The sequence below is a fragment of the Cyprinus carpio genome, chromosome B13 (genome assembly GCF_018340385.1).
Source record: "Cyprinus carpio isolate SPL01 chromosome B13, ASM1834038v1, whole genome shotgun sequence".
Taxonomy (NCBI): Eukaryota; Metazoa; Chordata; class Actinopteri; order Cypriniformes; family Cyprinidae; genus Cyprinus; species Cyprinus carpio.
In genome coordinates, this window is record NC_056609.1 from 9,068,155 (window position 1) to 9,283,154 (window position 215,000).

Genomic DNA, 215,000 nt, shown 5'->3' on the forward strand with positions numbered 1-215,000 from the left:
TCACTCTTCAAACCAACTGTAGTACAACAATACATATTTAATAATCTAAAAAAAAAATAAACATAAAAAATAAGACAATAGAACATATAAAAATAAACAAAATACAAATGCTTTTATCCAAAGTGACTTACAAATGAGGACAATAGAAGCAATCAAAATAAACAAAAGAGCAATGATATGCAAGTGCTGTAACAAGTAAGGATCACTCATTGGCCCAATGATGAATCCAGTGGTGTAGGTGAAGATCATTTACATATAGGAAGACTGTGCACTCTTATTACTCGCATATGACTTTTACCAACAAAAAGTGTCTTAGAAAATTTAAATCAATATATTGTTTTCTGTAAGTCACAAAACAACATGATTTTCACATCATTTAGAAAAAAAAAATTCTAGGCTACAAGCTCCAGTTCTCAAAAGTCCCGGGAATCCATTTTCTGTATGTGTTTTTATTGCTTATTCAAGTTGATTTAACATTTTTAGTTTTTTCACTAACCACGCATAACATTTTTTTTCTCAAAAATAACAATCCTGTACATACATGCTGTCACCTTCTTATAGCCCAGTTTGTGCTGATTACAGTGAGATTAGACTTGCACATCTCCCGGCCCCAAAAATACCTGAGACTCCAGATGGGTTAACTGGTATTGTAGCGCTGTGTTTTAATCTGACTCCACTTTTCAAGTGAATGTGTTTGTAAATTAGTACTAGATTAGATTATAGATATAGAAATTAGATATATAGTCATAATTTTTTGTGACGAAAGCAACAATAATAATACCACTCACTGTAGTTCTTCCCAGTTTACAGTTGGATCCTCCAGTAGAGCAGAAAGCAGCTTCACTCCTGAATCTCCTGGTTTATTATAGCTCAGATTCAGTTCTGTCCAGGTGTGAGGGGTTTGATCTTAGAGCTGAAATCAGAGCAGCACAGACTTCCTCTCCAATACTGCAGTTATACAGCCTGCGAGAGAGAAAGAGTGGTGGGTGTGAAAAACAGCTAAAATCAATAATTATAGTCATGTGTTTATAAATGTTTGTTATTGAAACAATGTAACACTATGCATCTCCATCTCTTCAATAAAAATATGTTATGCTTTGGAAAAGTCTGTTTCCTTTATAAAGTGATGGATTATTCTATTTAATGATTTATTCAGTCAAATACTATGTGCATCTCTAATGAATACTCACACAAATTCAGTGACATTGTATTCATCCTGACATTTATTTATTTCATTCAGTTGTTGATTCATGTCTTAATACTGATAGCCTGTGTTCTATATAAATAATGATTTTTGCTCCTTTAGATTCAAACACATTCTCTAAACTCCTACTGCAAACCGTAACAAGGGAAAAATGCAACAGATTTATGCTAACACTAGTTTGACTTAGGATTTAATTCTCTAGGACTTGAGAAGTGATTATTAAAAGGGGAATCTGTCCTGCTCATGTGACAGTGGAATGGATGATTAGTAGAGTGATGAAATGAACCACTCATGACGTGCATATGTACCTGTGGTATTTTAATGCCTTTCTTAACATATAAATATGTGTGTAATATTTTAGTCATAGTGTCATTCTTTAAAGTGACTCCTGGCCAGTAGTTAATAAACATTCAGGAAAAGAGTGACTCGAGACTCGCATTGTGGTTAGTTTACAATGGGGCTAAAAGAGGACTCATGTAAAAAGGGTTAATTTAAAATGATTACAGACTTATGTAGCAAATGAGCATCAAAAATTGTGGCAGAATATACTTTGAGACAAGTCTTGTTAATGTTTCCGTTTTATTCAAAGGTATAATTATGTGTAGGTTAGGTTAGGTTAGGTTAGGTATTAGGTTAGGTATACTTTATGTCCCAATGGGAAATTTGTTTTAGGCTCACGAATACAACCACTGCATTGACAAAAATATAAAACAAACCATAACATAATAATAGAGAAGAAGAAGGAAAAAAAACCCTTACACAATACCAAAACCTTAGAATAATAATTTCTACTTGATTTTATGTTTTTTAATAACTTAACAGCTGAAGGAATGAATGAGTTCTTGAAACGGTTTAATCTACAGCTAGGCATTCGTAATCTTCTCCCCGATGGCAACAATTCAAACTCAGAATACAGGGTATGTGTTGTATCATACAGAATCTTATTTGCCTCCCTCAGTATAGATCTTTCATATAGGGTCTGGAGATAAATAGGTTCTGTTCTGCCCATGAATCTTCATGGCCGTTTTAATAAGACGTGCCAAGCCTAGATTTCAGATGTACTGATAAATTACTGTACCAAAGATGTAGTCCGTATCTGATCACATTCTCCAATACAGCCTGGTAAAACATCCATCATAATCTACTACTGACACCCGTAAAGTCTGAGCCTTCTCAAAAAACTACATTCTTTGTTGTAGCCAAGTGCACAAAAGTATCTTAATATGAACTGCCATATTAGAGAAAAACCAATGTAAACCCCAAGATATTTATTATGAGGACACTTGTGTGACAGGAAGCTCATGACTATATATTGGGGCTATGGTTTCGGATTGACTTGGGATCAAATATCATCTATTCAGTTTGCTTCACATTTACAATCAGGTAGTTGGCATTACACCACCTTAGGAAACTGATTAATTCCAGAGCAAGTAACGACGAATGTCTTGATCTTTATATGAATATGCTCCAGAATCGCCAGTCTCATCACTAACTTTCACAATATAGTTTGTTAATATTATTCTCAACACAAACTGTGCAATCTCGAGGAGTGGACACCCCCCTTGCGGGGCTCCTGTACTCCTATCCTGTAAGGTCCGGAAATCTTCTGATTAACCGTCCCCTGTTGTGTTCTCATTCGTTCGAAAAGCCCCCTCCCCATTACTCTTACACAGGCTCCTCACATCCATCTCTTTCAATGTTATCCAGTAGTACAATCGGATTGCACACGTTTAAACCCTCTGAAGTCGAATATAGTACCGCCGTTATAAGAGTATGCGGCCTTTTCTCCGGATACGCCGGAAAGAATTCCAATTCCACTTTCAGTTTTTGATCGTACCCGCTAAGCGCAATATACATCCATCGCATCCGTAAAAAGGGTCTCCTTTTTTTGTTAAACAGCCCTCCTCACAACCACCAAACTTTGTTGCCAATTTATAAAGGTATGAAACTGTAACTCCATGAAACTCACTCACACCACGAGACAGGAGAGGGGCATCTTCCTCATTACCATACAGCTGAAATGTCCTATTTTGCCCCCGCCTGACAACAACGTATTCTATGATAAGTAATGCCATGATGAACACCCACGCGCTGTTCCGTTTTTCACATCTCCCTTCTTCATCTTTCTAATGCGACCACGCGCCCCACGCCGAACACGCTATTGCGATATCTCAATGTTTCACTGCAGCTGCGCCGGGCGTGGAATACGCCCAACACCACCCAGCGACAGCGCAGCCGAGCTTTTTCGTTCAAGTTTTTTTATTTTATTGTAATGTTTGTTCTGCGAGTATGAGAGGAAATAAAGACATAATTCACCCCCAAAAAGATGTGATGTGGTTGCGGGATTGAGATTGGATATATTTCCTGCAGGAAAAAAAAGCATGACGCACTTTATTCACCAGGAGATCCTAAACATGCGTAAAGCTCTCTTTTATTCTATTTATATACTATGTTAGCTAGTTGTCTACATAAAGTGTACACATTGTACTAGTTAGACCTTTCCAAGGACTTTTTTCCAAAAAATAATCCTGGATTAAATGTATAATCAAGTGAAATATTATGAAGTTTCACTAACAATATAACACTCTTATACTCATTAAACGCTTGATGTAAATAATATAAATTGAACCACTACAAGTTCAACTGTAAAACAAACTGTAACAAACCAATGTGTTCTGTGTCAATCTTATCCATTCTAAACAACCTGAAAAAAACATATTCTCAGCTCTTTTTAACATGAATAATTAATAACAATAATAATGATAATAATAACAATAAATATTTTTTTTGTAGAAAATAAGATTGTTAAAAAGGATTTCTGAAGGATTGTGTGACTCGGAGTAATGATGCCTAAAAATTCAGTTGAAACAGACAGCTTTGATTTGTTCCTAATAAACTGTTGTAACTGCACTCACAAGTGAAATTAAATTATGTTGTGGGATAATTAAATATATTCTAAATAAACTACAAACAATAAAAATTAGATTACTCTTATTTTGTCCTCACGTTCTTGTCTTGTAATCATCCCTCTCAGGGACACAAGCTGACGGTAAAGGTCTATTATGCGCTCATTATGCAGGCCTTTGTCTTCTCAGGTGTGAATCACAATGATATTCATGATAGTTGACACCTACTCGCATATGACTTTTACCAACAAAAAGTGTCTTCAAAAATTTAAATCAATATATGTTTCCTGTTTAAGAGAGTAAAGGAAAGAAAAATTCTAGGATACAAGCTCCAGTTCTCAAAAGTCCCGGGAACCCAATGTTCTGTATGTGTTTATTGCCTTTTCAAGTGATTTAACATTTTAGTTTTTCACTAACCACGCATAACATTTTTCTCAAAAACACAATCAGTGTACCATACATGTGCTCACATATTATTATAGCCCAGTTTTGTGCTGATTACAGTGAGATTAGACTTTAGCATTTAGATATTTATAAGAAACTGAAAAAAGCACAAATGTCAGGGCATGACAAAGCTTATCCAGGCCCCAAAAATACCCTTAGACCTCAGAGGGTTAAAAGCTGAACTAAAATTAATAAAAAGTTCTTGTGTTGCATATGCTTTTAGAGTGGTCCGATGTTTAGGCTACTAGATGGGTGTAACTTCCTACTGCATCATTCCTTACTTCTGCCCTGTCTGTAGAATTAATATCTAGCACATGAGCATAGAGAGAGTTGGTGACTGCATAGGACGCCAGTTGTGAGCGAGAGAAGACACGTTTTCAGTGCGCACTTTCTCCCGGGCGAGAGCAGCGTGTATCTGAGCAAGCGCATCTGGTTTTTTGTGACAGAGCAAAAGAAATCTGCGGTGCGTGCGGACAGATTCGCGCTCCGGCATAAATTTTCATGTGCTTTTCGCGTACATATATGCGCTCTCGCGGCTGTTCCTGCCACGGCATAACACATTGTAGTACGCAGCCTGCGGACGGAGTAGGCCTACGTGTGAACCTGTATAATGTATAACAAATGTTATTTCAACACCTGAGGACACCACTACACTAATGAGCTCTATGAACCAATGTCTGGCAAAAAAGCGAAAAAAAAAGTCCCTGGACACAGGATTTATTTATTTTATATTTTGCCATAAAGTCTAGAACTTTTGTAACACCTTACTATAGTGATTATTTTGACTTATGTTCGGTTCTAGAGACGTTACAACTTTGCTAAAGCTTCTTGTATTGGTTTCTTTCGGAAATATGTTTCAAATTCAATCCTGAATGCATTCATGACTATAAAGAATATCTGTGTGTGTCAAAATGTTGATTAAAATCGAAATTGTTGCCAAAATTGATCAAGGAAAATCGCGGGCTAGGTTTTTTTTTTTCTCCATATGCGTCACAGCCCTAGTTTCATTCAATAAATACAGTGTAAACAATCTAGCTTCTGAGTACTAAGTTATTAACCCAACAATAGCGGTGGCAGATAATTTTTTGCAGTGGGGCCTCCTCAACATATGTTTTTGGTTTCCGTGTTGGGGAGCGCGAGCTTTGAAAAAGGTTGGGAAACACTGTGTGGGAAGACGTCACGTGAGTGCATGCGTTGCACAGATATGGGTGTGTTTTTGTTTGTTTTTTGTAAAGTGAGATGCATACTCGATGTAATATCAGATCAATCTTAATCAAACAAGTACGATATCATTAGACTACATCTAACGCACAACCCTACAGCACTGGCCCGATCGGGCAACGTGACCGTTCCATCTACTGTCGCGAGCATCATTCACACTAGCCTCGGGCAATCAGGCAGGTCCTTATTAATTGAGCCCTGGAAGGGCCCCTAATGAGTAAAGCCAGGGGCCCCTTATAGTTCTTAATGCTGCCCTGCTCGTGCAGGTGTTCTCTAACCTCATCAGGCATTATAGGAGAACATTTAGAGCTGGTTAAACTGGCAAATGTAGGTTTCAAAAAGTATTGAATAAAAGGGGGGCCATTAATTGTGGCCAATGTGTATTAGAGAGAAAAACATTTATTTCATAATGATATTTCCCCCCATTTTAAATTCTTATTATCCAATGAAATTATAAAAATAAAATTAAATAAAAGACCAAAGATTTTGTTTAAATAAAAGACCAAAAGGATTAAAATACAGATGAATTTTCACAGCCTTTTTGATCATATTTACCAAGGGGACCAATATTTTGGCCACGACTGTATTTGTATAACCACAGTTTTACTACAAATACACGTTTCTAACTACAATAACCATAATTTTTTTTTAATGTACCATGGTTAATTTCATAAGGAGCAGGGGGGGGGGGGGGGGTGGTTATAGGGTAAAAATTAATCGACCATTCATTTTTAAACCCATGTAGGCAAGTTTTTCAAATTAATCTGAATGGAATGAATCTAAATGAGTCTTTGATTAAGATAATTGCTAAATTTGAGTGAGATTAATAAAAAATCCACAATTCGCTGGAAGTGTGTATCTCGGGGTTTGTTATAGTTTGCGTAATCAAGGTAATGAACACAGTAAATCACGCTCGGACATTCAGGCCTTGCATTTCGAGATGAATCACCGTAATACTCGCAATCTTGACGCCCATGAAGCAAATCTTTTGGCAATTGACTCCGAGCATCACATGTTCTTAACTCATCCCCCATTGCCTCACTGTTTCAGTTTTGCGCGTGTGCTTTACAGCGTCGGTATTTTATGAGAGTTTGCCTCAAGATGAAAGGTAAAGTGATACGATATAAAACCATTTTAAATAACTTGTTACAAGAACACTAACATTACAAGTTGTCAAGGTGTAATATTTTTAAAGTTATGTTCTAGCCTGACATTGTTTCAAGCGTTTGTCACGCTTCAGCTTGCCCGTGCTGCGCGCGCTGATCTTCTGAGAGATTTACCTCACCGACAATGGTTAGTAGCCGTACATAAACACATTGAAGTAACATGTTTATTCGACGCATAAACTATGTCATATAATCTCTTCCGAACTGTATTTCTAGCCCCGGTGCTGTTTCAAGATGTTGTTCCTGCTTCAGATGCATTCGTCAGCGCGCGATGGTGGACAGTCGTTGAGTGTTTCCAGAGAGCGATTTTCATATGCTATGTCAGAGAAAGTAAGAGGAGAATTTACAAGAAACTTTTAAATAATCTATTTACCAAAACATAACATTAAGTGTTTTAGTGTATATATTTGAGTGGGTTTATATTGTAAAATTAGTCTAACGTTAGCTTATCTTGGTAAGCTGTTAACGTTAACTGGTACTTAGCAACTACTACGTAAATTTTAAAAATTTTTAAAAAATGTTACCTATTAGTAAAATGTACATGTGTATTAATTAATGTTAGTTAAACTAGTGTGCTTTAGTTGTTAACATATTCCCATTGACAACTCTGCAGACATTCCTCCCTGAACTGTTTTCAGAGGCTCCAAACTTTGGATTCACTGAGAAGCCTTGGCAGGAGAAATGGTGCGTCTTAGCACCATAATTTGTTAATATATCATAATTTCCAAAGGCTATCAGCGTCAATTTCACTCCTTTTGTTCAGTGTTCTAGTTTAAGTGTATATTTACATTAATTTATATATTGCCACTTTCCGTCACCTCCATTCACCAGAGGACAGCAGACCCAATATCTTCAATTATCACTCAGTTTTGTGTTGTGGCCACTTCATCATAGATAGCGTAGCTAACTCCTGGGAACATGATAAAATCGTCAGTGGGCATGAGATCGCGTCTTGTCGTGGTAAGACGAGGCATACTTTATAGTTGTGGCCTCGAGATCCTATGTTAAGGGGAGACCAATATCCATTTCTCGTGGCCACGACTTCTTAAGTTGACGGAACAACATATTTTCTCATGGCCAAGAGTTTCCATGAGTTTAATCGCGTGACCATAAGAAACCGGTGGGTTTATCAGAGACGGATTTATTAATAGTTATTTTGAATTAAGAATTTATAATGTTAATTATTATAGAAAATGATAAACATTATTAAATTATTATATTAACCATAGGGCTAGGCTTCAGACTGTATCGCGCATGATGTAGACAGCATTCAAAAGAAGTTGATCATGAATGAATGTTACATAAAGCACATAAAATAAAATAGGCCTACAAGAAAAAATTTTATCCATCCCCCCTCAGTCTTGTAAGTCCATGAAATGATCATCTTTTGTCCATAATATTGGTATACTATTAATATTATTATGGGTTATATTTATGCACTTCATTGTTATGTATATGATTTTTTCCCGTTCATTTCGATCTCTTTATCCTAATGTTCTGAAAGGTTTTGTAAATAATAGCCTACTGTAAATGCTTGACATGCCAGTAAAAAGCTTTGATTATGCTATATGACTAATTTAATTTTTACTGTGAGTGGCGTTTAAAGGTTAAATTTAACATATTTCGGCCAATTAATAAACTATAATTATAAATACCTATAGTGTTTCATTGATGAATGAAATTCATTCGCTCCGTTTCTGAGTTTCATTTGTAAATGAAAAACAGCACGCTAAGTCATCATCACATACCAGTGTAAATACAATCATAAGTCAAAACTTTATTGACAATTGTCAGGCGTTTACGTTTTTTGCACTTTCTTATGCATTAGCATAATTATGCATACTAGCCATAATTATACAGAACGTTAAGATTTTACTGTTAAAAATTGCTGTAAAAAAAACCTAAAAGCATTTTCTGACAGTAACATCCTGTTTTTTTTTCATTTTTACAACAGTACAAAAAAAAAAAATTTGGTTAATATTTGTTGTTTTCTACGAAATAGGCTGCTGCAGTATGTGAAGTAACAGCGCTCAGACCTGGACAATCAGAGACTGTGTTTCAAATCACACCCTACACCAGGCATGGGCAAACTCAGTGCGGGGAGGGCCGGAGCCCTGCAGATTTTAGCTCCAACCCTGACCAACACACACCTGAACACTCCTAATCAGTGTCTTCAGTATTCCTAGAAGGCAGGAGGTGGGACTTTCAAGTCACAAGCAAGTCTTCAAGTCATATCCCAAGTCCTCAAAAAAGTTTATGAGATAATTAAGTGACTAATTAAATGATGATTGTGCCCTTAGTTGATGAAAATATACCAAAAGGATATATTTTATTTAACAGAAATCACTTTTCAAAAACTACAACGAAAAGGTGTTGTGGAAAAAGTTATTTCAGAGTCACTCAGATGAGAAATGCACAAGAGTCAGAGAGATGTTTCTTTAGTCTATGTTTATTATAACATGCGCATGGTACTTCCTTGGTGTCACCACAGCAGAGAGTTAACGTTCAGCATCATTTCACAAACATTATATTCCATCTCTATATGGCATCCCCACCCTCTGCACGTACATTCGTGTCCAGAAATAATCTCTTTTCGCAGAATCGTGGCCATTTTATGTTTAATGTTCCCTAATTCGTAGAATCAGTGATTGACTCTATTTGGTCTTCTGAGCAGAGTGTCCTATTGGGGCTGTCTGTCAATCTCAAAGAAGGTGAGGCAGGAAACCACAAGAGGATAAACATTCATAGTCATAGTACCAGACAACATGGAGTAAATACAATGCTGCTAGTGAAACACATGACATTTGTACTAAGGACAAATGACTCATTTTTGCCATGGCTTGCTAAGCAGGGTTTTTATCATTCTCTCACTTGTCGTGATCTTTCAATTCACTCATGGTTAGAACAAAACAGCTATTGTGAATTACTGTAAGTGAGGGCTGTCGGCCTTAAAGCGTTTCTTGCGAATAGAAAACATTTGATATATTGTACACATACTGCACACAGAAAATGATTATATTTTATTTTCCCTAACACAGGGTTCAGGGATATTACAAATATCAACGAATGGGACGAGACCTGGTTGAGCTGCACTAGGCAGCGAGTGTTAGCACTATGTCGGAGACACGCTAGTTTTCCCAAGGCAGACGAACTTAGAGTGGTTACAATCATCCGGGTTTAAAATCGCACTCAAACTGTTTTGATTTTGACGCAATGTTTACACTGAGGCTTGCAGGTGGCTATGGTAAGGGGCATGACATTTCCCGACCAGGGCGCCGAGTGAGTGGTGCCAATCACAACACCAACTGGCCCAGCTAACCAATCACAGCACACACACTGGCCCAGCTAACCAATCACAGCACATTTCGTATTTCAGAATGCGGGCCTTGTTCATTTGATACAGGAATTATTTGAGCCGTTCATGCCAGAAGGCCAGACCTGGGGTGGCTGAGACGTGTGTAATAATGTAAAAGATGTGAATTTTTTATAACAACCTAGTAGTGAGAGCCTGTTTTAGTACACCCCCAAAACAAAAATCAAGTCTTGGTTGTAAAAGGACCACACTAGGACCCCTTTAATAAGAAAATATTTAAACGCATGACAAAAAAATTCAAACTGGTTAGTAATTGTGTGAAGTTGGTGAGGGGCTTTTGTGGTAGTTGTTTAATCTATAGATTGTGAAAAGATCTGTGATGCGAGTTTAACTGTGTCTTCTATTTAATTTCAAGTTGGCAACTTTTATACTTAAACGCCTTATTAGGACGGGAAGTTGGTTCTTAGAGCGGTAAGTTACAGGAAGTGATTTCAATATTATAGGGGGTAACGTCTTTTGTTGATGCGGAGTTGACGTCCGAATGCCAGGACGTCTAGGGTGTTGTTCTCTCACCACCCGCCTACTAAAATCACGGAACCGAATCAAGAAGGTAGCGCACTACTACCTCTGTTTCTTTGTGAATCAACAAAACATGCGTGTCGTTGTGTGTCATGTCCGATTGCACATATCTGAATCCACCATCTCTGGAGTTTAGGAACAGGAGACGCCGAAATCGAATGTACAAAAAATTTCAGTGCTTTAAACCCTTTTTTGATAACTCCTGCAACCACCGCTAAGTGTACTGTTGAACTGTGGTACTTCGGTGTACTGTGCATACCATATTTATTTTTGAAATCGTAAGGTAGCTTATTTCCAGTCCGTTTTTGCAGCTGATAGAGACCACTGCCAAGTCTACGTTCACTCTCACCAAACAGCATCTATTTCAAAAGGAATAACTACTTCATAACTGCTCACAAGCAACTGGGAGCATAAAAAAGAAAAGAAAGCATGCAAATATTCGAAAAATGGGTCTTTATTATGGCAGCAGCAGGGTATGCAATACAGTTTTAATGTGTGGTATAAATGTATATATAGGCTACTAACTATATCGCGTATAATCATATACAACTATAGTGCGTCTTTTTAAACAGGAGATTTAAATAATCAAATAATAGGATTATATATTATAAAAGATGCTTGGAATAAATAAGAATACATTTTACATAGTAAGTATTTTAATACATTTTACACAATAATTAGAATACATCTGGTAAAATAAAATTCATTTTATTTAAAGCAGAAACATTATGTGACTGGTCACGTGAGCAGCGCGTTCTCAGGTTCGTAACACACTTCTCCTCTGTGAACAGATCGCCATCCGAATCCATGAGTTTTATCACTGAGTTAATATGTACATTTATTTTTATACAGACGTCCACATGAGAAACAATTACCGTCCGAATTGGGCTTATGGCTGTGGCTGAAGTCAAGTAGTAGTTCTTGTCTTTCTCTTTTCTTCAAGTGATTCTGCTGTTAACAGCAGGTGTTCATCACTAAAGCTCACTCAGCACTTAATTAATCACATAATTATCTCAGTTTTAACACTGCTTCATTGTTATTTTAACACTCTTTTAGAGTGGGACCATTTATGCTCCAAGCAGTGTTAATATAACACTCAGGATTTTACTGTGTAACTTTTACTCAAAACCTTATAGTTACTGAGATGTGAAGAGACTCACTGTAGTTTCTCCAGTTTACAGTGTGGATCCTTCAGTAGAGCAGAGAGCAGCTTCACTCCTGAGTCTCCTGGATTATTAAAGCTCAGATTCAGTTCTGTCAGGTGTGAAGGGTTTGATCTTAGAGCTGAAATCAGAGCAGCACAGCCCTTCCTCCCTAGTACTGCAGTTATACAGCCTGCAGAGAAAGAAAGAAAAAAAACAGCTAAATTAATCATTAATAGCCATGTGTTATAAAGGTTTGTTATTGAAACAATGTAAGACTTTTCATCTCCATCTCTTCAATAAAAATATGTCTTATTTAAAAAGTGGTGTTGTCCTTTATAAAGTGTGATGGATATTCTACTTATGATTTATCATTCAAATACTGTGTGCATCTCTAATGAATACTCACACAAATCTCAATGACATTGTATTTATCCTGACATTTGTTTCTTTCATTCAGTGTCGAGTCATGTTTAATGATAGCCTGTGTTTTATATAACATGATATTTTTGTTCCTTTAGATTCACAACACATTCCTACATTCCTACAACTCCTACTGCAAACTGCAAAACAAGAGGAAAAATACCACCATGTTTATGCTAACACTAATTTGTCTTATGATTTAGGTCTCTAGACTTGAGAAGTGATTAATAAAGGAGAATCTATCGGCTCAGTAACAGAGGGATGGATGATTAGTAGAGCTATGAACTGAACCAATCATGAAGTGCACATATAACCTTGGTGTTTTAAATGCATTTTGTCTCTCTCACCAATCAAAACCTTCGATGGATAGATAAAAAGGGCCAAAGTCAGCTCATTTATGGCTAGCCATTTTAGCATTTAAAACTTGGTTTTGACTATCTATAAATATAAATTCAGATAGTCACAATTGTAATTCCAAATATCTATATTGCAATTATGACTCGTCGTAATTGGAATTAAGATATCTACAATGTGATTTGCTAGTCATGACTAGTGACTAGTCATAATATAGTCATAATATGCATTGAAGATATCTACAAATTCATTTTGACTAGTCATAATACTGTAGGGGAATTTACAGTTAAAACCCAAGGACCAGATATGATGAATGAAGACCAGGAGTCAGAGATGCGTTCAATTAAAGAAAAATTTACTGAAGAACATGGTTTGCAGTTTCATCAGCAGAAGTCAGCTTCAGTACTCTCGATGGAGTTCGTAGGCCACTCTGCGTACAACTCAAAATCACTAACAATTATACTCTTGACAGAGAACTAATTGTGTCAATGCATAAGTCAGCAAAATTCTGATTGGTTCCAAAACCTAGATAAATTTAGACAGTTTCCACATACAGACGTAAACGATTCAAACTTATCTTCTGACAACTATTTTGGTGACAAGTGATCCGAGTCAGACGCATGCATCTCTCCAAAGACGTATATCTGATACTCTGGACATTGGCAGGTTAAACGTTTGTCCTGGGACTGTCTGAGCTTCTCCCTGTACAGACATATACTAACACACATACGCAGAAAACATATCAGAACTTCAAAGGCCGTCTAGCCCTAGCTAGAATTTTATCAGTATGGTTTTGTTACACACACACTATGAAGTCATCATCTTAGAGAGTAGAAGCACAGCATAAAGCAGGATTTCTTTAATATCTCATAAGCGCACATAAGTTTACACATTTTACTCTTGCCATAACTTGATTAATAGTCAAACAAGAAATAATGTAATAATATAATTAATATCAATATGAAGGATATAGCAACTCGGCATCCACTCCTTCAATACACATTCCAGATATCTACAATGCTATTACAACTAGTCATAATCTTCCATTGACTTCCATTGAAAAATATTTTCAGATATCTCCAAATTAGTTTTTGACTAGTCGTAATCCCAGTTCAAGATATCTTTAAATTTGATTTGACTAGTCAAAATACAATTTAAGGTATCTTTAATTAAAAAATTTTAAAGATATCCAAATACATTTGTAGATATCTTCAATTCATTTATGACTAGTCAAATTACAGTTGTAAATATCTTGAATTGGAATTTTTGACTAGGCAAATCATATTTAAAGATAACTTGAATTGGAATTATGACTAGTCAAAACCCATTTAATGATATCTGCAATTAAATTATGGATATCCCAATCAGATTTTTGACTAGGAAAAACTATATTTAGAGATATATGCATTTAGCTTTGTGACTAGGCGTAATTACAATGTAGATATCTGGAATAAACAATTTGACTAGTCAAAATATGGTTGTAGATATCTACAATGTGCATGAAAATACACCTTTGTTGAGCCCCACCTTAAATATTTTATTTAACCAATCGTACCTTGGAAACTGTTGTCATCTGCTATTTTGTCTTAAGAGTTGTATAATAAAGGTCCTTCGTCTTTGAGTGATTTTAAACTGTTTTATACAGAAGTAATTCAAAAGTATGGAAATAAAAATGTAGCTGGAGCATATGTAAAAGTGGTAGCCTATACAGAGAGGACTTAAATAGGCTTTTGTCCTGTTTTATATCGTAATGTTTATTCACAAATGAACACATGTATAAGCCTCATGTCAGCTGTTGCAACATTTAATATAATGTTTAAAAGATCAGAGTGTCTATTTACACTAAGTGCAATTAGCCCGCCTTGTTTATGCTATCCCCCACCAACGTGTGATTAGGACAGTCAAGACTGAAAAATGAAGCTGAATCAGCGTCATTTTCAGTGGAGTAGTGGTTAAAGCATGTGCTTTTTGATGCGACCAACCGACTAACATTTTTTCTCCCTTTTCAAATCTCATATCGTATCGGAAAGACATTTAATGTCAATAAAAATTAAGGAAATAATTACAACGTTGAAAATAAATATTGGCTAGGATTAGGGTAGGTGTAGGGAGGGCTTTTTTGTCCTAATAAGGTGGCATCCATTTAAAATGTTGAATTAAAATTATAATTCTTACTAATTACATTATCAATACTTAATTTAAAATAATTAACTAAAAAACCTATCAGTGTTGGGTAAGTTACTTTCAAAAAGTAATTAATTACTATTACTAATTACATTATCAATATTGTATTTAAATTACTTTACTAATTACTCTGTCTGAAAAGTAACTTAGTTACTCAATAAGTAACTTAATTATTCAAATTGCTAATTAGGCCACATCTTAACTGCATCTGCCCGTCCACGGGCCAATGGCGTGTCTAGGCGTGGCTGTGAATTTAATAACTATCATAAACTATATATCATTTGAAAGCTAAAACACCATAGACTGTATAATAATATGGACGTAGTGTCCGTGATGTCACTCAGTCCTGAAGAGTGGTTTTGAAGCTCAAAGTGTGCAGAGTGGGCCATCGCCATCTTGGCAGCGCGTCACCGTGCGACTCTCCCGGATAATCGAAAATGGGCAAAAATTGTGGAGCTGATTGCTGAAGCCATGCCCACCTAGCTCGACGGCAGTGTCAGCAGCGGCAAGCCCCCTGTCACTCACGTGGCCACACCCTTAATTATGCAGAACTTTAAGGCTTAATATAATTTAAACGGATGAGTTATAAAAAATTCACACCCCTCACAGTTGTCATGAAGGGTAAAATTAGCTATATAGACCAAAATCATTTCTCTGAACCAGGCTGTAAACATGTTTTTTCTGCTGTAAAGTTGGGCATTTTAACATGGGGAGTCTATGGGACTGACTCCCTTCTGCAGCCAGCCTCAAGCGGCCAGTCGATGAATTGCTGCTTTAGTCACTTCCTTATTGGCTTCATGAGAGAAAGTGGGAGGTTGCCGCTTGTAAAAAACTCAATATCCATGTTCTGAGCTTGTTGTTTAAATCAATACACCAGAGAGGAAAGGGTTAACATAAATGCTGAAGGACCGGTCATTTAAAACATGTACAAAGTGCACGGCAGTACTAACGTTTCATCACCTATAGTTCTGGTCAGCTCGGACTATTCCAAGAAACACCAACACACATTTCAAGGTAAGGGTTCACTCTTCAAAATGCATCCCACTTTTTAATCCAAAACGACGAAAAAATAGGGGAAAAAATGAAAGATCCTCCTTTGTTTACATGAGCGATTCGAGTTATAGTTGTCAATAGCGTCTATTTTCAAAGAAATATCGATTCTAATTCGCATTCCAGCTTTTGTTTCCAATACATACAGACGGTTGGTCTGGGAACCGCCCCGTCACCTGATGTGAATTTAGCCCATGGGGGAAAACATTGCCTTGGCACCAATTGAAATAACACGGGACAATCATGTCGAAGAGTTGCTGTGTCTTTTCTCTACTCCGCCAATAAACTAACAAATTAGAAAGTGGCATGCATATATAATTAGCCTTATCATTCTACCTTACGCAAAAACTATGTAGCCTAGTGTCAAACCTAAACTCACATGAAAACACGTCTGCTAAGAGGTGTAGTCTACGTGATATGAATTCATAATACCCACACAAAAAAGAATAGGCCAAGGATTTCCATATACCCACTTAAAAAAGCATGAGGATACGTAACAACTTCGTTTTGTGTCAGAACTTTCACACTTTCATTCATAAATTCACCCCGTCTGTGTTTGCGAAGCGGCACGGATCGAATCGCAGAATCCAGTCAAACATGGAGCTTGCTATATAAAGCTGAACGTCACGGAATTTGGCTATTTTTGAATGAATAAATCTAAAGTAGGGCTGTACAATGAACCTATGGAGTAGTTCCGAGGTCTACACTCAATACAGACTGCAGTCTGTGAGTTAGGGATAACTGTCTGTCAGCACAGACCCGCTGCAACTTTGTACTACTGATCACCGTTTTAACAAAAGGATTCATAGTTTGGAGTGAAACATACGTACAATAAGTGACAAGGTTTTATAGAGTTTATAGTATGCAAACATATACGAAAGTTGATTGAGTTATAGGCTAATGTCCCCGCTACAGCTACTGCGATGTCTTACCTGGAGATTCAACCAGATAACAAAATATGTCTGGAAACGACACCTCCAGCCATTTGGTTGGGTCATTGACCCAGTTTTTTTAATTAAATAAGGGCAATCATAAGCTATTGCAGTTAATTTTGCAATGTACTGTTGCTGGTCGGCAGGCGTCAATGACCCGCAATACGACATTTTTGTCATTCAAATGGACCATGCCCCCAACTATGACTAAGCTGAGTGCCGAGTGCATGAATAGAATGGTCTCTTCCGAGCAAAATGAACCCTCCCTCGTCTCTCTCCTTCAATAACAGGACGATGTTAGTATAACCCAGAACAGGCCAGGAGTCACTCACTGGTTTAGCGAGGTGCCAATCACCGCACCTCAGTTTTGGCTGTTGTAAGCTAGCTAGCCAATGCCTAGCCAGCAAAGTTTTGATGGATGGAAGTGTTAGCCAACCACAAGGATGGTTTACAGTGATAGACAGTATGCACAGTAACCAATCAAGTGTGAAAAACATAATCCGAGCGCAACGATCGCGAGTCTTTGTGCGCTCTCGCCTTTATGCCCCGGGGTGTTCAGAGCGGCGCCGCAGCGCTACACGGGTATTTATCAGTGAGAGGATTTTCTCCAAAGCATATATCTGAATCTCTCAAGCAGCAAAGAACATCGACTTTAGAAGAGTTTTTTGTGGTGTTTGATCGTGTTTTGGAGGACGTGATGAGAAGCAGCGGCGAAGAGCAGCAAGAAAGACCCAGAGAGATGCATGCAGCCAGGGATAGCATTAGCACGTAAGTTTCAACGCCGTTCTCTTGAATGCTTATATATGTTTATCATGTGTTTTGCAGCTTTTGATTCATGTTAGCTGTTTTAGACTATAAAAATGACAACAGAGAGGGAAAATATGAGGGTCCTCTACATGATTTATTTATGCATGTTTGTGCGTGTGTATGGTATAGTGTTGAGTATGTTTGTGGTGTTATTGAGTGAGTGTGTGTGTATGTACGAGCATTGAGTATGTATGTTTATGAGTGTGTGTATACAACATGTAAACAGTGTTGCGAGTTTGATTTGTTTTGTTTACACACTCTTTCTCCCTTTCCTGTGTTTCAGTGACTTTGGTGTCCAGTTGGTCAGAGAACAAACCTTTTTAGTGACTGCCTTGAGTGTCTTCCTACACTGTAAATACTGTAGTTGCTTTTAGTTTTTTCAGTAATTTGATATTCATAATAATTAGCAGAGAAAAAAAATGTACAATTACAAAAATGTAAAATAAATAAAAAATTGTATTTTGCATGTTTTGTGTTCATTTAGCTCTAAAATGATCACTGATCAAATCTGTTTTCATTATTAGAATTGTTCAAAATAAATAGTTTAGTTAAAATGTTCAAATGTTGTTCTGAATAGTTTTGTGTTTGTGTGTGGTTTTATGGGTAGATGAGTTCTGAATTGATATTACATATGTAGTGTATGTAGTATGCAGTGTCATATGGCCAGTCTCTCTAAATAGCCTTTTTGAAAGGATTCCTAGACTTTTTCTTGAAATAAAAGATCCAAATGACTTTTCCAAAGCTTTTCTTTAAATAAAATACCATAAAGATGTACTTTCTGCAAGTTTTTACCTAAAAAATTTTTTATTTCGGCTTTTATTTCAAGAAAAGTTAAGGCGTCCTTTCAAAAATGCCCCAAATTTTTGCCCCAAAAACATGACCAAATGAGTCAACACTACAAATGAGTCAGGAATAGTTTTTCTTGTGTGTTATGGTTGGCAGAGCAGTTCTGAACTGATGTACATATATGTATTATGTAGTTTTGCCTCATTTGGTCATTTGGTTACCAGGGTGTCCATTTGGAGTTTCCAAATGGCTTTTTTGAAAGGACGCCTAGACTTTTTTAAAAAATAAAATCTTACAGAAAACTACATTTTTGGGAGTAGTACAGCTTCAAATTTTGAATCAAAATATGGTCAGACATTCAGCTTTATGTTTATGGTATTTTCAGGCCTTTGGCATCAAAGTCTCATCCTTTTTTCCCTTAGTGAATTTCATTCAAAGATATTCATGAGTCACTTCAATGTACATTTTACCCTGTTTTACTCTGTTGCTATACTAATTTTGAGTTATTATGACTCCAGAGTAATAAAGGTTTAAGTGTCTAATTTCAGACAATAACAGATTTATAAATTTAGACCATAGGGTTCAAAAGCTACAGACATTTTTATTTGGGCATGTCGTTTTTCAGAAAATGCTCAAAAATAGGGGCGCAGATAGGGGCGCAGGTTAAGAGAATCCCTATAAACCTTAATAGAAATTAAACTCTTTATTCTTTAAATTTGAGTCAAAACATAGAATAGTTTTTTTAGCCTTTTAGCTTTAAAAACAACTGTAATACTTTATAAATACTTTTTTGTAAAAAAAAAAAAGTAACCCTCTTTGGTTAACAATAGAAATACTCTGAATAATAACATATCTGAATAACAAAAAAGCTTAAAGAAAAGTTTTACCAAGTTGGTATAACATTTCAGTTTGGCAAGATGTTCAGGAAAATGCCCAAACTAGTAAAATCTGTACAGGTTTATGTAAAAAATAACACGTTAACTAATGTAGGTAAGTATAAATTACATAAATTATCTTCTTTGCTGAATAAGGCAGTGTCAGCTCGGGCTGTTTTTCTGAAGTAAATTCCTCATAGCAGGACTATGAAAATTAGATGAATCTTGATATTTTTTTTTTTTGTAATCTATTTTTGTATCTAGATGAGCTCAGGTTGTTTGCACACGCAGGTGATGGCATATTATGAGCTCATATATGGAAAAAAGACTGCTATTTTCAAAGTTTCATATGGATTACATAATCAGAGAATATTTATTTTCAATTTGAATTCATTTATTTAAAAGTAGACACTTAAAGCTCAGGATATGGGAAAGACTGTACCTCGCTTTAGTTTCATACGCATTACATAATCAGAGAATATTAGTGTTTGATTTGAATTCATTCATTTAAAAGTAGACACAAGCTTTCTATAGACCATATTTCACATGTCTCTGTGCCAAATATTTCGCTGAGTTTGTGATGTGTAGACAGTTGCTTATGGAGAAATAGACGGCAGAAATTGCCACCGTTGGTTTTGGTTTTATTTTGCAAAAGCATCATTTTTGTTGTTTTTGTCAGTGTACACAAATAAAAGTAGGCCCTTTTTAGGTTCGATTGATTTTAGTCTTACCTGTATCTGAGTATTTAAGGTTTCTCTGTGAATCAGGAAAAACTAAAAAATGAACACGCTGGCGTGCAGAAGGTTAACAGACGCTGCATTCAATTTTATCTTCAGACAGTAAAATTAGATTTCCACAACACTCAATATTGATTTTAGAACGTTGAAATGATTTACTGTAGTGTAACGCAAATACTTTATAATTAACTATAAATTAATTTACCTACAAAATGAGGCAGTAATCCCTTACTTTACTTTTTCAAGGGATAAGTAAATTTATAATTACAGTTTTTACAACTATTTACACTATTTGAAATAACGTAGTATAAATACCAGAAAACCTTTGCTATTTTAACATAGTGTACATAGAAATACTACTGTATAGCTATTTGCACGCTAAGTTTTTTAAATAGCATATTGTTAAAAAATACTATTTTTCCACTTAGAAGTAAATCAGGATACATTGCTATTTGCACTTAGTGTAATTATAGTCTATTGCTAAGAAAATATGCGATTTTGCACTTAGTGTAAATAGAATCGAATTGCTATTTACACTAGTGCAAAGTACACGCTGACTAAAAGAATACATTTGGCACTCATCACTGACACAGCAGAATAATCATCATCATGGATCTCTTGCTATAATACATACTACAATACTCCCACCTTGTGGCCTATTTCCTATGGAAGCTTGTTTCCCACCACTAAATTAATAAATAATAAATAAATAGCAAATTTTATCTCAGTTATTTACAATTTATAACTCGCATTGCTTTATATCCTCGTAATTCTGAGAAAAAAGTCAAAATGAATGGTAAGATAAAAAGCTGCAATTTACCTTTATTTTTCATTCCATGCGTGCGAAAAAAGCTACCATAATGACACAAGTGGAACCTGAATTCATACACAATGTAATGTAACCGACTAATAAACTGTCAGTAATGCCAGATAACTTTATTATGAGCTTTATTATAAACTTTTATTATAAACTGCCAGATTAACAAGTTATTAATATGGTAATCTTTTCTAAACATCAGCCTTCACCTTTTTTTTGACTGCACTCTGATCTATTTTTCATGTAGTGTGTGTGTGTTTTTTTGTTGTTTTGTTTGGTTTTGTTTGTGTTTGTTGTCGTTTTGTTTTGTTTGTTTGGGTTTTTTGTTTTTTGTTTGTTTTTGGTGTAATTCCATTGTTTTTTCATTATGTTCTAAATATATATATAAAAATAAAATTCAGACACTGCAGTTTTGTGGGTTTCTTGCCTTTATTGAACATTACCAACAGCATTTTGGTCCGTCGAAACAAGCTGCCATAATGACCACAATGTGAACCTGACAAGTCATACACACAGTGTAATGTAAACTACTTATAAATGGTCATCACTGTCAGTTAAACTTTCATTAAATTGTAATCTTAATTGTAAATATTCCATCTGAAGAGCACTTTTATCCAAGTAAGCTTTCTCTCCGTGACAACAAAAGCAGACTTTTTATTATGTTTTTAGCGCGTTTAGTAGAGTAGACGGGGGGGGAAGAATGGTCTGAGTAAATTTATTCTGACGTCACACATCAGGCAATTCGACTAGGAGCAATTGCAAGTTCAGATATCTTAATACTATAGATTGTGTTGACTAGTCAAACTGAATTAGAGATATCTCTAATTACATTTGTGGATGTTATGACGCATTTATTGAAGAATATCTTATAAAAAGTAATTACAGATATCTGAAATGGAGTTTTCACTAGTCATAAAGGTATTTAGAGATATCTCAATTCCAATTTCTTACTAGTGCCATTATAATGGCAGATATCTCGTAATTGGTCATTGTGACTATGCCATTCATAATTATGACTATCTGATTAACAATTGTGACTATCTGAAATTATATTTATTGGACTCGTCAAACCAAGTTTTTTAAATTCTAATATGGCTTGTGATAGCTCATTCAGGTTTGAAAACATGGATCCAGAGAGACATGAAGGAAGAGGTCGCGGACACTAGAGAGAAGGAGAGAAGGAATAGGGAGTGGAGGCGAGAAATTAAGGAGTAGGAGGAGGAGAAAGAGGAAGAGGTCCATATATATATATATCTATCTATATAAATATATATATATATATAATATATCTATATAGCATTATATATATATATATAAGGCAAATGCAAGGCAAGGCCATTTATTTAATATACCACATTTCGTACACATGGTAATCAACAAGAGTGTCTTTACATAAAAGAAAGTAAAATAATCATGAAATTTTTTTTTTTAAAAAAATAAAACAAGCAATTTTAAAACTTTGAAAATGATTTAAAAATTGGCATTTAAATTGTATTTAAAACAGTTTTAAAAATAGAAAATGATTTTTTACATCTAAATACAGTGAATACGTAAAAATACAGTGCATCATTTCGGACAATCGCACATAGTGCTCATTCAATATACTGCACAGTTAAGAGATGAAGTTTTGAGTCTAGATTGAAATGTGACTAATGTTTTTAGCACATCTGATCTCTTCTGGAAGCTGATTCCAGGCTGGCGGGCGGCATAGTAACTAAAGGCGGACTCCCCTTGTTTTGTGTGAACCCTTGGTATTGTCTAACTGACTCTCGATCCTAATGATCTGAGTGGTCTGTTAGGTTTATATCCGTGAACATATCTGCAATATATTTTGGTCCTAGATCTTGAGTGATTTTATAAAATGAGTAAAAGTACTTTAAAAATCAATCCTAAATGTAACTGGAAGCCAGTGTACGGACCTGAGGGACTGGTGTGATATGCTCTATTTTCTGGTTCTAGTCAAAATGAAGTCTGGCAGTACGACATTCGGGATGAGCTGCAGCTGTCTAATGGGCTTCTTGTGAAGGCCGAAGAGGAGAACCATTACAATAGTCCCACCCTTGCTGGATGATAAAGGCATTAACAACAAGTTTCTTCATCCAAAGTCTTGACTGGAACAAAACATCTATTCTTTCTTGCAATGTTTTTTTTTTAGATGATAATATGCTGATTTCGTTTACTGCTTTGACATGATTACTGAAAACTAAGGTCTGTCTCCAGAATCACACCAAGATTACTGACCTTGATTTTTAGTTGTTTGACCCCTAGAGTCAAGTATGCATTCACCTTGAAAACTTCATCTTTTGTTTCCAAATGCAATGACTTCAGTTTTTTTCTCTTGTTTAACCTGAAGAAAGTTCTGGCACATCCAACTATTAATTTCATCAATACATTTGCAGACGGAGTCAATGGGGCTGTAGTTTATTTGGCGATAAGGCTAGGTAAATCTGTGTATCATCACCATAGCCTGTGATAGGCATTTGGGTCTTTCTCATTATTTGACTTAGTGGGAGCATATACAGGCTAAACAAAAGTGGGTTGCAAGAATTGAGCCTTGTGAGACTCCGCATGTCATGGATGTCCACTTAGACTTATGCTCTCCTAGCCTCACATAAGCAGCCCCTCCCTTCAAGTATGACCTGAACCATTTGAGTACCATCCCAGAAAGCCCAACCCCAGTCTCTCTAGAAGTATGTTGTGATCTACATGTCAAATTCAGCACTGAGATCTAGTAGTACCACACTGATATTTTGCCAGAATCAGAATTTAAATTAATATCATTTATTATCTTAATGAGTGCTGTCTCTGTGCTGTGATGCGGTCTGAAACCAGATTCAAAATTGTCCAGGTAGTATCCATTTGAGTTGAAAGTGATTAAAAACAGTGTTTGGGATTTAAAAGGTGAGGCTTTTCTATAATTTCTGCCTCAAAAAAGGAAGATTAGATATTGGTCCTTTTAAATTGCTCAAAATGGTGACGATCAAGATGCTCTCTATTTTTCAGGAGGGGCTATAACCGCCTGCAGTTTTTTCAGGGAGTTTGGATATGTCCCCAGAAAGAAGTACTTAGGCGACCACCACTTAACTAAGAGATCTGCGTCTAAACTTCCGTAAGCACACTTTTGAAAAAATAAGTGGGAAAACTGTCGAAGCATAGCAGGTTGACAATTTTAGGTGCATCATGATTTCTTCCAAAATTTTGCTCATCAGTCGCTTCAAAATTAGACAAAAATCTTTTTGAGTATTGCGTTTAAATCTGTCTGACCTCTGCAGTACTTGAGAATTTGCTAATCTCCTTCCTGATATTGATGATCTTCATTGAAAAGCAGGAAGGCAACTCATAGATGCATTTGCTGAATTTCAAGTTTCATCTTCCGCCACATCCCGCTAGGCTTTTCTGCATTGTCTATTCATACACTGTACTGCTGTTGATCTTCTCCAAACTGATTTCTGTCTGTTTGTTTTCTTACTGACTATTAGAAGGAGCAATATCATCAATAACATTCTTAACTTTTGAGTTAAAGGAATCAAGGAGAATATCAACAGAGTCTGCAGAAATGCTTTGTGTTAAAGATATAGCCTCCATAAACCGCACACTAGTGTTCTCGTTTACGCATCTCCCTTCTGACAGAGACAGATCTAGATTCAGTGGTAGCAGAGATCAATATATCAAAGAAAATACAGAAGTGATCAGATAGTGCTACGTCCCTTAATAACAATGGATGAAATGTTTAGACCCCTACTGATGATTAAATCTAAAGTGTGTCCACCTTTGGTGTGTGGGTCCATGCACATGCTGAATCAGGTCAAAAGTGTTTAGAACCATTATCATTTCCTTTGTATTTTTTGTTTTCTGAATTATCTATGTGAATATTAAAATCCCCTGCAATAGCAAAACAGTCAAACTCTGAGGAAATCATTGATAACATTTCTGTGACCTATTCAACAAAGGCTGGAGAGTATTTTGGAGGCCAGTAATTAATGATATACAGAATGCATGGAGCACCTTTCAGCACAATCCCTAGATATTCAAAAGTCAAGTACTGACCAAATGACACTTGCTTACATTGATAGACATCTTCAAATAGAGCAGCTACACCTCCACCTCGCCTAACAGTCCTGCAGACACTCATGAAAGTAAAGTTAGGAGGGGCTGCTTCAGTGAGGACTGTTGCACTGCAGCTGTCTTCTAGCCATGTTTCGTTTAGAAAACATAAAATCCAGATTGTTTGTGGTTATAAAGTCATTGATTAGAAATGATTTATTTTTTTTAGTGATGCAAATGTTTTACAAATGCTTACAGCAGATGGAGGGTTTTGGGCCCTGGCATTGTGGCAGTGGTCAAGAGAGCTCTTACAGGTGCAGGGCCCACATGCTTTGGTGGTTTTCGGGGGCCCGCCATTTTTTTAGGGTTGATATCTGAGGGCTTGCAGCGAATGAGTGGGAGAGTTTGGTCCCAACATACACCAATTTCCTCCATTTTCTGTGAAAAGCACAGAAGTGGAGATGCTGGAAGAGGGATAGTGTGTCCGGTGAGCGGGGCTGTGTCCTCTGGTGTTTTCCGGTGACTGTGATAATGTTGTCCTGGCTTCCCTGGCTGTTTTCCCAGAAAGTTTGTTCTTGGGTGCTGATCTTGTAGCTGTTTTTGATACATCACAGTCTGTCTGTGAGGAGCTCTGTGGGCAGGGCTCAAACAAGATACCCCGTGTCCATCCGCAGCAGGCTTGTTGTTGGCTGCATGGTGTTATCAGTGTCCTTGTGGGATTGTTAACCACTTGATGACTCGGACCTGGTGTGTGTGTGTGCTGATTAGATTGACACACTCTGCTGAAGGATAGGAAGGGAATAAGTAGATCCCAATGTCCTTACTGCACTCTAGCACCAAGTTTGTTTGGGTAGAGGCCCATCCACCTTTAAACAGTTGTCTATGCCCCAGAAAAGATTGAAGTTCTCAATGAAAGTCATTCCTTTTATATTGCAAGATCTTTGTAGCCATGTGTTCATGCCCAAGCAACTGTAATAAAAACACATATTTGTTCCCCTTGCTGGGAGTGGTGCACTGATGAACACTGAACTTTGAGATCTTTTGAAGTGTTTTTCAAAGAGTTTCACTGAAGTCCTTCTTAAGGATTTCTGACTGCTCTTTCCAAATATCATTCTTCCCCACATGGGATGATGATTTCGATTTGCAGTATTGTGCTTCATCAGAATGTTCTGAAGTTTCCTTGTTCACATCAGAGACCGTTGCTTGAGAGAAGGCAGCATGTTGTTTGTAAGTCCTGCTACTGATGTTTCCTGATAATAGAGTCCCCCACTATCAGTCCTGGGCTCGGCTGCGTTCGGGAGCTGAATGCTGCTGTCTGCTCAACCTTGAAGCGCTTGTTAGTAGCGGTGTTAGCTGCTGGCTGATCCCGATACATGTTTAATCACATTTGGGGATTCCTCACCCGCATTCATTATGCTTCAAATCCGTTCTCAAGATGTTATGGGGGTGGTAGAATACCAGTATCACAGTCCTTGTTCAAAGCTAGTCGAATCTGGGGTAGAGGCTTGCTACGGCAGCAATACGAGAAACTCGTGACAATCTGATGTCTCGTTTCCTTTGGGTCTCGCTCCCTGTTTGTGCCATCGATTAGTGTGCCGAATCAGTTTCGTCTTGTTTTCGCTACACTTGGTTTAAACTGTTGAGATTCAGAAGATTCATGATGGACGGGCACCGGCTGTATGCTGAGAGGGTCCATGACGACGGCCTGCTGAGTGTTCCCCCTGTTTTGGAATTCCAGCAAGCAACTTTTGTTTCAACGAACCACAATCCTTTGTAGAAAGTTTGCAGCAGTTCATGCAACAAGTATATTCAACAGGAGGCATTTTCTCTCTCTCATTCTGTTTAAATGTAGGCAGTTGTGTTTCCCTGTCTCCGGAATGTAAGCTGCTGGCAGTGGGAGGCAAAATCTTCTTTTTTGTAGTATTATTCCAGTCCCAAAGAGTTTTTTAGTTTTAGTGTTTGTGTGGCCAAAAATCTGTTGTTTGAGCACTGTGCTGATCTGCTGAAGGAAAAAAATCTTAGAAAAATCAGAGAAAAATACAGAAATAAGAAGCAAAGCGCAGAGCAGTAAGCTAGAACGTCCGAACGGTAGTGAAACCGGAAGCAACCAGACATATATGATATGTATTTTATTATATTATTTTTTATTTAATATATTTTTAATATTAATTATACATTTCCTAGTGTTTTTAATTAATTTTTATATTTATTCAAAATAATAACTAAAGGCAGTAAGGCAGTAACAATTTGAACAATATTTTGGAAACAATTTAAAATAATGTTTCATTCGTTAACCCTCTGGAGTCGATACCCTCTGGAGCCTGATAACCCCAAAAAGAACTTAAATTACACTTTCAGTTTTGGATCGTACAGATAGAGCATTACATCAATCGAATCTGTAAAGGGTCTACTTTTATTTGTATCCACACATAATAACAACAAAACTTTGTGCATTTATAAAATAAAGAAAACATACAATGTGCCTGTCTGCATCCTTGGTCTAGCGGTGATCTTCATTTCGAAACACGTCATTAAAATGAACTGTAACTCAGTGAATACTCAACACAGAGACATGAAAGATATATCTATAGAAAGCTTGACATGTCTACTTTTAAAACTAAGCAATCGTCTGAGGTAAGAGAAAAAGTATCAAGTAAGCTGTAAATATCACTGACAATAAAATGTGCTATGTTTTAATTGTGTTCTTTTTTTTTTTCCTATAAATTACTAAAAGCAGAAAAAAAGCACAAAGTCAGGGCATGTCCAAAACTTCTCCAGCCCCCAAAAACCCCTCAGACCCCAAAGGGTTTAACATCCATAGTCAACTACTTTAGTTAACATGAACTAAGAATAATAAATGCTGTATAAGTAGGCACTTGTTTAATCTGAGTTAATATTAATTTCAACTTTTACTAATGGCACTATTAAAATCAAAAGTTTGTGTTTGTTAACATTAGTTTATGCACTATGAACTCAGATGAAAAAAACATTTAACAACAGTATTTGTATTAATTGAATGTAAACAAAAGATTAATAAAACACTGTAATAAATCGTTCATTGTTTGTTCATGTTAGTTAACAACACTAAATGTCACCTTATTGTAAAATGTTACCAATTATTTTTTTTTTTATTTGTGAAATGGTGTTCAGCTGTTTCTTTTTAAGTCAACTTTATTTTGGGGTCAGTGTCATACAAGCTCTATAAACACTGCCACAGACAGGAAGATATATCTTTCATTTCATCATGCTGAATGCTCACTAAAAACTGATGCAGTCTCACGTTTTCAGACCATCTAAAGTTTTTACTTTGACGTGACACAAAGTAGTGGTATCTAAGCGGGAGAGTTTGTTTACTTTATATTTAGTCACTAAGCCCATCATTTTCTTCATTCAGGCCAAGAGCTCAGACAAAAAAAAGAGGCGCGGGATTTATCACATGCAACCAACTCACATTCAATCATAACCGCTCATATCCAATCATATCGCGATGGAGGCCTTGCCCTCCACTCACCGGTGTCTTTCCCCATCCATTCTCAATTAACAACCCCGTAAATTCAAGGCAGCTAAGGGGTCCTCTCTTCTTGAAAGTCTATGGGCTGAAGGAAGGCAAGCCTCCGCTGTTTCAACTACTTTACCTGCGGTGTCGCTGTTAGACAGTGTTACTTTATAAAAATGATTTTTTATACTTTTTATACTTTTAATGCCAGATTTAGTAATATTTTCGATTTATTTTGTAATATTGATTATTTTTGTCATCCACTTTTTGAGGAGTACACTGCCTCTCTTGCTTCCTCAGATGGAATGCCTCCTGATATACATTGTACTGTAACTGTTTGCACTATACTGCCTGTAATAAAAAGAACATGCTTCAAATTGGCCTCACATAAAAATATAATTTTCTGTATGTGGTTATAGTTACAGTAATCATTACTTCAATTTTTGTAGGACACAGAAAGGGAGCTGGTAAACATGGTCAATGGCAACAATGTAATCCGCCTGCCAAGAAATTCAAAGGAGAGTGATTGAAGACCATCACCAATTTAGAGGGATAAATTGCCATCAGCCTCTCCACAATTGATTGCATCCCCTGAAAGGCACCAGGTTTCTGGCTGAAATAGGCATACCATGTGCCTTTTAAAAGAATTTTGACAGAGTCAAAGACCAACCTCTGGGATATTTTAAGGTTTGAGTTTTTGTACTGTAAATTGTATGAAGTATTGTGTATTGTCACCGTACAACTGTAAGCTACAAAATAAATACGTGGTGGTCTGCCATTTTTGTACATGCTTTTGAACTGTGTTTCAGGTAGTCATACTCTACTGTGTTTAATGTGTTTTGCAGAGAATCTTTGAGACTGAAGGACGGCCTGCTCCCCTGAGATTATCTTTGTAGATGAGGCTGGTTTTAACTTGACCAAACCAAAAGAAGAGAAGGGTGAGGAACATAATTAGCCATCGGGCTATTGTGAATGACCCTGGCCAACGAGGAGGGAATGTCACTATGTGTGCGGCCATCAGCCAACGAGGGTACTACTTCCACCACCATGCCATTCTTGGACCTTATAACACTATGCTCCTCCTTGGTTTCCTTGATGGTCTAAGAGAGCATTTGTTTCCCAGCTTGACCAGAGGGAGCCTTGCTACATTGTTGTTTGGGATAACATCAGCTTCCATCGCTTTGCTGTGGTTCGACTGGTTTACCAATAACCAAAAGTTTTCAGACATCTTTGTGCCTGCATACTCTCCCCTTTCCCTTTCCTGATAGATGAGGTTTTTTTCAGCTTGGTGGTGGAAAGTGTAAAGTGACTGAGAACCTTACATCCGTGTTCACCTTCTCCAGAACATGGAAGAAGCCCTGCGTGAATATTTCAGCTGATGCGTTGCCAGAGTAAGATCAGGCATGGAAGAGGGGTTTTAACCCCCACTGCCTGGCCAGGGCCAATTTTAGCCTGCGAGGTTCTTTGGCCAGGATGCTGGGGCAGAATAATTATTTTTGTTGATGTCTGCTGTATTGTACTGAATTCTACAGTACATTAAATTAAGAAAATAAAATGTGTGAATGCATACATTTGTTGTGCCTTTTGTTGTTGTTCATCATGTGAAGTTGGGGACCACAAGCAAATAAACTTATTACCGGGTTTTTGTAGTATTGTTTTGAATGTTTGAATATATCTCATCATTGTGTAGGACTGTGTTGTAGTGTGTGTTTTTGAGGGTTTGTGTGTCATGTCTAAATTTGTTTTGAGTGGAGAACTTCATTTTGACCTGAATATAGGACATTTGGGGAATTGAGTTAGAAGTTATGGATTTGTGTTTAGAGTTTTGGAAAAGGCATAATTTCAAGAAATGTGATTAAGCAATCGAGAAAACACTGTGTTTATAATGTTTGATCTTCAAGCAGTGTAAGAATATTTTTTTTAAGAAAATGTTCTGTATTTAGTAAATGCATTCTGCAATGTACTCAGTTAAACAAAAGTAAATCATTTTATTTTATTTATTTATTTATTTTAAGGGTTTTGAACTGAGACTGAGAGGGAAACAAACAAAACCACTGCTACAGAAACATATTTGTGTAACTGTACTTTTTACTCGAAACCTTATAGTTACTGAGATGTGAAGAGACTCACTGTAGTTTCTCCAGTTTACAGTGTGGATCCTCCAGTAGAGCAGAGAGCAGCTTCACTCCTGAGTCTCCTGGTTTATTATAGCTCAGATTCAGTTCTGTCAGGTGTGAGGGGTTTGATCTCAAAGCTGAAATCAGAGCAGCACAGCCTTCCTCTCCAATACTGCAGTCCAACAGCCTGAGAAAGAGAAAAAGAGAAAAACAGCTAAAATCAATAATTAATAGTCATGTGTTATAAGGTTTGTTATTGAAACAATATAAAAAAAAAAAAAAAAACTATTCATCTCCATCTCTTCAGTAATAATGTGTCAGATTTTGAAAAGTGGGTTTCCTTTTAAAGTGATGGATATTCTATTTAATGGTTTATCAGTCAAATACTGTGTGCATCTCTAATGAATACTCACACACAAAACTCAATGACATTGTATTCATCCAGACATTTCTTTCTTTCATTCAGTTGTTGATTCATGTCTTAATGATAGCCTGTGTTTTAAATAACAAAATTATTCATTTTGGATCCTTTAAGATTCACAACACATTCCTACAGCTCCTACTGCAAACCGTAACAAGAGGAAAATGCAACAGATTTATGCTACACTAGTTTGTCTTATGATTTAGTTCTCTAGACTAGACTCCAGAGAAGTGTTTAATAAAGGGGAATCTATCTGCTCAGTAACAGAGGGATGGATTATTAGTAGAGCAATGAATTGAACTAATCATAAAGTTCACATGTAACCTTGGTATTTTAATGTATTTCTTAACATATAAATTTGTGTGTAATATTTTATTCATAGTGTTGTTCTGCTGTGTTTAAAGTGACTCCTGGCCAGTAGCTTTATAAACATTCAGGCAAAGAGTGACTCGAGACTCTCATGTGGTAGTTTTACAATGAGGCTAAAAGAGGACTCATGTAAAAGGCTAATTTAAAATTATTACAGACTTACGTAGCAAATGAGCATAAAAAAATTACAGAATATACTTTGAGACAAAGGTCTTGATAATGTTTTCAGTTTTATTCAAGTTTAATTACATAACAGTTTTTTCAATAACTGAAGAATATAAAAAGTACGGTATTTGGGGTAAAAAAGCATCCCTATACTGTTAGCTAATGTGATAATTAGCTGTCTGACTTTCCATCTGCTGACATGACATGGTTAATGTAGACAACAGCATTTATTAAGTTCATTATTGGCCACCTTAGAGATAATCACCACATATTTTAATGAAATAAATATGTTAAAATACAGTCAAACCAAAAAAGTTATTCATACACCAGATATAATTTTGATATTTTTAATAGTGGGTGCAGGAAATATAGTTCATAAATGTAAGTGAGGATAGCAAAATAAAGTGGAACTGTGACATATTAAACCAAAAAATTCTTCATACAATGGACTACCATTAAAATTTGGTATCAGAAATTATTCAGATAGTTTTGACCTGACCATGTTTTGCTTAAATGATTTTTCTTTAATTGCTAATGTGACCTTTTTTACACCACAGACTGAACAAAATTAAGCATTGCTTGGTAATTGGTTGACCTAAATTAGTATTATCTAATTGTGTACTTAAATTTAACATCCATTACATACCTTTCTATTAAAGTTATCTGACATTATCAAGATGAGTTTGTTCTGACAGTTTAACTCTGAATTCTTCTCATATTTTATTACCATTTTCTAAACTATAGCAAATAAATTGATATAATGTGAGAAATGTTGAAGGTGTCTGAATAAATTTTGAAATGACTATAATCACTCACAAAATAAAAAATATAAAAATAAGATTAAATATTATATTTATTGAGACTACTGTAAAGCCATATTAAGTTATAATGGGATCTTCAAGCAGTGTAAGGATCTTTTTTTCTGTATTTTTGTAAACACATTCTGCAATGTACTCAGAATGTGTTTTACAAGTAAATTATTATTATTATTATTTTATTTTTTTTAAGGAGTTTGAACTGAAGGCAACAAAGAAAACCATGGCTTATGGAAAACACATTTGTGTAATTTTACCTTTTACTCAAAACCTTATAGTTACTGAGATGTGAAGAGACTCACTTAAGTTTCTTCAGTTTACAGCGTGGATCCTCCAGTAGAGCAGAGAGTAGCTTCACTCCTGAATCTCCTGGTTTATTACAGCTCAGATTCAGTTCTGTCAGGTGTAAGGGGTTTGATCTCAAAGCTGAAATCAGAGCAGCACAGCCTTTCTGTGTGATATAACAGCAGGAAAGACTGGAGAGAAAAATACAGAAAAACTAAAGATGAGTTAAATTCATTCACCGTTTATCACAGACCCATGAATGAGGTGTCAAATCGACCAGCTCACTGAGGAGAGGATGCTTTATCTTTCTAAGCGATCGGACACTACGATGTTCACACAGCCGAAGAAAAAAGCAATCCTATCAAAATTAAAAAGGTGGAATGTTCATGAATTTGAATCTCGACTGTCACTGACCAAGAGGGCACCAGTGTTCCTGGTCATTTTGAAAAAACAATACATACAAAATTTTCATTTAAGGTCTTTTTCATAATATAGCTGATTTTTTTTTTTTTAACCCTCTGAAGTCGATTAACGCGTATATGCGTTTTGGGGTATTTTCTCCTGATGACCCCGAAAATAACTTAAATTAAACTTTCAGTTTTGATCGTACAGATAAGAGCAATACATCAATCGAATCTGTAAAGGGTCTACATTTTTTTGTATACAGACATAATAACAACAAAACTTTGTGCACTTATAAAATAAGATAACAAACAAGGAGTGCTGTCTGCAGCCTTTGTCTGCGCTTATCTTCATTTACAAACGCGTCATTAAAATGAACTGTAACTCAGTGAATACTCAACACAGAGACATGAGAGAGATACAGTAGGTAGACATACAAAATGGGTAATACCCGCCGCCGCAGGGCCCGCGGCGTTAACTGCAAGTCAGTCGCGTGTTAAAATCATTCGCTATACTACCGCCAGGTGGTGCAAAGGGACGGATTGCGAACTGAATGTAATTTTAAAATGAAAGGAAGACGTTAAAAACAATAACATTATAATATACATTATAACATCCTTAAAAGCCATTAAAAAATAGGTATAGTCTTAGGCTACAGTCTACTCATCAAAAATTTAAAGAAAGACCTTTACACAAAGGCTCTTATGCATGCTATTGTTATCAAACAATCATTACACACACACATACATACATACAAACATACATATATATATATATATATATATATATAATATATATATATATATATATATATATATATATATATATATATATATATATATATGGATTAAAAGCTAAATGTTTTCATTTCGGTTCATTCTTAAAAAAAAAAAAAAAAAAAAATTATAATAATCTTCAGGTTCCATTTGCAGAGCGAATTAGAACGGTCCAGCATTTACAAATAATTCTTATTCACTCTGTTATTATTCTTGACTTTTCAAATTGCTAACACTTTGCATTTTTGAATTATGCCTTTACTGTGTGACCAAAAATTGTGAATTGTGACTTTGATCGCGCTGGTGCCCTCATGCTTACATATTTATTGGAAACAGCAGTCGTTTCACCGAGCCATGCGGCGCGAGCAGCGGTCCACTTTGGCATATTTTTGCTCATTATGGATTTTTTTTTCCATCGATACTGAAACACGTGTGAAATCCAAAGCTTGTTTTACCTAATGAATAAGAGTTTAGCTTCAAATGGGCAACATGTTTGGATTTGTCCAGAATGAGAGAGATAAGCCCAACCTTACCTTATGTATCGCTTTAAATTGTTTTTAAATTATTATTATTTTATTTTTTTGTTGTTTATAAGCCTATATTATACTGCAATTATATTTATCCATTAGAAAATATATATTTGTAATTCTTGTTCTGTTCTGATAAATTTGTTGAATTTAAAGGATTTGTTGTAAAGTGAAGGGAACTAAAAATATCCTGTAGGTACATTAGCCTAGCATTATTAGGCCTGTCGTTATTATTTCTGAATGTAATAAAATGCAACTCTCACAAACTTAATTTATTTTTTTAGCGTGTTTTTCCGTGTATGTTTTTATCCAGCTTTACATCTCCATTGCATCTGAAAATGACTTTGTGCATCACATTCACTCCGCGCGCTCAATCTGCCTCTCGCGTTGTTCAGCTGTGGACGATTTCAAAATGTTTCATATAAAGGTTGCTGTAACATTTTATACAGTAATTGTTCATTTAAAAAAGAAAAAAGAAAAAAAAATCAAAATATATTGTTAGTTTTATGCTAACATGCAATCAATTCTTCGGATACTATATAAGATACAAATTCATTTAGGCTATTTAACATGCACTCTGACATTTTACCCGTTTCAACTTATAAACTCCTTGAGATTTTAAAGTCAGTTTAATAGAGTATTGAATTCAAGTTGAATCTAGTATAAAAAAGGTTTTAATTGCTTAAATTATTTCTATGCATTAATAAGTTAGCATGACTTTTGCATCATAGCATTTTTTACGAACTGTATTCGTTTTCTGAAACCAAGCACCCACTTTTTTCTTTTTCTAAATCTAATAAATCGCTCGCATATCTCCTACAACCTACAAATAAGGGCTAATAGAGGTTCTTTCTTTTATTTTTTATAATGTTTATTCTTGAAGAAAATAAGTATTTATTCTTTAATAAAATAAGGGACAGAATTAGGGACGATCCAAATATTTGTAATGTACAATAATATAGGCCTATATCTGCCTGCAGTTAAAAAGTTTATATTTGTTTTGATTCACCCATTTATGTAGGATACAATTATTCTAAAAATAAAAATAAATAATGTCAAAAAAACGCCATCGGCCTGAATAAATTTTAACCATTATAGAACTGGGGTAGTAATTTAGGACGTGAAAATACAGTGAAATTACAAATGGCATGGGATTTTAAAGTATGACAACTGAAGGTCAATGAAACGTTTCTATGATGCATTTTTTTAAACAATGGCACTTAAAGTTTTCAACTAAAATATTATTTCAACCATATAGCCTGTGAATAAATAAAATGCATACTTTTCAATTAAAGAACACTGAGACTGCATAGGTTGCTTCTGGTGTTTGGATTTGTACTTCAATATAATGAGCTCCTAGTTTAAGAATAGCCTACTCTTTTCTTTTTTTTTTTTTTATCTCTATTTAACAGCATTAGCTCAATGAAATACGTCTTCCTTCAGGTAGACTGAATGTTTTCCCGCCTTGCTAAATGTTGGGCTCATGATCAGTAAGTTGTATTCGCTCAAACTGATTTAGTAAAATCAAACCGCGGACGGTGAAGCAGGCTGCTGTTAGCGAGAGAAGCGCGCTGTGAAGCGGGAGCAGCTGAAGGAGGATTCCGCTTGGTCTTAAAGCCTGCCTCAAACGCCTACGTTCACAAAAAACAATGATTTTCGCAGAAAATAATGATTAATTATCAATTGATAATTTGTTATTATTTTGGTCTAGTGAAAATAATAATATGGGCTGCGAGAAAATAATGAATAAAAAGAGTAGGGGTGCTGTGAGTGCAGGCATGTTTCAACACAGTAACATGACAACACCGTTCCTCGCAGCCAAAAAACAGACCGAATTTCGTTCAGCTGGGGGGTAGTTCTGTATAGCCTGTGGGGGTCGAGATAAAGTGTGTGAATTTCTTGCTCTTTCATATGGACAGTGCCTTATGAGGGTATCAAACTTGCAGAACAGGTTTTAGGACAACTTTAAAGAAAGGTTTGATCCACTTCAAATGTTGACTACTGTATAACGCAATAAAGTTTATTATATATAACTTAATTTCAGAGGAAGTGCCTTAACTCAAAATAAATAAATAAATAATAAATAAATAAATAAAATAAAACAAAAAGATCCAAACTGTTGCATTAGGGCTGGGCGATAGGCCTTATGGCCTAAAAAAAATCCCTGATTTTTTTCACAAAAAAATCCATTTTACGATTTAAATCGATTTTTTTTGCCTCCCTACTTAAAACCAATATTCAAATGACAAAGAAATTGTTCAAGACAAGTTTTATTATAATTCTTTATCATTTACCAGTCAAATTTATAATTGAGTCAAGACGATTAAAAAAAGCAGTAACGTTATTACCTTAATGCTGGAAAGACCTTTATTTTATTTATTTATTTATTTTTTAATACTAGCCCATCATGCAATCATACAATTTCCGCACTCGCTCCGTGGATAAAGTTGAAATGTTATTTTCATACTGTAGCCTATAAAAATAAAATAAAATAAATAAATAAATAAATAAATAAAATAACAGGACAGTTTCAAAGGGGATTAGGCTATTGTGTGCAAACTTCCTATCAAACGCCAAACTAATAACATTGTCAGCATTAAAAGGTATAATTGCTGCTTTCTGCTCTGCAAATTTTGTTTGTATTGAAAATAACAGTACATATCCGTCAGTTATTTTATCTACAGATCGATGCATTTATATATATTTGCATTATATTTGCATTTATTATAGTCTTCTGATCAGAGAGATTATGTGTATCAAGATATAGCTAAATATGTTTATCATGTGAATTATTGCTAAATATGCAGTTATATTACGGGCTGTTGGCATGAATTGTACTCGTGATGGAGCAGGGCTGGAGCGAGTGAAAACCACGACGCTCCGACTTTTAAAAAATCCGCTCCTCGCTCCAGTCAGAATAACACCGCACTGCTCATACTCCGCTCGGCAGCGAGTCTCAAACGCACGGGGAGGGTGAAGCCCAATCACAACTACGAGCCCTGAGTGGAGCATCGCCCGTTTTATTTTATTGTGTCCATAAAATATTTTTTTTTAGAGTGTGAAATATACATTTTCACAGAATGTAGCCTATTCATAAACAATAGGCCTATTTTAAACCATCTCTTTAAGTTTTTCTAAATCCCAAATAGAGTCCAGACATCAGTAAAGTATCCGTCTATTAACATGTTTAATAGGTGACAAAAAAACACCAGAGTTTTGGGAGACATTATATTTTGTAGACTTTATGTGATTTAAAATGCACAAACCAGAAGCACAATATCTGCAGAGAAGGGTTGGCCATTCTCAAAACATAAAATATCAATTTTATTTAAATTTTCATTTTTGTGTTTCAGAGGGAAAATCATTGTTAAGGCATCTCTCCGTTACAGACCGTTCTGAAAGAAGAATTTATACAAACGCGTATAAAATGCTTTAAAAAACTTTAACAGAGATGTCTAGAGGCTATTTAATAGATCTGCCTCCCACGTAAGATTTTTCTAGTTATTAGTCGGTCATTTGTCATTATTCAACTAATCGCAGGTTTATATTAAATTTACATCTATAAATCCATAATGAGCCTTAATATATTCCGCGCTCAAGAACATGCATTAAGTTTGCCACAAAGCACAGGCAGAAGTAGCCTAATAATAGTGAAAAAGGAGACATTTTAATTATTTATTAATAAACAAATGTTTTCTTGTCGGCTGCAAGATGAAATTCACAGTGCTGAATCTCTCCACATGAAGGCGGCTTTAGAGAGAAATTAAACCTTCACAGATTACATAATGCTTTCGTTTTGAATTGATTCGTTTAAAAGACATTTAAAGCTTTCTGTAGATATATTTCTCATGTATGTGAGACACCCAGATTTTCAGTTATTTCATTATTAGGGAAAAAATCACGTGATCGAGAGGGCGCCTCCCTGTCAAGTGCATTAATAAATTTTGCACAAACACTTGAATATGAATAATAATTCACATTTTGCATATGCATTACAAAGTAAATATTTTTTTTACATGCAATTATTCAAAATAAAACCAAACAAGATTTGTAATTAAGATAAAATGTAGACAAATAAGAATAAATGCTGCACGTGCACTCAGCATCATGCGCGACGAGCAAATCTTGCACTCTGACATTTTACAGAATATTGTACAAACCTGCATTTAAATGCGGCTGCAATTTATTTCATTTATTTATTTATTTATTTATTTTTACTTTACTTTAATTATATGAAAGCAAGTAAAGAAGACTCCATTTAAAATCACTTAAGTTGTCAATTAATGAAGCTCTTTTTTACATCGTGTGTATTTTGTTGATTATAATGACTTGAGTTTAATCATGAGGACGTTTTATTAATCAGTCCATTCTTTAGAGTTTCAGTGATTTAGCTAAATCGTGCAGGTTTAATTTATTCGTTTCTTGTTTTAATTAGGCCTAAATAATGGGAGCGAAATTATACAGTCCCTCACGTTTTACTAAAAAATAAAGAAAATAATTTATAAAACATGCAAGCCTAGCTCACAATAGGCTACCACTCTTAATACTCCGATGCAAAGTAAACCACAATTTCTTTTGAATAATATAACACACAATTCATATTATATAAATAATACTGCACACTATTTAAAATGTGTCAAATCTAAAATATGGTGTAGAGAAAATATAAGCACAGGCTCATAGCCTTGACATTTATCCTGCTTGAATTCGTTCTAAGAAACGCACATATCTTCATAAGGACTTAACTTTCATCTGTGAATATTAAATATTTTAACTAGCCTAAAGTGTTTTCCTTTCATTTTCCCCAACAGCAGTCAAATATAACAAAACGGTGAGGCAAAGCTGACGTCTATTTACGAAAATGTGCTTTGATGCGCTTGTTCGAAAAACTTGTGATTAAAGCGCCACTCAGCGGTCAAAAGCTGCAAATGCACTTTGCAGACGCCGCGGCGGCGGTACGAGCGGCGGTAGAAGCAACGTTTTGGATGGCCACCTACTGTATCTATAGAAAGCCTGACATGTCTACTTTTAAACTAAACAAGTGCTGCCGAAAACAAATATTCTGTGATAAAGTAATCCATATGAAAACAACTCGATGTCCATTTTTCACGTCTCCCTTCATTATCTTCTAATGCGACCACGCCCCCGCGCCGAGTGCGCTATTGAGATTCTAATGTTTCACTGAAGCGTGCGGCTTGAATACACCCACACAACAGAAGACAATGCAGCGAGATTGTTCTTCAAGTTTTTTTATTTTACTGTTTGCTTCGCGATGAGAGGAATAAGACATAATTCACCCCAAAAAGATGTGATGTGGTTGAGGATTTGAGATTTGGATTTCCTCAGAAAAAAAGAAAATGAAGCACGTTATTCAGCAGAGATCATAACCATGAGTAAGTCTCTTTTTATTTATTTATATACTTGTACTATTTTTCACATAACGTGTAAACATTTTACTAGTTAGACTTTTTTCAAAAGACTTTTTCCAAACTATAATTCCTGACTAAATGTATAATCAAGTGAAATATTATGAAGTTTCAATAACAATATACACTACTATACCATTCAAAAGCTTGATGTAAATAATATAAATGTACCAATAAATGTAACTGTAACAAATATAAGAAACAATGCTGTTCTTTCAATTTATCCCCCCTAAAAAACCTGAAAAAAATATTATCAGCTCTTTTCAACATTATTATTATTATTATTATTAATAATAATAATAATACCAATAAATGTTTTTTTTTGTAGAGAATAAGATTGTTAAAAGGATTTCTGAAGGATTGTGTGACTGGAGTAATGATGCAAAAAATTCAGTTTGAAAGTCAGCTTTGATTGTTCCTAATAAACTGTTTATCTGCACTCGCAAGTGAATATTAAATTATGTTGTGGGATAATTAAATATATTCTAAATAAACTACAAACATAAAATTATGTACATTTATTTTGTCCTCACATTCTTTCTTGAAATTCATCCCTCTCAGTGACACAGCTGACTGAATGGCTCATTATGCAGCTCATTATGCAGGCCTTTGTCTTCTCAGGTGTGAATTCATGATAGTTGACGCCTACTCGCATATGACTTTTACCAACAAAAAGTGTCTTAGAAAATTTAAATCAATATATTGTTTTCTGTAAGTGAGTGAACAAGATGATTTTCACATCATTTAGAAAGAAAAATTCTAGGCTACAAGCTCCAGTTCTCAAAAAGTCCTGGGAACCAATGTTCTGTATGTGTTTTATTGCCTTATTCAAGAGATTTAAAATTTTTAGTTTTTCACTAACCACGCATAACATTTTTTTTCTCAAAAACACAATCATGTACATACATGTTGCTCACATATTATTATAGCCCAGTTTGTGCTGATTACAGTGAGATTAGACTTTAGCCATTTGGATATTTATAAGAATCTGAAAAAAGCACAAATGTCAGGGCATGACAAAACTTCTCCAGGCCCCAACAATACCCTTAGACTCCAGAGGGTTAAACATGCCAAGTGGGGACCTGAAGCTCTGAGTGACGTATCCCTATCCAACAGGGGACCTCCATAGACTGCAATGCAACTATGTGTGGAAACACAAGGGCAATAGTACTAAGCATTTCTTCACAATCTAACTTTATTTAACTGCAACTCTAAACTTTGAAACATTTACACATTATCACAATTGTGGTTAATGTGTAAATATATATATACAGTTAAACCAAAAACTATTAAGACAAAATGTGCAGTGCACAATAGTTCATTTATGTAAGGGAAGATAGCAAAATAAAGTTAACTGTGACATATTATAACCAAAAATTCTTCATAGATTGGACTACCAGTAAAACTGATCAAAATTTGGGACCAAAAATTATTCAGACATGTGACCTGACCATGTTTTTGCTTAAAGCCTGGGACACACCAAAACCGACGTCAACCAACTAGCGGCAACGAAAGCCGAATGTATTGTCGACTCGCGTCGGCTGCGTCTGGGCCTGTCTGGGCCAAAAAGCTGCACTTGAACACACCAAACAGACAACAACCGACTGCAAACTAGAACTTGCGTTCTGCACGAGAGGATATACCTTTCCATACCTGTAGGTGGAAGTAGTTTGTATTGTCGTTCCAAAAAGGGAAACCGGAAACTAGTACTGCACACAAACAAACCGTAAACAAAGCACCGTTTGCGTACCATTTTCACAGTACAATTTCACAAACCACAGAGGGATTCACTTGTGAAAATATGTCTGATAATCTGCAAAAGGCACTGGCATTGTCAGCACTTGGTCTTGCTATTGTAGAAGAAGAAAAGAGGAATAGGAGGCGTAAAATTTGGAGAAACCGCACTAAATGGGTGAAATCTTGGATACTACAGCGACAAGCTCAAGGGGTTTTCCCAAACCTTTGTCAAGAGCTAGAGATAGATGAAACCTCCGATTTAAAAAAAAAATTCTGTCCAGTTCCACATGTTGAAGGAACTCATCGGTCAGATCATCCAAAGGCAAAACACAAACTACCGTAACTGTATCTCCGTCGGTGAATGCCTCATGATTACACTGCGAGTCTTGGCAACAGCTATGCAAGCTAAAAGCAATATAACACCTTTTCCTTTGTTTATACTACCCATTTTAAGTTTAAGGTAGGTGTACTTTAATTTTTTTTAGTAATGTGTTTGAGCTAGCTTGAAATTAAAAAGTGATTGATTGACACTGGAAAATGTGGTGAAACCATTGTAAGGGAAACAGGTCAATTTAGCTCAAAGGGAATCATTTAAGATTTTAAAGGGAATTTGAACAGAATCACTGTTTCATCAACACGGCTGATCACTGAAACGGCCAGCGATTCACTGAACGAGCCGAAAACACTATTAATTAGCACAGAAACAAAAACACAAATTATTGTGAAAACACTACTAATTAGCACAGTAACAAGATCAGCAGTTTAAGACATTAATTAACTTGTGAGCACAAAACACAAGATACTTCTCTTTTCAATATGAATGAGCCTTTATTAGATAAATCTAAAGACATATAAACTAATCTAACACATAAGCACACGCACTCACACATTCACACAAGTTGCAGGAAGATAGAAAGTTAGGGAAGAATGAGTTTAAGAGAATGAAAATGTGAAATCCCAAGTTTACAGCAATACGTGAAATTGCATAGACATGAACAACCATCAATCACTTAATTAACCCTTTGCATTGAGTTCATCAATTAGGTTAAAATTATATTAGATAACACCAGTACAGATCAGAGTCTGGAGGTACGTTACTTGTGATGCCTGTGTAATGGGGTTCCCTTTTGTTGTCGCTGAAAAGGGGGTTTCCCGAGGTTGCTGATTGGCTGGAAGTTCAGTAGTCGTTGAAGTGACGTCTTGGGAAGCCCGTGGTTGGGTGTAGGCTAAAGATGCGGAGTTGTGGGCTGGTTGAAGTTTCAGACGGGCACACGAGGTCAGACTCGGAGACATGGCATTACAAAACTTAACTCAGAACACGAAACTCTCAAACGGAAAAGAAAAGAAACTAAAGTAAAAAAAATAGAAGTAAAGTTTGACGAGACTAGGTGGTGTTTCTTCTCATCGTGGCTAAGTAGCAGCAGGCGTGCACGCCGAAGCACGCTGGAACGGCGCTCGAAGAACGCTAAAAGTGATGACAAAGCATGACTAAAAGCAGGCTAAAAGCAGGCATGACTGATAGCAAAAGCTAAACGCAAGCTCAAAGCTAAAAGCAAAATTTGATGGTGTCCTGAGTATTTAAACTGGCCTTTTGGCCACACCTCAAATGTTGTCTTGACCAATTAGATATTGTCTTTTCCTCGGGGTGTTGCATTGTTTGTCCCACCCATTCATAAATCATATGTTATCTTATCAAGCACGTGGTCCGAATTTTCCCGCTCTTGCAGGGTATAATTTGGACATGATTCCTATAACAAGAATGATACATTTGACAAATAACTGATGGTCAGAAACATTTCAAGCAAGCAGATTGAAACACATATATACTAAACATGAATATGAATCCTTAAGCTATCCAATAGTTATTAAAAGACATACACAATAAGTGATTATAAACATAAAAGTCAAATGTGTGGGTTACATAAATGATATGGAGTTAAGCAATGGACTGATATCCATTTAGAAGTCTTATTTGAGTTCATTTTGGTGCATATATGCATTGGAAGGCATTCTCTGTGCTATTCTGGGGAGTAAGGATATGTCCTGTGAAGACCCGAGAGGTTAACAGGTCTCCTTAGGAATTTCAGTCTGGTTTTCCTTTGAGGTGGGGGAAGTCAATCCAAAGAGCTTGTGATCATGATTACTATCATGGGTTTACATGTGATGGTTACGCTGTGCATCTCTTTGATTACTTGCCCCAAATTTGACGATCTCTTCTTCAAATTGAAATTGTCAATAATTGTTCTAATGGTGTTAATGTTGAAAGCTCTTCTGTGAAAGAGCTGATTGGTTATCTAGCTTAAGACTGTGGTGCTAGGAGTTGATTTACAACATCCTGCCTTTCTGTGGAATTCGGCTCATGTTTCAACCAGGCTCCCGATCGAATCTTTAATTTGTCTGGTTCAGGCCTCATACGCTACACCATACAGTATATATAACTGTTATGTGCTTTCTATTATTTACAGGGGAAAGCATCAGGAGCCTTTCATACCTGTTCTGAGTGGGGGTATCAACCATTCAGCAATTCATTCCTGAAACCTGTTCTGCAATCTATCAGGTTTAAAAAGATAAATACCTCAAGTTATGTGTGTAATATCTGTTTATATATCTATGTAATTTTTTTAAAGATATTTTCATTTTATGAATCCTGTAGCTGACATGAAAGAAGCCAACATGTGTTCTTGGATTAATTATTATTATTTTTATTTTTTTTCAGTGCCCAGACACAGTGGAACAGTGGCAGCTATTAGCACATGGATTTGAGACTCAGTGGAACTTCCCAAACTGCCTGGGTGTTCTGGACGGAAAACACATCTACATTCGTACACCTCCTGCATCGGGATCAACATTTTACAATTACAAGCATTCATTTTCAGTAGTTCTAATGGCATTGGTTGACAGCAGTTACAGGTTCCTGTATGTAGATGTTGGGTGCAATGGACGGATTTCTGATAGCGGAGTGTTTGGGGGGTGCTCACTGCAGAATGCCCTAGAAAATAGAACTGTCAACATCCCTGCCCCTGCACCACTTCCTGGTTCTGACCAGCTAGCTCCTTATTGTATTGTGGCAGATGAGGCATTTCTCTTGAAGGAGTATCTCATGAAGCCATATCCAAACCGCAGACTATAAGTTCAGCAACGGATCTTCAATTAGAGACTTTCAAGAGCTCAGAGGGTGGTAGAAAACGCTTTTGGTATCCTTGCAAATCGTTTTAGAGTCTTTCTAAACACCATTAACATTCAGGATACTGCCAAAGTGGAGGACATTGTTTTAGTTTGCTGTGCTCTGCACAGCTTTCTGCGGACAGAATGCGGTGCTATACATGGAAGGAATCGACCAGGAAGGGCCAGATCATGACACTGTTCCAGGAAGATGGAGACAAGATCCAGACTTACTGCAGGCCCCCCTGCCAAACACCACCAATACAACAACAAGAGCCAAGCGGAGCAGGGACGAACTATGCCAGTACTTTATTTCAGAAATTGGTGCAGTGCCTTTCCAGTGGAGCAAAATATAGCTAGTGTGTATATGTATACAAAGAGTAAATGAGTAGATATTGTACACTGACATACTTTTTTACAGTACTAGACCTTGTTTTTTTTCAAATTGTTCTTGTTCTTTTTAAAAAAAAAAAAAAAAGGTATTCTTTACCCAGTCTTCTATCGCAGGGGTTTTCAAACTGTGGGTCGTGACCCACTTGTGGGTCGCAGAATGGAGCAAGGTGGGACCCACAGTCACTTGGCTGCAGCTAAATGTGCGTTTAAATGACACACACACTCACACAGTTCAGTCTAGGGCTGCACGATATAGCCTACCAATATTAATTAGGAATTGCAATATCCTTAGTGTGATTTTCGAATTGCAATTAAGTCCGCGATTTAAAACATTTGGCAAGCACACACATACACAAAATGCTATGTATTATGCACAAGCGAACAAAGCAAAATGAATAAATCCTGCTAAAGAAATAATAGCTCAAAAGAATTCTTACCTGATATAACAAGCTTGTTTTCGATCTCACGCCACGAGTTTGCTATCGCCACTCGGTTTGCATATCGTTTTTCGGTGATGTCGTACAGAGCTGGCCTCTCCTGAATCAAGCTGATCAGTTCATCTTCAACTGCCTCGTTCCACATGGCCATGTCGTTTGCAAATATTTAATAAGAAATGTGATGAAATGACAGCCGGCTTCTTTGTGGTCCCTCTTGACTTTGCCGTTTGCTTGGTTTGCCACTTTCATTTTTTTTTCTTTGATTCGCTAGCTGAACCGTAGCTTAACAGCCAATCAGAGTGCGCTCTCTCGCCGATGGCCCGATGCTAATTCAACATGCTGAATCGGTCCGACGTGAGCCCGATGAGAGCCGACAAGAGCCGACGAGTGGAACACACCAAACAAACTAGCCCGACCGTGGCCTCGCTGTCGCCCCGCCGATAGCAAACGGCCGATAATCGGCTTGGTGTGTCCTGGGCTTAAGTGCTATCTGACATTATCAAGATGAATTTGTTCTGACACAGTTTAACTCTGAGTTTTCGTCATATTTTATTACCATTTTCTGATTAGCGAATAAACTGTGATAATGTGTGAAGTGGTGAAGGTGTCTGAATAAATTTTGTTTTGGCTGTGTATATACAGAGTTTCCCATTCATTAACTAGACTGTATATGATTTATCAAGTCTGTTGCTGCTTGTTTCAAAGTGAAGCACGCACATTGCGCAGCGCACGTGATCAGCTCGTGATCCGTTGTTTTCCGCTTCTCAGAGCAGCTCCATTCACAGTAAATGCAGTGAACTCCATTACTGAATGCGCTAAATTGAGTGTGTTTGGGAATGCAATGGCCACCAGTTCCCTTTCAGTCGGTCACTCTCGACGCTACGTCGGTGACCGACGAAAATGGGATATCGCTTCAATAGACCAATCTACTTCGAGTGTAAACTAAATGAGCCAATGCACATTGGCATGCAATTATTGCATCCAGCTACCGCTGATCACAGCGTGAGTATAATAAGGCAGCAGGTGCAATGGATACCAGCTTTTCGCTTTGGAGCCGAGCGTTAGTATCGTTCTGCTCAACTGTGTCTGCTGTGAACTACGAGTTCAGCACGCTCTCGGAAGCTTCGTGTGTAGGCGAGACGGCGCTTCAGCGGTGGTCATTCTAGCGTCGAGTGGATTGCACACTTCAGGCTGCACTACCCCCTGTCGTGTTGCAAGCGGCTAATTCCCCTGTGCGCCTCAGCACTAAAAGAGCATTTCCTAAAGAGCAAATTTCTCTAAAAGAGTTTCATGGGTGCGTCTTTGTAAAGACGACGGATCGTCCTTATAAGGATGCCGTTTCACCCGTGCGTTTCACGGTGCGGTCATTACCTGGCAACGGGTGATGGTCACGATCGCTGCCTCACGTGTCTGGGCAAACACGCTGATGTAGCTTTCATGGATGATTCATCTTCTCTCTGCGGGAAGATGACCATCTCGGAGCTGTGAACCAGGCTCCGCTTCCTTCAAAAAAGGGGGCGGAGTCCCGTTGCCGCTGCCGCGATCTGGGGCTCGTTCTGGCGGCCGACAGACGAAAACCATTTCCAGCAGTAGCACGGGCGGTTTGAGGATTATAGTGGTGGCAAACCCCGCGCAGGGAACCAACCCTCTGGGGACCATCACTCCTCTTGCATCTCCAATCCAGAGGAGTAACCCACGGAACGCACTGGGCCCTCTTCAAAGAGCGTACCAGTGGTATCCAGTGGGCCTCCCCCTGACCAGATGTCGATCTCAGCATCGGAGGGAGAGCTGTCAGATGAAGATTCAGCTGTGCTGCTGCCCTCTGGGATGGTGGCAAAGCCTGAATTGGATCCGGAGATGACAGCTATGCTTTCCCGGGCCGCCGAGAGGGTAGGGCTTGAGTGGAAATCTCCACCGCGTCCCGAGCCCTCGAGGCAGGATGATTGGTTTCTCAAGGTGGTGCGCGCTGGTTTTCAGCGCCCCACCCTGGTGCCTTTCTTCCCGGAAGTGCATGACGAGCTCACCAGGTCGTGGATGGCTCCTTTTACTGCCAGAAACTGGCTGGTAGGCTCCTCCTCCCTCACCACCCTCGACGGCAGTGCAGCGAAGGGGTATTCGGTGATTCCCCCAGTGGGGGCGGGGCGGTAGCGATGCAAGTGTGTCCTAAGTCTGCCTCCTGCTGGCGGGGAGACCCGGTGCTTCCTTCCCGGGCCTATAGGCATTCGTCTGGTCTAACCGGCGGTGCGTATGTGGCTTGCGGGGAAGCTGCTTTTTCCTTACATGCTGTGGCGTTACTGCAGGTGCACCAGGCCGAGGCACTGAAGGACCTGCATTAGGGTGGTCACGATCCAGAAGTTCTGAAAGAACTCAGAACCGCCACTGGCCTTGCGCTCCGAGCGACGAAGGTCACCGTGCATTCTCTGGGTCGTGCAATGTCCACGCTTGTGGTCCAGGAGCGTCATCTCTGGCTGAGTCTGGTTGATGATGAGGGACGCCGACAAAGATCAGTTCCTTAATGCCTGTGTCCCAGACCGGCCTCTTCGGTGACGTGGTCGAGAACCTGCCCCAGCAGTTCTTGGCTGCACGGGAGCAGACTGAGGCAGTCCAACCTTCTGACAGCCAGGCAGCTGCTGCCTCCACCCGTCCGCCGGTTGCAACGCCCCAGCCTGCTCGTCGCCGAGGGCGGCCCCCTGCGTCCACCCGCTCCCGCGCCACCGCATCCGCAGCAGCCTCCAGCAAGTGGCGCCGTAGAGCTGAGAAAAGAAACCCCTCCCCACCCATCCTGGCCCCCGTCAAACCTGGCGGTGAGCGGAAGAGCAAGAGGCCCCGGGACGGGCGACCCAGAGAGAGGTAGCCACTTTCTGGGGGATGGTGAACGCACCTCTCCCTCCCCTGGAGGAGGGCCAGGGGAGAATCTGGAAATCTCGACGAGAGAGCGGTTTTCTCTGTCTCTGGGTCCCAGGAGGGCACGGAGAGTTGCGGACGGCCAAACACCGGACCTCACTCATCCTCCTCCTTCGCCAGATGGCAGCAGCGGGCGGTTCGAGAGCGTCAACAAAGGCCCTACTCACGCACCCTCTGCCAACCCCTGGAACCAGGTGAGCTCTGCACCCCACACTCGCACCACACACAGGCCTGCTCACAAGCCGCCCGAGTTGGGTCCCTGGTTTCCACCTCGCTGCCCCACTGCGGGTACGGCTGTGGTTCTGCTGGTCCCGCTTGTACGGTTTCTAAGCACCTGGTCAGCGCTACCCAGCCCGTCTCGTTGGCTCCTGCGGACCATCAGCCTCAGCTATGCGATTCAGTTCGCCCGGCGTCCCCCCCAAGTCCAGCGGTATCCGCTTCACTACAGTGAAAGCGTCTGATGCCCCTGTTCTGCAGGTAGAGATCACAGTCCTAACTACTGGTGAAGGATGCGACAGAGCCGGTCCCTCTAGCCGATATGAGGGCGGGGTTCTACAGCCCTTACTTCATTGTACCCAAAAAAAGGCGGTGGGTTTATGACTGATCTTGGATCTGCGAGTTTTGAACCGGGCCCTTCATCGGCTACCGTTCAAGATGTTGACGCAGAAACGCATCTTCGGGTGCGTCCGTCCCCGAGATTGGTTTGCAGCGATCGACCTGAAGGACGCGTACTTTCATGTGTCGATCCTTCCGCACCGCAGACCTTTTCTGTGGTTTGCGTTCGAAGGACGGGCATATCAGTACAAGGTCCTGCCCTTCTGGCTGTCCCTGTCTCCCCCGTGTCTTCACGAAAGTCGCGGAGGTGGCTCTTGTTCCCCTCAGAGAGCAGGATGTTCGCATTCTCAACTATCTAGACGATTGGCTGATACTAGCACAATCTCGGGATCAGTTGTGCGAGCACAGGGACCTGGTGCTCCGGCACCTCAGCCTGTTGGGCCTTCGGGTCAACTGGGGAAAGAGCAAACTCTCGCAAACGCAGAGGATCTCTTTTCTCGGTATGGAGTTGGATTAGAGGCTCCTGGGGCATATGGCAGCTGCAACGGCACTCACACCGCTCGGACTGTTACATATGAGACCGCTCCAGCACTGGCTTTATGGCCGAGTCCCGAGGTGGGCGTGGAAGCGCGGCACTCACCGGGTCCAAGTTACACCGGCCTGTCGCCAAACCCTAACCCCGTGGTCAGATCTTGCGTTTCTCAGGGCAGGGGTGCCCCTAGAGCAGATCTCCAGGCATGCTGTGGTTTACACGGATGCCTCCACCACCGGCTGGGGGGGCCACATGCAACGGGCATGCAGTCTCAGGGGTTTGGACGGCCCGCAGCTGCAGTGGCACATCAATTGCCTAGAGTTGTTAGCAGTGCACCTTGCCTTGAAGTGTATGAGGCAATACTTACGAGGCAAGCATGTGCTGGTCCGAACGGACAACACGGCGACCGTTGCGTACATCAACCGACAAGGTGGTCTGCGCTCCCGTCGCATGTCACAACTCGCCCGCCACCTCCTCCTTTGGAGTCGGAAGGCTCTGAGGTCACTTCGTGCTGTCCACATTCCGGGCCTGCTCAACCGTACAGCCGACGAGCTGTCTCGAGCAATGCTCCCGGGAGAATGGCGACTCCATCCCCTGACTGTCCAGCTGATTTGGAGATGGTTCGGAGCCGCTCAGGTAGACCTGTTTGTTTCTCCAGAGACCTCTCACTGCCAGTTGTTCTACTCCCTGACCGAGGGAACTCTCAGCAGGGATGCACTGACACACAGCTGGCCGCAGGGTCTACGCAAATATGGGTTTCCTCCAGTGAGCCTTCTCGCACAGACACTGTGCAAAGTCCGGGAGGACGAGGAGCAAGTCTTGCTAGTGGCGCCGTATTGGCCCACGCGGACCTGGTTCCCCGAACTAGTGCTCCTCGCGACAGCCCCTCCTTGGCCGATTCCTCTGAGGAAGGATCTACTGACTCAGAGACGGGGCACCATTTGGCACCCGCGTCCAGACCTTTGGAAACTCCATGTCTGGTCCCTGGATGGGACGCGGGGGTTCTAGGTGACCTACCCCAGGAGGTAGTGAACACCATCACTTCGGCAAGAGCACCGTCTATGAGACACGCTTACGCCTTGAAGTGGAACCTGTTCGTCGAGTGGTGTTCTTCTCGCCGAGAATACCCCCGAAGATGCCCAATTGCGGTTTGTGCTTTCCTTTTTTTTTGCAGCAAGGGCTGGAGCGAAGGCTGTCTCCCTCCACCCTCAAAGTCCAGGTTGCCGCTATTGCTGCGTACCATGACCCCGTGAATGGGAAGTCTTTAGGTAAGCATGACCTCGTCATCAGGTTCCTTAGAGGTGCCAGGAGGTTAAATCCCTTCCCGGCCCCCACCATACCCTCTTGGGACCTGACTCTGGTGCTGAAATCACTACAGCAGGGCCCATTCGAAGCCTTTGCATTCAGTCGAGCCAAAGTTTCTTTCATTGAAAACTCTGCTCCTGCTTGCACTGGCCTCCATCAAGAGGGTAGGGGACCTGAACACATTTCGGTCGAAGATTCGTGCCTAGAGTTAGGCCCGGCTGACTCCCAGGTAATCCTGAGGCCCCGGCCCGGCTACGTGCCCAAAGGTTCCCACTACACCCTTCAAAGACCAAGTGGTGAACCTGCAAGCGCTGCCCCTGGAGGAGGCAGACCCAGCCCTGGCTGTCCCATCCAAGCATTGAGATGCTATGTAGACCGGACACAAAGCTTCAGGACCTCAGATCAGCTCTTTGTTTGTTACGGAGGCCGGCAGAAGGGGAATGCTGTCTCTAAGCAGAGGATGGCCCACTGGATTGTGGATGCCATTGCCCTGGCTTATCAGGCACAGGGTGTGCCCTGCCCATTCAGGTTGCAAGCTCACTCAACTAGAAGTGTTGCATCCTCCTGGGCGCTGGCTCGTGGTACCTCGCTGACAGATATTTGTAGAGTTGTGGGCTGGGCGACCCCTAACACATTTGCTGGGTTCTATAGCCTTCGTGTAGAGCCGGTATCCTCCTGTGTTCTCACCTCAAACGGGTAGTGGCACCGAGAGGCCCCGGTTAGTGTCGGCTTGCTAAAACTGCTCCAGAGTGTCCGTACTGTAGACCCTGTTGAGATCCTCCATCACCCTAGGCAGCTGGACGCGGCGGAACGTCCGGCGCCAGGCCTTCATGATGAATCCGTGAGAACCATGGAAGGCTGGGTTCCATATTGAGACCTAAGCGGTACTCGTATGCGTATAGTCCACATTATAGCCTTAGAGCCCGTGTTTCCCCGGCAGACTTCTGCCTTTCCAAGAGGGTTTGAATCACCTCAAATTTCTCCATATACACCTAAACGGATGCTATATGTGTATTTGCTCCCGAGACCTCCTTCGGGAAGGAAGGGGCCTCCGCAGCGTCCCTGTTCCAAGTGGAACGGGTACGTTTTCCCAGTGTTATCCAGTCTCACCCAGTGAGGTAGTGCTTTGACAATGGTTAGTGGAACTACTTGTTCCGAGCCCCGGCCTACACCTAATAGGGGCGCAGGCGGCTCGCACAGGGCACTGGAAGGGGCAGCACCCATGGCGCTTTTGGTAGGGATCCCATTTTCGTCGGTCACCGACGTGGCGTCGAGAGTGACCGACTGAAAGGGAACGTCTCGGTTACGTATGGTAACCCTCGTTCCCTGAAGGAGGGAACGGAGAAACCACGTCCCATCGCCATGGTTGCTGTACCGTTTAGTTTACACTCGAAGTAGATTGGTCTATCGAAGCGATATCCCATTTTAGTCCGTCACCGACGTGGCATCTCATTTACCTCCCACATTCAACTATGCATACCATACACATCCAAAAACTTATGTATAATTTTCACATTTGCATAATTTTTTAACATTTCAGTGGGGAAATGTTTATTAATTTAATGAAATACTGTAATGTTGTAAACCTGTTTTCACAGAAGCTGGAGTTTTCTGCCATAATAAAAGTTAAACTGAAGTTTCCACCAAAATAAAAGCTCAAGGGTTTATCTCTTGCAAGCATGGCCTAAAATTAACAGACGCACAGAGAAAATACTGTACAGGCACAGCAAGCTCACTGTTCGGAAGAAAAATATAAATATTGGGGTGAGGGTTTATATGAATGTATTTCTGAAGGGAACTGACTTCACAACAGTTCCCTTCAGAAATACATTGCTCATCCATAAAGTGAAAGTGAAAGTCGTGACATTTGCCAAGTATGGTAACCCATACTCGGAATTGGTGCTCTGCATTTAACCCATCCAAGTGCACACACACAGCAGTGAGAAGTAAACACACCATGAACACCCGGAGCAATGGGCAGCTATATATCCAGTGCCCGGGGAGCAACGGGGTTCAGTGTCTTGCTCAAGGGCACTTCAGCCATGGGTATTGAGGGTGTAATTCCCCCCCACCTACCACTCTTGCCAGCACCGAGACTCGAATCTGCGACCTTCTGGTTACAAGTTCAATTCTCTAACCATTAGGCCACATAAGCGCTACCAGAGAGTGAATTTGCGTTCTCATTCAGCGTTTTTGTTTCATTCAGGTTTTATCTTTGTATCTTTGTTTGTGTCATGATTAAAATGCAGTTGTTGGTTCTAATTTCAAATGGCTTTTTTTTAAATTAAGTATGCTTAGTTGTTGTAGTACTTGCAAAAACAGTTTCATGGCAAGGAAAAATATTTATGGCAGGTAAAGTCACCTGCTACCAGTAAGTTTTAGGCCCTGCTTGCAAGTGTAGAAATTAGGACAAAAGTATCGTAATTTCCCTACAGTAGAGTAAGGTAAAATAATATACCTAAAAATATTTCATTAAAAAAAAATGTTCACAGTGCAATTGTTTAACAATATATGGTTATTACTGTCATATGAATAATAATATACAATTATTATTTTGGAATGCATAATACTTATGCATACTGCATTCCAACATTTGGAATGCATACTACTTATCATCAGTAATCGATGTCGTTGAGTTCCTTGTGAACCAGCTACCTTTTAGAGTTGACCATGATGCTTTTGATTGTATGGCTGGAGATGGATGCAGATTATTTTTGTCCTTATTTGAATATACTTTGAGGAAAGATGCTGTGTTGGCCAAGATAGTGCAGACTATCCCACACAATGCTAGGTATACTAGCCATGACATTCAAAACAGTTTTATAGAGATTATGAGTACTTTGGTCATGGAGCACATAATGAAAGAGGATGGCGAGTCATTTTATATGATAAAAGTGGATGGAACTCGAGACCCGACAGGAAGAGAGAATATTTCGATACTTGTGCTTTTTGTGAATGAACTGAACGAGCCAACTGAACGTCTTCTGACAGTTGCCAACGCTGACCAGGGAGACGCAGAAAAACTGACTGACATGATCATTGAAGAACTAACAAAAACAGGACTGAGTTCTGGGAAAATCATCAGCCAGGTATATGAGGGCGCCTCCCTGATGTAAACAGGTAAACATGGAGGAGTGCAAAAACGTCTCCAACAAAAATTGCACAGAGATATACCCTATGTCCACTGTTTCAACCACCAATTACATTTGGTGTTCACCCATGCTTTGGCAGCAGAGCAGGCCTTGGTGGACTTTTTCACTATGTGTAACATGCCCTACAAATTCTGCAGAAAGCCTACCGTTGCCATTCTCTACAAGGAAGAGACATTGAAGCACCTCCTAGACCAACACTTCACTGGTCATTTTGACATGGTCTCCATTATTCTAAGATCATTTGATGACCTATCCACACTGCTCCGAGAAATCAACAGCAGCCCAGCCTATGGAGCAGATGTACGACTTGAAGCAGCAGGTTTACTGCGGGCCATGTCTGAACCCAGCTTTAGGTTAATTGCCGAGATGGGGCACAAAATCTTACTGAATCTCGACCCCCCTAATCTGATGCTACATGCAGAAGACATGGATCTGTTAACAGGTGTGCAACTTGTAAATTCAGCATGTACATGTATTGAAAATCTCCGTTCTGAGATTGAATTTGTGACACTCTTGAAGCGTTGCAAGGATGCAACAATGGAGCCTGTGCCAAATAAGAGACGACGCACACTAAACACATCCATCGCTATGTATGCAGTTGAGAAAATAATTATATATGAAGATCTCAGCAACAAAACAGAGCTACACAGGATGTATTTCAATTGTATCAATGCAGTTTGTGGGGGAATGAAGGAACGCTTTGGGGAACGCAATTGTGTGCCGATGGATGGGCTCAAATCTCTGGACCCAGAAGATTCTACTTTTTTGAATGTGTCCAAAGTGAAACCTTTTCTGGACCTTACTAATACACCAATTGTGGAATCTGAATAGACAATGGCTCACCAATTCCTAAGCATGCAAATGAAGGACTCTTTTCCAGCCGACGGGGGTAAATGGACAATGGAAAAAAGTTTAACAACACTTTCAGAAACCTCTCGAAGCAATGCCAATGTGATGACGGCACTCAAACATGCTTTGACCTTTGGTGCAAGCACGGCACTCCGTGAGAACTCTTTTTCCACATTAAAGAACATCCTTACAGAGCATCACCTTAGCATGCTTCATCGACGCAAGGCCAATTTAATTAAGTTGGCATTTGAAAAGGACCTAACCAAAAAGTTCCGGGAGGAGTGGAAAGGACATTGTTTTAAGAAGTTTCCACTCTGTTGCACAATGTCGCCTACCGCTCTACTAATGTGATGAGTAGGCTAAGACTATTTTATTTTAAGCAGGTCCTTGTCTAGACATAGTGAAATAAATGAAATAAAACATATGATATGGTTATATACAAGTATAAGAGTAGACCTAGTTTTATATTATTTTTTATTATTATTTGTTTAAACTTGTTGGAGTGGTGAGTTGCTTTATAGTTGATTATTTTATAAAGTCCCTGCCTTTTAAAAGACAAAATGTAACACAAAGATATAGGCTGTAACAATGAATACATAAAAAGTGTCAGGGCTTGACATTGTGACAATTGTGTTGTATGTAATTAATTATGAAGCAATATTCTCATCAGAGATGAGATATTTAAATATGCATATCTGTGATATTTTTACCTTTATAAAGGGCATTTTCCCTTTATCTTTTTAAATATATGCTTCATCTTTCTTTTTAAATTCTTAATTTTGATCTATAAATTAAATTAGAATAAGACACTATAGGGCTGTTACGAATAAAATGTAATAATTTACACTAAATAATTTACTTTAAATAATGCTATGAGATTGTTTTAAATATTTTTTGAACATACAAATAAGAAATGTTGGAAAGAATGATACTTTTAAACAAACTGCCAGTAGGTGGTGGCAGGTGATAAGCGGTCTTATTAAGCAAGTCATTGAGGCATTCATTCAAACGATCCGCTCAAATTGGCTGATTCATCAAGAATGAGGCAGTTGCTTATGAATGGGTCATTGAATCTTTGATCTAACCAATTCATTCAAAACGCTGAATCATTCAGTAATGAAAACACGGTTGAGTGTTGCTGTGAGACTGACTCGTTATGGTTTTGTTGTGATCTTTGATCGCTGCTGAAACAACAAAAACGGTCAATATTGTGTCTAAAATGTAAGTGACTTAATATTAATTACTTGTTTAGTGAACTGTCATATGAAATCAGTGTCACATTTTCAATCGTGATGGTATTCAACACTCTTAGTCATGTGATGTTGCTTAACTGTATCATGTTATAAAAACTCAACATTTTTAATTTTTACCGCAGTATGTTAACTGAGTTTAACTCACTTTGTTAACACACTGTTAACTTACTTTGTGTTTGCTGCACTCATATGTTTTGATTTCTCCTCGAGAGAGGCAGTGCAGCTTTGTTAGCGGCATTACATTATGCACTATCAATCGCCATATAGACTAAATGATGCAGAATCATTATCGCGTTTTGGTGATTGTTATTGACAATTTAATCAGGCTAGGCTACTTGTCCGTTCAGGCAAGTAAAATTCTCTATCTCTTGGCCTTTTAAAAAAATCTACTTGTCCCGGATAAGCGGACAAGCGTTGATGTTGAGCCCTGCGACGTGTGTTTAGACTGCTTCAGTAGGCTAGGTCCAATCTTTACGACTCCTCTTTTGTATTGCGTCAATGGAGTGGTACGTCAATTCTTCCTGTTTTTTTTTTTTTTTTTTTCATTTAATTCATAATTAATGATATTATGCATTGCAATGAGGTTGATCTCATTTGTGCCCCCCTGAAAAAAATGAAATGCCCTTCCGTGAATTTGTGTCTGATGCCGGGTCTGAATACCGGTTTGTTTTAACTAAGATATTTGATTATTCTGGACATCCTATACTTTCAATTATTCATTCATCAGGGACTCAATGTCACATTTGAGTCTCACGCTGACCGGAGGTCATGAATCTCATGATCACAAACTCGCCAGTCTGAACTTATTCAGAGAGTGCAAGGTTAACCTTTAACTTTAAGTCTACTGCCTGCTCAGAACAAAAAGTGTAGTTTGTTAGGTCAATTCAATCCAACTTGCTAAGTCAGTGATAGACATAAATCAAAAGGTCTCTGATGACGTCCATGAGCCTTTAGTCTGTTATGTCCTGGAAACAGATTTGAGGAAACACCAGCCTCCACATGATCTACTAATCATATTGATTTCTGAAGAGTTCAGAATAAATCAAATATAACATTTTATTTGTCAGGTAAAAGTGTATCATGCCGATTAAATAATTAACCTATTAACCTGCACCTGGACACCCATGCACTGAACTCTCTTTGTTTGCACGTGTCAATGTTTACGAATAGATTAAATGAAACGGGACAAAATTAATCTTGACAAACTATATATCATTATAAAGATCTAAGCCTCAAGCATCGACGACAGATCACTGTTTTTCAATGGAAAGCTTATAAAGAATGTATTTGCTACATTTGTGTAAGCAGTACACATCAAAACATGAAGAATGAAAACGCAGTACATACCAGATTCATCGTAATAACGAGTCATAAACACATCCACAGCTGTAAATCCCAGTTTAGTTAGGAAGGTAAGGGTCCACTGAATGAAATCTCATAGAGCATGTTTAGTCCAACGGAGCAATAACATTGTAATATTGATGATAATTCCTTTGTTCACGTTTCAGTTCTTCAGGGACAGTATTGTTTGTGTCCATTATGGAATAACTCACGCTCAGAAACTGTATCTTGGTAGTAAAAAACAGCATGGCTTTGTAGCCTACAGTGTCACAAACAGAATGTGATGATCCACTAAAAAAAGTGGAAGATAGGCGGAAGATTGTTTGAATGTTGTTTGAATTCTGGCTTGTGACGCGCACTGTGACGCACTTGTCATCTGATGAAGGCGTAACTTAGCGATCTGCTTTTTCTTTATTTTTCAACATATTTCTTATATGTGTGAATGTGTTTTATGGGGAATGTGGCTGTATCTGCAGGATTACCATCTGTTTGAGCGCAAAAATCAGCACGTTATTACTGTGTAATCACAGCTATCAATGTGAACTCCGTCTATTTGAATAGTGTGATTATTGATTTTATGGCACATCTGTATGATTACCATCTCTATAACTGGCCATCAGCACCTCAGTATGTGATAATTGACTATATGAGAAGAAATCATTGTAATTGCTGCATTTCTAGCAAACTCAGGATGTACTGCAATTGGCATACATAGTTAAAACTTTTTAATATTTTCTTATTTTTCTTACTCAAATTATTCTTATTGTATTTTTCTAGTGCTCAAATAAATCACTTATATGATGTCTAAGTTTCTGACTATCGTTTTATAATTGAAAAACTATGCAGTGGTATGTTTAACCCTCTGAGGTCTAAAGGGGTTTTGGGGGCCTGGAGAAGTTTTGACATGCCCTGATTTTTGTGCTTTTTTCAGTTGCTTATAAACATATACATGGCTAAAGTCTGAAAACACTGTATTCAGTACAAACTGGGCTACAATAATATGTAAATAGCGTGTATGTACATGATTGTGTTTTTGAGAAAGCAACGTTTATGCGTGGTTAGTGAAAAACTACAATTTTGAAGTCACTGAAATAAGGTCATAAAACACATACAGAACCTTTGTTCACAAGACTGTCAAACCTGGAGCTTGTAGCCTAGAATTTTTGCTTCAAAATGATGTGAAAATCATTTGTTTACTTACTCACAGAAAACAATAGATTGATTTTAATTTTCTAAGACACTTTTTGTTTCAAAAGGGCATATGCGAGTGGGCGTCAACTATCATGAATATTTGTGTGATTCACACCTGAGAAGACAAAGGTCCGCATAATGAACTGCATAATGAGCCTTTCAGTCAGGTGTGTGACCAAGAGGGGAGTTACAAGAGAGAATGTTAGGACAAAATAAATGTATATATTTTTATGTTTGTAGTTTATTTAGAATATACTTAATTATCCCACAAAATAACTTGAGATTCACTTGCGAGTACAGTTAAACAGTTTATTAGGAACAATCAAAGCTGACTTTCAAAGCTGAATTTTTAGCATTCATTACTCCAGTCACACGATCCTTCAGAAATCCTTATAATATTCAGTTCTACTCAAAAAAAAAAAAAAATACTTAATATTAATAATAATTATTAAAATAGAAAAGAGCTGAGAATATTTTTCATTTTTCATTTTTTTCATTTATCGTATTAATTGTTTTTATTTATCATCACGTGTGTGCTAAATAAAAGCTTAAATTTCTATATATACTGACACCAAGCTTTTGAATGGTATAGTGTATATTGTTACACTTGGAGTAAGACTGGAGTAATGATGCTGAAAATTTAGCTTTGATCACAGGAATAAATTAGGGACACTGTACAAATTGTAAATAAAAACAGAATGCAATTATGTGGAAGTTTCAAATTTCAATATTTTATTCAGAATACAACATAGATGGCATATCAAATGTATACACTGAGAAAATGTATCATTTTAAGGGAAAAATAAGTTGATTTTAAATTTCATGGCATCAACACAAAAAGTTGGGACAAGGCCATGTTTACCACTGTGTGGCATCCCCTCATCTTTTTATAACAGTCTGCAAACGTCTGGGGACTGAGGAGACAAGTTGCTCAGGTTTAGGAATGTTGTTCCATTCTTGTCTAATACAGGCTTCTAGTTGCTCAACTGTCTTAGGTCTTCTTTGTCACATCTTCCTCTTTATGATGCGCCAAATGTTTTCTATGGGTGAAAGATCTGGACTGCAGGCTGGCCATTTCAGTACCCGGATCCTTCTTCTACGCAGCCATGATGTTGTAATTGATGCAGTATGTGTCTGGCATTGTCATGTTGGAAAATGCAAGGTCTTCCCTGAAAGAGACGACGTCTGGATAGGAGCATATGTTGTTCTAGAACTTGGATATACCTTTCAGCATTGATGGTGCCTTTCCAGATGTGTAAGCTGCCCATGCCACACGCACTCATGCAACCCCATACCATCAGAGATGCAGGCTTCTGAACTGAGCACTGATAACAACTTGGGTTGTCCTTGTCCTCTTTAGTCCGGATGACATGGCGTCCTAGTTTTCCAAAAAGAACTTCAAATTTTGATTCGTCTGACCACAGAACAGTTTTCCACTTTTCCACAGTCCATTTTAAATGAGCCTTGGCCCAGAGAAAATGCCTAAGCTTCTGGATCATGTTTAGATATGGCTTCTTTTGACTTATAGAGTTTTAGCCGGCAACGGCGAATGGCACGGTGGATTGTGTTCACCAACAATGTTTTCTGGAAGTATTCCTGAGCCCATGTTGTGATTTCCTCTGAATCTTTGGATGATATTATGCACTGTAGATGATGATAACTTAAAACTCTTTGCAATTTTTCTCTGAGAAACTCCTTTCTGATATTGCTCCACTATTTTTCACAGAAGCATTGGGGAAATTGGTGATCCTCTGCCCATCTTGACTTCTGAGAGACACTGCCGCTCCAAATTGGTCCCCCGGCTGTTCCTTATATGTACATTTAACTTTTCCGGCCTCTTACTGCTACCTGTCCCAACTTTTTTGGAATGTGTAGCTCTCATGAAATCCAAAATGAGCCAATATTTGGCATGACATTTCAAAATGTCTCACTGTCAACATTTGATATGTTATCTATATTCTCTTTGGAATACAATATAAGTTTATGAGATTTGTAAATTATTCCATTCCTTTATTACTCAAAATTTGTAATGTGTCCCAACTTTTTTGGAATCGGATTTGTTTATATATATATATATTTTTATATATATATATATATATATATATATATATATATATATATATATATATATATATATATATATATATATATATAAAAGACTTACTCATGTTTATGATCTCTGCTGGATAAAGCGCTTCATTCTTTTTGCTGAGGAAATCCAAAACTCAAATCCTGTGGTAATCCTCAGCGCATCTTCTTGGGGTGAATTATGTCTTATTCCTCTCAGCGCAAAGCAACAGTAAAAGAAAAAAAAAAAGAAAAACGAACAGTCTCGCTGCTTTGTTTTCTGTGGTATGGCCGTTTACTTGCACGTGAGCTTCATGTGGAACATTTTAATGTAAATAGCACGTTCAGCGTGTGAGCTTGGTCGCATTAGATATAATGAAGGGAGACGTGAAAGACGGACATTGCGTTGTTTTCATATGGATTACTTTATCACAGAATATTTGTTTTTTCGGTAGCACTTGCTGAGTTTAAAAGTAGACATGTCAAGCTTTCTATAGATATATCTCTCATGTCTCTGTTGAGTATTTGCTGAGTTACAGTTCATTTTAATGACGCGTTTCTAAATGAAGATCACGCAGACCAAGGCGGCAGACAGCGCACCTTGTTTCTTTTCTTTATGTTATAAATGCACAAAGTTTTTTGATATTATGTGTGTATACCAATAAAAGTAGACCCTTTACAGATTCGATTGATGTATTGCTCTTATCTGCACGATCAAAACTGAAAGTGTAATTTAAGTTCTTTTCGGGGTTATTAGGAGAAGATTTCTTAACACGCGTATACGCGTGAATCGACTCCAGAGGGTTAATGCCTAAAATAGTTTGCAGAACCCTTCAATACAGTTGGAAAATATTTTTTTATATTTTGGGGGGGCAGGGGGACTAGACATAGTATCAGTAAAAATGGTTGCAGGAATTTCATTTTTCATGGTATCTTCTTCAGATTTGAAATAGAAATTCATGAGACATGTGACTTTCAACCCATTACTTTTCTAGATTGCTCCAGGACTGATTTCATGTATTTTTTATATAAAATAAAAAAATTCAGTGTGGTACAATTTTTTTCAAGGCACTTCCGCATCTATAACTTTTTATATTTTTGAGCATTATCAACTCTGGTTGATAAAAAATGAAAGCCCAAAGGGTCTTCTTTCCAAAGACACCAAAATTATGTGTGTAACACACTGAAGTAAGGAACTGTTGCAATTTTAAGTTAGGTAGGGCACTTTGAGCTTTGAGTCCCACAAAGGGGGGTCTGGTTAACAGGTTAAACAAATAGAATCCAATAAAGAGATAATAAATACATAATATCAATTGCTCAAAGATGTATCTAAGAGTGACAGGTGCGTTCAGCACATTGAGTATAATCATTGTATTTGATCATTTACATTTTGATTTACATTTACATTTAAAACAATCATTCAGCCCAAAATAAAAATGTTCATAATTTACTTCCCTGCATGTTGTTCCTAACCTGTATGACCTTCTTTCTTCTGTGAAATACAAGAGATCATATTTTCGATTTACTTGGCAAAGTTTTGGTATCATTGCCTTCCACTGTGTGGACAAAAAACATTTCTCAAAATATCTTATCTTATGTTCCACAGAAGAAAGTCACACTGATTTGAAATGACTTAAAAATAAGTAAAGTTACAACAGAATATTAATTTTGGGGTGAACTATCCTTTTAACATGAATTTTTTTTGTTTGACAGTATTTTCACACAGATTTTGTTTAATAATATAATAACACTCACTGTAGTTTCTCCAGTTTACAGTGTGGATCTTCCAGTAGAGCAGAGAGTAGCTTCACTCCTGAGTCTCCTGGTTTATTACAGCTCAGATTCAGTTCTGTCAGATGTGAGGGGTTTGATCTCAGAGCTGAAATCAGAGCAGCACAGCCTCCCTCTCCAATACTGCAGCCCCACAGCCTGCAAAGAGAAAGAGAAAAACAGCTAAAATTTTCAACTAAAACAAATTAACAACAAACATCTCCAACTCAAAAAAAAAAACACCATACTTGATTTGATTTGATATGATTTGTGTGTTTTCCTAAAGTGTGTTTTCCTTTATAAAGTGATGGATATGATTTATCAGTCAAATACTGTGTGCATACTCATACAAATCTCAGTGACATCGTATTTATCCTGAAATTTCTTTCTTTCATTCAGTTGTCAATTCATGTCCTAATGATAGCCTGTGTTTAATATAACATGTTATTTTTGTTCCTTTAGATCCACAACACATTCCTACAACTCATACTGCAAACCGTAACAAGGAAAATGCAACAAATTTATGCTAACACTAGTTTGTCTTATGATTTAGTTCTCTAGACTTAAAAAAGTGATTAATAAAGGGGAATCTATCTGCTCAGTAACAGAGGGATGGATGATTAGAAGAGCTATGAATTGAACTAATCATAAAGTTCACATGTAACCATGGTATTTTAATGCATTTCTTAACATATAAATATGGTTCCTGGAGGAACCATTATAGTCTTTGCAGTTCATGCAGGAACTCATGGGATCCTTGAAGCACTTTGTTTCCAGTTCTGAGGTTCTGGAGTCACCCTTTCATTACACTGAGACCTCAAAGTGCTCCGGAGGTTCCTGGAGGAACTCAAATAAAAAAAAGGGTTATTGTAAGATCTGTTAACATTAAAATGGTTCCTGGAAGATCTTACTTGTAAAAGCCAGCATCTGGAAGAACCCAGAGATTCATGTGACAAAAATGATATATGACTGATTATTAGTAGTAGTAGTAGTAGTATTAATATTTACTTTATCGGAATGTGATGGAACATAATGACTTTTATGGCAATTGCCATGTGAAAACAAAAAACCTGTATGATTAGAAAAGACTAAATGGTTTTAAAAATTGTCACACTTGTTCTGTTCACAGTCAGAATTGGCCGTCATAACTAAATAAATAAATAAATAAAATAAAAATAACAAAAGGACATACAAAATCTACAAATCAGCCACAGTATATCTAACTAAAATTCTAAAATTATTTCTGAAAATACTGTTCTCGGCAATAGGAAATATATACATATACGGTCATATAGGCATCCAGTGGCTACACCATGTTATTACAAATTATTTTATTTATTCATTTCCTCCAGATTGCACTTTTATCTTAAATAAGTTTGTTGTATAACTAAAATACTGCAATAACTAAAATTAGTTTTACTGAAATATTTGTTAAAAAAATTTGAAGGTGGATAGTTTACCCTGAAACTTTAAAGCAAACATTAAAAATATTATTGAACTAAATATTAATTTAATTAAAAATACGCTAATTATAACAATCAGTACAAGAGCAATATTTAGGATTTTTTATTTCCCTAATGAAATGTTTAAATTATTCAGAAATAATTGTTTAGCTGTCGCCAAGAAGAAAATGCATGAGGGTTGGTGTCCTCACGCTCCTGCTGTTTGCTCGTGCGCGTGCGTGCAAGAGAGATCTCAAATACAAAGAAAGTAACGGCTCCTTTCCTCAAAGAGTAAAGGCTCCAAAATAAATACACAGATTTATTATTTGTACACTATTTGACACATTTAACAATGTTTTTATTTTAAAATGTTTGTTTAAACCGCTAATTTAATAGCCGCGATACTATGGTCACAAACAATAATTTTTAGTCAGCTTAACTCATGTTCACTTTAAGTCATTGTAACTCTCTTACGTTTCTGAACTAATTGTTGTCATTTACATTTGTTAAATAGTTACACATCCATATTTCATGAATAATATAGCAAGCTATTAGCCTATTTTTTCATTTACACATACATAAAACTGGTTTGTATAATTTTCTCTCCTCAGAACATCCAGTATACATGAGTTCTCTTAAAATATATAAGTATTTATTTATTTGACATTGAAATAACTGAAATAGTGTTTCAGTTTGGCCTAATCCAAAATTATATATAAATCCAGTCCTGTATACACTGTTACACTGAACTGAATGAAACTTTATTATTTTTATTTTTTTTTTAATTATCCATGTATTCTTTTTTTATTATTATTCAACAGTTAATAAAGAAATGTGTTCTGCATATGTTTCATGAATATGAAAAATTTGAGGCAGTGGACAGTTGCTGATGTCTGTTGCTGGCTGACAAAAAAAGAAAAAAAAAAGCCTACCCCATCTTTTGAAGGTGTGTAAAGAAGTGAACAATTGCAGAGACACATCAGAAACCCTTCTAAAACATTCAATTATTTATAGTTTATTAACAGCTCCCCCCCATCCAATTTTAATATATTCTGAGAAATCCTAGCCTTTCCCTACCTGTTACATAATGATCCTGCTGTGCTGGTGTCACAGATCGGCCAGGCTTAGCCACCTCCCAATCACAGTGAACACCCTCACCTGAGTTCTGATCACACATACCTGGAACGGATATGCAATCAGCCTCAGCGCACATTCATAAGCACACGCCTCACAGCACTCAAGTGTCAATCTCGTTCTTACAAGGTGGAATCACTCTCTCTCTCTGATATCTGTGAGATACATTGAAAGACTTACCTCTGTTGCACTTACCTCCTGTGTTTCCTCCAGTTTGTTCTCCTGTGTCCTCCCTAGTTATCAGCTCTGTGGATTCCCAGTTCATTCATCGTCTGAGGTGTGTGCAGTCCTCTCCAGTGCAATCTCCATTCCACGATCTCCTGGAATACCAGTAACGGTGTTACTCTCCTCATCTTCCCTAAAAACTGATACTTTGAATCTATTACTCACCTCCCAGTACCATTTGACCCTCTTCCTAAATAAACAACACTTGTGTTTTTCTAACCCTCTGTGTGAGACTCCTTCCGTAACAGAAGATTGGACACATTGTCACATCACCTGCCATGCCTGTCACCACCACCGCTTCCTCTTCTACAATACTTACCAGTCCCATGGCCAGACTGGCGCCCTTCGCTGGCTCGGCGGAGGAGTGCAACGGATTCCTGTTGCAGTGTTCGCTTGCGGTGTAGATGCAGCCACAACTTTACGCTATGGAAGGCACCAAAATAGCATTCATCATATCCTTGCTGACGGGCAGAGCACTCCAATGGGCAGAGACCATATGGTCCCAAGCTGGTAATGTAACCAAATCCCTTGATAATTTTATTGCACATTTCCGAGAAGTCTTTTGGTAAACCAGTGGGCGATACCTCTGTCTGTGACCAGTTATATCATCTCCAGCAAGGGTCTCTGTCCATAAATGACTATGCCCTCAAATTTAGAACTCTCGCAGCAGCCAGCGGATGGAATGAGCAGGCTCTTTTGACCACATACTGGCAAGGACTAGAGCCAGGAGTATGACTTCAGCTTGCAGCCAATGATGACTCCTATGGCTTGGAACAGTTTATACAGCTCTCCATCTGCTGTGCCACTCATATGCAATCCTGCATTGTGGAGCTCACACAAAGGACTCCAGTCCTCTGTTGGCCAGACACCATCACCCCCTCCAGAACCAGGCAACGAACCTATGCTAGTGGACGGCACTCAACTTTCCCCTTGGGAGCAGCAGAGACGGCTGAGCCAGAGCCTGTGTTTGTACTGCGGACCCGGAGGGCATGTAATTGCGGCATGCCCTATTCGCCCACAGCGGCCTGTGGTGAGTGTCATTAAGCCTTCAACAGTTAATATGCAGCCCCTCACCTCTGTTGTAAAACTTACTGCCGCCGGTATCTCTCTTCCAGTACACGCCCTCCTCGGCTCTGGTTCAGCCAGGAACTTCATCTCCGGGAGTCTCTGCTGCCAGCTTAATCTCTCAACCACAACCACCAAGACTACCTACCAGGTCCAATCGGTGACTGGAAAACCACTCAGCCAGAGACATGTACATCACAGTGTGGGGCCTCTTCTCTTGCAAGTGGGACAATTGCATGAGGAAACAATCCATCTCCTGGTTCTGGAGGATTCCACTGCTGATGTGATCCTAGGGCTTCCTTGGTTGGTGCAACATGGTCCTACCATCTCCTGGAGAACTGGTGAGGTCCTGAAGTGGGGCAGGACTTGTTTCCCTGACTGTTTTTCTCACCTTCCTCAGCTATCACCTCATCACTCTGAAGCCCTCACACTCTATTTCACGTCCATTGAAAGCCCAGTCGAGAAACAGTCAGTCGACATTCCGGCCTGTTATGCCCCCTTCAGTGACGTTTTCTGCTCGACGAATGCCTCTCAGTTACCTCCGCACTGGCAATGGGAATGCGCCATAGATCTGATTCCGGGTGAGCCAGTGCCCCATGGAAGGATTTACCCCTTGTCACTCCCGGAACAGAAGGCATTAGAGGAGTACATTCAGGAAGCGTTGCATCAAGGCTACATCTGCTCTTCCACTTCCCCTGCTGCTTCCAGCTTCTTCTTCGTGGCCAAGAATGGCGGAGGTTTGAGGCCTTGCACTGATTACCAGGCATTGATTCCAGGTGAGCCAGTGCCCCATGGAAGGATTTACCCCTTGTCACTCCCAGAACAGAAGGCATTAGAGGAGTACATTCAGGAAGCATTGCATCAAGGCTACATCCGCTCTTCCACGTCCCCTGCTGCTTCTTCTTCGTGGCCAAGAAGGGCAGAGGTTTGAGGCCTTGCACTGATTACCAAGCATTGAATAAGAGCACAGTCAAGTTTCGCTACCCACTTCCCCTCATTCCAGCAGCCGTGGAAAATCTTCATGGGGCAACCGTCTTCACCAAGTTGGACCTCCGCAGCGCATACCCCCTCATCCGGATACGTAAGGGGGATGAATGGAAGACCCCATTTGTGACCCCTACCGGACACTATGAGTATGTTGTCATGCCGTATGGACTAGTAAATGCCCCCTCCGTATTCCAGGATTTCATGCACGAGGTAATCCGGGAGTATCTACACCGGTTTGTCCTCGTCTATATTGATGATATCCTTATCTACTCCCTGATCATGGCCGAACATCGCCACCACATTGCGGAGGTCCTGAAACGCCTGAGAGAGTTTCATCTGTTCCTCAAAGCCAAGAAATGATCCCTCCATCAATCCTCAGTGCAGTTCCTTGGATATATCATAGATGACGGTGGCATCCGGATGGACAAGGGGAAGGTCGATGACACCTCGAACTGGCCAGTGCCAACCACATTCAAGGAACTTCAACTTTTCCTGGGTTTTGTGAACTTTTATAGAAGATTAATCTACCACTACAGCTCCATTACTAGTCCACTCACCAGTATGCTAAAAGACAAGCCCAAATCTCTGTCCTGGTCACCAGCTGCCATGGAAGCCTTTGAAGCACTGAAGAAAGCCTTCACCTTAGCCCTGCTCCTCATTCACCCAGACCCCAACAAGCCTTTTGTGGTGGAGGTGGATGCTTCCACTACAAGATTAGAAGCGGTGGCAGCTCGCAGCAGCAGTGGACTCCAGCTAAACTCCATCCATGTGCCCTCTTCTTTCGCAAACTCAGTCCGGCAGAGAGAAACTACGACAGTTCTCCTCTGGCCAGACGAAACCAACAATTCAATTCCAGGCTGCAGCAAAGTCAGATTGTGCAGAGGACTCAACTGGTTCCTGTGTTCATGTCCCAGTGGTCGTCTGAGACAGGATCTGTATCTGGGGGTCATCTAGTTGTCCTGGTCTCCGCTGACATTCAGGGCTGTAGAGGTCCTTTCTAGGTGCTGATCCACCATCTGGACTGGATACGTACTGGATCCAGGTGACTGCTGTGACCATCTGACCTGGATACAGACTGGATCTGGTGGCTACGGTGACCTCGGAATAATAGAGAAATAGACTTATATTAGCATAGATGCCATTCTTCTAACGGTGTAGCAAGTACATCGGGTGTTATGGGAAGTGTTCCTGGTTCCAGTTTACCTAATTAATGCAGCCTAAAAATCCTTTAACGGATTTGGATATTAGAAGCGTATTAGTATGTTATGTGTAAGCCAGGTTAAAGAGATGGGTCTTTAATTTAGATTTAAACTGCAAGAGTGTGTCTGCCTCCCGAACAATGTTAGGTAGGTTATTCCAGAGTTAAAGGTGCTAAATAGGAAAAGGATCTGCCACCCGCAGTTGACTTTGATATTCTAGGTATTATCAAATTGCCAGAGTTTTGAGAACGCATTGGACATGGAGGACTATAATGAAACAAGAACTCGTTCAAATACTGAGGTGTTAAACCATTCAAGGCTTTATAAGTAATAAGCAAGATTTTAAAATCTTTACAATGTTTAATAGTGAGCCAGTGCAGTGTTGACAGAACCGGGCTAATATGGTCATACTTCCTGGTTCAAGTAAGAACTCTAGCTGCTGCATTTTGGACTAGCTGGAGATTGTTTATCAAGCATGCAGAACAACCACCCAATAAAGCATTACAATAATCTAACCTTGAGGTCATAAACGCATGGATTAACGTTTCTGCATTTGACATTAAGAGCATAGGTCGTAATATAGATATATTTTTGAGATAGAAAAATGCAGTTTTACAAATGCAAGAAACGTGGCTTTCTAAAGAAAGATTGCTATCAAATAGCACACCTAGGTTCCTAACTGATGATGACGAATTGACAGAGCAGCCATCAAGTCTTAGACAGCGTTCTAGATTATTACATGCGGAAGTTTTAGGTCCTATAATTAACACCTCTGTTTTTTTAGAATTTAGCAGTAAGAAATTACTCTTCATCCAGTTTTTTATATCGACTATGCATTCCGTTAGTTTTTCAAATTGGTATATTTCACTGGGCCGTGAAGAAATATAGAGCTAAGTATCATCAGCATAACAGTGAAAGCTAACACCGTGTTTCCTGGTGATATCTCCCAAGGGAAACATGTAAAGCGTGAAGAGTAACGACCCTAGTACTGAGTCTTGAGGTACTCCATACTGCACTTTTGATCGATATGATGCCTCTTCATTCACTGCTATGAAGTGATGGCAGTTATATAAGTATGATTTAAACCATGCTAATGCACTTCCATTAATGCCAACAAAGTTTTCTAGTCTATCTAAAAAAATGTTGTGGTCAATAGTGTCGAGCGCAGCGCTTAGATCCAATAGCACTAATAGAGAGATACAACCATGATCAGATGATAAGAGCAGGTCATTTGTAACTCTAAGGAGAGCAGTCTCAGTACTGTGATACAGTCTAATTACTGACTGGAAATCTTTACAGATACAATTTTTCTCCAAGAAAGAATATAATTGTGAGGATACTACCTTTTCTAGTATCTCGGACAGAAATGGGAGATTCGAGATCGTCTGTAATTAATTAGTTCTTTGGGGTCTAGTTGTGGTTTTTTGATGAGAGGCTCAATAACAGCCAGTTTGAAGGTTTTGGGGGACATATCCTAATCAAAATGACGAATTAAAAATAGTCAGAAGAGGATCTATGACTTCTGGAAGCACCTTTTTTAGGAGCTTAGATGGAATAGGGTCTAACACACGTTGTTGGTTTAGATGATTTAACAAGTTTATACAATTCTTCCTCTCCTATAGTAGAGAATGAGTGGAACTGTTCCTCGGTGGATCGATAGTGCACTGTCTGATGCGATACTGTAGCTGACGGCTGCATGGTTACAATTTTATCTCTAATAGTATCGATCTTAGAAGTAAAGTAGTTCATATAATTATTACTGCTGTGCTGTTGGGAAATCTCCACACATGTTGATGCTTTTTTTTCGTTAATTTAGCCACTGTATTGAATAAATACCTGGGGTTATGTTTGTTTTCTTCTAAAAGAGACGAAGAGTAATCAGATCTATCAGTTTTTAATGCTTTTCTGTAGGATAGTCAACAGGGAACTCCTTGGGATCAAGTTAGCCCTGGAGGAATGGAGGCACTGATTGGAGAGAGCACATCATCCCTTCAATGTCCTAATGGACCATAAGAACCTGCAGTATCTATGGGACGCCAGGAGACTCAATCCACGTCAGGCAAGATGGGCTCTCTTCATTACTAGATTTAATTTTACCATTTCCTATCGTCCAGGCCCCAAAAATGTGAAAGCGGATGCTCTCTTTCATCTCTATGCACCTAAAGAGGTCAGTTAGGAACCAGAAACCATAATCCCCAAGGAACTCACCATTAGTCCCATCCAATGGAACAATAACCAGAACTCCTCCACCAGTGCTTCCTCGCTAACTCTGCCGGGCAGTTTGTCACCAGAGCACAGCACACGTCCCTGATACACTCTATTCACACCTCGCTGGGCACTGGCCACCCAGGGGCCAACAGCACCCTCTCGCTGCTGAAAGATCGCTTCTGGTGGCCCAATATGGCCAGGGATGGTTTGTCTGAGGCTGTTCTGACTGCTCCATCTCCATGAGCCCACCTACTATCCGGCAAACTCCTCCCGCTGCCCGTTCCCAACTGCCCGTGGTCACACCTAGGGGTAGATTTCATCACCGACCTGCCAGCCTCGGATGGTAACATATGTTTTCTAGTAGTCGTTGATCAATTCTCTAAATCCTGCCATCTTCTCCCCCTCAACGGCCTGCCCACAGCTATGGAGACTGCTGAGATCATGTTCAATAACGTCTTCAGGTATTACGGATTCCGGAGGACATTGTTTCTGACCGTGGGCCACAGTTTACCTCCAGAGTTTGAAACGCATTCTTCTCCCTCCTAAGTTTGACCATAAGTCTCTCGTCTGGATACCATCCCCAGTCTAACGGGCAGACGGAGAGGAAGATCCAAGAGATTGGGTGCTTCTTACAAACCTTCTGCCATGGCCACCAGAACTCTTGGAATCAGTTTCTAGGCTGGGCCGAGTATGCACAGAACTCTCACCATCAACCATCCAGTGGACTCACTCCCTTCCAGTGCATACTTGGGTATCAGCCTCCCCTATTCCCCTGGGCCAGGAAACCATCGGATGTTTCCTCGGTCGACTACTGGTTCCAAGAGAACGAGAGGGTCTGGGACGGAGCTCACCACCAGCTTCAGTGGGCAGTGCACATGATCTGGACAACAGCGGACCTTCGGAGGGCTGAGACCCCATCATACCCACCTGGACAGAAGGTATGGCTGTCAACACGGGATATCAGGATGCACCTGCCATGCAAGAAGCTCAGTCCCAGATATGTTGGGCCCCTTCACCATCCTCAAACAGATCAACCCAGTCACTTACCAACTCCAGCTTCCATCACAATACAAAATTCATTCCTCCTTCTATGTATCACTCCTGGAACCTCACCATCCTCCTGTTCCTCTCTCCACAGAGCCTGGCCCGATGGAGGAACCCCTTCTTCCGCTCATCCAGGAGGAAGGTACCATCTACAAGGTCAAAGAGATCTTGGACTTCCGGCGCCGTGGTGGTCTCTTGGAATATCTTGTGGACTGAGGAACGGCCATGGGTCCCCAGAGTTGACATCCTTGATCCCACGCTACTGGAAGCCTTTCACTCTACTCATCCAGATCTCCTTGGGCCCTGAGGAAGAGGTAGGCCACCACGACGCCTGGGTTTTCGGCCCACAGGAGCGGGCCGTGGAGTAGGGGGTACTGTCACAGATCAGCCAGGCTCAGCCACCTCCCAATCACAGCGAACACCCTCACTTGAGTTTTGATAACACACACCTGGCACGGATCAGCAATCACCCTCAGCGCACATTCATAATATTGATACTTTGACTCTATTACTCACCTGTCAGTACCATTTGACACTCTTGTAGTGAATAAACAACACTTGTTTTTCTAAATCTCTGTATGAGTCCCCTTTTGTAACAGATGGACTGTATATGATAAATTAGGTAAGTCTGAGTTTGTGCATGTGTGTATACATATATAGTATACACACACACACACAGACACATTACATACACTGTACATGCTATTGTTATAGATACTGTGTATTTATTTAGTCCACAACCATTTATCAATGCACTAATATTACAAAATATTGCCTGTGGTGTTCCTCATTTTTAAGATACTTTGAAAAAAGCCAGTGCTAAATGAATAAATGTAAATATTTTGTTATTTAATTTTATGTCAATCCCCCTTTTTTCCAATGAACAGCCTACACAGAATCTCAGAACAGCTGTGGTGATAACAGGAGACCCATTTGGTGAGAGCAGCACTGCAGACTTTCCCAATGGTGAGGAGCTACTTGCTGATGGACTTGCCGACATGAGTTCACCTTACTATGAGTGCCTATGTTCTGTTCAACATTATACAGAAAAGTAATTAAAAGTACACTAAAGTACACTGTTTTTCTGCTATATATATTGGGCATTCGTGAGGAGATCATGGACCATTTTCACAAGACTGATGCGTTTCAGCGGTCATCAGCGTCTTAAATCTTAATTTTAGATTTAGATTTTTTTTTTAATTATGTACATTTAACACTATACTTTGTATTATATCACATTTGTATCAAATAACAAACTAGTTAACACTAATGCGAGGGTGTTTCTAATGCAGCGTCTCAAGGCTTATCAATTTCTTAAAAGGGTCATATGATGCTGCTAAAAAGAACATTATTTTGTGTATTTGGTGTAATGAAATGTGTTTATGCGGTTTAAGGTAAAAAAAAAAAACACATTATTTTCCACATACTGTACATTATTGTTTCTCCTCTATGCTCCGCCTTCTAAAACATGTCGATTTTCACAAGGCTCATCGCTCTTGAAAGCGAAGTGTGCTGTGATTGGCCAGCTATCCAGTGCGTTGTGATTGGCCGAATGCCTCAAGCGTGTGACGGAAATGTTACGCCTCTTAACATATTGTGATGCCTTGTCCGGCCGGAGCGATGAGACATAAACATAAAACCCATAATAAACATGATATAAACATGATTTCTAGTCGTGTCTTCTTTTGGAAGGCCAAACAAAGTAGTTTCGCTTTCTCAACGTTATGCAAATCTTCCCACATAGTGACGTCGAGATGTGGGGGCGAGTTAGAACGAGCCAATTTAGGGGGGCGTGGACTAGACTTAACTTACATAAAGAATATCTCTTTGGATTTGAGACTTTAGTCTTTTCAACTTTACATATCTTCTTTATGCACCAAGACCTGGTAACACTCCAAAGAGAAAGGAAAATTTGAAATCGCATCATATGACCCCTTTAAAATGTCCTGTGTGAATTTTCCCAATCAGTGACCTCCATTTAGAACAGGAAAGAAAATGTTCCTATTGATTGCACTGTACATAAAATTTTTATTACATTTGTAATTTAATTTATTAATTTAAATTGTGCTATTTTTGAGGTACATGAAATATGTTTTAAAGTTCTAAGATATGTGAGTCACATTTATTTGTTTACAGTTTTTACAAGGTGTAAATGTTTTATTTTTTGTTTATAACAATATTAACACTGTTTCCATGAATGGGATTGTGATGTGCAGTATTGACTATATAAGGTGATTATTTATTTGAAACTATGGATGTTGTTATTTATTAATAAACAATGTTTTATATGCATTTGTTTTCAGTTTATTTTTTTAAATTATTAAAAATGTCAATAGCAGATAAAATAAACTAGTGGAAGGGGTGGGGGTGTAAATATTAAAGAACTGAAATTTGGACATGGTGCCTCGAAGCACCCAAGGTGGTTCCTGACCATTCTTAATAAAAGGGTTCCTCCAGGAACCGTTAAAGTTCCTCAGAGAATCACACCTTTTAGAACGGTGCCTAGAGGCTCTACAGAGGGTTCTGCCGGTGTGGCAAAATGAAGAACCCCAAAAGGGGCCTCCAGCAACCTTTAGTTTTTACAGTGTCGTTCTGCTGTGATTAAAGTGACTCCTGGCCAGTAGCTAATAAACATTCAGGCAAAGAGTGACTTGGGACTCGCGTGTGGTAGTTTACAATGGGGCTAAAAGAGGACTCATGTAAAAGGCGCATTTAAAATTATTACAGAATATGCTTTGAGACAAAGGTCTTGTTAATGTTTTCAGTTATATTCAAGGTAAGTACATCAACAGTTTTTCAGTAACTGAAGAATATAAAAAGTATGGTATTTGTGGTAAAAAACAAAAACATCCCTATACTGTTAGCTAATGTGATAAATAGCTGTCTGACTTTCCATTTGCTGACATGAAATTGTAAATGTACACAACAGCATTTATTAAGTTCATTATTGTCCACCTTAGAGGTAATCACCACAGTCAAACCAAAAAATTATTCAGACACCAGATATAATTTTTATATTTTTTTATTAGTGGGTGCAGGAAACTATAGTTCATAAATGTAAGTGAGGATAGCAAAATAAAGTGAACTGTGATATATTATTCCCCAAATATTCTTCATACAGTGGACTACCACTAATCAAGGGATCAACAATTATTCAGACACTTTGACCTGACCATGGTTTGCTTAAGTGTTTTTCCTTTAATTGCTAATGTTAACTTTTTACACCACAGACTGAACAAAATTAAGCATTGCTTGGTAATTGGTTGAGCTATATTGGTATTATCTAATTATGTACTTAAATTTAACAGCTGAATCATTTTTGGTTGATTGTAATCCATTACATACCTTTCTATCAAAGTTATCTGACATTATCAAGATGAGTTTGTTCTGACACAGTTTAACTCTGAGTTATTCTCATATTTTATTACAATTTTCTAAGCTATAGCAAATAAACTGTGACATAATGTGAGAAATGTTGTGTCTGAATAAATATATTAATAAAATATTTGATTTGACTGTATATCACTCACAAGATAAAAACATAAAAATAAGAATAAATATTATATTTATATATTTTTTAAAGAAAATGCTTTTTTATTGTTTGTAAATCCATTCTGCAATGTACTCAGTTAACAAAAGTAAATTATTTTATTTTATTAATTTTTTAAGGGGTTTGAACTGAGGGCGACATAAAAAAAACACTGTTACAGAAAACACATTTGCATAATTGTACTTTTTACTCGAAACCTTATAGTTACTGAGATGCGAAGAGACTCACTGTAGTTTCTCCAGTTTACAGTGTGGATCCTCCAGTAGATCAGAGAGCAGCTTCACTCCTGTGTCTCCTGGTTTATTACTGTTCAGATTCAGTTCTGTCAGGTGTGAGGGGTTTGATCTCAGAGCTGAAATCAGAGCAGCACAGCCTTTCTGTGTAATATCACAACTGGAAAGACTGCATAGAAAATACAGAAAAAAATAAGTTGAGTTAATTTAATTCACCTTTTGTCACAGACCCATGAATGAGGTGTCAAATCGACCGTCTCACTGAGCAGAGGAGTGCTCTATCTATTCAAAGCGATCAGACCTACGATGTTCACGCAGTGGATGAATAAACAGGGGGGAAAAATCCACTCGCACATGCACACACAGGGCCTTAGGAACCCTCTCTCTCTCTCTCTCTCTCTCTCTCTCTCTCTCTCATTAATTTGACTTATCTTTTCCAGTAACCAATAACTAATGACCTATAATCTTCATGGACACACCCTAGCAACCACTTACAGCATCCTAGCAACCACCCCATATACTTCCATGGAAACAGAACAAAAGGGAAATCTTTGGATAGACGTGACATAGAAACAAGGGGGTTTTGCTCTTTTGCTAGCAAACACGACTTCCATCATGCTTGCTACACATGCTAGCAGTGAATAACATGCTAATAGTGATAAGCTAAGTGCTAAAAACATGCTAAAGATCACACACACACAGGGTGTTAGGAATCATCTCTCCATTCCCTAGCAGCCAGTCCCATTATATTAGACTTCAGACTCAAAATAAAATTACTTTAGATTTGACTCAACAAATAGTACCCAAATATTCCCATAAATACTACCAAAACTACTTGAGTTTTAACCTTAACCCTTTAAAACCGAACGTGTCGGCGCCGACACAATTTACCATGCTGTATTAATGTTACCATAACTTAGCAACCATTTGCACTATGACAAAAAATCCAATTGTGTCTGATATTAGACAGCTTGCGCTTTAAGACAATATATGGCTTAATACGGTAATTGCATGCTTCCATCAGCAAATCACAGCGGCTTTCGGGGAGAGGGGGAAGGGCGGATTTGAAGTGGGAGATACGGAGCGCAGCAGGTTTGAGAGTTTGAGAGTGCAAAGTATAAATAAAAAACCAACAAAAACATGGCGAAGAAACGTTTTACAAGAGAGGAGGTGATTGATCTGATCTTTGATGACACCTGGGAAGAGGCTGAGCATGATTCTTCGGATCCGGAGTCTGTGTATCCAGACGTTGAGGAGGCGTATGCTGCTGGAATTGATCCAGACGTGGATTGGTAAGTGAAGCTTATATGTTTCTCACATATGAATCGAACACAAATGAAAAAAAAAGTCAAACTCAGATTTTCTATTCGAAAAATACCGTTTCACACACTTACATGTGCGTTTCACATGCGTGTAAGTGCGTATGTGTATGCATGCGTTCATATTTGCTCGTGTAATGTTATGTGTGTGTGTGTGTGTGTGTGTGTGTGTGCGTGCGTGTGCATGCATACATTCATGTTTGTGCGTATGTAAGTGCATGGACATGTCTGTGTGTATGTAAAGGTGCGTGTGTATATGTATGTGAATGTGTGTATGCGAATGTGTGTGTGTGTATGTATTTGTGTGTACGTGCATGTGTGTGTGCATATGTTTGTGTGTGTGAATGTGTATGTGAAAGTATGCATGTGTATATCTGTATGTTTGTGTGTGTGTGGATGAGTGTGTATGTGTATGTGTATCTCATACAGTCTATGGTGTGTGTGCAAATGTGTGTGTACGTGCATGTGTGTATGCAAATGTGTGTGTACGTGCATGCGTGTCTGTGTGCATGCATGCATTTATGTGTATATCTGTATATTTGTGTATGTGTGTACATATGCATTTGTGTGTGTGTGTGTGTGTGTACATGCATGTGTTTGCATGTGTGTGTAAGTAACTGCAGGCTTTATTTTTATTGTTATTACATTGTTATTGTATTATTATTATTCGTTTTTTTGTTTTTGTTTTTACAATTTTGCTCTTACTAATAAATTGCTTTATAATGAAAAGTATTTTTATGAACATATATATATAGTGAGTTTGTAACACATGCTTCAATTTTATTTAAATTTTTTTCCAGTGTGGCTTCTCCAGTTACCTACGAAGAAGCAAATGGGCCATCCACATTGAACACAAGACCATCTCAGAGGGGCCGTGGCCGTGGTCGCAGCTGTAGCTGTACAATAAGTACATGGGGGGAGTTGACACCTCCACCAAGATGCTCGGAACAAAGTCGGTGCACCATAAAACAAGTGGTACGTGACAATTTTCCAGCACTTCCTGGACATTGCAGTGACCAACAGCTTCATCTTACACAAAGAGCTGTGTGCCATCCACCATGACAAGCACATGACACGGCAAAACTTTCAGGAGCAGCTAGCTGCTCAGCTCACAGGTGTTCCCCTGGATGGCAGCTTGAGAGAGAGATGTGATCATCTGCCTGTTCCTGTGAGTGACACTCGGGACCTTTCACAGAGTTGCATACTATGCAAAAGGAGCACCCCATGGAAGTGCCAGGAATGTGATGTGGGACTTTGCTTGTAGTTAGACAGGAACTGTTTCAGAGAGCACCACATTTAAATCACTGGATTGAAGGATCCAAAAACGCCTGGAGAACGGGGGTAAAACAAATGGCTCCTGAATGAAAACTGTGCAATCCAGTGTCCCAAAAAGACTTGTATATATGTATTATAGTTATTTTTTTTCAAGATTGAGGCATTAGATTCTTTCGATCATATATTTTCTGTTTATTTCTAAATAAAAACCAGTACAATTTCTTCCCGGTTTTAGTTTTTTTCTCTATTAAAATGTACAAAATGTACAATAACTGTAATTTCCTGAGAGCCAATAATTTTCTGAAAAAAATGACACCTTGCACTCGAATATACCACATTATGTTATAATTTTATACTCAAAAAACCTAAATGAGTAAAAACGGCCTATTTTAGCTTTAGGTTCTAAAGGGTTAACTATTGAAGAAGATTTTGTATTTTAATTTGTATTCAGCCTGCATATAGCGGAGCGGTACAGACTGTGTACATTGTGATCATTTGTTTTCCTGATTTAATATTGAAAGCAGAAAATGAGAAAGCAGCACCTTTTTATTTATATATATATATATATATATATATATATATATATATATATATATATATATATATATATATATATAACAGAATTTGACCTGATTTTTCATTTTATTTTTGGGGACAGAGAATGGTTAATATTTGATCTCCACATGTAGGCAGACATGAAACAAACTACCACTGACTGGTCAACCAAAGATTAACTCCTGAGACTACTTGACCAGACAATAGTTTGCTAGTTTAAGAAAGTACTGAATGTTATTAAATTAAACATGATTCGTTTTATTAAATATTTTCTGTGTCATGAAATCAAACAATAAACCATTAACCAAACATATATATACAGGACCAATCAGACGTACCATTTTTCATTTGATTAAAATGTAGCGTCTGGACCAATCAGACGCACCATTTTTCATTTGATTTAACAAATAAACAATTCATCATATTAACAAATAAACAAAAATCCCTCTAAATATACTAGGTGCCAGGATGTCTGTGAACGACACAAGGCCCCTGGTTACCATGGCAGCCAACGCCCCTCAGCCAGATCAGATAAACAAGCACAACCTAATGGCATGTTTGAGAGTTTTCCCTCTCACTACATTTTTCATAGGAAAGACACATAATGTTTAGCAAAATGGACTCTTCTTTAATTAATTCATAGGAAAACATTTCTTTGAATGAACACACATATACTTCAGGTCATTGTGTATTATTATTGCTGTTGTATATTGTCTGTTGAATTTGACTGTTTTATGCATGCTTATGATAGAATGACTCGTTCGTGTAATCTTACCTATATGCAATCTTACCATGTTTAGTATCTATGAATTCATTTTCTGATGATCTAAATGAGAGTGTATATTATATGTTGATACCTATGCAACATATTAGTGTTCTAAGAATCTTTACTAGTTTGTATATCAACTTCTGTTCCAGTTACATTTGCAAATTACCAGGCTTTCACACAAAGGGTCGTAAAACTCCCCAATATTTCCAAAATCTGGAATTTCGGTCTTTCTCACTGGACAAGCCCATCCTGAGAGGCGTGAACCGGGTTCACACACAGTTCCACCTACATCTTCGGTCATCTGCTAAGAGTATGTGAGCTAGAACGCTTCTCCAACCCACTAAGTCTGCGCCAGGCCTTGTGCTTTGATTTTCCATTCACCAATCTTAGGATCTCAGCTGATGCCAATTCAAGACATCTTTCACTTTCAACAAACAACAAACCACCAACAACCAACAACACAGGACATCCTTAGAATTCATAACTCTTCAAAACCAGAAGAACATCTTCGTGACTCCTACTCCACCGAACCTCCAAACCATCAAGACTTTGCATCCAGACGATCGTTCCAGGCCAAGGAAATGCAAGTATCATAAAATTTAACTAAACGAAACAGAGGTTTAGTATAAGTTATAGACCCCATTATAAACGGCCCTGGTGGTTTTACTCAGGTGGTTAACTAACTATTTTCATAGCTTCATTCTCTGGTTTTCCTGATAGTATCATCCATCAAATCTCATTTGCCCTTTCCCCTGTAGGAATGATTGTATATATTCTCGTTTGTTTTTAGACTAGTTTGCGTTAGTGTTTAGTTAATAAAACTCTTGTGCACAAATTACATGAGTTTCTGATTCTGCCTTGCAAATTAATGTCCCTTACAATTTTGTACCTCACTACATGGTTTGTTGCATTAATACTATTGAAAGTATTTTCTGTGGCCACAAAACTATTATTTTTTAGAGTTTATATAAAAATTACCCTGTAGCATATCAGACCCGAACCAGACAAATTAAAGATTCGATCAGAACCATGGTTGAAACATGAGGAGCCGACTTCCTCAGAAAGGCAACAGGATGTTGTAAATCAACTCCTAGCACCACAGTCTGAAGCAAGATAACCAACCAACTCTTTCACAGAACAGATTTCAACATTAACACCATTAGAACAATTATTGACAATTTCAATTCGAAAAAGAGATTGTCAAATTTGGGGCAAGTAATCAAGATTGACGGTCAAAGAGATGCACAGAATGACCATCACATGTAAACCCATGAGAGTAAACAAGATTGTTGGATTGACTTCCCCCCACCTAGCAGAACCAGACTGAAATTCCTAAGGGGACCTTTTAACCTCTGGGCTCCACACAGAAAATCCTTATGTCAGAGAATGGCACAGGAACTGTCTATTATAGATGTATATGCACCAATATAAACTCAAAAAAGACTTATAAATGAATATCAGTCCATTGCTTAACTCCATATTCATTTATGTGTAACCCACACATTTGACTATCATGTTTCTAATCACTTATTGTGTATGTCTTTTTAATAACTACTGAATAGCTTAAGTATTCATATTCATGTTTATTATGTGTGTGTTCGAATCTTCTTGCTTGAAATGTTTCTGACCATCAGTTATTTTTCAAATGTATCATATTCTTATCATAGGAATCATGTCCAAAATTATACTCTGCAAGAGCGGGAAAATTCGGACCACGTGATTGATAAGATAACGTATGATTTATGAATGGGTAGGACAAACGTCGCAACACCCCGAGCAAAGACAATATCTAATTGGTCAAGACAACATTTGAGGTGTGGCCAAAAGGCCAGTTTAAATACTCAGGACACCATCAAATTTAGCTTTTTTAGCCTGCTTTTAGCTTTGGCTTTTCAGTCATGCTTTTAGTTATCACTTTTTGCATTCTTCGAGCGCCGTTCCAGCATGCTTCGGCCTGCACGCCTGCTGCTGCTTAGCCACGAAGAGAAGAAACACCACCTAGTCTCGTCAAACTTTACTTCTATTCTTTTACTTTAGTTTCTTTTCTTTTTCGTTTGAGAGTTTCATGTTCTAAGTTAAGTTTTGTAACGTCGTGTCTCCGAGTCTGACCTCGCGTGCCTGTCTGAAACTTCAGCCAGCCCACAACTCCGCATCGTCAGCCAACGCCCAACCACGGGCTTCCCAAGATGTCACTTTAACGACTACTGAACTTCCAGCCAATCAGCAACCTCGGGAAACCCCCTTTTCAGCGACAACAAAGGGAACCCCGTTACACAGGCATCACAAGTAACGTACCTCCAGACTCTGATCTGTACTGGTGAATCTAATATAATTTTAACCTCATTAAGGAACTCAGTGCGATGGTTAATTAAGTGATTAATGGTTGTTCATTTCTTTGCAATTTCACGTATTGCTGTAAACTTGGGATTTCACATTTTCATTCTCATAAACTCATTCTTCCCTAACTTTCTATCCTCCTGCAACTTGTGTGAATGTGTGAGTGCGTGTGCTTATGTTAGATTAGTTTATATGTCTTAGATTTATCTAATAAAGGCTCATTCATATTGAAAAGAGAAGTATCTTGTGTTTTGTGCTTACAAGTTAATGTCTTAAACTGCTGATCTTGTTACTGTGCTAATTAATAGTGTTTTCACTATACTTTGGATATTAATATCCAGTGCAGATTTGATGTTATACGGCTCGTTCAATGAATCGCTGATGAATCGGCCATTTCAGTGATCAGCCGTGAAGTGATTCTGTTCAAATTCCCTTTAAAATCTTAAATGATTCCCTTTGAGCTAAATTGACCTGTTTCCCTTACAACCCTAAATGTTCGCTGGATGAACAGATTAGTTGATGGCCGTTTAATTCTGCTACAGTCACTACTGGCAGCTCATATAAATAATTGTAATTCATCATAATTGATTGTAATTATTTATATACATTTCCCTTTTGAGATTAAATTTACTACAGAAATGGTGGAGAACTCTGGCAATCATTTAATCATTATTTGTAAGCGGACTCAGTATCAAATTTATGTGTTTGTCTCATAAATTTTATTAACATCTTACACATCAGAAATCAGATAGATTATGTCTTGAATGCACCTTCCTATTCCTACAAGCAGTAGAAAGTTTTCAGTGCTATAATGTGTTTAAATCGTACAATAAGAAATTAATCTGATTTTAGCAAAGAAATACTAATTTCTGTTGCTAGTAGAGCGTAAGCCTTATTTGACAAAGAAATCTCAGATTAGCAGCCCATATAAATGGTACCAGAATAAATTAATCTGTTATTGGGTGAAGAAACCCCCATTTTCAGTTTTAAATGCATAAATCTTAAATCTGACGAAGAAATCTCAGATTAGTGGCATGAATTAATCTGCATGGCGAAGAAACCCCACTGGCAGAGATATTAAAACTGGGCGATAAAGAAATCTCGCTACAGGATATTTAATTTTAATAGTGATTTGAGCGATGTTCCTCATCTCCCTAAATTAAGGCCTTCCTTTAACCATCACGTATCATTGTAGTCATTTAAATGATGCAATTGAATAGCGAAGTAATGGTGTAATTCTAGCCTAGCTAACTAGTAATTTGCCATTGTCTGTGAAGTGGATGTGCTGTTTTGATTTGTGAATGAAGTTGTATGTGACACATCATAACTGACTGTTATACACCTCATGAGTTTCCCATGCATATTTATAGCAGCGCATGTTCTGCTCCACTTGCACGTGTTGTAAGCTTGCATCGGTCTATTAGCAGTGTCTGACCCCGGGAGGTGAGAGCAGGCTCTTCCAGTTCGATCTGATAACAGCACACACACCACAGACCTTTGTGTAAACAAAGAACTGCGTGTAGCCAACGCTAACTCTTTAGCAGCCATACAGGCTAAGCTAAGCCCTTTAACTGCTAGGTGTTGGTATCCGACTCAATGTGTGAGTGTATAGTTTGAACCACTCCTCCTTTAATTAAATCATTTTTTTATTTTTATTATTCCTTTTAGTTTCCTAACGCTATTGGGACATTTTCATTTTCATTTTAACTTTACCTTATTTTAGTTATTTGACCATCACCATCTTCCCTCTTCGGTATAGGTTAGAGCAGTTATAGCAACTGTTGTCCCCTTAATGAGTTGTACAGGTTTTAGTAGCCTACTTCCTGTCTCTTCTATTACCCTCCTTACACCAGGCCCCTGAGCAGACTAGAAACACTACCTTTTGTTTCTGTTTATTACCTTAAGGTGTTTGATGTGTCCCTGCTAGTGCAGCTAACAGTCTCCCTAGGTTTTATGACCATGCTACATTCTAAATAAGGAAAGCCCTTCCTTTTCCCTCTGTTTCTTTCCGATTTTATTTCGGTTTTGTTTTATTTGATACCTTCATAGTGACCAGACCTGTGAACCATCAGTGCTTTGAGTAATAGTTTGACCATGTGTATAGCCCGGTCATTAGATGACCCCTGCTTACAGCCCCATCAACAAATTTACTTAATCAACACATCATGTAATTAATTAGATTACAAATTTTAATCGACTGACACCCCCTAATATATTACCTGCATCTGTCGTTCCTCAAGTGGCATTGACTGAAAATCTTTTACTTTTCCCCAATTTAACAATTTAACAAAGAAACATTTTGTCTAATAATTAAATTTAATGACAATGAATTAATATTACTTATAAATTATTAGACTGAATTTGAATTATTTTCATTTATTTTAACAAAACTGAATGTAACTTGAAGTAAATGATGATGATCCCAATCTAATATTTGTAATATCAGAGTCACAACCCTGTTCCTGAAGGCACGTCAACTTTGCACAGTTTGGATGAATCTCTCTTATCAAACACACTTGATTCAACTCATCAGATCATTAGTATAAAAATCTGTGATGTTAGCTGAGTGTGTCAATTAAAGAAAGACCTCAATATATACAGAAACACAGGCCTACTATATAAAATAAAGTCAATAAAACAAAGACACTGTAAAATACTCACTCAATCTTTCTAGATGCTTTGATCACTGGCAGCAGCCTCAGTAGACATTCTTCTGACGGATCATATTTACTCAGATTAAACTCATCCAGCTCTTCTTCAGAGTTCAACAGCACAAACACCAGAGCAGACCACTGAGCAGGAGACAGATGGACTCTAGAGAGACGATAGACACTTCTGCTGCTCAGGTATGTTTGGACTTCCTGCTCTAGTGAACGATCATTCAGTTCATTCAGACAGTGGAACAGATTGATGGATTTCTCTGGAGAGGGATTCTCCCTGATCTTCTGTTTGATGTATTCAGCTATTCCCTGACTGATCTGAGAGCTGCTTACTGTCTTTCTCAGGAGGCCTTGTAAGAGAGTCTGATTAGACTCTAGTGAGAGACCTAGAAGGAACCGGAGGAAAAGATCCCAGTGTCCGTTCTCACTCTGTAAGGCCTTGTCCACCTCTCCCTTCAGTAAACTGGTTATTGGTGACCCAGACATATTCAACAGTCCTGTGTTATGTTCAGAAAAGGACAGTAGCTTGAATAAAGCAGCAAGAAACTCCTGAATACTCAGATGAACAAAGCTGTACACCTTCCCCAACTGCAGTCCAAACTCCTCTCTGAAGATCTGGGTACAAACTCCTGAGTACACTGACACTTCTCTGACATCAATGCCACTCTCTTTCAGGTCATCCTCATAGAAGATCAGGTTCCCTTTTTCCAGCTGTTCAAAAGCCAGTTTTCCTAGAGACAGAATAGTCTTTCTAGCCTGATCAGGATCGATTTCATATTTCCCATCATACCTCTGTGTCTTCAATTTGGTCTGAAAGATCAGGAAGTGTGTGAACATTTGTGTGAGAGTCTTGGGAATCTCTGCACTCTCTGCTTTACCCATCATTCTCTCCAGAACAGTGGCTGAAATCCAGCAGAAGACTGGGATGTGACACATGATGTACAGACTTCTTGATGATCGGATGTGTGTGAAGATTCTGTCAGCCAGACTCTGATCATTTATTCTCTTGCTGAAATATTCCTCCTTCTGAGGGTTGTTGAATCCTCGTACTTCTGTGACCTGGTCGACACACTCAGGAGGGATCTGATTGGCTGCTGCTGGTCGAGAGGTGATCCAGAGGAGAGCAGAAGGAAGTAGATTCCCCTTGATGAGGTTGGTCAGCAGCACATCCACTGAAGCTGATTCTGTCACATCAGACAAGATCCTATTGTTTTGGAAATCTAGACGCAGTCGACACTCATCCAGACCATCAAATATGAACATGACTTTGTAGTCATCATAATCTGCATATGTAAATTCTTTGGTTTCTGTGTGAAGGTGGTTTAGAAGATCCACAAGACTGATTTTTTTTTGTATCAAGTTCAGCTCTCTGAAAGGAAGTGGAAATATGAAATGAACATCCTGATTGGCTTTTCCTTCAGACCAGTCCAGAATGAACTTCTGCACAGAGACTGTTTTTCCAATTCCAGCGACTCCTTTAGTCAGCACAGTTCTGATGGGTTTGTCTTGTCCAGGTGAGGGTTTAAATATGTCATTGCAGTTGATTGGTGTCTCCTGTGTCTCTGGTCTCCTGGACACTGTCTCAATCTGTCTCACCTCATGTTCATTATTGACCTCTCCACTGCCTCCCTCTGTGATGTAGAGCTCTGTGTAGATCTCATTCAGACGTGTTGAGTCTCCATGATTGGACAGTCCTTCACTGATTCTCTGATATTTATCCTGTAGTCTGGATCTGAGTTTTTGTTGATACACAGGCATCAGTTCTGAGTAAAGGAAATAATTGTTGATATTGGCAGAGCAATATATTAGAAGTGTATTTTTAGGTTTGATATGTTAGTTATTAGATTGTGTCGTGACATTCAGGAACATTAGTGACTGAAGACAGAAGGTTGATAATAAAAAACACAGGCTATAATCTGCTGATCCAGAGCTCTTACTGGTCTGTAGTGTGTTAGCGAGGTCTGTCTGGTTCATCTTCCTCAGGATGAGCAGTGTGATCTTCAGAAGCCCCTCTCTGACTCTGCTATGACCCTCATCATCATAATGGTCTCTTTCAGAGCATTCTGGGTTATCTGGATTCAACAGTCTCTTAAAGCTTTTTAACTCACTCTTCATCACAGAGATGATTTTGTGCTCAAGCTCCTAAAATCACAGAGAATATTCAAACAATAAACCTTTATTCCATCACAGAGAAGGTGAACCAAAGTATCAATACACAAGAGTCAAGCCTGTATTTATTTTGTAGTTTATTCAAAGGCATGAATACTAATAAACATCACTGAATTATATCACACCTGCTAATAACTTCCACTGTATGCTCAAACATCAGCGTCTACAGATACTGAGGTTAAAAGAGAGAGTTTGACTGGATTGGCTGTTTGCTAGATTGATGTTCATCTTTGTGCAGCAGTCAGGTTACATATGAATTCATCTTCTCTGCTTTAGTGGACATTAATCTGCTTTATAGTGAACTACAAATTATTTTACGTGGGTAGGAAAGTAAATGTGACTATTACAGAGAGGATTTCACAGATTTATCCATTTCCTAAGACTTTTACCAAGAGAGTAAATGAGTTGGGACACACACACACACACACACACACACACAAAAAAAACCTTGAAAATAGAGTCTAAGTTTTTCTTTGCTGTATGTGATTCTGGTCCTTCATGTTTTTGACTGTAGTTAAAGAAATATTGAATATTTTTGTAAATATGTATTAATGTTTTAAATACAGATCAGTAAATTAATGAATATCATATAAACTGTATATTTCTTATATTGTAAACTAAACAACACCTCAGATCAGCAGATGTGTCTCCCGAGCTGAAATTATATGGAAGACTCATTGACTGGTCACTCTTCATCGACACACAGCTGGGTTCAGGAGATTCATTCTCACACAGACTGAAAAACAACATCAATAAAAATTGTTTCTGAAAATCTCACAATGATCTGACAAAAATACCTTTACTCTTTCAACCTCCCTTTAATGTTCATCTCTTTCACTTGAGTACCGAAAAATGGCAATGGGGAGGTTGTTAAATTTTTAAATAAGCATTTCATATTTCCTACGATTAATTTATGTTTCTCATCTAAACATATTTTAATCATGAACCACATATTTATTCTGTAAGGATGTTCAATCATACAGAATTAGTCATGTTGAAGCTAAATAAAGTAGTTATGTGTTCTTCAGAAACCCTGCCCCTTTGCGAAGGAAACCGATTCGAGCCCATCGACATCTTGTCTCTCGCTGTGGATGGGATCTGAACTCTACATGGAGGTAATTAAAAAATGAAACTAAAATTCAGTTTAGTTCTCAAGTTGTTCCAAACCTGTATACATTTCTTTGTTCTGCTGAACACAAAGAAAGGTATTTTGAAGAATGCTTATAACCGAACAGTTTTGGGTCACCATTAGCCGCATTTCCACTGTCGGGCCAGTGCGAGCCAGGGCTTAAAACGGGCCGTGTGGGGCTAATAGCCTCGGGCCAGTAGCACGAGGCCAGAAATAGAGCTGCGTTTCCACCGTCGGGCCAGAAGCTCTGCTGCACGTCACTAAAAAACGCCCTTTACACGCCTCTCAGGAACAACGTCATGCAATCCAATCATTTCACCAACAAAGAGAAGTTATCAGAAAACTAATGAGAATAAGTCACTGGAACTAGCGCGATCACAAAACGAACATGATAACAGCGGCCTTTTGTTTGCATCCTTTGTTAAATATTCAAATTCCAAAGCATCGATCTTTTACTATAAGCGATACATTGAGCATAATGAATCAATTTATCAGGACTCAAAATTAATCACACAGAAATAAATGTATTTTATTTATTTATTTTTAACGCTTATGAAAATAGCCTGCTTATTCAGTGAAACTGTTTCTGTTTATTTTTAGCCACATTAGCCTATATACGTCACATTTAGAATGAATGATAATAACTCTATTTTTATAAAAGCTCCCGAACAAAAATCATTATTATATTTTGATGACATGCTACGCGGAGCTAAACTCTCGAGACGAGACTTATGACAGATAAAATATGTTACTAAATAAATACACAATTGTGATAGAGAATAAGAAGCTGACGTCTGATTTCTCCAAGTGGTTGCATTCACCATGTTTATTATGGTAACGTTAATGTTTTAGCGTGCATAGTCTTTTACATCGCTTATAAATATTTCTGCCTTTTATGATGATTATAATCCACATCGGATCGCGTTATTTCAAACACTCGTTGCTTACTGAAAGTGAGTTTTGAGCTCAGCTTATTTTTTAAAAGTTTTTAATGTTGATGTTTTAGCTGTTATCTTTCTGAAATGAACGGCGCGGACACTCTCCAGACGCGAAGAAACTCCGCCTTCGTTCATAACCACTCCTCTAGCCCCAGCTGGCCCGCTTTGGCCCAAGGTTTTCGTCGGGCCAAAAAACCCTGGCCTTGGCCCCGAGGAAGCCCCGACGAGGCACTATCAAGCCCTGGAAGTGACAGTGGAAACGCGACTGGCCCTGGCACACACTAGCACGCCCGCTTTAAGCCCGACAGTGGAAACGCGGCTATTGACTTCCAAAGTATTTTTTCTACTATATGGAAATCAATGGTGCCCCAAAGCTATTTGTCCTCATATCTTCCTTTGTGTTCAGCAGAACAAAGACATTTAGGTTTGGAACAACTTAAGGTTGAGTAAATGGTACCAGAATTTTCATTTTTGGGTGAACTATCCCTTGAAGTATTCATTTGAGGAGCTTAATAGTGGAGCTTTAAAACCAGCACACTTTCTTTCTTAAAAAAATGTAGAATTTTTTTTTTTTTTTTTTTTTTTATTTTAGCTATGCTCTCATGGTTCATTTTGTGTAACAATGTATTACCTTAAGGAAGGTTTTTTTTTTTTGTTTGTTTTTTTGCTTTTATATGGGATTACATTATATTTTAACATATGCATTTCAAACAAATGAGCTATGAAAAAAAAAACATTATCTTTATACCAAGAAATCTTTATGAATATTTCCACACTTCAAAAAATATCTATATTTATTTTTCCAAGAAATGTTTTTGCTTATTGCCTTACTGCTTTTAATAATGTTCAGTATTTAGGTTGCTAAAATGTTATAAAATGTTATAGTCGACCAAAGATTTTTTAACCTGTTATTAATAAATATAAATATCTGTCATAGATCATAAATATCAGTTGTGTTTAATTTATTGAAACACCACTGCATATATATAATAAATAAAGCTTTCATTTAAACAAAAATCATGTTAAATCAACATGAGGTACCATCACATAGAAAGCAAAAAACAACATAAAAAATCATGTTCATTTGACAAACGTATGTTGGGTAACATAAACGGAGACACATTATGTTGAGAAAACATAACAGAAATATGTGGAACTGATGTACATATTTTTTATGTTAATACAGTCTGTTGTGTCTTGAGAGTTAAAATATTAAAGTATTATTTTTCTATCAATAAAAGGAATCTGCCCCATGTGCCCTTTTCATTCATGCATTATTTCATAAAATAGACCAATACACACATATAGATACAGACAGACACAGAAACATCCAGCAGCAACAGAGACACCCGGTGAATGTCTATAATGCACCACACCTGCAGTATATGTGACACTCATAATAACTCACCTGGACTCAACAGAAGAGTCTTCCTCTCTGCAGAGATCTGAAAGTTTGATAGGTTGTTTTTTCCTCACAGACACATCAGTGTGTTCAGGTAAGGCTGATTCAAAACGCTGAATCAGACTATAAATGAACAATGTTATTGTAGTATGCATTATTGTTTCTGAGCATTAAAAATGTGTAACATTTCAAGTTTTCTCACCTCTTGACTGTCTTTATCGGTGTGTCATGTTCTTCAGAGAGATTCATTCTGAAGGCCATGGTTTCCTCTAAAAGCAGATCCAGATGTTGATCACAGAGTCAGTTATGAATCAATCTCAGCAATTAATTTTTCACAAATCCACCTCTTTCTCAACAGTCAGTCCACAACAATGACCTGCACACATGAAAAACTATTTCATCCTGACATTATTTACACAGAATCAAATTATTCACAAACTGCGTAACAAATTCAGACCAGCACTGTGTTAAAATGGAAGCAAAAGTGGAATCTGACGACTTACAGACTCACTTTTGTTGTACTTCACTTAAAACCAGTCTGGGTTGATTTTGGCTATCAAAGATGATTGTAAAATCGTGATACTCACTGTTTTTCTCTCTTCATGTAGTTTACTTCCTCATATGACAAAACAGATCCAGCTGTAATTGTTGGACTTGAAGCACGGCTGCAGACGGCGGTCAACGAGAGCAGTCGCTTGCAGTCGGGGGCGGAGTTGAAAACAGACACCTCAAGCCGGACACTTTCTACTCCCGTTAGTGACACTCACGCTGTGTTTGCATACTTTATCACATATGAAGTGAATTAAATGCAATATTTGTCAAATACAAAGACGTTTCAGAAACATTTTCATGAGCAGCAGAATACTTTTTATGTACTGCGTAATACAGCGCCATCTTTTCAAAAATAAAGTTCGCCATAATCATATACTATTTAAATACTAATAAAGTGGGGGTATATGCTTTTATCAGTGTTGAACAGTGTTACTGTTCTAAAAACACATATTTGTGGCCATAATTGGAATTGAAAAGAATAAACCCGAAATACACGTGATCGTCTGCGGTCGCTCTGGAAAAACTGAGGTGGGTGAGTCAGCCATTATAGTCTTGCGTAACCAGACCTTAAGACTGCGGCTGAAGTTCTGGAATTCATTTCTGAAGTAACTGTGGTACACTTATTTTGGTCATGTCACTACACTCAGAAGCTTTGGGATGATATTGGTGTGTTTGTCAAGTGTAAGATTTGCCAGGCTTCTCATGAAAAACATTATATTTGGGTATTATGACTCCGACCCCACAAATGAAAATATCTGTTTTGTTATTAATTTAATTTTTGTCCTATATAATTAAGGATTTTCCAGGACAACCATATGGAAACGACTGTGGTATATTTATGTTTATGGTAAGATGTGTACAATATGTGTGGTGGTTAATTTATATAGTTTTTGCCGAAATACTGACTTGTCTTTCATTTATAGTCTGCATTGTACATAGTGCTGGATGCCCCGTTAAGAAAATATATTTTTAAATATATTTTCAAATATATTTCAAAATATACAAAAAATGGCCAAAAAATATATTTCCTAAAATATATTTCAGAATATATTTACATAAATATATTTTCTACAAATACATTTTTGGCCATTTTTTGTATGTTTTTACATATATTTCAAAATATATTTGAAAATATAAAAAAATGGCCAAAAAATATATTAATAGTGTCCACCTCAAATAATAATATTTTATATTATATCTAAAGTTTTTTTTGCTTAATTTAAATAGTAAAATAATTTATTAAACAACAACAAATATTTTGCCCTGCATATATTTCAGTCCAAGAAAATACATTCACAATGTAACATTTGAATAAAATCTTTATTTTCTGTCTAAAATGTGAACATATAACACACCTGAATAAAAATCAAGTAAGGAACATGCTATAAATTAAAGAATAACAACAAAAAAACAATAACAAAATTAGCTCCTTTTTTTTTCAAGCAGTCTCAGTTCCCCCAGCTTGGAATTCACTGCAATACCCAAAGCTCCTCTGGACACATTGGGAAACCTCTTCTTGACTGCCACTGTAAGAGACAAAAATCACTGATATATTTTAGGGTTAGTTCATGCACCCAAAAATGAAAATTCTGTCATTACTCACGCTCATGTTGTTCTAACCCTGTTAAGACTCTTGTTCATCTTCTAAACACAACTGAAGATATTTTAATAACATCTGAGAGATTTCTGTCCCTCCATTGCCGCGTATTTTGCCACTGCCTATGTTAATGACGGCCAGGTGTCCACTGGCGCAGAGCAGAGACAGCGTTTTCAAATAATTTCTATGGAGCAAGAAGTGAGCAAGAAGCTCAACTTCCATAGGAATGAATTGAAAATGTAACTTGAATTTGATTTATTTTTTTGGTCACAGATGCTGACATGGCATTAAATAAAACTATACTGACACTGATCATTATAAAGCGATCGTGTCTCTTCAGAAAATTGACTAAATCGCTCAATTGACCGTTTGTAAAGACCCGCCCCCCTTAAAGTTACGGTTGCTATGTCCGACAAGCCACACCGCTCTCACACCCCACCATGTTCTCACGCAGTGATTATGATTGGTCAGATCACCTGTCAATCAAACTGCCTGCAAAGGGTCAATTAGCATTTACGTTCTCCTTATGAAACTTTTTGAAGCATCAAAGTGGTAGTTAAGTAGTTGTCAAAGGAGGGACAGAAAACATCTCAGATTTTATATCAAAAAGATATTAATTTCTGTTACGAAGATGAACGAAAATCTTACAGGTTTGGAAATGACATGAGGGTGAGTAAATTACAATTTTCTTTTAACTGAAATTTTCTAGTAAATTTTCCTTTCACCAACTCTGCGTTCGAAATCAAATACTTCTCTACTATATAGTATATGAAAAACAATACGCCAACAGAGTAGCATGTCCAAATTCATAGTATTTAAAAAAAAAAATAGTAGGCAAAAATTATCCTGATGACCTACTACTTTTGCAGAGATTCTGAAGTGTACATACAATGGACACTTTACTATACCATGAGGCTACGGGAGGGATTTATGACTGGCAGTAAAGCGGCGTAAATGACACCACTAAATCAACCATGTTGTTACTGTCATGTGACTTACCAATGTCCGAAATTCATTCATATAGAACGTACTTTTTTAACGGTTTTGTAAAGTTAAATTTAAATACAAATCTACTCAAACATTTCAGACACACTGCAAGTCTTGATTTACCAAATATGGCTCCCATGGTTTCCTTGTCAAGGGCATGTCTTCTCTCTGCACTACCATCAGTTTTACTCTTTCCCCCTACAAAAGACAATACATGATACACAAACATTTGAATAGGGTACAGAGGGCATGCACAATTGTCTTCTGACTAGTTATAGATTTCCAAATATTTTTGTTCACCTCAACATTGGAAGTAAAGAAAAATAACTGGGTTTGAAAGATATTTGTATGGGTATGTTAGACTACTTTTTTAGACTACTCAGATTAATATCTAAGAATTTGACTTGGCCTTTGAAATTGTTTACCTTTCAAATTGCTGTGGATCAGAACTTCTAGTGGGGAAGGCGGCCATTAAAAGAACACGCACCATTGAAGTGGCTGTTTGGGCCTGCAGGGCTAGAAGTCCATTGATGCTTTAGGATTTTTATGCCCGTGCCATGTGCTAACTCCACCTGTGGTTGTGATCACATAAAAAGAGATTTATAATATACATTATTTTCAAATCAAATCTTTAAAACTTGTTTAAGTTTTTATTTAGCCATTTCACCCATTGCAGAAATGCATAACAAATATGTATGTACAGACCTAAATCCTCAGCAAAAAGTACTTACATAATTAGCATCACTGGAACACTAAAAAAAAATAAAAATAAAATTAAAACAAAATGAAAGTCAACAATGTTATTACAGACAGACTGTTGCTGGTAAACTCTAAAGCAAAGGTGGAAGAGTTTACCTACAAACCTTTACATACCTTTATTAAAGGAACACTCCCCACATTTTTTCATATTAAACTATGTTATTCCCTTAACTAAGACGAGTTGATACACACCTCTCTCGTGCTCAGTGCATGCACTCAATCGCTCTGGCGCGTGGAGACACTTTGATAGCACTTAACTTAGCCCAGTTCATTCATTAGGGACCAGACAGAGATGAAGTTAGAAGCGACCAAACACCTCCACGTTTCTCTATTTAAATACAGTTACACAAGTTACACGACCAAGTATGGTGACACAAAACAAACGTGGCGCTTTTCTAAGCAGGTAAAAAGGATAACTATAATGTATGGCGGAATAGCACTGGGAGCACTTCGACTCGGCGAAGTAAAAAGTCACGTTGGTTCTAATGACAGAAGTGAGAGGGAGAGAAGATTTTTCAGGAGTGATAATATTACTGCGCCGAGTCGAAGTGCTCCCAGTGCTATTCCGCCATACATTATAGTTATCCTTTTTACCCGCTTAGAAAAGCGCCACGTTTTATTTTGTGTCACCATACTTGGTCAAAAAACGGTGGAGTGTTCCTTTAAGAATTAACAAAGCAATGACTCGTAAACTACACCATGTATTTTGGCAAGGCCAAAAACAAAATACTTACTTTAGCAGACAGAGAAGCATTGGATGGAGCCTTCGGCACCTGTAAAGCAGAATACTCATTAAAAACAATACACAACACTGAGCCTCATAAAATCTTTTTACAAGTATCAAATATCACAACGTTGCACAACTATCAAAACATTACTCCTTGTAAGACTTGTGACTCATATTTTGATGGAGGTATATACGGGACGGGTATATAGATATATATGCATATATATATTTGGTGTACGCAAGTGAATAGGTACAAAGTTAACATGTTCTGAAAAGACAGAAAAAACTTAATTGTAAGTTTCCAGTAGTTCCAGTAAGACTCCAGTAGTTTAATAAATGTCTTCTGAAGCAATCTAGTGGATTTTGGGTGAGAACAGACCAAAGCATTCCTCCAAAATATACCTCTACTATAAATCTTGACACAAGCAATCAACTTCATGATCATGATTAATTCAATTACTCCATCTAGTGCTCTGTGCATGTGTTAAAGGGGTAGTTCACCCAAACATGAAATTTCTGTCAGTAATTACTCACCCTCATGTCGTTCCAAACCCGTAAGACTTTCACTCTTCGATCATCTTCTGAACACAAATTAAGATATTTTTGATGAAATTCGAGAGCTTTCTGACCCCTCCATAGACATCATACATCATCATAACTACTTTCAAGGCCAAAGACATTGTTAAAATAGTCCATGTGACTCCAGTGGTTTAACCTTAAATGTTATGAAGCGACGAGAATACTTTTTGTGCATAAAAAAATAACAGCTTCAGAGACTGATACGGAAGAGAATAAATTGTAAGAACTGAATAAAGACTTTTTTTTTTTTTTTTTTTTTTTGTGAACAAAATTTATGCTCGAACCACTGGAGTCACATGGAATATTTTAACAATGTCTTTACTACTTGTCTGGGCCTTGAAAAGTGGTAATGATTTTTTCTATCTACGTGGGGTCAGAAATCTCTAAGATTTCATCTAAAATATCTTAATTTGTGTTCCGAAGAAGAACTTAGGTCTTACGGGTTTGGAACAACATGAGGGTGAGAAATTTATGACAGAAATTTAATTTTTGGGTGAACTATCCCTTTAAACACTATGTTAATGACTATATATGCATATAGTCACCATATCTCCATCATAACATATGCTGAGGAAAAAAGTCACACAAACATGAGTAAACACAAAGGTGAGTAAATTATGAGATATATCAATTTTAGGTGAACTATTGTTTATCTAGCACAGTCATGTTCAAATCACTAAGATGCTATGAATAATGTTCCTGACTTGACAAGTATATTTGAATGTAAAAAATAAAATAAAGACAATAGTTAAAATGCATAACTTACATCAAGGACATCTGCATTTGATTCCACAGGCTAAAAATGAATATGGTAAATGGATATGTTAGCAATAGTACTGGACAATTGTTTACAATATAAGTTTATCTACTGATCTAAAGATGTAACTGTGGCTCTTGTAGCAGGATAATTATACCACAAAATGCAGAGATTTAATATACAGTATAGTAGTTTGCATGTAGCTGTGGTATGAAGTACAACTTGTTCTGTTGTAATTTCTTCACAATTATTTTAATTAATTTCATGGTTTATTATAAATGTAAAAAAAATCTATTAGAAAAGTCAATATTTCAATAGTTGTGCTTAGTATGTGACATAATAGCATGTGGCATAAACATTACATAAAAAGCAGCTAATACTTACTTTAGGAGCATGTGAGAGGGGAACATGAGATGGAGTCTTTGACATCATGAACATCTGCAACAGATTCCACAAGCTATTGTAAACTGAACCAAAACAACAACAACAACAATAATGATAATGATAAACAAATTATTTAATTAGATTTAAATCTTACGTCAGGGGCATCTGCATTTGATTTCATGGGCTGAAATAAGTAGGCAGAAATATTACTACCGAGCAAGCAAAAAAACTCCAAAGGTCTTAAAATGTTTTAAAAGGCAAGGAAATGTGGAGCATTGTCATTAGTAAAATAAATTAAGGCATAACTGTTACATCATGTAAAAAATTATTCTAACCTCCTGAAGTAAGTGCTCTGTAGCCAGAAGGAGAGGTGGGATTTCTGTGAACGTAAAATTAAACTATATTAAATAAATAAATTAAATTAAATTAAATATATATATATATATATATATATATATATATATATATATATATATATATATATAATAAAGAGTTCTATCAAGTATTTCATTTTAAATATATATAGTAACATAACAGTACTTACTTTTAAGTATTTCATTTTTCAGCCTCTCATTTTCTTTATTTAGATTCATGTTCTCTTCTCTCAGCTGATTTATCACACGCTGTAGATGTTCAATTTTTCTTTCATTCCACAACTTTAGATCATTTGGTAGGTCTGTGAGCTGTCCCTTAAACACACATCATTGACTGTAAACAAGTACATTTATATGTATTCATAAATATGTTATATATAACATATATAAATATATTCACATATGGGAAACACTAACCTTTTTCTTAGCTGCTGGTTCCTCTCTCAACATCTGCGGCCTCTAGGAGTTTCATTGAAGGTTTACTCTTTCTCTTAAGAGTGTCTACTGGCTTGGGTAGCTGTTCTTCAAGCTCCTTAAGTTTTACCAGACTTAAACCCCACTGAAATCTGTGGATAGAATAATATGGAGGTAAATCAGTAGCTAAACTCGAGAGGTTGGACATCTGAATGTGAGAACTTGTCATATTAACATTTGTATTTGTAAGTTGAAAATTTACACTTACAGCTCTGATGTGAAAAGCTAAATCTTTCAATTTGCACACACAGACAATGATCAAACACCCGTGTTTTGAATTGGAAGTTGTAGATTAATAGTCACAAATGTGTAAAATGACATACACAAAATGTTTACGACATATTTACTTTTGCACTTTACTTCAGTTCGCTGCACAACGTCAAGTCGGCACTTACAACCTCTCAGATCTGGCAGTACGAGTTCAAATCCTAGCGCTCTGACTTTTGCTACTCTTTTTGCAGTATTCCTGTTGCAAAAACTCACTTGTGCACTTGTATATGCAGATGTGAGAGCGCAGAGCCAGGGGCGGGGCTTTGGTGCGAACGAATGAAGACATTTTATTGGTCGATGCCTGACCAATGAACAACGCCAGCCAGCCACCGCGACATGCCAAGAAAGAAATGTGTTTTATTTCATACATATGTATCAGTTATTTGTAAAACACTGCAAACTATTTTCACTGAATATCCTTAGCTTTTACAGGATTTTAAGACACTGCATTCATTTTGTCATTCAGGTATTATTCTGGTAGACAAATAATGCAACATCTTTCATATGTATATCCCACGGCATATCGCTGTGCCAGAATTGCAACATAACTCTGTTGTTTTTATTATTTTTATGATTTGTAAAATAATTTAAACTTCTTCATTGGATTAAAATTCCTTAATTTGCTTGTCAGTAATGAACCTTTTTAAAATGCAACATAAAAAAAGCTTATAAAAAATCGAGTGTTGATAAGTCTAAATGTACATTAAAAAAGCAAAACCTAAAAAAATAAAGCAGTTATGACCAGCAATACTGTTTTGAGCAACTAGAGTAGAGCTAAATACATCTATTTATTTATAACATCATAAGGCCATCTAGTGGTTAAACAATGGCATTACATATGAATATTATCTTTTGGACACCAAATGCCTCTAATTTGCCTCTTTGCACTGGAATTTAAATGAAATGAAATTTAAATTAAATTAAAAAATTAAATTTAAATTGAATTTAAAAACATTTTCTCTATTTTAACCCTAAATACTACACTTATTGTAATATAAATAATAAGCATATTAGAAATTGTTATATTTTAAATGGTCATTCATGGATCATAATTATTGCGCATATTATTTAGTATCATAATCTCTTCAAAATTAACTAAAAGGACTGAGCTAAGTAAGAGCTATGTAAGAGCTATGTAGTACAGTTATTTTATTGGTTAAAAGTTCCACTTAAGGTGTTTTGATCACATTTGACTGCTAAGGAGTATGCGAATGCGAATAAATACTGTTTCATCTCCCAGAATAAAATGCTAAGCGTAGTCAGCCATGCACAGTCAATGTACATTATGTGTTAATAATTACTAAAAATCGCTGCAAATATAGTGAAACTGCTGTCTGTCCTGATTAATCCCATTCAAATAGATTGACAGCGCGAGATGTTTAGTACTATTGATAGCTCCACATGACCGACGTGGCGGTGAGATCAAAGCATGTCACAACTGTTTCTCAGCTGCTCTGGTGCAGCGATATTACTCTGCAATATGCAGTGGGATATACATATGAAAGATGTTGCATTATTTGTCTACTAGATAATACCTGAATGACAAAATGAAATGCAGTGTCTTAAAATTCATGTAAAAGCTTAGCATATACAAATAGGCCTAACTGATACATATGCATAAAATAAAACACAAATTTCTTTCTTGGCAAGAGTCGCGATGGCTGGCGTTGTTCATGGTCAGGCATCGACCAATAAAATGTCTTGCTCTCACCAAAGCCCCGCCCCTGGCTCTGCGCTCTCACATCTGCATATACAAGTGCACAAGTGAGTTTTGCAACAGGAATACTGCAAAAAGAGTAGCAAAAGTCAGAGCGCTAGGATTTGAACTCGTACTGCCAGATCTGAGAGGTTTGTAAGTGCCGACTTGACGTTGTGCAGCGAAAACTGAAGTAAAGTGCAAAAGTAAATATGTCGTAAACATTTGTGTCTGTCATTTTACACACATTTGTGATATTAATCTACAACTTCAATTCAAAACACGGGTGTTTGATCATTGTCTGTGTGTGCAAATTGAAAGATTCCAGCTTTTCACATCAGAGCTGTGAGTGTAAATTTCAACTTACAAATACGAATGTTAAATATGACAAGTTCTCACATTCAGATGTTCCAACCTCTCGAGTTTAGCTACTGATTTACCTCCATAGAATAATGCTGATCAAGTCATAACATGGTCCTGATGATTTTAATTATATATATATATATATATATATATATATATATATATATATATATATACTATATATATATTTTTTTTTTTTTTTTTTTTTTATGAATATTTTACTGACGTCTTGTTATAAGTGTATCCAGAATATTAAAGGATGACATAAGAGTATATTAAAGACATCGTTAAAATAGTCCAAGTGAGCCACTGTAGTCACTTGGACTATATTAACGATGACTTTAATAACTATTCTGGGCCAGCAAGTTTCAATCCCTTATGGAGGAGTGAGACAGCTCTCAGATTTCATCAAAAATATCTTAATTTGTGTTCCGAAGATGAACAAAAGTTTTACGGGTCTTGTCAAAGCTCTATGAATGCAAAAACACGTTTATTTTAAAAACTGGGGACATTATCGAATAGGTAACGTTACCTGCTATCTTGATGATGGAGGCCTCAAAAACCGGCCAACCGCCTTTCGGCTTTTTGACGCCTTGGTGCCACTCCACAAAGTAAACGTCATTTTCTTCTAGACCCGCTGAGTATTCATCCTCATCAAATCCTCTAATATGTGCAGTTGGAGAATTGAGAATTTTTCATCCTCCACCCACTTAATTAACGCGAACAATAATCGGCTTGTTTTTCTTCCCGTCTCCAATCCTCGGTGCAGTCACGTAATTCGCGCCTCAGGCAACGTTTTTTTTTTTTTTTTTTTTCCCCTTAATGACGTCATCAAACTGCTTTTTTAATTAACGAAATTGTTGACATTTGTAATGTATTTGCACTTACATTAAAACATTTTAGGATTCTTTTAAATTTTTTTTTTTTTTACCTTTAAAATCTAATTATGCAGTTTTATTATATCATCAAGGCATTGCGCCATGCAGACAGTGCGCGGCTCCGCGCATTGACGGATGGATTTCAGACGATGCATTTTTTTTATTCTCTGGAAGACTACTTGGTAAGCATGTCACAATACATAACATTCTATCTTTATTACAAATGTTCGTAACGTTAACCCTTTGGGTTTTACGATTAATCCTCAATGTTGTTCTTAATTTCATCAATATGTCACATATGATTTACAGACACAATGAGCGAGCCTCTACACAGGATTTCGTATAAACGGTATCTAACTGATGCTGAAGAGGAAATTCCTCCAAGAACCATACGAAGATGGGCCCTAAAAAAAAGGTGTGTGGATAAAATTTCTCCCACTGCTAGGTCGATTAACACCAACCAAAACGCCATTAAAATTTTCCTCAATCAGCCGTTCTGGCGGGTGTACTTTTGTTTCTAATGCTTATGGTGCGAACAAGTTAGTCACCAATAATTCATAGTCGGTTCTTTTGATTCTACAGAGCATAACGTGTACACCCCATAAACTAAAAAAAAGATAAAGGTGTACCCCGGCTCCCGTATTACCGGTAATCACGTGAAGTTGCCTCTTCTGATCAGGGGATTTAGGCCCTGTCCCAAATGACACCCTAGCACTCGCGATCTTACTAGGAGTTTACACTTTCATGATTTATAGCGCGAGTATGTCCGATTTCTCTGCATGTTCTTGAATCAGTATAATATAATATTAGGTGTATAATAGTTGTGGTGTGAAATTTATTCTTATTATGATTCTTAAAGCATATATATTTTATATGTATCGCTATAGTTATCATTTTATGAGTGACTCTTTTTAGTAATTCAGTTTTATGAATCAGTTGGAGATGACTAACTGAATTCAAAAACAGAAACTATGATGTTACTATCAAGCAAGTAATTATTAAAAAAAGTTACAGCTTGGCACTTTTTGCTAAGTTTTGGAGGCATTAATGGCAGTAAACTTAGAATTTTATAAAAGCAGTAAGCACTTACATTTTATTCATTACTGTATATGTTTTTTTCTTTTTCAGAATTAAGGTAGCAGAAGACCTTGAGAATGTTATCAAGGAATGTCATAAGGTATGGTTCTTGTAATTTTCACAGTTTACAATTGATACATCCCTTTAATTAATTAATTAATTTAAAGGTATGGTTCACCAAAAAATGCAAATTTACTCACCCTCATGTTGTTCTAAACCTGTAGTTTCCTTGTTCTGTTGAACACAAAATAAGATATTTTAAAGAATGTCGGTAACAAAACAGTTTCTGTTCTCTGTTGACTTGCACTGTATTTTTTGTTTTATAGAATTTATACTATGGAAGTCAATGGGGTCCATTAACTGTTTGGTTACCTGCATTCTTCAAAATAGCTTACTGTATTTTGTGTTCAACAGGGAAGAAAATCTTACAGGTTTAGAACAACTTGAGGGTGAGTAAAGGATTACAGAACTTTCACTATCCTTTTTAATTAATTGCTCCTTTATAACAAGTAACTTATCTTATTTTTCTGTTTTCAAGGTGTGTTATCTCTTCAAAGAGTATTAATGTGATGTTAACAGGACCCATAATTCTCGTTTTTTGTTTTTTTTAGCCATTCCCAGACACCATCCCAGAAGACATCCAGCTAACTACTCCTGATGAAGAGTGCACTTCCAGTCCTGTTCAGATAGAGGATCCAGCGGATTCAGGTCAAACAAAAGATCAAACCCAACTACTACTTCTGGCACTTAAGCTCAAACACAGTTTGACCAATGACTGTCTTGAGGATATTATGAGAATCCTAAATGTTGTTGGTGGTAATGATTCGGTATGCAGGACAAAATACTCCCTTTTACAAAGCTTTCGATTATACCAAAGACATTATGAGAATCTGTTATTTGTGTGACCAGTGCAATGACATAATGTCAGCTGAAATGGACCATGTTCATTGTGTTCAATGCAACATTACTCATGACAAAGCCAGCAGGTTCACCAATAATTTTTTCATATACCTCTCCTTGGAAGATCAGATAAAAAATCTTTTGAAAATTCCAGGAATTGCAGACGAATTGGTAAAAAGGCAAAAAGAAACATCAACATCTCTCAGTGATATTTGTGATGGTTTTTTGTATCAGAAAGCTTTAAGTGGTTCAGATACGCCCCTTTCAACCCTTACCTTGACATTTAGCTGTGATGGTGTGCCAGTTTTTAAAAAGTCCACCTTGTAGTATTTGGCCTCTTTTAATGTAACATTAATGAGTTGCCGTTGAAAATGAGACAGGATAATGTACCTCCTTTGTGGACTGTGGTTTGGGGATAAGAAGCCTCATATGAGAACATTCTTAAATCCTTTTGTAGAGGAATGTGTAAAACTAGAGGACAGTGGTTTCACATGGGAAAAGGACAAAGGTGTTTCTATCAATACAAAAGTAATCCCTCTAGTTCTGATGAGTGACTCAGTTGCCAGACCTTTAATACAGAATGTCAAACAGTTCAATGGTGAATATGGCTGCTCCTATTGCCTTCACAAAGGAAAATGGATTGAAAAGGGCAGAGGATCTACTCGTGTATATCCTTTTCAGAAAGACCTCCAGCTTCGCAGTCAGGAACAGACAAATGAATTTGTAGAAGCTGCGTTAGAGTCTGGACAGCCTGTTATGGGTGTCAAAGGACCAAGTGCATTGTGTCGCCTTCCCAGTTTTGATGTCATTGAAGGGTCTGTGCCAGACTACATGCATTCAGTACTTCTGGGTGTTGCAAGAACTGTAACAGGGCTGTGGTTAAACAGTGAAAAACCATGAAAAGCACTGGTATATAGGTAGGTCTACAAAATTGATAGACGAGTTGCTTTTAAAGATTAAACCACCATGTAATGTACCTCGTGTGCCAAGGTCAGTCACATTGAGGAAATTCTGGAAAGCCCACGAGTGGTAGTACATGTGGCTCTTTATTATAGCTTGCCTGTACTAAAAGGTGTCTTGCCAGAACCACTACTGAATCACTGGTCCAAACTAGTTAAGGGTGTATCACTTCTGTTGGGTGAAAATATAACCAGAGACCAGATTACTGAGTCTGAGGCACTTTTAACAGATTTTGTGAAGGACATGGAGGTTATACTATGGGGAAGCCAATATGTCTTATAATGTCCATCTTTGCCTCCATTTACCAAGAAGTGTAGTTAACTGGGGGCCTTTGTGGGCTCAATCTGCCTTTGTATTTGAGTCTTATAATGCTAAACTACTTGACATGATCAAAAGCACTCAAGGTGTTGCACTGCAGATTGTCAAAACCTTTTGGTTACAAAAGGCTTTACCTTTTTATGGTCAGACTATCCTTAAAACATGCCTCAAATGAATGCAAGGAGATCTTTGAAACTCTGACAAGACCAAAAAACAGTTTGAAACATGTAACCCGCACATGTGATGTCACTGCACTCGATCGTCCTAAAGTGCGATTACTTAGGAGAGATGACTGTATTGCACTGAGTCGTTATGGGATACAAAAAGGCAGGGTAAAGTACTTTCAACGAATCATTACAAATGGCGAGGTGGTTCACTCAGAAGATTACAGCCGTGTATCTAAACGCAATTCCTTCACTGTTGTGTTGAATGACGAAGCTCAAAACTTTTTAGGATTAAAAGATTCTTGATTTGTCAAAATGAAAATGAGGAGAGGTGTTATGCCATTGGCAGATTCTATGAACAAGCAAAGCATAGTCTCTGTGCCTCAAATCCAAGTTACTTTGAACCAGTGTCAAAACTTCTTGGACATCTTACAGCTATTCCTGCTTCAGCTATCAAATGCAAATGTCTGATCATTCACACTGAAAACTCAAAGTTGATTACATTTTTTAGAAATATTAATCAGTCTGAATTCCTTAAATGAGACGTCAAATGAAACTAAGAGTGGCCTAAGTTGTTTTATTCAATTTGATCTTTAGTGTCAGTGTACAAAGTTTTTGGTACATTACTACATTACTAAAGCAATGCGAAATTTTATACAATGTGGTATATTTTTGCAAAGTGATTTTGAAGCAATTTGTATAAATAATTGTAACTTTTTCAGTTTATTTGTTATGGTTATGTTTATAACACTAACATGTCTTCATTATCATTGAAAAAAACATGTGATTGAATATTTAATATTTAATGGCAAAAAAATCAAATGTACATTACATTAGCAGTATTATATATTGTGCATTGTTTTTGCTGTTTATTTTAAACAAAAAATTATACTGATGATTTTAATACTGTGTGTGTTACCATTAATGTGTGTTATATTCTATCCCTTATAATGAATTAATGTCAACAAATTAAAGTGTACATAGCAATTTTGTATTGTGTGCATCGTGCTAGTTCTGGTTCCTTTTCAAAACATCAACTCATACAGTGAACCTACTGCCACTTAATGCCTTATCATCAATGTCCTCATGTATATCCTGCCAGGTAGTCAAAGTCAACTGTACTACATTAGTAGTGAGGTATTCTGCAATGTGACAAGCAAATAAATAAACTTGACTTATCTAATTCTTTTCTAACCCATTTGGCTCTTGTTTTATTTGTAGCCAATTATTTGTTTATGTTGTACATACTAATCAGGCATATTCTGTCACTTTACTGTAAACTATTTTAGAATGCAAAAAAAAAAAAAAAAAAAAATCCATTATTTAAAAATCCCATTTTAAATAATGGATACTTTTGCTCTCCATCCACATTCTACTGTAAGGTTGAAAATGTATTTTCTTGACCCTGAAATACATTTTTAAATATATTTTGGTAAATGAAGGTTGAAATTAAATATATTTTCGATTTCAAAAATATATTTTATTGAACTTCACAGTTACAACATATATTTAGCATATATTTAAAATATATTTTGGCCAAAATAAATGTATTTTTTTACCGTATGGGGTCATCCAGGAAACTGGACAATGAAACGGTTCGCGCCTTTCTACATTTGAAAATATGACGGTTATTATCGTCTTTCTGTGAGTGAGGCGGCTGACATTGAAACTGCTCGCTCGGTCCCGAATTATTTAATATTTGCCTGTTATTTTTATTTTATTTTTTATTTTGAGCGAATTTGAGTCGTGACATGTCAATGGAGAACAAAAACTGTAATCTGAACACAAGAAGGGTCAGAGATGTGTTCTGAGAGGTCCTGCAAACATACTGGCAAAATGAGGTAAGAAAATCGCTATCTTTATTATCTTTTGAAAATAGTAAAGTACGTTATATCGTTACATTACCAGAGTTTACAAATGGGTAACAAGGACATGTATCCTGCAGAAGGTAAATACCTGTGTGTGTATTTTTGTATTGCTTTATCACAGATGCTCAAGTTAGATGCTCATCTGAGGTTGTGTTACTGGTAAATTGTGTTAATGTCTTTTTTTTTAGAGATTTTTTCCCACATTTTCCTGATATGAGTCCCATGCATTAGGTGTGTTATATATGTTTTTATACTTATAATAGTCTCAAAGTGTTTTCTGAAACATATAATTGCAAATGTCGGTACAATTTAAACGAATTAATGAAAATAAATGTAAAAATGAATTAGGATTGTTAAGCAGTGGTTCTCAGTGTCAGGCCCCCTCTAACATAGTGATTATGCAGGGGAATCACTAAATTAAATATTAATGTTAATACATTTTAATTTAATCTTTGAGTAAGTTTTTTTTTTTTTTTTTTTACATTTAAGTACAGTACAGTTATGTAACTTTTGTTATAACATTTTAATTTAAACTTTAAGTTTTTCATTTACCTGCATGTAAGCACAGTGCATTGTTAATGTTCAAACTGTGTATTTACAATGTTAAAGTGGCTGACAACAATAAATGTTCTTATTAGGAATAAAACTGCCTCATTTTTGAACTGTAGAGCTGTAGTTGAATAGTTAGGCCTACTACACTGCTGAAATTTAATCTTGGTCATTATGGTGGAACTTAGAGAGACAAATATTTTCTGAAGTAGTACTTGGTATAAAAAGTTTGAGAACCACTGGTTTAAAGAAATTGTATAAAATGAAATCCTGCTTTTTAAGAATTTTTCATTAAAACATTTCTTCTTTCCCCTTGTGGAGTCATCAAGGATCCAGCTTATTGAAACATTGGTAAGAAACTGTTCATCTGGTTTTGATTTTACTTAGTTTAATAAAAATGTACTTCATTTGATTTTACTTGTTTCACACCAGAATAAAAAAAATCAGCTGGTTTCAGTCATAAAGGTACAAGGGTTTCTCTTGCAAGTGCCGTACAAAATATGCATTTATATGCAAAAATATGTCAAATTATTTGGCAAAAAACCTTTAAATATTATTGTATTTGGATTGTTCTTCTACATGTTTTTAACAACACATCCATGCATACTCTGCAAAATAAAGTTTGGGATTATTTCCATCTGTTTTATACAGTATGTTTTCTAAATAAAACTGCTGTTTTACAATTTTGAGCATGTGGTAGTTTATTGAAGTTAATTGTAAAGCCATTGCTGCCAGTCGATTTTTAGCCTTTATAATGTACAGTGTTGATCTAAATGCAAACTAGGCTCTAATTAAACATACAGTTGTGTATTTGGTGCAAGGTTCGACGGTGAAACAACTTCGTTATCAACGTTGATTCACTTTTCAAAATCAACACCTAATTCAACGTTAATCCAACGTCTACAGAACGACCATAATTCCCCCATGATGAAGGTAAGACGGTGAAACTTACTTTACTTTTAAATTAAATTAAAACGCCAGTAGTGAGCGTTTAATGAGTGAGTCACTGTTGTTCAGTCAAGCGATTCGTTCAAACGGCAGATTCATTAGATGTTTATTCATGGACTAATGAAACTTTGACTCAACCGATTCGTTCAGAACACGGATTCATTCAGCAATGAATCGGATGGTTGCTGTGAGATACGCTGTGGTTCCGCCTAAATGTAAGTGACCTAATATTATTGTATTTGCTTATTGAACTGTTTACTGAACTATTAAACAGTCGTAATGACCTTACTAACTGTATTTTTTAAATATAAAAATTTTTTTTTTTTTTTTTTTTTTTTTTTTTTTTTTTTTTTTTACCTCAGCTTAACTTGTTTGCCGTTAATGTCGAGCCCGGAGTCAATGTGCCGGGGCTCAAACCCCGGACTAATTTAAACCCTGATTATATATTTGAATCATGCATGAATGTTCCCAAACACGGTGACATGCGATCTCTGTGTGAGATATGTGATTGTTGTCATATTTCTATAAAAATCTAAAATACATGTTTCTACTAAAGTAAAAATTGATGATAAATACACCTTTCGTATGGAATCAAATAGTAAGCAGTTTGAGTGTCTTTATCATCATATTTATTTCCACATAAAAGCAACAGAACTGAGATTATATCATGTTTATTAGCAACACAGCACGTGCGTGTGAATAACGAGATGTCTGCCTTTGATCTCGTTGGTATCTTCTCCCACTTGGAGAGGTCTTATTTCACTCCTTCCCTCACTGCAGCCAGCTACTCTCGCCTACATTTCAGGCAAAGGCGAGGTGCATCTCATACAAGCCTAATGTTTAAAAAATGCACATCACATCGGGACTCCTTCATTCTATTCCATTATGCAAATTGCGTTCCATTTCCATGACGTCACACAGCAGCCGTGATATCGCTGAGTCTTTCTGAGGATTCATATGCTATTAGGAGTATCATCGGTGACAGACGCTAATTTTCTGAGTGAATTTGCAACACAGAGAGTTAGTCTAGCTTTAGTCAAAGAGACAGCGCGAGTGAAATTATCTTTTGACAAAAGTCTTCATATCTAAACGCACAGTGTGCAGACTTTACAGTCTACAGAGTCTACTACACAAAGTGCAGAATTGCAGATAAATTACCACAATGCACACATTTGATACATTTACACCGGACAATATGTCTTCAAGATTATCGTCCATGTCTGAGGAGAGCGTAGAGAGTCAGTTGAGTCTTGGCTCTCAGAGTGTCACGGAGGCCCCTCCTGAGGAGAAGAGCTCAACAGGTGAAACTGTTCAGCTCTGATCTACACACATCTCACAAATTCAGGACAGCAGTAGATGGGTTATAGTGGGGCTTGTAGTGTTTCTGTCATTTGTTCTCTAGCATTGGAGAGCGTAGTATTTGATGTTTGCTGGTAATTAACACTAGTGGCCGACTTAAAAATGTACAAAATATAAAAATTGAAATAATGTAAGAAATATTCATGAAATAATGTAGGCCTATCTGTTTGGCAAATAGAAATAATTCCATTAAGTTCCATAAACACCAAGAGTTACTGTTTCAGTTTTTTTTTTAGTGCTTCAACCTATTTCAGTTAGTTGCCAAGGCAATTAAAAATGTTTTAGTTTTAGTTAATGATGATAACCCTGGGTCATATTTGTCACTAATATTTGTTTTTCTTAGTTTCAGAAAAGCATGGCAGCAGGAGGAAGAAGAACATAATTTCGTCTTTCTTCAAGAAAGTACGTAAGGCTGTGAAGCTTCCCTTCTGCTCCAAGAACACAGTGGACTGTCAACCACAGCCGGACCCACAGTTTGACAACCCTACACCTAGCCTGGAAGGGCGAAGTGATGCCGCTTTATCCAGTTCGGATAGCTGCCCAGAGCAGTCCAGCTTTACACTTCCAGGTGAAGTGCTTGTTGAGCCAGTAGGAGCTTCAGCTTGCCTGAACCTAAAGACATTATCCAGATTAGATGACTCTACACCTAACGTCATCTCTGAGGACAGTACAGAGAGACTGAAATTGGAGGCTTCAGGTGAGAATAAAACTGCATTACAAACAGAGGACATCTGTGCAGCTATAACAGTAAAATGTCAACTATTTTCATTTAATTCAAGGTCAGAGATCTCTAATAGTTGTTATTAAATTTGTTGATCTTAGTTACAAAAAAGGGTACAGAAGAACATAGGAAGAGGAGAGGAATCCACTCTTTCCTCAAGAGCGTGTGGAAGGCTGTGAAAAAGCCTTTCTGCTGCCAGGACAAAGTGGAGCCTTTTGTTCCTCCGCCAGAACTGGATGATCCTGAGCCGTCACCTGTCCCAGAGTCTTCAGACTGCGCCCCCACTAATGGTAAATCTGTGATCATTACAACAAGATAAATGTCACTGAAGTAATAAACTGCTTTCAAATAAGTTTATTAAATATGCTTAAACTTAAAGTTAATTTGCAGTAAGCTGGCATCCACTGTCTCTTGAACATGTTTGTGCCTTATTCATTTTTATTTTCTATATTAATATTGTTTATTGTCACAAGGCACCAATTAAGGCTGTGCCTTTTAAGAATTAACCAACTAGCAGTTAGCTTAGTTGATTATTTTATTTTAATTTGAACAATTTTTATGCAAATTACTTTGTAAATTATTACAAATCTTGAAGAAAAAAGAAAAAGAATAACTCATACTGTTTTAAGCATTTTATGCAACTTCAAATCATCTAGCAAGCTTTTAATATATAATACATTGTATGATATATAATACAATATATAATATGTTCTCGTGTATGTGTTTTTTTTTTTTTTTTTTAGAATCCCTTCGCTCTCGCTATAAAGTGCAAAAGATTATTGGAGAAGGAGGCTATGGCAAGGTGTATGAGGGAATCCGTATTTCTGATGGCAAAAAGGTAGACAGACATTTTGCTCTTACATTGAAATCAGAAAAAAAGGTTTTATTCTTAAATACTCAGTTCTTCATGGTTAGGTTAAGGTAAGGTGTTCAGTATGCTCAACTGTGTTTTTTACCTTTTGCAGGTTGCCATCAAACGTATTCAAAAGACTGTACGGGATCAGTATCTTCAAACTGTAAGCTGGCAAAACATAATATGTATTGATTACTGTAGTTAATTCACTTGTACGTAACATTAAGCATGAATTCAATAGACAATTAGGCAGCAAAAAACTTCAAAGTTCAAAGCAATGTAGAGTACAGTACATTTAAAAACGATACATATTCTTCAGACTTTTACCAAATTAACCTTTTGTCGCTTCTTTTCTGTAGACTGTGCATCCCAAACCTCTTATTACCGAAGTTGCGCTGATGCTAATGATGAGGCAAGGACCCATAAGCCCCTACGTCATCCAACTATATGAGTGGTTTGAGCACCCTCAAGTATTCACTCTCATTATGGAGAATCCGGATCCCTGCGAGAGCTTGTTTGACTTCATCAACAACAATCCTAACATGAATGAGAAGACAGCACGGCTCATCATGTGTCAGGCGGTGCAAGCAGTACAGCACTGCATTGAGCGCGGTGTTTTTCATAACGATATTCATCCAGAGAATATCCTGTTGAGAAAACACACTTTGGAGCTCAAGCTGATAGACTTTGGCTGTGGTCAACTACTTAGTAGTAATGGCTACTAATGCAGGCAATATAGAGGTGAGCTGGCATTTTGTGTAACAGAGTGTGGAAACTAGCATGTAGTGACTTATTACTGATCATGTGACACTTAAGAATTGCTCAACGCTGAACATGTCTTTCTTACAGGAATACAGGCTTACTTCCCACCTGAACTCTTCACCTGTGGCAAATTCCACGCCGTCTCTACAAATGTCTGGACTCTAGGTGTGCTGTTGTATGAGATGGTGAACACATGTTCTCCATTTTGCAATATAACGGAAATCACGAAAGCCAAAATTAGGTTTGAAAACCCAGATTTATCCAAAGGTGAGAGAATAGCACTGATAACACACACATACAGCTTCTGCACAGAATTAACAAACATTGGTTGAGAATGTCTTTAGTATTTACCAACTGATGTTAGAGGTTACAATTATGTGTTCAGAGATACGTTTGTAATAATTGTAAACTCCCTTAACCTTAAATTAACCACATTTCAGAAGCTGTTTTTTTCGTACATGTCACAATTAGTGTCACATGGTCACAACTAACCAGCTCTCTCCTGAAAACAGAATGCCGTGATCTGATTGTCCAGTGCCTAAACCGTGATCCAGCTGAACGGCTGACCCTCGAGCAGATCTTGCAGCATGACTGGTGTAAAACAGTGGATCTAAAACGAAGAGAGTCAGAGGATTGAAACGTCATTGGTTTCAGAGTTGAGACCGTGACAGACACTACATTTGTGCTGTCATCTTCAATTCTGAATCATATATGATGTAAATTTAAAATATGATCAGTGAAGTGAGTTCATTTTAACAATCTTGTTATCATATAATATATGACGACTAGAAAAAAGACTTGAGTGAAGACAGTTAGTGTGAAGAATCCTCTGGTTTTCTCTTTCCTAGGGTTGGACACACCTTCCAGTGAAAAAGCATATGAATTCACATGCTGATGGAAACTGGAAACTCAAGCCCTCATGTAAGCCCTCTTCTAAAGAATTAGAGAGCTCGGAGCACCCCGTAATTCAGAGCCTGTCCACATTCTTACGGGCCCGTCTGAAAATGAGCATCGATAGTTCTAGTCCTCAGAGCCGTATGTGCTTTGTTTTAAAGGCTTGGTTTTGGCTTTGTTAAAGCGTAGTTTTAGCTTTGTTTTAAAAGCATAGTTTCGGCTTTGTTTTAAAAGCATAGTTTTAGGTTTGTTTTAAAAGTGAAGTTATGCTGTTTTAAAAGGAATATATCATTAGGAAGCAATAAAAAAGGGCTTTTTTATTATATCTAAAAATATATATAATATTGAATAAAAATTATCAAAATAGTATTTGTCTTAACATTTTTATTAATGTTATTTGGTGGATTTTTGGCTAAAAAAATCAAATTATAAAAATATGTGATGACCATTTACACACACACCCACACGTGTATAAATAGAGAAAAAATTATAATAAAGTAGCATATACTGGTTTATATGTAGTGGTAGCATGACTGTTTCATCCTGTGTTATTGTATACTAAGATACAATTACAGTTTTTGTTAATATTTTGAATCAGTTTTTATTTTTTATATTTTCCATTTCCAGTTATTTTAGTTGCCTTGGCAAGTAAAACGTTTGTGTGTGTGTGTAATTTTATTTTAGTTAATGTTTATTTTATTTTATTTCAAGTAACAGAATTTTTCATGGTTTTAGTTTTACTTAACTATTAAAACCCTGTTGCCGACAAATGAAATTCATGAAATGTATAAATGAAATTTAGAAGGTTCAATGTTTTATTACTCTGAGGAAGTAAATAACAGTACACAAATAAATATATGATATTAAAACACTTAAAATGCAGTCTGTGTAAAATAGTTTTAAGCAAAGCTTTAGCAAACTTGATTATTATTATGATATATAGACTATAATTACAAACCCGATTCCAAAAAAGTTGGGACACTGTACAAATTGTGAGTAAAAAAGGAATGGAATAATTTACAAATCGCATAGACTTATATTTTATTCACAATAGAATATAGATGATATATCAAATGTTGAAAGTGAGACATTTTGAAATGTCATGCCAAATATTGGCTCATTTTGGATTTCATGAGAACTACACATTCCAAAAAAGTTGGGACCGGTAGCAATAAAAGGTCGGAAAAGTTAAATGTACATATAAGGAACAGCTGGAGGACCAATTTGCAACTTATTAGGTCAATCGGCAACATGATTGGGTATAAAACGAGCCTCTCAGAGTGGTAGTGTCTCTCAGAAGTCAAGATGGGCAGAGGATCACCAATTCCCCCAATGCTGCAGCAAAAAAATAGTGGAGCAATATCAGAAAGGAGTTTCTCAGAGAAAAATTGCAAAGAGTTAGAAGTTATCATCATGTACAGTGCATAATATCATCCAAAGATTCAGAGAATCTGGAACAATCTCTGTGCGAAACAGGTCAAGGCCGGAAAACCATACTGGATGCACGTGATCTTCGGGCCCTTAGACGGCACTGCATCACATACAGGAATGCTACTGTAATGGAAATCACAACATGGGCTCAGGAATACTTCCAGAAAACGGTGAACACAATCCACCCTGCCATTCGCCGTTGCCGGCTAAAACTCTATAGGTCAAAAAAGAAGCCATATCTAAACATGATCCAGAAGCACAGGTGTTTTCTCTGGGCCAAGGCTCATTTAAAATGGACTGTGACAAAGTGGAAAGTGGAAAACTGTTCTGTGGTCAGACGAATCAAAATTTTAAGTTCGTTTTGGAAAACTGGAACGCCATGTCATCTGGACTAAAGAGGACAAGGACAACCCAAGTTGTTATCAGCGCTCAGTTCAGAAGCCTGCATCTCTGATGGTATGGGGTTGCATGAGTGCGTGTGGCATGGTCAGCTTACACATCTGGAAAGGCACTATCAATGCTGAAAAGTATATCCAAGTTCTAGAACAACATATGCTCCCATCCAGATGTCGTCTCTTTCAGGGAAGACCTTGCATTTTCCAACATGACAATGCCAGACCACATACTGCATCAATTACAACATCATGGCTGCGTAGAAGGAGGATCCGGGCACTGAAATGGCCAGCCTGCAGTCCAGATCTTTCACCCACAGAAAACATTTGGCGCATCATAAACAGGAAGATGCGACAAAGAAGACCTAAGACAGTTGAGCAACTAGAAGCCTGTATTAGACAAGAATGGGACAGCATTCCTATTCCTAAACTTGAGCAACTTGTCTCCTCAGTCCCCAGACGTTTGCAGACTGTTATAAAAAGAAGATGGGATGCCACACAGTGGTAAACATGGCCTTGTCCTGACTTTTTTGAGATGTGTTGATGCCATGAAATTTAAAAATCAACTTATTTTTCCCTTAAAATGATACATTTTCTCAGTTTAAACATTTGATGTCATCTACGCTGTATTCTGAATAAAATATTGAAATTTGAAACTTCCACATCATTGCATTCTGTTTTTATTCACAATTTGTAGTGTCCCAACTTTTTTGGAATCGGGTTTGAATATACTAGTATAATGTAATTATAAATATTCTGAACCCCAGGATAAAAATCTGTAAAAAAAAAGTTGTTGCATAATTATGTCATAAAATCTCATGTCTGATTGTGGGGGGAAATGGGAAAAATGGTTTTACTCTTCACCAGGATACAAAAGCAACTCACCAACTGTCGAGAGATCAAGGAGAGGGACAGAAAATAATATGCAAATTGTGAAATGCAACAATTATATTCAACCTGCAATTTAGAGTCATACATTCTCGGCTTCTTCTGTAATTGTCTGCATTTGAAGAGGGAAGATTTGCAGCAAGAAAACATGCAATTAAGAGAATGAAGAACACACTCAGCATTTAGTGCCTTTAAAGTTATCAGGGCTCAGATGCAACAGCCAATCAGAGTAGACTGAAGAGGTGCAGAGGCAGAATGAAGAGGGAAGAAGGTGGGGTATGAGCAGACAAGGGAACATGAACTATCATGAATAAGAACTTGACACTTTATTCAAACAACAGCAGCAGAAATCTGAATTTTTTGGCACATTCTTTCAGATCCATTTAAAGAGGCAGCTCTACCAGTGGGGCATGTGCTGACAACTGCCACTCCAATACTTGGTAGAAATTTTATAGTTATACATTTTTATGCAGTATCTCCTGGACTGCTTTTCAATGGCAGTGCTTCAGTGTAATGGGGGGGAAAACCATGCAATAATAGCAAGAAGCATGTCTATATGGGTTTCATAGCACAGCGCATTTCACATCCTGTGTGAAAGGGCCTTACGTTGACCTCAAAGGCTGCACACGCATGCAGTGCACTCAGTGTAGTGCTCTTCACAAACAAATGACTGTAACAAATTAGTTCTTCATAGTGAATCAGAAAACACTATTGAGCATGACTGGTGTAGCCTGACTCAGAGAAAAAACAAAAAAACAAAACACAGTTTGAATCAGTGCAAAGAATTCTTCACAAAACAAACTCCGCTCATAGCAGTTACTCTGAAATCAACACTTGTTGAATAAACTGAATTGCAAAATGTTCTTGTTCTCTGTAAAAATGATAAATCTACTTCTCAAGCTCAGACAAATCCTGATGTGTTATATGGCCCTTTTCGGATGGGATTAATTTTTCCTGAGTAGGTTATGGAGATGTGTTGTGTACACTGTGTGTGTGTGTGTGTGTGAGAGAGAGAGAGAGAGAGAGAGAGAGAGAGAGAGAGAGAGTTTGTTTGAAAGTGGAAAAAAAAGTGAAAGTGACATACATACAGCCAAGTATGGTGACCCATACTCAGAATTCATGCTCTGTATTTAACCCATCCAAAGTGCACACACACACACACACACACCGTGAACACACACCCGGAGCAGTGGGCAGCCATTTATGCTGCGGCGCCCGGGGAGCAGTTGGGGGTTCGGTGCCTTGCTCAAGGGAACCTCAGTCATGGTATTGCCGGCCCGAGACTCGAACCCACAACCTTAGGGTTAGGAGTCAAACTCTCTAACCATTAGGCCACGACTTCCCCAGAAACGTTTTTACGTCTTGTGTATTAGTATTAGTATTTTCCAATGCTTCAAATTATTTTGACCTTTTTCCAGTACTATAGTATTTTCTTGTGGCGTGTGGATTCTCCAACAGAAATAAATATGAAGTCAATTAGATGATCCCAATCATGTAAGCTATAATTGTACGGCAGTGTTAGGTAAGAATCTTGTCTTACATGTAGGATAGGCAATTTCAGAGAGGCTAGCAATAGCAAGGGCTCATCCACATGAAGCCAGAGCTTTCCCTATCCGATCGTTTTTTTTTTTTTTTTTTCTTGTTCTTCCGTAAACATGGTGTCATCTTAAGAAATATCTGCGTACACATGAAACCACTCAAAGCAATGTAGTATACATGCCAGACCAGTATGTGGCACTGTATTTCTGCCACAGAGATACATTAAAAACAGAGAAGACTTGGAGCATGCACATAAACTTGCATGCTGTATATAAATTGAGCGGCAACCTCCTGCTCTCTCTCATGAAGCCAATAAGGAAGTGACTAAAACTGCAATTCATCGACTGGCCGCTTGAGGCTGGCTGCAAAAGGGAGTCAATCCCATAGACTCCCCATGTTAAAATGCCCAACTTTACAGGAGAAAAAAAAACGTTTACAGCCTGGTGCAAAAAATTATTTTGGTCTATATAGCTAATTTTGCTCTTCATGACAACTGTGAGGGGGTGAATTTTTTTATAACTCATCCGTTTAAATTATATTAAGCCTTAAAATTCTGCATAATTAAGGGCGTGGCTACTTGAGTGACGTGCTGCCAAAATGGCGACGGCCCGCTCTGCACACTTTGAGCTTCAAAAATGCTCTTCAGCAGTCTATGGGTGACGTCACAGACACTACATCCATGTTTTTATACAGTCTATGATATAAACCCAAATCGGGGGCAGTCGTGCCCTTAAGCCCGTGACACACTGCACAATTTTCAGCTGTCCCAGACGAAAGATGGGCATCATGAAACAATCGTGGCAATTTCTGTGATCGTGGCTCCTAATCGGTGGTCCTATGTCGTACAGTGAGAGAGTTTCAAGGATAGCCGTTGTCATAGTCTTGTGACCAAAGAAAGCCTACGATAATTTTCTGTCAGTGGTTTATTCCAGAAAGCAGGGTTAACTTACCATCTGTTAAACCCTGAACTCCGTTTAATCTTTAATCCTTGAGAAAAAAAAATTATATATATTTTTTAATGCTAATTATATATGAAGATATATCAGATATGTATTTTCTATTATAGAAATACATTATAGAAAATACCGATCCATGTGTGAGATGATAATATAAAATGTAATATATAATACAGTAAATTAAATATTAGCTTGTCATAATAGTGTTTTATAATTTATACAGATAACTGTTATATATGCCAATAAAATAAATATAATAACCATATTTGAATAATATATTAACTTATTTATTACTTACATTAGCGCTTTATAAATAACATATCATACAACTACATACACACACAGAGAGAGAGAGAGAGAGATGTGTGTGTGTGTGTGTGTGTGTGTGTGTATATATTTATATATATATATATATATATATATATATTAGGCTACATTATTACATTACTATATTGTAATCATATTTAATATTGTGCACAATCTGTCAAGCCCACTGGACTCTGGTCAGTATGTCACGCATGCGCTGATAGTTCTGGAGTGAACTAACCCTGTAACAGCTGCTGCTTCGGAGCAGGTTATCTTCAGAGAGCAAGTTACTATGGTTCACTGGCAGCTCGTGGGTTTTAAAATAGAGGAGGCACACTAGTTGTGTTGGTCTGGGGATCCCTGCCAATTATTATTATTATGTGCTTAACCGCTTTAAAATGGCTTTTTGGTTGCTTTTAGTCAGTCAACGTAAAGAAATACAACACACATACAACAATATAATATAACTTCACTTACCTGGCCTATCACTTGAAGCAAACATCCATCCTCACGTTACTGTAATTAAGTTGTTTTTTCGTTACTTGTACTTTTTTGAGTATATTTTAAAATCTGTACTTTTACTTGTACTTAAGTACAAATTAAGCAAAACAATCTAATTTGTAACTTTTAAATCATAGTTTGTTACTGAGTACGCCCACAATTTGAATTGATATGCAAACCTTTGAAGGCACTTCAGCAGTCAATAACAGCCCTCTGAACCGGGAATAGCGCCGCTGCAGCAGGTGAAGAGCTGATCAGACAGTGAGGGAGCTCAGTGTAATTTATGGACCCAAAGCTTGGAGAAACAAACTACATGGTAGTGTTATCATAAATATCTATGTTTCGATACCAATGCTGAAATATCTGACACGGTTCCATTACTCATTTTCCACAGTATCTACCGAATATACCGATACAATCTGTGTCTCTCTTTCCTCTCTGACAGTGAGTTTGCATGCATCCCTTCCTGTTGATTACAGTCTGAATGTCTGCGTGGGATTGCAGCAGGTATTCTGCATAATTTTAATCATTCCCGCGCAAATGTGGCGAGCGTTTTATTGTAACATGAGAACTCTGTCATGTAAAAACACTTATAAAAATTCAGTGTTGTCATATTTTGATTACCTCAAACTGAATTGAGGTCATTTGTATTATAATTTTATTACTGAGTGTGTACTTGGCTTTTTTTTTTTTTTTTTTTTTTTTTTTTTTTTAATTCAGTTTGAAATCAAGCTTCCTTAAAACACTTGGCTGAGTGAATCAGACAAGACGACGATGAAGAAATGCTGTAGCATCAAGTTTTAAGGGGAGTCATGAGGGAGTACAGTGCTGGTTTCGCCAATAAGCTTTTGCTAAAAGACGGAGCAGTTCCCACTTTGTCACTCTGCGCAATCCTCTTGTTTAATATTCTCAGGGTCTGAATCCGGCTTGAATTGATATGGCAATATTGATGCCATCCTTAACTATAACAGAGCAGAGGGAACTTGCTGCTTTGACAAGGAGCGGGGCAGTACTGAAACACCGGCTGAGCTGTTTGCCAATCCCAACGCACTGCGACAGCTAACCAATCACAACACATTTTGTTTTTCGGAAGGCGGGCTTTCATCAAACCTGGAACTAATCGAGCCGTTTGTGCCAGGCTGGGGAGGAAGGTATTGTTATAATGTAAATTATGTGGGAAAATGATGTGTTTTTTAAACCACCAAGCGTGAGAGCATGTTCTAGTACACCCCCCAAAATGAAATCAAGACTTTGTAAAAGAGCATATTAGGACCTATTTAATCACTCCTATACAACCAAGGTATTGAAGTTAGAAATTCCTGTATCATCATGACTACTAATTTGCGTACTTTGTCAATAAAATAAAAGTGGGTTTTGTTCAAAGTTGCTATTATGAACACAGATCCTTGATATGAATATTTTTTGGTAAATATTGCCAGCTGAAAAGTAACTAGTATCTAGTACTCTGAGTAGTTTTTGAGAGGAGTACTTTGTACTTTTACTTAAGTGCTGTTTTGACACCAATACTTTTACTTGTAATTGAGTATTATTTTAGCAATGTAACAGTACTTGTACTTAAGTACAAATATTCAGTACTCTTTCCACCACTGGTCGTTTTTTGCGTTGACAGGCAGGTAGGACAGCCTATTGTTGTTCTTGGACCAGAGGGATATGATTGGACAGGCATTTTATGGTCCTGCGCCTTCCACACTGTAAGGTCTGTTTTGGGTTTTGTTTCTTGTTCATTGTTTTCATGTCTTTTATTTAGTAGTAAGTTTCATGCTGTTAGTGTCATGCTTCCCTTGTCCTCTTGTCATCTTGCTATTGGTTCCTCTTGTTCTTTGTGTTCATGTTCTGATTGGTTTATTGTCTTGTCATGGGATTATCAGTTTTGTTTATTTGTTGGTCGTTTTAGTCATGTGCCTTGTTCCCCATTGGTTTGTTCTTGTCATGTGTCCATCTTTGTCTGTTCTAAGTAGCCATGTTTTTGCCATTGTTCCTTGTCGTGTATTAACGTATGTACCTGCTGTTGGCGAGTCAAGTCTGTTCATACCTCGTCAAGTCTTTGTTTATTGTTTGGATTGCACTTCTGTAAATAAACTGCACTTGGGTTCATCTATGCTCGCCTTCAGTGGACTACTCATTACACACACTGAAAAAAAAGTGCTTTGAATTTACTTTTTTAATGTGTACATCGGTCCCACATGATCACAATGTGTTCAACTGACATAATTGTCCTCTTTTTCTCAATGACTTACTGCTTGCCAAACCAAAATATTTAATTCATGTTAAGACTATTTAAATAATCATGTGGATTCAAGATATTATTTGTAATTCCTGATTGTTATTACCAACTTGATTTCTTAATGCTAATATTAGTCAAAGGTATTATGCAACTCTAAAGCAATTTCATCATGTCTCTGGTTGTGTAAACCTACTATAGACATGTTCAAATGTGTGAATACAAAATCAAAATTATAAAATTGCATACTGGCATTGACAGAGGCAAAAAGCAAGAGTTGGTACTATATATATATATAGAGTTGTCAAGTTTACAAATGGAGAACTGAGCACAGTTGCCATTAATTGATTACACAAGAAAAACAAACAAAAAAACTTTAACTTCAAACAAGATTACATAATGTATTGTCAAATTGGATTAAGGATGGCAAGACATTTATAAACCTACTTTTAACTGTTGTCAGTGTCAATTAAGAACAGCAAAGACATTTGTAAAAATATTAACTGTTACAGTAGACTTAAAAGTGCATATACAAATACTAAACTGTTAGAACTAACTAACTGCATTCTGAAGAAAAAACAATCCAAACATGGCACAAAGTGAATAAGTTCAATTAGAGCAATAGCTTGTTACAGTTCACTGCCAAGGTTAACCATGCATCTTAAAGGCATAATTCACCCAGAAATAAAGTTTTTGTCATTAATTACTCAGCCTTTATAAACATGTAAGACCGTTGTTCATCTTCAGAACACAAATTAAGATATATTTGATGAAAGCTCTCTGATGCTTCGTAGACAGCGATGTAACTAAAATTTTCCAACCAGAAACCTAGTAAGGACATCCGTAAAATAGTCCATGTGACATCAGTGGATCAGCTACGAGAATACTTTTTGTGTGCAAAGAAAAAAAAAAAAAAAAACTACTTTATTCAACAATTCTTCTCCTCCGAGTCACCTTCTGCCTCCATTATGGGGAATAACACAACGCATGCGCGTGATCGTGATACTGGTGAGGTACAACATGCATAACCTGCACTTTGTTTATGAGCAGAGGAAAGCACACGCATGCGTCGTGGTACTCTCCATAATGGAGGAAATCAAAAATATTTTAATTTGTGTTCTGAAGATGAACGAAAGTCTTACAGGTTTGGAACAACATGAGGGTGAGTAATTAATAACATAATTTTCATTTTTGGGTGAACTATCCCTTTAATGCTTTCAAGGACAACACCAACATCCACTGGTTCATCAGAAGCATGTTGTTTTAGAACGTAAATCCCAACAGTGGTGTCGTCAATGGCCTCACTGATGCAGGCTTCTTTCATGCCCTGCACAAAACAAACAAATGTAGGTAAATGTATGTAAGTCCTATTAACAAATGCATACTGAGAAAAATCTAAAACACTAAAAAAACAAAAACAACAACAATTTCTTATTTATTTATTAATGATGTTGAAGATTTATTTGGAATGACAACATTTATAATGCAACTGTATATTTTTAATTATGTATAACTTAATCAAAAAAATAAAGACGTTCCTCCGTGAACGTCCAGGCCTTTTTATGTTGCTCAGCTCAATAGTGCGATCTTTTTTTCTCAGAATGTACTGATGATTTGGCCACTCCTTATGTTCCTGCTATCTCTCTGATGGACTTGTTTAGTTTTTGAAGCCTAACAATCTGTCTGTTTCACTTGTATGGAGCAGTGTTTCCCAACCAGGGTGCCGTGTAAAAAATAATTTTTTAAGATTTTTAAATTGCTAAAATGTTCGAAAAAAGCATCTATTGTATGATATCCATTTCTGCTGTCGCCAATAATTAGAGATGCACTGAAATTCCAGCTGCTGAAAATTAGTTCACCGCTCAGGTTTCACTTTCATGTGGTGTGACGCTCTGCATATTATCCCACTCTATGCATGTGTGCTCCGCTCAGTAGCTCCTTGGCTCCACTCATACCGTTCATGCTCATTGGAATAGCAAAGTCCACTTAAAAATCATGCCGACAGGAAACATGTATGTGGTACAGTATTGTTTCTGTTTGCAACAGCCCTACTGTGCTGTAACATGATGTGGTATATGGGCAACTCTGGTAACGCTGCCCTCTCATTCATTGATCTGCTAACTGCTTTGTCATGCTCACGTGTTCTGATAATAATAGCTTTCTTGGACTAAACATTATTTGGATATAAAAGGTAAAAAAAAATAATAATAATAATAATAATAATAACTAAATCTCTTATAGCCATATACTGTTAGACCTAACTGAAAAACTAAAAAGCTATTGATTTAATTTGTATTGTTATCATTTTGTTATATCATTAGTAATTTGTTTGTTTGTTCTTATTTTAATACTGACTGCTTACTTGTCATTTCTTATTCAAAGTTTGAAATCAAGCTATCTTGTGCTACTGCAACAACATTACCCCACTGTAAAATCAAAAATACACTGAGTGAGCAAAAATTTGTGAAATAGCTAGTTATAATAGTAATTAAACAAAGTTTACATATAAATAAAAGCCTACATGAAAATCTGTCATATAAATCGGTCTCTTCATTAGAAATTAGCCTACTGGTTGCCACCGTTGATGGACGTTTTTTTTTTAATAATATTACAAATATCTGTATTACTGTATATTCCGCAGTTCTTCCCTGCTTTACTGAATATCTATACCTTTCAAGGTATCATATCAAAGTTAGAAATTCAAGTATTGTGACAAAATAAATTTTGTAGGGTGCCACAAATTTGTTCAAATTTCCAAAGGGTGCCGTGACTAAAAAAAATGCTGGGAAACACTGCTGTGGTCATGCTGGTCAAAACAAGGTTCAGGTTGTGAGGTGGGGCATTCACGTATCAGATGTGTTTGATCTGGGGAATCAATCGGACTGAGATCTGGGGAATCTGGAGGCCAAGGTAACATCTTAAACTCTTTGTCATGTTATGTCTTCTACAAGCAACACACAACAGCCTTTTGTATTGAATGATTCACTTTATTCCTCACTGAATGAATCAGCCATTTGAATGAATTAATTAATGTCTTACTCTGAAGATAACTTGTAACTTAATAACTTGTTTTACTTTCATATTGTATATTCCAACTTCATATATGTAAAACATTAATAAGATGGTGTTTGCCAATTATATAAGTAACTATGTAAATAAACAATATGCAAATAAATCATTGTGTATATCAAATCCACCTGGCCTCTGTAACTGTCTCCTCTGTAATATTAGCGTTTTCAATGCAGAAACATTACACTCATTCATAATTAATTTATCAATGTACTCATTTAATGTTAGCAGATTGCCAGATATGCGTACAACAGTGGCATGCAGACACATATAACAGTGTCCTGTATGGAAAGATATTACCCCAGCTGACAGTTATCCATTTTCACGTACAAGTGAACGCTGCAGCTAATGAGGTGGACTGGAGTGACGTCACCGCCCTCTTCGACTGATTGGCTAGAGGAGGAGCTGTCAATCAAGAACTAGTGGACCAATGATAACGCTTAAGCCCACCCTAATTTACATGAAACTCTAACTGCAACATTTGGAAAAACAAGCGCAGAACAAATGAACATGCTTTCATTTTACAAATTTTGTGCAATATATTTTACTTGCGTTTTTAAATTTTGGTTTCTCACTTTTTTTCTTTTTTTTTTATCCATTACTGCAATACATTTGGCGGGATTCTGATCCCATACAAATACACCTGACTTCTGGGAACACACATTTCACCTTCAAAATAACCTTATTATTAGGAATAGTAAAGATTTAAAAGTGGCTGGTTTTTGGATATGATGGACTCTGATAAGATGTGTTTTTGTTTTGTTTTGTTTTTTGTACTCTTTTCACTGTAGGAGCTCAGCAAGGTGAGAGCTGTGATTGTTATTGATAAGGATGTGTCTGAGCTCAAGCAATTCTGGAGAGATGGTGTAAAAAATCCTTTTAAAGTCCAAACAGTGGATGCCTCCAAGCTTGTTTTTATATATTGTAGGCAGCGTAGGTGAAATGTACAGCGACATTCAAGAAGAAATCAAGGTGCACACCCTAATAATTCTCTTTTGGCAGCCCTACAACATTTAGCCAAATATATATTTTGTAATGTTTTTGTCATAAACAGATCTATAATGAATGGCAGTGAAAGGTAATAAGATAAATAATAACAATATTTTTGTTTTGAAAATATTCCGTCCTACCACGAGTGCTCAAGCAGCCTACTGTTTCTATGGTTACCTCCTTAGTTGAACGGATTTCTGTTTTCAAGGTGAAAACACATGCCCTCTTTTGTATGTATTTACTTGCGTGAAAAAGTATATGCACTTTCATTTAAAACCCCCCTCAACTTGGATTTTTTGTGATGATTCAAGTGTTATAGTCAGTCTTACCATATTTCGCACCACGATGAGGAAAGTGCATCTGCTTTTATTCTTTGACCCTCTAATTTTTCATTACATTTAGTACAATTACTTATAAGCACTCTCGTGTCTAGCAGTATGATTATGACTCTTCTGGTAACGCATACATCCTTGATGTAATTTCTGATTGTACTATGTTCTGAATTGGCTTCTGTTTGAAACATGATCACCAAAAGTTCTAGCTTGCACTGCTCTTATCAGCTTCAGCACGCTAGAGGGATTATCTGATTCACTCCACCAGACTGTCGGCCCATCTATAGTATGTGGGTTTCTATTTCCAGAACTGTGTGTGTGTGTGTGTGTGTGTGTGTGTGTGTGTGTGCGTGCGTGCGTGCGTGCGTGTGTGTGTGTGTGTGTGAGAGAGAGAGTCCTAACGTGTATGTGTTGGTTTCATGAGCTAGAGGGAGAGAAATAGAGCACTTTTGTTTGCGTTCTGTGTTAGCCTTGCTTATGAGTCAGCAGTATCTCTGGTACACACAGTCTGCCTCCCACTAGCCATGAACAGTGAGATAAGACCAGCACAGATACACAATGAATTCATTGCAGTTAGCCTACTGAATGGATGCTCCTTCCTGTCCAAAAGGAAATTAAAGTCACTTTATCCACTGCCAAAGTTCTGCCATCTAAACGCACTACACTGCTGCAAAAGCCAATAGAGAGGTGACAAACCATGTCAGTATGTGGTTATGGTGTGAAGCTTGAGAAAACCTTACACTGTAAACATCTCAAACTATATAATCTAAATGTTTGGACTACAACATACCAAACTAACAAGACCTAACTATAGAGACATAATTTTACCAGTACACAAACAGTTCACACAGAAAACCTATATGCTATTATTATTTCCATATAACACAAAAGGTCAATGCAAAAAAAAAAAAAAAAAAGTCTTTAAATATGAATATTAGGTGTGATAAACGCCTTGAATTAACAGATCTTAATGCATCTTATCACATTGACATGAACTCTTAAAAATACTGGGTTATTTTTGCGACCCGGCCGCTGTGTTGAGCCTGTTTGATACAGTATGTTGGGTTGTTTTTATCCAGTGTTGGGTGGTTTTTGTGTTACCCAGCTGTTGGGTAAGTGGCTGGGTCAATCTCACTGACAGCTAAAATTATACACCCCTCCCCCTCACTCTAACAAAATATGTTATGTGCAGGTTCCCTCATCGAGCAGCAGCCTATCACTGGCTCAGATTTTGATAATCAGCACTATTTCAGTGAAAATGGATAACAGAGAACAGTTGAATACACTTAGATTTAAACACTTTACTTTTAAATGTTACATTTCTAATTATTAAAATGCTTGTTAAACAACTTAAAATATATGTAATATGGTAAAAGGCAGTATTCATCCAAATAAATTAAATTAGTCATATTTGTGTCCATGGGTGTTCTTGCTTATTAATTAATGTTCATCTTTTGGTTATTGGTTATTACTGTTGGCTCTAGTAACTCTGTGTGTGATTTCTAGTTTCCAACCCATTTTAAGTCGGTAATATAGTAATTTTTAAGTAATTGCAGAGTTAAATAAAACAACCCATCATGTTGGGTCAAACATTTGATTCAACCAGCTGGTTCAAAATAACCCAGTATGTGTCCTGTCAAATATTTAACCAGCACTGTTTTTATTATTATTCTTATTATTATTATTTATTTATTTGAGTGTGAATATTCCCATATTGTCTTTTTTATGGAGAGCTGTTCTAATCTCCTTTCTATCGCACTGTTAAGAAAACTGACCAACCAATAGGATTCATTCTTTTGGTCACTTGCACAGAGCCATTGCAGTTACATAAAAGCAATCTAGATTTGATGGCGTTTGCCAATAGAATATTTTGCTAAATGACAAAAAATAGGAGTTGTCTCTCTACTCTTGTATTAGATGTTATTTGATGAACACCAAAGGAAATACAAAAATCTGAACAGCTGTTTGAACTATTTTCTTCTCATTGACAAGTGGGTGTCAGAAACCTAAGTTCAGTGTTTTGTGTCCTGGAGTAAAGGGTATTCAGCTGTTTTAAAAGTGCCATCTGAATCAGCATCTTCATGCTGTTTTTTTTTTTTTTTTTTTTTTTTTTGTATGTTTGTATGGTCAGGCCTCAAACCAGCCTAAGCTGGTTTGCTGGTTTAAGATGGTCTCCCAGGCTACCCAAGCTGGTTGACATCCCAGACTGACCAAAATGGTGTTTAGTTGGGTGACCATGGCCATGGCAGTCAAACTCCACAAAGCACCACAAAACGTAATCTGTTTCACTGTACTATACAGGAACAGATAGAGAAGTCTTTTATTGGCAGAAAATCTGATGCAGCTCTCAAATCTCCATTCTGCATATTTGGTTAAACATTTAAGAACCTGCGCTGATGACTTTAGAAACTTTGCATACCATTTGTCAATCTGATTTAAATAAGATTTCAGAAATTTGATCTCAAAACCACTTTCATGGTATTTTGTTTCATTCTCATAGTAGTTCAGCAGCTGGGTCACTATTAACTGCTGAAAAGTTCTGAGTGGAAAAAGTGGAAATTATTTTTATTGTTATATTTAATGGTTTTTGATTAATTAGCTCCACACCTGTTTCAGTTCTCCCTAATTACATTTTCAGTACTTAAGTCCTGTGTTCTGCCCTGGCCCTTTGGCTGCTATTGTTTTGTCTACAGGTTGTGCTGCCTCTTGCTCCTGGATTCCTTCTGTTTCTTGTGTGGGTATATCATTAAAGGCTGTTTTTGGATTATTCCTGCACTGTTAGACATTTCTGTAATTTCTACAGTTATTTACTGTATATCACCAGTATAATACTACAAATTCGCTTTACAGTCAATAACTGTAATGCCCTTTGCATCATGGGAATTTTCTGTGACGTCAAACCCCACATACAGTGACTTACTGTATTTTATAATTGCTGTATTCTATTGTATTTGCCGCAACAACCTCTTTGGCACCTTTCTTTTGAGGTTGCTTTATTTTTTTCAGTTCTCACATTTGGATTGACAATATTTGACTTAACCATGTGTACTGTACAGCGCCACAACAGCTTGGGACCTATGCTTTGGACTGACTACAATGGATGTTACATCGCTTGTAATGATTGGAAAATCTGTTTGTCCTTCGTGTCAGAAACAGCACGAGTGCTTGGAGTACATCTGTATGTTATAACTATACCAGGGCATCACTTTACTGTCCGCATACTACACTGTAGATATTATAATGGGTTCTATATTGTCTTGAGTCGCGCTGCGCCAGGATTTACACTTTCACCTGGCTCCGCTTCGTGAAGACATGGAAGCATCGTGGGTTTTGCCCGGGGATGAACCCGTGAGAGTGGAAGAGTTCTGGAGAACATCTGCGCTGTGTGCCGATGCACCTTATGAGAGAATAAGACCAGTAGGCAAGGTAAAAATATGTACGTGTGTCAACATTTTTGCACACCAGTTTAACCTAGTAACATTTACCCAGCATTTACAAGCAAAGTTTATCTTGTTTTAACATTAAGTTAATTACTCTTAAGTTAATGTTGGCCAGTAGCCTATTGAGAAAATAAAATTGTATGTTAGCTAGGTTAAACAAGTTTTATGGCTAGCTGCCTTTCTGGTTTTAGAATGTTATAGTTTTTAATGGAATTTAAGATTGACTGCATTTTTTTGTATTTGAGTTTTAAAGGCAATTGCAATGAAGCATCAAGAAAGACAAGAGCAGGCCAGCCACCCTGAGACCGATAATTCATGATAAGAGTACAACTATGGTTTTGAGAGATTTGTGTATTATATGGGGATTGCCTTTTAAAAGTGTGCCATTTCTACTTGTTTTTCAGAGAAGTCATTTCTGTAACTAACAAAGTGGATGGTGAGCAAAGGTGGTGGCCAAATTTTGGACAGCACCTGGGTTTTGCAGATGGCTATTCTTTCCCCATTATGTTTGTTGCCTAAAGATTCTTTGTAAGGATAAATCCAGATACAACAATGCACTGCAAAATGTCCTAAGACAGGAGAAATGAAGAAGAACTGTTCCAGCATTGAAAGACTGAGTTTGTGTTATACATGCAATGTTTTAAATAATTTGATATTTTGTAATTATTGTGTCTGTTTTAACTGAATGCCAGTAGTACGGTAAGGTAATGTTTGCAACTGGAAGCCAAATACAGTTTGTAAATCTTAATTACAGTAACTCACTGGTAACAGTGTTGCCAGTAAATTACTGTAAAAACCCTTTGAAATGTCTAACAGTGTGCGTCGTGCGCTTTTACTTTCACAAAACTGTTAAATGTACATTGCTGCAGTCAACCATTCTCTCTTCCTTTATAAATGTTGTGGCAGATGACTAGTCATCTGTCACAGCAGTTATCTCCCGCTTTCACCTGATCAATGGTGCCATTTAGAAATGGACATTTTCAATTACTGCCACTTGGCTACTGATCTGAGAGAGCTAAACACAGACTACTCCGAATGAGTCTCTCTAATTGATCGATTGCTTCTTCACTTTCAATTTAAAATCTACACTTCAGGCTTGTTGCTTTTATTTTTACAGCTAGAAGAGCAAAGACCTGGCTGTAAAATGTGTACGAGCTGGCTGCCTCTATTTCATCTGCCATTTCTAATTTACAGAATCCATTATGGCAATAGATGGAAATAGAAAATTTGGTTAATGGCTGCTGAAGACAGCGTAAAGACCTAAAGTGCTCATGTTTGTTGTGACTGGCAGATCGGAAGTGATAAATAGTTATTAGTAAAGACAATCAACTTTTCTGCCACTGTCTTCATGAGCCTAGCAGCTCTTAATTTTAAAACCGAGCACTCTAGATACCAAGGCTGTTAATTGACTTGGCGTCTTTGTGGTTTCTGGTCTTTGTTTTTCATGTTTCTGAGAAAGTTATGATAAAGCGGTGTGTTAAAATAATATGATAACAGCACACTGCCAGTTTTATACCCTGTGGTATGCATGAGTTCACCGCGCTGGTTCACCTTGTGTTTTGTATTCCGAATCTCATTAATAATGGAAGAATTTAAAAATGGCTACAGATAAATTCATGAGAGCATTTCTGCAGACAAGGCCAGTAAACACTGACAGAAAACAAAAGAATACTGTCACATTTTTTGCAAACAGGGTCCTTGCCAACTAGGAATGAGCAGTGATGAGCAGGGCTGCTTCACATTGACAATTGTTAAAACTGTTAAAGTTGTCTAATCTGCTCTGTGTGAACGTGGACTGAAATTACTGGTATGAGCACATACGAGTTCAGAACATGCTGATGTAAGATGTCTGGGCCAATCATAAGATTCTGACAAAGATGACTCATTTACTCCACGCTATGTAGTTCAGTTTGAAGTCATCATACGATGTCTCTGGGCCAAAAGCAGCTGCATGAATGTGAACATTTGACACAAAAATAACAACATCGCATATGCTCCTCCGTGTTTACAAACACAACACCAGGAGGCACAGCCATTTGGAGGTCATTTAAATGTTAAATGATGTCACAGAATTTACTTCTGATTTTAAACCGATGTGTGAATGTCATTGCCTGTGTGAAGCGAGTATTTTTATATTTACCAGTGAATACAACCAGTCATTCTGGTAATTTTATGGCAATTTACTGGTATTAGTGTGAGAAAGGGGCTTCTGTCAAGACAACTGATGGCAAGAGAAAGGTGAAAGATCAAGACAGGAATACCAGAAAATGTATATGAACGTTTGCAGCTAAGGCTAAATAATACTTGATATACTGTAAGTTAAAAGTGCCTGATTTGTGCTTGTGTAAAATAATTAATTAATGCACACAATTTGAGGGTGCAGACTTTCTTCCTTCCTTTTTTTCAGCCTTATAACTGATCACATGCCTGATTACTACATAAATAAAAATGTGTCAAGGCCAGTGTTGCTCTACAGTCAGACATAAAAGCTTTCAAATAAACCATCAGATATAATAAAACAGAATGAAGTTTTGGTTGGTTATTAGGTGATTGTAGCAGGTTACTAACCTTTTTTGGGGGTTACTATTTTTGCTTTTTACGTTTAGGCAATAAAACAATTCATCCTAAATATTTTTGTCTTTTTTAAAAATCTGCTTCACTTGGATGTGCAATGAGCATTACAATATGGAAGAAAAGATCTGTTGCTATCTCCATTGCAACTTCACAACTAAGTGCTCAAAAAAAAAAAAAAAAAAAAAAACTTGGCCTGTTTCTTGATTTGAAGGGATTTGCTAGGTTAAGTTTAAGGCAGTTTTCTTTCATCCACGTCTAGATGTTTGTCAGACAGGCTGAGATCCACCACTAATACACAGCAGGTAAATATCTTTCAGTGCAATACTGTAGGAAGTCTTAAAAACAAACAGGAACAGAGAGAAACAGTGAGTGACAGAATGACATACTGTAACTGGGTGATTTTGCTGCTCATATACAGGAATGCATTTTTTTTTCCACTTCCTGTATATTATTGATGATTGCTGAAGCGTACTTGAGGTTAAGGGTTTTCATTATTTTCTAAGTAATCAGACTTTTCTTTAGTAGATAATAAACAGTGTGAACATTTTCAGCAGATAAAATCCCACATTACATGATCAAGTCATTCAATACATCTACATGTGTTTTGAAATCAAGTGGTTTTCTCACTATACAGGATGAGGCGTGTCTGTTCATTTTCACTCACTTAGATAACAAAGTAACACATAGTGAAAAGTAAATGAGTGATTAAGCCATTTTATACAAAGCAAAGTATATGAAGGAATGTGTAAAATGCATCACTTATCCTCTCATGTTCTTCGTTACACATACTAAATGTGGTGAGATGTCAAGCTAGACAAAAGCATAGAAGAAATCTCCAGTTTCCGTCCTCTCTTTTACTCAGGTAGTTAGTCTCAGTTGTTGTGAGAGAAAATCTTAGCATTTTGCTGACAGTTACATCATATAACAACTAATGTGAATATACTGTAAGCAACCACCCAGAACATCCATAGCAAACACATTACAATGCCTTGACAACCGAGACTCTTTGGTAAAATGTGCATGTGGCAACATTTCTTAAAAACTATATTGCATTGCTTCTCGTACATCTCTCAACAAATTCAAAATGAAATGTTCAGTGAGTGGTGCTAAAATCATGTTCAGTTTTATCTGAAACAGATGAATGTGAATCTGGCATTGTTTTAGTTTGTTGGTTGTTGTATGTATCATGAGAGTTCGAAAAGGAAATATTGGGTGAGTGAAACTAAAAGGTTAATGCTCTGAGTTTGAAAATAATGTACCACTTACACTAAACTTAAACGATAGTGGCAACAAAAGCAATTAAACATGACTGAAACAGCCATGCCATTTTAGCTTGCTTCTACAAGTCATTCAGCTCTTTCATTGTGACTCTTGTTTCACGGGATTCGTACCTGAGCGTTCTCCATCACAAGTTCAGTGCTCTACCAGGTGAGCTCACAAGCAAGTTTACTATGTCAGAAAAGTCATTTGCTAGCCCGAGTTAAGCACCGGATGGGTTGGGGGGTAGTAAGGATCCAGCCGTAGAGGCCGAGGCACGTGGTGGGGCCATGGCCTCTCGAGTTAGCATACCCATTACAGCTGCAAGGTGTGGTTGCTAAGGAAAGCATAAATGATAGTTCTGTTTGTGCGGCTTAAGGAGATAAGGTTCATAAGCAATCTGAATGACAATCTTCTCAGCACACAGTTGAAAAAAAAAACTGACACCAGCAATGTTCTTCTCAATGTTCTCTTCTAATTTTATTCTATTAAAAATCATTTAAAAACTCATGCTGAACAGTTTAATTATTTATAATAATATATTTTTACATGTAATATAATAACAAACTGAAGCATTTAAACTGGAATAGAATAAAAACAGACTGAAGCATTTCAACTGAGATCTGTAAGCTAAATATTTAAAAATAAATCTGAACATGTTAATTCTTATATAGTTATCTAAACATACCCATGTAGTAGAATTTGTGCACTACTACACCTTGTGTGTGTGTCTGTAAATGTCTCTGAGTTTTGTTACCTTTCGGTGTGCATTATCCGCTATTTTGACCACTTAATAAAGCCACTCTTTAAAAAAATGGATGATGTTTTATTTCACGTCATTGCATTTGTGTTAGCTCTCATATTGAGCTATTTCATCTGCAGCCATTAAAGTATTAGATCTCTGCAGTGACTGATTTTTTCTTTGAAACCTGTAAACCACATTAACCAGTTCTATAGCGACACCAGCTTTATAGCGGTTTGCCTGAGCATTGAATTCAAATAAATGGCTTTCCCAACTTATTTTTGTATGTCCTGTTGTGGCTAGAAACCTAGAAAACTATCAAAATAGCATTACAAAACCAAAGAGCCACATAGCAACTACCTGGAAAACCTTAGCATTGACAAATACTCAGAATTTCTTACCAACCCGTCAACCACCAAAAACACTCTGGTAACCATATAGAGACACACTAACAACCACCCAAAACACCTTAGCAACCACAGAGCAATGCACTAACAATCATTCAGCTCAGACTAGCAACCACATAACAACGCTCCAACATTGTGGCATGATCACGAGCAACGGTCAAGAATGGAATGTTCATTGAATTGAGTCTACCAAAGTGATTCAGTGCTTACTACATAATGGCATATATAAGCTAAGCTCTAGACTGTGAAATTAAGCATTTCTTCCTGGACTCAAGTCAAGACATTTCCTGTCTGTCTTTCTCTTTTCTTCTTTTTATTTGTGTGAGATGGTGAATTTAAATAAATTAGAGCGTGTGGGTTTGTTTAGAATTGCTTGTATTGATTTTTAAAGGCAGCGAGAGCAGGTCTGCTAAAGAGCTCATACTGCCACTTCTTTCTCTCATAGTGGATGATTTCTGAACCCAGGGCCATTAGCTAGGCCTCCCGATGCTGTTCCTTTCAGGAGATATCATTGCGATTCCTCACCAAGAACAAATAACAAAAGGTCTTTCACAGCTCGCACTTCTCATCACATTAGCTGAAGATGGTGTGCTGAAGAAAAGAAAACCCGAAGATGGGTGACATTCATGCTTTGTCTGGTTAATGCAGGTTGCCAACATACACAAGAGTTTAGAAACCCATGTATGTGCAACAGATGATTTACTTTATTGTTCTTAGATGCATGCTTTAAAATAATAAGTGTCTATTTCTAGATTTCTATCTGTTTCTTTCCTTTAACTTGACAAACCATAAACAGACAGTGTATCATGGCCCCCTTTATTAAATGAAAATCGGTCAGCTATGCTCCCTCCATTATTAGGTGTAGAGAATACTATTAAAATGGAAATTTTTACTTTGGTTGATGTTGAGATACTAAGAAAGGTTGTAACAGAGCTGAAACCATCTACTTGTTCCTTTGATCCAATTCCTACTTCTCTTTTTAAAAGTATTTTTGACTCCATATCTACTGATATTCTGTCACGGGTTGGTGATGCAGATGGAACGACCACAATGGAGATGACAGAAAAGTCAAGCATGAGAACCAACTTAAAGGGTTAGTTCACCCAAAAATTAAAATTATGTTATTAATGACTCACCCTCATGTCGTTCCAAACCCGTAAGACCTCCGTTCATCTTCGGAACACAGTTTTAGATATTTTAGATTTAGTCCGAGAGCTTTCTGTCCCTCCATTGAAAATGTATGTACGGTACACTGTCCATGTCCAGAAAGGTATAAAAACATCATCAAAGTAGTCCATGTGACATCAGAGGGTCCGTTAGAATTTGTTGAAGCATCGAAAATACATTTTGGTCCAAAAATAACAAAAATTACGACTTTATTCAGCATTGTCTTCTCTTCCGGGTCTGTTGTGAGAGCGTTCACGACGCTGCTGACGTATGACGCTGCTCACCTCTGGAACAACCTTCCAGAGAGCATAAGATGTGCTGAAAACATTAATAGTTTTAGATCAAAATTAAAAACATATCTATTTAGTCTGGCCTTTCTGTAAAGACGTCTGTATATTTGAAGGGTTTTGTTTTGCCTCATTTTTAATGTTTTATTTTTTAATTTTTTTAACTTTATAAACTTTATTCTTATCTGTGTATTTTAATGGGTCAATTTTATTTTTGTTTTAATTCTGTTCATTTAATTTGTATTAATTGCTGTATCATTTTGGTTCCTTCTTGTCTATAAACTACTTTGAATTGCATTAACTCATTTAGAATAGTGTTATATAAATAAAATTTGCTTGCTTGCTTGCTGGTGTTCAGAGCTGCTCTGACAGTTTCATATGCTTCAGGGCTTTTTTTGCCATTCTGGCTCTGTGCTACAGTAAGTCACAGTTGTGAACAAGTTGTGAACCGACAAGAGTCTATTGGCCCTGTCTGGGTCTGATAGTGGGACACATGATGGAGAGTGTGTAGATTTGATCTTGAGGTTATTATTACTCTGATGCTGTGGCCACAACTAGATGAGATAATTGAATGTAGCAGATCTGATTAATCAGCTGTGTCTGGAGGGGGTGGAAGAAGTTGCTCCTAGGCCAATCTATGTTTACACACCTCAATGAGAAACTGTATAAACGCATTTCCTCATTCCCAATTATCACTTCCAAAAGGGAGAGCGTGGCCAATTAAAGAGTCAAAATATCTGTTATTAACAAGCAAACACTGACATTGTGGTGACAACTGAGAAACAGCATTGGCTGTTTCTGGCATGTTCACGTTCACATGTGTCCAGCTTGAAACAAACACACACTCACTCTTAAAATGGCAGAGAAATGAACAATACAGCCTTAATAGCCTTTAAAACTTCACTTCATGAGCCTATTAACTGAGATCTGAAAAGTTCCATGCACAAAAGTTACATACCAGCATTTATTAGCCTGACCTAGTATGAGTCTGACTTCTGTGTCAGCTTTTATTATCAAATCAGACACATGCTAAAGAGACAGGCGTAAGGTTCTGTCTGGATTCATTTACATAAGCCCCTGCGAGATGAAATGGTGTAGGAATTTATGGCCAAAACCATTTTAGGACAATAATGTAGCTGACTAGTCTTAAAATGTGTATTTAAACCGATAAGACAAACAGTGCACATGCTCTGTGATTATACAGGCAACAAGTTTACAGTGTGTGTGCAAAATTATTAGGTAAGTCGATACTCTGATCATATATCATATATTGTTTTTTTACAGACAAATAGGTTGAGAGTGATTTTTGAGGTACCAGCAGCAGTTCAAGTGAGAAAACAGCAAGCTGTTACTAACAATAAGCTAGGCAAACCTTTCAGGGTAGGTGATGGACTTAAAATGAACTCCCAAAATTTACTGCCAGATTCTAGAAGATAAATTCTTCAAACAGTGGTACGAGAGAGTGGTGCTGGTCCCTCAAAAGTCACTCTCAACCTAACTCTCTATAAAGCCTTTTAAAAAATCAGTCTTCATGTATTTCACAACACTTCAGCTTGTGATTTCTTATGAAGTGGGGGTCATATTTCAAGATTCATTGTCTGTGTCAATAGCCTTGTGGTTAGTGTGCCAATGTGTAGCACAATTGTGCTTGTGGGGACTTAAGTTCCACGCCCGTCTCAAGGTCCTTTAACAAACCCGCTCCACTCTCTCTCCGCCCGATACTTTCCTGTCATTTCTCTAATGTCCTGTCCAAAAAAGCATAGTTGAGTTGTGAATTTCAAATTGTTTACATGTGGCTGTGGTACATATAATAGTTATTTTACTGCATGTATGGTATCATAATTGACATATATTCAAAGAACATGAATATTCATGGAGATATGATTCATCCATCTCATTAAAACATTCTGATAACGTTATATCAGAAGGAGAGAAAGAGGAACCGAATAGGATTTTTTGCATTGAAATTAGCCAGCTGAGATGGAGAAAGAGGAACTGAATGGGATTTTTTGCATTGAAACTAGCCAGCTGAATGCAAATTAAATCTTAATGTGGTTTGTTGCCCCTTAATTGGTCTGTGTCAGTTGAAAGGTCATAAAAAATGTGTTATTAGTATGCTTGGATGAATTCTTGGATATTAACCATCTGAAACTGATGAGGCAAAGTGTAATTACATGGTTTCTTATTTAAGATAGTCTTACATTTATGCACATGGAGGTACTTTTATTCAAAACAACTTGCAGTACATTGCATAAAAAGTATACATTTTGACAATTTATGCATGTCAATTTATCCCATGACACTGGTGTTGTTTGTGCTGTGTGCTTACAAATGCATAAATCACAAACGGCAATCATACATAAATAGATCTCAAATCCGAAAGAGGAAACCTGCTACAAGTGCAAATACAGTGTACTTCTAATGTTGTTGCCACAAAACAAATAAGCAGGAAGTTACAACTCTGACAGCAATTCAGTGACGTCAAAGACTGCAATGTTGCCACTAGCAATAAGCCTACTGTCTGAATCATCACAAGCAGTTAAAAAATGGTAAACTGGAAATTATTGATTATTAATATTAACTTTAAAATAGAAGTACAGGTGCTATTATGGCACACTATGGCTGTTGTCACATTATTCAGTAATTGTTGGTAATTGAGAAGGTTACCCCTCTAGATTGCCAGGAAATTGCTATTAAATGTATTTAGCATTAGAAATAAATATTGCAAACGTGTCTGGAGGATTTCATTCAATATGGCTGAAGTGTCACCTGATATAAAAATTACTAAAGTTCAATCCAGTGTGTGGTCCTGTGTGTGACCTTATCAAGTGGAAATACTTCAGGAAGGGTTGTGGTCGACTTAGTTTCAGGGTGAAAGCATAAAGAAAAGCCATTTGGCAGCAATGTAAGCCAAGAATGTGCAGTCACTTTTGGGTTTGAGGAACAAAGTTTTGAGGAACCAAGACAGGAAGTTAAAAGACGATATTCTGTTTTAGCAAGATGTTATCACAACATAAGTTCGTTAGATTCTTCGCCTTTGCAATTATAATCAAACCACAAACAAGAGTATCTGCTAAGTGAGAAAAAATGGTTTAAGAAGTGAACTCAAACAATTCTGTTATCATTTAATCACCCTCATGTTTCAGCACTTTTTCCAGACTGACTTAAAAGATATGAGACATGTTTAAGGAAGGTTTGTTTTTTTATTTTTTAATTTTTTATTTTATTTATTTATTTTTTTGCTTAAAATATTCACAGATGACAGAACGTCATATTGGTTTGGAATTACAGAATTTTCATTTTTGTTTTAATTTAACTCTGACTTGAAGGCTCTTAACTGCAAAGATACTACATAAAATGCAATCCCATCTCAGTATTTTCAGAATCATAGTTTTGAAAACATATAACAATATATTTATATTGATCCGAAGTTGAGAGAGAGTGAATACATTTCTATAGGCATTAATATTACTGATATTTTCCAAAAATGCATCAACCCTTGTGGTTTTCACAGAAACGAGTAGCTTTTCAGGGTTATGGCTGAGGATAGAAGTTCATCTTGCCTGCTTGAGAGTGTGTGGGAGCCTTTGAAGTGCAATCTTCCCCACTGGCAGTTAAGAGATCCTCTTCTGCTTCCACTCTAGCCTTCTGTTCCAGTTATGACAACATGATTGGAGCCAAATTTCATCTGTGTCTGCATTTCTAACAACCTGTATATATGCATGTTTGCATGCATTTGTGTGAATAAAAATGTGTTCAGTTTAAGCGTTATAATACAGCATGATGACGAAAAATGTGAGATTTAAATGACTAAAACCTGACTAAAACGCTCATACATTTCAGTGTCCAGACTTAAACTTGACTAAACCAAAACAGGACAAGGTTGACTAAATAAAATAAATAAAATACACATTATTAATAATAATCGTATTGCAAAAATGCCAACAAAAATACTTATTAACACAAAAATAATAAAAACCTTATTGCTAAAATGTCAAGTTTTCTTCGACTAAAACTAGATTAGAATACTTTAGATTTTCTTTGACTAAAATTAGACTAATTTAGTCGACTAGAAATTGACTAAAACTAAATAGGATAAGGTTGGCTAAATATGATAAAAACTAACAAGGATGTTTACCAGGGGACTAAGACTAAAATTGAAAATAGCTGACAAAATGAACACTAAGTTGAATTAAGCATAAACAACAAGAAAATGTCTGTTGTTAGTATGCTACTTGATATTGATAGTTCTAATTAATATCAATTAATGGCGAGGTAAAAGACTCTCTTTGTTTAGTTGGCAAAGCTCAAGAGACTTAAAGGGTTACTCCACCCCTAAATTAAAATTTTGTCATTAATCACTTACCCCCTAGTCGTTCCAAACCCATAAAAGTTTCGTTCGTCTTCGGAACACAATTTAAGATATTTTGGATGAAAATCGGGAGGCCTGTGACTGTCCCATAGACTGCCAAGTAAATAACACTGTCAATGTCCAGAAAAGTATGAAAAGCATCGTCAGAATACTCCATCTGTCATCAGTGGTTCAACTGTAATGTTATGAAGCGACGAGAATACTTTATATGTGAATAAAAAAAATAAAATAAAAAAAAACTTTATTCAACAGTTCGTCTCCTCTGTGTCTCTCCGCGTCACCGTAGCGCCATTTTGGAGAATATGAGCTGAACGGAGGCAGCTTACGATCTTCCGTGTCAGCCGTGACACAAGGATACATTTTCTATGTGTATTTACGCTGTGATTTGAACGAAAAACAGTGTGCAGACTGATCATTCCATCAAAAAAATAAATAAATAAATAAATAAATAACAATTCTAAAAATGTGATTTATTTTTATTATCATTCTTGTGACATTATTTAGCATTTGTCATATGATTACTACATTTAAGTCAAATCATGTATATGACGATGTATTATAAAACTTTGTAATGCATCAGTATAAAAATAAATGTAAAAAAAAATACAATATATATACATATATATATATATATATATATGTATATGTATCAAAAGGAAAATTTGACAAAACTATAATGGAAAAAATAAACGTATATTAAGCAGTATGTACACTTATCCAATGCTCATCAATCCCCAATCCACTCTCAGTCACTTCCGCTGGGCATACTGCCTCGTCGGCTCATCTGTAGCTCCATGATTCCAGTTCGGTTGACAGCACTTTTCAAATAATTGCGGAAGATAGAGCTGGAGAAGCAGTAGATGACCGGGTCCAGAGCACTGTTCAGATAGGTGAAGGCTATGGATGTAGAAAACAACTGACTGGTGAACGTGTAAGCATCACAGTACTTAGGTCCAAGCTTTTTTAAATGGAGTGCCATCAATCCTGTGCCGATGCTGGGAAAGAAGCAAAGGACAAAAACCCCAACGATCACCAGGACCGTCCCAATAGCCCTTTTCCCTTTCTTGTCCTTGTCCATCTTGCGTGTACGTAGGATACATGCAATTCTCACAGAGCAGAAGATCAGGAGTAATAAAGGCAGAAAGAACTCTAAGATAAACACGATATAATGCAGTTGGAGACCTGGTGATAGTTTATCATAGTTGCTAAAGCTCCTACAATGAGACAGTTTGTCCAGAAGTTTGTTGGCCAGCAAAGGGATTCTCAGGGATATCACAACAGCCCAGATGAAGCAGGCAACCCCGGCTGCTTGTGTTGTGCTTATGTAATTGATTTTGTGATGTGGATGGGCCACTTTAAAGTAGCGGTCAACGGCCACGGCGGTCATGAAGGCAATGCTTGCCGAACGGTTGACTGACAGCATGAATAGGTTGATCCGACACCAAGCGTCTCCAAATATCCAATTCTCACCCCGCATGAAGCTGTCGATGCGAAAGGGTAGGCTGATGAGAAGCAGAAAGTCAGACAAAACCAGGTTGAAGAGGAACATGACATTGGCCCTCCAAGTCCTAAAGGTTTTGCTGAAGACACACAGTGCCATGGCATTGCCAGGCAGACCGAGTAACAGCTCAATGATAAGTATAGGAGGAAGGACGGATGCCACCAGTTCCTGAGTTGAAGCACCACAGTGATGTGAACTGCTATTGGATGTCATGGTAGTTTAACAGGAACAGCTGCTGCGTAGTTTCTGAAAACAGAGTTCAGAGATTCATGTTAACAGTTCTGCAACAGGAACAACACTGAGATGTCACTGCAGGAATGTGGTCCTCATGTATATTAGGCATGTCACTTTGGTGACATTTCTAATTGGTTAAACTAAAACTAACTCATGTTACAACACTCTCCACTAGAAGTGGGAAGACGTATAAACTTGTTGCAGCAGTGTTTGCGGTGTACAAGGAAGTGTGCCTTCCTGCGAAGTGTAAAATGCTGAAGCAACTGGTTTCATAAACTAGTAGAAGCTAATGTTTTGTAGCATGAGTATCTGCGAGTTGAAATAATTTGGCAGGCATTTTATCTCTCTGAATGATTCATGTCATCCACAAAAGTTGAGGTCTTTAAAATACATTGCTAACAATTCAAGAACGGCTGTCTAAGCCACCATGCATGATTTCCTTAAAGGGATAGTTCACCCAAAAATGAATATTTTGTCATCATTTACTCATCCTCATGTTGTTACGAACCTGTATACATTTCTTTTTTCTGCTGAACACAAAAGATATTTTGAAGAATGTTGGTAGTCAGTTACTGGTAGCCAGTGACTTCCATAGTAGTGTCTACCACCACTTTCAACATTCCAACATTCTTCAGGATATCTTCTTTTGTGTTTAACAGAAGAAAGAAAATTATATAGATTTGGATCAACTTGAGGGTGAGTAAATTATAACTAAAATTTAAATTTTTGGGTGAACTATCCCGTTAACCAACTTTTCTCTTTGTGTCCCATTTAGTATTTTTTTCCCCTTTATGGTTTCATAATTCATATATCAAAGGGGTTAAAATATGTACTAAGGATAATAATCCAATCTAATATTGACTACTGACCAATATCTAAATGATTTATGGGGTTCAAGACCCTTGGAGTAATGAAACTGAAAATGTGTATAACCAAGTATAGCATGCAAATATCTGCACAGCGGACCAGTTTCGACCACGAAAACAAAGCAATCTTATTTCTACCGCAATTTTTAAATATTTCTGTGTGATAGGGCTAGTAGTGTTTTACATACTGTTTACACAGTCAACTTCATTGACATCTACATACTAAAATAAATTGATCTGAAATTAGGACTATTAATAAAAACATATCTGGTCTCAAATGGATACAGGGTTTCTGCAGGATTTTTTAGGCTCACATTTAAGACTTTTTAAGACCTTTTTAAGACCAAATAAAATTAATACCATATGAGTGGGGTAGGGCAATAGTACCATATTAAACTGTAAAATTACTGTAAAAAGCATAATTTAAAGCTCAGATACAAGTTTTCACAAAAACAAAACGTTTTATAAAATGATAAACTTTACATTTCAGCCTTTAAACCACTTTTAAGAAAATGGATGAGTCAAAAATATTAATTATTATATTAATTTAAACAATTATTATCAATAAATTATTTTACTAATTAAATAACTTAAATTAGGGGTGTGCGATATTAACAAAAAATGATATTGATAATTTTCTGTGATTTTATAGATAACAATAATTGGACGATATTTTTCTGAATGTGTTATTGTGCTGATATCCTGAATTAGCTGACTCCTGAATTTTTTGATATTCTTCATATTCTGTGTGGTGGTCAGTTCACAGCAGCGATGGGAATTAATAATTTCCAACAAGTTGTATGGGCATTATTTCCTTTAAGCCATTTTTCTAAAAGTATGTTCTATCTTTTGAGTCAAATTTTTGCATTTGGGTTGTTACCAAGCAAATGAAATCAGTATCAACAAAATGTATCTTGAATCTTTAGCTGCAATAGAAGTGTGATTTAGATGCATTTACACACAATTTAATGCAGCTCTGAGGGACATGTAATACTTTAACCTGCAGCTACAAATATATAAATAATTTTTTGATATTTTAAACACAAAACATTGAAAACTGACGTTTAAAATTATTTTAAAAATGAAAAGGTAACTTAAATGTGAAAATAAAATCGCCAGTAGGTGGCAGCAAATCACTGTTAAGGGTGTCATTGCGTTTAAACCGAGCGGCAACCTCCCGCTCTCTCTCGTGAAGCCAACACGGAAGTGACTAAAACTGTAATGACTAAAACTCAAAAGTGAGTCATTCCCATAGACTCCCCATGTTAAAATGCCCAACTTTACAGCAGAAAAAAAAACGTTTACAGCCTGGTTCAAAAAATTATTTTGGTCTATATAGATAATTTTGCCCTTCATGACAACTGTGAGGGGGGTGAATTTTTTTATAACTCATCCGTTTAAATTATATTAAGCCTTAAAGTTCTGCATAATTAAGGGCGTGGTCACTTGAGTGACAGGTGGATTGCCGCTGCTGACACTCCCATCACGCTAGGTGGGCGTGGTTTCAGCAACCAGCTCCCACCTTTTTGCCCATTTTCCATTATCCGAGAGAGTCGCGCGGTGACGCGCTGCCAAGATGGCGACGACCCGCTCTGCACACTTTGAGCTTCAAAAACGCTCTTCAGGAGTCTACGGGTGACGTCACGGACACTATGTCCATGTTTTTATACAGTCTATGGTTTAAACCAAATCATTTAAACGGTTGATTCATTCAGGAACGAAACACACCGTCATGTTACTCAGAGACGCAAAACTGCGCCATGGCTGTGTTTGGAATGATTTTTGTTGGAGAAATAGAGCAAAAAATATGGTGAAATATGGTGTCTCTTAATAGTAACTTCTTGTTCATTGAACAGTTGTATTAAATCAATATCACATTTGTAATCATGCTTACTTTTGGAGGAAAAAACGTCACTCTTCGTGTTATATTAACTATATGAAATTATATAAATATATACATTTTCTGCCCCATATCTTAACATGCGCTAAATGCGCACACACACTAACCTGCTTTTTGCGATATACTTGATAATATAAAATCACACATCATTAAAACAATTATATTATCGCAAGCCATACATATCGCACACTCCTATACTGTTTAAATTTTTAAAATGCATTGTCTTCTTATCGATCTACCAGTTCACATTTAAAGTTCTGCATTTTGGCAGGGTAAAAACATAGGTCGATTTTTGGATTTGTCTGAAATCTAAACAAAACAAGTTTTATTGAAAATGCACATCCATTCTCTGCCAGCAGGTGACGCTTTTAGCAGACCTATAACTATTTCCCCGGTAACGGCAGAAAACAAAGTAGCACAGCACCAGACTTTGAATCTGTAGTTTAATTGTCACATTCAGCATATCTCAATTCTGGTCTTTCCGTAAGACCCTTGAAATCATAATTACTACTTTCTTGCAAAATTTAAGACTTTTTAAGACATTTAAGATATTTATATATTGTTTTCCTTCTATCATGCTCAAATAAAAATGAAGTAATGTTTTGTTATTTTGGGGGCTAAAAAAGGTCAGGGTCATTCCTCCTTGCAGAAAGCAGTGTAACAGCAAATTTTACTGATAGCTTGGCCTGTCATTTGTGGAAGCTCTCTTTCTAAAGTCAGAGAAAAAACTGTTGTTTTGGCACTCATTTGAAGTGTTTGACAGACCACAGAGTTCTATGTAGAAAAGATGAATGGTATATTATGGTATACCTCTCTTCAGGCATATTATATCCTTGGTTAGATCTTAGAAAAACAGATTTGTTCTATGCAATTTTGTTGTGATGTTAAACATAACTTTCTCATAGTCACCCAACCCGTAACATTGAGACCAACTTCACAGTGTTAATTTAGTATTTGCAAATACAGTCCTGTTATCATGAACTACATTTCAGCATTAAATATGTTCCAACTTAGAGTGCAGTTCTTAAGTTAGTTCAAATGTGATGCATTCTTGTAAGAAAAGTTTTTCATGACTTACCAGAGTTGACAACTGACTATTTTGCTGATTGTGTCTTGAGATGCAAGCAGAGAGTGTGAAACAATGTCTGGTCTGAGCGAAGCGACCACTCGGTAGTTGTGTCAAAGCAAGTTTCCTCTGTCTGAGTCATAATGACATGAAAGGAACGCGTCTTACCCAATCATGGCACATTCTCAACTTTTCCTTATATTGCCCTGTTTTAACTAGTTTTGCATCTTTCAGTAATGCAATATATAGATATGCAATAATGTTTGAAGTATAAGGAAATGTTGTTGCTGCACAGCAACACTGTTGAACAAACTATAGCAAGAGTTTCACAAACTGGTTGCATGCAAATAGGCAAATTGGCATAAATTCAAAAGGCGTTTTGTAATAAGATCCATCTGTTTTAGTCCAACTAGTATTTCTTAATAAACTATGTGAAACCAATCTCTTCAAGAGAATAAAACACTGAGCTTCCCTCCAAAAAGGGAAATTCCTTAAGTACCTACAACACCCTCAGCAGAGTGGATCAGGTTTCCAGCCCCCTTTTTTAAAAATTATAAGTGCATTTAACGTAACCCTTAAAACATTTTATTCCTCAAATATTGTTTTGACGTACCACAGTTGACTAGTTTTCTGAGAAAATCTCACTAAACAGAGTATAAACAGAGTATACTTTCTGAAACTTCAACAGTATGATGTCTGCAGAGATAATATTCTTGCTGTTCAGTGCATAAGTAATAATTTTAACAGCAGGTACACAAACTGGCAAGAAAGAAAGAAAGAAAGAAAGACAGAAAGTAAGAAAAAGGCTAAACTCTTTAACTGGAATTACAAAACAGCTGTAACAAAACATGATGTTTTCTCACGTACGATCGTGATATACACAGGAAATAGCCATCATTTGTTTCAATAGTGAAAAATAATGAGTTGTCTTGAGCACCCCCACATTCATAGCATTAGTTGAGCCAATGTTGCTTTGTTGTTCTGGTCAAAATGCTCAAAGAGAGATGTTTTGTGCCTCAGTCTTTTCACTTTTTACACTGTTGCAACACTGTTGTGACTGTGGTTGCTTACACATTTAAGAAAGGGTACATGCTAAATAATTACTGTACAGCCACAATATTCTGTTTGCAAATTTGCATTGAACTCGTTCCCCACTAATCAGTCATTTTACTTTTCTATTACTCAGCAGAGCGAAGCAAATGTGAGAGATATAATAATGGTGCCATGACAGCTTTTGTATGTCCTGGAGGAAAGTTCTTCCTTTGCATGAGCTAGAGCTATTTTTTATAGCGATGTACTTGACTTCCTCTTATTTTAGGTTAAAGCCTCTTGTGTCATTAGTCCAGCTCGCAGAATTGTTTATCTTGACTTTCTATGGGAAACAGAAAATGGATGTGACATGGAGCAGAGAACAAATTATAATTGCAAATGTATCTTTGTCATATTCTGTATAATGAGTGTTCTGGTCAGCTGCATAATGTGATATTTACCTGAACTATCAACTTGTATCTATGGCTCTGTTCCAAAACATAGTGAGATGCCTTGCAGTCTACTGTCTTCCTAGGAAGGTGCCTTTTAAAAAATTATCACTGACATAAAGCATAGAGGTGCATTGTGTGAAGCCTATAGGAGCAAAGACTAAAAATAGATTTCAAGAAATATTTTAGGAAGTTGCAAAGCTGAACTGTTTATCATATGCATATTGATATTATTATAAACTTTTTTTTTTTAAAGATGCATATTTGAATTAAATGGATCTTTATTTTTATTTTTTTTTCTATAATATGATGGGACTTTTTTGCAAAACAAAATGCATTCTGGGATTGCCTTGGAATATAGGCAAACAGAGATATTTTGGAGTATATTTTGCATCAAAAATGCACATAACAATTCAACCACAAAACTTCACTAATTCTCAGAAATTTTAAGGGAAATCTTTGAGACTTGTGGGATGGCTTTAGGCTGACCACAGTCTTCATTTTGACTGTATATGCAAAAGTTGCATGGTTTTAATAACTACAGGTACTACACAAAACCCTTTTTATGGATTTCACAAAACCATAACATCAAGTGATAGCATCCTAAACTTACTGACAGAACGTCTGGATTTGATGGTCTTATCTTTAAGAGTAACTTCTTAACCTCTTTTGATTCTACAGCATGACCCCTTTAAGTTAGGCCTTAATGTAGTTGCTTTGGTTGATCTGTTTCTATGATTTCAGTAGAGCTTTTGGCAGTTGTTAAGTGGGTCAAAAAAAAAAAAAAAAAAAAAACTTTGTCCAACTAGGAGGTCAGCTTAAACCAGCTAAAACCAGAAAGATTTTTCCCCCCAACAAGGAGGTGAACCAAACATAACGTCAGAAGGCACACTGACACATAAACTACTTGGCTTAAATGCTCTCATGCATCATACTCAGAATGAAACTTCAAATGATCTTTATTTGCCTTTCATGTGTAATTTTGATGAGAAGAAGTGCCTGTAACTCAGAATGACCTATTTGTGTGCATCTTATCTCGGGCATTATCTGTAGTATGGTTCAACTCTACCCCCCGGTTTCACAGACAAGGCTTAAGCCTAATGACAGACTAGAAACTAAATCAGAAAAGCTTACCTCTTTACACGTGTTCACACCTCGACTACAGTGAGCAGTATAAAATAGCATTAATATGACATTAACATTAATAAGGCTGAATAAACCACCTGTAGAAAAACACACTCTTTTTTCTCTATATGCACCAGACACTTTCTTATAAACACTCTATGTTACAAGGACTTAATAAGATAACAAATGTTTACTTGTGAATGCACCACAAATCATACTGCACTACTTGCTTCTTAACCTTAAATACCTATTTTCACAATATCATGCACAGTTATTATGTAAAATAGTTTATCTTAGGTTATGTGTATGTATAGTCAACTTTTTATAGTATATGTATAGTTAGATTACCGCTTTATATAGTTAGCTATGTAGGTCTAAAAACTGTTCTTACGTGTAGTGTTTTATGTTTATATTATGTTTATTTATGTAGCACCGTGGTCTCACTTCACCTGCCATATTGAATTGGAGTTTGATGCAGTGCATTATGGGATTTTCTTCACTGCAAATATACAGTATGAATGCAGTGTTGCTTTATAATATGGGCAAAACTAGGGGTGGGAGAAAATAGATCAAGATTCTCATTTCAACAATTCTGAATCGATCAGAAAACTTCAGAAATGATTCTGAGCTTAGCTAGAGACAACAATATTCCACTTGCAGAACAAACACACACAAAACAAAAATGCTTTCCAGACAAGGGCAGGATTTTTTTCAGCAGTATTGCTCTTTATTTATTACTGATGATGTCATAGCAGTGGCAGGTCCAAAAGGAGACGTCTGTCAGTAAATAATTTACTGTATCAAGTTTTTACTGCATTCCAAATGGGTCACAAATAATGCCTTTGTAGAGCTTTTGCAAAGGAAAACGCTGAAATACTGGCAGATGCAACCACAAATTGTCAAGCTAAGCATTTCTCATAGCCCATATCCTGTACAATAAAGCCCTTGAATGGCATTTTATTATTCTGCGTCAACCATGATACCTTATGCAAATGTTTGTACTTGTTTGATAGATGCTTAAAGCACTCTCAGATACCGAATGCACTTTTATGCACTTGTAATGTGTTTCCTCGTTCCCCTCGTTAGCCAAAACTAGGGATCTATCACTTACCTTTTAGTGTCCAGAGCCCAGATATGATGCCTTAAAAGGCTGCCTAGGTAGCACTAGGTTTTGAAACAGAGTTTGTCTTAAAATATAAAGGAAATAACACTATTTATAAGTGACTAAATGAGAGATTACAGAAGTGTATTTCACTAATGTCTTTTACATCCAGATAATGAAACCAAAAACACATTAGTCTTTCGACCGAAAACACAGAACATGTAATGCTGTCTGGATTGTTTTGCACATCCTCCAAACCTTTATCACATCAAACATTTACTTACTATTTAATCATATAAAGTGTAATCAGCAAAAAAACTCTAAAGGCAAGTACGTATACTTGTGGTAACAAAACCTTCTGCTGTTGCAGACATTGACATCTCTGGGCGGATCACACCCGGAACCCTCTCAACCCTCGCCTGACCCTGCATGGGTGCCTCTGTGAGGTAGCGTTCGCCGCAGCCAGGGATTTGTACTACACCCATGACCACAGACTCGCAGGCCACACAAGCCTAAAAGAACTTCTTATTTATAGCTCTGCCATCTTCTTCATGGAGGGCCTAAGTGTGAGGCTGCAGCAGAAACACTGCCCCCTACCAGTCAGGCTGACTAACTACACTCTCTTCATCTATCTGAGAGAGTTTAGCTGGGGATTTCTGCTCAGGCTGTTTGGGGCCTGTCCTTGGGACTATTCAGAACTCAGGTAAAACTTCATAGGTCTGACGCTCAAATATGCTGTTCCCTGGGTGTTGGCGGCACTTATAGCCAAAAAACAAATTATCAGGAACACTTTGAAGATACGGCTAGATAAGTAGTCAATATAAACAGATAATAACTCACTACACATGTAAAATGTTTAACAGAACATGCTAAAAATCTATGTGTTTGTATTGGGATAGAGTGTTAAGTAGGCCTGATAAATTCTGCAATGCTAATAAAACAGTCGGGTTTCAGAAATAAAAACCACATTCATTTTCTCCATAAGAAAAACTGATTATTAATCATGACTTACTAATTTTTAAAGACAGACCTACTGTGAGCTACAAGGCTGTTAATCAGTGGTGTATTCTTTTGTTGAAGCATCAGTCCTCGTTTGTTTGTTTTTGTTTTTTTTTTTGTATTTTTTTAATATTCCTGTTTAACTGCAAAATTCCTGGCAAAAACTACATTAACAATGATTCTGCAACAAAATCTCTATCAATTAGAGAACCAAAGCAAGCAAACCCCACCCACTCCAGTGTGAAACATTGTAAAAGACATTACCTACTTATTAGGCATATTTTGAAACAAGCATAAAATGTTGTTTTGAACGCACAATAGGCATTCTTAAAGTAATAGTCATTTTTTATTTAATTATATTATTGCAATGCTTAATGAGACTGTCTCTCTCTTGTGATGTTGTGATTCACCTTGTAGCTGGTTGCTTTGACTTGCAACTGTTTTACAAAGATGAAAAAAGAATGGGAAATTTACTTCAAAACCCAAGGCTGATGAAAAAGTGAATGGCACTGTTGCTCTGTTTTGCAAAAGTGAAGATAAAACTCAGTTTGAATGTCAGGAAAACATTTGGGTAGATTGCACATAACATTAATAATAGCAGAAAAACCTTTTATGTGTTTAATAACTGTCACTACAGGCAAGAATGGTTGGCACAATACCAAAATTCTGGCTTTGGTATGGAACCAGCTCTGGTACCTCAGCAATGTTACGTTAGGCAGCAAATAATCAGCCTTACACAAGTGTTGGAATAAAACTGTCAGGTCTAAAGGCTCACCATTTCTGTTTGCTCTGTTTGTTATGCCATGTTTCACTGCTACAGCCCTGCTTTTCAATGAATTGAGGGCAGTGAACCACATCTCGCATGTTTACCTCCATTTCTATCACAGTGTTGCCAAGTGTGCTGAATAGCTGCCAAATATACTAGCTCGCTTTAACCACACATTACCTAACACTACCCTAGCTTTTATGCTTTATAAAACTGCTGCGTAGCACCAAAACTGGACCATTCCATTTTACATTTTTGATACCTTGAGTACCAACACTGTAGCCAGTCAGTTACGTATGACAGTATGACAGAAAGACACGTTAGATATTTAAAGAAATTAAATTAAATCAAGCAATAGTACTAATTATGATGCAGACTTACCATTACTTTCATTATTATTAGTATTTAAAAACCTTTTCAAGAGTTTTTTTTATCGACTTGCACTTTGTCATGTATAGAATGTTTAAAGCAATTTAAGAGTTTAGTTACTTAATACAAAGAACATATGTTTTGTCTAATAATGTGTGAATATTGTGAACATGATACTATGCTGGTACATAATAAAAACTGCATTCGAAAGAGTGTCATTATTAAAACTGTTGATGGATTTGTTCCTAAAGAAGTGCTCATGTCTGTTGATGTGTCTCAGTAGGGTCTCTTTCGTTCTGGGTCTTGGGCAATATACAATGCGACACAATCTTGTGATCGTTTCCACTGATACCTAAAGAAGCCCACACACAAACACAGTGGTGTTAACAAACAGTTATAGTCTTTCACACACACACACACACACACACACACACACACACACACACACACACACACACACTGGCATAAATACTTACTAAATTGGTTTACTGTCACTGATATTCTTATCCCTCGCAAACAGTTCAGTCGCTTAGCAATTATTAGACTATTAACACAAATGAATTACACACTCACTCTGTCTCTCCAAAAATAAGAAGACAATCCCCTATGGACAGGTTGTACTCCTTGCCATTCATGAAGACGCTGGAGGACCCCTCCTAAATAAAATACAACAAAAAAATAGGAAAAGGAAAGTTTAAGACTGAAATAAACATGAAGGCCAGAGGAAACAATTAAAAAATATTACTGAATGAAGAATGGTGCAATGTGTTACCAGCTGCCAGATCCAGCCATCAGTTTTTCTCCTAGAGGTTCCAGATGTCCCAGGACCAAAGAGAAACGTCTAACGGGCAGAAAGCCAAAGTCAGCAAATGCATTATTGTCAAAGCGCCATCCATCCATCTATAAAAGACTTTCTCAGTAACGTTAGTCAAATCTAAGACCCATTTCTCAATACTTAGCACAACTGTAAATCAGTAACTTGCTTTCTTGCTACTCTTGCATGAGTTTAAAATTTTTTTACAGGACACAAATGCGTGAACCTAGTTAGAAAGTACTGAGGTTCAAGTTGCAGAAGTTCTATTTCCTGTTCTTGTAATGGTTGAGTCCATTTGACAGACAGACTCTGTCTCCCTCCACCTTATGCATACATCGATACTTTGCTGATGGGAAACTCCTCACAGTCAGACCTCTGATTAATGACCAGGATCTCATCTGACTGACTCCTGCAGGAAGTGGGACTGATTGGTTAAGCTAGGCTTCTTCTTTTCACCTCAGTCTCAAACTGTGCTCCAAACATATCCACCGGCTGACCACTGGCCAGGGCAGGCTTCTGCTTTTCCATCCACTCTCTGAAGCTGAACGGTGCCATCACCTTCACTGTGCTGAGTGGGTATGGGGCTGGCTTGATGGGCTCAGCTGCAAAAATTAAACAGTTACTGAATGCACATAATTTTTAAATATGTGACCCTGGACCACAAAACCAGTCTTAAGTGTCAATTTTTTGAAATTGAGATTTATACATAACCTGAAAGCTGAATAAATAAGCTTTCTATTGATGTATGGTTTATTAGGATCTAACAATATGTGGCTGAGATACAATTATTTGAAAATCTGGAATCTGAGGGTGCAAAAGAAATCTAAATATTGAGAAAATCAGCTTTAAAGTTGTCCAAATGAAGTTCTTAGCTATGCGTATTACTAATCAAAAATTAAGTTTTGATATATTTATGGTAGGAAATTTACCAAATATCTTCATGGAACATGATCTTTACTTAATATCCTAATGATCTGTGGCATAAAAGAAAAAACGATAATTTTGACCCATACATTGATTTTTGGCTATTGCTAAAAATATATATAGTAATGGCATGCTAAATGTAAGGGTATTTCACCTTGTTTCATCATGCAACAGTAAAGTGAACAACTGCATTTACCTGGATCAGGCTTTCCTGTTTTATTCTGTTTGGAATCCATAAACCTGAAATATAGAAATGCAACTCATTATTTGTACGTACATGCACTCAAAATTAAGAAGACTGAGATACCCCAGGGCTTATACTGCATATGTATTTTAATGCCTAATTATAATGAGTGCAATATATCTATTTTCTTTTTCTATCATTCGTTAGAATTCGTTATACATTTTAAATTCATTATAAGGTATTCGGCTGCAGGCAAACCCCTATAAAAGTGCATATTTGCTATATGTAAACTATGAAGGCAACACAATTACATGTAAATTACATTTACCACCACATTTGGGTTTTATCCTGATACAGATGAATATACAAACCATTTGTATTTGGATGAAGCTGAATATATTAGATTAGATTTCTGGATCATGTGAAACTTAAGACTGGAGTAATGGCTTCTGAAAATTCAGAATTAGTTTTAAAATATATAAATATATAGCATTCGAATACAATTTAAAACTGAACTTAAAAACTAATAAAATAGTTGCAAGAATATTTAGCAATATTACTGTTTGTTCTGTATTTTTGATTAAACATAAACTATTAAGTCAATCTCCACAGAACATGAGGGTTTAAAGCAAATAATAGACTTACTCTTTGATGATGGGAACAAGTTGGGTTCCCAGGTTCTCACAGTAGAACCAACGTTCAAACAAGACATCTGTACTATTATCCACAAAGTACCTGCAGAAGGGAAATGAAACCATCTTTTGTCACTAACATACATCTTAAATTTTTATTCCACAATCTAGTAGCACCTAATAGCACATTGATAACTGGTCTGGTTTACAGAGATTACAGAGATATGGTTCGGACTGCTGAGAGGATTATTGGTGCTCCCCTGCCCACCCTTCAAGAACTGTATACATCCAGAATGATGAAAAGGGCTCAGAAAATCACTCTGGATCCCTCAAATCCAAGCATACTTGGCAATAAAGCTCTTTCTGATTCTGATTCTAAATTGTGGTCCAGGTAAATGTACAGTTACACCAACAGGCAAGATTATGATCTTGAGGTCACAAGTAATTGATCCCATTGCGTGTTGGAGTTGACTTAAGAGTATGGTTAGTGGACAGGCAGATGTAATGTAGGATGGTTGTGTCTGGGAGAAGTATCCCATGGTACCTGAGGCCATCTGTCTCAGAGCGAAGCCTCTTCCTCTCCACGACCAGCCCTACTGTGTTTGCGTATCTCTGAGGAGAGTGGGGAATCCGTGCTGGAAGCAGGAACATCTGAGAATAGCAGCAAAATATAAAACGTCTTTATAGAATAAAATGGCTTCACATGACTGCAGTCTGTCAGATAGACTCTGAGACAAATCTAGATGATTCTCACCTCTCCTTCTCGAATGTGTATGTCTTTATGCTTGCCGTCCTCTATCACTTTCAAAACCATGTCGCCCCTCACCTGGTAAAAGAGCTGCGACACAAAGGCAAATAAAACAGGAAGTCAGTGAGAGGAATATTAGTGTTCTGTGAGCTGGATCACACATTTTTTAGCTTTCCTTTGTCTGAAATCATCAGCCTTGTAACTTTGACCTGTATTTCAAATGTAGTGCTGCTGTGTCAGAAACTCTTTTTCTGCGAGTGTGCTTTTATTTATAGCCTAGGAATGAAACTTCATGCTAGATGGGGCCATTTCTTCTTCCAGAGAAAATCTATATCATTCAACCCTGTGAACTGTATCTGATTTAACAGTTTAACTGTTAAACCTTCACAAAGCCTAAATGACACTCAACAGAAGACTTATGTAAGATATTGTGCCTCAAAAGTAAATGCTCATCATGTGTGGAATATCTAGAGCAAAAAAGCCACGACTCGGATGGTTTGCACTGACCTCTAGCGACCAAGATTAAAACATTAACCAATAAACAGTCCTGACCGGCTCACTAAACCAAACTAGGTCATTTTTTTTTAAAGGTGTATTATTGTGAAATGCTCAGCAAGAGTCAATTCTATTAATTTCCTGCTGTTGTTTGATTTGGAAATTTGCCACTGTAAAGGTGCTTTATAAATGATTTTTAATGCCATGCAGAAATGCAGCTAAAAAATAAAATGCAGCTAAAAAATTTAATTAAATTGAAAATCAAAAAACTTTTCACAAAGACTTTGTCCCCATTAAAAATGCAAAGTGCATTTGGAAAACTATGCAGTCCATGTAGTGAAATGTAGTGAACGGTGTGTGGTGCAAATCCCAAAGTTCAATGCAGGTGTAGAAAATCATGCTGTCAATATCAGATCATCTTTAATAATTAGTTATGCACTCTTGTCCTTTTCCTCTTCGTTTCCTGGTAAATGTAATCCCACAGCTGCTGAGTCTAAAGCACTAACCTTTTGTGAAGATCATGGCTAATTCTGTTCTTATCACCTGTTAGCCTTCTCGGGTCTAATTCCCAGAATACAGTGCAGTTAATCAAAATAAAAAAGCAAGTCAGCTATTCCTAAATGAACATGTCATGTTAATTTGTAATATTATCTCATTTGTTACATGAATAGCACCTCACCTCTTCCCCTTCCTCAATGTGATAATCCTTCCTTGCATTTGGACCTCCAACATACATAATATTCAGTTGATAAAAGAACCTAAAACACAATGTAAAGATAAGGCTTATGATATTTTGTATTTTTATCAATGTGATTATATAAGGCATGTTTTTGTTTGTTTATGAAAGATAAGTTTAACTCACTTACATTAATTTGTTGCATACAGGTGGTAGAAATGAATTCTCATTTTCAGCAATCCACTTGTCAGTGTTGACATGAAGAGCCTGGTTGGTCATTTTTCACTAATTTTGGAATACAGCAAGATTCTTGCAATAATCTGTCTGAGTAGGCAACAACTTTTTCAGCAGTGGTGACAAACTACCTTTGAGTTATTGAATAATGGGGGCGGTGCTCATACATGCAGTATGTGACCGTGAGGTTAAAATCCATGTTTACGCAGCAGTAACCTATCAGTGCTGACCAGGGGTGCCTTAAGGTAAATACCCACCCCCACCCCCACCCTTTAAGCTTCCTGACAATTATTTGTCAAATTTCGATTTTTTTTCCTTGTTGATATGCCAGTTAACATTCACACTGTTCTGTGTAAAATGTGAATATCCAAATTAATTATTTGCCAGAAGGTGGCGCGTGTGGAACAGTTACATAAAGTAAACATTATTTATTACAAGCATTATACGGAGGTAATATGAAAAGAAAATGCCATCAAAACTTTTAGAGTTTACAGGTATGACACCATAAATTACACAAATGATTCATTATTCATCATCAGTAGATCGAAACAACACTTGACAAGTTGGCATAAATGTGAGCCATTTGGTACAATTTAAAAACTTACCAGACCGAAGGTAAAGTTATAGCGTTGGATACAAATAGGAAGTGCTATGATCCTATGATACTTAATTCCTCATTTATCATTAATCATTTGCAGAAAATGCGTAAGGTTTGTGAGTCATCTAACACCAAACTGAACATGTGCCTTGCTAGAAGACAATAGGTTAAAGCAGAAATGCAAAGTACAGATCTTAGATAAAAGATTTTATGCTGGAAGTACATAAGTACTTTAAGTGATTTATGCCATCAGCAACACAAACAAATGAAGCTTCATAGCATGATTTTTTTTTCATTTATTTATATAGGCCTACTCTGTACATTACAGTATATACAAACAGTCTTAAAAACACACATTTGTAATGTTCACTTCAATGTATGCATCTCACGTGCATCTTGTGGTTGTAGTTTAGACAGATACTGTATATGAACACAGATTTGATGGCCTTGTCACCATGACTTTTCTGTAAATTGAAAGGATAACCACTTCTCCTTTTGCCACAAGTAAGCGACTCTATAGCTTCCCCGTGATCTCTAAATGGCTGACTGATATTGAGCCACCGAGAAAAGTGGGAGGTTTCAAAGAGAAGTGTAAGTCAAATAAAGAGTAAATCAAACAAAACCCATACTAAAATGGTAATAAAATAAAATAAAATAAAATGGTAATAAATAATGCTCATCGACCAACACATGATACTTTTCACATCGTCACAATTTATTCAGATGTATTGCTCAGTGTTTATGCACTGATCTAATTGCTTTCAGAATTATTAAGATCCCTAAAATCTGAGAATTTACAAATATGGAAAAGCAAGAAACGAAACAAAAATAGAGAGGCTGGTAACACACAAATAGAGATGTGTTTATATTAGAAAAATTGAGGAAGAAGCCCGTTAAAATGGGAAGAGAGCATAAAGGGCACAAAAATAAATATGCATGCCGAATAAATGGGACATTTATTCAGAGCTCAGAACAATAGCTGCAGATAGCTTTCAGAATGCAGGGTGTTTGGTGGAAGAGGAGAAGCGACGCAGGGAGTGTGCGTCAGTAGACATTGAAGAGTCAAAACTGGAAAGCATCCTGAAAAATAGCTTAAACTGAAATGAACCCACAGCCCACCGGAGTTATTTCTGTTGTCATGTTATTTCATCACTGCGGCTTATTTGCACTGCACCATCACCCTGACAGCTCCTCTGCCCCATTATTTACTGGCTGCCTCTTTCACTTTTATATATAAAAGACCACCATACCTTCCTTCATTTTAGAAGTAGAATTAAAGAGATTGGTTTCAGCAAAGGTTGTGAATTTCATATTTTAAATGTACTTAAATTATTCCTAAAGTGGTAAACACGCTTGTCTGGTGAACGTCTCCTTCTCTGGGGAAATGGTGATGTTTTTATTAGTGTAGACGTGGACAGATATAGACCAAAGTATTTGTTTGATGAGCCAATGTAATTTATATTGATGCAAGACCTTCATGGCAACCCCAGAAGACCTTTCTCAAATAAACAAACGAGTGAGACTTTGAGTTCATAATGTAGCCTTTTGGGTTTGACAGAAGAAGTAAACAGGGCTGTATTTAAATGTAGGACAGGAATGTGCCCTGAAGGCCAGTGCATATTTTCTCATAAAATACTGTATGTGACACTTGAGTTTGTCATTCTCATCCGCAATATTGTCCTAGAATTAGGCTGCTCCCGCTTTTTCTCTCATTTAGCTGTAGCTTTGTTTGTAAACACTGGTGAGAAACTTTTCACAGAAAGAAAATGAGCTATAGAGTATTCACAATAATCTCTGCTACAAATATACTAACTGAACGGTAACTGTATAACACACATGCTGGCTCAGAAAGAGTTTTTCTAAAAGTGTCCCTGAGTTACTAACCAAGTAGCCTAATATATAAGTAGTATATGTGAGTAAATTTGCATTTTTAATTGTTGGGACAGTAAAAACCCATTCACTGTCGTAACAGACATAGGATTTTTTTGTTGTTGTTGTTGTTGTTTTGTCACGGAAGCATATCTATTACAAATGTGAAATTGAGGAAATGCAGCTTGTTTTATATTACATTGGTGTTTTGTAAGAACAATCTCATGTTGTTGACAGTCTGCCGTTAGCTCTCTTGCTAATCATTAGCTTGAACTGCTATATTTAGAGAGCACATGCTGCAGCATTACTATCATTCAACACGTCGCATTTAATGCTTAACACTATTAAAAATCGATGGAAATTATTTCACCTAACGTACCCTACTAACTTACATCGATATAGCGTAAATTACTCCTGCATCTGTTTTCACTAACTTAACGTTACACAAAAGCTAAAACACGTGAGACTTTAGACAACTGGTTGTAGGGAGAACGTAACTGTCAGTGGTACCATCAGAATATAATTAAAAATCAGTCAATCAATAAATACTGAAGTCACGGTGGAGAAAAAGCATTTAGAAATGTCTGAAGTGTAATGTCGAATGGATGATCAAGCTCCAGTGGCGCAATCGGTTAGCGCGCGGTACTTATACAGCAGTACATTGCAGAGCCATGCCGAGGTTGTGAGTTCGAGCCTCACCTGGAGCAGTGTTTTTGTGTTGCTGCAAAACCTGCAACTTTCTGTTATTATAATTGAAATAATAAAAATAACGTTCAATTAGTAGTGTGCAATGGGGAGTTTGACAGCTAGGCCATATAAATATAATTACTTAATGACCTAAAATAATGTAAAATGTAATGACTTAAAAAGTCATACATGATTATTTAAATGTTTATTTGCCATTTAATTAAAACTAATACATTCTAAATAAACTGATCCAAGGTTTTCCTATGTAATAAAGTATTGATTTGATATTTTAAATTGCTAACGTCTTTATGTTTGAAAGCTTGCTTTCTGATTTCAGGGTTTCGAGTTATCACGTTAATTGTAGTACCTCCGTATAACAGCAGGCAGCAGACTAAGATCATCTAAAAGGCCTTGTACACGTCTTGTTAACGAACACACAGCACTTACCCACGCCGATCAGTTGATGGCAGTGTTGTTCATGAATTTTGTGAAGTGTTTCTCTTGCTCCCTCCGTTTATGTAGTTCGTTTCCTTCATGTTTACTTTTCTTGGATGTTAAAATAACATTTCATCCTGGAAACCCACTGTCTGCGCATTTCACTAAACATATTATTTGAAATTTGAGCAAGTTAGTTACAAGAAATACAAAGAAAATTAAATTTTCCAATAGTTTGGAATCAAGAAAAGATGCATTTTTTTTTTTAATTCTATTTACTTTTGAAGCACAGATCCCCTTGACTAAAAACGCAGTCTATTCAGTTTTGACACACGTTTGAAAAATTAAGCACTTTCATGCATATAACTATTGTTAAAATGCAATCAGTTTCAAAAACCTCAGTAATGCTGTACTAATCTGAAAACATTTAAAACCAAAGGTAAATTCTGTGACAGTGTCCAAACGATCGGATTGGTAAACTTCATCAAACCTCAGTTTTATCCTCTATTATTAACACCTCAGGTGATACGGTCACAGTTGGTCAGCACTAAATGTAGGCTAAGTGTGAATGGTCCACCACATTCAGAAATGGTCAAAGCCATATCACATTAACATTAATTAATCTCAAACAACAACATATGATTTTCCAGACAGATGTTGGCACCAGGTGTAAATGTAGACTTTATGCTGCTAGTCAGAATCATCGCCCTCATATTGGTTTCTTTACCTTTGTCTACACATCACGGTCAAAATGACAAGGCCCTTCAGGGTAAGATGTTTTCAAGACAAACCAAACATCAGATACTATATGTCAGCTTGGCTTCATTCCACACTTGATCTTGACGGTGCAGATAAGATCTTTGGCCTGACTATAACATTTATGTTGGAAGGATCAACAACTTGTTATTATATACCAAAATCTGGGATCTGAGCCAATCTGATGCTTTCTGTGGGAAGATACTTACTCACAGCTGGCTGGTCGTGCACACTGGATTCTGATTAGTTCATTTTTGATAACAGAAATAGATAATGTGATTCAAACACGACTGGTGCCAGTGAATAAGCCAAGAGCCTGGCGGGTTTACCGCTATGAATCCAATAAGACACCCTGACTCTGAGTGAATGAGTCAGCAGATCTGGCCTGGAGAGACAGCGGCAGACAGCTGACTATCAGCCTGCGATCCTTAACTAACCCCCTTCCTAATCACCCTTACAAACACTCACTCGCCTCAGATTTGGTATCACTGCGAGTTAAATGTCTAAAATTCATACAGTTGACTTGGAAAGGACAGACCCTTGCTGATACATAATGACATAGCCTGCTGAGGGATTTAGCTTCCCTTTGTTTAGCGGCCTGCTAAGCAGCACTGGAGGCCTAGAGGCAATTAGCATGAGATCAGCTGAAAACAAGGTCAACTCAGGGAAAGAAGCAGCCTCTCGGAGGAGACACCACATTAAGACGTGGCTTGTCCAGTGCGATGACCTTCCTCTCTGGAATGAGCTGTGGTTGCAATTCACTGGTTTCCACGGGCTTTAGGCCCGCAGATTATCAGGAAGTTCTGTAACAGAACATTTTACACAAGAAAGACCGATCATTCATCGTTAAAGGTCATTTAGCTGCATTTTAACCAGCTGTTAGTCTTAACAAAGTTACATTTAATGTCATCATAAAGAACAGATCATTTGATCTCCATGACATTCATGTCCACGATAAACTCCATCTTCAGTTATTTTGAGCAACACTCAAAAGTTGAGGAAAAAGAAGAGTTACCCCAGTTATCTAGGTCAAAGACACTAGACTACATAGGCGTTTTTGTCAGAAAACCGTTCTTTGCTCGTACACGCCCTCTGTCAGTCAGCTGAAACTGTCATCGGCACGCTCTGTCGGCACTTGCAGTGTTTTTTTTTTTTTGTTTTTTTTTCGTGGAAGTGTACACCAACTACTTGTAGAAACAGTGAGGAGGCCAAACACACAATCATCAACATAATGCACTCGACTGTCCAGACATTGCCAGGAATGTTTTTCTTTGACAATTTCTTTCTTTGACCACAAATTTAATTTGTCCGACCCCTGCTTAACATGGTTGCTTGAACGGGATGCTTTTGTGAACAGTTGTTAATATACAGTTCAGTCTAGTGTTGTATTAAATGGGAACATTGTCTTCTTATGATTTTGTTGATACGGTATGTTCTGCTTTTTTATACCATACAGGAGGTGCACAATATACAGTTGTGCTCATAAGTTTGCATACCCCTTGCAGAATGTGCAAAATGTTAATAATTCAAAGAAAATAAGAGGGATCATGAAAATCTGAAAATTGCATATTTTTTATTTATTTTTTATTTTTTATTTAGTACTGTCCTGAATGAGCTATTTCACATAAGATGTTTATATATTCTCCACAAGACAAAATAATAACTGAATTTTTAAAAATGACCCCATTCAAAAGTTTACATACCCTTGAAACTTAATACTATGTGTCATTTCCTGGATGATCCAAGACTGTTTTTATATTTTGTGATAGTTGTTTATGAGTCCCTCATTGGTCCTGATAAGTTTAACTGCATGCTGTTCTTCAGAAAAATCTTCCAGGCCCTGCACATTCTTTAGTTATCCAGCATCCTCTGCATATTTGAACCCTTTCCAAAAGTGACTGTATGATTTTGAAATCCATATTTTCACACTGAGGACAACTGAGGGACTCATACAGTACTATTACAAAAGATGAAAACATTTGCTGATGCACAAGAAGGCAACACAATGCAATATGAGCCGGGGGATGTAAACTTTTGAAAAGGATGTTTAAATTCTTATCATTTTGTTTAACGATCATATTTTTTTCATTTAGTACTGGACTTCAGAAGCTACATGTTTCCCAGAAGACAAAATAAATAAAATGTATTTATTTATCGGTTATTATTTTGTCTTGTAAGAGTATATGTAAACATCTGTTATGTGAAATAGCTTATTCAGGACAGTAATAAATAAAAAAATAACATGCAATTTTCATGATCCCTCTTATTTTGTTTTAATTATTAACATTTTGCACATTCTGCAAGGGATATGTAAACTTATGAGCACAACTGTATATCTGTACCATATCAGTTATCATTTTTTTTTGTTCATTTGTTTGTTTTTAATTTACTGCCATTACTTCATTTTGATGCTTACTTTTTAATAACACTGTTAAATTAAATGTTTGGTGAATTTTAAAATATATCATAAAAAAATCATAATGGTGTAATAATGCTGAGAGTTGTTGAAATTCAAATTTATTTAGATAAAATAGTTGTTATATTGGGCATTTGTAGGTTAATAACCATAACATGAATATTTGTTTTTTTTTGTAGACAATTTGTTACTGATTTGTATTCTCTGTACGTCTTTTTTAATGTTAGTTTTCTCAAAAGTTTTATGTGCTTGAGCACAAACCTTTCCTGGGCAGGGTTGATGCCTTTAATGCCTTCTTACCTTAAGTGCACTGTAGCATTTACTTGTAATTGAAAATACTGCTATGAAATCTTCAAACCTTACATGCAGTGGAATATACTGTTCATGCAGAAATATATTGTTTTTAGGAAATACATTTGAAGAATTCAGTGTGTGACTGTGAATTGACCCAGAATCTGGACTGTGGACAAATTTGAGATACTGTACATGACCCAAACTGTTCATGTTCGTCTGCATGTACAGTAATGTTAGCTGCATCTGTGCAAAATGACAGTTGCACAGTTATATAACCATAACTCTTTGGAAATCCTAGCATATATGTTTTGAAAGGTCTCAGATGTACCAGTTACTTAAATAAATCTCACCTACGTAGGTCTAAGGGCAGAGGAATGTATCTTGGGTTGAAAACTCACATATGTCTCTGGTTAGGCATGAGCTGTGAATTGTGACAGGTCATTGGTTCAGTGCAATGTACTGTGAGCCTTAGGCAGTGCTCATTATAGTAGAAGACATAATTATTATCATTACTGTGGCTGTTTTTTTTCCCACACGCCGTTTTCCTTCAGGCAGGTTGATGATTAAGTGTTTGTAAGCCTGCCAAGGGGAAGTGATGTCACCTTAAGACAACAGATCAGGTTACATTGCTTTTCTCATGAATACAGTTTTTATCTTGCAGTGGTTTGACAGGATTTATAACTGGAATTGTTTAACCATCATTAGTGTTTGTTTTTTCAATGTCTGTTTTTTTTTTCACACTTCATCTTCTTTACTTTGAAATGCTTCACTACTTTTCTAACTATTTTCGAAAATATCAGGACTGCAACTTCTTGAATGCTCACATGAATTTGCTTTCTACAGTCTTGAAGTGTGCTTGATTTTTGGAGGACTAAAAGTACTACAGGAGATCCGAGTGTGAACCCTGGGTGGAGTGCAAGAAGAATTGATTTCTTTCGCAGAATGATGACGGAGGCTGTCCACAGATCTTGAGCAGTAACTAAATATTTGCTGAAGATGAATGAGCCAAGTGAGCTCTGGCGGGTGGGGGTAAAGGTCTGGTCTGGTATCAGCTCCTGTCCCCCCTACATCTCTTTAGTCTTATTAAACATGTCTCCAACAGACCGTTCCTCTGCCAGTTTCCTTGACATATTTCTCCTCTCTGCTGGAAATCTGACTTGATTTACAGAACTCCAAATGAACCCTATTCACACTCCCCCAAGTCCAGATGATTTTCAGAGCACGTTTAACTGTATAAATCTTCCAAACGCCTTTACGAAGACATTGCAAAGATAGATTTTTTTTACTTTTCTGAAATTTACAGCTGAAAATGTCCATTGCAGAAATAGCCTAGCTTATGTGGTAGTGTCATTTGAAAATTATGCTAATGATCCTATCTGAATATTCCTCATGCCCATATGCTGTATTTTTTTTGCCTTAATTCTTTTTTTTTTCTTTGACTTTTTTTGGGGGGGGGGGGGGGGTATGACTGGCTTATACGTGCCTACATGCAGGTCCATTTATCAATACAAATAGTCTGCTTGTGCAATTTCCTTTGTTTTATCAGCAAGACCAAAGATTGTATCCTCCTTCCTCTTTCTACTCCACCCCATGTCAGCCTATAAAAACAAATGCCTCCTGACCATATCCACTGGACCTACTGCCCATCCAGATACATGTCATGAATAACAAGTGCTTATTGGAGGTGCTATTTGATTTATGTAATTCGGAGCGCCCAACATTTCGGAAGTGTCCATGTGGTGGTCCAAAATATTATGATTATTTTTTTTTTCCAGAGAACATCCTTTCCAGAATTGTTCTCTTTATCTAAAGCAAAATGTGAACATTTTTTAAGGCATTTTTTTCCACCTTTGTAACCTAATGCAACCAAACTGTTCAGTCATATATATTTGATCAACATAATACTAATTTACAAATATGCCTGCTGCATATCTATCTTTTTACAGGCATCTTTACAAGTCTACCACAACATCCTGTAGTATTTGGTAACAAGTATTACAATACTTTAAGAACCTGCCTGGATGACTCATAGTATTGTGTAGCATGCCCACATCTGATTCTTAAAGTAGTGGTGTTCCCAAGAAGAAAAGGGCATAGGAGTAGACAGTTGTCTACAGAGAATGCCTCTGATACTACTTAAGTTTAGGCCAGCAGGGGGTTGCCTTATGGGCTGAGCAGGTTGGCTCTTTCAGAGTCCTGGTTATCCTTCACTGTGGATATGTCAAGGCCAGTATGCCTGATCTTCTAGGAGGTGATGACAGTACCCCTCAGTTTAAAGACGTCTTTCGGGAGTTCCTGGTAAGAAAGATTTTCAAAGCAAAGAGAGCAAATTCCATTTTTAGACCAAAGACTTGACAAATCCTTTAGAAAAGGTCCTGTTGTGAATGTGCTGCATCCTTTGCTTCTTCGACTTGAAGTCTTTGTCATATATTGTAATCCACTGAATAAAAAACTTCAGTAAAAGTGATTTGTGGGTGTGATGTTTATTTTTCCACTAGTTCTGAACTACTGCTAGTTAAACATTTTGCCGTTTTGCTTTTGATTGGTTGCCTGCAATGTCATGTTACTTATGTCAGTCCATGCAAATCTATGTTAGTACTCTCATCACTGTCAGAATCTAGTAATGCAACTATACATCGTTTCCTCTGAATGTTATGAAACCCTTCATATTAGCTTGCATGTAGCTTTCTTCAGCCTGGTGTATTTTCATCAGTGTCCATTTTTCAAACATAAACCATGTTGTGTTTTAATGGTGTACTAAAGGGGAAAGGCATGAATGGCCCATTCAGTCAGTTGCTTATGCTGTAACACTGCAGGGGAGTAAGCCAACTGTATGTAATTTTGACATTGGGTGAGGCTGCCCCCCTCCCCTTGGTCCCTCGATCCGTGCCAGGCTCTGATCCAGAACTAGGGGGTTGACATCATTCCCTCCAGACATCCAGGCTTGTTATTGCTGCCATTCCAGAACTCTTTGCTTGGGCTGAGCAAACACCTTGGACGACTTCACAAGGGCCCTGTCATTTAGACAGCAAAGCATTCCAATAGGGCCACACTAGCAAGCTGTTGAGTGAGGGGACTTGCAACTTTTTTTAATTATACAGAATGGAGTGTGGCTGTTCAAACTAATGAATTTGATCCCCATGAGAAGCTATTATAAGCATAGTGAGAGCTGTAAACCTGCACATCCCAAAGGGAGCCGTTGAATTGGCAAAATGGGGGAAAAAGACTTTTGAAAAAGTATAAAGGTTATCCATATAACTTATACAAACATAAATACTATAGTACAGTAAATGTTTGTTCAGGTGCGACCTGCCCAGTGGCGCTTTTCATTTCAGGAGTTAGGGCCAAGTCTGCTTTGAGGCTCTCAAATGTCTATATTAAAGTATATCCATATTAGTTTCTTTTATTATTGGTCTATTGTGCATGATGCTGCTACTCCGTAAACAATGAAGGTACATAAGGAATCATTTGGGGTTATTTAGATCAGTGTTTCCTAACCTTGTTCCTGGAGGCATACCAAAAGCACATATTTTCAGACGCTTTCTAATCAAACACCTAATTCAGCTCATCATACTAGAGATGCCAAGACCAATATGGATGGGTTAGATAAAGTGGACACCAAAGATTTGTACCCTTAGCTTGCCTCCAGGAACAAGGTTGGGAAACACTGCAATAGATCACCACACCTCTGGAAGCCTTTGGAGAACCTCAAGGTCCCTTTCTGAAGGTGACTCAAATATGTGTATTCAACAAGTGCCTCAAAGCCCCTTGTATGATGTTCCTTTTAGAACTCAAAAGACCACCATTTGTTTTTCCATTAACCATGATTAAAGTGTAAGAGCGTATTAATTACTCACCCTCATGTTGTTCCAAACCTGCAAGACCTTCATTCATCTTTGGAACACAAATATTTTTGGTGAAATCCAATAACTTTTTGACCCTACAAAGAAAGGCAGCAATGGAACTACCACATTCAAGGCCCAGAAACGTAGCAAGGACAAAGTAGTCCATCTGGCATAAGTAGTTCAACCTTTATTTTATTAAGCTCCAAGAATATTTTTTGTGCCCAAAGAAAACAAAATAATGACTGTATTCAACAATTCTTCCGAGTGACATGGAAGCGGAGAAAATGCTGTATAAAGTCGTTATTTTTGGTGTCTTTATGCACAAAAAGTATTCTCGTAGTTTCATAAAATTAAGGTTGAACCACTGATGTCACATGGATTATTTTACCAATGTCCTTACTTTGTTTCTGGGTCTTGAACGTGTCAGTTATGTTGCTTTCTATGCAGGGTCAGAAAGCTCTCAGATTTCATCAAAAATGTCTTACTTTGTGTTCCGAAGATGATCAAAGGTCTTACAGGTCTTTAAGTCTGACAGTCTAAAAACCCCAAAATAGTGTCTTTTTCATTCTTTCTCTGGATGTTTCAAAGTAAACTGGCCTACCAGTGGAAAGGTAGATGGATCAATTAAAAGCAGATGGGATGACTGAAAACCAGTGTAACATGTACACATTGCTTAGTGATGCAGGAACGATGTGTCAGTGTGCGCCCCCATCTCTTCAAACTGCTCCAGCGTTGTCTGTCTCGAGCTCTGTGTACTCAGTACTCGCGGCCAAGATTAGCACAGAGCTTTATAGGGGCTGCTCGCACCTCTGGCCCCATCTCTCACATTCCTTTGTCCATGTACACACACAGCTCAGTCTGTTAACACAAACCAGTCTTTGAGTTCTTCTGTAGCCAAAACTTGTTAAGGGATGCAATGATGGTAACCTTTGCACCCGAAAGCTTAATGTTTCTGGCCCTTTTTTTTTTTTTTTGTAGCTGAAGGTCCCTCAGGGAACCACTACCCATGTGTTGTCTTCAGAGCAGTAAAACCAACACATGCCGGTACCCATTGTGCTACAGCTTGGGTGCAAGGTTGACTCTTGGTTTGGCTCCACTGGTTGGTTTGTATAGCATTTGATCCTGTTTAATCCTGGCAAGCGAGACTCATTTGAACATGTGCCTTTCTTTGCTATAGCCCCTTTCAACACATGGATCTACACCTGCCAATGCATATACACATACATAGTCACACACACAAACTATATGAGCATTCAGTGTAAGTCAAACTGATCAGAGTGGTTTGAGAATCAACCACAACGTAAGGAGTGACATTTCTTCAGCGTTCGAGGTTCGGTCACACATTCCACCTTATTTGTCTTATTCCATCTCAAGACTTTTTCCTCTTTGACAGGACGTTGTGTTATACTTCAGTGGAGAGCAGTGCCCAACAGAGCCACATAGTTTAGACTTTCTGTGAAGTGGTCAGTGGACACAGTTTAAATGCATTCAACGCTTTGTGGGAATGAAGAGGTAACAAAAGCATAACCCACTAGGCTGTTTTGATTTATGCAAATGGAGCCACATTTGATATTCATTTCCGAAACTGTAGCCAGCTAAAAACCACCACAAATAGAAACGTATCTACAATATGCAGTATTGACGCACCATATGCGTGAGTCTGTCTTATTTTAGGAATGTTTAGCCTTTTTGTTTTATGTATCGTTTAATATTTGGCAGCTGCTTTTGCTTTGACAGATGTAAATGTCTGTAATTATTTAAAACACCTTTTGGATATGCAGTTTCACCTGAGGAAGGACGATCCAGAAAGTTATTGAAAACAACCGAATCAGCTACAGAGTCAGAGTTTCTTGTGGGAGAGCCTAGAATTTAAGTCTGATTTTACTTAGTGCTGAAAATGGTATAAATGAGGAGAAAGATGAATGCTTGATGAAAGCTAGTTATAGTAATATAATCTTATGCAAAGCAGAAAGGTCTCATGGGACTCAGACTGATATGAGAGTTTCAGAGAGGAGGAGAAGAAATGCATTTGGTTTGATTGTTGGATCTGAGAAGGCTGTGGATGAAGATTCAGAATCCCAAGTAATTCCAAATAGTGTTTTGTTTGTGAATTAATTGGTGTATTTGAACAAATAATTTAAGTAAACCAATCATTCTAGCTTCTTTCCATGCACTGACTTGTATTGTGTTCACTGTAGTCTCTTTCTTTGAGGCTTGTGATTGTTTTCTGTCTATAGCACAAGGGAATATGGCATCGCATTTGTGAATTAACTGAATGAATCTGCGGCATGTTCAGTTTATTATGTGAGTCAGTCTTTAAGTCTTGCAATACTTAGCAGATTTGTAGGCACACAAATTTTAGGATATTAAGACTTGTTTTGGCTATGAATGACAGATGAGTTTAGTTGAATTAAAGATTCAAATGTCTCATAAAACACTAAAAGACACTGTCGCCACCTACTGGTGTAACAATGGGACCTGAAAAATAGTGAATGAATCTAAAGATTTCTTCTTTTTAGTGAACAAATTCAAAAGATTTGAGTCAATGATCCAATGCAATGGATCAAAATCCCCACCGCTGTTCCCAAATCACTTTCTTAAAACTTTGCAATTTAATGAGTAATGAACACTTCGTTGGAAAAATATTGATTCCTGTATTAATTTTGTTTCCTGTTTACAATGCTGAGAGATACATCAAATTGCACAGTGGTATAATGAGAATAATTCTATAGAGTTTACTTTAAAGATAAATATGTGTGTTACAGTACACACATGTGGAGTGGGGTTGTCAGACTGGATCTGATTACTAGTAGGGATGGCTTGGAGGCTTTTGCGGTGAAACGCTTTCTCAATCGTGCATTCCAGTGTTGAAACAAAGCACAACTGCTCTGCTTGCTGGGACAGGCTGAGTTCTCTCATGTTTGTGTGTGTGTGTGCGTGTGTGTTAGATAGAGGTGAATTGAGCAAGTATGCCTGCGGGAGATGTGCTGCATGTAAGATTCTGCCGTTCTGGGCTGGGCTGTTCAGTCTGAGGCGGTTCATGGCTACCTCCAGGCACAAGTAATCTGTGCCATAGCTTTCTTCTGAATACAGTTCTGTTAAAAGAAAAGGCACAAAGGGCTAAAAAAAAACCCTTTATGCATGGTTAAATGAGAAAGGCTGTGAAAAGCAATCACTGACACTCCATTAGTTCACGATGAAGACGTGAGGGAAGCGATCCACCTGGTTTATGAGAACTTTATTGTGCTTATTAAAAGTCATTCCAGGCAAGATCCCAGGTTTCTTGTTCTCTAAAATGTGCTTAAACAGTGCAAATAAAGACTTTGCCAACATACAACAGTAAATAACCTGCTTTTCCAAAAGAAAGAAAAAATTCTGAGGTTAAATAGAGAGCAAAGTAAGACTGAGCTTAAAGTATTGCTTCTCAGATGTTTCTCCTAGGAAAAGACCAAAGTAAACTCACATGTATCTCCTCTATAGTGTTTTAGAGTTTACATCTCACTGCACATCAGCAATTGTCTCTGTGTTTGTTTTTATGTCAGCTGATTTTAGGAGAAATATTGAAAACTCTGTTTAGTCTCCATTTAGCCTTTGAAGCAATAAGAAATCTTCTGGGTTTTATCATAAAAAAAAAAAAAAACTGCTTTATTCATCTGAACAACCAGGCAAGCTCAACACCAACACTGGCTAAACCAATGAAGTGAGTTTGGTGTGCAACTATCTGTTTGTCTGAGCAATTGCAGTGTTTGTAAATGGAATTGTGCACTTTGTTTTAGTTCTTAGTCCTCTTTTTTTTTCTTTCTTTCTTTTTTTTTTTTTGTATGCAGTATTTAATTGTTTGTTTTGAAGATTTCAAGGTCTTTTCAGGCTAAGAGACATGGAGGGCATAGTGTATATCTATGAATCTGCCAGCATGCCACCAGGAAATCGGATACAATTGCAAACTGCATCTTTTTAAGAACAAACAGCTGAGTGCCAGCAGCAAGCCCCGCCCTTCCAGCTTCCTCCATCAGCTATGCTGCGGTGGAAAATTCCACTCCCATCCTTATCGTTCCACACATCTGTCTTGTCCTCAGCCTCAGCTAGCCTCAGCTTAACACCTCACTTGTGTTCACAGACACTTACAGCTCCCCTGTCACTCACCCCTGGCTCCTGGTTCACACACACCTGCATAAGAGTCTGGGATTGTGTGCTTTTCCAATGCCTCCCTGGTATTCTTTCTCAACAAGAATCTGATCTGAACTGCAGAATACCCATGCTGAAAAAAACATGTACTGTTGTGTGAATATTTCCTTATAGTGTTTGTGCCAAGTATGATTTCCTGGATGAACATCTTCATTGGTTCTGCAACCAATTGGTGTTAGGGTTAGGTTTAGAGTAAGTTTAAGCTAGTTCTTTAAATAACCTTGTCAAATGTCAAAAGTGTGCCGGATAACACAAAATGACAAGTTTTGCATCATCTGGTGGAATTTTGCTGATAAATAAAGGATATATGGGTCCAAGTAATGCAAAGTACACACACTGATCATTTACATACACTACTGACGTCAAAATTGAAACAAATCAATACACCAAATGTTTTCCTACACATCAGGATGATAAGCCATTTTTAGAAGCTTTATTTTGAATTGTGCATCATCTCCTTTGTTCTCCTCTGTGCTGTGACCGGTAAATAGCTTTCAGACTTTCATAGCATATCTACCTCACCCACTATGATTTTCTATGGAAAGGAAATAACACTAACCGGCAGGGTTTGTTTACTATACTTTGTATAGAAAATCTTTCAGGAATGTTAAGGAAGTGGGTGTAGCTCCATGGAGTTTGTTTTTTTATGAGGTTGCAAATGAAGGGGAGCAGGGATTCAAGCTTCAGGTGGGTTTGAGCTCTGTGGGTGGGGCAGAATTCTCTTGTAGATGAGAGGCTATGCTTCTGAAGATGCTTATCCCTGTATCAAAACCTCAATTACATGAAAGTAGGCAATAATATACCTGCTTTAATGAATGCTTTCTTACCACAGGAAAATTCCCCAGCAGGATGAACTTTCAGTGGCTTGCTATCTGATTTAGGGCTTCTGTCTCTGGTTTTTCCCCCTTTAATTCCACACATAACTCCTACCAACAGCTTCTGCATTACGACATGCATTGGATGTGCTGGATCGTAAATGCAAATGAACTGCCATAGAATTCCCAGTATTGTCCCAAGGTAGTGCTTACTCTCTCAAATCTATCATAAACACTAATCTATCCCAATATTTCAAGAGCAAAATTGATAGACCCTGGCAATACGTGTTTTTTTTTTTTTTCATTGTGAATGAATTAGAATTAACATATTTTTTGGATAGCTGTATTATATTTAAACACAGGGCTAATAATTAAAGAGACAACTTATACTACAAGTTTTAATATAATCATAACTACAAGAGTACTTACAGGAAGGGTATTGGTTACAGCATTCAGATGATGTCAATGGTTGCTAATCGTTACATAAATGCCACATACATTTCCACAAATCAGATCAACTCAGCAATCTGTTGGGAGTTTAATTTATTTATGATGACAAAACGCAACTGAGACTGGAGCTAAAAAGCAGATTTACCTTTTACACAAGCAGAGCCGTGCTTTGCCTCACTGGACGTTAAAAGAAAAGCCAATGTTTACCATTATCAGATGAAGGTGTAATTGGATCTCCTCCTATTGCTAAGGTGGAGCTGAAGATAGATGAGATGGAGGGAGTGGTGGACTATGGCCAAGAGGAAAGACGAGATCACAGGGCAGGGGGAGAGGGCTTTTGGGTGTCTGTAATTGGTACCTTCCCAGTATCCCCAGAGGACAAGAGTTTTCTAAAAAAGAGGTGGGCCATTTCAAGCCTGTAGGGCTCCAACGGTGGCAGGGTTTTTCCATCACTGTCCTAACTGGTAGTGTTGGTATTGAAGTCATTATCTGGGGCTTGGAAAGTTATCTAGTTCCGTATTACCAGGTGTAAAATCAGAGGCTAATTGAAAGGTAACTAACTCGCTGAGGGCCTCTAGGAATAATCTTAACCAGTCATCCGCCCCTTGCTAAAGGGCTAGGCCACACAGCAATGCCAAACATATCCATTCTTTTCAGGCCTCTTATCAGGCCACAGACAGCCTCAGTGCCATGGGAAGTTTGACTCGCTGGGTAGTGTTTTGTGTATTGTTTTCCTAGCGTAGCCCTTTTACAATGACTTTAAAGAGTTGCCAATGCGATATGGTAAGAGACGGAGGAAGTCCAGATGGAAGTTTGTAGAGCCATGTTCCGCTCCAGAGAAACAAGTCTCTTTTCTTTTCTTTCTTTAACTCAACTTTTGTTTTCTCTTTATCACCAGTGAACCCATTGATTGGTAGGTTTAAGACCTCAGTGGGACCTCGTATAGATTTGCTGAACTCCCTACAGGTACTGGATGAAATCCAAAGTCAGGCTGGCGTATGTTGTTCTAAGAAGGTGCACCTACAGTGCTTGGTTATTAAAAGAATGTGCTTTATTTGAAAAAATAAAGGTTGCATGCTTCACAGAGTGGGGAACTCAACATCAACCCGATCACTTTATTTAGCATTCATGTAAACACAACATTCAGTTTCATCAATCGGAATAAATTCAGTCCGATTGAACTAAAAATTGTGCATGTAAACATAGCCAGTGAAAAAGAAGAAGAAACATACAGCACGCAAGTAGATGCATATGCAAAATAATGCAATCATTAAACATTAAACAGCATCAAAACAAAATTGGCTAAAATTATCGAATGAAATGTCGATCCAGCAAGTAGTTTAGTACTTTGCAAGCTTTGGGGGTGTTGATGGGAACAATCTACTCCATCTATGTTATTATCATCATTCTGAATCCAATCCAGACATAGTCTTTGAACATGGGTAAGTTTCATTTAAAAAAATCAACATTTTAAACGAAAGGCTGATAAAATCATGTTTTTGTTCAAAATGTTTTTTTTAATTTTTTTTTTTTTTTTTTTTTTTATTGAAACTTACCCACATTCAAGTGTTGATTAAAAAAGGTATGCATGGAGATAGAATGAAATGTTAATTGTAAAATGTTTGTACAATAGGTAAAAGGTTTCAGGCCGTTAGGTCCTGTTAAAAAAAACACAGTTTTTTCCCACCTTTATGAACAATGCTATGTCACTTTTCACACTGAACAAGTAAGACAGGTTTGCTATTTACTTCTTGTCAACAACAACCATGTTGACAGAACTCCCAGCAATCCTTTCCATGCTTTTCATTCATTGACTCTCTAAGCGTGTCACTTTAGCTGAAGAATCAATATATTCAGAGTTTGTATGCACAGCATGACAGTCCGTAAAACACTACATTACAGAAAGAGAGGGCCGGCAGACTGTTCTGTCTAGCCTTGAGTTATAAGGTGAGAATTCCCCGTCTCCCCTCTGATTGATGGAGTCTGAGTCACGATCTCCAGAGGGTCAACAAGGGTCTGGGGCCCCCTACTCCATTAGAGGCCACTGTTTTACAGTTCAGACAAAACGGGAGGGCTGAGGGAACGGAATACATGCAGACTCCATACAGACTTACACAAAGCACTGAAAACTATGCTTGTTATTCTTTGGAGCATAAGAAAGCAGAATATAAATTTAAAGGCTTTCATTATCAGGGGCCAGGGATATTAAAATGGAAATGTTCACATCAGTGCGTTAGCAGGTGCATATGCATTTCAAAAGCAAAAGTAGTTCCGTCTGTTAACCCCAATGTTGGGGCTAATTGCTGTACACATAATACTTTTATTATTGTGTTTTATTGCCTGGCCTTCACTACAAATATTTGTATTTTTTTAATACAGCAGTGAAATTATGCCATTAAAACATCTGTTCAGTTTACATGATCAAATCTGAAGTGTATAATATGCCAGCAAATTGTGAATATGGGAATTGAGCTATCCCATGGGGTTATTGATAGGGTGTGCTTGATGGTTGCTAGTTGTTTTTAGAAGTTCTTAGAAAGTTGCTAGGTTGTTGCTTTGTGGGTGCTAGGCTGGACTGGATGAATTGTAGGGCATTGTTGGGAATCCTGTTCTGTGTGAATTACAATCACTTTGTATTTAATTCATACAGTGTAGTCTATGCAGTATTTTATTTTTACCTTTACTTTATTCAGTTAATGTAGTATTGCTTAATTTGGTTAGATAGTCTCACCTTTTCTGACAAAAAGGTATAAGTCTTTGCACTTAAATGATTTAATGAGGGAAAGAACTATTCCACGAACCATTGTGAATGACATAAATCAAATTAAAAATGGAGAAACATCCATTTAAAATTGTTTATTGTATCTATAGAAACAATATATTTTAAGTTCATTGCAAAATATATATATTTAGGGAATGAGCGAACAAGCTGTTTAAACCAAATTCATCAAAGCAAATGTTCTTTCACTCTATTTGTCCTATTGACAGACTCAAGCGGGTATCAGAAAGTGAACATGCATCTGTATACTGTATCCAGTGTAGACAAGATAGCGGCGGTGATTATAATCTCTATTTGCTTTTGACATGACACTCATATTCAGCGAAATCAAGTATCAGCCATTAAGCAACTGAACGCCAGTTGGCGGGAGGCTATGGTGAGAAGATTGTTTTGCTCTGGAAACAGTATTTTGCGAATGTTTGTGTCCGGGTGACATCATCTTGAAACTCAGATCCAAAATGAGCTGTTTTTGGAGCTTGATTAAATAAATGCTTTGTTTATAATGAGGAGGACGTTTTAAGCTATAAAACCTGCAGGATGTTTTAATGGTACAAAGACCTCTTATATGCCAAAAGATCAAGGCAAATTTGATTTCTCATGTCATGACCCCTTTAAAACAGTGGTGTCCAATCCTGCTCCTGGAGGGCCACTGTCCTGTAGAGTTTAGCACCAACCCTAATTAAACACACCTGAACCAGTTAATCGATATCTTACTAGGCATACAAACTTCCAGGGAGGTGTGTAGATGCAAGTTGGAGCTAAACTCTGCAGGACAGTGGCTCTCCAGGAGCAAGTATGTATGGACACCTCGATTTGAAACATAAGCTGAAATAATGCAAACTGATAATGTGAACAGGCTGCAACAAAAGCATACTCTATCAATTAACAACCGTGGCTCCTAGTAAGTCTTTAAAGGTTATAATTAAAAATCTATTTTCCTTTAAAGAAAATGAATGGCATTTTAACTTCCTGAACCTGACTGTTGGACTCTGTAAACTTTTTAAGTGCAGTAATATTAGTTTTTGCTGTGATTCCGAAATTTGTTTTGAGAACTGTGAATTTCAATGGTAAACACTAGATTTGACATCTGCTTATTCACATGAATTTTGCTTATTTGGGATATTATAGACTTCCTTTCTCTACTGAGTCATTCCCCTCCTACCTTTGTGTAGAGCATGTACTTCTGTAATGCAAAACCGTCAGCCGAGTGTGCCGTAAAAGGTCAGCCATGGTGCAGAGGCCCCTGCTATTTTACCAAGACCGGAGCAGCTGATGTCAGGCTCCTGTAATTGATGTCATGTCCCCAAGATCAGCGGGAGGTGAGCGGCTCAGGGTGTGGTGGAGGTATTCAATTGCCCTTGCGTTTTTGCTGTGTAAAGGTAATGGAGGGTTCAAGTATTTGTGCTTGTGGAAATTCATATGGGATAGCTATTCAACATATGGGTGTGCAAGTGGTTAAACAGAGCAGAGTGAACCACTGATGAGGCTTACAGGCCTGGCTGGAGCAGCGAGATGACATCAGAGAACAAACTGTACAAACAACAATGCTTGTATCCTAGGAGACTGGCTTCATTTGGCTTCGGACTGTAGGTCCATCAACACCATAAAAGTGGTGAGCCCATAAGATGGTAACACCCCCATCTGTTGCACTCCTTCATTGCTCTCCCTCCCCTTCACATCATCAGTCTGGCTTGAAAAATACCCCAAGGTCTCCATAATTGCTTTGGACAGATTAGGTACTTTTGAATGTCTTTTCTTAGCCAGTAAGTTCTAGCACACATCTGTGCGTAAGCTGCGAGGCCAAGATATGGAATGACGAATTGCTCATTGTAATTGCTATTTCCGATTAGCAGGTTATTGCCTGCGTGTGTGCATCCAAGAAAGAGCATCATGAGAACATTTCGAATGTAATACTGGAGATGTTTATGTTGGCCTATCTGATGGTTAGGAAAGAGTTCGTGGGTCTGTCTACATGTTCCTGGTTATTGATCATGGAGGGAAGCATGTGACTGGCCTACTTACTGTAGCATCTCATGGAAAGAATCAGTTTCAAACTCTTCATAGACAAACACGCACTCCTCTTCACCGTGACATTCTGCATTATGTAATTACAATCCTTCGTTTTTTTCTGTGGATGTTGCAAATTCAGTTACCATGGCCGTGGTCCAGGGCATCTGGTATTTATTAGGGTAATAACAGCCAGATAAAGAGGATGACAAATGAACAGGGATGCCGGAGTGGAACCTTGGCAGCCCCTGGAGGGATCCGGCCCTGTTCCACACGACTCTGTCTCTGACCCGCGAATGAGATCCTGCGCGAGAAATGGTCCAAGTAACAACTTAGCGACTGAAGAAGACACAGGCCTACATGAGATCACAAAGACTTGCCTTAGATATCATTTTGTCATTTTGGACTTAGTGGTTTCCCAGGACACTTGTCAGTGAAAAGAGGCATCTTTTTCATATCCTGCCTAACCGACCGAATTACGCCGCTAGTTGTCGTATGAGCCGAATGAAGGCATGTGCAAACAGTTACTGTAAACGTAGTGTTCTTTTCCACTGTGGGGTATTTGCTAAAGCCAAGAGAGGATGTGCAGGGTATAACTTAGTGGTCCTGCTTCAAAAGAAGCAAGGGAAAATTTGGACGAGACGGGGGAAGAATTAAATGAAAAAATATGACAGATGCAAACGCTCTCTCTCACACATTCTGAATGTGTGCTTTTCTCAATATGTTTCTTATTCCTGGTTGGTGTTTTTGTGCCTGGGCACGTCTGATGTTCCCTCAGGGGTTTTTGGGATTAAGATGGTAACTTGCATGACATAAACCCAGTACTATTACAGTAACCAGTAAAACCTTGTTCATGTTGCTTCCTCGATCTATATGTTGTCTAATTTGCCATGTCCACTGACATTGCCATCCATAGACCAGAAACAGGAGCTGATGATGACAGGATGAACTGTACATTGAAAAGGAAAACACAGTATTTAATTTTTCCCCCTTCACTGTAAATATATATATATATATATATATATATATATATATATATATATATATATATATATATATATATGCAGGATATAATAAATTAAATAAAAAAAAAAAAAAAAAAAAAATATATATATATATATATATATATATATATATATATATATATATCTTATAAAAGAACTTTGGACAAACTGTACAAAGAGCATGGTGTGTGTGTGTGTGTGTGTGTGTGTGTGTGTGTGTGTGTGTGTATGTGTGTGTGTGTGTGTGTGTGTGTGTTTTCATGCATAAGCATTCAAATATGTGCTACCAGTCTTCTTTAATTCCTCAAAAGACATTTTTTTAATTGCCCAGACATTGCTTTTTCATTGCTCAGGAGATTATGGTAACGTTTTAGTATGGGGATCAATTCTCACTATTAACTAGTTGCTTATTAGCATGCCTGTTATTAACTTATTGGCTGTTTATTAGTACTTATAAAGCACATATTCTACATCCCTAATCCTACCCTATGCCTAAACTTAACAACTCCCTTACTAACTATTAATAAGCAGTAAATTATGAGTTTATTGTGGCAAAAGTCATAGTTATTGGTTTATTAATAGCATGAACATCAGTGCAAACTAAGAGATTCCTAGCTTCAAAGTGACACAAATCTTCATATTTAAAAAAAAAAAAAAAAAAAATAAGTCACATGACATACAGCCAAGTGTGGTGACGCATACTCAGAATTCGTGCTCTGCATTTAACCCATCCAAAGTGCACACACACAGCAGTGAACACACACCCGGAGCAGTGGGCAGCCATTTATGCTGCAGCGCCCGGGGAGCAGTTGGGGGTTCGGTGCCTTGCTCAAGGGCATCTCAGTCATGGTATTGCTATAAAATATTTTTTAAAGAAAAACAGCCACTTAAGTGTACATAAGGAGACTAAATGCTCTAAAGAAGTACACTTATTTTAATGTGTTGTTAAACATACTGAAGCATATGTGAAATACTAATTAAAACTGTAGTTTGTTATTTGATTTGACAAGGTACAGTAAACACAGTTTAAATGTATTAAATTGCAACTTCATAATTACAAATTTGTAATTACAGATATATTAAATGCACTTAACATGTAATTAAGTTCCCAGAATATTCTTTAAAGGTATAATACTTCCATAATATGTACTCTTTTTAAATATGTTTTCTGCAGGGGATAACATTGAGTCTAGTTCTTTCATAGTAAATTTGCCAAGATTTTGCTGTCTTGGCAAATCTGTTGTCTTCTTGTGATTATACCTTTAATCGCATTTGAGTCTAGATGTTTGTTTTTTTCTTTGTTGCTGTAATTCCTACACTGTTTTACTCGGAAACCATGCAGTCAAACCGAAAGCTAATGGATTGCACTCCAGAGGATGTTTTAGGAGTTAGTTTGGTCAGCTGATGATGTGACAGATGATCTTGTGCCTTCAAATGAGCTGTGAGAACAGATAAGCATAATCGGCGAGCAAAACAAAAAAAAAAAATTGAAGGAGGGAACATACCTGCATAAAAAGATGCGCTATCAGTCAGTGCATTATCTGCAGATAAAACAATGTTTGAACTCCACAATAACAGAGATTCTATTGTTCGGTTTATTGCTTCATTCTTCAGTATTCTCAGTCAGAATCCCTTCCATGTCTGCCTGTTTAGACTGATGTGTCTTTTGTTCCACAGTTGACATGAAAATGTGGTCCCATCACATCAACTGTTTGTATTATGTTACACATTTCAACATGAAATCTGGATTGTAATTCTTGGCGTGCAAATCTTGTGTTCGTTTCATTGTTCATGTGTGCTGTATATACATCCCCAGGAAATCTTTCAGTGGATGCAGTAATAGATTTCAGCTGGAATAAAATGTTTCAGCTGTGTTTGAAATGTTATAATGTGTTGTTTATAAAAGAGCCAAAGAGGGCATTTAGAAGAATTATTATGTGATTTACAGAGAAAAGGCTTTTGATTAGATGAGTCAGGCAGCTTGGCTCATGCGGTGCCCGAATCTAAACTTGGAGACCTAAAGCATTGAACCCACACCCTCATTTATGGGAATTACAGGTTACTCCAAGGGTACGTTTATGTGTGTGCGTGTTTGTGCATGTGCTTAATAATTCCTCTGTTTCCTTTATATGGGTGGATTTATGTGTTTACAGTTTGCTCAGGCTCACTTTCGTGAACACACACTCACACACACACATCCCCTGCATATAGTGCGCATAGGCCTCTCTAAGATGTTTTGATGAATCAGAGTAGTTGATGGCAGACGCAATGTGAGAATGTAGCAACTCTAAATGCAGTCACACACACACGCACTCTCAAAATATGTACAGCTGGAAAACACTGAAGAGCCCCATCCACAGCGGGAAGCTAATGGGTCTCAAAAACAATAGTTCCTATGAGAGAAGGCTTATGGAAGACATAAAACAAGAAAGTAAGAATGAGAAGGGAAGCAACAAAGAAAGGCAATAGAAGATGTGCAATTTAGTTGAAATGAAATTCTGCCATTGTTTATTCACTCTCATGTCAGTCCAAATCTGTATGACTTTCTTTCTTCTGTGGAACACAAAAGGAGAAATTTAGCAGAATGCTGAAGATGCTCTTTTCCATTCACTAAAAATGAGCAAGGACTGTGTTGTCCACAATGGCAAAATACAGTAACTACACAACACTGTCAAATTGTTTTTTTTTTTTTTTTATTTTGATTGAATTTTAATATTAATTTGTATTCTTTTAAATTTTAGCACACATTTGACAAAATATCAAGTTTTTTTGCCCATTGCTGTGTTTATGCTTCAAAAAGTGCAAAACTCAGGTTGATTTTCATGGAATGTCTATCATAATGTATATCTCAAACCTTAAAGATATAGTTCATCCAAAAATGAAAATTTGCATTGCTTTGATTTTTTTTTTTTTTTTTTTTTTTTTGGAAAAGAACAGTAAAGAAGATTTTTAGTTAAAATTCATAAAAGCATATACAGACAACACAAAATTAATACTTGTGCTTCCTGACAATATATATTGTGGTCTTATGAAGCAAAACAGTCAGTCTGTGCAAGAAATTGAACATTAATTACAACATTATCAAACCATTTCAGCTAAAAAGCTTTACTGTTCTACTGAAGAAAAAAGTCACATGTACATCTTGGATGGCCTGAAGTTGAGTTAATTAACAGCAAATTTTCATTTTTTGGGGTGAACTATCCCTTGAACACATTCAAACTAATGCATCAAGATGTGACAATCGGTGCTGAAACACATGAGAACCAATGGTGTTTTTATATCTTTTGAACCCTTTTAAAGCACCAAGTTCAAATTTACTCACTCATAAATGAAATTTGAGAGCTTAGATTTTCAGTAACTTCTTACATTTTGGAAGACAGAAAATAATACTGGTTTTGAATGAAATGAGAATGATGAAATTACTGGCATGAAATGGAACTGGTATCTGTTTGAGCTGTCCAACTGGGTTGGACATAATATTGATGAATAATTATGACACATTGCTTATGTTCTTCTACTGAAAGTCACTTTGGATGAAAGCATCTGCAAAAATGCATGAAAATGTCAATTTCTTTACCCAGTGGCCTGTGCTTTTGGCTGTTTGCTTGAACAATGGAAAAAAGATTTTTGTACAATTCTCAAGAAATTTCCCACTTCCTTCAATGTACAGCCCACATGATACAAAGGACTACAAATCTATATATGTTTAGAGAAACTGTTTCTAAATAGCCAGAAATGGTGTAGGAAATAATGTGACTGCGTGATTTTGCTATTTCAGAACATTATTTTAAGCACATTGCATCAGATACTCATGTTGGAGTAAAAGAGGGAAAGAACATTTACTAGCATGTGTTTGACATGTTTTCACAAAAACTTTCACCAACCGTACTTTCTGTAAACCTCTCATGGAAAGCCGTAAACTGTGCCTAGTTACACAATGGCTGCTGTGTTAGTGAAGTGTGTCACAACACATGAGTACTGTGCTGTATGTTGCAATATAGCACACCAAGTTCTCTGTCACACAAATACATTGCTTGACTGTCAGCACTTTTGTGGCAAAACATAGCATCCATTTGATTATCTAAAAACAGTGGGCAGCACTCATCAAAACATGTCTGTTTTTCAGTTGGGCTGAGGCGCTTCTTCAGTTAACATCATTTACGGTGGTTGTTTACCTCCATGCACTACTGTGCTTTTGCTTGAGGACTAGGCCATGAATCACTGCCTGAGGGTCCTGCTAGACACAAACACACCCTCACCTAACTCGCCCCCATAATTAGTGTCAGATCTTATCCTTCATCTCAGTTGCTACGTCTCTTGTACTTCCCCATAGTACTCTGCTTTTCTTTCTTCCCCTCTTTTTTCAGGAGTTGACCAGCAGAGTTTTGCTTTAAATAAGCATTTCCATTAAAATAATAAATTCATAAACAAACTGTACCCATACATGCTCAATCTCATCACTTTTTTTTCTAGAGCAACTATACATGCAGTAGCTACACATACACACAATTTCTACTTAATATATGTTTTAAATACTACTTAATAATATAATAAATATGGTCTTTCTACTTAACTTAATATAGATTTTTTAGTGTTACTTGTCCTTTCTTGTGAAATTGACCAGCTATTACTGAATGAACATACAGTCAATTACTTGAAGACACTTCACACACAAACTTGGGAAAAGAGAGTTCTGTACAGACTAGCAGTGTTGTGTAATGTTTGTTTACGGATTACTTGCTTATTTATCCAACAACTTAAGGAAAAACAGAGTTGTTCTCTGACTGGTAGTGAGCAGAGCATCAAATGATCCCAAAACTCATCTAGAATTCTGAACAGCAAGTACATTTAGGAAGAAAAATTCAGTTTTTAGCATATTAGCATCTATGCTAGTCATGTTTTCATGCTAAAATCGACCAAAAAGAGTTTAGTTCGTACGTGTTTATCAGTTACACTTAACTTTACAGTCCAGTACAAATCAGCTTGGGTTTAGAAAAGGAAGTCAAGAATGTGTGTGTGTGTGTGTGTGTTTCAGAAGGGAACAGCTCTGTGGAGCTGAGCGAGACCCAAATGAAATCCAGCTGTAAATGGAGGGCACTTCAAATACAAATGGGACGCAGACATTGTTTGAGGCCTGCGTTGTAAATATTCATATAACTTTATCTCCACACACCATTCCCAGTCCTTTCTTAATATCCGAGATCTGGAACCGAGCCAGAGCAATAAATCTTACAGCCAAACAAAACTCACATAGATGGAACTGCTTTATAGCCCACTTATTTGGTGGCTGCACCTTTGCCCGCTCTCTTATACTATAGAGGGGTGATCTGACCTCTATTTTCATCGGGGCCTCTGTTATGGGCCATCAGAGACCCCACATCCTCTCCCTGACTCTGGGACAGTGCAGAACGAGGTAGAAAAGGAAATGAGGAAGAATAGAGGGAGAAATGCGCAAACGGATGTGGTGAAGCCTGAGTATTAAGGGCCCCACAGACCTTATAAATCAAACCAAACATGGTTGAAGTACTTGTGGCTACCTAGATGTGGTTAAGGAGGGCTCTCAAAGTGGACCCTGCATCATATTTTGCTGCTTTTTTTTAACCCTCTCAGACCCATAATCCCTTGAGAAACATACTTTAGCATACTTTTTAAAATGGCTACTTATTACGGAAATAATAATACTTTTAAAATAATATACTATACTTAAAGGGATAGTTCACTGAAAAAAGAAAAGAAAAAAAAACGTCATTTTCTCGAGTTTCGATCTTCTGTAGTACACAAGAGAAGATATTTTGAGGAATGTTGGTAACCAAACATTCACCATTCATGTCTTTATTTTTATTCCATTCTATGGAAGTCAGCAGCTATCGTCAACTGTTTGGTTACCAACAATCTTCAAAATGTCTTCTTTTGTGTTAAGCAGTAAAATAATAAAATATGTATTATTAGTTTAACTATAAGTGTGAACTGAATGCAATGTTTTCAGACACTTAACTGCATGTTCATTCCAATTAAATAATAATAGTATTATATTTTATATAATTTCATATTAAATACAATTAACTGAACTTCTGGACCTACTTAACTTTTTGACCTACTAAAGTAGGACTTAAGTCCATATATATATATAAATAAATAATATTTGAAATATGGTTAAACTACACTGTCAAACCTGACAAACATCTATGGTAAACTAAAATATACTTCTGAAACATACAAGTCATGCATTTAAAAATATTTGTATTTACACATTTGTAATGAAGTTGAAATTTAGTGCATTTAAAATATATTAATTTTCAAACGTAATGTCGAATAAAATTACCGTTAAAAAAATAAAGTACTTTACACGTGCTTTCAATTTAATTAAAATTAAAAAAAAATAAAAAATTATTTTTTATTTTTTATAATTTTTGCTTTAAATAAATAAATAAATAAAAAATAGACATTATTGCATTTTACTACTATTACAAGTACACTTTTGTAAGAGTGTACTTAAGAGTGTTAAGAAACAGGCCTGCATTTTGTCCTCTAAATACGCTAAAGTTATCTGCAAGAACAGTTTTTAAAAATATATTTTCATGATTTTAAGTACACTCCAGGTGCACATTCAGTACAATTAAGTGAACTTTTGTTTCACAAGGGATTAGGACATATGATCCAATGAGTAATGGTCATGCTGGCTCCGGTGACGTGTCTTGGCCCACTTAAGCTTTCTGGGCACCATAGATGGAGGGAAGGGGCCAGATTGTTTTTTAAAAGGCACAGGAGAGCAGAAGAGCAGCAGTCATTATGTTTGTTTGTGGACACTCAATCACATACTCCATATATAGCACCAGTCTCTATTCTGTCCACTAATGAATCTACTGCTGGGAATCTTAAAAACCTGTGTCCAGCCAAGCGGTTTACAAGAGTCCTGCAGTGTGCAAGTTTAAGTTTGTGTTTCATGTAGATTTTCTCTACATGGCATTTGTGAATTTCAGTCGATGATGATGTCTCTTTGACTCTTATGTTAAGAGATATTGCAGAAGAGCCTTCATGCTCCTTCCCTTAATTGCTTCAATTTGCATTCAAAGAGTTGTTCCACATAACCCGTGTTTGGCCGTGGTCACCTAGCAACTATGATAAAAGCATCTGAATGAAGTCCCTTATGCTCAGCATGAAAAAGGAGTCAGAATGACGTCAAGCAGATATTATTATTCATCTCTCCAACTGGAGCATCTCAACTGGGCTTTTCACATTATCCAACCCCAGGGACCTCAAAATGGCAACAATTAGACAGAGTTTAATTAGGCTGCCCGCTGGAACGCAATAAACATTCATCCATTCTTCTCTCTCTCTCTCTCTCTATCTCTATCTCTCTCTATCTCTCTCTTTTTTATTTTCTTTTTTTTCTAAAAGGCTTTCTGAATACAAGGCTGTGATATCTCTGTTCCAAAATCTGATTTGGTGTTCTTTACAAATAAACCACTTTAGCGTTTGCTATGTGTTATGTAGACGATCCAAAGGTGACATTTGCTCACAATAGCCATTGGCCAACAGCTCGCTGGTCTAGACTAAACAGTGGCTGTCTTCCCATACGGAGCAAGTTGGAAAGAATCTGGTTCTCACAGTTTTTTTGCGCTGATGGGACCCTGAGTCCACAGCTGCCTGCTGGGTAAGCCCTTGATCCCTTCGGCTAATCCTCCAGTAATGACCCCTCCATCTCCCAGCAACACCATGGAGGTCCTCCGGCTGTCTCCACACTGGCCTGCAAGACGTCCAAACACATCCTGGAGACTGGGCTGTTCACAGGCAGGATGTTAGAGGATTGTGAGAGGATGGTGCTCCTAGTTCTGTTGATTCTGCTGTAAAAGCAAGGGATAGTGGCCAAGGGCACAGGGTGACCAAAAAGTTTTTTTTTTGTTTTTTTTTTTTACATTAATTTTTGTTGTAATTTGTTGTAATTACATTAATTTTTATGTAATTTCTTCTTCTTCTTCATTATTATTATAAAACTAATAATTATTATTACGGAGCATCAAGTAAGAGCTGTCATAATATTATAACTTAAAAAAGCCCCATTTAAAAAAAAAAAAAATGCCTCAACCAATGTATAAGAAAGATGCAAAAAAAAAAAAAAAAAACATTTTCATGACAAGGCTAAAGTTTTACACATTGTAAAATTTCATATGGTACATCCGTCAAAAAAATGTAATGATATTTATGACTTAATCCATGATCTTTCATTAACTGATCATTTGATTGATTGATTGATTGATTGATTGATTGATTGATTGTAAATAAATAAATATGCACATAAATATATTTCGGAACCTTTCTTTTTTTTGTTAAAAATTAAGATTTTTTCACATATTCAAATTGTAAATAAAGCATGCTACTATTTATTTTAATTAATTCTTTCATTCATTCATTCATTCATTCATTCATTCATTCATTCATTACTTGATGGTTACACCACATGACATTTTTAGAGCCATTAAATGACATACAAGTTTCAAGTTACAAGTCAAAGCTCTATAAAATCAGCAATACCAGTCAATACAAAAATGAATTTCTAACATCTTGTCACATGTGTTATAAATTAGGTTTAAAGAATCATTTTTGTTTTTCTTAAAAATGTTTACAGCATTTAACTCACTTTAAAATTTATTTGACTTTACAAAGAAATGTTACAAAATGAGTCTGCAAAGAAATAGTAGAAACAGAATTATGTTTATAAAGCTTTCCAGTGTTGTTGCAGGTTTTTAATACCAATATAGCTGAAACGTTCAAGCAGTTCACTCCATTTCCCTTTACCACAAGTCAACTTTGCACATTGAAACATATCACCGACTATGTGAATTGACTGATCATTTGGTGTCTTTGGCATGAATATTTCCCCAAACCCACCCACAAAGAGGCGCTAACACTCAGGCAGATGTCAGTGATCCTGACTCCTCCTCTCTGCTCTTTAGGTGTCTGGTCAGGTCTTGCATATGTTGTTACTCACCAGCTGTTCGAATGAGAACCGAGAGACGCAGTAGATGTTGACGGTTCTTAGGAAAAAAGCCTTGATAATGGTTTCGAGCCAACCAACCCCTTACCACAGTCAAACCCACACATGACGGGGCTTGATGTGTCACACCATTCCTATCATTTCCAATCCCATGCTACTGAGCTATGCAAGTAGGATTTATACGCTTGTTTGATTTCCCATATTGCAGGTCACTAGAAGGTGTTGCATGAGTTGATGATGGACAAAATTCCAGAAGAATTAGATGTTTGAGAATAGACACCATTGCTAATGCAATTATAGCTTTTCATGATATCATCTTTCAGGGCTGGGTTGTCCTTTTTCACACTGCATTCAGGGCGTCCTAGGATTAGCCGTGTTAATCTCAAAGCAATCTGAACGTCCAGAGTAATGGGGTCAGCTGGTGTGTGTGAAGGCATGTTGGTCATGACTCCCTGTCAAGCCTCTAAGGTAAAAGCAGGGTCTCTCATTTCTCTTTAGCCCACTCCCACCATTTTTGTTTAGGTGGGAGCAACTTGGGGTTGTGTATTCAAACTGCACCAGTGTCTTTCAGAGATTTGTGAAGCAACTGAAACAGGCTCTCAGTGGAAACAGTGACACTTCCCCCTTTGTGGCTGTAACATATGTATGACCACACAACATTTATTGCAAGGCTCATGATAGGAAGTTCATATGGTCATAATGTCAGGTTACAAGTTTAAATGATAGCGAACATGTGATAGATGTCTTCCCTTTTCACAGTTTCCATCAAGTGATTATCACCGCCACAAGACAAAACATCAAAACATTTCTCGAAAACTTTGCAAAGTCATGCTATAGTTTTTTTTTTCTTAATGAAAGTAAAAAAATAAAACTAACTTCATTCATTCACTTTTATATGTATTTTTCAGGGTGATGCAATGTTTTTACACAAAAATGCTTCATAGCTCATAAAAAAAGTTCACCCAAAAATTACTTACCCTCATGTCATTCTAAACCTGTAAGACCTTTGTCTATCTTCAGAACACAAATTAAGATTTTTTGATGAAATCCAAGAGCTTTCTGACCCTCCATAGACAGCATCACAACTAACATGTTCAAGGCCCAGAAAGGTAGTAAAGGCATTGATAGAAGTCCATGTGAAATCGAGAATACCTTTTGTATGCAAAGAAAACAAAAATAGTTTAACTTTATTCAACAATTTCTTCTCTTCTTGACACAGAAGAGAAGAAGTGTTGAATAAAGTAGCACACTTTAATATTTCAAATACTTTCAGAAAAAACGCATAAAAACATTAAAAGAGAAAGATGTGTCAAAGTTTTATGACAAGGCTAGGTTAGTTTAGGTTAATTTAAATATTGATGCTATATGAAAATAAAGAGTACAATATTAATAATTTTTTGTTACATTGTGTTATTCAATGTCCTAACAATTCTATCATTTAAAGGGGTTTTAAAATGAATGCTTTCTGTACAAAAGCAACCAGATAAACAACCCTGACCTTATCTAAAGTAAGAACTGTGCCCTGATCACATGACCTCAGGGACTACGAGGTAATGGAAAGTATTGTTCTTAATGGACTTGAGCAACCATCACCGCCCATGCTGACATGCCTTATGCAACCCAATCATGTCCTATTTCAGCGAATCAAATAAAATAAACGGTCATTTGAATTGCACATCGAGTGGTCTTATATAATGGTGAGATTGCTTCATAGATGAATTGCTCTTGGATTGTGTTGATTCCCAAGCACTGTGTTTATTATTTCTGCTCTCAGAATAGCGTCGCATTGTAGTCGGATCCAAGCTGAGATTGAGTAGGTGTGGGGGGGTGAGAAATGTGGAGAGGGAAGAGTTTTTGGGAAGAGTAGAGTAAAGTTCATCCAACAGAGCTTTTTCTTTCAGGCTCTCAGCTGGAACATGTCTGCCACGATCTGTAAAGGTATTGCGAGAGCTTGAGAGTTTCCCGATCTGATAGAAACAATGGAGGAGATGGAAAGGAGGAAGGTCTTTTATGATGTTGCCTTAATGGATGATTGATGGATCATTTATATTCCTCTTTTCACATTGTCTGTGGTTAAAGCTGTGGCATTGGCCTCTAATCCTGCATTACCTTTCCCACTAAAAGCCTGTGGTAAATGCCTCTGTGCATTTACATGCTCAGTCAAGTCAATGCCAACACGTTCAATCTCCTATCACACCTGTGGGCATGTAACTCACAGGCCTCACCCTCTGCTTTCCAACATGTTGTTTTTGGAAGAAACGCTGGCTGTGTGCATGTTTCGGCAAGACCTGCATGACAAAAGCTTTAAAGTAAAGTTTGTCCTCGGTATGTTTACATAGTTCTGTTAGCGCAACGAATCGGCGTGGATGTAGACACACACGACATGTAATGTATCAGAACTGCTATGGAAGGAGGTAAACACAGATATAATTTATCTGTCTTAGCCCCTACCTGCTATTTTACTTTCTGTTTTTGAGGAGGATCAAGAAGCCTGAAGAGGAGGAAGTCTCTTTCATCTACCGTAGTGTAGAAACATTGACTTTGGCAAGGTGTTGATTGCCTGGAATAGCCAGAAGATTATCTTCCTCTAAACTCAACAGAGAAATAGACTAAACCCTCTCACTGTTTATGGCTGTACTCATGACGGTGTAAGGAGATAGCGCCGTGCAGCATCTGAATTTCAAGGAAAGAGTTGACACTCATATATTATGAAACACCTAAAAAACAACATTCCCACTTTTGGAACTCAAAACCAGTTGTCAGTTGATTGCGCAGAAATGTTCCAGTAAACACCTAATTTTACATAGAAAGGGGAAGTATTATATTGACATGGAATTACATTGGATATTGGAGTTTCTATACGGGATAAACAATTATTATTATTTTTTTCAAGACTTTACTCATATATGCATTAGATAAACAGACATTTTGATTTTACATTTAAATATTTCATAAGAAAAAAAGGGGTTTGAAAATTAAACTAGCGTATTTTTTATTTTATTTTATTTTATTTTATTTTATTTTATTTTATAATGTCATTTATTCTGGAATTTTCAGCATTATTATTCTAGGCTTCACTGTCACATGGTCTTTAAGAAATCACTCTAATGGCTTAATAATTTTTGTGAAAATTTCCCCCCAGTTTATTTATTTATTTATTTTTAATGAATAGAAAGTTCAAAAGAACATCACATACTTGAAATTAACGCATTCTTGCTAAAATAATTAAAATATTATAAAAATAATAAAATAATAAAATATTAAAATAAATAAATAAATAAATAAATAAAAAATATAAATATTTTAAATGGTTGAACACATTATCGCTGTATGATTTCAGCAAACAAAAAAGAAAGAAAAATAAATGTATTTGTTATAAGTAATGAAAACAACATTTAATATAACATTTAAAATATATAAATATTATCTCTGTCAAATAAAAAAACACAGAATTACTAAGAATTTTTTTTTTTTTTTTTTTTTTTTTTTTGTGGTAGGGACAGTGAAGAAACCTTACTGTTGCCTTGCAATCATTAATTAATTTAAACTGTGAGTCCTTAAAAAGAGACGTGTTTGCTTCAGCAGCCATATGCATTATATAAAATTATATCAATATACTGACACATTTAATCAATAAATGCTTTGTATCTTGTTTTAGAAATAATTAATCCATTCTGATTCAAAAGTCACACACCTGTGAGTAACAGGGTTTGTTTCTCTTGCACTGGATTACTCACGATGGAACATTCTAAAAATATTATGACAATTCCTTTCCATTCCCTCAGAGCCAGACTGATAATGGAAGTCATAATTATAGACTGTAATAAAAGCCTGTTTCTGTCTGATACAACCGGGCCAACATCACCACTGTTCCCATCACACCCTTAGATAGGATGTTATCCAGCATCCTGCCTGTTTCCCTTCTCTCGGCCGATACCCCCCTAGTCTTTCCTCTGACCTGCCCCAGGACTGGGAACTGTCAGCAGTGCCAGTGGGCCAAAGCGAGCTCTGCTCTGACCTGCCCCATTGATGACTCTGGGTTCCTCCAGGCCCCGTGTTCTGCATCACACTGCCCAACATGTGTTTCCTGTTGTTGCAGACTCGCTTGGAGAGTCCCAGGCCTTTTCCCAACAGCAGTGCTGCCTTTGTTAGGGGAAGCGTTCTGGTAATGGTTTAAATTTAGGAGGGTTTTGACAGAGACTGTTTGGGGGTAATGTGATCGAGACCTGTTTCTGCACCCTCTGAGAATTATGGGCCACTATGGAGAGAGTCTGACTCTGTGATCTCGTTAAAGATTAGCTTTTATTGGTTTTAATAGAGTATAATAGGTGTGAAACTGTGTGTGAGGCAGAAGAAGGAAGCCAAACTCTTATTCTAGCATGTTTGTTTTATGCAGTTTGTATGCACTCGTGTTGGCTCATGGCATTTCCTGGGTTCAATGCAAGTTAAGTTAATTTGCCAGGATTTTGAGATGTAATGTTGATTACCACATAAAATATTTTCAGCCTTTGCTTTTTTCGAAAAGAGAAAAAACAGGTTACTTTGAGACACTTATGGGAAGTGAATGGGGAGGTTTGGAGGTTTTCAAAACAATGAAAAAAGAAAGAAAGAAAAAAAAAACCTCACAATTTAGTAAGATAAAAACAGAATTGCCATGGAATTTAAAAAACAAAAAAAAAGTAATGGCAACTTTATCTTACATCTTCTTGTAATTCTGAGAGGGAAAACAGTCAGAATTGCCATGGAATTAAAAACATATATAAAAAATATAAAAAATAAAAAAATAAAATAAAAATAAAAAAGGTAAGGGAAACATTTTATTATATAAAGGCATATATATATATATATATATATTCATAAAAAAAAGGTCAGAATTGAATATATAATTCAGAAATGCAAGATATAAATAATATATAATTCAGAAATGCAAGATAAAAACTTAAAATTCTTAGAATAAATATATGAATATAAATATAGACATGTAAACACATAAATATTTTCTAAATATGTACTGTATGTGTGTGCTTATATATACATAATAAATATACACAGTACACACACATATACAGGTATTATGCAAACAAAATGCGATGAATTGTTTGACACCACTTTGTTTTTGTCTATACTACTGAATCTGTGAGTACTGTATTTAAACATTTACAAACTGGACCTATTCAGTTTCATTGTAAGTGCTATACTGTAACCCAGATTTTTTCCTTCTCTAAAAGAAAAAGGAGGACAAGTGGAAATTAATTTTTGTGGTAATCGACATTATGCCACAAGTGCTGTCAATTGAGCTTAAGTCACATTGAAAACATGATATTCCTTGAGCTTAACTTTTATTTTGGAACCTGAACGTTCCCAAATGGAAAATTCAGTGGAGGAAATTCAGCTTTGCTGTTAGTCAGTCGAAGCTCTGCTGCTCTGCTTATTTTGTATTTCATCAGTGACTGAGCCAGTGAAGCATTAAGTATGAATTTATATCAAAACCAGTTCTAGACAATTTCCAGCTCTCATATCATCTGCTCCAGAGGATCATGACTTTGGTTGAAACTTCAATGGTGGTGTTGTGTTCTGGTTTTCATTGAAATCGTTCGTAACCGCACATGGTATTCCAAGAGCATTTGTAGGTCCCGGGGCCCGAAGTTGCATGAGTGTTTTCCATTAAGGATTGCGCTAAATTACGGTGTGGTGAAAAACTGGAGGCTCAGCATTTCATCCCCCCGCTCCTCTTTCTACCCCTCCTTCTCTCCAACCCAGACCCCCGACCCCCTCCTTCTCCTGACACAGCACTTTGCCCGCCTGTGCTCTGCAGCCGGTCCGTGACATCACAGCTCACATCTCGACAAAACGTCAAAACATTCCCCAGCACGATGAGTCTCAGATGCCTGGCTAAATGCTTTCCATATGGGCCCTTTATCCCCAGCTCCCATTGGGGAAGGAGGAGGGGAGGAAGAAGGGATGAGGGCTGAGGGATTGAGAGAACTTTGGCCGGCTGAAGGAAATGAGAGCTTTCATCTTTTCTCTCTCGCTGGCCCTGGCCTGGGTTTCTCCAAAGAGTCGTTATTCTCTGAGAAGACCTGTCTGGTTTTGTCATCTGTCAGGATATCTACCTTATGCATATCTCTCTGTCTCTCTCTTCTCCCCCTCTCTCTCTCTCTGTTAGGAAACGGAGTGGAGAATGTTTTCCACTGCAGTGAGGATACCTTTTCCTCCAGTGGTGTGGGTTTGACTTGGCAGCAGTTCATCCAGCAACCAGTTTCTACAGCCTGGGAACATCCTGCCTGCTTCACAGAGGTGCAGAGGACACACACACACACAAAAATATATCCTGATGCAAAATGTGCACACTGGTTATGTCAGGGCATTTTTATTGCACTGTGGATGGATGGATACACACACACACACACACACACACACACTTGCATTTGTGGTTTACTGGACTCTCCATAGGCATAATGGTATTTATACTGTATAACTGTATTTTGTTTCGCCCTACACCTAAACCTACCCGTTACAGAAAACTACTGGCAATTTTTGAATTTCATAAAACACAGTTTTGTATGTTTTTTTAAGCCTTTTGTTTTACATATAATAAACCATATTTGCGTTGTAGTACCCATGACATTATACACATTTGTGTCCTCATAAACCATATATACCAGTACACACAAACACACACACACACACACACACACACACACACACACACACACACACACACACACACACACACACACACACACACACACACACACACACACACACACACACACATTTACACAACACAAAAACTGCAAACACAATAAATAATACATACAACTTGATCTTTTTGAAAATATTAATTTAGTTTGGTTTACTTTTGTTATAAACACTATGATGCACACACACACACACAAATTACACACACAACTGTCACACCCACAACACACACACACCACACACAGCATTTTGATGCATGTGAAACTGATGTAACAAAAGGCTAGTAATTTATGTTAACATTATATGTAACCATAGAATGTTTAAGGGTGTCTATATTAAAATGGGTTCACAATAATTCAGTATGTTGAGTGTGGACATAGAATGAGTAAGAATTTTGATGCAGAAAGTGAATTATATATAATATTATATATATATATAGAACATATATATATATATATCCCATCAGTCACAATTTTTATGACGAACCATAGAATGTGAAATAAAAATAATAATAAATGGGATGAGATATATAAGAATTTTGATGCAGAAATAATTTAATTTCAGAACACACATTATCCCATCAGTCACAATTGTGACGAACCATAAAACACACTTTTCCATAAAAATGTAAATAATAATAATAATAATAATAATAATAATAATAATTGATTATTTCAAGGGGTTAGTAATGACACATCATTTTTATATTTTCATGTCTGAGAAAAATTTGGGATTAAATGGGTTTGTAGTAGACATCATGCTGCATTCATGCTCAAAATTAAATATGAGTTGAACCAGAAATGAAACAGATATGCAGAGCCCATATTAACAGGACCTGGCTCAGTTTTGCACTCAGAAACAGTCCATGGCTGTTTTGAGCAACTGAGGCTTTTGTTTGGATCCCCCTTGGTTTTCCCCCATTAATCATAGTTAATGTTCACTTAATCCTGTGTTCTTTTTAGCTGATTAGTACCCAGGGGGTCATAACCAGTCTTTCCTCTAAATGCTTCCAATAAAGATTTACTGCTGGGCAGTTTTGCCCTTCAACCTCGCCATTGTTTCCCTAATTGATCACTGTTGATTGGTTGGGATTTTTCATACATGGATACCACTCTTGATCAAAGGGCCCCTTCAATTAATCTGATTGGGTCTCCTCTGGCTTAAAACATTCTAGAGCACCGTTACCAAACAATGTTCATGGAGGGATTGCAACTGAGGGAACCAGAGCCTGAAAGGGAAGGGTTGACCCCGAGGCATCCGGTCAGTCAAAGAAAAGTGAAGGAAAAGCCTGTCCAATAATCAAGAGGGTTTAGCCTGTATTTTTCCCTCCAGACTACAAGAGCTTCTTGTCTGAGAGGGTAAGATGTAAAAAAAAAAAAAAAGGATTTATGGACCTGCATTTAATTTTATTTATTTATTTATTTTGCAGTATTTGTACAGAATAAGTCAAGACCAGGTACAATGCAAAGTCTTTTGCAGTTTTAATCCCCTTTATTGGAATTATTATGTGAATAAAGAGCAGTTGGTATGCAGGTTCCACCAGCACTTTACCACTAAATTTGACAGAACATTGAAAATAAAGGAAATGCTGGGTGTGTGCACACACCTGTTTAGCAAAGCGGTGATATAAGAGCAAACCAGTTCAGCTAACCACAATTCTTTCACATTCTGTCAATCAGCTGCTGGATAACATGCTTTGTGTGATTCATTTCTCCTGGCTCATCTTATGGATTAACATTTATTTCATGTACTGTATGAAATACAGTATGTACAAGATACCAAAGGATCATAATAAGCCCAAGTATTATATTCAGGAGATCTGAGCATTCATTTCAGAGTCAGGATTGCTGTACAAAATATTTTGCTGTAGTAAAAACAACATAAAAAAAAAAATGGAATCAATTTTGTTGCTTGTAGCATATGTCTATTAGCTTTGAGGTCATACTAGTGTACTCCTGACAAAATAATCCTTGTGAAGAGAACCATTTTTATTATTATTTTACTTTTTAAATTGAATGTATAGAGTACTTTAAATCTTAAAAGTATATGTTTCTATTTTTACTATATATTTCTATTTCAATGTACATTTAAATCATTGTTTAATTTAATCTTTTGTCATCTTTTAAAGAAGTACACTTATTTCATGTCAAGTACTTGATTATAATGTTAACTGTGTGCTATAACATTTAAATGTATATTTATATGATTCATATAATGTATATTTACTGTAAATATGTGACATGCAAGTTTTAACAGAAATGCTGGTAAGTACATTCATAGTATTATTTAACCATATATTTCAATAACAATAGAATTACAAAATTATATCCAGTATAAAGATATACTGAAGTCAAAAAGCTTTACAGTTCCATTAATCGCATTTAAGATACATTTACGTAATCTTTAATTAACATGTAATTAAGTATCCAAAAACATTACATTGCAGTTTTCTTTTAATGTATATTATTTCCACATTATGTACTGTTTTTAAAAGTATGCTAAAGTGTACTTGTTTTTCCCAAGGTAACATTTTCAGACATACACATTATATAATTTTCAATCTTTTTCAGGGAAACAGGGGAAAAAGTTTAAAGTTTCATTTTCAGGCATATGCACATTTAGGAATTTGTTCAAAATTATCATATCAGTGTGCTTTAATTTAGCCATGGTGCTTGTGTACTGTAGGTGCTGTGAGCTCAAACCCAAATTGTAATGATTTCCCTTCATAATTTCTTGTTATTTCTGTTCTATGATAAAAAAAACAAAAACAAAAAACAACCAATTAAATCATACAAAGCTATTCATTAGTAGAGACCTGAGAGGCAAAGGCTGCCTTTAATGAATGACAAATTCAGAGTTTGCTTATGAAAGTGTATGCAGGAGGAAGCTCAGGTTTGGAGGAGGCCTGTCTCGCTCTTATCTGTGTGATATGAGAGAGACTCTCAGCTTGCGGGTGTCCCACTCACCTGCTTGAGCCAAACTCTGTGTATGTTGGCTGTGTGTGCTAATGGAGATTGGAAACCACACCGGAAAGTCCCATTCTCATGAGTTTTCCGCCAAGCACTTTTAATCTGATGAACTTTATCAATGTTATATTTCTGCAAACACAACATCAAAGGGACTCTCTGAAGCCTAGAGAGATATATAAGTGTCATGTGCCAAGTTTCAAAGAATTGTTGATATTGTCTTGAATGACCTCAATGGTTTATAAAAATGACTAAATGAGTTATTCTATCAATGATCTATGAGAGTCATTTCAGACACTGAGTGAGTTAATTCAGAGAACATGGCCCGTTTTCATTTGAATTTGTCTAATCGTTTAAAGGGATAATTCACCCTAAAATTAAACTTTTGTTATCATTTACTCTGTCTCCTGTCATATGACATTTTTCAGAAAACACAAAAGGAGATTTTTAGAGAAAGTACAAGCTGCTTAAGCTGTAAAGAAATAGAGAATATAGTATAGCTCAAGCTCAAGTGGTAGAGCATTGCGTTAACAAGCGCAAGGTTGGGAGTTTGATTCCCCGGGAACACATGATAAGTACAAATTGATGTGAGCCTGAATACACTGTAAGTCGCTTAGTGTCAACTAAATGCATAAATTTAATTTAATTTAATTTATAATATTATTATAATTAATATATAATATTATTATAATATATATATATATATATATATATACATATATATATATATGTCAAACGATTAATCGTGATTAATCAAATCCAAAATCGTGATTAATCGCATCCAAAATGAAAGTTTACATAACATATATAGTGTGTGTGTGTGTATACTGTGCACATATATTATGTATTTATAAATACAAACACATACATAAATATATATATTAAGAAAAATATGTTGTATTTATATATTAAATATATATATATATATATATCTGTACTATACATCATATTAATATAAATGTATAAATGTATGTAAATACATATATATACTGTATATACTGTATACAAATATAAACTGTATGTGTATTCATATATACATAATAAATACACACAGTACACACACATATGTAAACAAAAACTTTTATTTTGGATGTGATTAATCATGATTAATCATTTGACAGCACTAATATATATATATATATATATATATATATGTATTTATATATATATTATGTGTGTGTGTGTGTGTGTGTGTGTGTGTGTGTGTGTGTGTGTGTGTGTGTGTGTGTGTGTGTTTCTTGAGCAATTTTGATAACTGAAGGATCATGTGATGCAAAGAAGACTATAATGATGCTGAAAATTCAGCTTTGCATCACAGGAATAATTTCCATTTTGAAATATCTTCAAATACAAAACAATACATATCACAACATACTGTTTTTACAGTATTTTTGATTATATGAATGCAGCCTTGGTGAGCATAAGAGACAATGTGCTCAGCACAAGGGTGCTACATCAATCTCTGACAAGATTCCTTGGTATTCTACACTTACACTGAAAAGCACAAATACAGATATGCCAATCGTGACTGAATGTGTACCATATGCAGAATATGACAGAGTGAAATGATTAGATACGTTTCTGAGCATATATATATATTTTTTTTCTCACTGCAAGTTCATTATCTTTTTCTCTCTCTCTCTCTCTCTCTCTCCCTCCCTCACACACACACATACACACGCACACACACACACACACAGACGCACAACTCTAACCAGCATGAAGGAAAAGGTTTCTGGTGGTTATGGCGAAGCAAACATAGCAAGGTTCACCTCTTTTGTTTACAGTAATACATTCGTTACCTTGACCGCCTTTGTGGAAAAACTAAACGCCCTGCTTAATGAGGCAGATTCGGGAAATTAAAACAAACAACAACAACAAATACAATACGGACATTATTTTAAATTCTGTTGCCTACACACATACACATTTCCACTCACTACAAAATTGTTGTTACTTTTGTCAGCAGTCTCTATCAGCTTGCTTCTTTTTGTTCATCCAAAAGTGAACATCCTCTAATCCTTTGAAGCGTTTTTGTTCACCATAGTGTTTAATGTGTGGAAAAGAGCACCTCAGAAGTTCTTAAAAATCTCTCCTTTTATACTCCATGGAAGAAATTGCTTTATATGAAACACCATATAAAATGAATGGAGATCAGTGTACAGCATGTTGTGTGCTATGTTGGCTATACAGAGACTCAATCCTTCATGTGTACACTAGCAGGGAGTGATGACCATGTTGTGTGTGTGTGTGTGTGTGTGTGTGTGTGTGTCTGCCCCAGCGCCATCTCTCGCCTCACTCCATTTACTGTTCATGCCCAGCCGCAACGAGGAACACATGGGAGCTGTTTGGAGCCCCTCATGACGGGTCTAATTCTGAAGTCCCACCGTGTCCCACCCCTCCCCCGCTTTTCATTCAAGCTGTTGGAGCAGAACAGGCAAACCCAATCGACCTCAAAATTTCCATTCGGAGAGGGAAAAAACAAAACAAATAGATTAAGCAAAAAGAAAAGACAGACAAACGCAACAGCAGAATTTGCCAGCAAACTGGCCGGAGTCGCTCTGTAAAATGTGTTTTGATTGGCAAACCTTGAAGTGCCTAATCTGTGAGAGAAAACAGCGGCAGCAGTGATGTGATTTCCAGTCCCGTTTGTTTGAACCTCTGGAGGTGTCTCAGATGGGTGTAATTTTCATATTAGTGTTACAGGGGACTGTATTAGAGTTTGGGACATAGTCTGGTGCTGTTGAGTCTTTTGGATGTACTGTATGTTCACATTCGCAATCAATTCAGTTTTAAATATGGCTCATTTAATGTAGATTTATAGCTTCAAAGAACATTCATGTTTACAATGCTAAGTAGATTACAAATTGATAGTACAATTATAGTAAGTAACATATTACTCGTTTTAGGTAATATATTCTGACTACTTTTAGGTTACTTTTAGATTGCTTTTTACCTAACTTGACCATTAAAGGTGCAATAGGTGATTGTCTTCAGAAACATTTTTTGTTATGCTGGTTGAAAGTCTCTTCACATCCCGATAGCAATCATAAAGTTAAGTGTTCTAAATGTATTTACATGTATTTATATATTCTGTGAAAGGAATAGGACCAAGAAGCGTTCGTCCAATCAAAATGTTCGGTCCGAACATTATGAGAGGCTTTCCTACCTGCCTGTCAACATGTGTATTTGCATACCTCTGCGCACCATGTCCACGCAGACCGGATACGTCATCAGTGCGTTCTCGTACGCTGTGCAGACAGGACGAGAATGGCAGGCGAACTTCAACAGCCTGATCTTCCTTTCTCGTATTGTAGTACTGTTACTAACTGTACTATGAAGTTTTCTCACCGGTGAATTACACATTATGTATTGTAGTAATGTTGTCTCTGGTCGTCTGGTCTGTGTGTGTATATGCCTTCAAGGGGGCGTGGCTTTGGACGGTGATTTGCAGGGAGGGTGGGACATACGCTTTCAGTGCTATCAGACTAAAGTTAACATTTTCCAAGATCTCCTACTGCGCCTTTAATTGTACCTCATTGATATATAAAAAAGCAAAGCGCTATAGATCAACAGTGTATATATGTATGTGTGTGTGTGTGTGTACTTTGAGCTTTAGTCTAAACACCCCTCAATCTTATTTTAGCTTTGGAAAGGTTTGTATTGAATATAGATAACTAGCTTTCCAACATCAAGATTAATACCATATTTAGCTGAGATTTTTAGCTTTGTGGCTGACACGTATCGTACCTTGTTTTTCTGATAAATCGTTTTTTGACATCCTTGTCACCAGGATTCCCTCAGTGGTATTTTGTTTGTTGTGGGCAATATACCCGCTTATTTTGCCTGGGTTTCCACAGTAACCTCTAAGGGATGTTGATGTACTGCAGCTCATGTGAGGAACCTTCCTATTCATCTCTCAGCACTCAGCTGTAATTTGGTCTTCTGGGTTTCCGTTGAATGGGTGGTCCGCAGGCCAATCAGTCAATTCACGGATATCATCATAACCGACAGAAGCGTTTCGAAAGCTCAAAGAACGAAAGAGCCCATTCAGTTAGCAACAGACTGCAAACGCATACCTGAGGTAACTCAATAATAACTCACTTTGATTTTCTCTCTATCACTCGCTTGCCTTCGAAGACAGAATCCACTTCAAAGATGAATCGCCCCAGGTTGATTTTAGTTTTAATTTAAACAAACCTGATGATGAAATAAAACTCAGTTCCCCTCAGGCTTGTTTCCCTTGATTTGATTTTACTGTATATGCATCAATAGAGTGGAGGTGTTTATGTTTGATTAATCTGTACGTTTTAAGCCATGCCAGCAAAAGCCTTTTGAAATGTACTGTCACGAAACTGAAAGGATAATTCACTTTTAACAAAAGCAAAGCATGAATGGTTCAATACTGAGTGCTTAACATGTGTAGGAGGTTGAGTAGTGTTTAAGGGGTGGATAAATGCTCTTGCGGTTGTTGGAGCTCTGCAGTAAGTTTTGCCTGATTGGAGATATCTCTGTAAGTGAGCTAAAAGTGCAGGTGGGTCTTACACAAAGCACCATGGGGTGGGGGTATTCAGGTCAGATTAGCCTGATTAGATTAGATTTTCTTACTCAGACCATAGGTTTGGTTTAACCACCGGAATTTAAAAAAAAAAAGTTTATGTCTGCAACTTTTCTTTTCAAGTCAAATCAAGACACAATTATTTATATAGTGCATATTGTTGTAGCTTCATCTTAAAAGGGTGGTTTGATTGGGATTTCCCTTTTTAAACATTAGTTAGTGTGTAATGTTGCTGTTTGAGCATAACTAATATCTGCAAAGTTACGACGCTGAAAGTTCAGTGCAAACTGACATATCTAGTCTTTTAAAATTATGGAAGTTTCATGCCTACAAAAAAAGGCTCGTAGGGACTACAACAAATTACTTCCCGGGTCTGTGACATCACAAACCCAGATAAACCCCGCCCCCAGGAACATGCAATGAAGGTGGCGAGGCCATGCTGTGCTGCTTAAGAGAAGGGTAAGAGTTGTTGCCATGCTGTCAAAACAAGGGGTGCATGAAAAAATCTATTCGTATATGAATCGCGATTCTGCCTTCTAACAATGTATTCACAAGTTTCAAAATCAATGTTCTAAAGCAGCGCTTTTTAATCCAGTTACTCGCATCGCCCTACTCTGCACACACTCTGCATCTCTCTCTCTTTCTATGTCTCTCTCATTCAGATCATCAGCTCATCAGCTCCAACAATGAACTGTTCCATTTATACACTTATTTTCACATAGCTTTGAGAAGCGGTAAACATGGACACATGTGCAGTTGCCGTGCTGTATTAAAGTTTTAATCAGGATAAAGCCGTATATTAAAAGCTAACAGAGGCAGTAGCATTTAGAAATAACAGTGTATCTAAATGTATGAGACAACAACAAACAAAAAATATACCATTAAGAGCTGTGCTTGCACAGGATCTGCACGATCCTCTTCACTAATATTCTCTGGGTCTCAGTCGGCTCAAATTGATATTGACGACGTCATTGTTTACAATACAACCAGAGCACATGCCGCTGAGGTGAAGGGCGGGACATTTACATGCGCTCTAGAGGCAGTTTAGCCAATCACATTTTTAAATAAATAATAAAAGATTATACTTAACTACTTTAGCTTTTCTGGTCATGAATTTCAATCTTTTATTAATGCTTTATTTCTTAATTATGATATCAGGTTAGCAATGCCTCCTTAACATACTTTCTTTTATGCTCTTTTATGCAACATTTCAAAGCTGTTTTTAATCCAAAACAAATATTATACATTAAATAAATAAATAAGTGTCATTGATCTTAAAACCATCTTACCAGTGATAAAATCCAATTCATCCAATCAGAATTCAAAGTTAGGACTATCTGTTTTATTAGAGAGTTTATAGCAGCAGCTGCACTGGTGTGTATAAAATAGGAGTGTGTGTATTTTGTGTGTGTGTGTGTGTGTGTGTGTGTGTGTGTGTGTGTGTGTGTGTGTGTGTGTGTGTGTGTGTGTGTGTGTGTGTGTGTGTGTGTGTGTGCTTCTACTACCTGATAACCTGTCATTATCTCCAGAATAGTTGGTGTGTGAGAGTGTCCATCATATGGGTGGATGATTGACAGGGGGTGTTCTGGAGGTAGAGGACTGACTGACAGCTGGATCAGGTAACTACTCATTAAAGGACATACACACACAAGCAGTCACATAAGTGTCAGCGCGTGCACACACACACACACACACACACACACACACACACACACACACACACACACACACACACACACACACACACACACACACATACACCACTTTAAAATTTTACACTTTAAAATGGTTATCAAGTAGAATTTTTTTTTTTTCTGACCAGGATGGTGTAATTTTGACATGTATCAGTAGGGGCTAACAGGGCTAGCTAATCTAACTAAACCTCAACCCCCAACCAGATAATAACATTTCTCTTGTTTTCTCACCTTTGGTCCTGCTCTGCTATTTAACATGCTCACCATTGCTAGTGCTTGAAGTCAATATTTGACTCAACATTTGTCTTGCTGTTTACCAGTCTTTTTATTTAATTATTTTAAAATCAAATTATTGAAGATGGAAGTGCTGTAGAGAAACAGAGCTATCCTGACCAGGACACTGAAAGTGAAGGAAGTCCAACTAACATGATTATGTTATCGCATGCACATATATGTACAGGTGAGCCGAAACGTCGTGCGAAAGCTGTCAAATGTTTTCTCAGTTGCCATGCTTACTAAAATGCCTTTATAAACCCACATGGTGCTCACTATACACACACACACACACACACATTTACAAAAATGTCAACAAACAAAATTCCCCTGTTTTTAGTGGCTGGGTCTGGTGCAGGTTTAAAGTTAGCAGTAGACTAATAAGCCTCTTATTGCTGGTACTGAGTGAAGTCGGTCAGGAGTCCTGCCCCGTCCTCCCTCCCTCCAGTTTCGGCCCAATGTAAACACAGCCTTTCAGAACATTTGTTTTTGTAAAATTAGACATCCAACCACATCCTTCATGATTTAATCTCAGGCTCGACCCTGGGTGGCTGGACAAACAAACTCAGCGGGTTCATTAAAGACAGACTTCTCTCTTTCTCTCTTTTTCTCCATAGCTCTCTCTTTCTCTCTCTGTCTATGTTTCTCTTTTTCCAAAATGACAGATATTTTAGGACCGTCTTGTCACAGAATGCACACATTCTTAGCAGATTAAGTTATTCTTGTTTCAAGTTAGCAATCATGCACTTGGTTATATGTCTTTTTCATACTTCATTTCCCATTCTTTTCTACAGTATTCCTGTCCAGGGCTGTCACCAAAATTCACATTTAGAGGCCGTAAGGAGCTTTTACATACTTTTCTATGTAAACATATGCCAAGTGGATGTGTTTGGTCATTGCACTTATGTCTCATGTATTTTGCAGCTTCTCACTCATGACATGACAAAAATAAAAATAAAAAAATGCTACTTGCAAGTTCAAAAAGTTCAGCCTGATAAAAATGTTATTACACGATTGTGCATGTTTCTATGTGTTAAATTAATTAATTAATTAATTATTATTATTCTATTTTTTTTAATTCAAAAACATATTCTGTGTGAATGGCCCCTTTAAAGAGAAGTTTTTGTTATAGCTAAAGTGAAGCTGTGATAATGATGTGCTCTCTGATGACAACCTTATTGGTGCCAAAAAAAATAAAAAAAATAAAAATAAAATAAACACACCTGGTAATAACATTATTGTACTTCTACTTCTTCTATGAACTCCAGAAGCATGGGTTTTCAAACTTTTTAATACCAAGCGCACCAAAATATGATTGTCCTGTTCCTAAAATACAATGGTGATGTAATAACGATAATAACTTCAATGTAATAACTACATATGAAATGTATGTGGAAAAAAATAAGAAGTGTTATATTATAAAAACAATTAATTCAAATTAAATCAATCAAACAACGACTTTTATATTGTCATTGCACTGCTAATCTATTTGCTCTAATTGCTTAAATATTAACAGATATTAAATATTAAGGCTTTTTTACTCTTTAAAACTGTCAATAGAATAAATATGCTATAAATTACAATTAGCATCTCATTTTGAAAACCTCTGCTCAATGGTTCACAAGTGTATTTGAGATAAGATGTACTGTAGATTTATAGTATAATGGGATAGTAGTAGTTTTCAGTGGGTTTTACTGTTGTGTGTCTTGATGTCAACTGCAAAACAGAAAATATCCTTCAAAAGAAAAAAAGAAAAACTCGGGAAAACAGACTGAAAATTGCACATGAGCTCAGTTAATATTATGTCTGTTCTGTTCATAGTTATTTTATTTGTGTTTAAAAGTGTTTATGGACTCTGTGTTCTTGTTATATAACTCTCTCATCCCCATTACTCCTCATCACATGTCCATCTCTTTCTCTCCCTCTTTCTCTCTCTTTTACTGATAGGTCAACATTCATCAGACACAGTGTGCTGACCGCTCCACTTGGCCTTTAAAAACACCACCAGACACACACACACACACACACACACACACACACATACACACACACACACACACACACACGCACACATACACACACACACACAAACTCTCTCTCTCTCACACACACACACACACACACACACACACACACACACACTCTCTCTCTCTCTCTCTCTCTCTCTCTCTCTCTCTCTCTTTCTCTCCCTCTCTCTCTCAACTTCTGTAAAGGTGCAGTTTACACAGGTACATTGTGACTCATTCACACACACCCTGTGTCTATACCAGGCTTATAGTATCAGTTTTAAGAGAGGAAATTATAAAGAAGGCCTGGATTTTTCATCCTGAAAATCCATCACCAGTTGCAGCAGAGTCTGCAACAGCAACACAATCACCCTTTACATTCTGAGAGATTCAAGGAAAACATCTTCATTTGGTTAGAAGACATGAGCATGTTTGGCATGTAAAGAATTAGGTTTCACAAAGTTCAAGATGTTCTCCTATCCAGCAATGCTAGTTACCAGCATACAGTATGCTGTTTTGAATACATGTGTACCAATAAAACTTCTTAAAATGATAGTTGGACCCACTTTATTGTGTCTTTAACTACTATGTACTAATATTTAATAATTTGTATTTATGTATTTGTCCATATACTTTTTTATTCTTTTTTTTTTTTTTTTTTTTTTTTTTTACAATGTATGTACTGTATGTATCCCACCTCAGTAGCAGCAAGCGTGATTTGCGACACAACATGAACACCGTAAGTGCATGGTACCTAACAATTAATTTATCTTTTATTATTCCATAAGTACATAGCAGTTAAAGACACCTAATATAAAGTGGGACTGGATATTACAACCAAAAAGTCCATGCACAATAGTCCAAGTCTTCTGAAGCCATTCTGTTTAGGGCCTTTCGCACTGCTTTAGTAACTAAAGTACTGAGTCGATTTTGCGCAAACTGTTTCCCAGTACCATTTACAGGGTTGCATTCGCACCGAGAGTGTGTACTAGGACGTGACGTAAACGGGTCGACAGCGATGTCATTTGTGCATGACGTTCAACAACGTTAACAGAGAATAACAACGTTAACAACAGGAGGATGGAGGACGCTGTGATCGGAGCTGTGTTTTTGTTGTGTCTCGTGGGTTTCACAATAATGGACATGGAATGTTGACGTATATCTGAAAGCGACTGAAAGAACAGAAAGGAGGACTATGTATCTCCAACGACAACTGGCAGTGCTACATTTGCTACAAGTGCTTGCACTTCAGCGTCTGTATATTTATCGCTGTTCGTCATACTTGCGAAATAAGTTAACACAATGTTTACAGTATGTTTACACAGTGTTTTAAATCATGGCAGGTGAGGGCGTTTTCGTACGCGTCTGGCCAATCAGTGTGTACTTACATCACGTGTCATACCAGTTGTGCTGGTTGGAACCTGCTCCGGAGTAGGAGCTAATTTGGTTCTCGAAAAAGGCAGTCCTGTACTAAAATCGCACCCAGTTCCTACGGTGCGAAAACTCCCAAAAGTGGGTAGTTCAACAATTAGTTCTGGTTCTTTGAAAAGGTTCCTGGGGTGCGAAATGCCCTTATGTTATCTAACTGTGTGGGAGAGAAGGAAATTGAAATTGTTATTCAGTGAAAATCTTGATATCTGCCCTAGCGCTTCTTTAAATATTCATTAAACAAATAGTAATGCTCTATTTATGAATGAATCATTCTTTTGAATCGTATATTTTGTATGAATCATTTGTTCCAGATCATGAAACCAATTCCTTCACAAATTGGATTGATTCATTTTTTTTTTTTTTTGTTTTTTTTTTTTATTCCATGGAAGAAAGTAATTCATACAGGTTTGGAAAGTCATGAGAATGAGTAATTGATAACAATTTAAATCCTAGCTCAACCAACTCAACCAGCAAACCTCACTTGGTCAACCAGATCAGAAAATCTATCTTGGCCCACCAACTAGACTTGCACCAAATCAGTACTAGCATAAACCAGCCTGGACCGCCATGGACAACAGAAATGGAAAACATTGGACACTCAGAGAAAACCCACTGCAAATCCAGCTAAACATTTTCTCAGAGGGTGTAAAGCTAACCAAATATAGTGTTAGCACTTGTTAGCTCTCTTAGATGTATTTATGGTGAACAAGTAAAGACTGGTGGACAGAAGGTGTTTTTCTGAGACTGCCAGAACTCACTCAAGGTCTCCCGTCTCTGATGTGAAAAAGGAAGCAGCAGGGCCCTGCTTGACTGCTTGGTCTAGTCTAGTGGAAAAGACGGGTTAGTTTTGGCACAGCGCAGAATCACTCAGCCTGTGTTGCCCACTGTGTGAAGTTGAAACCTCTTGGCCTGTGGTGAAATTACTTGTGTGTGTGCGCAGGAAGACGACTCTGCCTGGTGCTTGGTGAATCTTGTTTTGACAGTGATTTCCTTGGCAGAGCAGTGGCGCTGGTTTGGTTGAGCTGGCATGGCTTGTGCTGTCTTTTGGGAACAAGAAGCAACTGAACAGAGGAAGTGGCTGTATGGGGGGATGGGGTTGCTAAATCGCTCCCATTACATTAACATCGGACGTAGCCAGTGTGAGAAGCCGCCATTTTCTCAGCGTGAAGGAAGCGAGAAGCGAGTGAAAGACATTATGGTAAGTAAAGATTAAAAATGTGAAGTTATCATTCATTGTCTGGAGCCTTTAGAGTTTTCAAGGAATCATGAAATAAAAAAACAAAAAATCAAAAAAATAAAAAAATCAAGAAGCAGTTTTCGCCTCAGAAACATCTTAACGGCCTCTTTTACTGAACGGAAGAGGTACTTTTAATATAACGTCCGTGAGTGTCTTATGTCATATTTAAATAAGATTTTACAATGTCTGTACTTTTTGAGGTGTTAATGGACGGTAAACTTATTTTCATGTTAATTTGTTATCTTATTTTTTGGATTAAATTGAATGTAGTTTCCTAAAGGAAACAGTGTTATGTAATAAAGACTAGCATAATTATTTTGAGACTGTTGAAGTGGTAATTGTTAAAAGTAATGGTTTGCATGTAATATTACAGACTTGTTGAGCTTGTGTCTTCATTGTGCCCGCACCGACACAGAAGCCTGCTTGTCTGAGGAGGAGGCAATTTTCTCAGCTTCTTCAGAAGAGAGGGAAAGATAGTTTTAAGGCAAGTAAACTTCATAATTCCATCATGTTATCGTTTTATTTTTTTTATTATTATTATTTATTTTTTACTAAGAGCAAAAGAATGTTTGTTTTTTTGTTTTTGTAGATGTTGAAAACCAGAGACATAGGAGAGCATCATTCTTTTGAGATTTATGGATTGAGATTTTTAGAAAATAAATGTTTCTGTTGTCTCCTGCCTGTTTACTACACATTTTGATGCAACAACAGTGTGATTACGTGCTCATATTTTATGTAAACCATTGATGTCTGTGTTTTTCATTGCAGAACTCAAACCAACTTTGGAGTTGTCTGATTTGGAGAGTCATCATTCTTGGTCTTCCTTTCTTAAAGGAATAGTTCACACACACACACACACACAAAAAAATCATTTACTTGCCCTCATGTCATTCTAAACCTAAAAGACTTTTGTCTGTCTTTAGAATACAAATGAATATATTTTTAATTTTCTCATAATTTTTTGTTAATCCACTGAGAGTCTAGATAATCAGTATTTTCAAGCCTCATATATACAGAGTTACTGTAGAAGTAATACATTCCGATTTTTATATATGAATAAATCTTAAATTATATGATAGCGAACATGTCTATTCAGAAGAAAATATTAGTCTCCCAGACTTGCAATGGAGGACAAAAATTAGCAGAGTTTGTATGGGTCTGGAACAACATGGTGGAAGAGTAAATTATGACAATTTTCTGGTCATTTTTTGGTGAACTAACCCTTTGAAGAGCAGCCCTCCACGTATATGAAAATTTGTGAGGTATGTGAATGTCATGTCTGTTTTAATGTTTTAGCAAAGAAGTAGCTTTCTGAAAGCAATATATTTATTTAAACAATATTACATGCCCTCACACTAGTGCTGCTATTATATCATTCTAGAGCGCTGTGGTAGACAGAGACATTAAACAACCACACATTTAGCTATCCTCATTGATGTGAATACAACTCTATCTGAAAATGGATAGTTTAATTAAATGTTTTCTTTTTTCAGATGTTTTTCTCTTTTTATGCCACTGATGAAGAACAGGTGGTGACTGGGATGAATGCTGGTCAAAGAAGAGAATGTCCTTTCCCCTAAACTGATACAACAGTGGTTCTGTGTTGTTTAGTAGAAATGGAGTTTACACTCTATCACACACACGACTGTGTCTGTTAAATGTTATAATATCAGTGTTAATGTTATGGTTTATTTGTGTACTGTCATGCCAGAATAGTTTGTAAAGAACTTAACTAATTGTACAATTATTGTATAATAGTGTTTTTGTATATTGTATATTTGATCTTAAGTTATATTCAACAAATTTTCAATGCTTTATTTATAAACTCTGTAGCTGTTAATGCCATACTTTTCTGTATTTCTTCTTACATACAGTACATGTTACTTTTTGACTTTTCTCTTGTTTTTAATAAATATTTACCTTTTGATAGTTATTATTTGTGTGTAAAAGTGATTTTAAAATGAACAAGATTTGTAGGTTTAATGCCTAGCTTGATTTGGGTTAATTTTAGCCTAGCAATGTAGTAATTTTAAACCATAAAAAAGCAGCCTAACATAATACTTAAACATAATAACCCAACTTGTTGGGTTAAAATAACCCAGCGCTGGGTTCGTCCCTTTTTGACCCAGCACTGGGTTACAAAATAACCCAAATTGGGTTGTTTTCAACCCAGCAGTTTTTAGAGTGTACTTCTGCATTGTTCAGGTGCAGGAAAAATCACAATTGTTCAGCATGTTTTTGCTGTCACAAACAAAACAATTTTATAGGAATACACGCAAATATAAATTTCTGTTGGTCTCACAAATTCGCCATGACAAATTCGCGAACTTACAGTTACACCACTGACAATGTGTATTTGACCTTTTTTGCCTGCAAAATTTCACAGCAATTTTCACTAATGTGACCATTCTTTTATGCTCAATTCACAGTGGATGCAGAAGTAGTATGGACCATATATTAACTTACTGTATAAAAATAACTACAACTTTTCTCCTGTTTCTCTTCCTTTTTCTTCTAAAATGTACTAAATTTAGTAAGCAGCCATTTAGCTTTTATGGAAAGCAACTTAATGCAGTGTTTTTGTTTGTTTGTTTGGTTTGTTTTTTCTGTTTTTTCTGCTGGGCCCCCATTTTGCCCCCCCAACCACCTAAATTTGAAGTAGATTCATTGTCTGTTTTACGTTTACTGGCAGTCCTTTTAAAACTTGTCCATGCTTAGTACAGAACCATCCATCATTCATTTAGATTTTTACACGACTCCCTGAAATACCCAATTCTGATTCTTTAGCGGCGCAGTACTGCAAGTAATCTTGAGGTAAAAAAATGTGTCAAACTAATAGTTTGTGGTCAGTTTTTACTTATGGCCAGTAGCCACATAATAAGTGGGATACTTTAGCAGTGGGGTCTTATATCACCCTGAAGAGGTTTCTTTTGCATAACAATGTGATTACTCTATTCCTTAATCTTGTCACTCCACCTCTTTTTATAACCCCCCGGGGTAGTGCCCCCTAGTTTGGGAACCACTGATTTATAGTACACTTGTTAAAGGGACAGTCCCCTTGGAGTCAACTGTCTTGCTTAAGGACTTAATGATTACAGCTTGCAATTCACGCCAATATTTTCATCATTACAGTGTACCACTATTGTCCCATCGCTTAGAATCAATGTTTAGCAGAATTCAGTATGCCACTAGACTGTACCCAAATTTGAACAAGGCTGGTGAAAGGGATTTGTTAAATCTCCCTCATCTCAGACAAACACATGACCACATCACAGGCCACAACTCAGCTCTCGTTTCAGCTCTCAATGTATGTATATACCATAACATACAATTACAGAACATACAGTTAGACTCCAACAAAATAACCCTAGAGATTCAGCTGGACTTCACACGCAGATGTTACTCAACAGGGATGTGAGCAAACATGACTATGCCTGCTTCATTTGAATGCCTGTTGGTCCATTTTACAGTTTCACTTTCCAGGTTTCAAACATATTTACATTTTGTATTTTTATACACATGTTCTTTAATGTGCACTGAATTTTCATGCACTGAATTTTCATGCACTAGTTTACGCATACAGTTACTATTTCCCCACATATGTAGATAGGCTTGGGACCTTATGCATTAAAATTTGCGTGGTCTCATTTTGGGTTGTTGTCAGGAGGGGACAAATAGGAATGTAGGTTCTCTTTGCTATAGGCCAATGGTTCCCAACCACTTTCTTTGAGCCCCCCAAACACTGGACATTTTACATGTCTGACACAATGAGTCTGACACACCCATTTCAGATCATGGAGTTTCTACTAATGAGCCGATGACCTCAATCATGTGTGTTTGATTAAGGAGACAGTGCAGTGTTGGGGGCTCCAGAAACGTGGTTGAGAGCTACTGCCATTGCACCTAGAAGAGAGGGGTCCCAGACCCCATGAATGTAAATAATGACATTTGTTTCAATGTACATTTCTTTATATGCAATGTTAAAATCTATAGATGCATTTACAAACACTTATTTACTTTCATAAAAGCGCATATATGCAAATCCAAGGAGAATATGCAACCCAGTTTCTACAACACTGATATTATGTGTCTGATTGCAAATTTTGCAGCAGTTTCAAAGGGAAATGTCCAGTGAGTGGCGCCAAAACATGCAAAACAAGTACAAGATTTTGGCATATATTGCAACATTTTTATTATGTTGGCTCAGGCATGTATTGTAGCTTGTTCAGAGTTCAAATGCCCAGGGAGCGTTGCTAAAAGGTTAATGCTCTGTCGTGTTGGAAAATAACTTACACCCTACACCACAACCCAACCCTAAACCTACCCAATAGTGTTAATTAAAGCAAAAGAGAAGCACATTAGCAGATGTAACTGTGCAACTTTAACTTATACACAGGTTTGAGCTGTTAAATCAAACAGTAGTTTCATGGAATTCAGAGCTCTTCACCTAACAAGTGCAACTCTGTATCAGGTGGGCTACAAAGCAAACCTACTGCATTAGAAAACTCATACTGTACATATGAAGCTATATATGTGTCACTAATGTCCAAAACTATGTTTTCATATCATGTTAAAAAAATTGAGGTCATATCATAATATTTTGCAAGGAATTGTGTGGAAATTAGGCTTTCTCAGTCAAAACTTTGGCCCCCATAAATAAAAGGTTTACTGCCACTTGTGTTTATTTCAACTGAAAACTGTAGCGTTTCATACATATATGTGTTTTTTTTTTTTTTTTTTTTTTTTTTTACGTTTTGTAGAAATGTCGCCACAAGCATGTATTTCCAATGAGCCCAGGTTGCGAATATATTATAAATAATAATAATAATAAAATAGATGTTATTGCTGTAGCTTAACATGTCGCCAGCAATGCAATGTTCTTGAGTTTTGATGCCCTGGACACACAAACTGATAAAATATATGGGCCTACCTTAAATTCACTGCAAACTGCTTTGGATATTACATGTAATTTTATATATTTAGACAAACAGAAGCTTAAAACATACTTATTTCCCGGATTGTTGATGCACATTATGAACAAAAAGTGAGGAGTGGCAGCATGATATACGATCTGTCAACACAGTGGCTTCAGAACACAGTGTAATTGTTGAGAAGAACAAAAAAGTCCCAACTTTCAAGTTGTTGACTGATGAAGCGCTGGCAATACAAAAAACAAACAAAAAAAAAAACAGTATACCTATACCATGTGTTCCAAACTGAAGACAACCAATTGGCAGAGCAAGTTGTTTATACAAAAAAAAAAAAAAAAAATCCCTGTGTGCAAAATTTTCGTCATGTTGGCTGTCAAATCCAAACATTAGTACATCAGCACTGCTGCACTGACTACCATCACAACCACTACTAGCAGATCCTGGACTTTAAAACAAGCCATGACAGATGCACTAAAGAGAATGGAACTCTCTTGAAGGAAGAGTGATTTCTTTCTCAGGGCAGCGTCTCTGATGCTGATGAACTTGGGAGCTGGAGAAGTACAGAGGGGGACAATAAAACGCTTCAGAGCATGACATGGGAGGATGGTCTCAGCGCCAGCGGAGCAGCACTCTCTGCGCCTCCTAACAATGTTCTGACCCCATCATGTGACCCGGACACAGTGCTGAGCACCGCCTGGCTCGGCCGTCCAAACAACAGCTTCAATGGCTTGCAGATGTTGATCAGCTAATAAATTCTTTGTGAAGTCAGTGACTGTGGAGTGGAGGAACATTGGAGACCAAAGCGAAGGAGGACTGTTTTGTTTCTTGCACTGGATTTTAAGTAGCAAAGTATATTGCATATATCGCATGTACTGTACCATGAAGCGTGTACATGTTGTGTTTTTCATCTGTTTAATCTCTCTTTCTTGTTTTTCCTCTGTACTCGGCTATATATTATAACAGTCTTGACCTTTCCGCTTGCCAAGGAAGACAAGGAAATAAAACAGCTATCTCTTAGGACTCTTAAACCTGGATATAGCATGATCACATCTCCATAGTTGAAACTAATAAAACAATTTTGTCTGCTTTGTTTTCCACTGGGGGCCCTGGCCAAGAACATTGACTTAGTTTAGCATGAATCACACAAGTGTTTTATATCAGCTGTATCAGATGAAAGATATCCAGCCCTGTTGTGTGCTATAATTTAATTAACAGATGCTTTATAGATCTCACATTGTATTTCCCCTTTGGGTAAAGTATATAAGCAGCGCTTCAATAACCACTCAAGTGGGTTGGTATCTCAATATGTTAAAAACAGCCCTTGAACCGGTTTATGCTAGGTGGGCGAAACGCCTGGATTTCCTCACAGTGCAGCCGCCATTTTTCACAAGGACACACACATACTCACATCTTATGAAAGCTTATGTAAAGCCTGTCTGAGGAGAGAAAAGCCTTGATGACATTAAACATCAGCGGCGGGGAACATTCAGAGTAAACAAGAGCCGAGCTGTACGAGCTCCCCCTCGCACTGCACGTACCGACAGGGACTGAGAGCTAGCCAAACATACACACTGCACTTATCCACATACTCTGGATCAACCGATGTTTATTAAAGGTCATGGGTCACAGAGTGCAAGAGTGATAGAGAGAGAAAGAGAGATTACAAATGCACTTAGAGAAGGTAAAATGGTGAATTAGCTAGAGCCTGAGCAGTGTTATGTTTTACAAGCAACAGAAAAGAGATACAGCTTTAATAGAAAAACATAATAAAATGTTACTTATTTGAAAGTTTGGTTTATAATAATAAAAAATAAAAACATTTTCAAAATTTTTTTTACAAACCTTCATACAATATGGCTGTGTTATTGGATCGAAAATACACTAAAAACAGCAATCTTGTGAAATAATATTGCAGTTTAAAATAACTGCATTCTACTTGATTTTATTTTTGTGATGCAAAGCTGAATTTTCAGCATCATTACTCCAGTCTTCAGTGTCATATGATCCTTCAGAAATCATAATATGCTGATTTGCTGCTCAAACAAACAAACATTTACAAAATGTTTGGCTGATTTGAGTGTTGGACAGAAATCAGATGCATATCTCATGTATAATGTCTGATAAAGTAGCATTTAAGAGCACAGTGCTGCTTTGTGTACAGCCTTTACCAAGGAAACAGCTGTATTCATGCAGTTCCAAAAGCGCCACCTAGTGGCAGACAGAACCTCATATTTTAGCCTTTAAACTATTTTTTTTAAGAAATAAAAGAAAGGGATGAGTCAAAAGTGTAAAGAATTATTTAAATTTAAAGCACACAAGACATCTTACTGTTTTAAATGCTTCAGATATTGAAGGCACAAGCTTTTTGTTTTGAACAAAAACAGCAGACAGGCTTATTGAAAATGCAAATTCATCCTCTGCAATCAAAGCCGCTGAAAAACAAAAGAATTATTTATACTTCTGACTCATCCTTTTTCTGTATTTCTTAAAAAAATATTTTAAAGGCTGAAATGTGAAGCTTGTCACTTTATAAAACTCTCTTTGTGAAAACCTGTATTTGAACTGCAAATAATGTTTTTTTTTTTTTTTTTTTTTTTTTTTTTTTTTTTTGCAGTTATTTTATGGTTTAATATGTTACCATAGACATTGCTCTACCCCACTCATACAGTTTTTTTTTTTTTTTTTTTTTTGAGCAGGTCTTAAAAAGCCTAAAATTTTATTTTACAAATCCTGCTGGTACCCTATAAATAATTTCTTTCTTTATTTTTTTATTTTATCATTTATATAATTTATGTTGGCTATGTATATTATGCAATGCTATATGCAATCCAGATCTGTGGTTTTTAATAGCACAATAACATCTGATTTAAAGTGAAAAACTCAAGTGTGTGTGTGTAAACGTAATTTACCACAGTCTAAAGTGATGTAAAATCTTGGCAATGCATCTTGAAAGTGCTTGAAATGTGCTTGAATTTAAATTTGGAAAAGGTGCTGCAGATGGTAAATGTGGCAATTTGCCCCGTCTCCACTATAGCTCCTTTATGTAGCAAGTAGACCAGATGCTAGCTTTACAATAGTTGCAGGTTAACTTTGAAGAAAACTAAAGTCTTCTGACCTGATGATATAGCTGAATCAGCTGAATGAAATTTTCCAGGCTGTTTCTCATAATCTGTAGATAGTTTCTCGAGGATGAAAACTGGAACTATGCCCCAGTCAGATGA

General features: G+C 37.2%; 5 protein-coding genes, 3 long non-coding RNA genes and 1 other non-coding gene across 10 annotated transcripts; 4 read left to right on the plus strand and 5 right to left on the minus strand.

The window, feature by feature from the left end:
- Positions 1–11,829: 11,829 nt before the first annotated feature.
- Positions 11,830–45,663, minus strand: LOC109101967 (ribonuclease inhibitor-like). Its single transcript, XM_042737672.1, has 5 exons — positions 45,513–45,663; positions 33,067–33,085; positions 32,670–32,843; positions 30,611–30,784; positions 11,830–12,168 (listed from the first exon to the last, which is right to left on the minus strand). The coding sequence occupies exons 1-5, from the start codon at positions 45,661–45,663 to the stop codon at positions 12,069–12,071; spliced, it is 618 nt and encodes a 205-aa protein (XP_042593606.1). The 3' UTR covers positions 11,830–12,068.
- A 16,734-nt stretch (positions 45,664–62,397) lies between these two features.
- On the minus strand, positions 62,398–90,776 carry LOC109073181 (NLR family CARD domain-containing protein 3-like). 2 transcript variants are annotated; one of them, XM_042736372.1, is made up of 9 exons: positions 90,659–90,776; positions 90,274–90,447; positions 90,078–90,194; positions 87,231–87,338; positions 87,050–87,110; positions 86,371–86,575; positions 84,435–86,196; positions 75,514–75,687; positions 62,398–62,590 (listed from the first exon to the last, which is right to left on the minus strand). In XM_042736372.1, exons 2-9 carry the CDS (start codon positions 90,330–90,332, stop codon positions 62,413–62,415), a joined length of 2,664 nt encoding a protein of 887 aa, XP_042592306.1. In that variant the 5' UTR covers positions 90,333–90,447; positions 90,659–90,776; the 3' UTR covers positions 62,398–62,412. The 2 variants fall into 2 exon arrangements, with proteins under 2 accessions (XP_042592306.1, XP_042592307.1); XM_042736373.1 differs by having other exon boundaries at positions 90,274–90,340; positions 90,659–90,675.
- Positions 90,777–91,890: 1,114 nt separating this feature from the next.
- On the minus strand, positions 91,891–93,667 carry LOC109096309. The gene is made up of 3 exons (XR_006156208.1): positions 93,633–93,667; positions 93,331–93,405; positions 91,891–92,149 (listed from the first exon to the last, which is right to left on the minus strand). It is a non-coding gene; the product is annotated as an uncharacterized LOC109096309 (long non-coding RNA).
- Positions 93,668–108,119: 14,452 nt separating this feature from the next.
- On the plus strand, positions 108,120–110,910 carry LOC109066549 (calcium-dependent protein kinase 19-like). The gene is made up of 6 exons (XM_042737673.1): positions 108,120–108,553; positions 108,955–109,308; positions 109,434–109,622; positions 110,076–110,170; positions 110,298–110,348; positions 110,545–110,910. The coding sequence occupies exons 1-6, from the start codon at positions 108,415–108,417 to the stop codon at positions 110,908–110,910; spliced, it is 1,194 nt and encodes a 397-aa protein (XP_042593607.1). The 5' UTR covers positions 108,120–108,414.
- A 110-nt stretch (positions 110,911–111,020) lies between these two features.
- On the plus strand, positions 111,021–112,147 carry LOC122139392. The gene is made up of 3 exons (XR_006156237.1): positions 111,021–111,214; positions 111,460–111,688; positions 111,796–112,147. It is a non-coding gene; the product is annotated as an uncharacterized LOC122139392 (long non-coding RNA).
- Positions 112,148–127,164: 15,017 nt separating this feature from the next.
- On the plus strand, positions 127,165–129,395 carry LOC122139353. The gene is made up of 3 exons (XR_006156209.1): positions 127,165–127,221; positions 127,544–127,913; positions 128,332–129,395. It is a non-coding gene; the product is annotated as an uncharacterized LOC122139353 (long non-coding RNA).
- Positions 129,396–138,998: 9,603 nt separating this feature from the next.
- hcar1-3 (hydroxycarboxylic acid receptor 1-3) lies at positions 138,999–144,744 on the minus strand. Its single transcript, XM_019118142.2, has 2 exons — positions 144,313–144,744; positions 138,999–140,480 (listed from the first exon to the last, which is right to left on the minus strand). The coding sequence occupies exon 2, from the start codon at positions 140,445–140,447 to the stop codon at positions 139,479–139,481; it is 969 nt and encodes a 322-aa protein (XP_018973687.1). The 5' UTR covers positions 140,448–140,480; positions 144,313–144,744; the 3' UTR covers positions 138,999–139,478.
- Positions 144,745–149,608: 4,864 nt separating this feature from the next.
- Positions 149,609–154,992, minus strand: haao (3-hydroxyanthranilate 3,4-dioxygenase). Its single transcript, XM_042736374.1, has 10 exons — positions 154,803–154,992; positions 154,616–154,694; positions 153,448–153,531; positions 153,238–153,344; positions 152,707–152,796; positions 152,074–152,117; positions 151,410–151,555; positions 150,912–150,980; positions 150,713–150,795; positions 149,609–150,491 (listed from the first exon to the last, which is right to left on the minus strand). The coding sequence occupies exons 1-10, from the start codon at positions 154,889–154,891 to the stop codon at positions 150,416–150,418; spliced, it is 867 nt and encodes a 288-aa protein (XP_042592308.1). The 5' UTR covers positions 154,892–154,992; the 3' UTR covers positions 149,609–150,415.
- Positions 154,993–157,926: 2,934 nt separating this feature from the next.
- Positions 157,927–158,020, plus strand: trnai-uau. Its single transcript has 2 exons — positions 157,927–157,964; positions 157,985–158,020. It is a non-coding gene; the product is annotated as a tRNA-Ile (tRNA).
- The last annotated feature ends 56,980 nt before the right edge of the window (positions 158,021–215,000 follow it).

Coding starts and splice junctions, on each gene's coding strand:
- LOC109101967 (XM_042737672.1), bottom strand. CDS start 45,663: ATGGCCATGTGGAACGAGGCAGTTGAAGATGAACTGATCAGCTTGATT. Junction 30,785..32,669: donor TGTAAACTGAAGAAACTTAA/GTGAGTCTCTTC, acceptor TCTCTTTCTCAG/GCTGTTGGACTGCAGTATTG. Junction 12,169..30,610: donor TGTAAACTGGAGAAACTACA/GTGAGTCTCTTC, acceptor CTTTCTCTGCAG/GCTGTATAACTGCAGTACTA.
- LOC109066549 (XM_042737673.1), top strand. CDS start 108,415: ATGCACACATTTGATACATTTACACCGGACAATATGTCTTCAAGATTA. Junction 108,554..108,954: donor TGAGGAGAAGAGCTCAACAG/GTGAAACTGTTC, acceptor TGTTTTTCTTAG/TTTCAGAAAAGCATGGCAGC. Junction 110,171..110,297: donor GTATTTCTGATGGCAAAAAG/GTAGACAGACAT, acceptor TACCTTTTGCAG/GTTGCCATCAAACGTATTCA.
- hcar1-3 (XM_019118142.2), bottom strand. CDS start 140,447: ATGACATCCAATAGCAGTTCACATCACTGTGGTGCTTCAACTCAGGAA.
- haao (XM_042736374.1), bottom strand. CDS start 154,891: ATGACCAACCAGGCTCTTCATGTCAACACTGACAAGTGGATTGCTGAA. Junction 153,532..154,615: donor ACATTGAGGAAGGGGAAGAG/GTGAGGTGCTAT, acceptor TTTGTGTCGCAG/CTCTTTTACCAGGTGAGGGG. Junction 150,981..151,409: donor GAGCACAGTTTGAGACTGAG/GTGAAAAGAAGA, acceptor TCTGCCCGTTAG/ACGTTTCTCTTTGGTCCTGG.
- LOC109073181 (XM_042736372.1), bottom strand. CDS start 90,332: ATGGCCTTCAGAATGAATCTCTCTGAAGAACATGACACACCGATAAAG. Junction 86,576..87,049: donor ACTTAGACTCTATTTTCAAG/GTTTTTTTTGTG, acceptor CTGTGATTTTAG/GAGCTTGAGCACAAAATCAT. Junction 62,591..75,513: donor TGTAAACTGGAGAAACTACA/GTGAGTCTCTTC, acceptor TTCTCTTTGCAG/GCTGTGGGGCTGCAGTATTG.